At 44.0% G+C, this 288358-nt stretch overlaps 4 protein-coding genes and 3 long non-coding RNA genes across 26 annotated transcripts; 2 read left to right on the top strand and 5 right to left on the bottom strand.

The window, feature by feature from the left end:
- Positions 1–241: 241 nt before the first annotated feature.
- Positions 242–122238, bottom strand: WNK2 (WNK lysine deficient protein kinase 2). 10 transcript variants are annotated; one of them, XM_061473027.1, is made up of 29 exons: positions 122011–122237; positions 120901–121707; positions 80237–80409; positions 79027–79247; positions 74832–74989; positions 64593–64681; positions 63511–63730; positions 60922–61210; positions 57506–57702; positions 54696–54848; positions 50209–50400; positions 48628–49158; positions 45839–46147; positions 43008–43057; positions 40532–40697; positions 40335–40451; positions 40008–40175; positions 39115–39160; positions 37913–38029; positions 36463–37466; positions 35401–35473; positions 34074–34129; positions 33311–33996; positions 32495–32709; positions 25740–25958; positions 24565–24663; positions 19394–19438; positions 17610–17863; positions 242–1429 (listed from the first exon to the last, which is right to left on the bottom strand). In XM_061473027.1, exons 2-29 carry the CDS (start codon positions 121678–121680, stop codon positions 1322–1324), a joined length of 6735 nt encoding a protein of 2244 aa, XP_061329011.1. In that variant the 5' UTR covers positions 121681–121707; positions 122011–122237; the 3' UTR covers positions 242–1321. The 10 variants fall into 10 exon arrangements, with proteins under 10 accessions (XP_061329011.1, XP_061329006.1, XP_061329007.1 ...); XM_061473022.1 differs by lacking the exon at positions 242–1429 and adding an exon at positions 7001–9118 and having other exon boundaries at positions 50209–50397; XM_061473023.1 differs by lacking the exon at positions 242–1429 and adding an exon at positions 7001–9118 and having other exon boundaries at positions 45839–46144.
- Positions 122239–157052: 34814 nt separating this feature from the next.
- On the bottom strand, positions 157053–160860 carry LOC133279301 (uncharacterized). Its single transcript, XR_009746837.1, has 2 exons — positions 160403–160860; positions 157053–158020 (listed from the first exon to the last, which is right to left on the bottom strand). It is a non-coding gene; the product is annotated as an uncharacterized LOC133279301 (long non-coding RNA).
- An 8695-nt stretch (positions 160861–169555) lies between these two features.
- On the bottom strand, positions 169556–233191 carry CARD19 (caspase recruitment domain family member 19). 9 transcript variants are annotated; one of them, XM_061473045.1, is made up of 7 exons: positions 232955–233191; positions 226440–226503; positions 221569–221711; positions 219534–219687; positions 215375–215434; positions 213455–213526; positions 210705–211078 (listed from the first exon to the last, which is right to left on the bottom strand). In XM_061473045.1, exons 2-7 carry the CDS (start codon positions 226471–226473, stop codon positions 210966–210968), a joined length of 576 nt encoding a protein of 191 aa, XP_061329029.1. In that variant the 5' UTR covers positions 226474–226503; positions 232955–233191; the 3' UTR covers positions 210705–210965. The 9 variants fall into 9 exon arrangements, 8 of the variants coding, with proteins under 8 accessions (XP_061329028.1, XP_061329024.1, XP_061329029.1 ...); XM_061473042.1 differs by lacking the exon at positions 232955–233191 and adding an exon at positions 229097–229160; XM_061473043.1 differs by lacking the exon at positions 226440–226503 and having other exon boundaries at positions 232955–233175.
- NINJ1 (ninjurin 1) lies at positions 173579–191907 on the top strand. Its single transcript, XM_061473046.1, has 4 exons — positions 173579–173676; positions 183599–183833; positions 188437–188598; positions 191616–191907. Exons 1-3 carry the CDS (start codon positions 173605–173607, stop codon positions 188589–188591), a joined length of 462 nt encoding a protein of 153 aa, XP_061329030.1. The 5' UTR covers positions 173579–173604; the 3' UTR covers positions 188592–188598; positions 191616–191907.
- Positions 192558–200994, bottom strand: LOC133279382 (uncharacterized). The gene is made up of 2 exons (XR_009746869.1): positions 200096–200994; positions 192558–196098 (listed from the first exon to the last, which is right to left on the bottom strand). It is a non-coding gene; the product is annotated as an uncharacterized LOC133279382 (long non-coding RNA).
- Positions 233192–240864: 7673 nt separating the features above from the next.
- SUSD3 (sushi domain containing 3) lies at positions 240865–276307 on the bottom strand. 3 transcript variants are annotated; one of them, XM_061473034.1, is made up of 7 exons: positions 276158–276307; positions 257621–257809; positions 255168–255315; positions 252109–252273; positions 251574–251607; positions 251456–251538; positions 240865–241238 (listed from the first exon to the last, which is right to left on the bottom strand). In XM_061473034.1, exons 1-7 carry the CDS (start codon positions 276240–276242, stop codon positions 241019–241021), a joined length of 924 nt encoding a protein of 307 aa, XP_061329018.1. In that variant the 5' UTR covers positions 276243–276307; the 3' UTR covers positions 240865–241018. The 3 variants fall into 3 exon arrangements, with proteins under 3 accessions (XP_061329018.1, XP_061329020.1, XP_061329019.1); XM_061473036.1 differs by lacking the exons at positions 251456–251538; positions 251574–251607; XM_061473035.1 differs by lacking the exons at positions 251456–251538; positions 251574–251607; positions 276158–276307 and adding an exon at positions 274910–275087.
- On the top strand, positions 274855–275192 carry LOC133279381 (uncharacterized). The gene is made up of 2 exons (XR_009746868.1): positions 274855–274972; positions 275015–275192. It is a non-coding gene; the product is annotated as an uncharacterized LOC133279381 (long non-coding RNA).
- Positions 276308–288358: the final 12051 nt, after the last annotated feature.

Consider the following 288358-nt stretch of genomic DNA (forward strand, 5'->3'; position numbering starts at 1 on the left):
GCGCAGCTCTTCCTCCACAGAGGATCCCATTCAGAGGGTCATCCTGGAGGAGCTGAAGGACCCTGGGCACATCTTAGGGCTTTCATTTCCAACCACAGTGCAAGTTAGTCAGTACCTGGGCTACACCCTAAAACAGAGCAGCCTCTTCCAGAAGAGATTATCTAAAGCAGTATGTCTAAATCCACCTGTGCTCTCAGCACACTTGCAGATGGGCATGAGAAGCCAAAGTGGAAAGGAAATCGGTAACAACAGCATCAAAATAAGATTTATTATTTAGAAGCAAGATTTGGAAGAGACAGACATGGCAGATAACAAGAAAACAAAATGCCAGGCTCCAGCTGTGAGAAAGTATGGTACTGAAAGGCTTATGGGCAAATAGAAATCCCTATTTCTCTGGTATCAAAAACAGGAGTGAAAAGGCCAGAACACTGTGGTCTGGAACTGTCTAAGGAGGAAGCAGCTGAGGTGCCTGGGTGCACAGCATAGCAGCAGAGGGTCAGAAGAGTTTGGGGCCCACATATAACTGCAGGAGCAGCACCCCTCCCATTCGTAAGGAACAGTGCTAAACCACATCTTTCTAAAGAAAAAGTTGAGTAGTCCTTTATAATAAGTGATTACTTGTGAGATTATTGCTACAAACTACTCAGTATGTCACCTGAACCCTGGAGACAGCTGAAACCCATCGTCAGGGAATTAAGAGAAAGAAATCTCCCACTACATCATTTTAGCTTGTTGAAGGCACTTTAAAGTCTTTTAAAAATTGCTCCAATTACCAACTCCTCCGTAGAAGGATTTTAGTCTTACATTTAAAATTAGAAGTGACTTCAGAACTGTATTTAACTCTGGCAAGAAAACACGGCCAGTCTGTCAGAAAGAGGTAAAAAGGGAAGTGACAAGCACAAACTTACTCTCTGATGAAGCATCTGTAGGGTTTTTTACTTGATTTAACTGGATTTAAAATAGAGTATTATCTTTACAGAAGAACTGTAAGAAATCTAAATGGAATTGGAACTTATCTTCTTTGTACTAGAACCTGAATACATGTGCCTGGCTTATCTTACAATTAATGGTGTGAAAGAAAAAAGGAGTGCCTCCTCCTCCCTCATCTCCAGCCACTGCTCACGGGAACCTGGCTCACAACAGAAGGGAACAATTTGGAACAAATTCCTTTTCCCTCAAAATAATTCTGCTTTATTTTTTTTTTTTGCATAACATTTTTTGTATTTCCAACTATAAATAAAAAAAAAAAAAAGATTAGAAAGAAGTTACAAAATTTCACTGAATGGACCAGAAGGGCACAGAATTTCTCACACATGATAAATCACTTCCCTTCTTCCTCTTCCTCCTCCTTAGCCGTGGCAGGGCCTTGTGCTTGGCGCCGTAGCTGAGGGGGCCACGTGTCAGTCGCTGACGATCTCATTTTCAGTATCTAAAAAACAAAATATCCACATATGGGTTTCACACACGGGAAAACCCAAGCAAAACCCAGAAGTGCCATTTGAGCCTGTGGACCCGGAGCAGGCAGAAGACGCTTCTGCCAGAGCATGCCAGCTGTGCTTTGGGTACTGCAGGGAAACAGAAACCAGAATCCTCTGTTAACGCATCACCTGTGTTGTACTGAAAGCTTAGAAGCATAAAGATGTTCATGTTGGTGGCAGAACTTAAGCACCTTGTGGAATCCCTCGGAACAGAGTCCTGATTTCCACAGGGAAGAGCTAGTGTACTGGGAGGCAGAAAGGGAAAGCTATCACAGACGCTCAGAGCTCCCCTCAGATGATGAGACTGTCACTGAGGAGAGGAGAGGGATGAGGTGCTGTGTTTGCTGCAGGAGGCTGCTGAAGGGATGGTGGCACTGCTGGGGCTGGTTGTGGGCACCGCATCCCTGTGCCTGCAGGCTCAGCAGCACGGTCCAACCTCACCTCCCTTGTTCAAAGGAAACGGAGCCAAGCCTAGGACCATCCTCCCACCTGGGAAGCAAGGACGCCATAGCCCACACACCAGCAGAACACAAGGCAGGGAGGGGATCCATCAGCCTCCACCACCCTTTGCGGCCCACAGGGTGAGGTGGCCGGACATGGGAGTGTGCACCAATGCCAAGGGCTTGAAATGACAGTACCAGAATAAAACACAACAAGGGTGCTGAGAGCACAGCACAAGGCTGAAGCAGCAGCCACACAGGGTGCAACCACACATCCCCTGCATCCCATGGCACGTGCCCCACTGGCTCACAGTGACATGCACCAAAGCCTTTTACTCATATGGCAAGGGAACATGCACACTGTTATGGATCTGCGAGCCTATGTAGGCTTTATACAGCATATGGTTTGTTAGATGCTTTCAGGAAATAGCAGTGAGTCTTTTAGGACATAGAGGGAAGGCAAAGGACACAGAGCAGGGACATACTGTGCAAACAGATGCTGTCTGCCTGGCATAGCTCCTGGCGGGTCTCCGTGTTTTGGGCTTTGCTTTTATTAATTGCAGTCCCAGTTCTCTCCCTCCTGTATTTCTGCTTGTAGGAAGAATCACTTTTAAAGGCAGTAAAATCATGGCTTGATCATAATTCCTCCCCAGGCTTCTAGTCAACATCAGTTCAGCAGATCCACCTGAATCCACCATCAATTGTCAACATCTGCTCACTATGGACAACCAGCATTTGGCACCGAGGTTCATCCAGAAAAGCAGGACAGAATTAACTATGTTCAGCTAACAGGAAAAGCCTTACGGCAGCAGCAGGTTACAGCCCAGGGCAGCCATAAAGCCAGAGCAAGACTGCCAGGCCCCTGGTTCTTCATGCGAACCCTTGCAGATGCTTAGCCCACACCCCATGGACAAGCTCTTCACTTCTCATTCTGAAGTCAGGCCAAGTTTCCAAAGGCTGAACAGGCAACAGCACTGAAGAGGTCAGTGAACTCAGCTGTACTCAAAGTTTTCTCAGTGCTGGGGAGAACTATGGGAAAAAGGCTGGGATTGCACATCTTGTAGTGCTGACTAACTGTGAGAGGAGTATCAGATGTAGTCTATCTAACCTAATAAACAATAAGGGAATGCTGAGGAAGCTTTACCTGATTTGCAAAAACCAAACTCACACAGGTTAATACTTTTTAGGGTGTTTTATGTCGCACCTGAAGAACACCCACTTGAGAAGGGCTGGCAGCTGGTTATTTCTTCTTAACTTTCCTAGGTTTTTACAAGGTCCCAGAGCCCTGAATATCTCAGGAAAGCTGTGACAGACACAAAATATCCCCAGAAGAGTGGCTCAAGAGGCTCTCACTACATCCATCCTGTCACCTGAAACTCCTCCAGAGCAATGTTGCCGTAGCTGCACTCAGTGGTGCCTTCCATAATGACAAGCAGAGTATGGAGATCTGCTCCTTTCCAATGGAAATAAAAATTCCCACTTTTTCCTTTGGCCTGTTAATGTGCAACTACAATGTGCTAAATATGCACCATGAATCCATCCAGTGGCACTACATCAAAAGAAATTAATCCAAGCTTCCCTTGCTTATCAGACTTTGAAAAACCAAGATCGCCACAAGAATTTCACTGTTATAAACAGATCTTTTATCAGAAGAGTAGGTCCTCTTCCCTGCATAGCTTCTCCAGGCTTAGCAAGCAAAATCCAAAGCTCAGTGAGGCTTTGCATGTAACACTGAAGGCTTCAATTACCCGGCCTCTTCATTGTGAATGTTATTTCATGGGAGAAGATTCATAGTCAAATATAGATCTGAGCGTATATAGCAACAATCCTGTTAGTACACTACAACTGCTGCTGAAAAGAGAGCAGGAAGGATCACATCATTTACAGAAGTTGCTGCCTCCTGATATAAGCTTGGCTTTCGGGTGAACCAGTTGTAAGTAATCTATTTACCAACACAGCTGACATCAGCACCCCAGAACATCCAAATCCCTCTGAGCAACACATTCTTTCATAAGGCAGAATTTGTAACCCGACAGCTTCTAAAATGCACTTCATTATATCGCACTTCTGGAGCTTATCTGCATTAATAAAAGAATCAGCAGGGTCAGAGCTGGAACATCACCTTCCTGTTGCATCTGCAAGAACACGTCCACAAACAGACCTACCTGAAAAAGCAAGTATCTCCCCAAAAGTCACCAACATATGTAAGTCAGAACAGGATTCCCATCTGACCAACAGTTGATTTCAGGAGTACAGAGACAGGAAAATAATTGTATTTACCACTTTCTTTCAGAAGAAACACCACAAGGATCAGCACAGCAGACAGCTTGCCAAAATACTCCACAGAAGCTCAGCCTGCCTAAGTGCCAGTCAACCACAGCCCAGCACCACACATCAAAGAAATGCTCCTCAAGGATTCAATCAATAATAAATGACCACAGCAAGAAATCCCATACTATTAAGACTTTACTGTTTTATAAATTCAATCTCACGATGAGATATTCATCCACCTGTGACAACGAAGACCACATGAGTTTCCTGCTCATATGCTTTGCAGAGACCTTGCCCACATTGAGCAGTCACACACCTCTCCAGCACTGCCACCTTGCTCCACCAGCACTGCCAGAAACCAGGGACTGAGAATGGCAGACAAGGAACCAGACAGTGCAAGGGGACTTGAATAAGGTACAAAACACAGCCATGAACTATTTCATTTGTGACTTCTGTCTCCAAGCCAACACTTCAACAGCAATTATTGAAGACTCAGGTCATAGGAGCTAACATCCGAGACATCAATCTTACTCAGAAAAACTTGAACCCTTTCTTAACCAGAGGCAGGGGACACAACAGGGAAAACGATGCTGAGGTCACATCTTTTCACAAGGAAGACTTCTGGTTACAACTCTGCAAAGGCAACTCCCAAAGAACATACGAAAACAGATGTTTTTCCTACTCAAACACGGACTAACTGAACCATACTGACACAGACCCACCAAGCGCTACATCCATGGGGCTTGTTTGGAAAACCTCTGAATGTTCTCAGAGTTGAAAACAGCGCACTGGGACCATAAAAAAAATAATAATTATTAAAAAAAGGATAAATGCTTGAAGAGAAAGAGCAGCTGTTGACAAAACCAAGTTCAGACAATGACTGATGCAAAGTATTAGTGACCTCCATCCACAAATACCTAATGGCAGAACCTGCAGCTTGATTAGGAAGCTCATTTCAGAAATCCTGCCATTTAGTATGAGCACATCCTACTCCCCAACTCCCCAAACATGAGTATCTCTGTAGGAGCAAAGAAAAGCCACATTTGGCCCATTCAATCTTGTCTTTGATACCAGCCAATGTCAAATATTGCAGAAAAAAGTAATAGTTAAGTAATATATCCTCCGTTAAGTTGTGGAATGAAGACCAGAGTTACACATGCAAATAAACTGCAAGGGTCAACTTTATGTCATTCTTTTGAATGAAATCTGTGTCAGGGAGGTTGAATCAGCATTTGCAGAAGAGTCTTAAACCACCTAAATATCTCTCACTGCCAGCACCAGCTCCCAGCTTTGCATCCCTGCAGCAGACAAGCAGCACCAGCAGCTCTTCTGTGTGCCCAGCCCCTCTCCAAGCAAGCCAGGGATATGGTAGGAAAACAGGATGTGAGCGCACATTAGGTACTCCATCTATAGCAGTCAGAAAGCCAAATTAACGGCATATGGGCAAACTTAATTTGGCATTTCCTACTGGGTGCATGACTTGGCAGTTTAAAACGTTCTTCCAATGTTTGTATTAAGTTTCTTCAACTTCTAAAAGACTGAAAACTGGAAGGAGATCTGCAAACTACCCCCTCAAAACCTCGTATTTAAGGCTGAGGATCCGTACTGACTTCACACATCCCTGCAAAGCAGCATTGGGAACTTCAGGCGACGGGACATGGCTCCAAGCCTGTGAGGTGAGGAATTCTAACCCAGCAGGTTTGACCCCTGGCTGCTTCATATCAAAGCAATATTCAGAGTCAGGAATAAAATTAGTTCAGTTCTGGGCTCTGCAGGAGAATGTCTTTCTGGATACAGACCCCCCCCCACCCCGATGGTGCATCACGGACCCTTCAGGTCCCTCTCGCTCCTTTCCTCACTTTCTGCTCAAGAAGTTGTCCCATTTATTTCATCTCATGTACTTTGCTTAATTGCTGCTGAGGGTCAAAGCACCCTTTAACACAATTGGCACAGAATCACAGAATGGTTTGGGTTGGAAAGGACCTTAAGATCATTTAGTTCCAACCCCCCTGCCATGGGCAGGGACTCCTCACACTAGACCATGTTGCCCAAGGCTCTGTACAACCCGGCCTTGATCGAGGACAAGAAAGTCTAACTTGAAATTAAAACTCAGAACTGCAGCCAAGGCAACAATCAGACAATTAAACCGATGAGCACTGAAATGCAGACACCAACCTCTGAGTCAGTGTTTGTCCCCAGTGCCAGCTGGAGATGCAGCAGCTAAGAACATACCCAACAGAAAAATGGAAGCTGCACTGAAGCCTGGCTCAGGCAGGGTGCCCAATGCAAGCAAAGCAAGAGGGGCTTGCATTGTCCACACTGAATATCTTATCTTCCCTTCCCTGGATTTCAGTGATGCCAGGCTCAAGTTAAAAGGGCTTCTCTAGCATGTTTCAGTGTAGGAGACACACGTTTCCTCTTCCACATGCTTGTTCCATCACCTACCAAGATCTAGCATCCTCCTGTGTACCACCAGCAACACTGAAGGTACTGTCTGCTCAAAAGAATCCATTTAATGTTTCAGACTGGTGCCAGCATAACATCAGAAATACAGCAGGGGGGGCAGGGGGATTTCATCAACGTAACCAGCGAGGAGGCACTATGCAAGTTCTGGAGCACCGTTTCACTTCTACAGCTGCCAAGAGGTGGGATGTGTCACCTATGGGCAGAACCTGAGAAACACTGGAGGCACCACATCTGCTCCTTCTACGCAAGCCAAGGGATAAAAGTCCAGAAAACAAACGCAGAGTTACTGGAGCAGCTGGGAATCAACACAGTTCTATGGTTTAGAAAAACACTGGGTTTTTCACACAATTTTCAAGCACAAAATGTTTATTTTTCTTCTTTTTAATCTATACAATTTCTCAGGGTCTTTAGTGCCACTGACTTTGTCAGTATACAAGGGATGGACTATACAACAGGCAATAGCGACATAAACTGTAAGATTCAGTGCAAGCTGAAGGAAAACTGGTGTGAGAACATATTTTCCATGTTTGCTCATGAAGCATACAGACATGAATCTAAAAAACCCAAACAAATTAAAGATACATGTTACAGAGAACAGAAATCTCTTACTACAGTAAGTATTTTGCCCAGGCAGAAGACTCTGCATAATTGTCTATAAAATTCAATTCTAACTGAATTGATGGAATAAGATATTCAAAGGGTACAAACAAAATAATTTAGACAGATATAATGCTCAAAGTACAATAGAACTATACAATTCACAGCTTGGCAGCACAAGACAGCTCTGCCCTTCCGCAGACAGTATAAAATGGCATCGCAGTAGAGATAGAGAGCAACGTGCCTTCAGATGTGACCACGTGGTTGGAACCTGTGCCTGCAATGCTCTCCCTTAGCGATCCCAGGGAAAAGAGACTTACCATCAGCAAATGAGTGTTAGTGGTTGTCTTGTGCCTTTAGACCGAGAGGTGCAGGTGGAGACTCTATGCACAGTAAAACGGGTAAAAAGCAACTTTCAAACAGGAGAGAGGTGTCCATGGCACCTAGAGCGCAAACTTGAGTCAAACGAAAAAAAGAAATAAAAAATAAGAAAAAAAAAGAATTCAAACACAGGGTGGTGAGACTCCAGAACCGAAGCGTCACATAGGAAAAAGCACAGCTTCACATTCTCATTCCGTTTTAGCATGAATACTGCTAGCATGTCAGTGGCAAACCACCGTTCTTCACCTCGGAGGCCAGAACACACACCAGTGCTATACTTACAAGGCTCTTACAATAACCCGGAGGTACGTTCTCCTACATCACAATTTCAGTGAGATTTCTTCAGTTATGAAACGTGCATGAATTTGTAATTTAAGTAAATTGTCAAAGCCCCGCGGGGGATAGAAAATGTAATCCAATTTGCTGCTGATCCGGAACAAAACAGTATATGCCTGCCTGGTAGAGAAATAAGTTGCTGTCTACAACAACTTTACCAAAGGCTATGGAAGAGAATGAATTGCACTGCCTGAAGCTATTACCTGTCCTTATATACAACTTACTTGGATCACTCTGTAAATGCTTCTATTTTAAAATGCGCATTTCACTATTCTGTTTACAAACACAATTTTTATCAGCACATCAAACGAATCTCACCTCACGATGATTATTTTAAAGCTTCAGAAATGAAAATTCATCCCATGAATTAAAATAAAAGCGTTTACTGTAGAATGAAACTGATAGAGAACGTTAACTGTAAATCTTCAATATCTTCGCAACTGAGAAGAACTCAAACTCACAGGTGGATTGTAAATAAAACAACACCTTTCACATAATTTTACATCTCTTTCCAGCTGGAACTGAAAAGCAGAAATTCAAGGCACTGTACTCCTGCAGGGGTTAGTACAATTTTCTAGTCATCAATTCAAGTACATCGACTTTAAGGATCGCAAGTGTAAAACATCAGAACACAACAGAATAAAGTGTCTTCAGCAATGAAATAGAAGCAAATATTGCCACCACAGACGAAGGATCTTTTGTGAAACCATTTCACAGTGATTGCTGGATGCAGCGTATGGCTGAGTATGCTCACGGGCCTGGACCCCTGCCTCATCCGACACAAATGGCATCATCTACACATCAGACACTCCACGGGACATTCCCGTTACCGAGGGTGGGCAGGTGCGGGCCGGGCGGCTCGGCAGCCCGCGGCGGCACCGGGAACATCCGCAGGCAGGGTCTGCTGAGGGGCGAGAACCGTGCAATGCCCGCGCCGCCAACACGCCACTGCGCTCCGTAAACCGGCCTCGGGAAAACTCCACCGTACTGACAGAGAGGCATCACGTAAGGGGTCACTGTGACAGAGAGGGCAGGCCCTGGTATAGGCACTGGCAGGGACGGTGACACTCCAGGAGCTAATGCAGCGGGCATGGGACAAGCCACTGGAACAACGTATTTTTTCCCCAATCCCGTTCTTACTGAATTAACCTACAAAAAGAAAAATACAAAAAGCATCGCTATAGAGCTCCTCCTCCCTCCCTGCCACGACATGCATGGCTGTGCCAAGACACACGCGGCCATGCAGGGACCACGGCGGTGCTGCTCCCCCAGTGCCATGGCTGCGGCCGCTGCCATCACCACGGCTCTGCATCTGGGCTGGTGGCTGGGGAGAGCACAGGGATGGCACCGTGCACTCAGAGCTTGGGGGGCACTCTCTTTTGTGGCTTTTAGTCTTTTAGGGGTTAGTTTTGTTTGTGGGAGGGACGGGGGTTGTTTGTGGGTTTGCTGTGTTTGGTTTTTAGGTTTTTTTTTCTTGGTTTAAGACAAAAATTTTGAAATCAGAAATATTTGTGTTTGTTCAGCCTGGAAAAGAGAAGGCTTAGGGGACAAACTGTAACAGCCTTCCAGTACCTGAAGGAAGCCTACAAGAAACCTGGAGAGGGCTTTGGACAAGGGCCTGCAGGGACAGGCCAAGGGGAATGGCTTTAACCTGCCCGAGGGGAGACTGAGATGAGCTCTTAGGCAGAAGCTCTTCCCTGTGAGGGTGCTGAGGCGCTGGCACAGGGTGCCCAGAGAAGCTGTGGCTGCCCCATCCCTGGCAGTGTTCAAGGCCAGGTTGGACACAGGGGCTTGGAGCAAGCTGCTCCAGTGGAAGGGGTCCCTGTCTGTGGCAGGGGTTGGAACTGGATGAGCTTTAAGGTCCCTTCCAACACAAACCTGCCTGGGATTCTGGGATTATTTAAGCCTGGGATTCTCCAGTTAATTTGATATTTCACATTAAATTGATAAAATTGGCATGAAGGTGAAATTTCAGCAGAAAAAAAAAGACTATATATGTAAGGCTGTATGGAATGCTTACTCTCTGCTTTTGATTTTAGTACTTCTTCTCAACTAAAAATAAAAATGGCAGTGTCACTCTGGGATTTACCACTCTGGGGCACTAACCTGTGCTGGAAAGCAGATTTTACAAAACTACAGAAACATGCGATACCCTTCTTCACTCCACTGTCTCCATTTCTAATCCGAAACCTGAACCTGATGGTGAGCATCAAACTAAGAGAAACGTTGCTTTAGTATAATAAATTTAACATTATTCATGTATAAAAATTCCCCCCAGATTAGCATCAGAAATCAAAGAACAATAAGGACATGTTTTTAAGAACTGAAGACTTCTTTAAGCTGTTATTAGACCCTTGTCTTAACATCCTCAAAATGATGGTTTCCACCAAACTGGACAACTGTGAGTGGATGACAATGGATGCCCATAGATGTACCTAATCAATATATATAATTTCTTACAGAAACAGTAGATTATTCAGTAGCATTGAAACTGTAAGGTATCATTTTAGTAAGTGGTCCTATTTAAAAATTCTAACCTGGTGCTTATTTTCAGTTCCTTTAACATAATGAGAAAACTGCCTCTACCCAGTTCATTCTTTCTGACCTTTTTGCAGCTAAATTACTCCATAATCAGCTATATTTAAGGCTATATTTCTACAACTGGAAAGAAAATCGCATCATGTTCCCAAACCAAGCATTATACCTACTTATTAAAACCAGCTAATGTCTTGACAAATGCATGTCAATGATTTAAGGTTGCTTCCTCTACCTTCTAAGAGGCAACAAGACATCTAGCTCTTGAGTCTTCCCTTGGATAGAAGTCTCTTGGTCAAAGCCATTTTTTAACCATCATCTCTTAACCAGCTATGACAACTCAACACTAATAGGAGGCTGAAACAACCCATTTCTTGCTGCATGTAGATGCCAACTGAAACACCAAAATCAACATGCACCAGAAGAGTGCTTTCAAAACAGCAACAGGAGCTGCAGATTTCTCAGCTCTAGGAAAGCCAAGAGACTGCAAGTCACTTTGTTAATAAAATTCAAAGGGAAGCGGGTAGACATTCATGCCGTGATGAACAAGGTGTGCACCTACACTGAGGACAAAGTCATAGCCATAAACAGACCTAGCTCGGCATTGCAACCCAACAGTTGGTATTTTAATGGAAGTACACCAAAAGGAAGGCCCCTGGGTGCCTTGTCAATGGTAAGGGGGTGTTTCACCCCTGAGCACAGGCGCTACAGCTGCTGGGGGGGCTGAAGGCCACAAGTAAAACTGTGAACCCCAAGTTCTCCCATCACTCATGAGCTGGCCAATTCTGTGCTGAAAGGACACATGATCTGTAGCTCCATCCTTAGGCAGGTGACCTCTCCTCTTAGCTACTGCCTTGTTTGTTCAAAGCTGCCCAGGGCAGTGATAAGAGTCAGCATCCCTGAAGGTACCTAAAAGACATGTAGATGTGGCACCTGGGGACATGGTTTAGTGCTGGCCTTGGCAGTGCTGTGATAACAGTTGTACTCCAGGACCTTAAAGGTCTTTTCCAACCTAAATGATTCCAGGATTCCATAACTGGTGCCAGTTCTGGCACAAACTGTCGATGCCAAAATATGCATCACCTACAGCACACTATATCTTAGCAGTGATGAGGCCACAGCTTACAGTGCAACTTCTGGACTTTGGTATTCCCACAGCTTGAAGGTAGGGATGGAAATTGTTTCTTTTACGCTGAAGTTTTGAATTGAAAACAAGTGGTACAGTATCAGACTCCTGTACCCTGCTAAAGCAACCAACGTTTAGAGATCACAGAAAACCAGAAGAGCTTTATAGCCACAGCCTGCAGTCAAACAGGACAAGCATTTGGATTTAAAATACTCCAATCCTCCTGCAGGAGCATAAAGTAATCTTTTCCCTTCTTAAATCAATTTTAGATGATGCAACACTAGTAATGAGGAATGAGATTTATTAAATGACTTGGCCAACTATGGGTGATATTATTTAATTTTTAATATTCCCATATTAATTTACTTCTATTTGTTCTGCTACCTGTATAGAACCTGGCAAAGTCAGCTGCCCTGGCCTTAAGCAGGCTGATAAGATAGAGTCTCAAACATAATGAATTTAACAACAACGCTGCAATGTCATTCCCATGTAAGAAAGTCTGCTGGAGCTATTTCATAGGGGTTTTCTTTTCCTTTTATTTTTTTTTTTGGAAGAGAGACTGGGTTGACATCCTAAAATGTATCCAATGTCATATGGTAAGGAAGTGAAATCCCCCTCCTTCTCTTTTCCTGTGCATCTCAAGAAAAGAAGGCTATGGGGATCTTATCACTCTCTCCAACTGTCTGACAGGAGGATGGAGCCAGGAGGGGCTGGGCTCTGCTCCCAAGGAACAAGGGATGGGAAAAGAGGAAACGGCCTCAAGCTGCACCAGGGCAGGTTTAGATGGAGCTGAGGAACAATTCCTGCCCCAGAGGGTGCTCAGGCATTGGAACAGGCTGCCCAGGGCAGGGCTGCAGTCACCATCCCTGCAAGTGTTCACACAGCGTGGAGACGAGGCCTCAGTGCCATGGGTTAGTGGTGGCCTCGGCAGTGCTGGGGAATGGTTGGATTTAATCTTAAAGATCAACCTGGCTGACTCCCTGATTCAAATAGCCTCCTCTGCAAAAACAACATACTCACTGAACAAATACCTATGGTGACACCTGCATGCTACCTTCTTACCTCTGCTCATGCCCCCTCCTCTCCTGCACTGGCCAAACTCTCCCTGCACTAATAAACCTCTGCCTTGAGGGAAGCAGGTAAGGCTTGTACAAGTCCTTGCCAGGTGCAAGCTACCTCCTGCTCCTGCTTGCCCAAATGCCTGCCTTCTCCTGCCAGTCTTTCCCTTACTGCCACTTCTTCGGGTCCCCCCCATATAATCACACATAGCCACTGAGAAACAAGAATAATATACAAAGAACATCATAGACAAGAACATGAATAAAAATGAAACAAAACCCACAAAAAAACAAAGCCTATGGTAGTTCACGAAAAAACCCACCTCTCTTCAGCCTTTTTGAAAGTCTCCACCTTGTTCTCATGCTTTAGACCAAGCAAGCTCTACAGTGCTACCTCAGCAATATTCATAGCTATATACTTTCACAGTACTGTAGCTAGGAGTTGTGTTTGACTTATAATCATTATAAATACTTCTGGTTTTCCATCAGAACGTATGAAACAGGGTAATTGTGCTGTGAAAGTTGACTGTAACTATCACAAGCCATTCTAAAAATGCAGGATTTAGACTATTTTTCTTTCAGCTACATCTTGATGGCTACATTATTTGCATTACTTGTTTACTTCTGCATGGTCCAACTACCATTGAACAAAACTGAATCACAGGACAGGGTTAGAGCTGGCTGCCCTCATGAGCAGGGGAAGGATGGGAATGCATCTCTTTTTTTTTTTTTTAAATCACCTTTTTCCAGGTTGGTGAAACCCCACAGTTCTGAGGTGCTACAGAAGATTTGTGTTTGTGCTCTTCCAGATTCCTGGAAAGCTGTTCTGACATTCAGACCCAGAAGGCAGTGTTAAATAGCTTCAAACACAGATTCATCCTATTTTTTCTATTCTTCCAATCCAATAGAGAAGGAAGACACAGTACAAGGTGTTACTAGTTCTTCCAGTCTGTTTTCCTATCTGAGGCTGTCTCCAGAAAGCCTGCTTCCCAGGCAGCCAGCTCATTAAGACCAAGGTGTACTAAATGTAAACAGATGTGCAGCTATGGAAGATGTTGTCTAAGCCCCAGCACATATTATGGACTGACGCGGACCCGCACGTTCACAGAAACAACCTTATTATGGACTTGGAACACATTTACAGCTCTTTTTGGGTAATAGTTTTTTCTTTAAAAGCCATGGAGCTAATGTGACAGTATGAAGAACAGAAAACATTTTGGTAAGCCCTTTATTCCCAGGCATCTTCAAATAATGCCTTTAACTGCACAATACTCAGTACTCTTTACACACAAGGCAGTTCATGTTCCTGAGGGTATTCCTTGACTGATGGTAACCACAATTACCTGTAAAAAGGGATTATTTCATCATGTCTTCAACACAGACAAGCATAAGAGAAAGAACTATTATCAGGCAGTTTGGCTTCAGTTCTTCCTAATGTCTCCCATCACATTTCAAATTACTGGTGATGAGAATCTGTGTACTTCCATGTTTAGATAAAACATATTAAAAGGAACATTTCAGTGTTCCTGTGACGTAACTGGATGCTCAAAGGCTCCCCCATAAATTTCTAATATGTATCAACCAGGATTTGACGGATAACTTTCACAGAACCAAAGCAGAATTTAAAGTCCTCCTTCACACACCGATTATTTTATCGCTTTCTACACTTTTGAGGATAAAAAGGATGAATATAAAACCACTTTATCAAACACATCACCAACATCTCTTCTAAGCTGATTTCCAGCCTTGAAGAGTATCTTTCACTTAAAAAGGTACCAATACTATACTATATTCACATAACAAACAGTTTGCTGATGTTGGTAGAAGCATCTCAAATAAAAAAAGATAATCCAGAGAGTAATACTCCTCTGTTTCCAGGTAAAAGAGAAGACTTAAAGTGAGCCACACAGTGACACAGCCACCCTGCATATTAATAACAGTGGGTGGACAGTAAAAGAAAATGATGAATTAAAAATAAATAAAATAACTCTACCCTCACCAATAAGGATTTGTTGCAATTTTCCTTTGGCCTGGATGTTAAGAACCCAAATACACAGGCCATTTGATCTGATGCCTCCTTTGTGATACCTTCTACGACAGAACCCTAGACTTCCATGCCAGGAGGATGCTCATCACCTACATGGCAGCTGTGTTACGTACAAGATCTCTGAGTGTTGTTAATTGCAGGAGAGCTCTACCTAACATAGCACTATGGGACTACTCACATCCTTCCTACTCCTGTTTAAAAACCCTTCAAGGATACATCTTTCTGTCCAATAACCTCCAGAGACAATTTAGAACTGAAGGCATGAATTCTGCATTCCTCCTGCCCCTCTTTCATCACACAGGACCAGCAATAGCCTCTAACCACCCAGTCTGAACATAGCAGACAACCTGCCTGCTAGTTTGTTCCCATTAAAAAAAAAAAAAAAAAAGCATAAGAATCACCATGTTTCCAATTTACCTTGCCTTTATTTCCAACATAAAACCGTATTATAACTTTCTCTGATGGGCTGGAAATATATTTAGTGCTCCTTACTCTTCTCTTGCAAGGGCATTTTTCTACTTGATCAAAAAGAGGACAAAAAGATGCTGTTAAAAGACGACTGAAGAAGGACAGCCCCAGCTTTATACACTCCCTGTGAGAAAGCTATTTTGCCATCCTTTATATGATCCCCTCAGTTCATTTTGTCTTTCCATTATCACTTTAAAAGGTGGACTCAACAGTGATTCTGCGGAGGTGTAACATCTCCCCATGCCGCTCATCACACCAGGCGCTGATTAAGGGTCACTTCTCTGGCTGTCCAGACTGAGGGTGTTTGCACACAATTTCCTTCCTCCTCTTTGAGATATTTTTCTCCCAACATCATGAATCCTTCTCATCCCTTAACTTCAATTTCCCCTTTAGGGTGAATTTCAAGAGGTACAGACAGCAGAATGATGCTCAACTCCCAAAACAAGCCTTTCCAAAGTCTTTTAAGTCATATCCATTGCCCTGTTTTCTATCATCGGCAGCATTCTGTGTCACCTTCATGGCCAAAATATCGCAACAATGACCACATTATTAATACCTGCCATCCACCTTTGCATCTATTCTGCAGCCTACATGGCCCTACAAGGACTTGATGCACAAAACCACCCAGGGCAAGCTAGTGTGGGCTGGCGAAGCCCAACTAACTGCCACTCCAAGCAGCAAGGAATGTCCTGAAATGAAGAGCAGGGAATCCCAACCTCTCTGTGCTCCTGGTAAATTACCTCTAAAAGAAATGTTAATTCCCTGGAACAACTGCCATGTTCTAGAAGGAAACAACCCCTCTAAAATAAGTGTATTGAGATAGGGACATTCCTGTTCCTCTCACAGCAATACCTGGGCCTTCTCCACAGGCTTTGAAATAGAGACACCAAGACTGCAGAAGGTAAAAATAATCCTAAATTAATGTTAATGGGTGATTTAAAGAAGCAAAGTAATCACTCTCTTTTCAAGAGTCAAAACCACTCCCATTGATTGCTTCAAACTATTGTAGGTGTCTCACCAAAGAGACATGGAGCTGCAAAAAGCACATCAAAAGAGCGTAAGAACTGACTTAACAGAATCTGTGCCCTCACCATCACTTTCTGGAAATCTTCAATTTGTATCTACAAGCATCTCTTTTGATTTATTTTATGAGAACTAATAGGGTCTTAAGGAGATGCCACTGTTATTCCAGAACAGGTTTATACTGGTTAAGCCATTACTATGTAGAACGATTATTCACTCTCTGGGGTTTGCTCATTTACGGCAACTAAGAATTGATGTAAAATCCTTGTGAAATTTGCACAAGTGCTTTTCCCTGTGAAGTCAGTGATCCCACTAACTCAGAAACCACCAGGTATCACAACAGACATGTTTTCAGTTCCTACTTGGGCACATCTCACCTCACAGATAACTACAGATTTACTACTGGTGCATTCAAGGTTTTTTTCCTACATGCCAAAAAGGCAATGGTTTACTACCCATATCCAGTTACTACTTTTTAAAGGGATTGCAAAGCAGTCCCTCACCAGCTTTCTTTCCACTGTTCCACTACTTTTAAAATTACTTCCCCCTAAGTTTGGCTTAATCTCCAATCTTCCAAATAAAAATTAATCCAGCAAAAATTATTAGTCAACGGATCATCCAGCCATAAGGAAGAGGAAGAGGTCTGGAAATCCAGACCAGGGTGTGACAGAATAGTAAACTGGGATTCTAAATACAACTTCATTCATTTTTGTGCCTGCCTCCATATTATCACTCAGCCATGGAAATAAGCACAGAAAGCACACATGAATGCACATCACGATATTTTCCCCCTGCTACTGAAAGTAAGACAGGCTGAATGGGGGTACATCTGATTTCTATTTTGTTCTAGTTTACTTTCACAGCATTGCTGAAGATAGTATTTTCATAAGTCAGAGCACCTCAAAGATGCCCAGTACAAGAAGCAAGGGTCAGAACCACATCCAGCTCTCCTCTGTCTCAGCACAATCCTCACTCCACTTCCACTAAACCAAAGGCTCACTACCACCAAGTCACCAGCCCTGCCACTGCTCTGCCTAAGGAAGACTAATATTAAACATCAAAAAGAAGTAACGGTTAAAACTTAAATTGAGCAACACATGGTTAACCGTAAGAGTATTGCTGTATATTGCTGTTAATAAGCAGTTTGCTATTTAAAAATATATATTTTTAATATATATATAGCAGCCCATATATCCCTTAAGATTATTCCAAAAGACAATTTAAAAACAAAAAGTCTGGTTTAGTATTTAATGAAAGGAGATGGACATTTATAGGAAGCATCTATCTGAAGTAATTTTAGTCTATGTCCTCCTCAAAATCTGAGTTCTGCAAAGGCTTTCAGACACATAACAAAAGGTACGTTCTTCAAGGAGTGCCACTTACTCCACATGTCTCATTCTGCGTTTGCATGGGATTAGCCTTTGGCTCCATGTCTTGCCTTTTTTGGTTCTGCTTCAGTTGGTTTAAAGAAGGTTTTGTCTGTGCAGCTCCAACAGTTTTGCTTGTCCACTGGTCAACCAGCTTGTGAAGATCATCTGTGAATGTCCCTTTCTTGTTGTTACTGTTGTTGGCCTGAACCTGCAGGGTTGATTGCGGGAGGGGCTCAGGACACGTTGCGAGACTGTTTGTCGAGGATCCTGGAAAACCACACACAAAGAAAGCTGAGGATGACATCTCTGCTTCACCACTGCCCTGCTCAAACAGTTTCTCATCTACTCCAACTCAAATGGTGGCTTTTCAAAATTTTATCCCTCCCCCTCCTTTCCACAGAACACCTTTGCTTAAAGAAATGGTCTGAGTCCAATGCATTCACTGTTTTTCTCCCATTCTGCTACCTCGACCACTAGCTGTTGTGCCCACAACTTCTCTCTAGGCAAAATTAATGTCTTGGAGAGAAGAAAGGAAGGCAGTCCCAGTAACATGGACATCCTAAGGCTTACAAAGTCTCTTCCAAGGAGACCATGACGAGCAAGTGGGAGGCAGGATGTATCACTTGCTAAAACTGCACGTGTTTAAAAAAGTAAATTTACCATTTATTGTACTTGCATCAGTTTACTGTCCTCCTGGAAGCATGTAACTGTCATATAGGTTACAAGTAGGGTTGGCTACTACACCTCCAGGAACCCCCAGTCTCTCTTGATGGTGCTAGGACCATTTACTCTGCCATCTGCATATGTTTTTTTTTGGGAAAAAGCCCATCAGGATCATGACAGAAAAGGAGAGGAGGACATAGCAGGTGTGTGAAGTTTTGAGGTAAAGATAAAGAACTTTTGGTACAGACAAAAGCAGACAGGAAGAGTATTGACAGGTGTTTCATTTTATATGATCACTTCTTTCTAGACGGACTAGGAACAAAAATAATCTTTCTTATGTGTTGGTAGCTACAAGTCTGACACAGCAAGACCAGCAGGGAACAGCAACTGAAGGTGCCTGAATTTGACCTAAGCAGAAAATGTAAGGTAACTTTTCACCTAACATACTTGATATAGCTAAAGATTTGAAATAAAGACCATCTCTCCAAGCAAAAAGTTCATTGAACTGTGGTAAAATTATCATAGAAGCAAACATGAACATTCAGTCTTCTTGTTTCTGTTAATCAGTTACCAGCCAATGAAACCAAGTAAACTAATTAGTCCTATGGTTATACAAAATACATTAAGAACCTTTAAATGATCATGCATTCAACCCGCAACGTAACTTCTAAGTGGACACTGCTTGTTTTCCTTTACTTGGGGGAAAGGGACCAGTGAGAAAAATAAGATTTTTGACAGGAAAGCTCTTCAATTAGTGTTTTGTATTTCATGCAGCTCAACGGGAACAAGATTGCTTTAAGCTATAAATTCCTCCAGCAGAGAACTGCAGTCATATAAAGGTGTGTATTTCAGAAAGACAAACACTGAATCCAGTTTTCTGGCCGCATGCGTGCACAGTCTCACACACAAAGAATACCACAAGTGTCTTGCAGCATGCGTTGATCCCCAAGACATCATAGCACATGCATTATCATGAAAGTACCACAGTTTATACAGTCAAATTTCATACCGGTATAAGTGCATCAGCTCTATTTATTAAATGATTAGCTTTTAGTAAAAAATAACTAATAAAATAAAGCAGAAAACATCCCATGCCATGAAGGAAATACTGAGAAACAAAAATGGGATAGTTACTACTACTGTGATCTTTGCCTAGACATAGTCGTTTCAAGGTGGACCCTACAAGGTAAAACAATACAAGACATACAGAATTAGGTAAGACTAAACATAACAAATCTGACGGACAAGCTTCGGTACTTTTAAGCAATCAAAAAGTAGTTATTATGCAAGAAAGGACAGACAAAGTCAGCAGTTCAGGTGAGTAAAGGAAGTCTAAATAACTGGACAGCTCAAACCTTTCTTAATGTGCAGCCATTCAGAAGCTTTGAAAAGTACAATAGCATGCCAAAAGCAAGGTCTCATGACTTAAAGATGCATTTGGTTGGGATATTTTTTTTGGTTGGTTTGGTTTTTGGTTGGTTTGTTGTTTTTTTCTCCAAATTGCCTTGGCTTCCTAATAGGAAGTTTTAATTCCTACTCTATTTATGCAGGAAATGATGTCAATTCAGTTTGTGATAGGAGGCCAAAAATGCTTTCAGGAACAAGTCAAGCTAGTCTGGCTGCAAAGACAAACTGTAAAACAACCCTAAAAATCCTGTTTTACAAGTCCAAAAAGATACATTGTTCTGCAGGTCTGAGGCCAATTGTTTCCAAATACTGTATTAATAAGATTTGTGTCTAAATGTGAGATTCTGAACTTCAATCGACAGTAACAGTGAATGAGTTTCCCTTATGCCTTGTCCAAGTGCAGAAAAACAATCCAGCAGAGTGGCTGAGTTTTCATTTCACCAAACTACATGGTTTTTGACATTATTATCTTGTTACATCCTTTGTCATGATTTGACATATTCTGTTGGATAGTTACAGTGCCAGAAGTGTACCAAGAACCCTCCTCGACTGTCAGATCTTGCCAGACATAAGCACCATTTCCATTTGAGTGCCAAATTTCCTGAAAGGTATTTTGGACTTGGTAAGAATATCATAATGGTATGGGAGGAGATGCGTATTTGACATGGGGCATGGTAAGTTTATTGTGAAGAAGCACTTGAAAATATGAGCACAATCAGAGAGGGGCAAAAAGCAAGAATCAGGATGGATGTGCTTTTTGTCTGCAGCAAACCAGCGTAGATAATTTATGTTACTGTGCCAGAAATGCAGCTTTAAACTCAGAGATTTTAGGTCCAGATTGACACAGGCTCTGAATGAGTCTTCAAAGGAGAAAGGAAAGACATCAGTCAGAGACTGAGGAAGAGAAAGTAAAAAAAAAATAAAATAAAAAAAAAAAGGGAGAGGGAAAAGAGAGAATAAATGTTTGTGTTTTGATATTGGTGGCATGAGGAGAACAGAAGGATTGCTTTGAAAGATTTTCTTATTATTTCATACAGTTTAATGAGGTTTCTATTCCAGGAAAATCAGAAAGACACGACTACAGTAATGTCTTATGCAAGCATGACCAAGCGTAGGTTTTCATCTCAAAGCCTAGATAACAAACACAAGTCACATTCACAACTCAACAATCTGTTGTATTTTTCACTTCCTCCCCTTTTTCCCCTCAGATACACCTTACCTTGCCTATCTCAAAGTTACCTAGCAACTCCCATTCCGGAAACAGCAATAGCAGTCATACTAGAATGTATTTTCTGAACTATGCTGCATTTCTGCATGGAGCAATAGGTAGCATTTAGCACAATATGGATGCAAATGAAAAGCAACTGCCTGCAAAAAATAAAAGCAGGCAGCTGACTACAGTACGTGCTCAAACGCCTGTAAAAAGAATTTAATCATCAAGCCCTCCACTTCCTGAACACCAGTCACAAGTTTACATGTACCTCGGGTGCCAAAGCAAATCCAGGGCCCCCAGAGGTGTAGGGAAGAGGCAGAGAGCAGTGAGGAAGGGCAGATTCAGAGAGTACCCATGAAGGAAGTCAGCATTAAGGAAAATCTTACAGAAGAGTCAGTCACCAAAAGAGAGCTGTTATCACTCCAGCATGTTGCTTGGGAGACAAGAAACATTATCTAGAGGGGTGATACTGTCTGAAGCAGGGGCTGACAATCATCAGCTATGGCTGGGTCTAAATTCAAATTCAATTAAAAATGCACTTGGTACACCTACTTCACCAGATTAATTGTATTACTTCTACAATCGAGTGTTTAATAGCTGTAAAGTTAAAGAGATGAATCATAATTAAGATTCAATCTAAGACTGCAAAAATTCAGCAGTGTTTTACCTCCAACTCCAGATTTCTTATCTGAGAAATTAAGTAGCTATTTTATCTTGCAGGACAGAGAAAATCCACTGTCCTGTATTTGCACTATAACAACTGCCAAAAAACTTGAAAGCTAACATAAAATTGAAATGGCAATACAAAAAGGCACATACAATATACTAATTACTACGGACCAGGCAAAAATGGCTTCACACAAGATGACAGGTCTAAGCCAAAAGGAGCTTTTGAAAATTCCACTCACAATCAGTACAAACTCTTCCTTAAGATGCCCTTGCAATTTAACCCAGGAAGGAGCTCAGGCTAAAATGACACCGAAGCCCACCAAAACTAGTTTCTTCCATGAAAAGTACAAAGGAAAAATCAATACTGGGCATGGGGAACAGATCAAAAAAACAATTCTGGAAGAACACTGTGAAAGTGTTCAATTTTGATGGATCTTGTAACAAGGGAGGCATTTTAGAACTATCTTTAAAGAACTTGAACATTTATTTTTAAAAGCATGCTTCTAATATGTCTGCTAATACACTACAAGCCTCACCCTGGAATATCCAAGCTCCCCAAAGGGCTCTTTTTTTTACTTAACCAAGTGTATAGATCCAAAGCATTTCTGAAAACCACAGAATAGAATGATTTGCATTAGAAGGGACCTTAAAGAAAAATCCAGCACAACTTTTCTCAACAGCACTCCAACAAAAAATCCAGGGAAACACCAACTTGAGCCAATGCCCCAGCATCCTAGGCTGCCTAGACATGCTACCAAGCTGCCCACACTGAAGAGCCTTATCCCGGCCCACTGGCATTCCCATCATCATTACCTATCACTGTTTTTCCTGAGGCCCACAGCCACAGCAGCTCGGGAATCAGGCTCAATGGAATCACCAGCCATACATTCTTCTGGCAGCAATCCCAGCCTCAGCTGCCCTTGGAAAGGACGGAGCCACATGCAGCCCCATCTCCATGCCTTCACATACACACAACCAACTGCTGGACTCAGTGGGAAAACAAGCCAGAATAACCTCCTATCCCCATCAAAACCTACCCCCAATTCCACTGTGGAAAGCTCTAGTGCCAGGCAGCATTTGAAAATCAGCTGTGCTCTCTGAGCAGCTGTGACTTTGGATGGATGTGTCAGGGTTAAGTGCCTGAAACTCAGCCCATCTTCTTGTCTGACTCAGAAACGGGGGAGTGCAAACCTCCTCTCCCAACACCTCCCCAGAAGAAACCGAGAAGACAGCATATGGGCTGAGAACAGAAAGCAATTAGTTGTGCCGAGTTATTCAAGCATCGTGAACTTCATGCCTTGAAGGATTTACATATTCCCTTGGTTTCATTCACAATACCCATGCACCCAAACATTTTAATATTCTGGTTTTTAATTGACATCTCCCAGTCTTTTTTGCATCCTCCTGAATAATAATTCTGTCAAAGATTAATGAAAAAACTTCTGGGAATTATGCGTGCAGAGGAAGAAACGACAATGCCCATTTTAACACCAAATGGGAAAATGTGGACCGAGAATTCCCCTTAGGTTCTCAGAGAAAAAAACCAAAACCCTGAATGAAAAATGGTCTCAGTTGTCTCACGACTTCCAACAGTTGTTAAAAACTTGCATATAACAAATCCAGTCTGCTCAGCAGGAAACCTCAGTTCTCAAGAACGTGAATGCTTGCACTTTTCAGGGACCTCAAACAGAAAAGTTGAGATTATTTCTTAAAATACTGTTTATCCATAAAATTAGGAGGAGTGTATTTGAGTGGTCTTGTGCCTTTGATCTCTACCACTTCGATAATGATGAGCAATGTGGAAGCCCCATGGGAGATCCAATATTAATGCAAATGAACAGCTAGTTAACCAAACACTTCCTCAAGAACATTATTAGCCTTTCTAATGTTATATATAAGTGGCCTATAGTACCTGTTCAGCACAACATATCTTTATTGTACGAGCAAAATCTGTTTGCCTAAAAAGCAGCGTATATGATTGAGTAAAAAGGTCTTAATTTGTTAATTAAGTAGCTTGATATCATTTGGTTGAATTGCCAGTTGCTTCACAAGTCAGACAAATAGGGTACAAATAGAAGGTGCACAGTTATTTGAAATGAAAAAACCTAGCAATCCATTTCAAAATATCATCTAAGAATCTGATATTGCTTTTTACTTCTTTCTGCTTTGATGAACTGCTAATTGACTTCATCTCGGAGGTCACATAAGGTCATAAAAAAATACACTGAGTAAAGTGCTTCAGCCAGATCCACTTACACACAAAGTTAATGGCACTCTCCCTTAAGAGTCACCAGATCTTCCTGCTGCTTATGAATAGGTAAAAAAATTGCTCACTTAACGCAGTTAAAGTGAATGCATGGGGAAAACCCACCTACAAAACAGATTTTGAAAGAACTAGCTGGAGCACTATTGTCTCAGCATTTCCACATGCAAAGAGCAGGGGGAAAAAATTAAAGAAAATAGAGTGGATATAAACAGTACTGTATATTGTGTTAATACAGCCCTTGTATGGAAGTTATACCCTCCAGTGACCTTCTAGTATTGTATCAGCTTGCTACATGCATGTCTTCATAGTCCAAACATGTGTGAAAGAGACCATTCGTCTACAGAAGGATGGATTTCTTTTTGTTGTCGCTGGAACCGGGACAGCAGACATGTATATTTGCCACATTGCAAATAAAATTACTTCAACATAAATCACATAAAGTACAAAAGCTTTGATAAGTCCAGGGTAGAATTTACCATAAGGCTATATAATAAATGATGAGATCTTCCACACATGCTTTTGGTGCCCAGGCATGAGCCAAAAGCAGTGCAAAAAAAGCTTTCATATGAAAAATTAATATAAATAAGGTGTGTTCATGATGATTACTTAAAAGAAAGGTAAAAAGAAAGAAAAGATGGCTCAGAAAAAGGGGCATCCTGCCAAACATATTAGAGATACAAAACATGGAATTGGAAAAAGGGGGTAAAAGAAAGATGGGCTGTGATAAAATACAAAAGAACAAATACAAACAGATGGACAAAGACACAGGTCCACTGAGGAATCTGGTACGAGGTTTGCTACTAGATTTATAGGTCACTCTCTCAGACGTTTGGTGGAAAACCGTCCAGCCTGCAAATGAATATAAAGGGAAGAAAACAAAGACACTTATAAAGTACAAGTAGCTGTGATCAGATGTCCTATACCATCAGTCAAATCAGCTTTGTTAGTTAAACATCCACAACTCCATTTTAACTTTGCCAAAGAGGAGTAAGTTAATTGACCATACACAAAGGATGTAATAACGGCAGAAGAGAACAGATAGGTATATTTTGTAGATTAGTTTGGCAGGATGTGCAATGAGAGGAAGGTATTTTAATCATCATTATAACTTCCAATATGCATGGCAACAAGATCAGTCAAAGCCTATGGAGGTGTGCAATATACAGGAGTTTCAGAGGTCAGGACTGGGAAACACAGCCAGTTTACAGTCCTTGGGCTGGGACTCCATGCATGAAGTTAACCCCTTAGATAAAGGAAACCTAACTTTGTTCTCTGGGTTTGGGTTTCTTTGTTTTTTTTTTTTTTTTTTTGTGGTGTTTTTTTTTGTTGTTGTTGCTTTTTTGTTGTTTTAGTTTTTTTTTTTTGTTTTTTTTTTTCTTTCTGTTTTTAGAATCACAGAATGGTGAGGGTAGGAAAGGACCTTAAGACCATCTAGTTCCATCTAGAATTTCCCCTCACACCCAAGATGGTTTGGTAGTTTATAATGAGGAGCTCTGTGCCTACCACTGTCAGGGGGCTTATCAATAAAGCCCAAAATGAACCAAAGGAAACAATCTCTTCTCCTTCTATCTTTGTTTTGTCTGTTTTACTTTCTTTTTTTCTCAGAAATCTGTAAGGCAGACTCCAAAAAAGGTGTCAGTATAAAGCCACTGCTGGCAAAAATAAAAGGTATTTCCTTCCTAAAAATTAGCATGCCTTCTTGAGTGTTGACTAGTAACACTTAGTAAAATATACTTTACTTTTGTTCTTCTGGCAATACTGCAACAATCTCTTTAAAGATAAGCAAGTAATTTGCATTGTCAAAGGTTTGTGTTCCTATAGCACTAGAAGTGAAATCCATTCCTAAGTAGTTCAAGCATAAGGGAAGCAAGCTAATTTTAGCATGTGCTGGAAGACATGCCAAACAGCTGGGATGAAAAAATCACCTTGGCCAGGGCTTGTGTTCACGTCACCTCCTTCGGGGCCTAAGCCAGAGCAGATGTCAGAAGACAAAGAGGCCTTGACAGAGCATGGCTGCTGTGTCTGAACAGCCTTCCCAAAGGTGGCTGAGGCAGAGGAAACTATTGCTGCTGCTGCTTCAGGAGAGCCAGGCTGAGATTTAGGTGTTTCTTTGTGGGGTGAGTCTTTAGAGTCGGAAAGATTACCTGAAAGAGCAAACAAACAAAATACATGTGATGGCAAATGCTAGGCAAGCACCAAATCAAAATCCATGCCAGGAGTCATTATCCTTTCCAATCCTAACTATTCTATGATTCTACTTTGCCACAAAGAACCACAGGTATTTACAGTTCTGAAGTACTGTGTGAAGCACAGACTTTACAGCCCACAACAGAAAATGATCTACATATACTACTGCTGATCCAGTTTCACAGAATCATACAATCCCAGAGTGGTTTGCGTTGGAAGGGACCTTAAAGCTCCTCCAGTTCCAAACCCCTGCCACGGGCAGGGACACCTTCCACTAGAGCAGCTTGCTCCAAGCCCCTGTGTCCAACCTGGCCTTGAACACTGCCAGGGATGGGGCAGCCACAGCTTCTCTGGGCACCCTGTACTCCAAGAAGCTTACGGTGTAGGCTTGACTTTTAGTTTCTTTTCTCGCATTTTTCAGGAAGCCTGGAGTCAGGACCTCACAAGAGGCACCACTGAATTAAAGTGAGAGCCACAGAAGTGGCTAAGGAGGAGGATGAATGCACAGAATGACTGAGCAGAACACGTAGGTTTGCTCTCAAACATGAAAGGTGAAAGCAAGCAAATGGAGTGAAATAAAAAATTGCTGCAAAGACATAAGGAACTTTTTATTTATAGCTATCTATAGCTGGATACACATCTGTATTGAAGTATCTGTATCTATCTGTCTGGCTGTCTACATGGGTATCTCAGGTAAAGATGCTTTACCACCAGAATACCTTTGTAATCATTTGTTACATGGGTTTATCAGCAAAAGCATCAAACAGTAGAAATGACAATTACATTGGCAATGGTACTAGAAACTTCTTGCCCTTGATCCCTAAGAAAGGACTTAGGAAAGCCAAAAAAAATGAGGACTCAGAGAGTATGAATCTACTTAACTAATGATGAGAAGACTCAGGCATGAATTCTTAATGTGAACTTTATACAGTGCCTCAAGACCCCGGAAAGTAACACAGAAGAAATGCACGAAAGAATGCATGAACCAAAACAGCAGATTAAGCAGATCTCTGTTCTCTAACTGGAGCTGACCAGGAAACAAAAACAGGAGAATTGTGACATTTGATGCAGAAATAAACTTACACTCCCTGGACTAGGACAGCAAACTGACATGAGCCGAAACTGCTGAGGTGAGCAGCTCGAGAGAGGACGCCTTCAACACCGGAGCGGAGGGAGACCAGCGTCCAGGAGCCTCAACTCAGAGTGACGGGAGCCACCCAGGGAGCCTCGAGTCCTCGACGGGACCTGCCCGGGAGCCGGCAGCGCAGCTGGGGCGAGCAGGGACTCACAGGGCGCGGAGCCAGGAGCGGCGGCACCAGCCCTGAGCGGTTCAAAACCTGCCCCGGGAGCGCGGCGAGCAGGAGCGGGCAGGCGGGCGGGGCGGTGAGCACCCGGCGTATGAGCGGGGCCCGGCCCGGGAGCTCTGCTCTGCCTGCCCCGGCGGTGGCTGCGTAGGCACCCAGACAGAGCCGGTGAGAGGGGAGGGAGGCTGCAGTGCAGAGCTCGGGGTGCAGAGAGTGCCTGCACCGCTCTGGTGAGGGGAGGGGGCACAACGGGCAGGGCTGCACCCGGTGCTCCCCGGTGGAGGTGCTCCTGCAGCAGGGGCTGAGCTGCGGGATGCTGTTAACAGGCTGCGAGATGTCAGGGAAGCTGAGAGGAAGCAGGAATGCTTGCTCCTGGCCCAAACCGTGCAGGGGCCTCGAGCTTCCCCTCTAGCTCATGAAGGGAAGGAGGAGGCTGTTAACCTGGGAATTAGTAACAGAAAAAAAACCAAAAAAGAAACCAACAAAAAAAAAAGGAGGAAAAGGACAATCAAAAGCAAGGGGCTTCCCCCTAAATCCCCTGTCCCCACCCAGAACCGCTCTGCTGTCCTGCAGGGGGCTAATGAGGAAACGCACTCGAGGCAGAAACAGCCGGCTGATGCACTGCTAAAGATCTCTACTGGTGCTGCCAGGAAAAAGCGGCGGGTCGTAGTAGTAGGGGACTCTACACTGAAAGGGACAGAAGCACTTGTCTGCTGTCCAGACCCCGTCTCAAGGGGGAGTTGCCTACCAGGGGCACGGATCAGGGATGTTGCAGAGAGGCTGCCTGCTCTAGTAAGTCCCACGGACTGTTACCCACTCCTGGTGATACATGTGGGTGCTAGGGATATAGATAGTAGTAGCCTGGGGAACATAAAGAAGGACTACAGAGCCCTGGGGGAGGTGGTTAGGGGCTCTGGAGCTCAGATAGTCTTTTCATCAATTCTCCAGGATACAGGGGAGGACCTAAAAAAAGCTAGGAGGACTGGACCGGTTAATAACTGGTTAAAAGGGTGGTGTTATAGTCAGGGGTTTAGGTGCCTTGAACACGGGACCCAAGTTTGTTGGCCAGGTCTGCTGGGGGCTGGTGGAGCTGGTCTGATAAAGAAGGGGAAGAGCAGTTTTGGTAGGAGGCTTGCCAGACTGGTCAAGGATGCTTTAAACTAGATGTGTTGGGGCAGGGGGGCATCGTTCCATCCCAACACACCCAGTCAGTTGCCAGAACCTATAACAAATGCTTGGAGCAATGTAGAGATATCCCAGCCGCTCCAGCCAATGAGCTGGCTTCAGTTGGAGCTCGGCTCAGATGCCTCTCTACAAACACCCGTGGCATGGGGAACAAACAAGAGGAATTAGAGATGTGTGCACGTCTACGGGGGTATGATATAACAGGCATCACAGAAACATGGTGGGATGGCTCTTGTGACTGGAGTGTTGGAATGGAAGGTTACAGGCTCTTTAGAAAAGACAGGCCCAGCAGGCGGGGAGGGCGAGTTGCCCTTTATGTTAGGGATAGGCTGGAGAGTATGGAACTGTGTCTAGGGACAGGTGAGCAGTTAACAGAGTTTGTGGTTCAGGTTAAAGGGAGAACAGCTATGGGGGACATTACTGTGGGGATCTGTTACAGACCGCCTGATCAAGGAGAATGTGCGGATGAAGTGTTCTACAGACAGATAAGAAAAGCCTCACACTCACAGGCCCTTGTTCTCATGGGGGACTTCAACCACCCTAATATCTGTTGGAGGGATGGTACAGCCCAGCACAAGCAATCCAGGAGGTTCCTCGATTGTGCAGAAGACAACTTCCTTCTGCAAGTAATAGAGGAGCGGACAAGGAGAGGTGCTGTGCTTGACCTCGTGCTCACCAACAGGGAAGGGCTTGTTGGAAATGTGACGCTCCAGGGCAGCCTTGGATGCAGCCATCATGAGATGCTCGAATTTGAGATCCTCAGGACAGTGAGAAGAGCGTGGAGCAAGCTCACTGCCCTGGAGTTCAAAAGAGCAGACCTTGGCCTCTTCAGGAACCTGCTTAGTAAGGTTCCATGGGATACAGCCCTAGAGGGCAGGGGGGCCCAAGACTCTTGGTTGATATTCAAGGATCACCTACTACAAGCTCAGGAGTGTTGCATCCCAACTAGAAGGAAGTGCAGCAGGAGGGCCAGGAGACCTCCTTGGATGGATAACGAGCTGCTGAGGAAAATTCAAAGGAAAAAAGAGGCTTATAAAAGGTGGAAGCAAGGACAGACGGCACGGGAAGAACACAGGGATGTTGTCTGGGAAGCTAGGGACCAGGTTAGGAAAGCTAAGGCTCAGTTAGAATTAAACTTGGCTAGGGATGTTAAGGGTAACAGGAAGGGATTCTGTAGGTATGTAGCGAATAAAAAACAGACTAGGGACAATGTAGGCCCTTTCCGTAAGCTATCAGGAGAACTGGCTGCCCTGGATTTGGAGAAGGCTGAGGTTCTCAATGACTTCTTTGCCTCGGTCTTCATTGGCAAAGACTCTGACCACACCACCCAAGTCTTGGAAGGCAGATGCAGGGACTGTGAGAATGAAGACCTTGGGCCCACTGTAGGAGAGGATCTGGTTCGGGGCCATCTTAAAATCCTGAACATGCACAAGTCCATGGGTCCTGATGAGATCCATCCGCGGGTCCTGAAGGAGCTGGCAAATGAAGTTGCGAAGCCGCTGGCCATCATATTTGAGAAATCATGGCAGTCAGGTGAAGGTCCCAATGACTGGAAAAAGGGAAATATAACCCCCATTGTCAAGAAGGGGAAAATGGATGCCCCAGGGAACTACAGACCAGTCAGTCTCACCTCTGTGCCTGGCAAAATCTTGGAGCAGATTCTCCTGGAAGGCATGCTAAGGCACATGAAAATCAACAAGGTGCTTGGTGACAGCCAGCAGGGCTTCTCTAAGGGGAAATCCTGCCTGACCAATTTGGTGGCCTTCTATGATAGGGCTACAGAACTGATGGACAGGGGTAGAGCAGTTGATGTCATCTACCTGGACTTGTGCAAAGCGTTCGACACTGTCCCACACAACATCCTTGTCTCTAAATTGGAGAGGCATCAATTTGATGGATGGACCACTCGGTGGATAAAGAACTGGCTGGATGGCCGCACACAAAGAGTTGTGGTCAATGGCTCAATGTCCGGCTGGAGACCAGTAACGAGTGGTGTCCCTCAGGGATCGGTGTTGGGACTGGTCTTGTTCAACATCTTTGTCGCTGCCATGGACAGTGGGATTGAGTGCGCCCTCAGCAAGTTTGCCAACAACACCAGGCTGTGTGGTTCGGTTGATACCCTGGAGGGAAGGAATGGCATCCAGAGGGACCCTGACACGCTTGTGAGGTGGGCTGATGCCAACCTCATGGAGTTTAACCATGACAAGTGCAAGGTCCTACACCTGGGTGGAGCAATCCCAGGCACAGCTACAGGCTGGGCAAAGAAGAGATTCAGAGCAGCCCTGAGGAGAAGGACTTGGGGGTGTTGGTCGATGAGAAAATGAACATGAGCCGGCTTCAGTGTGCGCTCGCAGCCCAGAAAGCAACCGTATCCTGGGCTGCATCAAAAGGAGCGTGACCAGCAGGTCAAAGGAGGTGATCCTGCCCCTCTACTCTGCTCTTGTGAGACCTCACCTGGAGCATTGTGTGCAGTTCTGGTGTCCTCAACATAAAAAGGACATGGAACTGTTGGAACAAGTCCAGAGGAGGCCACAAGAATGATCAGGGGCTGGAGCACCTCCCGTATGAAGACAGGCTGAGAAAGTTGGGGCTGTTCAGCCTGGAGAAGAGAAGGCTGCATGGAGACCTCATAGCAGCCTTCCAGCACCTGTAGGGGGCCTATAAGGATGGTGGGGAGGCACTCTTCATTAGGGATTGTAGTGACAGGACAAGGGGTATCAGGACAGGGGAGGTTTAGACTGGATATAAGGAAGAAATTCTTTCCTATTAGGGTGGTGAGGCACTGGAATGGGTTGCCCAGGGAGGTTGTGAATTCTCCATCCCTGCCAGTGTTCAAGGCCAGGCTGGACAGAGCCTTGGGTGGCATGGTTTAGTGTGAGTGAGGTGTCCCTGCCCATGGCAAGGGGGGTTGGAACTAGATGATCTTAAGGTCCTTTCCAACCCTAACTATTCTATGATTCTATAAAATCCACAAGTGGAGACAGATGTGGGTTTTGTGAATAGACAGAGGGAAAAATGGCTAGAGAGAACCAAGGAATGAACCACAAAATGAACAGACCACACATACCAGACATTTAGAGTATCTTATCAGAAGAAAAGGAAGTAAAACCTCTGCATGTCAGCTGGTAGCAGCTGAAGAGCTATAGAGCACTGAACCAACATAATGCTTCAGTTCCTTCAGGGAAGTATACTGAGATTCAAGATGGATCACAGAACATCTTGCCTCTGAATATCCTTGCTTTTCCTATCTCAGTTGAAATCCTTAATTAAAAGCAAAAACTTCCAAAACACTGTCACAATTCATTGTGGTGCAATGAAATTCAAAGTGGACCTATGATGCAGTGACATTGAAAAGAAGTGCTACCAGGTTTGAAACACAGGGTTCTCTAAATAACAGCATAAACTAAGTAGTAGAATAGAATAAAGATGATTTGTCTTCATTTTGCTCAAGAAATAGGTACTGGGGCATATCAACATTTCCCAGTTGAATTATAATTTTATACTTTCCAAAGAGATAATGACTCAAGACTGTACTACTGTTTGAAAAATCTCAAACTTCTTCAGATGGTCCAAGCATCCATCAGTTTTATAACTATTCTTAGCTTCCAGCCTTTGGGGGAGCAAATGCAATATAATCTTATATGGCAACACAAGATACAGCACATAATCAACAGAGGATAACAGCACCTAAGACGTGAATATAAACATCAATAAACTGCATTTGGAGAATGAAAATGTAACCAGGCTGTATTCCAAATTAAAGCAGACTATTGTTTCTCTGCCAAGCTGATGCAGAGAAGGTGTGCATGGTTCAGCACTGGGCAGCTGCAATAAGCCTGTTCCAAAGGAAGCCCACTGCAAAACCAGTTTGCAGAACACAAACTTGAGCCACACTATTGAAAGCAAGAAAAAAATTGCTGCGTGTCCTGCAGTCCGTGCAATTGCACAACAGAACCACAACCAACACTAACAAAACGACTGAGGAAACAACCTAGTGTACCTACTTGTGCTTGATGTGCCACTCCTGAGCTGCTGGACCAGAGGGTTTAATAGTTTTCCACCTTTCAATTTATTTTTGCTGGTTCTTCGGCGACGGCTGCTTGGTGGGGCTGAGTGAAGGAACCCCAGGTTGGGAGGAAGGGGCTTCCCTAACCGAATATACAGTGCCTCTATCTCATTCTTCTGCTGAGTCTGAAGTTCAGCAATTTCTTTCATATGTCTAAACATAAAAGACAAAGAACTCTGCTAGCGATGTATTTGATGAAGCACTGCATCCTGACAGCATAGACAGTTATAAAAAAAGAAACAATACAGTCTGGTTATAAAACAATCAATCCAAAAGTATGTGAAGTTACAACAGTCTACCTGTGGTGACTGACTTCTCAAATACTCATTTGTAAGACAGAATTCTAGACAGCTAAAAAGACTTTCGACATCCTCAGTAAAAACAACTGGTTTTGACAAGAGCTCTGAACTCCAAACTATTTCAGAACTCTCTTCAAACCAGCGGCTTCAAAAAACCTAACTCTCAAGGCATGTATAACAGTTTGAAGGAGTTCAATTTGGAGAAAAGTGAAAGTGCTTCCCATAAAAATGCCACTAGCACATGAGTCATTACCTTATTTATAATGCGGATTTCATGGTGCCATACAGCCTGTTTAAGGGGTTTTGCATTACTATAGTTCTGTTTTAAAAAGATGTATCATCCGTATTCAGTAAAACCATTACCTCTTTAGATAAAGTTTAGCGTCTTGGTTAAACTAACATTCAGTGCTAGTTTTTACCCATCACCTGCCAGCACTGTTTGCAACCCAACATACTTTTCTCTCAGGTTCTGCAATTCTTTCTTCATATCTGCATCTTCAAATTCCGAGTCATTGTCACTGCTCATGTATGATGACTGTGAGTGGAAAGATGTGATGTTGATGGTAGGAATTTTTGCTCCTTGCCCATTAGGGGAATCGAGGCCAGGCGAGCCAGCTTTGCCAGACCTCTGCAGAAAAGCAGCTGCTTTCTTAATGAAGTCAGTAGCCGTGCTGCTGCTTGGGGGAGACAGTGGGGCAGCAGCAGCCGACTGCCGATGGAAAAGCTCCTCAGCAGAATCACTGGAACCCTGGTCACAGAGGACATCAACAGAGGAGGCTGTCGGCATCCGCCGGACAGCTGTCTTCAGATTAGGGCTGGAAGGGAGCTCATCCAAGTAGACATCTGGGGGTGCCGAGAACCTCAAGCAGTGCGGTGCTGCTAAAGTTAATTCATCGTGTGTGCTGATCACTGAAAACCTGCCAATCGTTTTGGCTGGTGTACTGCTATCATGAGCTTCAGCTTGTTTTCCATAGGAACCAGAGTCTAGAGAGTCATCCCTTTGAAGGTTATTTATCACCCCATCTGCTGTAGGTATCTGTGTTACATTTTCTGTGTGTGCAGACAGTGTCATAGTTTTTGCCTTCTCGCTTCCTTTAGAAGTTTCCATCTGCTTAGTTACGCCTGAAGATGTAGGTGTAACCTGGAGAAAATAATGGAGATTAACATTGAAAGTAACTGTAGCAATCAAGCATAAAACTGCTCCTTGTTTCTGGTTACCTGAAGAAGGCCTTTTGCTGTAGCAGCTGGAGTTGAAGTGATGCTTGCAGCTGAACCTGTTTTACAAGTTGGAAACAAAATAAATATTCATGTCTGGAATGCTTTAGCATAATACAAACCAATGCATGTATTGTGATAAGCTGAAGCGTGATAAAGTGTGGCACTGAGGAATAATTTAACTATACAATCTTTGTAATACAGGAGGCAATATTGATGCCCATATAAAATATCTGCAGGTAGTAGGCACTCTTTTCAATCTATTGTGGAAATTAAGTAGGAATTGTAAACTCAAAAGGTGGGCACTGCGACCACAGAAGCACACAAGAATGAAAGTGTCAGTGGAAGTAATCAAGAAGCAATTATTTCACAAGCTGGATGCTGCTTTTGAAGTTAAACAAAGAAATGAAGCCTTTTATAAAGCCATTTTCTTATGGCACATTGCAGAGAATTAACATAAGGCAAAAATCTGTCACTTCGTGTTTCTGAAACAGTGAAATACATCACTGCTTGATGGTATCTAAGATACATTAATTTTACTGCAAAATGCTATATTCCACCTGCATACTCTGTCTGTAGCGAGAGATGAATGCAGGCTACCCAGTGCTCCACTCTCACGCTGACCTAAAAGCTGTGGATGATCTGTGTTCACTAGGACAAGAATGATCTATGCTGTCACACAAACCTCGTAGCCAGCTTTGTCACAACAATCTCAAAAGCAATATATATTACAAGCTTCCCCAGCCCACCCATGACAGAATGAACAGTTTTAGGTTCCTCAGCCCTTAAAACCTCACAATGAGTTGCAAGACAGGTAAATGGAGCATAATTAATATCCAGCTTCTTACATTGGCTCCTACGGTGTGTAACTATACAAAGTTCCATTGCATCTACAAGTACTTAAAGTGCTCTTTACTAGTTCTCCATGGGACTTCCTTGAAAGTTTGAACAGGCTTCCCCCCAGAGGGACTACCCTCAAGCACGTTATTTTTGTCAGCATGTTTTTATGAAGCCCAGGAAATCTGAGGGAATTTCTGTTTGGACTTTTTAAGGGCACTGGAAATGAATTATTTGGAACATAGCCTTCCCTGTGAACACCCTGCACCTCCACCACAGGCAGGTATTACATACTTATGGTTTAAAAGAAATCACCTGTGAGGCAGTTCCTTTCTAGGAAACTTGACAGAAGCGAGATGTTCAATATTAGTTGTATTAGAAATAGGATCAGGAACACCTTATGCTAGGCTCTGCAGAAGGGTGAGCAGCAAGTGGACACTGGAGAAGAGGACCATGCACTAGTACAGATGCTGTTCACTGAAAGGAACATTACCTTTTCTGCTTGCTGACCCACCTCTTCCTTCTGAGGAGCAGGCACCAATGCCGGTGACCTCCGACTTTTCATGCTTTTGGTACAAAGAAGAAAGAAAAAGCATGTCAGTCCCACACAAAGCAGAAAGGTGATGCCTTCTCCTCCTCTCTCTGCTCTCACACCATTGTGGACTATTAAAACTATTTTAGTGTCTGTGAAGGTGGCCTTCTAGCTCTACCTTCAACTCCTCCATTTCTCCCCTTCCCTTGGGAAGAAACAAAAAAGCAGTGGCAGTGTCACAGAGGGAACTGTAGCCTAAGTTCGTAAAAAACAGGCTAAAAAACCACTCCAAAACCCAAACTGAATTATATATATCTCTGTTTGGGGTTTTGTTGTGGTTTGCTTTTCCAGCCAGACTGTACCTTCTTCATCTGTATGTCTGTCTTCAGAAATTCTGTCTCTCTTCTTATTGGCATGTATTTTAATAGGACAAATTATTGGGGAGACACAAGACCTTTCAGAGAGGGAGAATTTTATCTGCTGTAGAAAGTCATTATAAACAATATGATCTAAAGAGTGAGTTACTCAAGTGCAGGCATCTTGCCTGTAACATACAGCATTTTTCAAGCAGCTGATATAGTGCATCTAGCTGACACTACAAAGAACAGCCTCATCCTTACTAATGGTGATGTAACTATCACCAGAAATGCTACTTTTCAGGTAAGATACACACTGATCTAGTAGAAAGCACTGCAAACCTGTTTTTGTAAACTCAGGATCTTACTTGAAAGAACACAATACAGGGGCACAATTGAGACACTGAGTAAAAAGTTTGGTTTTCATGAATGAGCCAAATTTTATTAATGTAAAATGATGGTAAAAATTTAAGAGAACTTTCACATTGGAAAGCAACCAACAGACAGAATCCACCCAGCAGCAGACACATAACATGTTTAGAAAAGCAAGCAACCTACACATGTCCTACCACAAGACATGTACATAGACATGGTTCAATGTATACAGACATTGGTTCTGAGCTCTACTCTTTGGGGTATCAAGGGGCAGAGCCACCACTGGACTTACCAGTCCTGGATAGGGCAAGATCTTGGGTTCTATGAGTGGCACCGACGGGGCCTCAGCAGCAGCTTTCACCTCCTGGCTGGGTTCTGCAACACTATGGCCTGGTTCTCTCGAATCCAACGCCAGCACGGGAACTTGATCTTTGGGAAAAGGTGGCAAGTGAAGCTCGCTGTCGCCCTGTTCCAAGGGGACAGAAGTGTCTGGGGTCCCTGCCGATGCAGAGGAAGTAGGAACGTATTCCTGGTAAAGCAAATTGCGCAGCTTCTCGTCGAGGCTTTTTATGGTGTTGTCGACGAAGTCCACCCTGGGCGGCCCCTCTCCGTCGGACTCGGCCGTGCCGGGCGGCTGCTGCTGCAGCAGAGCGACCCCTGCGGCGTGCTGTGGGGCTGCGGGTGCTGGCCCCTGGGTCGGGCTCTGGAGCTGAGACCCCACCACGGCGAGAGGATCGGCCGTGGCGGCTGCAGGTAACGCCGGGCTCACAAAGGGATGCTGCACCGCGCTGGGCTGGCTGGGCTCCGGCAGCGCAGGGACCTGCGCCACGGGCTGCCGCTCCAGAACGACGGCATCCGGGAGCACCTGGAGCGGGCAGAGCTCCGCTGCCTTCGCGGGAGCTGCAGGGACTGCCCTGTGCTGCCCAACGCTGCAACATGCGATCTCCACGTCAGGGACACACGTGCCCTCGTCAGGCTGCGCCTGCAGGTGCGGGGCAGCATCAGGCGGCTCCTCCAACACGGCGGCACGGGGGACAGGGGCGCCGGAATGAGCCGGCATCGGAGAATATTCTAGCTGACTGCTGCTGGTGACTGGCTGCTCCAGGATGCTTGGAGTAGATCCCAGTTGTGCCGGAGCTGGAAACTCCACCTGGCTCAGTAAGCAGGTGGAAGACGCTGTGGCAGGAACTTGTGCCAAAGAGGGAGATGCTCCAACAGGGCTGTCACTTGTCTGCTGATCGGATAAGACACCAGGTGGATCCGTCACCACAGGCTGGTCATCTGGCTGCTCTGAGTCTGGAGAGAATACAGACATCACAACAACTTTTTAATGAGCCACAGGGAATTAAAGTTATATGAATGATAACCACATCCAGCTGTAACCCACGAGTGCTTCCCATCAGGAGATAACTGTTACACAAGTCAAATTAGACCTAAAATTGCAGAGTATGCAAAAACATGTCACAGAAAAGACACTGCTTATTGAAACAGCAGTGACTAGAACTTCAGCTACCTTATAGTGTAAGGCAGGGTTAGAACACTGAAACTTTCCTGAAACTCAGACAAACATTGCCAGTTGGGTTCAATTCCAGGAACACAAAATGCATGACTGAAGAACATTCACCATTTTCTTCCTCTGACTAAATGAAAGGAAATGACCACAACTAAGTCAGGTGAGAAGAGAAGAGAGATGGCACACAAGCTTCAGAGAAGAAATCGTTTTCTGTAACGTTTGTAAATACCTGGTCCTTCTGACTGCTGTGTACTCTGAGGTACCGGTGGGGAAAATTCTGGTGCATCAGTAGTAGGGTTTTCCACAACAGGACATATAATAAACCACCTTTTCCCAGTATGCAAAACTAGAGGTAGAGAGAAAAGAAAAAGTAAATGGAATCGTCCCCATTCATTCCAGGTCATCTATCAAAAACCAGTCTCAATTTCTGTGTTTTGAAAGAAAATAGGACTTTCTACAATAGTAGCCAAGATCAATTAACTCCTAACTTGATTATCATCCCTTCTGCCTCCTGATTCTGCCACATATTTTAAGTCATTTTCAAGCATTCACACTTTCAGAAGAGTAACAGTTACGTGCTGTAGACATTTTCTCATGACGAAAGATTTGTTCAAGTTCATCCAGTTTAACTTTTCCATGTTGGAAGTTTTCTAGCTAGTATTTTCTTCCACATCTTATCTCAAAGCCTGGCATATGTCAATGGCAAACCAGAATTACACATACACTTTTAAACTTTCATTAGTAGAATATAAAGGTTATGTTAAAAAAGGTGGACTGAGAAAATTCTGTTCTGTTTACATGGAAAAAATAAACCAGAGCTTTTGAGCAGGAAGTCTGGTTTGGAGGATTCACAGTTTCTGGACTTGGAAGTTTTCATTTATCCTTCTGCTCCCTTCAGCATGGAGCAAATAAAGTGCCACATGCAGTAAGAGGAACCATGGAAACGTTGCTTCCTTCAGCAGAGGTTACATTTTTCTCACCAGCGTGAAACTTACAGAGAGAACCAAAGGCCAATTCCCTTCCCATTCCATTTGCTTGTAAAACCCGTAAGATACGACTGTGTAACACCAGTGTAGCTGAAAAGTTTTGGGTTAGAAACGTCAATTCAATTACCAACACAAACATAAATATTTTAGCTTTCTCTTGCAAATGTAGTCATGGTTGTGAAGAGTTTGCTTGCCTGTACCTTCTTGACTTCTTCACCACTGATCATGCAATTGCTCGTGCAATCCAGGGCTTCCCTAAATGTCCCCAGATGTGAGATTCACTCAGGATACCCCTGTGATCATCCAGGTTGCTAAGAGGAGGGACCACTCTTACACCCATATTTCAGATATATTTCCAACCACCAAACACTGGTGAGTTTCTTCCTGAATCTAGCACACTCATGACTACCTTAAAGCTTAAGTTTGTATTCAAAGGCACACTTACCATTTTGCTGGTACACGGGTGTCTTCGTCTGAGACTGCCGCTTCTCCTGTTGAAAAAACAGGAACAAAACAATAGAACTGTCTCTGAACACAGAATTGCTAGGGTTGGAAGGGCCCTCTGGAGATCATCCAGTCCAACCCCACTGCCAAGGCAGGGACACCCAGAGCAGGCTACACAGGAATGCACCCAGGCTGGTTTTGAATGTTTCCAGAAAGGAAGACTCAACAACCCCCTGGGCAGCCTGTGCCAGTGCTCTGCCACTTCTAACAACACTCTGGACTAACCAGGCTCAGCTCCCACAGTCTCTCCTCATAAGAGATGCTCCAGATCCTTGATCATCCTTGTGGCCTCTGCTGGACCCTCTCCAGCAACTCCTTGTCTTCCTTGTACTGAGGAGCCCAGCAGTGGACACAGCACTTCAAATGTGGCCTCACCAGGGTTGAGCAGAGGAGGACGAATCACCTCCCTCAACCTGCTGCCACACTCCTCCCAGTGCACCCCAGGATACTCTTGTCTCTCCTGGCTCAAGGGCACACTGCCAGCTCATGGTCAACTTATCATCTGCCAGTACTCTCAGGTCCTTCCCAGCTGAACTGCTCTCCAGTAGGTCAGCCCCAGCCTGTGCTGGTACTTGGGTTCTTCCTCCCCAGGTGCAGCACCTTGCACTTGCCCCTGTTGAACCTCATTAGGCTTCTCTTCACTCAATTCCCCAGCCTATCAATGCAAGAGGAGCATCATTCCAAGAAGCACTCACATTGTAAGCTTTAATGGAGTAAAACTATTATTTTTCTAGCTAAGAAACTTTTTTTTTTCTTTAACACACAATGTAACGTTAATTTACAGTAACTGGCTCTAAGGAATCAAACTAGAAATCTTTATTTAACATTTCTTACCTCACCCATTTCCAGTCTATCAGTATCTTGCTGGGGACTCATTCCCTGATCAGAACTTCGTTCTCCTTCTGTATCTTCACTGAGCATATCTTCTGCTTTATCAATAATATCTTTCATCTGTTCAATAAATGTCTCTTTTTCACTCTGCAATATGAATTCGTTCTCTACCTATAAGCCACATGAAAATAAAGAGAAACACAGTCACTTTTCATTAATGCTCCATTCCACAACTACTAGAATGCTTGGACAATAAACACAGGAGAACAAGTTGGCTGAAGCAACCTAGTGCACCAAGAGACTGGAGGCAGCCACATAACCAAGTCTTACCATGTAAGTAGCGATTTCCTCTGGTGCATCACCGTCCAAATCAAACTTGAAAGTCACCATTTTGTGATTGTGTGTTTCAAGCTGGCACTCCACCATCTTATCCCCCGTGTTACAAACCTGCAGGCAAAGATTAACAACAGTTATTTCTGGCAAAGGCAAAGGAATCCTAAAGCCACCCTCAAAGAGGCTGTACTTGCATTTAATATGGTCAGTTTGGGTCTGCTGGACTTCTCCTGGCGTGAACGTGCACGTGTAGATTTCTTATGTTTCTTTGAAGACTTTCCTTCTTGCTTTCCACTTCCTATTGCTCCTTCAAAGCTGTCACTCATCTCTTTACCTGAAGCAACATCTGGACTCATGTAGCTTTGTAAGAGAAAGGAAGAAACCCCCCAAAATAAAACCACCATCAGGCACAATAGAGTTATGCATAGGTAACAACACCAAAGACTACCCTAAGAACACATCTGCACACTTTTGGTCTAAGCTGAGCCAACTACTGGAATATGATCAGTAAGTGAAGGGAATTACTTCAAGTCAGGCACGTGCCCTGGCTACCATACTGCTAAGGAACGGTCTATTGACATTTCTGCCAATACCACAGGGAAACTACCATCACTCTTCATAAATCACTACATCCCCCTAATCCTTTCACTTCAGGGATCCTGACAGTCCTTCTCTGAACTCCACAAGTTCAGAGAAGTGGCTGCTTTTCTAAGGTCCAGTTTTCTCAACTCCTGCCCATCTGCACTCACAGAGGAAGGTCTAAACAGGGTCAGGTGATGTTTGTTGGAGATGAAAGAAAAGAGAAGTCAGTACAGCACCCTGTAAAGGACTGACTCTCCTCTCTTTGCAGGTCTCAGGGATCAGAAAGAGATTTTGTGCCCCAATATCCCAGACGACCAGCGACACTATATTATTTTTAGCAGTCAAAACAACAGCTAACAATCTGATTTTAATATGACATGCACAGAAGATCCCAACATGAAAGTAATTTCCAGGAATTTTTCAGAGGTTCAGAGGAACTCTGTCAGGCCATCTGGCCTATTTTATTACCCCAAGGTATGGTCAGCTCTGTCTACCAGTCCTCACGCAGTTGTGCGTAAACTGGTCTTACAAAGCCCCTGTGAGATTTCATCACCTTCCTGGACAATCTACTCCTGTGCTCATTTAGCCAGGCAGGCATAAAAGAATTTAAGCCTAACCTATGGATCCCTTTCTTAAATTTACAGCTTTCAGTTCCTATTTTATACTAGTTGCATAGAACAGTTTATTTCTACTCCCTTTGCAGCTACCTTGTATGTGTAACTCATGTATTAGGGAAGTGAACATATTTTGTGCACTGGATATATTCTAGATGACACCCTTGCTGCAATTGCCAGCCATTTGATTCCCATGCTGTTCCCTCCAACTGTACAAAAGTACAACCCAGCTCTAGCACAGAGTTATCCATGCACCTGAATCAGGGAGAACTCCCTCTGAGATTACGACGTGGGAGCTGGCACAGACTCTCCACGCTGTGGCAGTCAGGAAAGTCAGATTTTCAAACACAAATCTGGAACAGGCACATTACAATTCAAAAGACGATTGAAAATTTGATGTGCCTTTCAACAGTGGGCTAGGTAGACAAAGAGAACTCATTTTGTCTAACTTACTTATAGGCAGAACTCACCTGTAGTCATGAAAAATTAAGATTTCACAGAAAAAGGTCACTAATATCCTTAACCCAAGGCTTTATAACCAGTAAGGATGAACTGGTGCTGGCTCTTGCCATAGGGAAGGCATTCAGCTGCTTATGAACATACACTGTCTGTATCTACCTTATCTCTAATCCCAACCACGAAAAATCTAGTTTACTGCTGGTGCTAAACTGCGAGCTGTAGCACAGAAGCAGCAGATGCCTGGGGAGGGGAGTCCTGCCCCATTCAGCCCCTCTCCAGTCCAGCAGCGAGCGTTCCTCTCCAGGGCTCTTCCTCAGTGGTTCGTCTGAACCTTGATGCTTCCCCTTCTGATTTTGATTACAGAAACAGGCAGATGAGGGCTGGCAAAAACTGCAATTTGCTTTTTTTTTTGAGGAGTGCTGAGCTGCCTCTTGGGGTTATCGTTACTTCTGTCATTAGCATTACTAAGCTTGAGGGTGACCTCATGTACTGCAAAACCATAGAAGAGGCTTTGGCTGTGTGTTTTGCCACTTGTTACAAAAACTTTTGAGTGGTTCAACACACAACTCACTGGTAAACTGTTCCCTTTAACATACCTGGGGAAGATCAATTACAGAAGGTGGTACAGACATATCCAGTTTATTCCCAAAGAGAGAATAAACTATATATCAAATTATACTGGAGTAACATGTTTTTATACAGAGTCAACAGCAGCCCCAGGGACTGTACCACTTCAGTTACCTGAGCAAAAAGGGAAGTTACATGCTGAAATGAAAGCTGTCATACACACATCTAGTCTAGGATGCAGCACCCAGTCTAGAGAATTAAAAGAGTTTGAGGGGCCAAAACAGGCACACAGCACATCTGCAGGTGTCTCACTAGATGTGCACCCTTCCATCTTCAAGCCCCTGCCCAAGGCAAAGGGCAGGCATTTGACCTAGTCTTGGAAAGAGAAAGAGGAAAAACAGCCTCCAGAAAGAAAACATTTCTAATGCCAAAGAGATTATAATGATACCTTTCACAGCTCTGTGACAGAGTTTGAAGTTTGTCCTGTATTGCCTGCTCCTAAAATGTAAGAAAAAGTCATTTAAGTAAATGCATTGTAACGGCAGATAAAAACACCTTTAAGAAAGGTTTTGCTGTTGAGACACGAGTAACTCTAAACCATTCCATTTAACTTCTTGAAACTTGAAAAGAAATAAATAACTCATTTTACCCTCCCCACATTACTTCTGTCCAAAGCATCACTCTCTCTTTTAAGACAGAGCCACTAATGTGCTAGTTCCCTTCTGCTGTCTCTAAAGCAGAAGAGGTGATGAAAGAACCAAAACAGTTCTCACCACAATGGGAAAACTTGATTGCAGGACCAGTGCACATCAGCTCATACCTAATTTTATTTTTGAATGGGTATAAAGTATAAGCTAATTTTCTTCATTGCTTTGTATATTTTCCTGAAATACGTAATTTATTTTCACTGTATTTGGCTTATTGTATTTCTGGGGAACTTACAAATACAAGATGAAAACTCATTTAAAAATACTGCCCTCACACCATCTCCTCCTGCTGTCTACATCATAGATATTTTCCCTAAAAGCTTCCCTTTTTCACTGGTTGCAGTGCCAGGACAGACGTGTGACTCTGCATTGGGTAGACCTGTTGTCACAGAATCTGTGCTGATGATGCTAATGGCCCGACTACAAAAACATACCGAGTATGTACACAGACACACACGTGCACGTATATAGCTATATGTATATACACGCACCCCAAATATATTAATAAATATATATTTTAATATATATTTATATATATTTACAAACATGTCTATAAAATCCTTCTATAGACACACAGCTAGAAACAAGGCCCTTGACATCACTACATCTTCATACCAAAGCAGCTGGTAGACTGGAGTTAAAAGCTTAGCACTTAACCAGTCAGCTCCACTCCTTGCTTATAATGCCACACATATGCCATGCCAAGTTTGACTGCAGTTTCGATAAAACTGCAAAATTAATGAACAGTGAGAACACAGACATAATATATCTAAATTTTAGCAATGCACTTGATCAAGTGCCTTACAAAATCTCATTAGCCTGATTAATTTGGATTGGTTTGAATGTGAGTACTGCCACACATTGAAACAAAGAGAAGAGATAAAAATGTTATGGCAGAGCAACAACAAAATGCAGTGTTTCCAATATATACAGATATGAAACTTCTCTTACACCCAAGAAAACCTTAGCAATATATGTTTTAAAATCAGCACAGGGACCACGTTGATTAATTTGACCATCTTATGATACTGGATTAATTTCTTAAAATTGAGAGAAAAGGGAATTAACTTACAAGATGAAATATGAGAATGATGGTAGTAAAACAGGGGTTAAAAGTTCCTAGGGATATGATAAAGAGACAGGACAGATATGTGCCTCAGTGGGCATGGATTTCTCAGGTAATACAGGACCACCTGTATCCCCCATATCACACTGCACAATAATAACAAGGTTTATTAATATTTCCACTCTCTCTAATGGGATGGACCCTGCACTGAAGGATGTAGCTTTGACATCATTGAACCAAACATGAGCTGTGCATACAGAAAAAATAGGCAAGGGATAGGACAGCCAGGAGTTACTTGGGGATCCTGCAAGTGAAGCACTACACATGGGTTCTACCATCCTTGCTATATCTGACCAATAGGATACAGAAACTCATCAGGAAATGTCCTGCGTGTCAATGCATGAATATTTATTTGACAAGAATAAGGTTGCTACTAGATGAACAGGCAAAACGGGGAACTAGAATCTGGTTTTAGTGTTAGCAGCATCCTTACAGAACATCTTCTGGAAAAGGAGATAAGATGTACCTCTGCTGAAATTAGGCTGTGCCATGTGGTCAAGGCATGCAACAAGTGCATGAGAGCGTGGGTAAAACCAAAGAGATTTTGTCTGAAAAGATGGGAACTGTTGCTCTGGGAAGAAAGGTAGCCCAGAACAGAGAGCCTCAAGAGGAAGAATTCCAAAAGCAGAATTGCTGAGGCACATTTCCACTCGGAAGCGGAGAACAAATCGGACTTATTTACTGAAATCTGATATGAATGTCAACACCTTTGTTTTGCTTTGCTTATGGATGTCTATTAAAAAGTTGAAGAGAAGGAAATGTTCTATGACATTCTGTCAAGACTGAAGGTTAAACCATCATGGGTGTGGAAAGAAAAGTCAAAATAGCAGACAGGAGGGGGCTGACAGTTTTAAAAAGAAATCCAGTAAAAAGTATCTTGCTTATATGACCACTGAGAATTGGGAATGCCTATGAATATCTGAAGAAACAAGAATCCCAGGGCTAGACTAGAATTCAAGCAATACAGGAGGATACAACACTAAATGAAATGGGAATAAGGCTCAAGCTGAGGAGCATGAGAGGTTTTACATAGTGATGAAGCAGTTTCTTAAGGCAAATGATGGCTGGTCGCACAAGTGCTTGAAACATTTAAAACAAGACTGGACAAAACATGGATGAAACTCCACAGAACAGCTTCTTGCTGACCCCCAGCACTTAAAAGAAAGTAATTTCTGCCTCTGTGTTTATGCTTAGCTACAGACAAAGAGGTATTTAGTCCTGCTGCATCATCACTTCAAGGAGACGTTCCACAAGGTACAGCATGCAATTCCCAGCTTCATCTGAAACAGCCAATTATTTGCTGACCCAGAGCCTCCATCATCTGGGACAAGCGGCTCTATGTGATGAGAGGGGATAATCTCCCTTGTGAAATAAGCACATTATTTCACAGAGGAGCAAGTAAGAATGTTAAGGGTGAGGCTGGTGAGTTACTTCAGAGGAAGGTACCTCTTGAGATGTCTCTGCGAGTGCCGGGCCAGCTGAGCAGGGAGCTGGGAGCTGCTGAGCCAGTGGCTGGGAAAGCTCAGGCTGGAGCAGGCCAGAAGGCTGCAGAGGCAGGCAGTGATCTACGGGCACAGGTGGACTGGCTGCAGCAAGGCTGCCATGGAGCTGTGAAACACTTTCCGGAGCAGCGTGGGGTGGCAACAGCTCGGGCTGCAGCTGCAAAGGCGGTGACATGACTATGGAGGGTTGCACCGGCAGCACGGGCACCTGGGCTCCAGCCTCCAAAGCATACTGAGTGTGTCCAGTCATCTGCTGCAACACAACAGACAGCTGTTAAAACAAACCTCTGCTCAGGGTGCTTGTGACTTACACGACCACTCACCAAGGCCACCAGAGCTCATGGAGAAAGGGTTGTAATTCTGAGCGAGACTGTATTTGCATGGTCTCTGCTTGGGCAGGTAACTACTGAAACTTGCTTTGAAACAACCAAATAAAAATACAGAGATTCTTCCTCCATCATTATGACAATGTGTGTATTGCTCAGGTGCTATTTAGTTTGTAGAAACAAAGCCATACGTAGCTAAGAAATTAAAATCTTAGATTATGAATTCATTGTCCTGAAGAGTTTGCTCTGCTTTCACTGAGCCACCACAATGGCCATGCTGAGAAAAAGGCACCCCGGGCATAATCAAAATCAGTATTTCTTTAAAACTCTGCTCTCTCTGTGGACCCAGACACTGGTACAGACCACACAATCAGCTCTTTTGCACTGGATATATACCAGTGCCTTGCGGAACACGTTGTTTTCTGTTTAGTTTAAATATTTAAGACACATGCCAAGCACCAAGGCTCCAAGTCCTGCAAATGCTTCCTTGCGCTACATGCACAGAGGAAGAAGTTTCATTTATCTCAGTGGATTTCTTCAATGCATTAAAATAACTTGTGTGCGTAAGCACTTTGTGGGAACTGGACCGATGCAATCAGATGCCAACCACCTTAGAGACTGTTGTTATTCTGCATAACAGTTCTTTTGAGTTGTATATTTAAGAACAGAACATTCTCCTTTTAGGTACACCATGTATTATTCCAAGGGGACTAAGCTTGTGGGAAGGGGAAAAAGGAAAGAAAGGAAAATATGGGAGAAAAAAGGCTTTTAACTATTAGATAAAGCTCTTGCCTAACTTTTACTTTTTTGTAGAATCATCACTTAGAGATCTAGCCTATTTGGAGGATATATATATATATATTTAAAAAAATGAAGACTCAGATGAGACTTCAGACGAGAAGTAGGCCACATAGTTTTGTTACTGCATACTCTCTGCGTATTCCGGATATGAGCTGGAATTGTGATTCCAGGTTTTCATGTGGACAGAAATAAAGACATGATGTGCTCTGCAACACACAGCAGTTACACAACTGCCTAAGTGGAGGTTGGTAGAGTAGCAACTCTGGTGTACAACGAGAGTAACTCACAAAACGGTCCCATGTAAAACCCACCTGGGCAAAACTTAACAGGGCAGTGCTAAACCTCAACTGCCACAACAGCACTGCACTGGAAAACCTTTATTTACAGAAATACCTCTCCATTAAAAGCATTTGGAGACATAGAACAATGTTATTGAATATTCCTCTACATTTGTCCATTTTGTTCGTAATAGTGACTTTTTTTCCTGAAAAATATTACTGGACAAATCTTCCACACATATTAGCTAGTATGTGTGGAGCTAATATGTGCGATAGCTAATGACCGTGTCAGGACAGTTTGGGAATATCAATTCCCCAGCTTTGATGTTTGCTCTGCTTGCTCTCCCTGATTCAATTCCCTCTAAAGCCAGTAGAAATACTACAGCTAATGAGCTTAGCAGTAATTGTCTTGAGCTCCATGTTGCCTACAGTGTCACAAACAGTACTGCTGTACCAAATATACAGCTGAAGAAAGTTAAAAGTTATGTCCTGCTTTGAAGATGCCATGATATGGCAGGTTGAAACGGGACGCTATGAACTTTAATCAATATGTTACGGCAAAGTGATGTGGTAGAATAGAGGTTTTCAGGAATGCTATTATTAACAGATTTAGTGCTCTCTCCTGCTTGGATCAGACTGCATTTCATGTTGTCATATCACACATAGGGCAATAGACGTATTTACAGACTCTGTCAACAGGTCCTGAACCAGCTCTCTTGTAGAGTTAATATCAGAAGCTCCATTTTATGCTTCATTTCATTTGAGGGGGGAATGGTCTGCAGCTAGAATTCATTCTTGTCTAATAGACCTCTTCCATGCAGGTTGCTGGAGTCATTAACGAATCGCCAATTCCCTTTACTGTTTTAAAGCTATTCTACATCAAAACTACTCTGTCTCCCCTGCCAGCTCACCCAGGATTTGCACACAGCAGCCCATGTGCATCATGCACAGATCGGGGTAAAGGCACCAGCAAAGCTGGGTGGGCTGCTACCACAGCTTGACCCATTCTCCTGCCACAGGAGAACGACAGCTTGTTCTTGTGTCATATTTGAGATGGGAAAAGTAAGGGGGAATTCAGAAAGTGCTCTCACCTGCTCACTTTCCAAACCCCGTGAGATTATTCCCTGTAGCCTAAATATTCACCTGGCCCTAGGTTAAGACCTCACCTGCTCCACAGCTCTAACAACCACCTCCAGGACTGAGGTCAAGAAGTTAACAAACCATCCTAGCAGCAAGGAAGAGACCTCCCTGCTATGAGTGTACAGCGTGGGAGCCCCAGGATCACCTGTGCTCGGAACCACCCTGCAGCCCCGCACCCAGAGCATTACCTGGTGTCCAGCCCCGGGCACAGGCAGAGGCTGTTCAGAAGGATGGATTACGCTTGGCTGGAGTGACTGAGGTTGCTGCGCCTGGGATACTGCTTGCGTGCCCTGCGTGTGATGGGGAGAGGGCGCTTCGCTCTGAATGATCTGCTGGAAGGTGGCCGGGTACATCTGCTGTTGGGAGAGCTGGGGCACCACGTGGTGCGGCGGTAGCGCTGGCACTCCCGGCGGTGCCACGGCAAGCAGCGGGATCGTAGCAGCCGACATATTTGGCACTATTGTTTGGCAGGGCAAGACCAAAGAAGCCACGGTGGTATGAGGAAGATTGACTGCCTGCATGGGGAGGGCAGGGGAGTTTGGTGCCATAGGCAGAGTGGGGTTCATGGGGAGGCTGGGTAAAATCACGGCTGGAGCAAAATACTGAGAAGGAGCAGGTATGGGGGGCACGTTTGCAGCAGGTAAATCAGAGAGGTTTGGAGGAAGGCTGTCAAGTCCTGCCAGAGGAGTAATTGCAGGAATGACAGGAAACTGAGGAATCTGAAAAAAATATAATATCACATAAATTGCAAGTGCTTTCACTGATGGTACAAAGTAGTTTCATTTGCCATACAAGTATGTAAAAATCACCTGTGCCATGATGATAATTATGTCTGTTTGTTAATCACTTCCATTCATTTCCTGAGGTTTATAAACAGTGATAAAAACTGATTATACTTAAATCACTAGTATAAGAGGAAAAAAAAATTTGGGGGAGGGGGATGTTTTTATACCTCACAAGACTGATGCTATTTCTAAGACTATCTTGAAGCCTTCGAGCAACATACTAATTAAAGCTGCTTTCATTTTAACAGCAATGAGAAGGAATCGGACCAGATAAAATGCAAAATGCTTTCATGCAAAATTCAGTAAGACAATTTAAAATAGGCTGGCTGCCACCCAAGCAGCACGGAAGCTCCCATTAAAGGGGTTTTGCAACCAAAATCTCCCAGTGATGCAGCAGACTGTAACTACCCTGTCATCATCATGGAAGCAGCTTGTTTCTTCCCTTTGGTGGAAGCTGCTTCACATCATGGTGCCTGTCACTACCAAACACTCTAACAGCACCAACAAACCCTTCCACCAGGCTAAGGAAAGGGTCCATCCTTGCTACTGAAAACAGAAACAGGGCTGAGAGCTAGGGAGGGGAGAGGTGGGGAACATGGAAATCGGGAGCTCAGAAAAAGAAAAAATTAATGGGCAACTTCTCGTGCTCTTAAGCCTGGGATGGGGAAGAGATTATGCCAGGGGGGAGGTGCATGGGGGGAGAAAAAAAAATAAAAAAAGCAGCAGTTATTGCAATTTTGTAACTGCCACGAACTGGATTCTGTAGGCATGCCGCAGCATTGCTCACAGAGGAGATTTCTGCTTCACCAAATGAAAACAAATAGTAAGGAAATGTACAGGGATTAGGAAAAAGCTATATTCTTGTGGGCTAATTAAAATGGCATGCACTCAAAATAGCCACACGAACCCCACAAATCATGTTAATTATTAGCTGGAAGCTTTACTGAAACGGATGTATTCACACACGGGTTCCAAACGTGTTACCTGGGAAGGGGCCACCGGAGGAAGCTGCGGCACAGTTGAAATTTGAAGAGGTTTCAGTGGGGTGCTGCTGGCTGCCACCTGAGAGGTCTGGGGCTGATACTGGGGTAGCAGATGGGTTGTAGGCTGGATGGGGCAAACGGGCTGGCTGGCCAGCACCTGCTGCAGGGATGCCTGCTGGGCTATGGGTTGCTGCTGGGAAAGAAAAGTGAAAGGTTAGAGCCCATATATTACAAAGGAAGCAGTGCACTAGACATAGCCATCAGAAGACCAGGTTGGATACAGGGGCTTGGAGCAAGCTGCTCTAGTGGAAGGTGTCCCTGCCCGTGGCAGGGGTTGGAATTAGATGAGCTTTAAGGTCTCTTCCAACCCAAACTATTCCATGGTTCTATGATCCTCCCTCCAGTTCAAGCCACATGGTCAAAGCAAAACTGTTGCTCAGAGCAGGGGTGGTTCACAGAAGGACACTCACAATTTAAACACTGTACAAGAGCCTATGTTTAAAACACATTTAAATGCAAGATACATTACATCTGAAAAGGCAAGTTCTAACTGTCTTGAAAAGGTTATTTGTAGTGACTCAGACTTTAAATCCCAGAGATTGTTCTAGATAGCCCTGTAAAATACCCACCTACTAACTTCCAAGATTCCTGCCCAGCTAATCTTGGCATCCAAAAGCTGACTACATAATGTAGCAGGCATTGAAATATACAACACTTGTTATCTAAGACATGAATAAAACACAGTAATTATAGTAGAAGCTGGATCCCAGTTATTTCTGAGGTGCCGTAGTAACAACACTGGTAGCCAAAAAAGCAGTTTTACCCTTCCATGGAAAACAGTGCCCCACTGGCCTGCCAGATTTTATACTACAGAAGAGAAATAAAAAGCCGCATTAAAACTGAAAATAATCAGTAGCAAACTTTCCCATTTCCCATGGTACCGGCACCTCCTCCTGCACTTCCTCTAATTAATGCTGAAAGATTTAAAAATAAAACTTCTGTCTCAGAAGCTGGGCATTAAGGCACCAATTTGCTCTGGATTGACCTACTTTGGATTGCAGGACTGACTGTTCCACCTGGGCACTGCAGCACATGGAACTGACGACATGCCCCAGGGTCAAAAGGTAACTTGCAAATGAAGAGCCAAGCGTTTTAATCCTTCATCTTCACCACATCTACCATAAATCACTACCAGAATATTTGCACATTTTTTGGAGTCAGGATTCCTCAACCAGTTTTTAGGAATTAATGCAATAAAACTGGAGAAGTACCATCAAAGAAGCAAGATACTGTCCACCCCAAGGTCACTGACAGTTTCCAATGCAGAGATCAGTGAACAAAAGAGTATTTGGCAACTGGTATCAAGTGTCTGGGGCTGAACGCCACAAGCAGCCCAAGACATGCTGGAGAGAGCACTGAATAACTGCATAGCACCAGCTGAGCTCCTGCAGGGTCTGTCAGTCCTGCCTAAATATTCATCTTGCCACACTAAATTAAAAAAACAATGATTTTGGATTATTTTTTTCTAACTCTGGTCCCAAAAAGGCTTATTCTAGGCAGGCAACAGTTCTATTGCTTGATCTACGTCAGGGCAACATGAGGTTCAGCTTTGAACTCCACCAGGCAGAAAAGGTCTCCTATGGAGCCAGGCTGAGAGAGCTGGGCTGGGTCAGCCTGGAGAAGAGAAGGCTCCTTAAGGGGAGACCTGAGAGCAGCTCCAGTGCCTGAAGGGGCTGCAGGAAACCTGGAGAGGGGCTTGGGACAAGGGATGTAGGGACAGGCCAAGGGGAACGGCTTTAACCTGCCAGAGGGGAGACTGAGATGAGCTCTTAGGCAGAAGCTCTTCCCTGGGAGGGTGCTGAGGCGCTGGCACAGGGTGCCCAGAGAAGCTGTGGCTGCCCCATCCCTGGCAGTGTTCAAGGCCAGGTTGGACACAGGGGCTTGGAGCAAGCTGCTCTAGTGGAAGGGGTCCCTGTCTGTGGCAGGGGGCTGGAACTGGGTGAGCTTTAAGGTCCCTTCCAACTCGAACCATTCTTTGATTCTGTGACATGGCTCTGTACTGCAGTTTCTACCATTCCAGGTTTTAGGAAATCAGGGGCATCTACTCACCTAAACCGTCAAACTCAAGGGAACAGCAGTGCCAATGCAAACAAGTGGCTCAGCAGGAGCTGGCCTGGCAGCGATGATGGGACAGAGTAAACTGGTTGGGATGGAGCCCACCTGAGGCACTGGGGATGCTTGCTCATCCCACAGCTAAAGATCTGCACCACGGACCCAACCACAACTCAGGAGCAGAACAGTCCCATCACACGATGCTGGGCTGGAGATAGTAAACCTTGGCAGCACCCAGAGGTAACTCAGCGTCCCTGGCTGGACTAATCTGCAGTACAGGCAGGCTGTCCACAGATAACTGAGGACTGAGCTGGCACAGGCTGTTTAACCCATCTTCAACTCAAGAAAACACTATGCTAAGAGCAAGAAAAAAATATCCTCATGGAACTAAGCAGCTTCCTAAAGCCTCCATTTCAAATTCATCTTGTGTTTTACAAAATGCTTGTGAATTGGATGAAGCATAGAGAGCAAAAAGTATTCAACTGAATTATGTGAACTGTGCTCCACTATAATCTTAATATTGTAAATGCACAGATATCCAAATTGGAAACAAAGAAAAATATTGAGGAGATGCAGCAACATTGACCCCGTGTGTCTGAGCCATCAGTGTGTATTCATACAAGATCAATACATCTCATTCTGTTTGGGAGAGGAATTTTCTCACCTTGATTTCTCATTCTTGTGTTGACCTGCCCTACCACTCATTTACAAAAGACTGCAGATCTCCACCACTCACAGCATCAAGCCTGGAGACTCTGGGAACACCAGACCTACTTTTGTTTCCAAGGCACACAGGGTGCTCTGGGAAGTTCTGCATAGAAACTTTATCATTTTACCTATTTCTGTAATAATAATACCGTAAAAAGTCAGTCTTTGATTTGGCTTCCTGGCAAGATTAGGAAACACAGACTAGTTATTAAATCTTGTCACTATCAGGGTTAGAATTATTTCAAGAGACAGCAGTGCTGTGAAAAGAGGGCATGCAAAAGAAACCGTGGAAGTTGGGCAAATATCCTATTCCAAACCAGCATCTACTCATAGGGGAAAATAAACAACAGATTTTGAACTCAGCATAAAGCTCCAGAGGCCACTAGAGAGACCTGTGCAACTGCTGAGGTTCTACGTTTGCCTAATGTAAGATTCTTGTCTGAGAACCATGAGAATACTCCTACCCATCAGACAAAAACCCTGACGTGTAATAAAACTTCACATAAGCATGTTTTACAAGACCAAATTACGTTGTCTTCTACAGAAGAACAGGTATAAAAGGCAACCTGTAAGAAAAATGTTAACTAAAAAGTTTTGGAGACTGGTCACAAACAATACAGACACTCCCCCGCCTTGTCAAGAGTTTCTACTGAAGAAAGCCAAGCTTTGGTAGAATCACAAAAGATGAGCCATGAATTACAGGGTCATACAGGTCTGTGTCTCAGGCTGAGCCCATCTCCATGAAAAGAGGCAACCACAACCTGCCTGGAGAGAGATGTTTTGGAAATGCCTTTAAGGAACACAGGTTTGGGGGGGAATTTGATAATTCAAGCTGCACAAAGAATTATTATTTGGAGACAATACAGAGAGGGACAGACTCTTCTGTGGCCTTCCAATATCTGAAGGGGGCCTACCAGGCTGCCTGAGAGGGACTCTTCATCAGGGACTATAATGACAAGAGGGAGTGGGCTCAAACTTAAAGCAGGTGAGACTGAGATGAGCTCTTAGGCAGAAGCTCTTCCCTGTGAGGGTGCTGAGGCACTGGCACAGGGTGCCCAGAGAAGCTGTGGCTGCCCCATCCCTGGCAGTGTTCAAGGCCAGGCTGGACAAAGGGGCTTGAAGCAAGCTGCTCTAGTGGAAGGTGTTCCCAGGGGTTGGAACTGGATGAGCTTTAAGGACCCTTCCAACCCAAACCTGTCTGGGATTCTACGATTCTAAGATAAAGCTACTGGCTGGATGCCTATACTGAACTACATCTCTGCACAAGTCCAAAAGCAGCAGCATTGCTGAGGATTTAAAGTCAGTTGACATGAGGCAACAGAGTTTCTTTATAACCTTTTATGAAGGCATTGCCAAATAATAATGCAAAATTAATAAAAGGTTAAAAGCCAGGCTTTAAGCCTGTTAAGCCACAACAGAAGAGAAGTCTTAAACTTCATCAAAACATTCCAAGGTATCACACAACTGTTTTCAAGCTTGTTACTCTTCCATCCCTTAAACCCAATGCCCTTTGCTCCATCCATCCCCAAGTCTCTCAAGTGGCAGTTTCATGGTCTCTAACACCTCAAACGTGCTATAGACATAGGTCAAAGCAGGGCAGGGTAAGGCAAGGGGTAAGGTAAAGCAAGGGACAGGGAAAGCGCTTTTCAGCAGCAGCCAAACCCTCACCTGCTGGCCGGCCAGCACTGGCTGCGGCTGCCCCAGTGGCAGGGAGGCGACAGTGGTGGGCTGGACCACAGGGAACGGCATTGCTGGCTCCGGGTAGGGCTGTGGCCGCTGGGGCACCACGGCGGGCACAGCTGGCACTGTGGGGACACCAGGCTGCAGGAGGGAGAGCACTGCTTTAGAGAGGAGCAACCCGCACGTCATGAGCCTCTACGGCTACATATCAAAGATAAAATCACAAAGAACCTGTCTACTCGGTGCTCCATCCAAAACAAAGGCGGGAAAAATGATGAAAATTTATCTGCAAGGAAAGTTAGTTAATCTAAGTAGAGGTGGCAAAAAGTCAGCAAATTCCAAATAAGGCAACCAAAGTGCATTGCATTTCTTCTAGAAGCAAGGCTGCAGACCAGTAAAACCGCTCAAAGCACATACACAGTGACTGAAGGTATACCAACAACAACAAGCCATCAACTACGTGAAACAAAAATCTTCACCAAGACTTTTATAACTTCATAAAGAATCTTTATCTTCCCCAAAAGCAGATACTTTACTTGAAAAGGATGGTAAGAAAATGAACAGAGAAATGAGAAACAAATTAAAACCACAGAAGAAGTGAAAATAACAACAAAAATTCAGATAAGGTTGGTAACAACAGCGGCTCTCTCAAACTCTGGCTCAAGCAAAGCAGATGAATTAAAAATAAACAGTATGTCAGGCTGAGGCTCATAAGCCTAAACAACACTACTACAGCTGCACTGAAGTGCTTGTTATCTTGGTAAATAATCTCCCTTGGAAAATGGAAGGTTTTGAGACACACTTTACTTCCTATGCTTATTGAGATTTTCAAACCTGGAAACTTTTTACCTAAGTTATTACAAGAATAAAAAACACATGGAAAAACCATCAGAAAATTAAAAGCTATGAGAGATCTCCTGCTTGTGAATAAAGTTTTTTATCTTTCCAAACCCTCAATCACAACAAAGGTAATGCATTTGGTTAAAATGACTGAAACCTATCAATGGAAAGAATGAGTCTGCTCTAAGAGTGCCGCACAGCTCAATTTAATAAAATACTGCTTAAGATGGGCCTTTTGAGTGCTATATTTAGAGTTGTTAAGCTGGGCCTCCAGGTGAACAAGAATTAAGGAAGGATGTGTCCCAGGAGATGTATTTGGTTTCCACAGTGGAGGGAGCTGCTACAGAGTCCAAGGATGATATTTTTATCTTCAGGTCAACATGTCATGTTTCAGTGCATTCATGAAATATACTTCATAATTTCTTGCAGGCATTTTGGAAAGTAGAAGGTAGAACCAGGGGAAATCAGGCACTTCCCAAAAATTAGGGTAAAGCTGGATCAAGCAGGACAAAGCCGTTGGCCTTGGCTTTTATTTTTTCTTCTCCTTAGTCAAGAAGGATGAAACAAAGAGACAAACAGATGAACCTCCCATGTTATCACTGCCACTTTTACCAGGCAGGCTGCTCCCACTGCTCGGCACAGATGCAGCCACCAGCTCACTCTCTGCCAGCAGTGCTTTGCCAGCACACACTTTACAACAGGACTGGGACTGTCCAGATACTTTGGCTTCTTCAGCATTGGAGCATGCTGAAGGCAGAATGTTCTCTGCAACTCTTGTAGATCTCGTGGGAGAAGAACTGATCTTTTGGCTAATTATATATTGTAAAGACTCATGGAACAGAGACAGGTCTAAACTTCTGCCACGTGGTGTCTCAGCCTCTTCCCCCTTGAGACACTGAGTTTTGTGGGAGTTGGCTACTCCCACAGTGGGAATGAGAGCTTTCAAGAGGCATCAAGGCTTCTGACACATTTGATCTTGGCTAGACTGAAATAAGCAAGCTGGGCATGTCTGATGAGATTGTTGAGGAAATACTAGCTCCACAGGGTTTGCAGAGGTCCCCAGTGCCACCAGAGGCAATATGCCCACTGCCTCTTCTCTGGTCTGCAGATATGCGTTTTCCTCTCCTGGTTCTTGAGGAAGGAATGTTTTGTTTGGAGTCAAAGCCATGCTGGGGTTGCTGTGTGGTGTCATGTGTGACGAGTGCAGGCTGGAACTGGAACATGTTAGTGCACCAGCTTCTGAAGTGAAGCACAACACTCATGTTGTGCCTCTCACTGGAAGCACCTGAAGATTAATGTTAACTCACATGCGTTTATTCTTGCACCAGTAGTTCCATTAATTGCTTTTGGTCAAGGTCATAACAACACAAAACCAGGAGCAAGTGTGAATGTCTGGCTACTACAAAATCAGTGCCTAATTTTGGAGCCTCAGTAATGGATGTAACACGACTGACTCTGTGCAAGATTAAATCCAAACCCAGAGCCCAGGCAGTGACTGGATGTGTGACCTTTGTCATCAAGAAGAAACATCAGACCCAAGAGGTTCTCATGCAAATGAAGGAACAATAACGTGTGGCTATACTGACAGTGAACAAAAAAAAAAAAAAAAAACCACCCAAGGAACAGTTCTCAACTACATGCATGAGTTTAAAACTAATCACTGCAGAGTGACTAATGTCATTCAGCGACAAAGGAGGGATAAGAAGCTTTTTTATCCCAATTATGACATCTGTTGGTGAAGCACTTCTTCAGAATGGCAAATAGAGCCACACACCATCTACTAAGTGCACATTGCAGACCAACCAGAAATGCATTACCGAGCAAGTCACCATCAATAGAGCTAGTGAGGGATATATAAAGCAAGCTCTGGAATCCATATGTCCTGAAATCAAGACTTATAAACGAGCCACTGAGTCTGATCTAGAGAACAAAATGATTTGTAAAAGCTTCAGACTTACTCCTGAGGGCTGCTGGTAGTGCCCCAGCTGCTGAAGGCCGTGAGGCACAGCCTGGCTCTCACTCAGAGGTGGGCTGTACACCCGCTGGATAGCAGGAGGTACCGGATCAGGCAGGGACGAGTAGATGACACTTTGCTGGCTGCTTTGGGAGTCTGAGTAAACAGTGGACCCCTGGCCACTGTCGAATGTGCTGTCAGCTGCAAGAACAATATTTTTCATTAAAAGCTCAACTCCAAACGTTCAAGTAATGATTTTAGAGCAAGGTCAACACTGGTTTATGTCATTAGCATTTTTACTACCCCAGCCCTTTGCATTAAGTAAATTAATTATACAACACAAATGTAATTTTCTACAAAAGGCACTGCTTTCTCTTAAGCCAAGACCCACCCCCATGGATTTCTGTGCACGATGATATTTTAGGCACATGATATTCCCTTTAAAGGGCATAAGGTTGACATTAAGAATTGCAGACATTTATACTACATTTTATCCTACATTTTGTAGGAGGAAAGGAAAGCAAACCCCGACTGTAGAGCTCCTAGCAGATCATGGAGTCTTTCAGGGTTACATCTCCCAGGGATGCACTCACTTTAACACCTTTTTTTTTTATTAGTAGCACTGAAGATTAGAAAATTCTCTGTACTGTACAACTTACGAGTTCAGCAAATCAAATCCTAATTGAGTAGATAGAAATGCCTCAAGATGAAGAGCAGGGAACAAAATAAATTGCATGTTTGCAGTGATTTAGCAGCACCGTTCAGAGCTCAGCTGCAGTTTCTCCTGCAGTGTTTGCCCAGCTAACCTGCAGAATTGCACAGCTACAGGTACTCTTGTCCAATGGAAATGAAACTGTACCAGTGAGTATTACTGATTTTAAAATGCATTTGGAAGCCTGTGAAGTACAGGTGCCCGGTTCTTTTTGAGCATAAGCTACAGTTTTCTTTATTTGAGAAATAAAATGAGACAATCAAGACCATAAGTATCCAGAAGCCACATAGCACGTAACAGATTTAAAATTCAGAACTGAAAGGAAAATGTAACACAAGTACAAAAGAATGGCTTAAATTACAGCTAAATTTAAATGCTATTTCTTTTTCCAACACTTTCCATCTTCTCTTTCTTCCATACTCCAAATAAGGTTTCACTTACTTAGCTTTTAAATAACAAATTATTTTTTAATAGCGCCAGAGATGACATTTCTCTTCAGTGCTCACAAACTATTCTCCCAACTGGCTTTTTGCAAAATTAAACTACCCTCTATGATTTATTCAGCTCATTTCTAAGGAGAGGCAGCATGGCCCTGCTCCAAGGCAGGGGTTTCTGCAGCACACACACTTCCATTTTGTTACAAAAAATTATTCAAGACCTCAAAAAACCCCAGAGCATGACAGTCGAGTGCTAAAGTAAAAGCTGTGAGTCAGTCTCAGACGTTTATAGAACTCACATTACACCCATTAAGTTATTGATTTTCAATTCTACATTTGACCTCAGATTTTTATGTGAATTGGTAGAACAGTAATTTATAGAGGTCTTTGGCCTAACATCACTTAGATACTGTTCAAAGGTACCTGATAGTGAATTATCAAATAATACTAAGTCCTGGTTAAAAGTTGGGGAGGAGTAAGACATAAACTGAGGGGCTTATATTTAGTACAGAATTCTGCCAACTCATGTCCAACAGAACCATGGGAAGCACACGCAGACTCAAATACCACGGGAAACAAAGAGTCATAATTAGGGTGTTTCTCAAAGGAATTAGCCAGCATGAAATAAGTATATGATCTAAAAAAAAAAAAAAAAAAAGGAAATTATTTCAATTTTGTTTCACAAAGGAAGCTTTGTAAATACTGCAATATTCTGAGTGTTATGCAAATATGGCCATTTCTATATCTTGTGAATGTTTTGTTTCTTGCACAGGCATGCTTGGTTATTCTTGGATTCAAAGCAGACCTCTGTATAGCAATTTGTACAATACCTGAATTAAAGCAGCAGTTGTCTCTTTGCTAAAGATAATGCATCTTTAATTTAAATATACTTCCACAGAACAGCAAAACAGAAACATTATGATTAATAGTTTAGCAGCAAAATACATACATCAGATTTTACTGGAAAAAGTGGCCAGAAAAAAGAACAAGAACTTGCATAAAATTTCAAATTTTCCAAGCTAAAAATATCTGACCACATTTCCTTCAAGACATTAAAAAGCATGAACAGATTAAGATTTCAATACCAGAGCTTGACTCAGTAATAAAGGCTGATTTTAGAAGACAGAGCCAGAGACAAGTTACTTTAGGGAAATAACACCACTGCTTCTTCATACCCTGCAGTTTCCTAGAGATAAGCCTGATGCTCAGAAATAAAATGAAGAAACAACAAGCTGGGCAAGAAAAGCCAGGTAGTTACTTATTCAGAGACAGACCAAGATCAGTGCTTGGAATTAAAACAGGACTGAAATAGCCCAGTGATCACTCTTGAATCAGTCACCAGCTGAATGTGAAGAGCTGGCACATCACTGGCTTGTAGCTACCAGAGACTGGATGAACAAGAGCAATCACCTCCCCTGATCTGCCCTTGCTTCAGGGCCATGAGCTTAGGACAAAACAGAGAGCCTGGGGGCGGGGGGGGGGGACAGAGAAAGTCCTGCATCCAGCTCTGGGGCAGCAGCACAAGAGGGACGTGGAGCTGTTGGAGCGAGCCCAGAGGAGGCCATGGAGATGCTGCGAGGGCTGGAGCAGCTCTGCTCTGGAGCCAGGCTGAGAGAGCTGGGCTGGGGCAGCCTGGAGAAGAGAAGGCTCCTGAAGGGGAGACCTGAGAGCAGCTCCAGTGCCTAAAGGGGCTGCAGGAAACCTGGAGAGGGGCTTGGGACAAGGGTCTGTAGGGACAGGCCAAGGGGAATGGCTTTAACCTGCCAGAGGGGAGACTGAGATGAGCTCTTAGGCAGAAGCTCTTCCCTGTGAGGGTGCTGAGGCGCTGGCACAGGGTGCCCAGAGAAGCTGTGGCTGCCCCATCCCTGGCAGTGTTCAAGGCCAGGTTGGACACAGGGCTTGGAGCAAGCTGCTCCAGTGGAAGGGGTCCCTGCCCGTGCAGGGGTTGGAGCTGGATGAGCTTTAAGGGTCCTTCCAGCACAAACCAGGCTCTGGTTCTGCGATTCTGTGATCTGAAGACCTCAACAATAATTGCAGTATCAACCCACAAGGTCTGGTGCTCCCAATGCGTATGACCAAACCTCTACAATATACTTTTTCTTGAAACTTTCTTTCGAGATTGTTATGAATCTCCCCAAGATGCTTGTGTTCTTTGAGCTACTGTGCAAAAGCTTCCAGAGCAGCTCATCTCACTACCGAGATCAGACTGCCGTTGATTTTCACCCTCTGACATTCCTCACCATATGCACACAAAGCCAAACCAAGACTTACATGCAACAGAGGTGACGCTGGTGGGCAGATTCTGCTGAAAGGGATGCTGGTCTGCCTCAGGCTCCTCTGGCTCTGACAGGACATGGTGACCAGTGTGAGAAAGGTAGGTGACCTGGACCTGCTGTGCATGTGGCGTCTTCAGCTTCTCCAGACACTCAGAGTCCCGACGCTCCTCCGACTGCATCCTCGGCCAAATTCGCTCTCTTCTCCATAGTATTAATGCTACTCTGTCACGTATGGACTTTGCAACTATCTTGAGATCACTTTCATGAAAAAATCCAGAGTCAATCTAAAGAGGAGGCACAAACACATCAAGATTGTGTGCACACACCTATATTGCTTCACTCTTCCCAACAGAGAAAACACCTATTTGAAAGAATGGAAATTACATGTTCTCCTCACAAGAGCAGTAAATCAACAGCTTGATGGGTGCTCTGAATAAAGCTTCTATTCCTAACACATTTTAAAACACCAATGTGTAATTTCTAAGACATGAATATAATTGGGTAAATTTATTCACCAGTTGACAACCACTGAGAAGAAGAGAGCAAATTCAACTGTGGGTGGGTTCCCTCTTGGTTGTGGGCTGGGTTTTTCTTTATTCTTTTTTTTTTTGGTGGGGGGGAACGAACAGAATAGACAAAAGAGGAAAAAATGATTTTTTGAAAAATACTCTTTGAGCAATGCAACTGGAGTGCACATCCTACCCCTATATTACCGCCTTAACTTTGCCAGCACACACAGTTTCCCACGTTGTTGTGCTTGATGTCACAGTAAATCACGACAAAAAAATCTCAGCACAATTTAATCTCAAATCAACTTCTCCTAAACAGTAAAGCCAGTCAGTATTGAGTGACTTTTATAAAGAAAAAGCAGACCATCCACACTTGACTGAAAAGAGAACAAGACCATCTCGGAATTCAACTGTTCAACAGATACAAAGGAAATTCATCTTTGTGCTGTTTGCTTGCACACTTTCCTACAGTGTAGTGTATGAATTTTAGTTTAATAATAACCTACCGGATATTTGTCTGCTCTCCCTACATCCTTAACATGCACATTCTACAGACTGGAAAGCATTTATATACATGGAGGAAATCTGGAGACTTCCCTTCTTTGCTCTTGCCCAAACATAAGAGAGTTTTACAGCTTAGAATTTTTTTTTCTGCTTATAATGAATATATGCAAAGCAGCTTAAAATATAGCCTGAGATGGATATGGGTACTTTCCACTGCCTGTGCCCTCAGACCTTAGTGACATTCCTGAACTGATGGACCTAGCAAATTCTAAAGACAGAAGGGAGTTACTCAAGAGAACCACCACACATGACCGGAGAACCTTGTATGGCATTAACTAATGTGCCAGTAGATTCTTCATGACAAAGCTCAATGGGAAGGCACTGAAAACCTGTCATATTAGTATTTTTTAAAAAACAATTCTTATTCCTACATATCTACATAGAAAATGGTTGAAGTTTAACAAAGACATGCACTTTTACAGTAGCCTCTGGTTGTCAAAGTTAACCAGGATGCAAACCCACTAGAAGGCTTCAGGTTCCTTTTGCCCACATTGCCTGGACAGGCTGGAAGGACTGACTACTGAAACCCCATCAATAATGATAAAGAATTATGCCCTACTGCAAACTAACAAGAAGACAGACAAACCCGAATTTCTCCCACTAATTTGGAGTACATAGTGGTGAATCCAAGCATTCTAAGGCAACATTACCAAAATGAGTGCCTCCTAAGCAGAACAGGAGTGATGATGACAACATGGGATCCCTTGGGATTTAGATTATAATAGGAACATTTCTGCAAGCACAAGAAGATTCAGCCTCTTGACTCAGTGCTTACTGATTCTGACTCAATGACGTTGGAAAACCCAGAAAACTGCAGTAAAGGCATCATTAAAATATGGGTTCAAGGACTATACAGTGAAACTGGAACACAGAATAGGTTTTGTAACAAAACCCTACAAGTTATGAAGATACAGAAACTCACAAAGCTCAACTTATCTGTTAAAAAATCCAAAGCTAATTCCTAACTCTGTGCTGAGGGCTTGACTCTAGTTTCCTACGTATGTTTGGTGATAAGACTGGCTGACCATACTGTTTCTTCACCTACATTCCTCCTAAGCAAAGCTGACAGAAAAGATGGAAAGAAGTGTTTTGAAGAATTCAGTGTGGAGTATTTTGTGATTGAACTTTTGAACTCTTCTAATTCATTTCAAGGTGCTGTCTGAAACTAAACAGATCCCAACTAATTTTAAGACATCCAACAGCTAACAGAAATCAGCAAAAGATTTTTTGAAATGTAAAAGTAGAAGAGGCCTCTATGGTCCCTAAGCTGTTTGGAACACCATTTCATGCATCTGCTCTCATACTTGGGAATGATATTTTGCAGTTATTAGTTCTTCCCTGTGTACTCCTTTCTTGCAGTATTCATTGTAAAATCAATGCAAGCTGCTTAAACTAGACACCTGGAATGGTTTCTGTGGAAGTTACTTTACCAGACTTGTTCCTGCTGTCCTTTCAGATTCATGCACAATTAAATATATATATATATGTTTTTTGTCAGAAGGTTATTTTACCATTTCTTGTGCAACATCATCAGGAGTTTCCTTCTCCAGATCAAAAGTAAACTCAATGGCTCCATTATCTTTGGGTTTTCCTTTCAGTTTCTTAGGATCTTCTACCCAGAGTCTTAAGGCAATAGAGGATTTCCTACCATGATCTTCTTCTGCAAGTTCCACTCTTACCCCAGTATCTTCAGCAAAAAAGGCATGGCTTAATAAATCTTTAATTTCGTATCTGAAATGGATATAAAGAATATACAAATAATGCAAGTCTTAAGCAGTTTCAGAGAAATTGGTGATAGCAAACTGGTGTTAAAGGTAGGAAATATTAGCTGTATGTTTGGTCTTCATCCCTAACAAATTTGTGTTCTTAGCAAAAAGACACAGTATTTGCAGTGTTACTGAGGACTGCCGACTGATATTTCCTATTTCACAAAGCTTCAGCAATATTCATACCCCATCAGCATGCACAGAAATGCAGATTATAGCTTTGTTCAGTTTTTCCTGAGTATCTCACATAAAGAGTACTAAAAAAAAAAAAAAAAAGGTTCCCTCTAGGCAGGCAGTTGAGGTCCCTAAAATCTGTATTTGTGAAAGTTCTGAAATACTGAATAGCAGGCACACTTATCTAGGAGAAGCCAGGATAAGACTAGATTTTAAAACCAAAGCTGGAAACAAGGCACAATTTGTCTCCACATCCAGAGGTTAATGAGCCAACAGAATCTGTCTGGGGTGAATCTACCATGTCACACTCATGGTTGACCTCCACCACGATTGATGCTCCACACAGAACCTCCAAAGTGAGGTTTTACAAACAGCTATGCCAGAATGTGCTAGAATACATGAGCTAATATGTCCACAATAGTGCTTCTGACCTTATTCTTTGAAGGTGAGAGGCTGAGAGACACACCAACAGCATTTATTCAATTATCCTGACATTCCTGGCAGGAAAGCAGACAATCATTTATAGCTGTATTTCCATTCTGTATTTTCTCCTGCACAGGAGAAACTCAGAGGCCAGAACAAAAACCTGCAGACAGCTTTGAAATCTCTGCATACACATTATTTAATTCAAAACTTGATTACTTGAAACAAACCTTTCTTCTTTATTTTTGCAAATGCACTCCCCAATTATCTCCTTAATTTCAGGATCAGTAACTTTCTCAAAGCTTGCTGGCTTTATACCCTAAAAAGGACAGAGAAAAACAATTTAGTTTGAAAAAGAATTGCATTGTATCTCTTAATTAAGAACATTTTTCCTACATTTTACAGTCAATTCAACTCTTGGAGAAACTAATACTTTAAATGCAAAATTGAATTGAAGACATAGGATTACCATATTTCTAAGTACCACTGCACTTCAAAAACTAAGCACACTAGTTTGTACATGAACGGACGCAGGTCAAATCTCCCTTTTTCTTTACCAACCTTTGCAAACCTCACCTTTCTATCTTGAAGTCAATATTCAAGAAACAGCAAATTTTAAATTTTCAAAATAACTCTTCTCTGAAATTATTCTTTTTTTTTGTCTTAACTCTCAAAACATCAACAAAGACGGATAATCATGTTTTTCTTCAAACAGCCAGTTTAAAGAATGAGTCAAAAGTACCTCTGCATATTCCAAACTCCTGTTTCCCACAGATGTCTCAATATTTTGCTCTTCTATGTCCCCAACGCTCTTCAACACCTCCACCCCACAAAAAAAAAAATAAATCAAAACCCAACCCCAAAAGCAAGTAGGGGAACAGGAGAACATGCCCAACGGCTCTTTGTAACTCCTGCATTTCCCCAACACATTGTTAGAACCTCATGGGGAATGAGTGGCAGAGCAGGTGTAACACATAAATCAACCTATAAATCAAGTTCAGTCTCTGTCAAATGTTAACATTTTTGCTGGGAATAGCGTTCAGTTCCAGATTTGGAACAGCTAACCTACAAGCACGGCCTTTCAAGGAGAAAACCCAACTGTTCCTTGCAGGAAGAAACTTTAAAAGAAGCACACACACACTTCTAGGGCAGTCAGGTCATCTCTCCCTAATATGCCAGGATGAAGATCTTAGCTCAGCATGATACCCCTCAGGGTTATATAGCCACAGTTAAAACATGTATCAACATAAAGAGGGTAGCATGCAAGTTCTCAGTCTAAATGACAGTTTATGTATCATGTCATCTTTCTTAATCAAGATATACTAAACAGCAAGCTACGGGGAACACCTGGGCAGTCAACGCACACATGCATTTTCAGATCCCAGCCTGACAGTTTCTTCTGATGCCAGTGTCCTGGGTTCAGCTGTAACAGACTGTTACTGGACTGCTCTTCTCTCAGTCCGTGGGATTTACATGCTTTTGATTCTCCACCCCATTCATCCAGGAGCAGGGGGGGGAAAGGAGAAGGAGTGAGCGAGCGGCTGCATGGCTCTGAGTTACCAGCTGGGCTTAAACCATGACAGTCAGGTTGCAGGCAGGGAGGAAGGCATGATCCATTAGGAACCACCATCGTTTCCAGCATGGCCACCCTACTGCTCTCCTTGCCAAATAACATAGAAACAACTAACAGGTACCCCAACATCTGTAATGCTGGCAACTCATTCCATGCAGTTCAACAGAATATTCCTGTGAACACATTTATGTACATACACAGCCATAGATAAGAAAAGTGGCAACACAAAAAGTAACCCTTTTTATGTGTGATATTCAGCTTAAATCACAACAACAACAACAACCAATTTCAAAATCACAGAACCTCCCTACCTAGTAAAACAAGATGTGTGGGGGTGAAAATTAGTTTGGAAACAGATTCTGCAGTTCGGTTCTATTACTTAAGGACCCAAGCATTTCCAATGAAGTCAGCAAGAAGAATAAAGGATAATAAATAAGAAAGATAAAGGAAACCTGATTTCCTTTATCTAAAAACCCCAGAATCTGATTAAGCACATAATGAATGTGATTGGGACATTTAACTCCAATGAAATCCTTTTAAAATTTCACTCTGAAAGAAAAGTCAGTGATGGATCATGCAGTGGCAGATGCGGAAGCTTGAAGTTCTGAAGAGGGGACTTTTGTCTCAGTTGGATAACAAAAATAAAATATGTATTTCAGAAGGTATCTGCGAGCACTTCACTGAATTTAGTCTTGAATAAATGTCATGGGTGAATTTCAACAAGGGCTGGCACCTCTCTGAGAATTTCTGAATATTCCAGCATCAGATTATACTTTTGTCTTCTCATTAATATTCTGCTGCTACTCGAGCCTCAGGTTCAATTTTAAACTTGAATTTATTTATGTCATGTCATCCGGTCCCTTTTTGTTTTGAAACCTAAGAATGAAATATGTAATTCATAAATCTGGGAAAAAAAGACAGAAGAATCGCACAAAGGCTCAGCTTCCCAGTTTTGCCTCAGCAGAGAGCAGCGGAGATCCACACAAACCAGTCTTGTAGGAGCAAACCAAAATGATGTGTGTCTGTGGCTGCCTGGCTGTGACCCACTGAAAAGAATTATTTGCTTAAAGCAAACCTAAATGTTACTTATGAGAGTTCAGATTTGTATATTAGAAAAATGTGTCACAGTGCTAGGAGTGCCTGGGCTTCAATTTGCTCAAAACAAGCAAAGGCACCACAGTGCATCAAGAGCTCAGAACTGGAAATGAAAGAAAACAAAGTACCACCAAAAGACATTTTTAGAATGAGTCCTCTATATACCCTGAAGCTATAGGAACTTACTGTGTTCTCAGATGGGGAGGAGTCTGAAGAACTCTTTGACAATTCAGAATGGAAAGCAACAGGACAAATATCTACATTTTTCAACACTGCAGTTTGCTATAGGAAACCACTGATTTCCATCTCAGTGATACTTAGCAGGAAGAATTTGTAATAAAGACATCTTACTTACAATCTTACTGTTTACTGAAAAATAGTCCACAAATGTCCATCAGTATCAATCTAACAGGGTGTGAGGTGTGAAACACAACACCCCAAACACCAAAAAAAGGCCTCAAAGCAAGCAGCAGAGGCACCTATCACCACACTACCTGAAGAGCTTCCAGCTACCTAGAGGAACATATTGCTCATGGATCTTCACACTCAAGGGAACCTGCCAATTGCTTTTTATAATTGCAGAGTGCTTTCATGGGTATCTTAACACACACTGAACAGATAAGATATAAATAGCATCATGAATGTTACAGTATCTCAATTTAATTTTTTTTTTCCAGAATTCACGAACAATCTTCAGTTACATGGTTCAGCTTGATGCAGGGTTGGATATATTGGGCATTGGTAAAGCAGGTTTGCCTGGAAATGGTCTTTTTGAGAGATACCTGAGAACTGACCCTGAATTCCGACCTTACAAATTGATTCCACAAAAGGAAAAAAAAAGCAACTCCTCCAAACACCATTTTACTTCCAACATCTTTGGAAGGAATACTGACTCCTCTCAGAACATCTATTCTATTAATCTAGTGAACAGCTAAGCTATGAATACATGACTAAAACAAACAAGGGCAAAATATGCACAGTGAACAGAAGTACTTTGCCAAAGTGTGTTCTTCCAATGCCCATATGCTGTCGCATGCTTTTGCTCCTTCCTCTTCAGTAAAATCTCCAAGGCCATCTCACTGTCATGCTGCAACCCTTCCTACCGTGCTGTGCCCTGATGCTTACAGCCCTCCTGACAGCCAAGTGGGTTTATGTGAAAAGCAGGTTTCTACTTGCAAGCATTCATTTATACAAAAGCCATCTGTCTTCCCTGAGCATTCCCAAGGAAATATGGCACCAAAATGCAAAGTATATTAGCTAAGGAATTATCTATGACACTTGAAAACTGTACAGCTGTCTTGTACAGAACAGTAAATTCAACACCACTGTATCTGGAATGCAGGGCCAACTCATTGACAGAAGGTGCATATAGACATTCTCATGCAAATTCTGTAAATGCTATGTAATCCAGAGCAAAAATGAGAGAAGATCAAACAATCTCCTTTTTGATAAATTCTCTGTCTCAACCAGGATAATTTACTCTGAACCCCTCGCCAGCACTTTCTCTCCTCACGTTCCTACTGAAGCGATTACATTCGAAATACATTGCACTCCAGTGTAAGAGTCGAGTTGACAGGCACATACACGACATTGAAGTTTGAACCTTCATGTCGGGGGCAACTCTGTGAAGTTCCTTTTTCAGAGGCCTAAAACCAGTCTCTTGTGATCTTTCCATCAGCAGAGACACTGTATAGGATGCACAGCATATGCCAGGCAAGCCAACTTCACCTGTGACCCATGTCAGTTAGGGATTTTTCTAAAGGCTTTCCTTTCACCTAGAAGGTGCCCTCCTTATCTAGGTACAGTTGACTTTGGACTAAACCACCACCTTCTACCTGAAGGTGGTCTCTAGACTCATGCAATTCCTAGAAAATGAAAAATCTTTCTTCCAAACAAGCTCAAATCATGTTTCCAACTGCAATTCCACCCTCCCACAGGCACTTGGAAGTTAATAAAGTGAAGGTAAAGTTCTCAGTTTTGCCAGACTTTTGCTCCACAACATCCGTCAGTCAGCTCACTGTGTACAATTATAAACTCATCTCTATTTCACTCCAAAAAGGTACTAAATCCTAATGCTAACCTAAGAAGATTATCTGCAGATCTCAGAACATACCTGAAACAAAGTCTGTGCAATGACACTTTTAGCATTATTTGTCCTTTGTTGCTGTGCTACAGCTATAGCATTTGTTCTGTTTGGGTAATACAGAATATAGTCTGCAAATCCTGGGAAAACATTCAATACATTTATATAGCAGAAATGAGATGGAAATTTACAATGCAAAACCAATACAAACATGGGGGTTGTTTTAAAGCACAGGTTCGTGCTGTTGAACCCAGCAAGGTCACCACAAACCCCTGGCAGCTACAGCCAGCCTGCTGTGTATTCTGCAGCACATCAGTAAGAAAACATTGGGCTGGAGCTGCATGGGAAGCTCACAGGCTCCAATGCTTCGTCGCTATTGTCTGCATCAAAATCACTCGGCAGAATGACTGAACACACACACAAAAAGAACTAAGAAAAAACCCCATCCAGTTATGCATGAAAAATGAGATTATGGCATCAGAATGAAGGTCACTGCAAATATGCTGACCAGGAAATCACTTCGAAGTTAACTGCAGAAAACGTGCCTTGGACCTGCTGCTTGAAAAACATGTGTTTGCTATTTATATTGCATATGAATGCTTTCATGTTTACACTCCACAATTCAGGCTGAAAGGGTAGAGAGAGGTGACAAGTCCTACAAGCATGTCTTGTCTGGCAAAGAAATCAGCCCCTCTGTACAGTTAATAATTACTTCCACTTCATCCTGGACATACACTTACACAGATCTAAAAACAAGTGTAGAAAACTTAGGCAGCAATTAAGACATGAGAATATGGCCAGGCAGAATAAAAGATCCCTGACATAAATAACCGTAATAATCTTACACTGCAGACGCACATAATGCATAGTATCTTAAAACAGAACAGTAATGTCTCCGAGGGGTAACATTTCTATTTTCCATACCAATAAGGACCACCAAGGCATGGGACTCAACACCTATGACTTTATTTTTATCTTATGGCCTATTAGCAGGCAAGAGTTAGATAGAACGTTAGAACAGAATAGAAACCATTGGAAAAGGCATTATAATGGCAAAATCAAACTAACACATTGGCTGTGCTGGGCAGGAGTGGGAATGCGCAGCCCAGAGTAACCCAAAGTGAGGTTAGAGGCAGTCTGAAGAATAAGGTGGTTATTGTACCTTCACTAGCAAGCAATTGCTTGCTTGATGCAAACACTAGCAAGCAATTCTAACCCCTTTGCATACTACTGACACCTCCCGTGGTTGCCACCCTGATGCTGAGGCCAAGGCAGGAAAAGTGAATAAATTTAAGTTTTCAAAATACAAGCATCAGCAAATTTATTTTTATATTACATTAGCCCTCAATTTTAAAACACTAAAAATAGTGTTTACATTTCTGGGGCATAAACCCATACTTTTATGAAAAATTAAGTAAATTTCTCACTGACAAGCTGAAATACGTGACAGCCTTCAGGGGCACCACACCACTGATCCCCTCAATTGGAGAAGGTCTGGGCCACCTCTGGCTCTACTGAGAGCCCCCAACCTCATCTAACACTGGAAGACAGCAGTCTAATTCATCCTCCTGGTTTCAGCCTAAGCTCCATTTCTACCCTGTATTTCAGTCTAGTAAAACCCAACACTAGCAGTAGCTGCTGCATTACCAACCCTTAACCCTTCATGGAAAGTGATTTTAAAGTCTTTTCAGCTGTAAGTCATCACAGCCCCAGCTAACAGAGCAGACCTCATGGTCTGGTGATGGCTCAGGACCCACACCCCAAATCACTGTCCCTCCACAGCAGCAGCAACAGCTTCCCTCACCCCTAAGCTGCAGCTCACATGGGTCGTAGTGGGGTCCTTTGCTGTCGCCAGCTCTCCGGCGGATGCAGCTCCTCTAGAGAAGCTGTTGAGCCCAAGCTGGAGGCTCCTTCTGGGACAGGGGATCTCCCTGCTGCTCCTCTTGCACCCTCACTAAGAGGTCCACCCCCTGCTCCTCCTCCCTGTCTGACAATTCATGCAGCTCATGGCATTCACAGGACTTTCTCCCTCCTAACAGGGAGGTGGTTAACTCTTTCCTTGGAAGGACAGCAATACCAGCTTTTCCATCTAAATAATCTAGAATTTAGTGTGAGGTGTCCCTACCCATGGCAGGGGGGGTGGAACCGGATGATCTTAAGGTCCTTTCTAACCCTAACTATTCTGTGATTCTATGAATCTGTGCCTGATGCCATCTGCTTCAGCTTCCCTTGCTAGACAGTTCTGTTAAAAAAATATCCCTTACAAGTAACAAAGCAACCTTTTAACAGCTTCTCCACCATTACTTCTTTATGATAAGCATGATTTTTCGTCTCTAAAATTGCTAGTGTAAGACCAGTTTTACAAAATTTTATAAACTTACCATATAATCCTCAGCTATGTAAAGGTTATTGCCATAGAAAATAAGTCACTCAGGCTTTCATCAGTGTTTAGAAAAATGACTACTTAAGTCTGCAAATTGAAATGTAACATCTAATTAGGAATCCTCTGATTAATCATTATTCTTTGCCATCTTGGATATTGCTTTGATAAATGAGATATAGGAGCCGTGCAAAGTCTGAATTACCAGTATTCCAGATGGCTAAGAGTAACTGTGGGTTGAAAGCTACGCTCCAGGAAGAGATAAAACTACCAGAAACCAGGGTTGCAATCACAGAATCCCAGCCTGGTTTGTGTTGGAAGGGACCTTAAAGCTCATCCAGCTCCAACCCCTGCCACGGGCAGGGACACCTTCCACTGGAGCAGCTTGCTCCAAGCCCCTGTGTCCAACCTGGCCTTGAACACTGCCAGGGATGGGGCAGCCACAGCTTCTCTGGGCACCCTGTGCCAGCGCCTCAGCACCCTCACAGGGAAGAGCTTCTGCCTAAGAGCTCATCTCAGTCTCCCCTCGGGCAGGTTAAAGCCATTCCCCTTGGCCTGTCCCTATAGGCCCTTGTCCAAAGCCCCTCTCCAGGTTTCTTGTAGGTCCCCTTTATCCACTGGGAAAGATCCAGGTTTATCAAGCTACAAATGTCAGCTTGCAACAGGTTACACAAAAATGGACTAAAGCTCTTCAGATGTGTCCTCCTGCTTTCAGAAAGCGATGGCGTCTCTCATTGCCAGCAGGGACATCCTCCTGTGTCCTGTGATACTGACTTCAGCTTTTAAACACAGATTCCCAAGTAATTTACATCCTCCCTCTCCCACCAGATTAGCAGCAGTACAGCCTGTTAGCACAGCCATCTACAAGAGCACCAGCTTCCTGGCATCCCAGTCAGTGGTGGAAAAGACAGATATTGAACAGTACAAACTGGAGCTATAAAAATCAGAATTGCACATCAGCCCATCATCTGGCACATGCAAGTGTTTGGGTGTTTGATCTCTGTACTGAGTGTGAGCAATTAGTGTACAACAAAATTCATAACACAATTTTGACCTCGAGCGGTGTTTGCTGACTGTGGGATTTCACAGAACCCCATTAGTACTAGCCTGACCCTATGAACCTCTTGAAAGAGGCAAGTGGTCTCAAGAACCTTTCAAAATCAAGCAGTTATTATTATGTTTCATTTGAGAAGACTATGGGTCATAACAAGCAGTTGGATAAGAGGAATACTAATTTTGGGACCACACTTTTGGAGACTCAGAGATGGATCCATTCACTGTATCTCCTGTTCAAGCCTAACTACTCTTCCTACCTCATAGGTCAAAGAAATAAAAGCAATGTTATCTGTAGCTACTCTTCACAAGTTTTAGTGCAGCTTTCTTCCCCTCTTCCCATCCCGAGTGTGCTGACTGCATCTTTTGGTGATGCACAAGGGTCAAACCACACAGCTCACTCTCTTCTTTTGTGGATGGAAGATGGAAGGACGTACCTGGGACAATCTTCAACAAACTAGCCTTTTTAACATAATCTATCCTGAAAAGAACCTCCTGTAACTCTTGGTTTCACTTAACCAAGGAGAGCAGAATATAACTACAGCTGCCAAAGCCTTTAGCAAGTCTCATTTCTCTGCAGTCAGTGATTTGCATGTTACAGAGTCAAGAGTTTCTTCAAGCATTCACAGCACAGCTCATGTAGACAAACAGATTTATCATCTGGGAGTAAGAACGAGGGACAGGGTATTTTGTTCAGTGTAAAGATTATTTTAGATTGACTTCTCTAGCCTAACCTCACCTGAAAATGCAGCAAAACCACTTCTATGGTTCCTCTCCTGTTTACCAGACTTTGCAGAGTTCCAAAATGCAGATACAAAGCTCCTCTGGCTGACTGCAAAACTAAGTATTGCTAAATTCTCCCTTTTATATCTTCAGATATTTTCTTACGTGTACATATAGATGGAATATATGCTGGAAATCTGAATCAAACATCCTCCACCATATAAACAAGTATTTTGGCTGTAACATAAAAGGAAGTCCTGGGAAACTTGATCAAATCTGAAAATTCCTTGTTTAGGAGGGAAGACTAGAGCAAAGATTTTTTCCCTGCTCATTCTTCAACAGTTACATGTATTTTCAGCTGATGGGAGATTAAATCAGCAACTAAGACAACTGAAAATACTTTATGCTACAGCAGTATAAACTACAGGATCCAGTTGTGGAACTGCAAACTTACACATGAACCTACAGCAGGCTTGTGCAACCCTGAGCTCAGACACCTCAACTTCTACAACACACCATACATTCGACAGGACTGACACCTCATTCACATAGTATCCCAGAATCATAGAATAGTTAGGGTTGGAAGGGACCTTAAAGCTCATTAAGTTCCAACCCCCCTGCCATGGGCAGGGACACCTTCCACTAGAGCAGCTTGCTCCAAAGCCTGATCCAACCTGGCCTTGAACACTGCCAGGGATGGAGCATTCAAAGCTTCCCTGGGCAACCCATTCCAGTGCCTCACCACCCTTACAGGAAAGAATTTCCTCCTTAGATCCAATCTAAACTTCCCCTCTTTAACTTTTAACCCGTTACACCTTGTCCTGTCACTAGAGTCCCTAATGAAGAGTCCCTCCCCAGCATCCCTATAGGCCCCCTTCAGACACTGGAAGGGGGCTATGAGTTCTCCACGCAGCTTCTCTTCTCCAGGCTGAACAGCCCCAACTTTCTCAGCCTGTCTTCATACAGGAGGTGTTCCAGTCCCCTGATCATCCTCGTGGCCTCCTCTGGACTTGTTCCAACAGTTCCATGTCCTTTTTATGTTGATGACACCAGAACTGCACACAATGCTCCAGGTGAGGTCTCACAAGAGCAGAGCAGAGGGGCAGGATCACCTCCTTTGACCTGCTGGTCACGCTCCTTTTAATGCAGCCCAGGATACGGTTGCTTTCTGGGCTGCGAGCGCACACTGAAGCCGGCTCATGTTCATTTTCTCATCAACCAACACCCCCAAGTCCTTCTCCGCAGGGCTGCTCTGAATCTCTTCTCTGCCCAACCTGTAGCTGTGCCTGGGATTGCTCCCACCCACGTGTAGGACCTTGCACTTGGCATGGTTAAACTCCATGAGGTTGGCATCAGCCCAGCTCACAAGTGTGTCGAGGTCCCTCTGGATGGCATTCCTTCCCTCCAGCGTATCAACCCAACCACACAGCTTGGTGTCATCGGCAAACTTGCTGAGGGTGCACTCAATCCCACTGCCCACGTCACCAACACAGATGCTGAACAAGATCGGTCCCAGCCATCACGCTACAAAATTCCAGCACAAATGAAGGAAGTTTACTCACACAGGTGACTTTCCGGTAAATTTGAGCAGCATTCTGGCATTCTGAGTAAGGGTATTCTGAGGTAGCCATTTCCAACATGCACATTCCAAAAGCATAGACATCCACAGATTCATCGTAGTGTTCCTCATACATTTCCGGGGCCATGAATTCTGGTGTACCTACACAGACACGAGCAAAAAGAATGTAAATTGTAAGAATGTAATTAAAAGAATGTTAAAAGAATTAAAAGAGAGTAAGTTCTAAATAGCTTTAACCACAACCTTTTTCACCTATAAGAAGTGTGCCCATTATAGCTATGTACAGGTGCATGTGTAATTATTTCAAAAGGGGGAAGTAACCAGCTCAGACACTGTCCAGGGAAGAAACCCAAAGTCAGCACACATACTTTACTTACATACCCATGGCTCGCTGGCAATCACAGAATAGTTTGGGTTGGAAGGGACCTTCAAAGCTCATCTATGCAATGAGCAGGAGCATCATGAATAATACAAGGGGAAAGAGGAGAGAAGAGAAAAACAAAAAAGGGGGTGGTAGTTTGGAGGAAGTTTCAAAATTTCAAAACCAGAACAGCAGAATGAGGTGCAGCACATTGCCTGACCACAGTGCAAGCCATGAAACAGTTTCTTTTCTGTGTGGAGATCAGGAAAATACAGGAGAATAGAAAGGAGAACCTTCACTCTTGGTTTTCTCAATGCAAATTTGCATTTTTTTCCCTCCAGAGATACGTAGCAACCACCCAGCAGACAGACAGCTCTTTGGAAGCAAGTAGCATCACAAATCACCTACAAAGTCATGCACAAAACATTAAACCTAATTCCGTCACTGGTTTAGTGGGACAAATCAATGAGGCTACTCACAGGACATGGTCCTACTCAACGGGATTAAAGTGTCAGAAGTCTAATTCAACTGATTAAATATTAAGCGAGGCAGTGTATTTCCTGCTTTATAACTTAGAGCACTGTGTACAGTTTTGATGTCGTCAGACATGGAATTCTTGGAGCAAGCCCAGAGGAGGCCACGAGAATGATCAGGGGCTGGAGCATCTCCCATACAAAGACAGGCTGAGAACACTGTGGCTGTTCAGCCTGGAGAAGAGAAGCTGCATGGAGAACCTGGAGCAGCTTCCAGTGTCTGAAGGGGCTACAAGGATACTAGGGAGAGACTCTTCGTCAGGGACTGTAGTGACAGGACAAGGGAGAATGGTTCTACACTTAGGGAGGTTTAGGCTGGATATAAGGAAGAAGTTATTCCCTGTGAGGGTGCTGAGGCGCTGGCACAGGGTGCCCAGAGAAGCTGTGGCTGCCCCATCCCTGGCAGTGTTCAAGGCCAGGCTGGACACAGGGGCTTGGAGCAAGCTGCTCTAGTGGAAGGGGTCCCTGCCCGTGGCAGGGAGTCGGGACTGGTTGAGCTTTAAGGTCGCTTCCAACCCAAACCATCCTGTGATTCTAGGATTCTATAAGTGGAAGTTGCAGCTTTATGAGAAGCAGCAACTTACACCTGCCACATCTGCACAGCAAGCTACTCTGAAAAGTGTGGTCTTATACAGCAAAAGGGAAAAAAACTACCACTTGCATAATTTATTCCAGGAACTGCATCTGGTGATGTAATTTATGCTTAGGAGTCAAGACTAATTTATTTCCTTTTTACGTTTAGAAAAGATGAAGGAAGAGAGATTAATGCTTGTATGCTGCCAGGGAGGATCAGGAAGCCATACACACTGGGATGTCAAAAGGAGCATGAGAGGTCTGGGACCACATGAAAGACTCAGACAAACCGTGCCTGTCCAGCCCAGCAGCAGCCCCCAGGACCCAAACTGCCTCCCATCACCATGCAGCAGCCTGAGACCCTTCCTTTTTTGTGATGACATGTCTTCATCAGCAGATAAAGCACAGCTGTCATTGAAGTAACATATACCAGGAGAAAATAGTTCTCTTATGTTTGGGGACATGACGTAAGGATTTTTTTCAATGTCAACACGAACAGTGTCTCTCAGAAACAGGGTATGTCAGTAAAAACTCTGCTTTTGCATGTTTTCTTGGCCTAATTCACCAAATAGCGCAAACATTCCTGAAAAATTAATTTTACAAAATTTGGGATCAGTCTCTCTCATTGTTTATGATCCTTCCACCTCCAAGACACCTGTACCTTCAGCTTTTGTAAATCAGCAGGACCCATGAGGTGGAAAGCTCAGCGTAGTGCCTGCTCTTTGGGGTCTTTGTGACAGCAGCGGTGGCTGCTGCTCTGCAATAGTTAACAACTGCCACAGAGGGGTTTGGAGCTGCTACCTCGATTTAGAAGGAACAAGACTCAGAGGCAGGAGAGAATCTCATGAATTAGGGAGCATCTAAAGCAAATCCAAAAGTGCCAGCAAAAGCCTAAGAAGCAAGTGAAATTCTTGACACCATGCCAAAAGAGCATGAAAATGTCATTTTCCCCCCATCCCTAAGGGCTGGGAAGGAATACATACAAGTACATTTCAACAAAACAGACCACCTAAATGTAAAGTTGCCCAGTATCCAATTCAGCTCCTCTTGGCAGAAGAGTTTTGCCCTGTCTCGCCTCCCTGCAGAGATACACTGCAAGGTCAGATGAGCATCAACGATGGCACGAATGCAGCAAGGGAAAAACTGGACCTCGGCCATGCTGACTTCATTCCATTCAAGCCGATAAAAAAAATCAGATACTAATATTTCTTTAAAGCTGCTACATTTACCGAGGAGGCAGAATCACTTATGTGATCAGTGTTTCCAAGCCCTCCTAATTCTTTCCTTGGAGCAGCCCTACTCATGAAAAAGGTAGGCTTAGTTATATTACCAAAACAAACGCGGACACCTTGCCAGCAACCTGCAGCCCTTTTCAGTATTGAGCTTCTTTTAGATATGAGCATGCTTTGGTGGTGTTGTGGTAACAACTGATTTTACAAAAGCCTGTATTGGTACTACTGATACTATGCCATTGTGTCCTGTGGACAACTGTTCTACTGCAAAAAAGCATGTGAAGAAATACTGACCCTCAACAGCAAATTATTAGAAGTTAAAAACTAGAGATCTGCCAATTACTGAAAGTTAAATTTAACAGCTACAAACCAACATCTTTTCACTAAAATCCACAAGGCTGAGCACACCTACAGCTGCCAAGCACATACCCAAGATTTCTACCATTCCAACTTCCAACAGCACTGGGCTCCCTAAGCATTAAGGTTGATACTTTAGTACAAATAACTGCAAAGAATTATAATCTCTGAAAATTTGAGATGCTAAAATAACTATTTAAGCAGCTACTGCTTGAAAGATACATAGAAAGGGAACACTAACTGTCACTATCAGTTTGCTAACTCTAATTACCTAGAATGTAATTTCCATTTATACTGTAAGTTCAAATACAACTACATGTGTGATAACTTCCCTCACTTTCAGCATCCTCTCTGAAGAATTTGCAGCTTCCTAAAACCATCACCAACAGACCTGAACAAAGGGAATCTGCTATGGAAATCTGGGTAAAAAAAAAACACATAAAAATCACAACACGGAATGTTTGAGAATTCAGGACATTACACTGACACAGAAAATGCTACGTGTAACTTTTGCAAGGAAACAACGTCCTTGGACAGTCATTCAGGAAACATCCTGGCAGTTCAAGCGAGCCCGAGTTCTAATACTCCTCACACGGGCACCTCCTGAGGGCATCATCTATTGTATATCCTAGTGGAAATCTCTTTTAATTTTGTACCTGCTGATTTGACATTGTTTCAGCAGCACTCTGCCAGGATGGCATCGAGGCAGGGACAAGCTCTGCAGGTGCCTGCAGCCTGTTCTGCTGATGCCCCAGTAAATGGGATAAGGTGTTCCAGCCAGACCAGCTCCCCTGCAGCCACTCTGCAAAGGAGAAGCCTGGCTCTGCAGTAGGATATGTAGATACCAAGTAATATTTCAATTAAAGAAAACAAACAACAACAACAAAACAAGAAGTGTTTTACCATTGTGACACAGAAGGAAGGAAAAGAGCAAGTCATAGTCATGATGCCATTTCCTACTCAGATTTTCATAGTGGTATAAAGTGAATAGCCACAAAAACACTTTAATCCATTCTACTAACCTACATGCGAAAAACACACTAGTGTAAAACATGAAAGAAAGGTATTAAAAAAACAACCACCACACCAAGAGCAGGAAGCCAAGGAGAACAGGAGAATTACCTATGACACTTTTGGCAAATGAAGCTCTCTTGAGGGTTGCGAGACCCAAGTCTCCTATTTTCACAGATCCAGTGGGCCCAGTAATAAAGATATTGTCACATTTTAAGTCTCTGTGAATGATTGGTGGAGTTCTTGTGTGCAAGAAGAGAAGACCCTTCAGGATCTGCCGGCACCAACTACGCAGGACTTTTGGTTTCATCACTTTAAATCTTTTCAGGTACCTAGAGCACAAACATACACAGAAGTGAGCATAAAGAAAATGAAGCGTTATTAGAGATTCTAGGGAGTTCAACAGCTGAAACTCCATTCCAGAGAAAAGCCCTTATTAGAGGCCATAATAGCAGCTCAGAAATATCACAAAATTGAAAGAAATAGATCTTTTCAATGGAGGAATTAAAGCATTCATTTTCAGGGAGGAAGATAATAAGCATTTTTGGTGCAAATACAACCAAATATTTGCAAGTCTAATAAGTACAGCAATTCACTTCACACAGAGAACAGCTTTACAATATGTTTCCTATATTTAAAACAGAAGAATACTGAAGTTTAATTTTAACCACAAGGTTTTGACCACTGGACCATGCACCCGCATTTTTTCCATATACCTAAAACGTCGATTGGAAGGGTGTATTTTGGAAAGCTGTAGAACCTGCTAATGCACTGGCAGAGTAGCACACTGGGTATATGCAGTGACGAATCCTGCTCCCATTGGGGATGAAAATCTGTTCCAGAATTCATGCCAACTGTTTTATACCACCTTAACAGGACTGTCAGTACCACAAGCTATTAATTAATATGGTTTAGTAGATAACCTGGAGCACCTTCTGCTTCCAAGAGAGGTTCTACCATTCAAGTGCTATTCTAGCCGAATTTTCTGACAAAACATGCAAATACAAGCACAACAGCAAACACAAAAACACACTCTGACAAATTAAAGCATCACAGGCAGAAGATGAAACACATGAGCAAACAGCTTCTAGTTGCATAACTGAGAGAGTAAAGCAGGGAAAGAGAGATGGAGGCCAAAATTCTTCCTGTCAAATCAATGCAGTTCAACTGCAGGGACAAATGACAGACACTAGAGAACAGCTCCATTTATTAATTTTTTTTTCTTTTACCTAGAGATGCCTTTTTCGGAATATGAAAGTAGGGTTTTTCTAAAAATTCCCATTGCTATTCTTAGCCTCCTCACCAGGAGTGCAGGACTTACGTCTTCAGTGTTCCAGAGGTCATCAATTCGGTAACCAGCACGATGCACCTTTTGCCTTTTACACAGGATTCCCAGAAGTCATAAAATCTCACAATGTTTGGATGCTGTAGACCTTTCAACATTTCTGCTTCCTCTTTAAATCTCTGCCTCTCTACTTTTGTGAGCTTTCTGTCCTATAATCCAAAATAAGACATTATTAGTAGCAAACAGACGAAAATAAAGGCACTGCATTGCTAGGGTGTTGAGAATTTTAGATTTGCTTTATGCTTTATGTTTTTTATGAACCCAGGACAGCAGCGAGTATGAACTAGGGCACTCGCCTTAAATCCAGTGTCAAGATGACAAAGGCTTGCCTCTGAACAAAGAGATGCCTGTGTTACATGACAGCATTAATATTTCAGGCAACATAAACACACCCATGGCTCGATGGATCCACACAGAGCTATTTGCTTCTTGTTTTGGTTTTGTAAGGCCCATGATCTAAGAAGTTAACACACAGGATTACATTCTAGGTAGGAATGTCCTCTCTGCTGTGATGGCTCAGCACCCTCCACAATGGCTCCCTGGAAGCTGTGGCAGTGACCACGGGTCAGGTCCTCAGGAACCACACAGGCTGCAAAGCCCATCCCACTTCCAAATTACACCACCACCCTTCTCCAAACAAACAAGCACATACATTTTCTTATTTGTTTGCTGTTCTGCCCAATCATACAGACTTTGCTTTAAAGTCAACTAAGGAAGGATTTAAAACTGTCTTGCAGCCAGGTGCTGCACACAGGATGCACGGAAATACTTAAGAGATCGGAAACGTGAGGAATGTTATGTTTTACTGCTCTGGTTTTCCTAGAGAAATGGAGGAGCATTTACCATGAACTCGAGGCTGCAACGTGACCCTGCAAGGAGCACACAGGGCCCGTCTCCTCCTCCCCACAGGTCAGCAGAAGGCTGCTGGGCTGCCTGGACCTCACAGGCAGCATGAGACCCCTACCCCAAGCGGGTTAGATGCAAACTGTAACCTCTTTAGATGATGTAAAAGCAAAACGGGAGCGTCACCAAAAACCACAGCATCACTGCCTGGTTTGTCTGCCCTGGACGGTTGGGTTGGGAGCACTACCCTGACCTAGAAATGGAGCTTTTTCATTCTTTAAAAGGCACAATTGTGTAACTGTTCTTACTTACAGAAGCAAAGGCTCACAAATCAGGAAGATCAATTAGTTCAGATTTTAACCTCAGACATTTTCCTTTTCTCTGTTCACTCAGGCATGCTTATAAGAGCATTTACATGGTGATTTAAACTGGCACCCAGCTGATTTGTAACCAACACGTAGAGGGATCAGACCACTGCCGTTTTGACAGCCGGTCCTCATCTGCAGTCACAAAGAACTTGGTACAGGAATGACAATTTCCATGCCCACAAACAAGTTTTATACAAAGACCTCGCAAAAGGTTACAATGAGGATACTTGGGCTTTCCTTGGAAGACAGAAAACCCGCTTCCCCACTGGTATGTGTGCATGAAAGTAGCTTTTCCATTTTCCACCGCAGATGCTGAGGAGGTTCTCACAGTTTTCTGTACATTCTATGGAGCAGAATGAGAGCAAACGTTGCCCTGAGCAACAGCAGCCATCCGGGCTGGCACAGGGGGTGTCCCTTGGAGACTGATGCCTGGGTCCCCAGGAGCACCCTGCAGCACTACCAGGGATGGGCAGGCAGCTGCATGGCAAACCCCAACAGCCAAGAGCAAGGCAGGATTTCTGCTGCTCTGTGGCAACTGCAGTTTTTCTAAGTGAAAAAAACCCAAAAGCAGGCTAAAAAGCACTGACAGAAGAGCCTGAGCATTGCTTCCAAACCTATCACTTCTTCCCCTACTGCTGACTTTCCCCTGAATTTAAATCCTGTAAAATAGAATACTGCTATTCTAAATACATTTTGCTATACAAAATGCTGTAGAATAGACACACTGCTATTAAGGGCTATTAAGGAGGAAAAGGAGCAAGTTCGTGTGTGAGACAGGAGGAGCAGCATGGGCCAGCAGAGAAAGGAAAAGGTGGCAACATGGATACAGCAGATCTTAAAAACACTTCTAGTTCCCACACCTGGACCCTCCTTTTTAGATTTCTGAGCACTGTGAGAAATGTTCCACTGCTGCTTTGAGGGCCACTTCTGAAAATCTCCTTCAGATGCTGCAAACAAACCCATGCAGAATATTCTACACATGACAAGCACCGGGCGTTTTGGGCTGCTGTCTGAATTTGAAGTACTAAGGTGGAAAGCAGGGCAACAGAGTGATTCTGGAAAACTAATGTGTGTTTCATCTAGAACTACGGTAGAAAGAATCTGGATTTCTTTTTCATCATAATGATAACTGCATATCCATCTCAGGAGAAAGCCTGGGTCCAATACTACCACTGGAGAGAGGAGGCAGGGGCAGGGAGGATGCACAGGCAGGGCTTGGGGCCCTGACATGTTCCCCACCTCAGCAGGGGTCTCAGCACTGTCAAGGCTCTATCAACCTTCTCTAAATTCCTCCAGGCTGAGCCTGACATATGAGTTGGTGGCCAAAGCACAAGGTCCTTCTGAAAGGGCTTAACAGTTGAAGGGTTCTGCTCTGAAGCAGCAAAACCACTCATTTCAGTGCATGACTCATTCAGAGTTTAATCCTAACCCAAGAAAACCTTCACCAGGGTCACAGACACTCTCCACTATATAATCCACACAAGTGAAGTGGCCTTAGGCTGAAGGTAAGGGCGCAAGCCTGAAACAACATTAGGACATCAAATTTTAAGATAGAGAACAAGAAAATGGAAATGTCGCACCAAAGCAAGCTAATCACAGAATCCCAGCCTGGTTTGTGTTGGAAGGGACCTTAAAGCTCCTCCAGCTCCAACCCCTGCCACAGGCAGGGACCCCTTCCACTAGAGCAGCTTGTTCCAAGCCCCTGTGTCCAACCTGGCCTTGAACACTGCCAGGGATGGGGCAGCCACAGCTTCTCTGGGCACCCTGTGCCAGCGCCTCAGCACCCTCACAGGGAAGAGCTTCTGCCCAAGAGCTCATCAAAACCTACCCTGCACTAATGCACTTGTCCATTTTACTGGATTTAAGGCATCACTTTGCATAACCTACACTTATCAGCATCTGGGGGAATGATGTTTACAACACCGTACAGCTGAACAAGGAGGCTAAGGGATGTTGCATGCCACACGACAGCTTCACAAGTGCAACTGCAGCATCATGCTGAGCTGACAAACAAGCCGTTCCTCAGTCTGCTCCACTGCATTTATGGCATTACTGCAATTCTGAGCTTTCTCGAGGCACAACACCTGAACCTTCTCACCGTGGTCTGGGAGATACCAAGTCTGCAGATACCTGCATGCTTCCTCTCATTTTAAGGCACTCACACTTCTTGGCTCTTTCCCTCCTTGCTAGGACACCAAGTCTTGGCTCAGGAGGCAACACTGTAATTCCATTTCAGATAATTGAAAGTTTCTCATGCCTACCACTTAGCACAAAGGTTTCTAAAATAAACTTCAACCTTCAAACGCTGACAGCAATGGTACAGATCTGGTTCAACTTTTCCAGACACACTGAAATTACACAAAACCAAGCCATTAGTGACACAGCCACTCGGTTTGGTTCCTGCGAGGAAATAACCTGAAATTTAACTTGTTTGTCCGCCTTAATATTAACGCTGTGAAGAACAGTCAGCTTAACAGGCTGCAGCCTTTGTTGGCGGCACAGCTGGAATCAGAGCACCAGAGGGGATCAGCCACAGTAACAACGAGCTTCCTCACCCTTGGGGCTTTAGATGTAGCAGCTTTGCAACACGCACACAGCACAAACTCATCCCGAACCATGCTATGATTCTATGAATTCAAAGTTACATATGCCTTAATGTGCAAATCCAGAATTCTGTGTGTGGCTATTGTATGATTTTGACACCACAGGGAGATGCTGAACAGAGAAACTGACCATCATTTCACTGCAGGGCCACAGCTAGAATCACACTTAGCAGCAATGAAAGCACCAAGGCATACAAAACACAAGCAGAGATGAGATTGCACCAACTGCTTGGCAGCCTACAGATCAGGGTGCTTGAAGAAGGCGTTTCCCAGAGCAGCCACATGGATCCATGGTCAGATCCTTAACCCAGTGTTGAGAACTGGACATTTTTTACCACAGATACCCTGGGCTCCTGCAATTAAATGCTTACAGAATGCTTCTGCTGGAACAAACCACCAGAGCCCTGCTTCACAGTGCATCTTTTACACAGCATCACCAGTCACACATGCAGCCTGGCTCACAGCTCCAGGACTTCACCTTTCCTATAAATAAATAAGCATTAACTGGGTTGGGGTTATACAAAGCATCCTTCACTATGAATGACAAGCTAACAGGCAGATATTAAACAAGTGGCAAGAAGAGGTTATAAATTGTAAGATACCTTTTCTTCAATAATTTTCCTAGCCTTCCTGTTGCCAATCAGATCATAACTTCATGGTCAGTTTTAAGCGTCAAATGACCAAAAGCTATTCACTTCTTTTTTGGAAGGAAGAAATAATTCCCAATTAGTACTTTATGGTCTCACTCTTTATAAATCACACACCCATTCAGAGACACTGGAGTAAAAAGATGTTTGCAGCAGGAAGCCACATTAAAGTAAATATCCTATCCACAAATCAAGTTTCTGCTAATCTAACACACCTATGTTCTTTGCTTCTCCCTGCTCGTCACAGGCAGGGAGAACAAACACCTCTGTTTAATACAAAATTTATCTCTTCATTAAGTTCTTTAGCGGGGAACAACCACAAAGAATGGAATTAGTAAATTAATGTGTTAACAAAATGAAAAGGAAAGCTTACAAATTAAATTTCTGGAATGGCACCCAAATTAACAGCAGGAACATGTTCTGTTAGTCATCCCCAAGCATCATTTCCTCTGGGTTGTAACACATGGGCTCTGACTAAGACAGTTATACAAGCAAGAGATTGGCTTTCACCTGCGTCTTTAGAAGATTTCTAAAGATTAACAAGGCAGATTAACAATTGAGGTCAAGTTTCTTGACTACTTACTTGTGAGGGGCTAACAGATTTGGGAATAAACTACACCCTCACCCCATTAGGAAAGGGGATCAAATGGAAGAAATAAAAATGAGACCACGCACAACTTTTTTTTCTTTTTGCTTTTTTTACATATCAATGCCTATATAACCATGTGAGAACAGAGTCTGAAGCATAACTACTACCAGAGCAGGAAGACAGAGTTCTCCTGTTTCACTCTCAAAAGACCCTTCTCTATTTTTGAGATCCCTGTGCCTAACAGGACAAAGCCATCATTTTGGAACAGATTAAGGCCTGGAGAAGCAAGCAGGAGCAGAAGGTCAGCAAATGAGGGAAGGGCTCACACCTGTCACACAGAAGCTGTAACATCTCTTACACATGTAAGTAATGAAGAAAAGGAAACTTAAAGAGGCATTTGTGATACACGAACAGAAATCAACCATCTAAATCAGCAGAATGAGTATCTGTTCACATCATTACATTTTCACACCTGCATGTCACATCTTCACATTTGCTCATGTACCACAACTACTCTGCTAATCAGAGATCACCTTGAGATATGAGATCAGCAGTGGGAACCATTGACAGCTCTCTCCTATGTAGCTCTCTATTAGCTTATTGTGGATTTATGACCAGAATTACAGTTCTGGTCTGCCCTACCCTCACCAGTTTGATAGTGAGATAGCCAGCTTGGTGGGAACAGGCAGCAGCCTTCCCAGACATCCTGCAGTGTAAGCCAAGAACTTGCTTTGCTCTGCCAGTGAGTTTAGGACATGTTAGCTTGTACCTGCCTATGCTTGTTAATTCATTATATTCTGTATTGTCAGTACTGTCTCCTCAGGGAAACATCCCAGTTTTGCAAAAGTTTGCAATAAAAAAAAAAAATAAATCAAAGGCCTTTGGAAATAAAGATGAACAACAGCAGATTTTAGAAGAAAAAAATAAAACCCAATTTTGTATTTAAAATGAACATTTTACTCATTTAGTGCAATCACCTTTTGCATTTCACATTAAGACTTGTCTAACCCGCCATCAGAGGAATCTAGGATTTCTCCCAAAGACATAACTGGGAGCAAAAGCAGGCTCAGACATGCAGAAGTTGTGACTGTGAAAAGCTCAAGGTAGCACTGAAGTAGCTCCTCTCAAGCACCAGCTCTATGCCTTTACTATTATTATGCTTATATTATAAATATTTTAAAGCATTCAGGACCTTTAATTCCCACACCTTGTATATTCAATTGCAAGCACGTATCATTTAAAGCAATCCCCTTTCTGTGAACACACAGCAGATGCCATTGGACAACTTGTAAATCAGGAAGACAAATTTTATAGCTTCATTACATATCAGCATTCAGCCAACATTCTTCTTCACTAAGTCACCCTCAGGAAAGTTACAGCCTGCTATTTGTTAGCTGTATTAGGATAGCACTAGTAACCAATTATCGAAATGCTTAAAAAGCAGCTCTTGCACCCAAGGATGCTCACAATTTGCAACCAACAGTAGCTACAGAGCTGGCTGAGAGGAATTTACTCATTTGCCTGAGTCATTGCTAGAAATCTATGGAAAAGAAGGAGCTGAATTCAGATCTTTATAGCTAAATCTGGAACTGTACAGAAGGCTGAGCTTGCTTTTTTTTGCTGGGCACAAGTACAGCTTGCTACTTTTAAACTGCTCAAGGGACATGTCAAAGTCTTATGACAGAGGAACGATGAGATTCACATCTACTGAACGTCAGAACTTAAAAAACTCGTCCTGCAAGGTGTAGGAGGAAGAGGAATCAACATTTCCAATCGCAAACCTTAACAGCACAGGCCATGAAAACACCTGAGAAACCCAACACCATGGGCAGAGACTGTGTTTTGCAGATTAAAGCCTCCCAACGCAACTGCACAACAATAACCTATGGTTAAACACAAAAGTTCTTGTCACAAGCAATTGAATTAACTGCACGTAGCACCCCATTAACTCTCTTAATTACCAGTGCTTCACAGGTTGCACATAGGCTTGTAATCTTAGATGAAATAGCAGAAACAGTTCAGGCTTGTCTCACAAAATGACTTTTTCAAAGGAAACCGTGAAATCAACGTGAAAAAAGCTGGACAAACCCTATGACCAGATCACCTCCGCTCACACAGAAACAAAGGGAAAAATCCCAAACCACCGAAAAACTGGTTTCCACATGCCATGAGAATTTGGTATTTTCTGGATTTCATTTCTGAACCTTGTGTTCATTACAGTTTCTGCAACTGTTTGTGCTATTTTTTAAGAGCATTTTGCTTCACCTACTTCATATCATCCATAAACAGCATTTGGTCATGCAAAATGTCTAACCCTAGGAGACAGACACATAACATCTCACACAAATGAAACAAAATGCCACTGTGCCTGTGATCCTGGTCCCATGTCCCACATCCCATCTGCAGTGGGCTCCATCTTCTGTCTCCATTCCTACGGAGTTTGGAAAAACACCAGTTGCAGGCTGGAAGACTCAGACAGAAAATGCAAATGGCTCCAAGTACAACTAAATCGTAGAATCATACTGGGGCTGAAGGGACCTTAAAAGCTCATCCAGTTCCAATGCCCTGCAGTGGGCAGGGACACCTTCCACTATAGCAGGTTGCTCCAAGCCCCGTCCAACCTGGCTGAAGCCTTTCCCATTTTAATCACTGTAGCTATGAATTACCCTTGTTTCCGTGCTGGACTCCACATCATGCGGCCAGACTGAGGAGGTGGCTCCAGCCATCCCTTGGAAGCTCAGTCCTTCTGGCCTGAGCCACAGCAGGAGTGGAAAGAGACACGTCACTACTGATGCCTAAAAACCAACTTCAAAAAGCTGAATACATGTGGATGGATGAGAGGAGATACTGCTGCCTGCAGAGGGCTGGTGTTTCCCAGTATAACATGGTATAACACAACAGGTAGAACCTCTCACCAGACCCATATAGCAGCACGGTGCTTAGAAGCAGAGAGAAACCCTCAGATTTTTCTCTTCTTTCTGCTTCTCTCCTTACTTTAAGGCATTGCACATGAAGTTCAACAAAGGCAACTGCAAGGTCCTGCATGTGGCTCAGGAGCAATCCCAGGTCTAAACACAGAGCCCAGCAGAGACTGGACTGAGAGCAGCTTTGGGAAGCACCAGGGGCCGTTGGTCAATGAGAAGCTCCACATGACCCGGCTTCTGTGTGCACTTGAGCCCAGATCCTGCCCCTCTGCTGTGCTCTGGGGAGAACCCCCCTGCAGTCCTGATCCAGCTCTGGGGCAGCAGCACAAGAGGGACGTGGAGCTGTTGGAGAGAGGCCAGAGGAGGCCACGGAGCTGCTGCGAGGGCTGGAGCAGCTCTGCTCTGGAGCCAGGCTGAGAGAGCTGGGCTGGGGCAGCCTGGAGAAGAGAAGGCTCCTGAAGGGGAGACCTGAGAGCAGCTCCAGTGCCTGAAGGGGCTGCAGGAAACCTGGAGAGGGGCTTGGGACAAGGGATGTAGGGACAGGCCAAGGGGAATGGCTTGAACCTGCCCGAGGGGAGACTGAGATGAGCTCTTAGGCAGAAGCTCTTCCCTGTGAGGGTGCTGAGGCGCTGGCACAGGGTGCCCAGAGAAGCTGTGGCTGCCCCATCCCTGGCAGTGTTCAAGGCCAGGTTGGACACAGGGGCTTGGAGCAAGCTGCTCTAGTGGAAGGGGTCCCTGCCCGTGGCAGGGGTTGGAGCTGGAGGAGCTTTAAGGTCCCTTCCAACACAAACCATTACATGAATTTGCAAGTTGGCTGATTTTATGGGTATGAAATCCCCTTCAGTTTCTCTCTGCTGTGTGCTTGCTAAGTAGGAATGTTGCCTTTCACAAAAAACAGGGGGTACTACTCCATACCTGCTGGGGAGACCCAGCCAAAGGAACACTACTGCCTTCCTCAGACTTCCAAGTGAACTGAACACATTGCTTTTTACCCCACATTACCATTCAGGATACAAATGTTAAAGGTCATATGGGCAATAAGCCTTACCAGCCAAAACTAACCCAACATGAAGAATTACAAGAACAAGGCAAGTTTTATTTACCTTTGCCCTGACAAATTTAATCTGTCTCATGTAGAATTCAATCTTGCCTTTCTAACAGGCATGTTTCCTTTATATCCCATTATTGTTACCATTTCCCACCCTGCTATAACCTAGCAATTCTATACTTCAGTTTAAAACAGACATAAAGTGAGATTTTCTTACCAGTGAATTAATTGTAATCCACCTAGGGTAAAGGTAAAGCAGTGGATTCCCCATTACATCACAAATCTTCACAAATAATAAAAGGTGTAAGCCGGGAGCAGCCAGGCCCAGCACTGCACGTATTTGAACAGTAAAACCTGTTAAAATGGTAGATCTGCTAAGACCCAACAGAAGTGCTTGTGTGGCATTACAACTGCACTAAAATACTTCGTACATGAGTAAAATTTTCTTCATAGCAGTATCAAAGCTGAGCACTAAACCAGATCAATTCCTATGTGCTGCCACCTTACAGATGGACGAACACCAATGTGACATTTACAGAATGATTATTAAATGTGTTCACTTCATATTAGTTTTTACCATTTCTGAAATACACTCATTTAGAAAAGTCGCTTAAAACAAACCATTCCCTTTGGAACTTTTATTTATGCAGTAACAGGAAACACATAATCACATTTGCTCTGGAGAGCATTCAAGTCAGAATATGTATTTTCTGCCTCTAAAATTAAGCCCTTGAACTGTGTTGGACTGGCTAGTCAGGCAGCCTTGCCAGACCTAGAAGACACGCACTGAACAGGTCTTCAGACTCAGTCTCTAATTACACACTAAGTGCATTTATTTGAGCAAATAATCTCAAAAATCTTCAAATTAGACTCCTGTAGCAGGTTAGAGTTCTTCGACTCATTGCTTTTACACAGCAATAAATACACCTTCCATTCAATCGATCTTCCAACAGAAACCACCTTGTGCCACATAAAGGCAGAGTTAAAAGCCATTTCTCACTTGTTCCTGTCCCCCTCCAGTGCAGTATACTATCTGAAGCCCTTAAAACACATCAGCAAAGCAGACCTGAGCTCCTGAGATCATCGCGAACATCAGGAGGTCCCCATGGTCGAGCTGCCCATGCAGCAGAACAACTTGCACTTTCTGTCTCCTTTTATCACCCCAGTGACTGCAGCCTTCATTTAGCTGGACATGATTTATTCCCTTTCTGGAGAAGAGCTGTCTCGGTGCACAAGCTAGGCAAGCAAGGAAAACTTGCACACACTGCCTGCCACAGAAGTTCAGCAACTCATAACTTCTCACATCTTTTGTTTTCTCAGAACAAATAGGACTGAACAAGTCCATGTGTGTCATGTACATACACGATACCTTAATTATATTCCTTTCCCTCAATATAAAACAGCCAGACAACAGAAAAGGATGGGTCTTTGCACAGATCTTAATTTAAAATCTCATAGTGGTTTAATGGGTCCTGAAGAGAAACTCTTTCAGTTCTTCCCTTACATTGCGGCCTGCCGAGCCACCTGTACCTAGTCAGGTAATTCTGTGCCTACATTTCACATCTCTAGGACATAAAAACTAATAAGAAGTTCCTTGGTACATGCTGGACATCTATGGATAAGCAGCACCATAACCAACAGTTCGATGAACTCTTCCTTCTCACAGCTTGCTTCTGGTTTTTGGTAGGGACCTTTTGGGGGAGTTCATTGGACAGAAATGCTGGAAAACAGTCCTTTAACATGACTTGCTCCGCCTTGAAAAAAGAATCCTTGCAGAGGGCCATATTATTGCAAACAGACAACTTAAACACTTGCACGTGGAAAGTAAAGAGTCTCAGAGGCCTTGGACCTGCTCCAGCAACACAGCTCATTCCAGTCCTGATCCACATCATGCAGCACCCAAGAGAAGACCCAACTGCTTGCCGCTGCAAGATGCAAAACAACAGATATGTGGGAAGGATATAGTGCAAAGACAGAAAAGCAAGGGCCCATCTTGTCTGCTGTAACAACTCGTACACTGGAAACAAGCATTCCATGCAGCATCTTGGACAGCAGGACCTTTCACCACCACAAAAGATCCTTTAGAGAGTGGGGTATCCCAGCTCCTGAAGATTCACACAGGAATTTATCTGGAGTTTGGAAGCGTCTTTAAATGCTGAGAAGTGCTGTGACTTCTCCTGCATTCCTGACACCACTTAACCTGTGAGACAAAACTCCAAGGCAAAGGCTGCACTGCTGGCCAGGCTACATTAACAAGTCTTCCACAACAGTTGAGAATTCAGCTGAAAGCATCACATTTGTAACAAAATATTTCCTTTTTCTTCTTTCTTAGCCCTCCTGCAAAGCTTGACATTATATAGCCCTGCCCAAAAGAATAATACTAGCTTGTCAGCTAAAACATACTAAACAGCTAGGAATTCAACTTCTCATCCCTTGAACAGCAACCCATGAGAGGCTAACATCAACATGGGTTGATAAGAAACAGATCTTAGCCACTTTATCAACCCAAACATATAATCTCATTGGAAAGATAAGTATTGACATAATAAACTCAGATTTCTGCAATACATTTGCTTCACATTAGGAATGAAATAGAAAGTATCTATTTACATAAATGGATTAAAACTTGGGTAAGCGATCAGTCACAAAATACAAGCTACACACAGAAAAATACACATCCTTGATGATTTTCAAGAGGTTCTTCAGGGCTTAAGGTTTGTACTAACAAAGTGATTTGTATTTTTATAAAGAACCATGAAAAAAGCCCATCATTGCCAACACATTTTACACTTGAAAAAGAATTAGGAGAGTGTTGAAGCATAAAGATGACAGGTCACAAACAGAGACTGAGATGCTTGTGTAAGCAGGGTGCAAGCAGTCTGACAATGCCTGGCGGGCAGGAGGTTGCGTAACTGCGAGAGAGACAGAGGAGAGACCAGGGACTTCAGGCTTGGGGAGCAGTGATCTTAAACCAGACCCAGCAACTCCAGCCATGCTAAGCACAGCCTGCCAGGCAGCAGTAACAGGCTGGAGCAGAAACGTGAAGCAAGAGCCTGCTGTACTCTCCTGCTGCAAAAAGCATCTCCCAGTGCAGAGCATACTTTTCAACATGTCCCTTAGGACAGACCAAGTTTTAAGGATAGGCCGTGAGAATCACTGAAGAATTGGGTCATGACTAAGGAGTTCCGCACAATTTATCTGAGAAAGAGTAAGGGATTATCAGAGATTAATCCAAGAAACTCTGATGAACCAAGGTATACAAGAGATTTGATCAGACGATCACAATGCTACTATCTGACTTCAAGTCTGTGACACAGTTATGTTATGAATGTGTCATACTTACATTAACAGACACATTCCCTTGGCTAAGGTCCTGGAATATGAGTTATCAAATGCAAACAATAGTTTGACTCTTCATCAGCAAATCTAAACAGATTTGAGTGATGCTTAGTGATAGGAGTTCCTGCAGGCCATCATGACCTGAGTTTGAAACTGATTCCCAAATGGTGGGCATAGGTACAGTTCTTCTGAGACACCATGTTCAGATCCCTTGGTCACAGCTGTTTAATAAGCTCAATCTCTAGCCTATAGAATTATAGATTTTATAGTGTGATGCAAGGAATGTATTTAACAAACAGCATCAGGCATTTAGAGACTCTATAGAAAGCAGTATTAATCAGAAAAATATGATGACAAAACGTTATACATGTTTAATGAAACATTTCAAGAACAGAACTATAGAATGGCTTGTGTTGGAAGGGACCTTAAAGCTCATCCAGTTCCAACCCCTGCCACAGGCAGGGACACCTTCCACTAGAGCAGCTTGCTCCAAGCCCCTGTGTCCAACCCGGCCTTGAGCACTGCCAGGGATGGGGCAGCCACAGCTTCTCTGGGCACCCTGTGCCAGTGCCTCAGCACCCTCACAGGGAAGAGCTTCTGCCTAAGAGCTCATCTCAGTCTCCCCTCTGGCAGGTTAAAGCCATTCCCCTTGGCCTGTCCCTACATCCCTTGTCCCAAGCCCCTCTCCAGGTTTCCTGCAGCCCCTTCAGGCACTGGAGCTGCTCTCAGGTCTCCCCTTCAGGAGCCTTCTCTTCTCCAGGCTGCCCCAGCCCAGCTCTCTCAGCCTGGCTCCAGAGCAGAGCTGCTCCAGCCCTCGCAGCATCTCCGTGGCCTCCTCTGGCCTCGCTCCACACTCAGATTTCACTGAGCAGTGCAAGGAGAAGATAATGTTGACAGAGACATCATTAGGAAAAAAATTAAAAAAAAAGCTTGTTGTACATTTAATCCCATTATTTCCTATATTTGTAAATCCCAATGCTAGCCAGAAAAGCACACAGAAACCTTGCCCCTGTTCTCTCCCTCCTCCAACACACTCTGCAAACAGGGAAAAAATGCAAAAGCCAGTTTTACTCCATAAAAGCCCTCAAGAAGAGGGTACGTAAAGATGATGCAGTTCTTGGCTGTCTCACTCTGTAATGATGTGTACCTATGCAAAGCAAATAAAAACTCTTTTAAATCAGACTAGCGTTTGACTTTAAGGGCACTAAAAGGGTACTACAAAACTGAAGAATCCATCCACTGGGAAGTAACCCAACAGAACTGTTCTCTATTAATTTAGGTAAATAAAGAGATTAAAACATCTTCAAATGGAACAACAGAAGACCAACAGTACACAGAAATAGCATTAATTTGAATGACACCACCTGGTTTAGTTAGGTTTTGCTGCCAGCAAAATCTAGGATTGAAGATCCATTTGGTTCAATGCACATTAAACAAGATGGTTCTGTATTCAACAGATAAATAACTTCACCGCTTAGCACTTTCATTAAGGAATTACAAAGAATTTTTTTCCCCCCAAAGATGGATCTCAGTAAAAATTAACCACCTATAAACTCCCCAATACCGCACACACTGAACTGAAACACTGAAAAACTTAACCAGAAGTTTGGAAAAATGACTTAAGAATTCTGTCTACTTTTTATATGATTTAAATGCTTCCTAATTTTTCTTTAAACTTTCCAAAATTCAGGTATTTCATCTCTCCTTAGAGATTTTCCTATTAATAAAGGGCAATCAATATGCCCTTTTAAGACTGTAAATGCTGGTCTTTCTGAAGTCCCTGTGGCTTGCATAGCATGAAAGTTTTTTCCTAGTATGAAACAACAGCTTCATTACTAGCAAAGGAGAATCAGCAATATGAATAAGACATTTTTTAATCACCTGCTGTAATGGGCACTCACTAGAAAGAATGTAAATCCCAGAACCTCATTTCCTCCAGTCCCTAGGATAAGCGACAGGTGAGTACACAGAAGGGCTTCATTGGTCAACAAGTTATTGTTCAGTAGGGGGAAAATGGTACTCGTACAGATGTCTGCAGAGTAGACTAGGAAAACACAAATAGTACAGTATTTAACCAGTATCACAGGACATTGACTAGTAATTGCCATATCCTGGGACAAAGAAATGTTGTAGGATATACCCTTGCAGGAAAGTTGACAGCAAACCAAGTGATTCTGTTTACCTCTTCCTCAATAAAATCATTGTTTCTCTATAGTGAGATTTCTCTAACACTCAGCTTCACCTTCCCCAGTGCTCAACTCAGGCTAGCTAGCCCCAGGCAGCCTCACCGCTGCTGACACAGAGTCAAACCTCACCATTTCAGCCAGTGGGGAGAATACGCTCATGTGCAGGAGATCCTGAATGGTTACAGATGCAACAAAATGAGGCTTTGCCTGAGGATGGCAAACTGTCACCAAGAACAAGTTTAAAAGCTTCCTGGGGAAATCAGAGAAAGGGGTGAAGCATGCATTTGGCATAGAATGCTTTTGCTCAGAATTTCTGAAGGGGTACAGCATTAAGAAGAGATTTCAGAGTCTCTGCACATGCATTCATGGGTCTAAATTTTAGTATTTACATCTTTTTTAATGAAGTCTTAAGAATCCCACTTTATGTTACATAATTTTTATAGTTCTTTCTTTACACGTTTTCTATAGAGCAAAACCTGGATTAATGCAAGGTACAGCAGACAGAGGATGAGTGAAATCAAGTCTGAGAGTCTTATTCAAGTCATCAATAATGACTTAAAATAATTTGTCACCACTTCTTAGCCAGTAACTTGCCCAATTCATCACAAACCTCCCGAAGTATCCTTTTTGTATAACTGCATGGTAAATTCAAATAAGATATGAGAAATAGCACAAATAAGGCCTGAAGACACATTTAAATCTCACTGAAGAGGGCAGGGTTTCCTAAAACTCTTTAGCACATTAAAATCAAAGACTACACACTCATTCACAGCTGACTGTACACAAGCTCAAAGCACATACAGTCATGGAATCATAGAATAGTTAGGGTTGGAAAGGACCTTAAGGTCATCCAGTTCCAACCCCCCTGCCATGGGCAGGGACACCTCACACTAAACCATGGCACCCAAGGCTCTGTCCAATCTGGCCTTGAACACTGCCAGGGATGGAGCATTCACAACTTCTTGGGCAACCCATTCCAGTGCCTCACCACCCTAACAGGAAAGAATTTCCTCCTCAGATCCAATCTAAACTTCCCCTCTTTAACTTTTAACCCGTTACACCTTATCCTGTCACTACAATCCCTAATGAAGAGTCCCTCTCCAGCATCCCTATAGCCCCCCTTCAGATACTGCAAGGCTGCTCTGAGGTCTCCACGCAGCCTTCTCTTCTCCAGGTTGAACAGCCCCAACTTTCTCAGCCTATCTTCATACAGGAGGTGCTCCAGTCCCCTGATCATCCTCGTGGCCTCCTCTGGACTTGTTCCAACAGTTCCATGTCCTTTTTATATTGAGGACACCAGAACTGCACACAATGCTCCAGGTGAGGTCTCACAAGAGCAGAGCAGAGGGGCAGGATCACCTCCTTCGACCTGCTGGTCACGCTCCTTTTGATGCAGCCCAGGATACGGTTGCTTTCTGGGCTGCGAGCGCACACTGAAGCCGGCTCATGTTCATTTTCTCATCAACCAACACCCCCAAGTTGTCTCCTTGGGCTGCTCTGAATCTCTTCTCTGCCCAACCTGTAGCTGTGCCTGGGATTGCTCCCACCCAGGTGTAGGACCTTGCACTTGGCATGGTTAAACTTCATGAGGTTGGCATCAGCCCACCTCACAAGTGTGTCGAGGTCCCTCTGGATGCCATTCCTTCCCTCCAGGGTATCAACCAAACCACACAGCTCGGTGTCATCGGCAAACTTGCTGAGGGCGCACTCAATCCCACTGTCCATGGCAGCGACAAAGATGTTGAACAAGACCAGTCCCAACACCGATCCCTGAGGGACACCACTCGTTACTGGTCTTCAGCTGGACATTGAGCCATTGACCACAACTCTTTGCAGCATGCGGCCATCCAGCCATGCCACAGTCAGTCCATGCAACTGAAGTTAGGAACAGCAGCTTGCACTTTTATGCATATGCTAGAGAAAAAGGTACAAAGAGTTCAGAAAACGTGGCACGGAGGGAGTGGGAGGGAAATCACTGTGTAACTTGGCATCTGTTTATCCCAGCATGCACACACAGCTCACTATCCAATAGTGCTTCTCTTTCCTGAAAACTGTGAGGGATTGCTGAGCCTTCACATGACTTTCCAAATTAAAGCTTTATTATAAATATTGTGCAGTGAATTAGAATTCATTTCTCAGCCATGCCAGGACCACAAAGGTTTTTTCAGATGCTGATTTTGCCAGGTCACAAGGTTCCAGGATGAGACAGATGCAGGGAGAAATCACAGCCTGTCTGAACTCATTTGGGCTGTCCTTTTCTGCAAGATTCCCATGGAAGGCTATCCATATACCTGTGGTGCAGCTGCCCGGCAGCCACCCTGCAAGCCCAGGCACCCAGAACATGTAGGATTTATGGCGCACATACAGCCTGACTAACACCTACTTGAGAACCAGCCAGAACAGAAACTTGGGCGCACTCAGCTGCTCTACTCCTGTACCAGGAAATCATATAGGAGCTCTGTTTTCATCCTTCTGGTGGTAACCATAACCTCCAAGCTCTTTATCCTATAAATCATTACCCTGTTACTATGCCAGGCAGCACCAGATTGGGCATATGACGCTTATCTGACTTGTCTAACACCATCTGTCTTCATGCGCAAAAGAACGGTTCAAGGCACATAGACACTGCATCACTCTCCAGAAGAGCACTAGTAGAAGTGATTCATGCCATTATTACTATTCATGTTCTGTTAGCAGAAGCACAAGGACCCATTTTTGGTTATGAAAACACCGTCAAGGACCATTGGTTTAATTCTATCCTGAAACAGGAGAATATGGAAAACCATCCCATAGGGATCGATGGTATTCTCCTAAACAGATGTTCTTGCCATAGGAAGCATTTAGAAGGCAAGCAGGTGTGATTGATGAGATGGCTCACAAACACAAACCTTTGTCACAATAGGAACACCATTTCCATTCAATTCTTGCACTATATCAAGGCTTTAGAAGCAGGAAAAGCAATCACATGATTTTGAGAGAAAGACAGGAAGGGAGAAGGGCAAATGCACATATTTGTCTCCTTATAGAAACAGTACTTTGTGTTAAAATAATGCTAAGTAAAACAAGGAATTATCCTTCCAATAAAGTATTATTTCACAAAAAAACCTTCAACATAAAGACACTACAGCAACCAATTTATAGCTGATTTACCACTATAACAAATCAAATTATTTTCTCTTTTATTACTACTGTCTCTCCTTAAGTTAATAACCAATGATTTCTTCTAGTCTTATTTACTTGGATGCTTCACTAAATATGCACCCAGGCAGTAACAGGAGACCTACTCTCAAGAGATGAGGCTTTATGGAAAACCAAGCACTAGCCCCAGTGTTTTAGCCTCAGCCAAAAAATTACACATTAATGCTTCACTGCTCATGAGATTTAAGGGTTGTATTTTTCCTCTACCACAACCAAACCCACTTTGTATGTTCTGACAGTATAGACACCAGCTCTAGATTTTCTAATCTAGATTTCGATTAAACTGAACAGAATCTAACAAGACACTTGATACACCTGAGAAAGACCGTGTCCTTAAAACAGCAGCCTTGGCAAATGCTCACAAACGCAGCAGTTCTAGAAAGCATCAAGAAAAGGCTCCTCCATTCTACAGACTCACCCTACGATGTGCAGTTCACATCAAATTAAGTTGTAGAAATAGTGACTGAAAACCTTTTCCAACTTGGTCGGGGGGGAACATCAACATAAGTAGGCTATTGAAAACAAACCCAGAAAGACAGCAGGAAACTTCAGCATTTACAGGGAACACTCTACCACCACTTCCATAGCCATAACATAAAGCTCAAGAAAGCAAGGCTGACAAAATCAGTGTCAAAATCAAGGACCTCATCATTTCAGCTGGGAGATGAGCCCCAGGACAGTGGTGAGACAGGAAGAGCCATGGCCACGCAGTGATGCTTCCCACTCACTCCCCTTGCTCCTCCTCTGCTCTGAGGCTTCAGTGGCCCAGCTGCTGAAGCACAGTGATCATCTCTGCATGCTGAGAGCGTTGGACAGTTTACTTGCACAGAACATTTTGCTTAAGAACTGTTTATACTGTTCTGTATGAGATAAGCAACCAGCAGGTGACGGTTAATCTGCTTTCAAGTTCAAGGCTCTGCCGGCATCAGACACTTGGGTGTCTGTCTCAGAGCCTTCAGCCACTGCCAGTAACTGAAACAAAAACCGAATCTGTAAGTGTAAATGCATATCTTGAGAGGCACCATAGCTCATGAACAGAAGGAGAGCTCTTCCTCCTGTTTGTTTTTTAAATAGCAAGCACGCTCTGGAAAACACAACGCTGTATTTTTACAGGTATGTTTAAAACCCAGTTTGCGCGGCTGCAAACCTGACCTGACTTCAGGATACAGCAGACCGTTAAAAGTTAAAACCAAACAGCAATTCACAAGCAGGAGGAGCACTTATGAAACAGATATTTCCAAATTACAGCATTGGTTGGAGCTGGGGGGGGTTAATATTTCTCTCTCTGAAGTTTCTGCGTGGCATATTACAGGTGTTGGCTCAAACCTGAACGGTTTCACAGTAAGGCTCCTGACTTTGGGGAATAGCTCAAGCCCTTAGCACAAAAAGTTCCTTCTTGTGGAAGCCTCTGACATAAGAGCTTGTGAGGCCAACTGCAGGATATGCCAGGTAATCTGGTTCATAAATTGAACACCCTTCATCTTAAAACAATCCGAACTCTTGTTGTGCCATTCAAAGCAAAGCTGTCCTAAAACCTTACGTCTCTTTGTTTTAGGTTACTCAAGACCAGTTGACAAACACTGTTTCCTAAGCCAACTTCAGCCTTCAAAGCTCTTTTCCTTCTGGTGAGTTTTCCCTCATTTCGCATTTCCACAGAGCTATCCCCTCTTGGTTTGCCAGGCTAACTGAACTAAAGTGTAGCCTTACTTTATAAGCAAGGTTCTTCATTCACTTAATCACTCTTGTAGCCCTAACACAACATGTCTTTCCTTCCTGAAGACAGCGACCACAACTGTAAGGGTAGTTTCTGCACCCAGATAAGTTGCTGCTTCTCTTAGGCGCTTGATTCCTCTATACACAAAATGAGGACATCTTTGGTGGGCTATTATTTGAAGCTGCATACACTTAACACTATCTGAAACCAGCTCAATGCACTCTTAACGAAATAAATGCAAATATAACTTTGCCAACAGCCCAATTCAAAAATTACTTATGACTGTTTTGTTTAGGTTGGCTCCTGACCAAACCAAACCAAATTTGCATAAATGATGCACTGACTGAAATAACAGGGCTCACAGGACTCACTAGATCAATATATAAATGTAAACCTCTTAGCCCTGCATATGTGACCAATACCAAAGCACAGAAAAAGACAATTGCAGCAACTGGGTCTGGAAATCACTGGGAAATACCACTAGTCTACACCGCTCCTGCAGGACAGGAGCAACGACTTCTGAATTACTCCTGACAGACCTGCCCACCAGCACCAGTGCGCACCCATACAGAATATGTCAATGCTTAACTGCTCTTAGTTGCAAAGTTTTCCCCTTTGCCCAACCTAAATCTCCCCGGATTAAACACAGTTTCATTTTAAGTCCATCAATTCTTTGCCTGAACATAGTGAATCATTTATTCAACTCCTTTTTCAAGTAAGTTTTACGGGTATTCTTCAAATACCTTTATCTTAAAGATCTTCACCTCAGCCACCTCCTACCCAGACTGGACAGACCATGTCTCACTACAAGCAATGCACTCAAGATCTCTGCTTGCTGTTGTAGCCACATGCTGGATTCTGACTGACTAGTCCACATCTTCTTTGAAGTGAGATGAGGTGGTTCACACCGGATAGCATGCTGTTACTTATACAAGTGAATTGTCCAACATCTTATATATTCATAGAATCACAGAATACTTAGGGTTGGAAAGGACCTTGAGATCATCCAGTTCCAACCCCCCTGCCATGGGCAGGGACACCTCACACTAAACCATGGCACCCAAGGCGTCGTCCAACCTGGCCTTGAACACTGCCAGGGATGCAGCATTCAAAACTTCCCTGGGCAACCCATTCCAGTGTCTCACCACCCTTACAGGAAAGAATTTCCTCCTTAGATCCAATCTAAACTTCCCCTCTTTAACTTTTAACCCGTTACCCCTTGTCCTGTCACTACAGTCCCTAATGAAGAGTCCCTCCCCAGCATCCCTATAGGCCTCCTTCAGATACCAGAAGGCTGCTATGAGGTCTCCACGCAGCTTCTCTTCTCCAGGCTGAACAGCCCCAACTTCCTCAGCCTGTCTTCATACGGGAGGTGCTCCAGTCCCCTGATCATCCTTGTGGCCCTTCTCTGGACTTGTTCCAACAGTTCCATGTCCTTTTTATGTTGAGGACACCAGAACTGCACACAATGCTCCAGGTGAGGTCTCACAAGAGCAGAGCAGAGGGGCTGTTGATTTTCATGTGCCTTAGCATGCCTTCCAGGAGAATATGCTCCAAGATTTTGCCAGACACAGAGGTGAGACTGACTGCTCTGTAATTCCCCAGGTTATCCATATTAAGATCGGGAGACTGTGGAACACCACTTGAAGGCAGAGTTCATGGCTTGCAACCCCAACCCTCACCCCCCGATATATATCCCAGCTTTTTGAAAGAGCAAAGATTCAGTAGGTGTTTCACACATTCTTGATTATTATTAAATCTGAAAACTAGACATCATTTCCATGGTCAGCATCCAGTTGAGGTTAATATGACTCTTCAGACTGTGAGCTATTTAATTTACCTGTGAGATCTGGAACACAATACTGCCCTAATCTATTTTCAGGAAAACCTCGTGGGTATCCTGGTGTGCTCAGTCTGCTTTAGAACTATGAGACAAGGCACCCCATTTAGAGGCAAAAGAACCCATACAAGCCTATAGGCACTGCAGTACTTGGGATATTGATCTTTAAATAGAAACAGTGCTCAGAAAGGTTTGAAGAGGCTCATACATCCCAATTAGATGCCCTCCTAAACCAGTGCCTCTGAGAGGTTTGCGCTGCCCATTCTCACCAGGACATCCTTTCCCAGGCACTGAGTTCACAACCTCATCCTCTGGGCAGGCTCACCCACAGCACCAGCACCACAGCTGTGCTGTACATGAGATGCCTCCTCTCATTTCCCACCATGCAAGGCAGACAGGAAAGGTCCTGCTCAGCAAAACAGCTGAAGAGCAGCACAGACCCTGTGCCACACCAGAAAGGCAGAGAAGAACACCTGGAGATTTTCCACAGCTCACTGCGTATGTAACATACATGAGAAAGAACAATTTGGGCAAAATATTACCCAGAAGGAAGAAGCCCTCCAAACCCCACCTCACATTAAAGAATAAGGTTAGCTTCAGCTCAGGTGGAGGAGCAAGGGAAGGATGATTCAGGCAGTCCCAGGAGAGAGGAGATACAAAGGCATCCCTCATCCTGACTGCACATTGCCCATGGTTCCCAGCTTCTAGACTTCTCCGTCTCCACAACCACCCATCCCCATTTACCTCACCCCTTCATTTCTCTCCTCCTTCCATGCCATGCCCCTTGTGATCATCCATTCATACAGTTTATCTTCCCTTGGAAAACACTTGGAGTGCCTTCACTATTTTCTGCTGCACTGACATGACATTATTCCCTCCTTACCTCTCAGAGAAAAAAAAAACAAATCCAAAAACCAGATCAGTGTAATGTGATTTCCAGAAGTGGCCAAATTCAAGCTGACACAAGCTGGGTGTATATCAGGTTCAAGGCTACTGCACAGCCCATTGGGGCAGAAAGCCCTCAGTGTGCCTGACATGGAGGCAGTGCCATTTCCATGACTTACTCATCCAAAGACCTTAGTTAACTCTTTCCTGAATTGCATTTTCCTTCTGCTGTGCCTGAAAAGTGGTGAATATGGTACAAACATTTGGGGATCAAACAAACAAACAAGGTCTGGAATAATCCCACTCTGTGTGCTGGCATTTAATGCTGAGCCTGCTTTCCTAAGCAGTCACATTTTAGTTGTCCTACAATTTGCTAGCAGATGACAGTACTTGTTGTCCTTTATATCCACATTATATAACTGTGCCTCTGCATGTGGACGAAGCTCTCCAATATCAGCTTTAACCACATTTTCCCTTGTACATTCACAGCAACTTTGAGAGGAAGGAACATTAGGAAGTCAGTCTCATGAATCATCATCTTGCCTTAATACCACACAGGGCCATGCTTTCAGTCTGCCCACCAAGAGGCACAGCCTCTGCAGAAACAACACATGCAGGGTGGGGAGAAAAAGCCCTAAGAGCGGTCTAACCTGAAGCTGAATTTTCAGAGCTCCATTAGACTTCCCCCTTTCCAAACAACTTTAATGATTCACCTGTCTGACCATGCCAGCAGAACAACAAAGGAGAGCAGCGCCTGCAGGGCTTACCAGGAGCCTGATGGCCAAAACCACCAAGAACTCAACCACCACCCACTGATCCCATTGCAGCTAGTTTGCCATCCCTGAAGCACCTACACAGCCATTGCTGAGCCAGCAGATTTCATAGCAGATAACCCAAGTAATTTTTGCTTTCTTGCATTGCTCCACGCTTTGCCAGACTCCCTCTTGCCGGAAACTCTGCCCCATGGATAGAGGTTGGTCCAGCATTCCCTGAGCAGCCTGTCCCACACACCGTGTGGAGAGGAGGAGATACAGAGGCCATTTGGGGAGACAAATTCTCAGCCTCTGCTGTTAAAGCTCCATTTCTGATGATTAACAAACCCGCTGAAATTCCTCCAAAGCCAATCTCTCTGCAGCTCTGCAACAGCTCAGAAATACTGTTCTTTTATCATAGAAGAATCTGTGATTTCTTTTTCATAGTTTTAACTTCATACAGAAGATTTTTGTTAACTGAAGTGCATCATCCAGCACAGCCTAGTATGATGTGCCTTGCTTTCTTTTATTATAAAAGTTGGATTTCAGGCATAATAGTTCATTTAAATTATTATGTAAAGTGAGGAAATAATTTCTTCACCCAATTAAAATTGAAGGCTCTTGAGAAAGAGAAAGATGTGCACTTAAATCCAGAACAAAAGACATCCCTTAACTGAACTAACACAACAGAGCTCACCCAGCCTGAAAGAGGACTTGGAAGGAACTACAGAACTAGGTCTCTTCAGAATTGAGGCAATAAACTTAAACTATAACAGATCCCTTACAACAGCATCAGCAAGAATAGCTACCTGGAAATAAACTGATGAAGGACAGCAAGTTATGGTGGGTAAACCAGGACATGCCTCAGTGTTTGCCAGAAACTTAAACAGAAAATACAAACACCAAACAAATACAAACACCACAAACCAGAGACCAAAAGGACACACACTTAAAGGAAGCCACCACAGGCCTGTTTGTATGGGTTTGGAGGACTTGCAGTTAGACTGAGAAAAGGATATAAGTAATAATTTTCTTATTGTGGCTGTTATATGTTGGCTGCTGTTCCAAGGAAAGACTGATTAAATACCACATCTGTTTGGTTGGACTTCAAATTAAAAGCTCTGTGATGACCTTTCATTCCCAGTAGGGTGTTTTAGTTGGTTTGGTTGGGTTTTTAAAAAGTCTATTAACTACATTAGGTCTTCCAGACCATTACCCTGAAGAAAAATGGTTTCAAATGTAAGAGACAAAAATAGGATTGGAAAGAAATACATCAGCAGAGATTTGGCCTACAAATTCAATTCACAAACTCCCAGGTTCCCACCCTACAGATGACCGAGGGGAGCCCATGGCCCTGCTGTGATGGCCCCAAAGCCCTGCTCTGGTCCAGAGCTGGCGGGCACTCTGGCACAACCATTCCTGCTGCCACCGGCAGCTTTCGACAGGCAAGATAATTAAGGTGCCAAGAAGAAGCAAACACGAAGTCCACACACCATAACATTAAGACATTTTACATGGAGATACAATTTTGCAACTTACTAAACACACACAAGCAAACTCTTCCAAAAACCTGGCAGGCTCAGCCTTTAATAGGTTTTAATATTTCCAACTAATGAAGCTGCCATGGGAAAAGATGAGCCCTAATGTGCAGTTTTGAGCGGAACCAGGAAATACAGGTGTAGGAAGTAAAATGTCCTGGCCTACTGAACTTTAAAAGGTTAAAAAAATAACCAAGCCTGGGAGAGTTTCTTAATTGCATTTAAATTCCCATAGCCTTTTATAGAGCTGGAGAAATGCAAGTAGAAGATGTCGGGAGTCTTCTCCCTGACAACCAAGACGAGGCTGGCTGAAGAAATTTCTCTTATCACACCCCTTTCTCCCAAGATGCTTCCATGGGAAAAATAAACTTTAATTCCCACTTTAATAATACACATGTGAAAAGTACGATAGAGGTGCATTTCAGGTGCCTGCTCCCAGCATAAACACCCTGTAGCTGCCAGCCACAGAGCCACTACATGCATTTCTTACCAAGGAAGGAAGCACATCCCAGCATGTGCCAGGTCAGCCCTTCCCACTCTCTGCCCCAACTATGACATTAAATCCCAAAAGTTTCTCCTTACCCCTTTCCACTCTTTCAGTTGACCTGATCTGATAAATAATCTCTGGTATTCCCCTGCTGCACGGCTAAGAAAGAGTGGTGGGCAGCCTCCCTGGAACCATTACTATCAGCACACTATGCTGAGCCTTTCATTTTGGCAAACGCTTGGTTTTCATCAAAGCTCTAGATGAGAAAGTTTTCAAAGAACACTCAGCTTATATCATGCACTTTGAAAACCTGCAGCCCTGATCCAGCTCTGGGGCAGCAGCACAAAAGGGACATACAGCTGTTGGAGAGAGCCCAGAGGAGGCCATGGAGATGCTGCGAGGGCTGGAGCAGCTCTGCTCTGGAGCCAGGCTGAGAGAGCTGGGCTGGGGCAGCCTGGAGAAGAGAAGGCTCCTGAAGGGGAGACCTGAGAGCAGCTCCAGTGCCTAAAGGGGCTGCAGGAAACCTGGAGAGGGGCTTTGGACAAGGGATGTAGGGACAGGCCAAGGGGAATGGCTTTAACCTGCCAGAGGGGAGACTGAGATGAGCTCTTGGGCAGAAGCTCTTCCCTGTGAGGGTGCTGAGGCCCTGGCACAGGGTGCCCAGAGAAGCTGTGGCTGCCCCATCCCTGGCAGTGTTCAAGGCCAGGTTGGACACAGAGGCTTGGAGCAAGCTGCTCCAGTGGAAGGGGTCCCTGCCCATGGCAGAGGTTGGAACTGGATGAGCTTTAAGGTCCCTTCCAACACAAACCAGTCTGTGGTTTTGTGAAAGAATATAATTTAGTTTACTGCAAATATAATTCCTTTTCTAAAAGTTTTCAGCTTAGTCCACAAGACCTGTGTACAGGTTGGAGCTTCAAGAGGTTCCAAGTAGCTGTAGTTAAATTCTAGGTATCCCAGAAAAGGGTGCTCAGAGTATTCAGCAAAGGACTTCTTGCAGGAGGAGGCTGGGTTGGTCTTGCCAAGAGATTCAACCAATTTCGAAAGTACTGAATGGTTTGAATATCATAAATAATAATAAAACATCAAAATCTAGATAAGGATTATCATCCCATATAAGAACACCAGAATGTGTTTAAGACTGATGAAAAACTTAAAAGTCACAAAGTGATCTGCTTAAAGTATCTTAAGCTTTTTTTCGTAGGTTTTCAAATTTTGCAATTCTAAGAGCAATTTATTTAGTGCAACAAAAGTTCTAGCACAGCCTTCCTTGAGGCTGCAACTTCATTTTAATGATCAAATTTCTCAATCTGCTAGCATTTTAAGAGCATGCTAGCACATGGTCAGCACCGTCTTGTACACAGGATTCAAGAGAAAGCCAGTGTTACCAGTTGTGGTGTAAAGAAACGGTTAAAATATTTGTAAAAGCAGGTTTAGGTAGAAATCTATCCAACAAGTTCACAATCCACCTAATTCCAGTCCAGGTACCTTTTAAAGAAAGCACTTGAGAATCCACTAACCAAAGATTTTACTTTTATCTTGCCTCATTTTTTAAACATACAGGCATGTTTTGCCTACCTGAACTGCACAATATATTCTGCACCACTACAGTTAAGAGTGCATATACTGCAGTTATTTAAAAACCCACATACTTTAAAGGGTCCTTGAACAAAGAATAATACTCATTGCAATGATCTTACTCAATACTCACTAAATTCAGGAGGACATTGCTGATTTTAGGTTCTTGCATTTCTCTCACTTGTACAAACATTTTATCCATACTGATTACTATTGCACATTATTGGGGGGTTATTTTTAAAGTAACCCTCACATACATCTCATGGATGTGCAGTAAGTAAAGACCAAGGAAACCAAGTAAACCCTTTCCATAAATATAAAAACAAACAGCAACCCAGCAGGTGACACCGAAGTAATCTAAATCAAATCAAATCACAGCACAGCCATTACTTAATGAATTCCCCACTCCACTCTCAGCACTGTTACCAGCTATATCACTTCAGCTATTTAATAAGGCTTAACACTACAAAATGAACCCAGATAGCAGCTATAACGCTCCTTAAAATGTCTTTTTAAAGAAAGGTAGAATTACTGAGTTTTTCCCTGAAAAGCAGAGGAAGCTTTTAAGCATGTATTTTTGCCTCTGAATTTGGGGTTAAGGAGAAGTCTATCCACTGAACTGCTGACTCTCTGGCTATGCTGCATATATATATGCAAATACACATATATAAATGTATATATATGTATTTGCGAATATGCTGATTTTGCATTGTGTCTTCCTTTGTGGAGATTACAGCTCAGTACAGGCTTACTTACTGCCACTGCTGTGTACTGTATATAGAGTTGGTTTTGTCATCTCCCTTCAATCATTCACATTAATCTTGCAAGACAACACTCAAGACCTGCTACCATCACACCACAATCAATGCAAGGGATTGTTTCAAAACCAGGTAAATCTGCATGGTGATTTTGGACAGACCCACGGTAAAAAGCTACTGCTCTGTGAATGCTACTATACTTCAAAATACATAGCATGCTTAAAACACAGGCTGAATATAATGCTTTTTGAAACACATGTATAAACTCTGGCCCAGGGATTCTAAAACTTTGATATGTGAGCACCTTAGAAATACTCTATTTTCTGTTTTAAACTGAGCTCATTAAAACAGGTGAACAGGCTTTCATGACCAATTACTCATCTGTCTTAGATCTCTAAGAGTAATTAACATTTCAGCATGTTAAGATCTTCCAGCTAAACCAGTCCTTCCATTTTAACATCCATGCAGTTAAACACTGTTTTGTCACATATTCTAGTTCTTTGACCCTTAAATATGTATCCTCTCAGAAAAACAGATACAGAACTGTACTAAGTTGATGGAAAAACTGAAAATGTTGCTCAGAAGTGATGTAATGATGATAAACAAGGAGTGGTTTTTACTTAATTCATCTAGGCTGAGAAATGACTTTAAAACAGGCTTGAAACTCTGTGTCCTCTGCATAGACTGCAGTCACCCTCCACTGTTACACAAGTGTGTTCTTTGGGGCACTGTATAAACACTAGAAATAGCACAGGCTCTGCCAGGCTGCCAGTGGGGCACAGAAGAGCTCTGCCTCAGGAGCAGTAGGACCCCAGGCCTCCCCAGCAACGTTCTTGCTGCCACCTCCATCCCCACCGGACCACTCTACAGGAGCAGAGCAGCATCTCTGCAGCAGGACACATGCCACCAGCACATGCTGCAGCTCTCCTTACAGTGCTCATCCCCAGTTCCTGGGAGTTTGGCATTTTTCAGAGACTTTAACTTAGGAAGAGCAAGACAAGGCCAAGAAAAATCCTCCCTTCCAGTTATTTCTAGTGGTTGACAGAAAAAAATATAAATAAACCCAAAGGATGGTTTTCAGCATTTATTTCTTCAGGAAATAAGACTACACTGATGCTGTGTGTGTATCTACTGTTACTCACAATACACAGTAAACTGGGGTAGTGGATCACAAAAACAAAGCACCTCGTAATTTTGAGGTAATCCGATATAAAAGGGAAAGAAAATTCTCCAGTTGCTCCCACTGCAGGAAAAACAGTAGAAAAAGCACGACCTTAGTGTCTGTAAAATCCATACATAAGCACATTCAGAAATAACCAAACTGGGAGAAGCAGTTTCACAGGGAGCTCGCATCCTCCTAGGTACCGAGGGCTCCAGCTACAAGATGGTTTCATCAGTTACCCTGTGACAGAAATCCATTATGAAATATACACTATATATCTTTCAAGATATAAAGACTCTAAGAAATGACAGTTCTCTCTTCCTGCACAAGAAACTCAGTGAAAATGTTTTAATGGCTTCTTTCCTTTCTTTAACAGAATTCATTAATTACAATTTTGTATGATAGGATGCAATAAAAGCACTAATAATACAAAAAAATACACAATATATTAATTTTATCAAAGTTTTTCTTAAAAAAAAAAATCCCAGCATTTACAGTATGTGTACTATTTAAACAGGAATTGCAGCTTCAGAATTGGGGCACCTAAGCACCAACAAGGCAGTCAGATTACCTGTATCAGTCATTGTTAAAGACCAGAAATAAACCATTATTGCTCAAGAGGTCATAAAACACCTTTATCATATCGTCTCATTAGATGCCAATTCATTTTCCTTTATTTCTCTGCAAATTCCAATTTCCACATCCCAGGTTCATCAGGGTTTTCGGAAAGATCAGAAAATACTACAGCTGGCACTGTCAGCCCCACTGCTGCACAGAGCAGCTGCCCAAGAAAACAGCATGCACAATGGGAGGACTGGGAAGTGAAACAGTGTTTTATGGGATTAAGCAAAGATGACAGTTTCATGCAATTGTGAAGATGACCCCCTAAGAAAAAAAGGGGCATGAAAAAGGAACAAGTGTATTTATATATACCAGAAGGTCTTAAAGAGCAGGGCCCTGTCCTTGTAACTTTTGGGGTGGTGGTAAGGAACACGGAAGAAAAGAAATGAGGAGGAAAAAACATTAAACTGCTTTTAAAAAGCGTGCTGGAAAGTTTTTTTTTTATGAAGTAGCACCTATTTGTGATAAAGACTCCCCAGAAAAATGCAAAGCAATGCAGGAATGGGATGATGAAACACCCTGTAATCCTTCCCTAACCTGTAACAAAACCAGATCAGCATCAGTCACACCCCCCCCCCCCCCCCCCCCCCCCCGAGAAATTGTGGTTCAGCAGCAATGATCTCATGGCTGGGTCCTAGGTTAGCAAGCTGTGCATTTCCTGTTAGGCCCTGTTCAGGCAGAGCTAACCCACCTCCTCATCACAGACCCTCCAGTTTCAGTCATTCTCTATCACCATCTTCACGCTATGAGATTCCCTCCTAACACGGACCACAGTCTGACACCTGCTAGAAATTGAGCTGTTCAGTAACATCACAGAGAAAAATATGGCTAGTTATTAGTGTCACAAAAGTCAATAACCACCCCTAGCCCCATTTATGTGCAACAGTTACTTTTGAATACCCCAACTCTATCATTTCAAGTCTCTCATTTCACACACAAAAGTCCAAAACCAAAGTTATTTAGAGGAGAAGTCCCCTTTGAAGCCCATGCGTGAATGGCACTAGCCTGTTCTCCCCCTCCTTCAAGCCACCTAAGAGATAACTCTGAAAAAGTATACACACACTTTAATAAATGAAGCTTCATGTTTAATGCTTTGATGCAAAGGCACAAGAAAAACAACAAGGTGGTTGGTGACATTCAACATGGCTTCACTAATGGCAAATCCTGCCTGACCAGTTGAGTGGCTTTCTATGATGGGGCTACAGAATGGATGGATAAGGGCAGAGCAGCTGACATCAGCTATCTGGACTTCTGCAAAGCATTTGACACTGTCCCACATGATATCATTCTCTCTAAGCTGGAGAGACATCAATTTGATGGATGGACCACTCAGTGGGTAAAGAACTGGCTGGATGGCCACATACAGAGGACCTTAAAGCTCATACAGTTCCAACCCCCCGCCATGGGCAGGGACACCTTCCACTAGAGCAGGCCGCTCCAAACCCCATCCAACCTGGCCTTGAACACTGCCAGGGATGGAGCCTAAAAACATCGTAAAGGTTGCCCTGTCTGCCTTTATAGGAACCAGCCCCAGATGCCGAGTTCACCATCCACCACCTGGTGTAGGTCTGAGACCAGCCTGAACAGAGAGTCCTTAAGGTCTGAAATGGAGTCTCCAAAGTGAATTTTCTATTTAAAGACCAAATGAGCACTGCTACTTGACACCAATGGGGCTCGGCAGCTATCAGTAGCCTAGAAGAACTTATAGGTCAAACTTCCTTTAGATAACTCCAGTCCTGTTCAAGAGTCTCCCACACATCTGAAGACCAGCAGATTATCAGCAGCTTTCCTCTCACTTTTTTAGAGGGAAGTCACAGAAAAATACCCCTATTTGTTCCCTGAAACAGTGCTGAGAGCACTTCAAATTAATTATTAACAATTAACAAGGACCTTACAAATAAGTCCCAAATATCACATTCTCTCTCCCTGCTTTTCTCCCATCTGCCTTTGCTGGAAGCTCATCACAGGCTTCAGTTAGGCTGAGCTGCCACAATGCCTTTTTGAATTCATTAAGGCCAATGAAAGATGTTACACAAGTTGTTACTGCTTGTGCAAGAATAAAAAGAATATCAGAAGCCTGGAGTGCAGTGGCCTGATGCTGCAGCCCTGGGAGCAAGTGCAAAACACACCACACAAGGGAGCACATAACCTGAAAAGACTTATAGATGGGCTACAAGCAACCATTCCAGGCCATTCTTACTGATTCATTTTACCCTGTATCCTGTGGCTTAATACAAGTGGTTGTGTATTTTTCCTCTACTTCTACTATTAATTTTTATATATGCACAAACATTAAGTACGTAAATAGCCACCCCCATTAGTTATGTTTGTGCTGTTTGCTAAAGGACAAGATAGTCTCATCCTCCATTAATAATCAAAGGCAATACGAATTTACTGTAATTGAGAGACAAGCAAGTCCATTTATTAGTGCAACACTTGCTTTATTATGTATAACAATTCTCAAAACACACTGATAGGAAAGAGAAACAAAACAAGCCAAAATACGCATAACCATGGCAACTGTCCTTAATTCATCAGTAAAGCCTAGAACAAAATAAACCTATTTGGAATTGGTTTTACAAGGTCTAGCTCTCGCCAAAAGTTTCAGCAGAGCTCTGTACAGGCCTGGAGCAATGAGATACATCCACTGGAAATTGTGATCTCCCCCTCACCAGTGTTCTATTTTCACAGGCAGGATTGATTCTGCTCAGCCAACCACCACAGCTGTATTAGCTCCAGCAAGCACAATGGGTCACCCAAATGTTGCCCTGATTGAAGAAAACCCAGACAGCATCAGGAAAAGCAATGTTAAAATGCTGCTTACTGTGCAAAAACCTGGAATAAACACTGTAACTTCACTCCCTCAAGCATACACCAGCAAGAGAAAGGAACACCCATTGCAGAAGCAGACACAGGTGATGCTGCCTTACCATGCCTTTGTAAAATACTCTGTTCTCAGGAGGCGGTGACCAACTGCCTTTTACACTTTTTAATGAAAGCTGGTTTTATAGAATACCAGTAAGGTTTGATTATTTAGGTAAAGAACCTTCCTCCAGCTCCTCAGGCTTACTGGGATTTTGGCAGTTTTAAGAACTTGAATCCCCAATGGTGGCATTTAGACAAGCACAGGAATACACAAAACAACATTCCTGCGCCTGGTGCAGAACTACAGTTTATTAAGGCCCGTAGTTGGCTAAAAAGTTAACAGAAAAGGTAAAATAGCTCCCCTAAAAGCATAAACATACACAGAAAAAAAAGAAATCAGCATTCATCTATGCAGATTTACATTCAAATCCTCCAAGTTAGGTCAAAATCATTTTAAATAGTTTTCAGAACTGGACTACAGCAGGATTATCGGAGAGGCAAACTGGGAGTTTAGTAACCAAATACAGTACAGCTTTCCCCAAAAGGCACCGCAGAAAAGGACCAGCACCACAGAAACATGCCCACTTCCTCTCATGTTTTCATCTTCTTAGGAAAAAACCCAAACACTAGGAATCAAAGCCATGACTTTAAGCTTAACCTAATCAAAAATTACATTAATTCAAATTAACTTGGGTGAAGTGCTGCTGAGATTTATGATAGGATCAAATACTACTTAAAACGTGTTTCATTTTCCCTTAAGTCAGCAATGAAGATCAAATTCAGAAAGAAATGGCCAAATAAAAAGCCCCACACATGTTATTTGAGCCTGCTTTCTCCTGTTTCCCTCCAAGTTTATGAATAAGTGTTTTGTATCCCTCTGTAGCAAACAACTGAAGAACAGATGGTATTAGATCTTAAGTTACTCTTTCCTTGATATTTTAAATGGGATGTATATTCCCATAATATGGCATCTCATTTTACCCATTACTCCCGCCGCATATTTAACTACCATATTACACAGCCATTATACTGTATTAACACAATAAAGCAAAATTATTTTCCAGTAAATCACTTACTAAAATCTGATTGTCTATACTGTGATACCTGGTAAGAACTAAAACGCATGTGAAGCTATATGGAAAATTCTTACAGAGGGAAGAAATCCCCTCCACTCCAGAAATCCACTTATTTGAAGTAATGCTGTAGCCACAGTGGGGTCAGACAGGATATGGCATGTTTAGTAATACATTTTTAGTATCAGTTTTTTCTTAGAAAGCACTGTTGGGATGAGGGTGAACTGAAAACCCACATATTTAAGACCACTCAAGCCTGTGAGGGAACATCTTCCGAAAGTAATATTCAAGATGACTCCAATTATTTGAGTTCACTTATTTTTCTTTCAGGGATTGAGTAGAACTGATACTACCACAGCCCACTAACTGGTTAGATCAGGAGTAAGCCAAGGCACTGCTGACAAGCCAATCTAGAAAGTTTTTGGTACATATTTTATTGTCAACTGACTTAGAGTTCTAAATTCATCAATCCTCACATGCAGCTAGCTGCCAACTAAGATGCTTCCTAAGGCTTAAAGCTGTTCACTGACCACAACACAGGTGATTGCAGGAGACACAGGAGAACAAGCAGGACTTGCAATCTTCTCCTTGTATCAATTTCTCAGTGTCTTATCTTTTACATAGACATCATCACCTGCAAGAAAATCAGAACAGCCCAGAAGCTATGCAGCACTCTGGAATTCAGAATGGACAAATAATTCAGAACGGACAAAATTCCCAACAAGCAAGCTGTTCTGGATAAACATCATGAGAGAACAATGATTTGATTCAAGGATATGGGAAGCTGCTTATGAAGATTAGTCCATTCCAGAGCAATGGATCAATCTAACCCATGAAATAGGCTCTACTTTGTGGCTTATGTGGAAATTAGATTCAGGGAGAGCTACGAGTACTTTTAGGGAAGAGAGGTATGGACAATGAGGGCACACACCTTCCTTCTTAGAACATACTGAACAGCTCATGCTCTTTCACCAATTGATCAAAGCCTTTTTATTTGCCCTGCTGAAGTGAGATAGAGGCAAAGAGGAGGCAAGGCTCTCTTCTCTAAACATAAAGGAAAATCACCACACCAGATCCAGCAGAGATTTGAAAGTATCATTCATCTTGCAGTTTTAACAACTGGTCCAGACTCCACTGCAGAAGAGGCTGCAGCCATTCACTGATGCAGAGAACACAACTGTAATACTTGCTCCTAGCAGAAAGGCAGCCTTCTCATTCCAGAGCAGGCAGAAGGGCAGGAGGAAAGGATGAGTTGGTTCCCCCATTTCAGAGCTACACAGGAATAGCAAGAAACTTCATGAAGGTTGTTTCTAGCCAACTTCTCAACTCCACAAAAAAGACCAAATTTCCCCTTCCTTGCCAAGCCAGGTTTCAGGCACACCAAATTGGGATAGAACCCATGTTTTCCAAAAGGCCAACCTCACTTCAGGAAATAATGCATTCTCAGATGTAACTTCAATTTCAGATGTACAAACTTAAGACAAAAAAAAGAGTTCTGTCTCTGCATGACTCTCGGATATTCATAGAATTCCAGCATGTTTTGTGTTGGAAGAGACCTTAAAGCTCATCCAGTTCCACCCCCATGCCACAGGCAGGGACACCTTCCATTAAAGCAGGTTGCTTCAAGCCCCATCCAACCTGGACTTGAACACTTCTCCAAACGCTACTTTCATTAACCCCTCTTATTTCAGAGCAAAGATGTCTCTTCCAACAGGAGTTCCAAGAGTCGTGCATCTCACATAACGTGCCTTTTTTTGTCCTTTCCTTATAGGTATAGGCTGTCAAGGTATCATGCATCAGCACTTAACTTTTAGTCATATTTAGTTTGTATTTATCACCAGAACTACCTCAGAACCTACTGAACACACATGGAAGTATCATGCTGCCAGCAATCAACAGCTATATCACAGCAAGTCTAAACACCAGACTTCCCCTGATCGGACAGTTGCAGCAAGCTCTTCTCAGCACTCAAACCCAAACCTACTATTCCCATAGGGTTCCTAAAGCACAGGAGATTTATCACTACCTATCTCCTCAACAATCCCTTCATACATGATCCTTACAGGGATGGGTAGATCGAGTGTGAAGGCCCCAAAGAATCACTGTTCCCAACCTCTGCAGCATCTCTGATCTCTCAGAGCATGCAAACACACTACCTCTAGAAACCAGCAGCTACATTGCTACTGCCCCCCTTTAGCACATTATGAGTGCCACTGAACTTCCTTCAGACCTCTGTTACACCCTAATCACCAGACAAGATCATAAATGAAAGCACATTATAGACACCAGTCAGACTGCACATCAAGCAGAGGCATTACTAAGATAACAGGTTGCAACATCAACTTCCTCCCTCCCCACCCCCCCCCCATCAGCTGTGTGCAAGAGATGGCCAAAGGGACCAGAAATACCCTTTACACCAAGTTCTGATATTACTTTATTCCCTCTTACAGCAACTGGACCCACATACATAGCATGAAGAGTTTTACCAGGATTCAAGACCACACAACCAATCTGCAGGCAAAATGTACTCAAAGGCAAAAGAAAGGAGCCTTGTTTGATTCAAAAGCAGAATCAGAGTTTGACCCAGCTCTATTTACTGAATTTGAGAAGCAGTCTATTAATAGTTCACTACCATATCCCTATCCTGCTTCTGTGTCAGGGCAACAGCAATATTAACAAACACCAGTGATACAGGCAAATGTTTTTGTATTGACACTGTAAAGCAGAGATAAACCAATTATTTAGATTAAAATAGAAGTCACTATCTCATGAATTAACTCAAAACAGACAAAATCAGTCTCAGAGTTAATTTAATATGAGCACACAGCAGTATCAGATTCAAGCTTTGAAACAGTCTCCCACCTTTCTTCTCCCAAACAGATTTTCTAAATCATTCTGTTCATTTACACTACAAAGTTTACTCAGTCAATAAATTAACATCATCAAGAATAACCAGCTACTGTTGCAGCATCAGATGCATGCTGCCAGCCAACAACGACACTACAAAAGCACAGCAGTGAAAATCCTGAACAAACCAACAATAAACCCTGGATTCTTGATACAGGGGCACAGGACATCCTCCTTCCACATCGTGTCATTTCGCCATTTGCTTGACAGCTAAAGCAAAGTGAACTTGCTTTAACACTGTCCATTTTACAGGCTCCCACATTCAACCAACAGCATCTGAGCCATGAACCTTGGCTATCACTTTAAGCAACTACCACAGATCTTCAAGTGGACATAAGATGGAAAATACCACTTCAAAATTTAAAATCAATAGATACAGGCATCATAGCCTTCTCTCACACATAAGGTAACACACTTAACAAGCTGCATGCTTCTCCTCCCTTCCTTCACTTCAGCCAGGCATTTGGTTTCAAGGAAAGATTATCAGCCTTAGAAACAAAAAATAGCAAGTTCACATAGGTCTAGCATTAATGATTTTAACTGCCCTTTTTATTCATCTTACATAAAACAAAGCCTAATTTCACCTCATGTCTAGAATATTCATGCCATACTAAAAAAAAAAAACCAACAACAAAACCAGTTATCTGCCAATCTAGATGAGCTTCTTGTCTAAGGAGTAAAAACTAAGATCGAGAAAATAAATTACCTGTTCCCATATTAATCCTGCATATGTATCAAATGAGAGAAGGGTTCAGAAATGCACCCACGTTTACAACTGGATTTCCAGTAAAGATCCATGCCCTCCAAAACTGAACATCACAGTGATTTGAGCCACACAATGTACTTTTACGTGTTTGGGCCATTTGAAAAACCCAGCAATGACAAAGTGCCAGAAAACAGTGCAATCAAACACTCCTTAGGGCAGCATGTCTATCTGTGGTTGTTTCACCATTACAGACCCCTTGGTGTGGTGGCCATTTGGAAAATGCTCTCAGAGCTATTCTAATACTCTTGATTTCTAATTTAAGCTATATGGGCAGGGAAGGAAAATTGACCTCTGCCTATCCTTCACCCTCACATACCTCCTTAAATACCTCTAACATCCAGCACCTGAACTGACCTCTGTCCCAGGAAGAATCAAGGACTCCCATGCATTCTCACAGAATAGGTAGAGTGAAGAACAAGCCTTGGGCAAAAAGTGGAAAAGCCTGGCTTCTCTGCAGTGCTCACCAACGGGCATTTCTCACCTTCCCACCACAGGTACAGCAACAGCAGGATAAATCCCAGCCTGGTTTGGGTTGGAAGGTCCTTAAAGCTCATCCAGTCCCAACCCCCTGCCACAGGCAGGGCCACCTTCCACTAGAGCAGCTTGCTCAAAGTGGAAGATGAGACAGTCCATCCTTTCCACATTTTCAAAGATGACTACAAATTAAATACAGTCAAACAAGTTAAATATTCATACTCCAAGCAAAACCATAAAGTACAATGAGGTTTTTACATTTGAGATAGTATCAGGTCGGACTCTTCTGCAGTTTCTCTGTATGTTTCCAGAGGGAAATAGGATGGGGATTTTTAAACCATTCATCTAAAAAGATTATTTGGCTTGGCAGCAGTAGATTGTCAGACCCCTATCTTCTAACATTTTACTTCAGAGTGCAACTCCACACAGCAGCTGTATGCCACCAATTAAAATTAATTATAGCCCTTGGAAACTTTAGGATGCAAACCCTTCCAAATTGCAAGGGCACACTAATTCTGCTCCAATACTTCAGTTTCAGGAAGGAACAATAAACCCATTTTCTAGCTAGAATCTGACTATAACTTTTCATGTCTTCAGGCAGCTCTAAACCCGAGATCTAGTCTGGTTGGCATTTGGAGCCTACCCTAATCCAAGCTGCGATTTTGGTTCTGAACCCTAAGCCATCTTTGCAATAAAATAAACCCATGGAACAAAACCAGCTCACAAGGTTTTTGTACACACAGACAGAACAAAAAAGACACAGGCAACAGTACAACTGGGCTGAAAAAATGCTGAGCCAGGACAGAGGATTAATGCCTGCATGCAACCTCGGTGCCATTAGTTTTTAACTCTCCAGCTCTACAAGTAACAAGCACAAGCGCATCTCCACAAGGAAGACGGTACAAGTTACTCCTGGTTTTCCACAAAAAAGGCTCTGGGCTGGGGGCTGATGGTGTAAGGTTGCAGAGGAAGTCATTTTGTCTTCAACAACATGGTGGTGGTGGCGGCTTCCAGCCTTCTGCTATGTCTGAACTTAACATTTCTACAAAGAAAGAGACAAAGGAGGGCATATCTAACTGACACTGTTTACATAAAGACTTTCAAAAGTGCCATGAATCAAGTGACCACTTGATAGGAGCCTCTGAATGTTTTCCCAGTAAGACTCCATAACTAAATTGAGAGTACTCTACAAGTCAAAAAGCCTAAGACAACACACAGCTATTCACAACTTCTCCTAATTGCTTCCTTCATGGAAATTCAATCTAGAAACACAGGCTTTAATCCCCATGGTGATTAAAGACTTCTGTCATTCAGCTGGCCTTTCTCAATCCAGACCCAAATACTGGCTTTCAAAATTCTCACTCCATCTCAGGGCACCTGGCCTCTGGCATCACCTCCAAAGCTGCAGGCAAACAGGAGAACCAGCAGCCCACACCTACCTCTAGAGAGTCACACCATTTTCTCTAAATCAGTCAAATAATAAGAGTTCTCTTTCCATAAATTCTGTATTAAAGTGAAAATATCTAGTAGTAAGATCAGATTAAGCTGGAGCACACATAATGGAAACCAGTAGGGATGATGCAGTTACTACAAATTATTCCTTCACATGCAGTCTGTTCAAGAATACCCAAACAACTAACTAGGAATACAATGACCAATCACCAGGCAAGCTTCTTGCTGCGATTTTCCCCTCCCAATCTTTTAGTTGTAAATGACCCGATACCCTGTGTTCTCCCACACATCTGGCAGTCTTTTGTAGTTAGAGCTATTGTGTTACAGAAAAAACATTGAAAATCCACCCGTTTCAGTTCCTCTACTAGAGCTCACTGAGAATGTGGCACCAAGATGAATTCCTGATCCACACAATGGCTGTGCAGTGACAGGGCTGGCTTGTGCTGGTCAGACTCGCATCTGACCAACATCAGCCCCTTCCTGCGGGAAAACTTCCCCTCTGATAGCATCCCAGTTATTACTCACAATGAATTCAGGCTGCCAAGAAGGATACAGTTCCAAGAAGAAGCCAAAGCCCAGGCCTGCCCACAAGGCCCTCCTTCCAGCAGTGCGCACCCCAACTCCCTTTTATATCCTTTCAGCAATGCCACAGCCTCTCCCATTTCCCTACAAGTCCTGCAGAATCCTTCTGGGCCAGGGAGAGAAAGGGGTTAAATCCCTCACCACCACTCCACCATGTCCTCAGAGCTCTACTTTGCCCATGTTCTGCATCCATGTCTAATGAAACATGATGATGAAGACCAAGAAGTGCTCCCCATACTTCTTAAGGAAGCAGGGCTGTGGGGAGTTGTGATTGTGTAATGAAATCATTAGGCAATAAAGATGTGCTGTGCATCCACCCCCAGCTCTGCTAGTGATTTACAAACAGAATGGGCCACCATTAAAAATAAACAATCAGGAGCTCCAGCTTATTATACCACATTATTTACATGCTATTCTCAAATACTCTCATAGGCCGTGAAGCTCAACCAACCAGTAGAAGTTTAAGGACCTCAAGCTATGACTAAGAGTTAAATCGCCTAGTTCCCACCAAAAATCACATATTAACTCAGACTAATAGCTCAAGGAAATAAAAATGGTCTTCGGTTCTCTTAGATAGTGCCCATTTGAATGGGACGTAACAGAAGAAGCAGGAAAAAGACAAAATCTTCACCAAAAAAATAAGCGTATACTACCATAATTTTTACAGAAGTGAGAACATATAAGCCAGAGAAAAGCGTAACCCCTATGTCCAAAACCAGCAAAAGACAGTTACCTAAACCTTCACTGTCTGCTGGTATTACTGGATACTTCTCTCCAAAGAACTAGACCTCAAATCTTTTATTTAAAATCTTCCTTTTAAAAGATATTTGGCTAGGCAGGTCTTTGATCTAACTGAAGGTACTTTTGGAGGTTTAATTCACAAGATCTGGCAACAATCACTTTTTCAGGGCAGGTGAAAGGGCAAGGCGCAGCAAATCTTCCACCTCTACAAGAGCATGATGCATCAATGTTTGGAGCAAAAGGAAAGTTCATTCCTGCAAATGCACCTTACGTTCATTTATGTTTGGTGTCTTTTTAATGCAGACCTGCTTCTCCACTGCTGCTAAACCAAGCTGCTGCTCCCTGAGGGGCCAGCCTGAAGCACAGGTCAGGGGTAGGGAGGAAGACTAGCCCAGTTTAGCTCTTTTTGTCCACTGGGAGAGTGACTCACGACCTCTCTATACGATATGAGAGGTCTTGTGCTCACGTTCTTCCTCTCAGCAGGCAGATCCCAGGGCCGAGAGGGTTAAGCCTGGGAGGAGTGTACATAAGGTGGTAGATTCAGAGCCAATGAGATTATTGCGCTATAGTTAGACACTGGATACTAAGCAATGGTGACTATAAAGGCTGCTCAAAGCTGAGCTCTGTAGATGACAGCGGCATGTTGCCCTTAGCTTCTAGGCTTACAAAGCAGAAAAAGCACAGGAGGATGAGCTCAGCTTACCTGAAGTTCACACCACGCGACTTCCACCCACGTCTCCGTGTCCAGACCCTTATAGACCGTTTTGAAGGATCCCCTCCCGAGTTCAATATCAAACTTTAGGAACCTGCCATCCAGCGAGGTGGCAACCGCTTTCATATCAGCCTCCTCCTCCTCGGGCTCCTCTTTCTTAGCCTTGCTCTGATCTCTGGAAGCATCCGCCGCCTCTTTCCTCTCCACATCTCTGCCAGGTTCCTTCTGCTCCTCGGCACCCGCGGCGCTGCCCGGGCCCGGCGCTGGTTTCGGCCCGGCGGCAGGCTCAGAGCCCGGGCAGCCCGGCTCCGGGGACCCGTGTCCCGCCTTCGCCCTCTCCGCAATTATCCTCCGGGTTTTGGGGAGCAGGATGATTTTCCTCTGATGCTCCGACTCGGGAAGGTCGAACGCGGGCTCCTCCTGGTCCGAGTCCACCACGCTCCTCCGCAGGAAACGCTGATGGACCATTTTGGGGTCCCTGGAGCTGGGGGCGCGGGGCGGTGGGGCCGGTCCCCCCGGGGCACCCGGCATTGCAGCAGCGTCCGCGGCAGCCCCGCTCCTCCTGCCACCGCGGGGGCCATCAATATTCATGCTCGTCTCCGCAGCCGGGGGAGCGCCGGGCTTGGCAGTCGCTGGAACCTGGCCACGGCCGCCGCCTCCTCCTCTGCCTCCCCGCCGAGGTGCCGATCTGGCATCGCCCCCAGTTTCCATGAGGTCTGAGGTTTCAGCGCCCGCCGCCGCCCCCGGGCTGGGGCAGTCACCGTGGTCCATGCCCGCTCCGGGCCGCCCCACCGCCACCTGCGAGGGGCAAGGCACAGCACAGCAGCGCCCTGACGCACCGGCCACTGCTCCCCGGCCCGCGGGCACCCCGGCCCCGGGGCTTCTAAACGGGAGGGCTGCGGCGAGCCGGGCCCCCGGGCTGGGCCGAGCCGCAGCCGCCGCGCTGCCCGCCCGCCCCCCCTCCCCGCCCGGCAGCGCGGCGGCCGCGGGTCCGGGCAGCCGCGGGGGTGCCACGGGCTCAGGTGCGCGGCGGAGCCGCCTCACCTGCGGCGGGAGCTGGCGGGGCCGCGCACAAAGGAGCGTGCGGAGCCGCTTACTTACGTGCGGAGCGGGGGGCTACCGCCCTCAGCGCCATGGACGGGGATGAGAAGGGCGGCGGAGAGAAGGGGCGGGTACCACCGCCTGTGCGCCTGTCTGGGTGTGCGCGCCGCGGAGCGGGTGCCGGGGGAGCCGGCTGCCGGGGTTCCGCGGCCCGCCCCTGCGCTCTGCAGCACGGCCCTGCCCGCAGCGCCGGCCTCCCGCTCCGCTCCGCTCCCCACGGCTCCGGGCCCGCGGAGCGCCCCTACCCGCGGCGAGCCCTGCGGCAGCCCCTGCCGCGCCCCCAAGGGCGGCCCCAGCGCGGCCCAGCCCCACACCCGCCCCGCAGCCGCGCTTTTGTCAATGGGAAGCGCTCTCCGGCGAGCTCCCAGTTAAAGCACCGGCGCTCGGCGGCCGCCAATGAGGCTGCGGAGGGCGGCCCCCCGGCCCGCCCCCCCGCCGCTGCCGCCGGAGACAATGGGAGGGTCCCGGGGCCCGGGCCTCTCCCCGCGGCGCGGGCGGGGAGCGCTAGTCCCAGCGCAGGTGCCACCGCCCGGGGCCGGCCGTCCCTGCGGGTACAGCGGGGACCCGCGCGGGGCGAGGAGGCGGCTGCGCCCCCGGCAGAGGTCCTGGAGGATTCAACCGCAGGTTTCTAAGCAGGACCCAGACGCCCGCCGTTGTCCAGAATCCTTCACACGTGAAAAGGGGCACCGGGGACTGCTCACGCACAGGGCCCGGCAATGCGGCGTTAGCACCGTGGCTGCGGGTCTGAGTACTGCCTGCCGTATGCATCTGCGCGCCTAACTGCAAATGGATCTGCACATGCATTCCTCTGTTCGGGGTTTTTCACTTCCAGCAAACCCATTCGGATTGAGTGCATCCTCAGCGAGTTTGCTGATGACACCAAGATGTGTGGTGCAGTCGACACCTTGGAGGGAAGGGATGGGATCCAGAGGGACATGGACAGGCTGGAGAGGTGGCAACACATGAACATCATGGAGTTCAACAAGGCCAAGTGCAGGATCCTGCCCCTGGGTCAGACCCATGGGGGTCCTTGTGCAATCCCAAGCACAAACACAGGCTGGGGGAGACTGGACTGAGAACAGAGCTGAGGAGAAGGACTTGGGGTAGTTGATTGCCAAGAAGCTCCCCATGACCCAGCTTCAGTGTCAGCTTGAGCCCAGAGCCCCCCTGGTTCAGCCTGGAGAAGAGAAGGCTCCTGAAGGGCAGACCTGAGAGCAGCTCCAGTGCCTGAAGGGGCTGCAGGAAACCTGGAGAGGGGCTTGGGACAAGGGATGTAGGGACAGGCCAAGGGGAATGGCTTGAACCTGCCAGAGGGGAGACTGAGATGAGCTCTTAGGCAGAAGCTCTTCCCTGTGAGGGTGCTGAGGCGCTGGCACAGGGTGCCCAGAGAAGCTGTGGCTGCCCCATCCCTGGCAGTGTTCAAGGCCAGGTTGGACACAGGGGCTTGGAGCAAGCTGCTCTAGTGGAAGGGGTCCCTGCCCGTGGCAGGGGTTGGAGCTGGAGGAGCTTTAAGGTCCCTTCCTGCCCAAACCACTCTATGATTCTATGAATATTGACCTCCTGGTTCACTATGACTGGCACTGGCATTAGCCTGGACTGAGGGAAACCTGGAGCTGAGGACCAAGCTGTGCTCCCTCCTGGTTAGTACGGAGACCCAGGGAGCTTGCTTTGCTATGTCCATGGACAGTAGGGACATTTCTGCTCTGTAAATTCATGAAAGAACTCCTGTCTCTACTACTGCCATGCTTGTTTTCTTAAGTATTAGCTTCATACAAAGATACCGTATGTTATAGTAATTAAAATTTAACTAAATTAAAGAATGAATTTTTTACCAAATAATCATTCCCCATGATTTCTGAAGGAGAGTGCTGACTGCCAAGCAACCATAATGAGTTCTTTTAATTAATTAACTTTTAGTTAAGGATGATTGAAAAGCCCTTTTAAAATAAGAAAACAGGTGGTTATTTTAAACCGAATCTCTGGCGTTTCCAGTTAAAACCCATGGCTGGTGACTAACAATCCAGTGGGACGGACACATCTGATCGCTCAGTGGTTTCTTTTTCAAACTGCTCAAATATGCACGACATTTCTACAACATTGCAGTTGTGGCATAAATCACAGATTGGCAATGCAGAGGAACACAGCATCTCTGCCGTTAGTCCTGTGTGCCCGGCTTCTCTTACTCCACAGACAGGTTTCATAAACAGAAAGCAGTAAGAATTTACCAGGAGAAAAGCAGGGAAGATTGAGAGCATTTCTTTCAGTCGTCTTCCAGTTACTACATAAACTTGACCTAGAGCTCTTCCCAGCTAGAGAAATTCCCAATCCCATGTAGAAAAAGAACAAGACCAGGGTAATGAGACAATTGGAAGTACTGCACAGCACTGCACTCAGCCGGTGGACAAAAGAAAATGGGGAATATTCTAGAACCAGCCAGCATTGTCAGCTGAGGGCAGCATCGCAAACCGGCCACAGGAGGACACGAGGCACTGCTTTGTGGCTCCAGGGACTCCTGACTGGTCCTCAGGGCTGGGCAAGCAGAGGAGGACCCATCCTCACAACAGTTTCTTCATGGCTAGGTTTCCTGTGGTGTTTGTTGTGCTGTCCTATGTCCAGATGGTGCCAAGTGATGTTCTCGTGTCCATTTGGCTACTGAAATATTAATGTAATTTGTATGTCACAAACTTAATAGTGATCCTATGAGGGTGCTGAGGCGCTGGCACAGGGTGCCCAGAGAAGCTGTGGCTGCCCCATCCCTGGCAGTGTTCAAGGCCAGATTGGACACAGGGGCTTGGAGCAACCTCCTCTAGTGGAAGGTATTAAAGCCCCTTTCCAGGTTTCCTGCAGCCCCTTCAGGCACTGGAGCTGCTCTCAGGTCTCCCCTTCAGGAGCCTTCTCTTCTCCAGGCTGCCCCAGCCCAGCTCTCTCAGCCTGGCTCCAGAGCAGAGCTGCTCCAGCCCTCACAGCACCTCCATGGCCTCCTCTGGCCTCACTCCAACAGCTCCACGTCCCTCCTGTGTTGGGGGCCCCAGAAATTACAGCACATAGAATCATAGAATAGTTAGGGTTGGAAAGGACCTTAAGATCATCCAGTTCCAACCCCCTGCCATGGGCAGGGACACCTCACACTAAACCATGGCACCCAAGGCTCTGTCCAGCCTGGCCTTGAACACCACCAGGGATGGAGCATTCACAACCTCCCTGGGCAACCCATTCCAGTGCCTCACCACCCTTACAGTAAAGAACTTCCGCCTTATATCCAATCTGAACTTCCCCTGTTTAAGTTTGAACCCGTTACCCCTTGTCCTATCACTACAGGACATCACTATAGGACATGGAACAGTTGGAACAAGTCCAGAGGAGGCCATGAGGATGATCAGGGGACTGGAGCACCTCCCGTATGAAGACAGGCTGAGGAAGTTGGGGCTGTTCAGCCTGGAGAAGGCTGCGGGGAGACCTCATAGCAGCCTTCCAGTATCTGAGGGGGGCCTATAGGGATGCTGGGGAGGGACTCTTCATTAGGGACTGGAGTGACAGGACAAGGGTTAACGGGTTCAATCTTAAACAGGGGAACTTTAGATTGGATCTAAGGAGGAAATTCTTTCCTGTAAGGGTGGTGAGACACTGGAATGGGTTGCCCAGGGAGGCTGTGAATGCTGCACCTGTGGCAGTGTTCAAGGCCAGGCTGGACAGAGCCTTGGGTGAGATGGTTTAGTGTGAGGTGTCCCTGCCCATGGAAGGGGGTTGGAACTGGATGATCTTAAGGTCCTTTCCAGCCCTAACTATTCTATGATTCTATGATTCTACAGTCCCTAATGAAGAGTTCCTCCCCAGCATCCTTATAAGCCCCATTCAGATACTGGAAGGCTGCTATGAGGTCTAAATTCCAACAAAAAGGCAGTGAAGTTGCCACCTCAGATACAGTGACTTTCATCAAGCTTTTGACTTGGAGAAGCCTTCTTTTTATGTATTAGAGCCAAGCTGCTCATCTGCTGGATGAAATTCTGTCTCCAGACAAGAAGCTGAATGAGCCACACGTCGCCCCCGGAGCACAGATGGGTATTCCCACTTGACAAGCAGATTAACACTGATCTGTCTGTGACTCCCCTCACCACTCCACTAACTGATGTTGGGAACAGCCAGCCACACACAGAGCAAGACAGCTTGTCCAAGTTACTAGGCAGTGTTATTTTCAAAAGGGAGAAGAATAATCATTTTTCACCAAAGAACAGCCATTATTTTCTTTCTATATTTGTTAGTTTTGAGTGAGGAAGTCACAGCCAGCTCAAGTTAACACCCTGACTTTCAGGTTCTCAGATACTGAAAAATTCTTTGTTTAAGATAAAGGTTTTGGGGGGACTGTGGAAACATTTATATTGGCCACCAGTTTTCTATTAACTTGGCTTTTATATAATTCATAATTTCATTAAAGACAGGTTAAATACCTGTTGAGAGCTACTTCCAGTTGCACCCAAGGTGTGCGCTTACACCTTGCTGCACATGTGCTTCTGGCCCTAATGTGGTGTTCTATAATAACTGTGTTTTCTTTTGAAGAACATTAACAATGATTTAAACACCCAGTTTCATAATATATCCTCAGTTACGTCACCTGTCTTCTGTTCTATTTGTTTAGAGATACAATAGTTGAAGTCATTCAGTTAATACAAACTTGTGCAAACCCATAAAAAAAATCCCAGTGTGTTGAGATGACAGCAACTGTGGGCAAGCGCAGGCAGCAAGTGTGGCCAGGATGTGCATTGCCCACCCCAGGAGGGGGCAAGTTCCAGTTCTTTTTGTTTGCATGCAAGTGTGACCCTGGTACCATACATCATTCTAACACACGTGACAACCTCAGACTGAGATAATAATTATCACACCATAGTATGTTTTGGAAGAGACCTTAAAGCTCCTCCAGCTCCAACCCCTGCCACGGGCAGGGACACCTTCCACTAGAGCAGCTTGCTCCAACCCCTGTGTCCAACCTGGCCTTGAACACTGCCAGGGATGGGGCAGCCACAGCTTCTCTGGGCACCCTGTGCCAGCGCCTCAGCACCCTCACAGGGAAGAGCTTCTGCCCAAGAGCTCATCTCAGTCTCCCCTCTGGCAGGTTAAAGCCATTCCCCTTGGCCTGTCCCTACATCCCTTGTCCCAAGCCCCTCTCCAGCTTTTCTGCAGCCCCTTTAGGCACTGGAGCTGCTCTAGAGTCTCCCCTTAAGGAGCCTTCTCTTCTCCAGGCTGAACCAGGGGGGTTCTGGGCTCAAGCTGACACTGAAGCTGGGTCATGAGGAGCTTCTTGGCAGTCAATTACCCCAAGTCCTTCTCCTCAGCTCTGTTCTCAGTCCAGTCTCCCCCAGCCTGTGTTTGTGCTTGGGATTGCACAAGGACCCCCATGGGTCTGACCCAGGGGCAGGATCCTGCACTTGGCCTTGTTGAACTCCATGATGTTCATGTGTTGCCACCTCTCCAGCCTGTCCATGTCCCTCTGGATCCCATCCCTTCCCTCCAAGGTGTCGACTGCACCACACATCTTGGTGTCATCAGCAAACTTGCTGAGGATGCTCGATGCCACTGTCTATGTCACCAACAAAGATGCTGAACAGTGCCTGTCCCAACACTGACCCCTGAGGAACACCTCTCCTCACTGGTCTCCCCTTGGAAACATTCTGTGATTGGAATTCCTACTGATTTTAATAGGTTATTTATGCATCCCATGAAAATATGCCATAATATTGCATCTCAGGTTCCCTAAAATAACCAAACTTAATGGTGCTGCAAAGAAGTTAATGGGCAGTATCTCCATTGCTGTATGCATTAATTGAGGTGTGCTCCCTGCTCCCATGCCGGGGAAGCAGTGGTGCCCAGAGAGCTCTCTGCAGGCCTCCCGAAGGGCTGCTGAGTCAGCAAAGTGACAGTGCACAGTTATTGACTGTTATTTTCCCGTTCTATACAAGTCACATGAAGCATCCTCTCTCCAAGCCAATTCACGCAGGTGGGGTTTGGTTTCAGGCAGGCAGGGTACCACCTTCCCAGCCCAAATATGACCCGTGATTAATAGTTCTTTTTAGAATTACTGCGTGGTTCAACAGTTTGTATTTAATTATTTATCTGGTTTTATTTGCCAGAAAATGATGGCTTTGAGCCTGTAATAAACTCAAATGAACTACCCAGTTAATTTTCCAATGGTTCTGTGTGGCCACGAGGGTCACAAGAGTTCAAACAGCACGTTGGTGGTTTTCAACACCAAATGGCTTCTTCTGCCATTTTTATGCTGTGATCCCTGCAGCACCTTTATAATGAATCTAAAATAGATGGATAGAGCAAGGTAAGGATTAGAGCAAAATAAGGAACAGAGAAAAATTGATGAAACTCGTGAGTCAAGTGTGGCACTCCATAGCACAGTTAGGACTTCCCAAAATGCTCATGTTTATGCTGAACAAGTGAATAGCTTTTTTCTTAGCATGAAGCTCTATTTTATCAAAAAGCCCATCTACCACACTGTGTTGCAGATTTAAGGCAGATTTAAGACACAATGGCAATGCCATTATTGCTCCTAACGTAAAAGATGGGGCATTAGTTCTTGTGAGTTTGATAAGACTCTCTATGCATTGCTGCTTGTTGTACTTGGCTCTTTGATCCTGTTTGTTTTCGTACAAATTGGAGAAGTGATGAGAGCATATAACCTTAGCACAAAACCCTTCCTGCAATGAGCATCCAAGTGATCAGGTTTGTTTTACAAACAAGAGTAAAGCGCTGTGATATGAGGACTGCATCCATTTGTCTGACTGGTTGCAGTGACTGAGCACAGCACTATGATCAGCACTCAGAAGTCAGAGGCACATCTATTGTGGCATTAACTTGAACTAAAACCAATATTTGCAAAGGTAAACTGCGTGTCACATGCAGATAAAAACAAAACCCCTGAAGAGTCAATGCCTATGCTCTAGACAGCCTTCATCCTCAACCCTCTTCAGGAGAAGTCTCCTGCTTAGTGCACTGGCACTTCACTTTTAAGTACTTTTAAGAAAGTAACATACACCACTGACGCCCTTAGAAGTGTCACTGTGGACACACAGAGCTCCATTTAAGCCCATTTAAGGAGTCACAAGAAGGACAAGGAGCTTTCCACATTCCCAAGGTCACTGAGATACATCATGTCTGGCCTTTCAGTCCTGACTGGTCTGCTGGAATGCCAGGGGACCATTAGAAAAATGGCAATATGATCTGGATAAGAGGTTCATCAATGGAAACAATGCACGGACAAGGAGTGTGGACTATATGAGGTGGCCATGTGCACAATGAGTGTTGTCGCATGCAGTCATATGAAGTTGCTGAGTATAATCTTGCTCTTCTTTCTGCTAGCTCCCCTGTAAACACCTGAAAAAGTTAATTTAATATGTTTTGTCCGTCTGGGCAGAATTACTTGCACTAGTCTTTTGTTGTAGTAAGTTCTTCTGGACAGGTACTGAATACCAGCCACTGGAAAGCAATCCAGAGCACCTAAGAGAGCAGGACAGGAGAAGTACTCTCTTCCCTTGTAAAATGCCACAGCAGAAGAATGCTGATATACTACCAGATTTCTGTATTTGATAAATATGTATGGTACTTTGTTATGTCAAAAATTTCCTTCTCATCTGTCAGTCCAACACAACAAAGAAGAATTTACTTGGAGCACTGTGTGCAGTTCTGGTGTCCTCAACATAAGGACATGGAGCTGTTGGAGCAAGCCCAGAGGAGGCCATGAGGATGATCAGGGGCTGGAGCAGCTCCCATGTGAAGACAGGCTGAGAAAGTTGGGGCTGTTCAGCCTGGAGAAGAGAAGCTGTGTGGAGACCTCAGAGCAGCTTCCATTATCTGAAGGGGAATATAAGGAAGATGGAGAGGGACTCTTCATCAGGGACTGTAGCGATAGGACAAGGGATGATGGGTTCAGACTTAAACAGGGGAAGTTCAGGTTAGATATAAGGAAGAAGTTCTTCCCTGGGATGGTTGTGAGGCACTGGCACAGGTTGCTCAAAGAAGTGATAAATGCTCCATCCCCGGCAGTGCTCAAGGACAGGTTGGACAAAGCCTTTAGAATGACATGGTCTAGTGGAAGGTGCCCCTACCCATGGCAGGGGGTTGGAATGCTTAAGGTCCTCCCCAACCCAAACCAGTCTGTGATTCTGTGCTTCAATGATTCTATAATTTGGGCAGTACCATGATGAAAAGGAGCTGCAGTTACTGCCTGTAGTTTCTAAGAGAAAGCCAGAAAAGCTATTGACACTCCTAAGCTGCCTACACAAGAAGTCACTTAAGATCACAGACAACATGTTTCAGGACTGAGTCCTCGGTTCTTTCTCCTTCTCTTCTCTGACCACAGCAAAGAAACTGTGTATGAAACCCTTCTTTCTCATGACTCTGCTTAAGCAGTAGGCATCTTAGAAAGGATTTAGGAAGAATCTTTGAGACCTGTTAGTTACAACATACCTACAAAAAAGAAAAGCGACAGCTCTCACCTTGGGTACCAAGTTCCGAGGTTGGAAGCTCAGATTCAGTAGCCACAAAACAACTGAAAGCATTCATCCGGCGATATTATTTGTTTGAAAATTTAGAATAAAGAAAGTGTTAGGTAAACATTGAGGGTTAGGATTCAGTAAGATTTGTAGAGTGACTGGTTTCTATTTAGTAGCAGATAGCTTAGAGGATAGCAGAGTTGAACTGTAATATCCTGAATTTCCAGGTAGGCTCTTAGCACACATGTTGTGGCAGAGCACATAACTAACCAAGGTCCCAATTCTGGTTTTATTGACCTGGCCAGCTATTGATCTAAATGAAGGTAGGACCAGTGTTTGATATAATCATTTCTCTACTTAACTGTAGATCTGCTCACTGTTCACATGCTTGAGGAAAGACCTACACTCAAATATGAGGTCTTTCCCCCAGATACATCTACACATTCCCAAAATTCTGAGAGGGAAATACTATTTTTTATTTTAAATATGAAAAATAAACCAAACATGACACAATTCTGTCCATTTCTCATCCTGTATAACATAATTACCAAGATTCTAAGGCCAGATTTTAACTGGAGGAGAAGGGATGAGTATCAAATCCGTCAGCAGCTAGGAATCAGCATCTTGTGGTTAGAACTTAGAGTACACTTTTGGTTTTACTTCCTTAGTAGGGATTTTTCGTATCTATTATATTTATCTTGATGTCTGTTTTCAAGATATACTGTCAACTGATTGTATAGTCAAGTAAGTTTGCAAAATGATGTATGTGATAGCCAAAATCACTAAGCTCCACCAAGTGGCATAAGATAGAAGGTGTTACCATAACGTCTGTGCATTGGAATGGTTTCAAGGGTGACTATGATCCCCCTTTAGCCTGCCATAATTAAGTGTGCAGCTACTTTTGTTCTCCTACATGGAAGATGAGGAGGACATTGGGGAAAAGATGCCCTGCAATGTCATTATTATTCACATAACATTCAGCTTGTGATCCTGCAGTTTATTCATCCATCCCCCTGGTTATGAGGTTAATTGTGCAAGTGTCACGCTCCTGTGTTACTATCTGCAGAATCAGTGCCTCTGTGAAGGTACACATCTGGGGCACGAACATCTGGTGTTTCTCATTTCTATCCTGACAGGATAGAAATGTATCAGGCAGGACGTGCACGGTAAACAGATACGGCTCCTACCCTGAAAGGTTTCCAGCCATTAAACTGACCCATGTTGTTTTAGGAAAGCACTAGGAAAAGTAGACTATGTGCAAAAGAATCTAACAAAGACAACGATGTGATGCAAGTGTTATCTGGCAGTGTCGATCCTCAAGGGAGGAACAGTTTCAGAAGCCCTACTCCATCCCACAGGCCCAGATTGCCTTTTCCACTCCGGTTTTACTAGACAGGTGTTAAGTTATGATTAGGTTGAGTCCAAAAGCTTGTCTGCTTTTTCCAGCTTTATCAGCTGATGTGATAAAGGCTATCATCTTCCTCCAGGAAAAAAACCCCACCACCTTCATTGCACAGAACTCCAAGGATGCTACTTTTAGGTTCATTTAACAACATGTTTAGTGTCAATCCTGACACAGTGTTTTCCCCTCTCAGTGACTTGTTCAGAATTGCAGTGCTTCCCCAGCACAGAATTTCCTCTCTTCTGGAGGTGTCACACAGAAGGGCAGATCTGTCTGTTCGCATTGCTACACGTGAATAGATTGAGGCTGAATATACCATGGGAAAGCTCCTGATACCCTGGAACATGTCACATGGTGATATTAATAAGAAAAGACTGTTAAAACTACTCGTAATACTTTTATCAGTTGTGCTTGGCGGGGGGAGAGGAATGACTTTTTAATTTTTTTGAGGGGCCCATTCCATGTTCTATAACATGCTTCACATTCTGAATTTAGCATGGCAAATAAGTCAGGTAGACCATCAGTGTGCTCTGGGAGAAGGAAAGCAGTAACTGCAGTTTACAGTGCCGTTCCCCAGGTGATTAGATCAGTGTGATGGAGAGCATGGTAATAGCAAGAGGGAGGTGCTGAGCTGCCACTGTAGCTGTCAGGCGCCTCAGGATGCTGGTTTATAACCACATCAGTCAGGGACTGTTGGGATGTCAGCTACACTTAAGCCAGGCTGGGAAAGGAAGGAAAAACTCGGGGGGTGGAGAGGGGCGGGTGAGAAGAAAGCAACCAAAAACCAAACAAGCAAAGAAAAGGGAATGAACAATGCAGGGCAAAGCACATGCCCAAATAGGTAATGCCATCAAAAAACATCCGGGTTAGGAATGACTAGAACCAGACGTGGATGTCTCATTTGAGCAGAGAACCCCACAGATAGCCCCATTCTTTTCTGAACATTTCTCTGTGCAGGAAGCAGGTCTTTAACATCAAGAAAAATATTAGAAACCACTTTCAAAAGCTTTGATGCTTGGGGATTTTTAAAGGAGTTTATATGAGTTATTGAGGTTTGTATAGAGGATGAGAAAACTGAAAGCCAGAAAGCCTGTGGATGACAATGGGATAGCCTGAAGGAATGTCATTAATTGTCCCCACCCCTGGATGGCATTCTGTTGAATCTTATCATAAACCTAAGTTATCTGCTGGTTTAGGCTAGCTAAACCTTTTCCCAGCCATATTTCAATTCTCATGCCATATAACTTCTTTTCAAACAAAACATGGTTATCTCTGTTTAGCGGTCTCATATTAGACCAGAACAACTGAAGTTCCGTTAAACTCTAATGTAGAGTTTAAGCTGTCTGAACATAGTGTAGATTTTAATATTTGCCCAAGACAATTCAAGATATTTCTTTCTGTCACTTTTTACTTGTTTAAGTAGTGTCAGAACTGACATTAAAAGAACTTCCCGTGCACAGAGGAAAAGCTATTACTATGTTCCCAAGGTTTAAAGATGAATGTCTTTTAATATAAAAGTTTCCTAGCAACATGTTTTCTTAGCCTGGAAAGTATTCCAAAACTGGTGATGCTTTCAGTACTGTATCTATCCCTCTGTTTGAACTAATTGCAATACTCTGTTGTCATCCTTGCCTTCACAAGCCATAGTATCACAGAACAGTAATGTTCTTTCCCTAGGTTCAGCTTCTCACTGTCTCCCACTTCAGTTTTACACATGAAAATATCTACCCACCCTTGTCGAGTAATGTGTATTTTCTGCCTTTCTCCATCATTCTGTGGAAGCATCTCATTTTTTCTCACTGAATATCAGTCTCCTGAATGTTTCTGGATCTCACATTACTTAGACTACACACTCTCCAAACTCAGGAGCTATTTTATCTGTGTTTGCACAGCTGTGGACAGCCTAAGGATGCTTCTGGGCCAGCACCATCACTCACCCACCTGCAGCACCATGCTTTCCGGTGTTGTTTGTGGCCATAGAGGAAGAGCATAGAGCAAAAGCACCGTCCATGACAGAAGCTACATCCCCCACAGAGAGAAGTAAACACAGAAAAAATAATATTGAACCAGATTTTTAATATGCTTGGGAAAGCAGAAAAGGAGAAGGGGATGAGACCAACAGAATTTCCTGGGTGCAGTTTCCTTGTAACTATGACATGGCAGAGAAATTGGTTATGGCCAAAGTCCAGCCAAAAAGAAAAAAGGTAGTGGCTACACATTTGTTTTTCACTCTTTAAGCCACCCTGTGACAGAGCAAACATGTAAGATCATCTTGTGTTGTTGTGACACCGTGTCCCCATGCATTATCTGGTAGCTTTGAAAGGGGATCATGAAGGAAAGGGTTGTGGCAGGTCACTGAGTCTTGAGCAACATCTCCTGATGCATGGATATGGATACCCAGAGCTGTGACAAACGGCTCTTCTCCTTCCTGGGTGCAGCCCCTGACCAGGCCACCACACTCTCCATTCCAAGCCATGCCCTGTCATGAGTAGAGGGCTTTCTAAATGCTGAGGGAAACAACAAGGGAAGGCACAGGGTGGGAGATGTGATTCTGGGGAATTGGTTAAGGTGGAGAAGAGAAAAAATACCACCCCTGACCGTTTCTGGGAGCAATCAGGCCCATTGTGAAATGCAGACAGACAACTGTCTCCCTGGCAACCTGGAAGAAAATGGAGAGAAACACAGCACGCACCAATGCTCCACCGCAGCGGGGGGATGCAGCCCCGGGAGATGCTCAGCGATCACATGGAGAACTTACACAGCCTGAGAAAGAGGGGACTGTGCCTCACACGTGTGGATGCAGCTCGCCCTGAGCAGCTGGAGGGTGGATGTGTGGAGCTCGGGATGGAAGCCCGGGCTTCACTGGCTTCCACAGCTCCCAGGAATACTTGAGGAGGTGGGGCATGAAGAACTGTACAATGTGCAAAGGCCAAATAATCCAGATCCCAGGGGGAAATTAACTTGCTCTGAGCACTTGCTTGGGCTCAGAGGAACACAGCGGTGGGTTCTGCCAAGCCAGTCTTTTCCATCAGTTGCTTATATGGGAAGAAATACCAGAAAATTTTGCAACTTGCTCTTTGCTTGGGTCTAATCCCATTTAATAGCTGTGAAAAACCTCTAACTACAAGGTGAAACCAGGAGGCAGACTGCTGGCAAGCACTCTGCAGGGCAGTGTACAGGATGGTATATGAGCTCTTTTAGTATCCCTTTCTCACTTATTTACTGTGAAAACATACTCGTGCAGTGGAAAAACAAAGTTTCACAAAAGCAGCTGAGATGGTGCACTGTCAGTGGTTTGTAATACGGTATTTGCTTTAATATGTATCTCATGAGAAGGCCACAAGACTGAGTTATAGATGCTCTAGAGAACATTACTCTCAATTTACTCAGCTATTTCCCTAGCTGAGAAATTAACTTGTAATGTCTCAGAGGCACAGACAGGTTTGTGCTGGAGGGGACCTTAAAGCTCCTCCAGCTCCAACCCCTGCCACGGGCAGGGACCCCTTCCACTGGAGCAGCTTGCTCCAAGCCCCTGTGTCCAACCTGGCCTTGAACACTGCCAGGGATGGGGCAGCCTCAACACCCTCACAGGGAAGAATATGTCACAGAGTATGTCTCAATTCCTTAATTTCAACAGAAGAACTGCAGTAGTCCATTCCATTAAATGGAGGTCAATTCTACTCTGGAGCCTGCTGGATGCTGCAGGGAGTGCCAGGCTGCAAGTTCATCACTTGGCACACATAGCCCCCACCGGAGGCTGAGCAGGCTTTGAAGCTGCCTTCAGACAGGTAGGAAACCTTCTCTGGCTTTGTCTACTAACCAAACAGTCCAATGCTATAGGAGCTATAAACCAGATGGAATGTACTCTACATATTCAGCTGCTTTCGTTAGCAACCCCTGTGATCATCCTCATCCGTGTATTTATGGTACTTCATTGCGGAGGAGTCAGAATTGCCTAGAAAAATTCCAACACACAGAGAGAAGATACACGAATCTGCTCCAGCTGTTGGGAGAATTCATGTGCCTACATGAGAACGGGGATTTCTTCCATTGGCTGATAAGGATTCAAGTGCTTTTTCTTTGATTTAGACAAATGTGAAGCACAGGTAACACTAGAGGAAGGGTCCTCCTGGTGCAGTTGTGGCTAGCGGAGGAAAGGAAGGCAGTTCATTTCCCTTTGACCCCCGAAATCAACCCACAGCCACCAGGATTTGTGAGCCAGTGGCTTTCTGAACACAAATTCCTTGATGTTGAATGTTACCAACCCAGCAGCATTCTCACAAGAGACAGATTTGGAATTGGCAAAGAGGAGGCATAACTAGGATTCCTCTGCTGAATGTCAGGGGTGTCTCACCCTCTCCATTTCTCTCCCAGGGGACTGGGCTGCAAAAGCACTCCTGGAGATTCTATATTTTTCTTGATTCTGTTAATTCTGGGATAAACCGGATATTTTTGGTTCTTGGTATGGGAGGAAAATACTCAGATAACTTTTACAGTGATAATTGCCGTACACACAGCCAAAGCTTAAGCCATATGTTTTCATTTGGTTTACAGAGCACAAATTTCACACTCTCCTCTCTCTTCATCAGCTTCTACATCTTTATAGATACTTTCTTCATAGAGTAGCCTTAGCCCTAACCCGGCTTCTGCACTGCTACCTGCCACTTATTGATCATATCATCACTCTTTTTGTTCCAGTGATCCTCAGAAACAACCCCAAAATGACTGCTACTAAATGCATTTATTTATGCCTGGAAACAAAACACTAATCAGAGAGGTATGCAGACTAAACATTGTGCCTGGGGCAATGTTCTACTTCAGCTGTGCAATTTAGGGGTCTCAATCATTTTTCTCATTGTTTGGAATACTCCAAGTCATATGGTTAAATAACTTGGGTAAAGCAAATCTAAAAGCCATTATTTCTAAATTTAAATTCTCTGCAACAAAGTTGTTTAGTTTGGTGCAGATTTTTAAGTAGCTTTTCCAGGAAGCCAAGAGATGTGGCAGAAATGACTGGAACCAATTATTGCCAACTGTCTCCATAAACTCAAGACAAGTACGCTGGAGAACAGTGTTTGCAGGTATTTTATGCTTTTCAGTTCTGAGATGAAGATAGTAAGAAATGCCTATTAAACATATATTGGTGAGACACTGAATTTGTCATGGTTAATTTAGTTCTACCTCGCCAGGACCATGGTTTTGAAACCTAATTGACTCTGACTTTCTGCAGTCAAATGATTTGGGACGTTTTGAATCATGCTATTCTCAGAATCCCACAGAAGGAAAAGTCTATTTTTCCAAAATAAAACCCTGCCATTTTCACCCTGGACTCAAGTGCTTTGATATTAAGATGACAGGCATCTTCTCTAGATTCTATTTCCACATGCAATTTTCACCCAGCAAGAAGCCTTCAGGCTTTAGATTAGATCAGACAACAATATGATTAGAAATACAGAAGGATATAAACCGTGCCATTTCTGATTACACATTTCCCAGTACAAGCTGAGAGGCACTCTTTCAGCACTACTTGCCATACTCTTTACATATGATATCACAAAATCAATCAAAAGAATGTGTACCCCAAAATCAATCAAGAGCATGTGCCTCTCCTCATTCATCTTCATGCTGTGTCACACCCAGTAGTAATTTGCTTCATGACAGACAGCACATCAAAAGAATTAAGCATTGTGAGACCATACCTTTAATCCCAACCTGTGATTTTACATGGTTGGTCCTGTGGGTACTGCACTATCTTTGCCAGTATATGATGCCTGCAGTTGAGCAAAGCAAACCTTCTACACCTGACAAGGTACAGTCTACAAGCACACGTGTGGGAAAATTAGAGGCTAATATGGTGTAGATAGCTCATGGTACAGGGTCATATTCTCCCTTTGATTGAAGTACACATGTTCTCCACTACTCAGTTACTTTGCACATGTTCTGCAAAAGTTAACTCTGAGTGTTCCAGTTTCTGGCCTGTGCCACATACAAAACAAGCACATGAAAAGTACCCCCAGTCCAGGAGTGCTGCTCTGCTCGTCTCATCAACGACACTGTAATGCAAGAGCAAAATGGATCCTATTATACTCTAAGCTCACATTCCTTTTCTACTTCTTTAAGTGTGTGAGTATCTGCGCTATTTCATTCAGACAGGTGTAAAAGAATTCCTTCATAAGCTTTAACTTCATAAATGCGTAATTGCCTGTTATCATACATGCTGTTAGTTCTCTGCTCTGCATCCACCAGCTGGATTTCAGCTGCACACACAGTGCTATCAATAATGAACCTTCAAGATTCTGCTATCACCTGGTTCTTCTCCAGTGAACCACAGGGTGACCTGAGAGCCAGAGCTCCGAGCTCCCCAGGCCAGCCCCCAGCAGCAGAGTGAGGTGTTTCCAGGCTCTTTGCAGCCTCTCCCTGGCACAGAGTCCTTGTAACTGGTTTTTCCCAGGGGCAGAATCTGTCCGCAGCAGCCTCCAGGCTGCTTCAGCTCTGGATGCTTACAGTCATCTTCATGCTACCAAACACGGAGGGTGAGAGAGACCGAGAGATCTCTGCCAATTCTTCCTTCCTATTTGATACTGCTCTCACATAATAGAAAAGCTGTGCTGAAAGTCCAAAGTGTATCTTTCTGATCACAATTTGGCGCCCAGGAACGAAACTTCATCTGAACTTCCTGATCCTGATTTTCTTTTCTTTTTGGTAGAGATTCTTGTTCTTTCTTAGGTTCACATCTTAAGACTCCATTTTTTATTACTTGTACTCTGTGGTGCTCTATAAAACACCCGTGGTGAACTTGAGGAGTTCACTTGAGGAGGCCCAGCAACGCCTATATTCATAATTTCTCATTTTCTGTATAATTTTACATGATGTCATTAGAAATCGTGTTGGAACAGCTCTTCAGTGTTGTTTCTGCTCCCTTCAAATTAATGAATCAATGGCAAAACACTCAGAAGCTTCAGTGGGAATTGAGCTGAGCACTGCCATCGCAACACGGCTGCTCTGATTCTTAAGCTTCTTGCTGTAGCAGCATGAGAAACCATTTTGCTCATTTCAGCAGTCTTCATTTTTCATTAATAGCGCTTTTTTTCTTTCCCCCAGAGCTGTAAGCTGTAAACAGCAAAAAGAACAAGAATAGGCAGGCAGTCAAATGACAGAATATTAAAAAGGTCGTAAGTAGTACACAACACCACAATAATTGAATGGCTGTATAGAGAGTGGAACTCCAATAGCAGCCTCCCAACTCCAAGCTAATATCGTCATGCAAAATTGGCACAGAATGTTTAACAAGTAACAGTGACACTGAAAATTAGATTTCTTTTCCAGATGTCAGCTAAATTATGTGAGCGTTTTCATCCTTTCACTGGAGGTCTTAATGGTTTTCTTTACATGAGAATGAAGCAGAATTAAAAAAAGCCTCAGTTTTTCACTTTGACCTTCCACATCCATTTCACATGAGCTTCTCTTCAAAGGCTGCCATCCAGCCTCTGTGAAGCTCAGTAGATGATGTCCACCCCCCTCAAGTATGAAGATTCGTCTGCACACTGGTACAGAGTCAAGGCACACTAAGCATGAGTGCAACCCCAGGGAAAGTGTGCAAGAGGGAGACATATAGGATGATAGAACCATGGCTTGTGAGCCCATCATCCTGGGAGATACTAAACCAAGCTGCTGAGTCACATTTCAAAGGATGTGCACAGTATTTTCTGTTTCTGAACACTGGAATGGTTTAGGCATTTAAGACAAAGTCATTGATTTTTAACATTCTCCTCCTGAAAAGGTTGCCAGCTCTGCAAAAGCTTCAGAATCTGTGCTATTTCCAAAACCATGAGAATTGGTTTACTTCTAGGATTTTCACAGTAAAATGATATATAACCTTTCAGGGCTTCTGTTAGAACACTGTGGATAGGGAGAAATCTGTGTTGCTACTGGAGACCAAAGTGAGGAAGGGACAATGTTTATTGACAACACGCTGTAAACACAGCCCTCAGCTATAACAATGTCATTGCCTGAAAATCACCTTCTTAACTGGGCATATTTGTATTAGGCAGAGAAATTTGAGGTAGGCAGGGAAAAGGAGTGCTGTGTGGCTCTCACAATGCAGTGCCCAAGCAGCAGGTTTTCAAAGCTCAGGAAATTGTGAGCACATCACTGGAAATTAATGAGGGGCTGGTGTAGTTCTGTGCATACTGAAAAGGTTAATCTGCAATTTGCGTTACGTTGATGTGTAATAAACTGTAAACAGGGTGATAATTTCTAGAGGGTGAATGTGCTGCCCTGTGACAGACTGGAGCTAAGGGTGGCTCAGCACTTCACCAGGGCAGTCACCCAAGTCTAGCTTCCTCCAGGCTGATCCTCTTTGCTACTGAGGAAGACCCTTCTTGGCCAACCACTTAAACTACTTCACACCTAGTGATGTTTAGAATATACAGCCTAAACTGGCACAAGCACTAATTTCTAAAGGAGATAAAGATTAAATCCTGGCACCTCCACACAAAATACTGTGGGAAACACTAATGGATTTGAATGAGGACACCTAGTTTCCATCTGTTCTTTAACTGCTGCTTTAGGAGGCTTTATAGCTTCATATATATCGTGAGCAGAATAATAATAATAGTACTATAAATAATGATAAATAATAAAAAAAAAATAATAATAACTTCTGCCATTCCTATTTATGAATGGCTTTTCAGTAACTTACTTACACTTTATAAAGGTTCACCTTCATTTTCAAATAGGGTTATTTAGTATTATCATTGCTTCTTAGATACTGCTGTAGACAAGGGTATAGTGCAAAAACCCCAAAGATGATCTTATAAGTAGTAAAAAAAAAAAATAGTTAAAATATGCAGCTTTCAGGTCATGCACCGGATAGGCACTGTAATGACTTTTGGACAGCTTTTGACAACAAGGAACAGAACATTCTTCACTGAATCCCATTACAAATTTGAACCACCTTGAAGAATGAAATACTTTTTACAAATTTCCAGTTGTACAGATGAATTTCCAAAGGTTTGGGGTTGGGTTGTTTTTTTTTTCCTTTTCCCCAGCGTTTGCAGGAAATATTTGCTAAAAATTAAATGAAAACAGTTATAAAATATTCCTTCATTTTTTAACTTTAAAGCAAAATCTTCAGTCCTCCCCTTTGCCTAATACCCAGTTACAGTTGGATATTTCGCTATTTCCCTTTGTGAGGCAGAACTGTTCTATATCGGGCAGTAAAATAATAGCTCAGCAGGGAGTTTTTCAAGCTCTTTCTTTTAAGCATTTATATTTTCTAAAATATTCTAGTTTTACCGATAGGCTCCAACTTCAGTAAGTAACTGAAACTGTATCTGTGTTCAGTAGATTGGACATCCCTGGTCTGAACCACAGGGGAATAAAAATATACCTTTATCCTCTGCACTGAAACCCTGATGGCTGAAGTCAGCACTTCCTGCTGATTTTGCAGTTATTTACAGCAGGATTAACTATTCAGTTCCAAATTCTGCTATTGGGTCCAGGTGCATTTGGTTTGATTACTAAACTATAGAAGCATCAGAAAAATGAATGATCATTTTCCACTGTGACCTTTGAAATGTATCCGGTTGTCCTTAAGATTATTTATACCAATTATATAAAGGAATTAATGGAGTAGACAACATCAAGGACTACACTTCAGAGAGGAAATCACCTCTGCTTGAAAATGTGTTTTCCCAGCATGCCCAATGTACTAGTTTTGCTAGAAGACAGTGAAAACAACTGAGCACTCTTCCTTCCTCCCCTCAGCTCTCTCCTATGGGGATCAGTAGCTTGAAATAAAGGGGCTGAGCCGAGCTCAGCTGGGCTGAGCTTGCCAAGCTGTTATGCCCATCACTGTGCAGCCTGAGGGTGTACAGGGCTGTACACATCTGTACAGAATGACTCCCTTTCCCAGCCTCCCCTTTGAAACCTGCTGCTGGGAAAAAGGCAGCAAAGCCAAGCTGGAAGTATCCCTGGAAGCTTTCTTTCCTACAAGGAGCACTCATCAGAGCTGGATTTGCTAAACTGGGGAGTGAGCATGAGCTTTTCAGAGGAATGTCAGGAGCAGACAACTGATGCTTTGCAAGACTTCTACTGTTACCATAAAACAAAAGCATGGTCAGGTCCTGTCCTGCTAAGAGGGATACAAACAGTTACAGCACATAAACCACCTCCTTCCCAAACACTGCAACACTCCAGTGTAGGGACTCCTAGAACTGGAAGAGCAGCTGAGGTGCTGAGCAACTGCATGCTGGGAATGCCATGGAGAAGGACAGTGCCAGTGCCAGCAAAACTGTAACACAGCGTCTCTCTAACGTGGGGTAGCAGAAGATCAGAGGCAGCAATGCTCTAGTGTAACGCAGATGCCCTAAAGGCACTCAGTCTGCTTTTACCAACATCCTCTGAAGGCTCTGCCAGCATTCTGGGGGGTGGTTGTGCAGTAACAGCCTTTGGTTTAGCGAGGAACAATGCACAGCTACCTGCTCAGGGAGAGACCGGACTGCAGATGCTGCTCCCACCACACAGGACATGAGACAGCAGCAAAGGCAGTGATCTTTTGCAAGCATATGGCTCTATTTAATGCCTCTTGCAACAAGTTAAAATAGCTCTATTCGTTTTTCTTTTGTCATAACTGTTTCTTCACTCTCAAGATGGAGCAGAAGAGTATCTTCTCACTTGATTAATGCCCCTCTAGCAAATGAATTATAAATAGACATAAAGCAAGTGTTGCTGAAGTGTAGAGGGCTCGAGCCTGTCTACCACATTTGGTTTCATAATCATGAACATACTGCTTTCCAAAATGTAGCCCTCCTCTTTTCCATTCTTTTGACGCAAAAATAGGCCCATGTTAGATTCTTTCATAACCACCATATGGTGCCTGGAAAACCTTTCATACATTTGCAGCTCCCCAGGGCCTGCTCTAGATTTAAGAAATAGATTTCTAAGGATGACACTAGTTTATGCCAGCTCAAACACTTTTTAGAGGTGGTGATTTTTACCTCTTTTCTAGTGCTCAGTGTATTTGTCCAGAAAACAGGGAGCATCTCAAGACAAGTGAAACTGTCTATTGCCATTTTGATACATTGGATTTTATGCCTTTTGTTTTAATATACTTGCTTTTGCAATAAAAGTACATGGGAGTGCAAGATTTCTCTTTAGTTCTCTAAGCACATCCATTACATCCCCTTTGCCCATAGTCTCCCTGCCTACCATTTTTCTGGCTTATCTCTTACCTACTTTTCTCAGTAGCTTTTATTTCAAAACTCCTTTTGCAAACAGAATCAAAGGTTCAGGTGAAATTGCAACATGGACTGCAAATATCACACGATTACATTTGCAGTAGCATTTCTCTAGATCATTATCCATCTTCTCACATTTTATGAGATGGCCACAGTGACATTCTGATCAGCTTCCTTTAATTTCATCCTGGCAAGGTTTATAGGTGCTTCAAGTTTCTTTGCCATTGTGTTTCTTCAACCCTGAATTATGCCTGCATTGTGGTGAGGCTAGCTCAGCTTATCTGAAATCTTCAGGTTTTATCCCTTAAACTGAATTTCTTCTTAAAAATAGTGCTGAGACATTCACATCCTTGTCCTCTTTGTTTTAGTGGCTTCTATAATTTCTTCTGTTCCAGAGATGAGGATAATTAGGAACCAAACTGAAAAGACTTTTTAGTTTGGGAGCATACTACTGTTGCTAGAATGAATATTCCTCTTCTTCTGGAGGCATTTTAAGACAGCTGGAGGTAGATGAATTGATCTGAAAAAAAGCCAGTAACAACTAAACTTCCCTACTGGAAAGACCAAAGGTGAAATCTGAAGTTCGAGAAGTTCATTCGTTCCTTCCCGTTCTTTCTGAACGTTCCTTGTTCTGACTGGTTTTGAGTCCACAAATGGAAGCAGAAATCCTCCACAGTAATCACACAGGTTGCCTTCCTCAAACCACTGACGTGTCAAGGACAAGCTCCACATTGTGCAGGAAGTTTGGTTTGGGGACACTTCTGCCCGATTTATCACCCTCAGCATTCAATCGGAGTTTTTGCAAGTATCTAATATGTAGCTGTCATTAATTACAACGTAAACAACAATAAATGAGCTGGCAGTTTCATTACAAGAATTGGTTAGAACAAATACAGCAGCCTAAAATTAATCTACAGTGGCTGTAATATAACCCTCAAAGCCAATGGAGTGCTGGGATGAAAATTAATTGAGCTCTCTAAAAAGGACAGACTTACTGGAAATAAGTAATTGGAAGTAGACACATCTTTAGTAACACGTTAGACTTTGGAAGTCTTATTGCACATATTTCAGATGTAAGCTATTAGGAAGGTTTAGCAGATCATCTCCTCTAGCTTGGCTAATTATGGTGACTTCAAAGCACATGGTTTAAGATGCAGGGTTTGACCAATTCCTGCATAATGCAGCCATAAGTCTGGCAAAGTAACACAGAAACAGACTTGTGTTTGTAGAATCTCCTGCAGCCAGGTTTGCTCTAAAGATTTCCACAATGTGAATGACCCTCATGAATAAATCTGGTGCAAGAGACATCATCCCTCCATGTACCGCACAGACGCAGCTGCTCCACAGGGATTGCTCTGACAGAGGATAGGCAGACATCACCTTGCCCTTGCTCTGGGACAAACCTTCCCCCCTGGGCATGGAATTCCCTTCTGCCCGCGTCCTACCACCCAGGCTAGCAGCAGAAGCTCTGCAAAGGTGCCTTCTCATTTTGTTAGAGGTTTTTAACTTGTATTTTCTACTTGGGTGGTGCAAGCTTCTTTCCTGTGGAAACACATTGCACAGAGTCAGCCTGCAAGCAGAATAGCAGAGGCATTTTCCTTGTAAAGTGCATAATATTTCAAGACACCAAAGACCTTAACAGCTATGACAAAAACGAGCATGATACCAAACACCACCATGTCTGGAAACCTGTGAAATAATCTGCAAAATTCTTTACCATAAAACAACAGAAAGAAAATGTTATACAGATTTCTGTCACTCGTGCAATGGGTATATTCTTCACTGATCTAGACTTACTATACCAGTGCCCAGGCATTGGCCTGTTTAAAGCATGCACTGACCCTGGATCACTAACTGGTCGGCTATTTCTCACTAACATGGAAAATTACTGTGAACCAGCAGCTATAAGAAAATGCAGCAGGGTCTTGCAACCTTGCTGCCAAGTCTTGTCATTTTATAGGAAAATGTGGGATGATTCCAGCTGCTCGTTCTCGAGGTGAAGTTAATGAACATAACAGCAGGGAAGAAGAGCTTCAGATACAGAAAAATAAGGAAAGCCAGCAGAGAAACGCTCATGTGCAGCAAGAAACCCTTTGGTCAAGCTTTTTACCAGGGCATTATTGGTGCTGTCAGAAGGTACACACCTTACCAAAGAGACTGTGACCACAGAGAACTGTTGTTTTCTGCTAGAGCTGTATAACGATTCACACCATCCAAAACCACTTTATGATGCCAATAACATTACGAAAGTACATAGTGCACTACTTTCACCACCCTTCTGCTTTCAGCAGTTCTCCAGTTTGTTGTATATTTTCATTACGGCTTATATTGGTGTACAGCTCTATTCATAACTCAGATTCACTTTCTTCACACCTTCTTCCTGCAATAAAAAAGAGGTTCTTCCTTCCTTACACATGGCAAGACTTTACAGACCAGTTTATCAGAGAGATCTCTATCATATATCACAGCTCAGCTGCAAGGCAAGTCTTGTCTGAGGAAATTTCCATTAGCTGTGCTTCGTCTACCTTCATACTCCCTTCAACATTTTGTGTATGCAAGTTATAACATTACTGGATAGCATATGTGCAAGTTAGATGAGATTGCTCTATGTGTGAAATGGCATCAGTGGCTAATCTGGCCCATTGCCTTTTCTGGGACCTGCACTACTTACATGGAAACTGAGACACACATGAAAAATCTTATTAAAAAAACATAATAGAAAAAGAATATCCAAACACAAACATGCAAAAATCAAAGTGTGATGGCAGTGACTGTTACTCATGAGCTGAAAACTGGAAGATGTCTTTTGCCACAGTCATAACCAATAATGTCAAGCCAAGTATTATGGCACTAACCAGTTAACCGCTGATAATTTTAAGACTTTTCTTTATTATTAAAAGAAGCCTGTATCAGTATGCAGGAGATGCTGCAGCCAAGCTGTCTTGTTTAAAAACTAAGCAAGGATTTTTTTTGTACATTTGGACTAGATAAAGAGAGAGAGTTTCTGCCTATTTCCATGATGTTATTTTACACTGAGTACTATTTCCATGATGTTATTTTACACTGAGTACTATTTCCATGATGTTATTTTACACTGAGTACTATTTCCATGACGTTATTTTACACTGAGTACTATTTCCATGACGTTATTTTACACTGAGTACTATTTCCATGATGTTATTTTACACTGAGTACTATTTCCATGATGTTATTTTACACTGAGTACTATTTCCATGATGTTATTTTACACTGAGTACTATTTCCATGACGTTATTTTACACTGAGTACGTTTTTATCAACAATGGGATACCCCATTAAGGGTATGAAGAGCTGTCAGCAGTTTTTGCTGAGAGCTGTGACATTTCCAGAGTACTCCAAATGATTCAAATAAACAAAGAATGTAATCACTTCTGGATAAAACCCCTGTTGTATAGTTGCTAACTGAAAAGTGCTGAAGAGAAAAGCCTTTCGGGGGGTTAAATTGCCTGAGAAGGGAAGAAGAGAGCAGTGATTTTGCTACATTCTCACCCTGACCAGCCAAGGACTGGACCGATCTGTCTACTCAGAAAGACCTGACTCAGCTAGGCAGAGCAGCAAGGGACCATCCATTCTGTCTGTCCTCAGGTGCATCACAGAGAGGCTTTGCACTACAAGATAAGAAGAAATAGATAAGCCATATTAAGTGTCTCTAAATCACTGCACCATGAACCTGGCAATGCCTGATTTTGCTCTAGATGCTAGCTATGCTTGTTTGGACTAATGAACAGAGCAAAAAAGGAAAGAAAAAGCTTTTTTATTATTATCCTGATGCATCCTAACTTAATAGTGCTCATTCAAGTGAGTCAGAATGTATTTAAACAAGCTGCTGCAGTAACAGCACCACGTCAATCACTTCAGATGTTGCACTTCCCAAGCAAGGTAAGTACCCATCCACCTTCAGCTGGAGATGCCATTGTAAAAATCAAAAAAGCCCTAAACTGAACTACAGAAAATTCTAATGCATATTTCTCCTGTTATTTTTCTTTTATTTTTAGTCAAATTCATTCCATCTTTAGTGCAAACTCAAAAGATTACAAAGGCATGTGACAGATTTGAAGAATTGCACCAGGTTTTCTTTGACGTCTGAATTCAGATTAATTTTCCTGATCTGGATCAACTCCTCAAAATTTTTTAAATGACAGATTCAAAAGAAATTTACAAGGATTTTGGAGCATCCTCCTGGAACCCAGCTAGATCCCTTTGTCTTTTTGTATTCAGCATGCTACAGCCTCTTGACTGACCTGCTCAATTAGTGTCCAAGCCGAAGCTTTGAACCTGGGTTTGGGAGCCTGTGGTTTCATGAGAACAGCACATGCTCTTTTCCCCTCCATTCTCCCGTAGGTGATGTACATTCTTCACTGGTTTTGCAGCTTTCCCTGGGGTCTGAACCAGCCTCCAGATCTGTATTTTCTCAAAGACAAAAATGGAAAAAAAGTGACTTTTGGGGGCAAAACTTCAGCTCTAGTTGGAGACGTTGCTTAGCTACACACAGGCATTTACATTTGCATTGCCTGTCAAGCGAGAAAAAAATGACATCTATATCAGAGTAGTGGGGATAAAAAAGCACTTTAAGAGAGGTCATCTAGTCCAACCTGATGCTCTGAGTCAGGCTTCTCAAAGCATATAATACCCCTGCCAAGTTACATGTTGTTCCAGTCTGTTCTTATAAGACCTCCAGTGGTTGATAACCCATGTTTCACAATGCAGGCCAATGGGCAGGGCCTTAGAGGAGGATCCTTCCCTCACACCAACAATGGTCCTTTCTGTTATGTTTTGGCAAACACAGAAAGGAATTTCTTCTATCTCATAGATCAGGCTAATTCCCTGGCTTGGTTAGTTTCTGTCAGCTGAGCTTTGAAGATACTCAGTAATTTCAGTCCTGGGAGAGCTTTATGAGCTGTACTCTGATGAACACATCATCAAGGACAGCACTGTAATGGGCTTTTAAATTGTTTCCCTTAGTCATGGGCTTAAAATAAAAATTAAAAAGAGGTGTAAGAAATAGTACAAGCATTAGACAAATGTAACAGGAATGCTTAGACACTGTAAAAACCAAGGGAGAACATAATTACAGACCATGTTTCACTGAAAGTGTGAGTCAGTAAAGAAGACAAAAAAAACCACTTTAAACATATATATTCATCTGTTTAGCTGATAATTATATCTTTTTAAGAAGGAACCCCAAACACTTCAGGGCTCCTCTCCTCAAATACCTCTGATTCCTAAATCCAGCAATGCAAACAGAAGACCACATCCTCAGCGTACCAGACTATGCTGAGTTACCCCAGCTGCCAACCTGCTGCTACAGCTGCAGAGCATCCAGGCTTTGGACAAAACATACCTGCAAACCCAAGGGATGGGGACCAAGATTAAAAGGTTAGACATATGGCTTATATTTAAGTAGTGCATGAAATCCACCAAGCTGGGCCGCCTGTAACAGCCTCGTATCCCAGCAACACTGGGTGTGATGTTAATCTTCGGCAGCAGTCAGCGGAGGTGCTCTCAATAAAAGCAGTTGAAAAGGCCACTTTTAAACACAGTACACTTGTCTTCACCTATATGGGATCATCGTAAGCTCAGACTGTCATAGCATGTCATACGTTCAACTCTAGAAATGGTTTTAGCCTGAGATATCAGCTATGCATTGCAAAGATGACAAGGAACAGTATTATTTCAGACAAGAAAGTGTACAACAGCAGTATGGTTTAGATGGGGGTTTTTTGCCTAACAATGGGAAAGAAGAGCAAAAAATGACATTACATGTCGGGAAGGCAAAGTCAAGGTCAGAAGCCTTGTGCCTGCAGTAAACAGATGTCTGCAAACTCTGCCTGGACCAACACTTCTGCACAACTAATTTACATCCTCTCAGCTACAGAGTGAAACCCTGATGCTGCACTCCTGCCTTGTGTAGTGTGTCACTGCATCACGGCTCACAGAGCCACAGGCAGCAGCAAACACTGTGAGCCTGAAAACTCGTTATGCAACAAGGAGCAAGTTGTTTTTGTGAAAGACACTGCTCATAGAAAACAGTACAGCATCTATTGGTGCAGCAGGGACTTTGGATAGTGTGCTTAAAGCTTCAGGGCACTAACCCCAATGCATTCAGGTTTTGCAGTGTTGGTCCCCTAGAAGGCAATACCACTAACATTGTGCTGGAAAGCAGAAACTGATCTTTCCTCCTTTGCTCTTGGTTCTCTGGAAACTTTGGCCACAATTTTTTCTTTCCTTTTCCTTACAAGTTGCGGAGGAGATGAAAAGATATTACATTCTGTGTATTATTCCAGCCCTCAAGGCTGGCCTACCTCACACATCCACTTCATGTCAGCTGCAGCCACATTGCTTGGATCTCTTTTGATGGTTTCTGCTGGAGACTATTTTGGTATGTAATGCTATCTGACGAAATCTGTTGTAACCTTACACCATGGCCTGAGAGTTACCCTACAAGCTGTGCAGTGAGCATCCATCGTACCAGAGAAGTTTCTTGGGATTATATCTTTTTCCTATCAGCTATGCTGCAAATTTATTTTTTCGGGAGTATCACATACCTACTTAAAAAAAGGGATGCTGTAATACTGAAATGCCAAATTAGGACACTTATATACTTCCATATTGCAGGAACAGAAGGGGAAGTCACATAGTGTGTTGTAGTTTCATTGGCTGCAGTGGAGGTCTGAAAGTCTTCTCCAGCAGAGAACTTGCTGCTCTGTACAACCAGAGACTCCTGTGGGCTGAAACGCGCATCAGGAGATCTCCAGTCCAACATCCTGCTCAAAGCAAGGCCAGCACCAAGTTCAGATGAGGTTGCTCTGGGCATTCCCCAGACATCTCCAAGGACAGAGATTATACAGCCCCACTGGGTCCTTGTTCCAGTGTTCATTTTCCTCATAATAAAAAATACTTTCCTCACATGTAGTTAGACGTTCCCTTTTATGACCATGGCCTCTTGTTTTCCCATCATGCCCCTAAAGGAAGTTGCTCCTGATAACCACACCATAGGAAAGCCTTCTGTTCCTGTCTCTACTCCAGGTTGAATGAGCACAGTTCCCTCAGCCTGTCTTCATGGTTGGTGTGATACAACCTCTTGTACATCTTAGGGGCCCTCCACTTAAGTCATTCAAGTTTATCAGCACCAGAGGGGACCAAAACTGGATGCAAAATTCCATATGTGGTCTAATGAGTGGAAGTTTGTCAGAACAGCCAGCTCTTTTTCAGCAGGCTGCTCCCCAGCCTGTCAGTCAGCCCCCACCCTGCACTGTCACAGAGGGTTACTCCATCCCAGAGGGAAATACTTTGTCTTTGCTGCATTCATGAAGTTCCTGCTGTCCCTTTCTTCTCGCCTGCCTAGGTCCCTCTGAAGGAAGCTCTGCCCCTAAGCACATTGACTGCACTGCTTAGTTTGGTGTCATCTGCAAACAAGATGAAGGTATATAACACCTCGTCCTCCAAGTCATTGATAGAGGCACTGTCCCAGCACAAACCTCTAAGGAACTTCATTTGTAACCTCTCCAGGTTGAGCATGAGTTGTTCTTTGAGCCCAGTGATCTAGTCAGATTTTCACTTATTAACCTAGCATGTTACTAGGTAATAACTAGACTAACACACACCCAGACCTCTTGGGTACAAGGATGCTGTTAGAGGCTGTGTGAAAAGCTTTGCCAGAGTCAAGATAGATCACAGAACCCCAGCCTGGTTTGTGTCAGAAGGTTCCTTAAAGCTCATCCAGCTCCAACCCCTGCCACAGGCAGGGACCCCTTCCACTAGAGCAGCTTGCTCCAAGCCCCTGTGTCCAACCTGGCCTTGAACACTGCCAGGGATGGGGCAGCCACAGCTTCTCTGGGCACCCTGTGCCAGCGCCTCAGCACCCTCACAGGGAAGAGCTTCTGCCTAAGAGCTCATCTCAGTCTCCCCTCGGGCAGGTTAAAGCCATTCCCCTTGGCCTGTCCCTACAGGCCCTTGTCCAAAGCCCCTCTCCAGGTTTCCTGTCCAACAGATACTGGAGTGGTTAAAGTCCTCCTTGAGGACTAGGGTTTATGAATACAAAGCCACACCTATCTGTCTCTATCCACTTGGACTTCCTGGTCAAGTGTCCTGTAGCAGATCCCTGCTGTAATGTCCCCTGTCCCTGCCCTCCCTTTAATCCTGACCCATAAACTCTCAGTTGGCTCCTTATCCATCCCCAGGTGGAGCTCCATGCACCCTAGGTTGTCATCTACCTGGTCTGTCCTTCCTGAAGAGCCTGTATCCTTCCATTCCAACACTCCAGTCACAAGAGCCATCCCACCATGTCTCTCTGATGCCAATAAGACATAGTCCTGCAGGTATAAGCAGACCTGTGACTCCTCTTGTTTATTCCCCATGCTGCGTGTGTCTGCATAGAGGCATTTCAGTTGGGCCCATGTTGAAGCTGACTTACTGGCTGAAATGGCAGGAATAGATGATACCTACTGCTTCCCCATCATCCACAGATCTAGTTGTTTCTTTGCAGAAGGCAATCAAATTGGTCAAGCATGAGTTACCTTAGTAAAGAGGTTACTCCTTCTCCTTCACATGTCCAAAAATAGCTTCCAAGAAAATTCACCCTGTGACTTTTCTAGGCAGAAGTGAAGCTGAGTAGCCTGTAGGTCCCTGGATTGCCCTTCTTGCCCTTTTTAAGGGTATGTGCAACACCTGAATTTCTCCAGCGGTCAGATCCTCCCACCCATTCTCCACAGCCTGCACGGATGCTGTGTCCTTGCAATGGCTTTTCTAAAAGAGCTGTAGAATAAATAAATCATTCACTTTTAGAACAATTATTTCATTAGGAGATGGTAACTTGTTTCCTGCTTTTCCACACGTAAAGACCTTAGGGTGTTCCTTCATTTGTTAATGCCACTATTTTTTGTCATAACTTTAGGAGTCCAAAACCACATTTTCCATCTTGACTTTGTCTATTTGAATACAATAACTGTTTGAAACTCCAACTCAGAAGCCAATCACACAGCAGTATGGAACACCTACACTTTCTTAGCATCATCTTTCATGAGCCAGAGCTGCTTGATGCAGCAGATTGCTACTTCTATCCTGACAAGCTCATTTATCAGCAAAAATACAAAGATGCCAAACAAACACATCACATAAATATAACTCCATCAAACAGAAAATGTTTCCTTCCAAATGTTTGGTAGTTCAAAACTTTTGTAAGAGTAAGGAGACACACAAAAAAAAAAACCCTTTATTCAAGTTAAACAGCTGTGGACAACAGTTGTATAAATATGCTAAAGGTAAGAGAGCACATATGTGTGTTTGCATAGAAATACACACACACAGAGCAGCCTTAGCAGTTAATGGAGGTGGTTACCAAGATCCCTCATTGTCAAGAGACCCAACCTTCCCTGTATAAGGGGCAGCCCAGCTGCTTTGCCCCTGCCTAAGCATAGAATCATAGAATGGTTTGTTTTGGAAGTGCCCTTAAAGCTCACCCAGTTCCAGCCCCCTGCCACGGGCAAGGACACCTTCCACTGGAGCAGGTTGCTTCAAGCCCCATCCAACCTGGTCTTGAACAGGCTTTAGCACCTCTCAGGGAAGGTTTGCAATGCAGGAAAAAGAATCAGCAGCCCCAACACACCCAGGCGAAAACTGCCTGCAAGGCACAGACTCACTTGGAAGTCTTTTTGTCATAAGCTTTCCCGTGGCCCTGTTGCGCCTAGCAGGTGAGATCAGTTTTGAGCCACACAAACATGGATGACTACTTCTTTACAAACCAGCAATTAGATTAACATTACTCCGAATAACTTCATTTTGTTGCAGAATAAACTCTTTCCTCCTTAACTGCATGCCAGAACTGGCTGAGACATCATATATAACATAAATGTTGAAGCCATCTTTATAGAATTGCCTAGAGACATCTGAGTTCATTTGACTCACGCTATTATGTGCAGATAATTTTGTCTTCAGTTACTTCATTTTTTTACGTAAAGAAGCTTGTACATTGATTTCATAATTATTGCTTGCAATTTTTCTACTTAAATGAAGTTTCTTTTTACACTAGCTATCAAGTTGTACTACAGCAAGTGACCAGATGTTATCAAGGAAATAAGACACTGCTTGTAGAACACTCGGCATGTGCCAGCACATCATCTACATTTCAGATCTCCTATAAAGAGGAGAAAATATTGCCACAAAGGGTACAAAATTTTACCTTCTTCTTACTACCTTGTTGAACTAGGATGGACTTGGAACACGCACACATACACAAACCCCTCAAAACATTAAATAAACTTCTCCTCTTTAAACTTCAGATGTCTGGATGCATTTTCTATTTCCCTTGGCCTGAGAGTTAAAATCCCTGCTTTGAAATGCAAGCTCCAGCAAGCCACCAGGTAAGGCCAGCTTTAGTGTTTCACCATGTCTCTCCTTTGCTGATGAAAGTAAAAGAAAAAAGCTGTTGATAGCCAATCACTTAAAAGATCTTCATTTCAGTTGGATTTACATGGGCACCCACATACACATAATGCTGTCTCTATATACATGTCAACCCAGGGTACATACATATGTATGTGTACTGATTAACTTTCTCAACAGCTAAAATCTTACAGCTCTTAACAACAACTCGGAAAAGATAGCCACACTGCTTAAATTAAGTCACTAAAGTTTAAGCAAGAGCTACTTTTCTTGACCTTTTATTACTGTTATTACGCCTTGACTTTTAAAAGCATTGCAGAAGTCTCATGACATGCCAAGGAAGACTTTATCATGCTGGTAAAATAACCTGAAGATGCTTTTGTGAAATCCTGTACTTCCCTGCATCCCTCAAGTACTATTATTCCATGAAGATAATGTTTTCATAATGTAATTGCAACTCTATCACGTTACTGTTATTGCATTTTAATAACACATGTTTAACTGTGTAAGTCAATGAACAAATGCACTGTGAAGAGCCATGGCACAGTAATTGTATTCGAGGCAATTTTCTCCATCAAATTTGAAAGAAAACCCTGGAAACCTGATTTTACAGAAGTTAATTGCAGTGGGAAAAGAATATAATGGGAGGCATTAGAATAGTGCCACAGTTAAAACACAGCAGTCAGCAGGGCAAATCATAGACTTCTTTTAAAATTAATACCAAACACCAGCTCTACAAACTAAGTATGTAAATGTCTCTGCTGAAATTACGCTGCTTTCTTAAAATCAAATCTACAGACTCCTCTTTAGAACATTATTGCACACTCTTTTGTGCTTTTGCCTAGCAACAAGCCTTCTGGTGCTGGATACTCTCAGGAGCGACTCTTACTACCAAGACATCCCATCTCTTTACATCTCCTGTTGTTTCTTGTGGGAGGGAGGCATTCCTGTGTCAGGTATCCTCCACACTAGCTCTGTCTGAAACGAGACAGTAAGGCAGGTAGGCTATGAGCTCTGTGCAGCTGATGTCAGGCAAAAGTGGTGAGATGTGTTCTTATCTCGGGGTGTTAACACTGTGACTGCATTGGGATGCAATATTCAAGGAGTCCATGATCCTGAACAGGGAATGTTGGCTCTGCTGGACCTCGTAGTTCAGGTTTGAGAAGCCCATGTTACTAATGTCATCTGTAATTCATGAGGTCTTTGTACATGGATCAAGAGGCAGAACAAACTTACAGGGGAGATTAAGGTGAGATCTTAGGAAGAAGTTCTTCCTTGTGAGGGTGGTGAGCTGCTGGCACAGGTTGGAACAGAATGAGCTTTAAGGTCCCTTCTAACCCAAACCATTATGTGATCTATGAATGTTGATCCTGACTGAGACAGTTGCATTTTGAGGAGTTGGTGATCCACGAGTCATCTAGGCCGAGCAGGCACACACCACACACCCAGCATGGCTCCCAGCCTGTGCTGCACTCCACAGGCCCCACAAATCCTGAGGCTGGAGGATGAACCCAGCCTGCTCAGTGTGATGGAGCAGCCTGCAGGCAGCTCCCACTTAGCACCAGGATTATGCCCAGCAAGAAGTTCTCATGAGAACACCCTTTAGGAACACATTTTTGTTTCTTTTATTATCTCAGATGACCACAAGGGAGGGCTTCTCCCCACACACAGCATCTGCTTTGCCTTGTGCAGCATGGCAGGTGAAAACCAATCGAGGCTCACTCTGATGCTGTATGAATGTGGGTACCTAGCATCTTAAGGGACATAAAATTCACTTGCTATCTATGCTCCTCTTATTATTCCATCTTATTAAAGAAGATGGAATATCTTCTTAAGCCATTTGTTGTCATGCCTTTCTTCTAGAGATCCCAAAATAACCCAGTGCTGGCTCTCCCCCCTTGCCATCACCACCACTCCCCATACAGAACAATAACCAGTATGGTAAGTAATCAGCTACTTCCAATTATGTTTGACTGTCTTGCTTGTGTTTATACTCAGTATACATATTTACCATCTCAAACTGGCAATAGAAGCCAGGGTTTAATTTTCTGTCATCGTACAGTTGTACTCATAGTTCCGCAGCCTGATACACAATGTGATTGTCCTTGCTGGCAAAAGCTGTCTCTCAGATGATGACCAATGCACCTAACGAATGGCTTAATTTATTTATAGGACTGAACAAAGGCTTTAGACCCAGCCTTTGCTCTCATACTGCCAAAGGCTATCATTAAATTTTAATTGACAACCTGAATCTTCCCCAAGAGATGTTTCATCGTCTCTCCTAAGGACTTGCAGGGTGTTGTTCCCCGGACCTAGCCTGCAGTCATCCAGAGCTGAGAAGTGCTCACATGAGCATTAGGTTTCCTGCCAAGCTCAATTCAAGCCACAGTTATAAAATGATGAGTAACACACCTAACCTTTGTCTGAATCAAAAGGCTTTCATTTTCACAAGGTGGATTAGAATTCCTGAGGAATATGGCAGTCATTCCCTATGGGGAGGGTTCCCAGCAATCCACTGTACACCTGTACTAACACCTCCTACAGCTCCAGTCTGAACAGAGAAAACCCTTGACTAGCTGCCTCTGACATTGCCCTTCAATGGTGAGGTTTGAAAAGCTCTGCAAGGAGGACAGTTTTACTCTTCCAGCCTATGTCTTAGCAGAAGACCTGATGGAATGAACTGTCACCTCTGCAGCTGGGATTGGAACCTGTGGAGTTTTTCCTGTCAAAGGGGGAAGGAAAGAACTGGCAGACAACAGCACACACTAAGGGATTTGGCCATGTAGGTGTTCAGTGTTCGCTTAACTGCATTTACATTTACACAGATGCCACCTCTTCCTGAGTTGCCCATGTCACCTTTAGGAGGTCACTCAGGACTGCTGAGTCCATGTTGAAGCCCTTCCATGTTGAAGCACTATCTCCATGAACCATTCTAACCACATTCAGACAAAAAGCTGAGTTAACAGTTACCATTATCATCTTGCAATGCATTTGGTGACTGTCCAAGAGGGGCGCTGTAGCCATCTCAATACACAGCCAGCCATAGACTACAATCATTGTTTCAGAATTGAAGATAGGAGCATTCGCTTGTCGTCTGCCACCCACAGTATCTCTGCTTTCCATTGTGCATTCCTATTTCAGGCTATACATAAGTAAATCATACAACACTCCTCATACAATTGTTTGGGTTGGAAGGGACCTTAGGATCATCTAGGATTCTACAAGACACTTGCACAGAGCCTACATAAAGGAACTGTTCATTCTGCACACATGAAAAAAGTGTAGAATATGCTCCAGAGAATTAAGGAGAAACTAAAACGCTAGGACAGAGAAGACATCATGGGAAGATGGAGCAGGTGAAATAATGAGAGGCAAGGAAGGAGAAGGAGAAAATAAGACAGATACTGTACCGAAGTACCATCATCTTAAAAATATAACAAAAACCCCAATAACCAACCAACCAAAGAACAAAAAAACCAAATGCAGCAATAAAGACTTTAAATATCTTTGTTTCCAATCAGGATGTGAAGATAAATGGGATGTTCAATACGGGCAATATATTTTTATCCTGGAAGCAGCCTGGGTGTCCTTCCTGCAAGTGTATTTTACTCCTACAAAAGACTACCAGAAAAGAAGAGAAACCAACAGTTATAGACTCTGTATAAACTAAACCACTAAGGCCTAGAAAAGCTGAATTAGGCAAGGTAATTAAGCGCTTAAGCAAAGGAGATAAAACATGCAAACTACACAGCAGGTATCAAATGCCTTTTTTGTCTATTTATTTAAGAGAAACATTTTAATTTTATATCTTTTACTGCAGTTTTGGTTCATGTTCCAGGCACTCAGCAAAGGCTCACAGCAGGATTGTCTTCAATTGCAGCGAGATTTGGATCAGCTCACGAAAACACAGATTCTCTTCCCATTATCATAACAGATGCACAGTGCACAGGGAATAAGCAAGATGCTCACCCATACCTCCACTACTTGGAAATCATGTTGGTAGCAGCTCCCTTCCCATGAGTTATTTCACTTTAAAAACCAAAAGTCACTTTAAAGATACATCAGGATGATTGCTCTGCTTCAGTGGGATTGCATTAGCAGACCCAGGAATATTGTCCAGCAGTCAGAATACACAGGTATTTTCTGCATGATAGCATAATCTAGCTAGGATTAAAATATTGGGTGAGGGAGACAGTTTATGTCTCTCTCCTTGGAATGTCTTAGTATATCTATTAGTGGGATAACGCACAGTTGCTTGCCCGTCTGCTTCTCAAATCACTGGCACTATGAAACAACAGCAAAGTGAGAAACAGTCTTGTCAAAGTTAAATACATCTGCACTCAGAACCTTTTCCTGAGCCCAGAGGTTGGTCCTTCCAGCAAAGTGTAGCTGCTTTTCACAGCAAATTTATACTGAATTGTGTTTGAAGAGAATGGTCTAGATACACCCCTATGCTTCTAAAGCAAAGAAAGCTTTAGCTGTAAACCTGAACAGATACATAGAGAGATAGGATAATTTTTTAATCTTACTCTCTGCTTTTCAATTCAATTGCTGCTTCTACAGTTGCAGGAAAACCTGCCCAAAAGCCTACAATTGTGTGATAGAATCATACTCTGAGAGACTAAGACAAATAAGCCTCAAATATGCCATCTATAGGTCTGGTTTACCTTTATTAAGAAGTCTTTTGTATCCTTGGAGCAATTTCTGAAGGCAGGTTTCATCATACTTTTGATTTCTGGCTTCTAATTTATACTGAAAACACTGAAAGCAGCTTTCTTTTTTCAGTGCAGACCCAGACTTGCTGGCAGTGGCAGTAATACCAAGGTATCTGATGGCCTCTGCATACAAAGGGTACTTGTTACCCACAGCCCCTCTGCAATGGTGGCACAGAGGGCTCTGTAGTAGGAAAGCCTTGTGTTCTGAATTATACTCACAATTAATTTCCCAAAAGGACAGTAATGCTATCTGCAGTGAGGTGCACCACTTAGAAACAAAGCAACTTCTTTCTTGAGATCATTACTACAACATGGTATAAAAAGCACATATTTTTTATCCTTAACAGCATCAGGACAAACTTACTCAGCTCACTGACCCCTTTCCTTCCTGCTTATGGAAGATTTATTAAAAATAATAATAATAAAAAAGGTAAAAAGGCAGAAAACATTCAGTAGGGTAGATAGATAAACCAACAGGCCAGCTTTGTATATACTTACTGGATTAAATTTCCTTTAATAAAATTGAGCTGTTTCAATAACAATAATAAAATCCTAGAAGCTGGTTTCAAATAATTCATCACATATAATAGTGACAATATCTATTCTGCATTGTTTTCTTTATGACTTGAATAAACACCATCTGGCAACAGGGTGCTGGAAGGATTAAAATTGTGAACTCCTCTGCAGACTTTGCCCTACGGTTACCAAAGAACGATCAATTCCTGGAAAGCAGCTTTGAGGGCACATTGGTCCCACCTCTCTCAATGAAAAAAGACATAAATATCTCATTTAGTTTCCTAATCACCTTGCTCTGGAAGAACAGAAGAAGATGGATCTCTTCACAGGCTAGCTCATACACATGCCTCTTGTATTTTATCCTATTATAGAGCCACTTTTAAGCCTCCATCAAAATTAAAAAATATACTGCATACATCTAGTCTGAAAAACAGTTAAGAACACTTAAAAATTTAGTGCTTTTTTTGAACTAGGATCATAAAATCCATCCTGGCATCTGACTCACGTGGGCTTTGATATTGCAAATGGACCTGAAGATTTTGGAGTTTGAATTCTGGTCTTTTTTTTGTTCAGTAAGGCGAGAATTATTTGGAACATACACATATATCATCAGGACTTGGCATTCCTCAGTGGTGACAAACTTGAATTCTTAGTTTTCCTACAATATTGATTCGAGTCAACTGGCTTGAGAACAGCACCAGTTTTAAGCACTTGCTTTTCATCCTCATGTGAGGGTTGCTATGTTTTGGAGTAATGCATTTTTAGGTAGGTAAGTGACAGAGCAGTAGCAATTAAGTCAATCAGAGCAGTTTTATATCTCATATTTTGTATTTCTCCTGACAGCAGTTGTTTAAAAAAGTGTATGTTCAGAGTCATAAATAATGTTTCACTTCCCATACACCCAATGGCAGTGCAGAAGCATTCGCCAAATAAAACTGCAATGCTTCTTACCAAGAAAGTGATTAACCATAATTGCTGACAATAATTTAAATATTTACACCATACTATAAACTAGGGCTTTAGACTAGTGCATAGCGCAGCCAGACTAAAGAGTTCCTTCTCATCCTCCTGATTCATTTCTATAGGCCACAGACCTGAAGAAAATGCAGCATTTTGACACTAGTGTTTTTCCTAACTGTGAAGGTGGTTATTTCTGTCTCCAGCCAGAAACCCTGACTTGGTCAAACTTCTCTTTTTTAACCATGAGAAAATTCCTGTTCTGTACTTTGAGTCTCACGCAGCAACTCCTTTATAAAGGCTCTGAGATTGCCCACTGTGGTGGGATAAGCATCCATTATTCTTACACACTGCCATTAGTTTCTCATCTTATATAAAAAACAAGTGCCTAGAAATGCAGCATTCAACAATACCCAAACCACAGTTGCCCAGGCCCCAGTATTAGAATGTTTCGTGTCCCTCAGTCAATGTTTACCTCTTGTTGGTATATCAATCCTGCAGAAAAGCAATGCCAGAGAGAAACATAAGATCTCACCCCTTCTGCCTACTAAGTCAGAAGAATGGTTTGGTGGTGCTCAAGAAGGAAATCCTCCAAAGTCCAAAGACTAATGACTTTCCCTTTTATTGTAACCCTTTTACAATCCATGACACTGACTGGTAGATTTAGGGCTTCACAGTGAGACCTCCAGGCAACCAGGTGCATTGCGGAAGTGATTCACATACAGCCCTACAATGGAGACAGTTCTAGCCCAAAAGATTAAATTCAGCCTGTATCCATGCCTTAAAAACAGCTTTCCCTGGAACACAGCTGCTGGCAGTGAGTAAGAGCACAAGCCTGCAGATGAGCTCACCTGGATCCTGCTCCAAGCACAGATGTAGCCTGCATTTGGCCATGTGAAGGTCCCTTAGGAACCAGATGAAGTACAGAACTGATATTCAGCAACACTTCATCCTGAAGCATCTGATCCCAAAGCAAATCTGGGGATTCTGTGTTTGGTACCTATCAAAAAGAGATTCAAAGCAGCCAGCACGCTAGATTTCCTTTGGACCCCCCTTTCATTAGCAGCTTTTCCTCCTTCTATCCTCAGACAGTGTAAGAAACCACTGAGGTTTAAGATCATAGCATAGACACCAGAATGTCTTTCACCCCCCCACATCACAGAGATGGGTGAAATTCTTTATTCTAGTAGTAGTGTAGTGGTTAGAGTACTTAGCTATGTCCAATTCTTTTCCCAATAAAAGAGGTTCAAACCTGTGCCCCAAATACTGTAACAATGGCTAGTTGGTATGCTCAGCACCTCTCACACTGAAGTCATGCCACTACTCCTGGAAAAATTTGCAGGACTAGGGCAAATGTGATTTTGGATTACCTTTCCCTCCACTCCCCAGAGCACCCACAAAGCATCTCCATGCTGGGCTGAGACCATGGACCTCTTTTGACCATAACTCCAAAGATTTATTAGGAACTACCAACTTGCCTCCTCTAAGTGCCATGTTTTAAAGTACAGTAGCATCTTAGCCCTGCACCTTAGAGGGATCCCAGTCTTCTCAATAGAAACTGCTTATGCCCTGGGCTAAATGGGAACATTGTCCCATCCTCAGAGGCTGCAGGATGATGAATTAACCAGATTTCAGTCTGGCTTCAGCATCAAGATACCCAGTGCGAGCAGTCCTTGACCTCAGGTAGAAGTAAAACTATTGATGTTAATCTCTAACTAGACAGGGATTTTAAAAATCACGTTTTTGATCTATGCCAAATTTAGAACATTATTTATCAGTTCTGGTTCATTTCTTCCTTACCTCAGTATTTCAGTTCGTAACACTGGATTGATGCTCGACTTCTATACAGGAGTAACATGAGCAATAAACAGAGATGTTTGCAGCATAGCTTAGCAGATGGCAGAAACTGACACAGCAAACAAAGATTAAAAAGTAAAATATGCATTTCAACGGGACCATTACCCTAAACTCAAGTTCCATGTAAGCTCCTCACAAAGCTTACAACAAAAGCAGATACAAATTAATTACAATACCCTGCAAAGCCAAAGATGCTTTTATATTCATGGTCTATGTAACTTATATTATGATATTCTTGATAGCTTTTTTCTTTATTTTTTGACCTGTTAATGACTTGGAGTTGAGTTCTGCAACTGTTATATTCTTAGACAGTGAAGATTACTCACAACTAGTGCATCAAGATTCAATAAAAAACAAAAGGCACTCAGCATATCATAGAACCACAGACTGGTTTGGGTTGTAGGGACCTTAAAGCTCATCCAGCTCCAACCCCTGCCATGGGCAGGGACACCTTCCACTAGAGCAGCTTGCTCCAAGCCCCTGTGTCCAACCTGGCCTTGAACACTGCCAGGGATGGGGCAGCCACAGCTTCTCTGGGCACCCTGTGCCAGCGCCTCAGCACCCTCACAGGGAAGAGCTTCTGCCTAAGAGCTCATCTACTAAATATACTGTAGTTTTTGTCTTACTAAGTTTATGGGTATACTTGATGTATGCTTTCTAATGTCTGGCTGCAGCTGTCATTCAGTCTACTACAAAGATAAAGGTCAGTGGAAAAGATTCAGTTTTGAACATAAAGTCATGGAGTGATTTGGAAAGAAAAACTGACAACAGGATATAATTGCAAGCATAGATATCTAATGAAGTGAAAACATGGCAACTTAGTGCTAGTAAACTGGCTATACTGGGATTTATTTTAATATACTGCATCGAAGTATATTCATACTATATATATTGAACTGATAGGAGAAACAAAAAGCCAGATGGCGCTGCTTTCTCTAGGCAGCAGAGCTTTACAGAAAAGTCACTTGCATATATATGTGCTCCTAAAGGGAGAAACCCAAAGAAAAAAACATTTGCAATGTATTCCCGATAGTCTGCCAGTTAACCACCAACATACATCTGTGTTTCTACAGCCAGCCAATGACATTCAGCATAGCTGCAGAGAGGAATGACCACAAGTGGAATGGTGGAATGAAGGCGTCTACAGGTTCTGCTGAAGGCATTCAGCACTTCCAGGTTTCCTTATGTATCATATTTAATGGTTTCAGCGCAGTCTAGTCCATATGCTGGTTGTTTACCACATCCAAAAGCTGTCAAGTGCCTTCAATATCAGTTTCAAAAGTAATGCCAAGGACTTAAACCCAGATTTTTTGAAAACATATATTCTGGTTCAGCTGCAAGGTACTGGGCAAACTGTAAGTGATCCTGAATGAAATTCAAGCAAAATGATCATGACAGTGATTTCAGGCCTCGAAATATACATTTGAGATGGAATTCCCTCTTACTACTCTAAACCACGTTTCATTACTGAACAGCAATCAGATTGTGCAGATCCCATTTTAAATTCTATGATTCTATGATACGGACCTAAAGATTTCATGTGAATTCCTCAAACAAACAAGCAAACAAAAAATTATACTGTTAAATTCCTGACTTTCAAAAAAACTTCTGCCTATGAACCTGCAAAAAACACAAAAGGGATGTAAATTTATATTCATAAATTAATGTATTGGACTATTACCACAGAATCCCTGCCCATGGCAGGGGGGTTGGAACTGGATGATCTTAAGATGCTTTCCAACCTTAACTCTTCTATGATTTTATGATTCTAATCCCAGACTGGTTTGGGCTGGAAGGGACCTTAAAGCTCATTCCAGTTCCAACCCCCCACCACGGGCAGGGACACCTTCCACTAGAGCAGCTTGCTCCAAGCCCTGTCCAGCCTGACCTTGAACACTGCCAGGGATGGGGCAGCCACAGCTTCTGACATGACAAAGAAACTTCCATCATGATAAAGAAACTACAAAAAAACCCTCCGAAAGGCTGATGAGCATGAGCCAGCAGTGTGCTCTGGCAACATCCTGGGCTGTGTTAACAGCAACATCGCCAGTAGACCATGGGAGGTGGTAATCTTAATGGAGTTTTCTACATGTAGTCTCATGAGTGCTGTGTAGGGCAGCATCTAGTTTTGGGCTCCCAACACAAAGCATACATCAACAACCTGGAGTGAGTTCAGCACAGTGCCACCGTGATGGTCAAGGGACTGGATCGCTTGCCCTGTGATGGAGAGTCTGAGGGTACTGGATTTGTTCAATACGAAGATTTGAGAGGACCTCTTAGCAGCCTCCCAAAGAGACCACCAGGGAGACAGAGTCAGGCCTCATGGCAGGATGAGAGATAACACTGGCTGAAACAAGAAACATTCACACTAAACAGTAGAAGTAACTTTTTCTCTATGAGGACAAGCAATGGAAAGGGTTGTCCAGGGAGTCTCCAGCTTTGGAGGATTTCAAACCCAGGATGGGGTAAAGCCCTAAGGCACCTGTTCCAACCTCACTACTTTGAGGAAAAGGTTAGACTAGCTGACCTTCTGGTGTCTCTTTCAACCTGAATCATCCTAAGAATCTAGGAACATAGAACTTCCATAAATCAGGCAAAAAAAAAATGAAAGTAGGCACTCACTGATTGCACACTCAAGATCCTTGATGCATACATTAGTCACACTAATAAGCTGCTTTTGCAGTAATTAGGTGTACATGTAAAGCACATAAACTTAGTCCATTGTGCCTAGTGGAACTTGAACTCAGTCTTGGGAGAGTTCAAGCAAAACCAGACAGGTTCAGAACCTGCAGGCAGTGCAACCCTGAATACAGCCACAGTCCTTTTGCAACACAAGAGCTCTAAAGGTTTTGATGGACTGCTGCAAGACTGCAGGATGTGGTAATTTTTGCTAAAGACAGTAAAATTAATAAAATACAGAACAGGTGAGAATGGTCTGGACCTTGACATTGGACTCTGCTTTCCTGCTCTTCACTTCTTCCCTGTGGCCCATTGCATGGTGGGTGCTTCAGCACCTTGGGAGCCTCACCACTGCTGTAGCGCCTGTGGAGATGGTGCTCTGCTTTGTAGGAAAATGTCCTTCTCTTTCCTCCCTGCCTCCTCTCCCCTTGCATCTTGTGAGCTGGGAATTACTCCCAAAGCATGAGACTATGCTACAAAAAACCTCTTTGAACAGCTGATTTTTTCCTATTTTTTTTGACTACATTACAATAACATGCATTGTTCTGCGAATTACGTTTTGGAGTAATTCCATACACAGAGACCTTTTAAGCTAACTGGATTATTCCTTTCACTGAATCAGTTTGCCAGTGGTAGCTCTAGGCCCTGATTCTTCTCTTACTTACCCCCACTGTTGACAAGTTATGTGTGTAAGGCTGAGAGAGTTGGGCTGATTCAGCCTGGAGAAGAGAAGGCTCTTTAAGGGGAGACCTTAGAGCAGTTCCAGTGCCTAAAGGGGCTGCAGGAAACCTGGAGAGGGGCTTGGGACAAGGGCCTGTAGGGACAGGCCAAGGGGAATGGCTTTAACCTGCCCGAGGGGAGACTGAGATGAGCTCTCAGGCAGAAGCTCTTCCCTGTGAGGGTGCTGAGGCGCTGGCACAGGGTGCCCAGAGAAGCTGTGGCTGCCCCATCCCTGGCAGTGTTCAAGGCCAGATTGGACACAGGGGCTTGGAGCAAGCTGCTCTAGTGGAAGGTGTTCCTGTCCATGGCAGGGGCTGGAACTGGATGAGATTTAAGATCCCTTCCAATCCACTCTGTGATTCAGATTCTTATCTGTACAAAGAGCTCAACAGATGCATTCTTTACTCTTGTTAACAGAGAACATCCTCCTACTCTCTCTTTCAGAGCACTGTACCACCTCTGCTGACAACATCTGGAAAATACATTAGTCTTGCTTTTTCTTTAAACTCTCTGTGCTGGGATGTATTACTGATAACGTGCCATTTCTGAAATAAGACTGAACATAACAGTTAAAAATTAAAAAAGTTAAAATTAACCTTTGAAAAATAAACATTATTTCACAGAGTTTGGATGTAGAGGTTTTTAAATCATTTTCCAACCATTTTATGTAATAAAATCTATTAAAAGAATTTAATTATAATAATAAGATTCCATTGGCTGGAATAGAACGACAACATAGCCTAGAAATTCATATGCAACTGATTCTTGATCTCACATTCATTACCTAGATGTAGATTCAGCACCTTTAAAGTCAATTACCAGCATACCCACTAAAAACAGCAGACCACCTCTTAAACCTGTGCGTTACCTGTATACTTTGTAGCATGCAGCTAAACTACACAGCTTCAGATGCATGCAAATGTGCTTTCCTTAGCTAGGTACTTTAACACTGAAAATAAATTATGCAGGCACATCACAGGACATTTCATTAACAGTTTTAATAAAGGTATTGCTCAAGCTCACCAGAATTTTTAGACCAGCCTCACAATGCCAAATTTGCAACTCTATATCCCATCTCATTTTGGCTATACAATTGTTCACAACTTTTCCATAAAAATCATGTGTTCTCTAATTGTAGAAGTGTGTAAATACACACACATATACATGCATATTCATGCTGTGGTTAAAAAAAAAGTGCAGTGATTTTACTGGGGCTTTAAAAAGTGAGAAATCAGTATATAAAAATAGACTAAGCTAAGCTTTTTCAGCCTGAAAATGTAAAAGTTATGAAGACTGAGAATAAAAATAGGAGCTTTATTTCCTCTTATGAGTCCCTTCTATCCATACTTCTGACATTTCTTTCCTATTTGAAGTAAAAGGATGAAACAAGTTTCTCAGATAGCACTGTGTAGCAACACTTCTTGAAGAGTGAATGCTGTCCCCTGGCAGACGCAGCAGTGTAAGCACACACTGAAGCAGTTGTTCCAGGATGGAGTTAACAGAAAGCTTAAGCCAACAGTGCCAGATCTCAGGAAGTGTGCTCTGGAATTAGAGAACAGCAGAACCACCTGACAACCTGTCTGGCTCTCATCACCTAGCAAAACCAAAAATGGATCAACAGACTCTCCCGGAAAGAATGCCAATAATCTTTCTAAAGCACGATTTTTTTCTCCATGGATCAGGCTAGGGGACTACCCAGTAACTCTGCACACATGATATGTAACGAGCCAGCATGCTGATGTGTGATGTCGGTCCTATGTGTGCTCTTCTGGTTTCCAGATGATGTGTGGCTGTGCTGCTGCTTTAAGCCCTACGTGCAGAAGGGACACAGCCACCTGCGGACACTTCATTAGCACAGCACCCCAGCCACCTCCCTTCCATGGGGGCTGAGACCACCAGGGCCCTCTTCTCCCTAAAGCCAATGCTGCAGCCAGGCTAACATCTGTACAACAGTAACACTAGCTGCTTAAATAAACAACACAATGCATTTTATACTATGTGAGCATCTCTTTGCACAATGCAGAATAAAGCAGTTAAGGGGCTTATTTGAGTGTACAGCTACTTTGATGTGTACTGTGAATACAATGCACTGTACAGTGCATGAATGAGAGCAAGCACAGGGGAGGTAAGCACCACAGCATGGAAGAGTCATTTGCATAATGGGTGGTACTTGCTCTGTACTGAGAAAATTAACTGCCTTACACTAACAAATGCATCAAAAAATAATCCAAGAGAGTATTGTTAAACTGGATATCCTGGGTCAGATCATTTTCACAAGCTCCAAACGTTCCTATTTTAACGCTAAACAACTTGTGTATCGGTTTCTGCGTATTTCTAGGTAAGAGCTTACTCATTTTCTTCTGGCATTAGTCCAATGCTGCTTGAAACCTTCTTTTTCTCAATAAATCTGTTTCCAGTATGCACGTGCCAAGAAAACCAGCACATCTTATACAGAAGAATATTTTTAATCCCTGGTTTCACAGATTTTAAATCCAAAATGGACAATTCTGGTTGCTGAACCTGATCTTCTGAATAACAGAGGCCAGAGATTTCCCTGTGTGCTTCATGCATTAAGCCCACAACCAGTTCTATGTGAATAAGCAAAATTTCTTTCCAGAACCTACCATCACTTACCTCAATCATTGGCTTCTCATGAAAGCTCATAGGAAATCAAAATATTCAGGTCTCTTTCAGAACTTTGATCCTATCATAATCATCCATGTATCTTGATGCCTAGGGGCTGCCAGGCAGACCTACAATCTAAGTTATTCTGGAGAGATCACAGGCATTTGCAAAGCAAGCAGGTTATTACACAGTGGATTCAATAAACCTCCTTACCCCTGTGTTATGTAACAGTAATGGTCCACAAAATGGTTTCTGAAGTAGCAGAGAATGAGTTTTCTGCCTACAACACAGAAAGCTGCTCTGCCATACCAGTATCACGCACCCACAAATGCAAACCCAGACACTTCCCCAGACACTCATTACAGCCCCTAAAAAATTTCTGATGGTCTGCTTTGCTGATTGTGTGGCCATAGTAGATGTACCACTACAACTAACGCTCAAATTAAAACTTTACTTTGACAAGTTTCAGCTTATCTAAGTATTATTCTGTGACCATGCCCAGCCAACTCCTCCATCTGCAACTGTCTGTATTAGAAATGGCTGTAGCCATAACCCAAAACAGTTTTGAGTCTGTTCCTTCCTCTTTCTCTCCAACACATAGCCTTGTCCAGATAGTTGCTTTAAACTTCTCTGTGTTATGTATGTGCTTGATAGCCACTAGACCTTCCAGCCTTACCTGCACTATAGTGCTCCAGACTGAGTCATGGTTTGTGGGAAGTCAGTAATTTTGTAACATAAATATTGTGAAATACCTTATGGCTCTATGGAATTAAATATAGATCTACTAAAGAGTCAGGGTATGCAACAGGTCAGATCTGAATTATGTATCATGACCCCTGGACACAAAACAAACCTCAGGAGATTAGCTTGCAGTCTCAGTTACCTCACTGGATACATCCCACTGCAGAGAAGTAATTCCATACTGGCACCATTCATAATAGAAAAATAAGCACCATTTTCGTACGCATTATGGAGTTATTTTAAACAGATGGCCTTGCTGGGAAGTAGCAGACAAAAGCACATGAAGCAGACTGATTTTAGAGAGATGAATGGAAGATGCAGGAAATTCTGCAATTGTATTGCTAGGCTACATTTCAAAACTCATTTGCTTTTTCTCCAAATACATACTTTGGGGTTTTTACCATCCGATTTTTCTTTGAAAAGAGAAAGTGGGACAGGTCTCTTGCCCTAAAGTGGAGAATGTCTTTCTACTGTAGCACACCTTGTCATTCATAGAGACCATCATGGAAACTCCTTTTTGTCTGTCTTCTCCCAGCTCCCAAGCAGTTCACATAAAGACAAAAAGCAAGAACCAGGCAGGAAATTATGACAAGAGACCACAAGAAAACAACTAAATGCATAATTCAGGTGAAAGTACAAGGGAAAAAAAGGTCAGTTTCATTACTACAGTTCAGACTTACCAGGATTTTTGAATTAAGTATATATTAGATACCAACATCTAGCTGGTTTTTAAATGTTATTTTCATTAAAATCAACCAGGAATTTGGAGCAAGAACTGCCTAAATTAAGTATTTATCTTTACAATAATTTCCAAACCACCATGATTTTCTGCAGAATATAGTGCAAGGATTGTGGGAATAACAGGAAACCAAAAAAGGAAGAAACAGCAGAAAATAATGTGTTTTAACTCCAAGTAGTTTCAATGACACAACACACGTTCACCTCTTCCCCAATCAAGCTACACATATCTTACGATAGATTCTTCTTTTCTTCTACATTTTTGAATGAGTGATCTGTTTTTCCAAAGAGAGATTATACCAACTGCCATTTCATTTACTTAACCTTGTGCTCTAGTTCGCAAGTACCAGTTTGCATAATGACTTGTTTTTATAGAGACCACAAATACCAGGTAGTAACACGTACCTTTTAATCTGGGCTTCTTCAGATTGTCTCTGTGGCCACATGAACAGTACTCACTCAGAGAAAATGAATCCCTAGATTTAAAAAGAAAGGAAAAGAAAATAGAAAAATCCCTCTCCAAAACCAAACGAGACTGCAAATTCATTTCATGGCTAAAATGCAAAGATGCCACGCATTGGATCTTTTTTGTCTTGAGTATTTCCACACAGGTTTCAGTGGTTGTTCTGACAGTGGTCCCAAGGACCCTCTCTGCACTCCTCAATATCTGCTCTGCATAACACTAACCACAAATCCTGACTCAGACTCATGTGATACCACTTGCAGAGTTCTCATTTTATAATGACTATGCTCAAATTCACACACAAACAAGCATGACCTACCACATAGTATTGTCTTGCTGCTTCATTATATGGCTGCAGACTGACATCACCAATCTATTACCTCTCTTACCACCAGCTTGAGTCTGCACCTATTTTCCTACACAGAGTGCAGGGTCCTTTTCATAAGCACAAAATATACTCTTTTTTTTTTTTTCCCCAGATTCAACCAGCAGAACTCAAAGGCTGGATAACAGGAAAATTTATTGTTAATAGCCGTTGGCCATTTTGCAAGCTTAGACTTAGTTCTTTTTTCAGTTCCACTGAAATTACACGTTTCCCACAAGACTAATAATACATCCTATTCCCACAGACCTCTTTGGCATGTGACTGTGCGGTACAAATGTGGCTTAGAAGAGAGAAGGAATAACTCAGCACTATCACTCCTAAATGTCACCTATAGAAAGCAGATCTTCCATAATTTTTAGGGTTAAGGGTAGAAAATTTTCACTAGAGCAAATCAAACCTTTACAACTGCCAAACAAGTTTACTGAAATGCATTTGCAAAGAGCTACAGAATGAAAAAGGGGCAATTAAAACTATAGCAGTATCTCTGGGAATGCCACTGAACACTTGCAGCCAGAGAGGATACTGACCAGCTTTGCCTGGGGTCCAAACACTGCTGCAATTACAGACCAAGTGTTATTTAATGACTGCTAAATTAATTAATGTTTCTGATAAAGGCTACCCTATTTGTGTGCATTACTGAAGTTCAGCTAGTATAAACCCAAAAGCTAAGGAAATTATCATGCTTTCTCAAGCCTTGGACTTGTTAAGAGCTGACAACATAGTGTGGTTTATAGCTTTGCTTCAAGTGTCACCTCACTGTGCTTACTGCTGGACAAAAAAACTGTCCCTCCACAGCAAGCCATAGCATCATCTGAGCAATTCATATGATCTTCCCATCAACTGGAAACACTGCAGGTGAAGGTTCAGCATAGCACTGCTTCAGAATAATGCAACAGATCTTTTTTTAGCCTACATCCACTCTTCTCCTCTTCTTGTATACTGTCATCAGCATAAGATACAAATATATCTTTTATGTATCTCATAATCCATTGTTTCTTCCCTTTTCTGTGGACTGTGACAACAAAACTTTACATGTCTCTCTAAATAAGCTCTGTAGCCCACTGTACTAAAGAGAGGCAGAGAAAGCCGCTAGGACTCAATTCAGATGAAGATTTCCTAGAAAGTCTAATTAAATGAATACTTCCTGTGCCGCCTGTGAAGACAGTAACCTGCAAGTGCATACTGTGTCAAGGTTTTATGAGATAAAAGTTAGTGAGTTCAACACATTCCTGAGTGAAATGTGACCTTTAGCATTAAAAAATGGAAGCCTAACATGCTTAATTTGTGTTTAGCAACATCTGATTGTTTTTTGACTAGTCTCTAGAAACGGATTCAGTCACCAATTCAGTCTAATTTAGTACAAAAATCACTGTGAACTGAACCCCAAAAGTCAGCTACAGGAAGCCAGTGCAGTTTAATGGTGAGGTAAATATGAATTTCCACCAAATCCTACTGGAGAAACTCCAAAGGATTAAACAGTCACAGAGACTCACACAGCTTTAAGGTGGTCACCACAATTCTACACTTGTATCTGCTCTGTAGCTATTGTATGTTGGAGAGCTGTGCTCATCTGCTTCATGGAAAAAGCTGCAGTGACCTTGTACACAGTAAGAGATTTTTATTTGATGCGTCATGGTCCTTAATCCTGAGCCTGCATTTTTAGGCACAACAACTTGGTAGGATACACTGCAGTCCGAGAGCTCATGTGTAACCTTCTCACTCTTCCAGCTGCAGGACCTGTTGAAGAGAACTGCAGATCCCTCCCTGAAGACAAGGCATGGTCTAGATGTGTGTCTGTGAGACTGGACTAACATCCTAACATCCAATTCCCAAGCACAATGGCTACAAAGTGAAGACAGTCAAGTGCTGATCACCTTTCAGCAGCAGAGGCCTGTTGGTGACTGTAGGTCCAACAGCACATGCTGTTGCTCTGAGCAACACATCTGGAGCTTCCCTGCACAGGAGCTGCTTATGTAAAAATCCTGATTGGCGTTAAAGGAATCAGTAGCAATGCTTCTACATCAAAGAGCTTTCACACCTCTTGTAAAAAAAAAAATCAATTTATATTCATCACAGAATCATAGAATCCCAGACTGGTTTGGATTGGAAGGGACCTTAAAACTCAACCAGTTCCAAGCTCCTGCCACAGGCAGAGACACCTTCCAGTAGAGCAGGTTACTCCAAGCCCCATCCGACCTGGCCTTGAATTTGATATTATTTATATTTTTATGTTTATTTATATTCTGTATGTTGGTTTAAATTCTGTAAATAGAATATGCTTCAATACTGTTTAGAGCAAGAAAAGTGATTCCTAATACAGAAGATTCTCAAGGAGTTAATCTGCGGAACACATGTTGGACACCACACATTGGAGCAGGCTTGTTGAACTCAAGAACATTGTCAGCGCAGATGAGCAGTTCATTACCACCCATAAAAGAGATTACATGTGATCACATAAGACACATCTTTTTTATCTTTTTTTATATGCTGAACATCGTTAAATGTAACTAATGGAAGGTTTCCTTAATAACTATGTTTAAAAATCAAATTTAAATTATTTTACTTTGTGCCATACTTTAGGATTACTTCAATGCCCTTGTTGCCAGTAGTGTTTCTATGCATCTGAGTTTTCCTCTGATGTTCCATCACCATCAAACCTGCATGTTAATTGTATTTATGTGCGCACTTTGCTCTGGTACAGGTGGGAAAATAAGTCTAGGGAGAATAAAAAAAAAGGATAAGGAAGCTGAAAGCCTGTAACCACTGATAAAAGTCTTAAAACACTAGTCTTCAACTTTATTTTTGTGAAGAAGTTTTCTGTAAGGAAATATCTGGATGCATTACCTGTACCTGCTCACCACAATAGCACAGATCGTAGAACCACAGAATGGTTTGTGTTGGAAGGGACCTTAAAGCTCATCCAGCTCCAACCCCTGCCACGGGCAGGGACCCCTTCCACTAGAGCAGCTTGCTCCAAGCCCCTGTGTCCAACCTGGCCTTGAACACCGCCAGGGATGGGGCAGCCACAGCTTCTCTGGGCACCCTGTGCCAGCGCCTCAGCACCCTCACAGGGAAGAGCTTCTGCCTAAGAGCTCATCTCAGTCTCCCCTCTGGAGGTTAAAGCCATTCCCCTTGGCCTGTCCCTACAGGCCCTTGTCCCAGGCCCCTCTCCAGCTTTCCTGTCGCCCCCTCAGTGCGGCTCCTGCCCAACACTGGAAATTCACGGCTCTGACCACCCGCTGGCCGCGCGAGCTCCCGCCCCTGTGCCCAGCTCCCGCCCAGCCCCAGACCCCGCCGGCGCTGCAGAAGCCTCCGCCACTCCTCATGCCGGTGGGTACCGGCTGCATCACCGGGCGGGCGGTGGCTTTGGTTCGCCGCCGGCCGGGTCTCGGTCCCTCACGGAATCCTCCGCCGCAGGGTGCAGCGTTCCGGGGGTGCAGCGTTCCGGGGGTGCAGCGTGCTGCGTCCGCCGGGCGGACCTCCGGGGGAGAGCGGGGCGGGCGGGCCCCGGGGCGGCGGGTTTGAGCAGGGGCAGAGCCGCCCCGCTGGAAACTTTCTCATCAGCGGCCGCTCTCGCTCCCGGCCGCTGAGCCGGGCCTGGCAGGAACGGAGGGCTGGGGCCGCACCGACCGCCTCTGCGGCGCGATGGACTCCGGCAGCGAGACCCACGAGATGAACGGGCTGGCGGAGAGCGCGGAGCCGGCGCTCGGCGAGCGGGTAGGGAGGGAGGCGCTTTCAGCCGGCTGTGGGGAGAAGGAGGGCGGGAGCGGGCTCGGCTGCCGCGGAGCCCGGGCATGGCGGGCGGGAGCGGGTCGGCGGGAGGAGGCGGTGTATGGGGCAGCGGCGGGACAGGCGTGAGGGGTCCGGGGTGGCCCCAGTCCACCTCCGACCCAGCCGACTACGGGAGGCAGCGGGAGCCGCCGGGGAGTTGGGGCGGGAAGAAACGCCGGGAAGGGGCCGGTGTGCGGACTGCTGCCCTGCTAAATCTGGTAATGGGTACTCATAGAATCCCAGAGTGGTTTGTGTTGGAAGGGACCTTAAAGCTCATCCAGCTCCAACCCCTGCCACGGGCAGGGACACCTTCCACTAGAGCAGCTTGCTCCAAGCCCCTGTGTCCAACCTGGCCTTGAACACTGCCAGGGATGGGGCAGCCACAGCTTCTCTGGGCACCCTGTGCCAGCACCTCAGCACCCTCACAGGGAAGAGCTTCTGCCTAAGAGCTCATCTCAGTCTCCCCTCTGGCAGGTTCAAGCCATTCCCCTTGGCCTGTCCCTACGGGCCCTTGTCCCAAGCCCCTCTCCAGGTTTCCTGCAGCCCCTTTAGGCACTGGAGCTGCTCTCAGGTCTCCCCTTCAGGAGCCTTCTCTTCTCCAGGCTGCTCCAGCCCAGCTCTCTCAGCCCGGCTCCAGAGCAGAGCTGCTCCAGCCCTCGCAGCATCTCCATGGCCTCCTCTGGCCTCTCTCCAACAGCTCCACGTCCCTCCTGTGCTACTGCCCCTGAGCTGGATCAGGGCTGCAGGGGGTTCTCCCCAGAGCACAGCAGAGGGGCAGGATCCCCTCCCTGAGCTGCTGCTCACGCTCTGGGGGTGCAGCCCAGCACACGGGGGGTTCTGGGCTCTAGCACACCCTGAAGCCGGGTCATGGGAAGCTTCTCATGCACCAGTATCCCCCAGACCTTCTCTTCAGGGCTGTTTTCTGCCCACCCTATACTTTTCAGTTTCATTTTCTTTCCTAACCTGTCTTCCATTAATTCAGCACTTCTTTTTGTGTGCATGCTGCTGCAGGCAACCCACTTTGTCTCATTTCAAAGATAGGCAAGTGCCAGTGGAGGAAAAGATCCTTTTTTGTCTTTGGCACAACGACCCTTTAGTTCCTACACATGTGAATTGAAAGGTCATCAGATGTCCTCCCCACCCAGAAATCTCTGCTCGGAGCACGCTGACATCTCTCTGAACCTGGGAGGGTGTTTCTACCCAGATTACTTGGGAGAGGATGGAAAAGTTGCTCAGGAATATGTACACAGGAGAGAAGGGAGCACAAAAGTAGGAGGAATATTTAAAAGGTTGGGCCTGTATGAGTTGTTTTTTTTTTTTCCATACCCTTGGGTTTTACCCAAGTAAAACCAAGAAATACCCAGCTTTTCTGTGTAGTCAAAACATGGCCAGAGATCTTCATTGCAGAGCATTTCATCCATACTCTGTTTATGCATAAAGCATGTTTTCCAAGCATGCCAGTTATCTGAAAAGGTTTAGAAGAGCATAGAAGATCATCTTTTATGTTGGTTTGGAAAGGAGTAAACTCTAAAAAGCAGCTTTTGTTCCAACCTAAGACTTCCACATAGAACCAGTTGTACTAAACCACCTACGTCACTGGTAAAACTTTCTGGCTACAGACAGACTGGACTGTTTGTGTAGCAGATCTGTCCTTCCTCCCTCCCTTCCTGACAAGCCCTTGTAGCCATGAATAATCATACCAAGAAATAAAACAAGCTGACTTTAATAAATCCTGGAAAGTACATAAAGATAATCAAGGCTGGGCTGCGCAGGTCAGGCTGGTGGCCTGGGGGGTTTCCTGTAAACCACTGACTTCTTGGCCATCTTCCTTTTTATTAACATAGAGTTGTGGTTGCATCACAACTACTAGACATAGAGATTTTTTTTAACTTGCTATGTTCTGAGAATTTTTCTGGAACTTTCCCATTTTACTTCATCTTCAGTTGCAAGCAATCATGATTTTGTTACATCTTCCCCATAGAAACTCCAAGCTCCAATTGACATATAAAAAATAAGCAGCAAACTGTACTATTATACTGTATTATACATATACAGTAGCACTTCAGAGAACTTTACAGACACTTTTTTCCCATTTTCTAACACACACAAAAAAGTTTATGTGAGGTAAAACAGATGAGGGCAGGTTTCTTAAAAAAACAGTCTGTGAATAGGAGATACCTTAGAAGTCTGACCAAGTTCACAATTCACACAAATAAAAGAACACCTGAACTCAGGAGCCAGCTAAACCTGGGGAGTCCACAAATCTGAATGTGCCTGCATCTTCAGTGTTGGAGTCAGAAGTGCCCAAGTGTCTGCACAGGCATTGCAACATGTTCCACCTGGGATGGCTTACTGCCATCCTAGTGTCTGCTCTCCTCAGAACAGATGCTGTTGCACATCTTCAGCAGACTGCTGCCTTCTCTTTCAGAAGAGCTGACATGAAATGCAGATAGAGTTATCCAGCCTTCAAAGCATTCAAAGCACATGAATTAAAAAAAGACAAGTTAAGCCAACTGTAATTGTGAATGAGTGGTCACACAGTGGGTTGATGTGGTTTATTTTGATTTCATTATTAATTTGGGTAGTTTTTTTTAGCAGCTGTCAAGCTTTTAGAAGTAAGAAATTCCCTGCTTCTAAAGCCGGGTTAGCCTGGTACGCCTCATTGACTCATGTGAGGAATTACACTTGGCAGAAGTATCTGGCTGCTTCTTCCAAAGTATCTGTTCATACAAATACAGATAGTAACTGGTTTTGCATCTTCATCTCCTTGCTTTCCTTGTTCATGGTCCATATTCATACAGTCCTGTCACCCTGTTGTAAAATCTATTTTAATGTTTCCAAACTAATAGGAAATCCTAGTTGAAAGACTTAAAGAACTATGACAAAGGTGAACAAGAATTGGATGGTAGAAAAGAATGACAACAAAAAAATAAAGCTCTGCAATAGCTGCCTTCAAGCGTGTATTCATAAGTAGGTTTGGAACATAGCAGTTTCTTGGCATCATGCTGCAAGTAACAAACTTCACATCTGCAGGAACTTGAAATTATATCACTGCATATAGAATGAAATGGAAAGTTCTAAAGCATCCAAATTGAATTTGAAATATTTTATATACTCTGAATATTGAAACTGCTGATGATAAGGTTTTGTTTGCTTGTTTTTTTAAGTAGCTAGAATAAACAAACAGTGCTTTAACCACACAAAATAGGCAGCCTGCAGACCAGTTGTGAGAAGCAGTAATAGAAGATGTGAATGAGCAGTAGTAATGCAAGACAGAAAAAAATCATACAGGAGAAAGCTTCTGTCTAAATAGGTGTACAGTGTAGTCTTAATGTAGTCATACTTGCATTTTCTGACTGTATAAAAAGTGGCCCTTCTTAAGTATAGGCTTTTAAAGGTACTAGAAAATTGATGCTGTCTGTGAAATATAAACACAGGCTGAGTGTGTCCCCCCTGCTTTTTATTTTAATTGATTGAAACCATACGGTCTCAAGATGTGATTGCAGAAGTCTCACAAGCTAGTTAATGTGATGCTGGGTTGGTACTTGAATGAACAGATTCCCCTACCCTCAAATGAAATTCCTACATGAACTGTAATTGATGAGTCAGTCCAGAGGTATGTTTTTTCTCTCTTGAGTCAGTGCTAAGCTGAACAAGTGATCTAATGTTTTACTGGGGAAAAGAAATAGTATCTTCTGAGGAGGTGTACAAAGGAGCTAATTGTCCATTACATAACTGATACAGCTTAAAATCATAGAATCATAGAACAGTTAAGGTTGGAAAGGACCCTAAGATCATCTAGTTCCAACCCCCTGCCACAGGCAGGGACTCCTCTGCTAGGACCATATCACCTAAGGCTCTATCCAGCCAGAGATGGAGCATTTGCCATTCCTTTGGGAAGCCTGTTCCAGTGCCTCACCACCCTCACAGGGAAGAACTTCTTCCTTATATCTAACCTGATATATTTGTTGGAAGAATATTTCTTGTCTTTGTAGAATATTTTCCCTACTTTTTTAGACCAGCAAGACGTCTGAGGCAGAGGGGAAGTCTGATTTCAGAGTGGCCACTTATAGCCCATTGCATCTTCAGTAAGTGATGGAGATATGGACAGAAATTCCACATCTATGAGGGTTATTAAATAATTATATGAAGTGACTAGTTCAACTGTGTAACTGTAGGGTTGATCTTAGGAAAAAAATACAAGTACAGTTCTGAAATTCTCTTCTGTTTTATTCCTGTACTATTTCTTAATGTCTGATCCTTCTCTTTTTTGATATAACTGAAATTTTCCCTGAATGTGAAATTACCGCTAAAAGATCTGGAAGAGTTTGCTGTGCAGTATCTTTCTTAATGGTCAGTATTTCAAGAACTTAGCGAATTACTTTTTAAAAAAAAGAGCTCTCTATCATCTCTTTAATAGTCTTGGTTAGAAAGACTGTTGCAAAACACAGTAGCGAACAGTCCACTGTAAGGTCAGTTTGACTTGCCTCTGTTTACACAGCCTCATTATTATGTAGCAAGTTTTCATCATTTTAAAATTAGGACTGTCACTAAACACAAGAATTTAAGGAAGCTCCATATAATACAAACAATAAAAACCCAGAGGTCATTTTGGTCAACAAGTTTGCCTGATATCATTTTGAATCAAGGCTGTTTAGCTATTAGAAGTGACTAAAAGCTGCCAGAAAATTGCAATAATCATTAACCTAAAAAAGAAAGAACGCTGTATGCAGAGTCAGAGCAAGCCAAAGACTGTGGGGATTGTATTTCAGAGTAAATGTAACTGAAGGCGAAGAATCTTCTGATAGCTTAAGGAAGGTGTTATCAATCGGTTTGAATATAGAAATGATAATCACCATTATCTTCCCAGTTACAAAACTGTGGGTCTCCTCTATTTGATAAAGACAGTCTACTGCTTAATGATTGGAATAGTTAGAATGCTTAATGGTTAGAATACCATGAAATTATTTAGTGCTAATACTGTACCAATACTAAATTAAGGATTTGTGTGTTTTCAGAACCCAGATATGAGACTCTGGGCCTGACATGCAAAACATGGTGAGCTGTGGTACAAATTGCAAATCAAAATTGAAGAGACCCAGGCTGTACTTCTGGCTTATACTTTGCAGTTTCTGTTTCAAAGTATTCATCTGGGAAACTGGAAGTTCACCTTGTGAACTGCAAAATACTGGTTTTCTTGTGGGATTTAAGAAGAAAACAGTAAACAGTCTTGTGCTAGTGCAAGTACCTGTTAACTTCATTACAAGAACAGTAAATTCAGTGTTCATAACGGATTTGACTCAGCTTGGAAATTTCAAGATCCTGTTGTTTCAGGCAGTGTTTGCCTTTTGTGGGGCTTTTGTTTTGGCCTTTTTTTTTTCTGAGATTTTCTTAAAACAATATCTAAATGAGAATATATGTGGTGCAAGACATTTAAGAAGCTGCATTGAGCACCTGGGGACGTACAAAAAGAGAAGAAATGAATCCTAACATCTTGCTGTCAGAATCCGAACTCTTTCTTCCTGCATTCGTAGGGCAGAGTGACAGAAACAACCATAACTAAGTTGTAAATACAAATGCAAAGCAGGCAACATTTTCACTAGTGGTTTGTAGGTTTTTTTCTCAGTGGATTACAGGTGATTGGCATGTCACAGACCCCTTCTGTCTTCTCTGCAAAGACTCACTGATACAGTTTGGCAAACTCAGGTCAAGTTGGACAAGAAAATAAACAACTTTTGGGCTTCCCATTTTTTTGTTCAGACTTCCAGCATTTTGGTTTGACTGCTTCAGCAGTGACTAGTGTTCGATAAATACTCTGCTGAACAAACAGCTACATAAATGTTGTCACAAGTACTGATTTCATGTTGTAATAGAAGCAGAAATCCTTACTATAACTAGTTACTGTATTTAGTTACTTTATTATTTGTTTTCAGATGTTTCCATTTTCAGTGCTGTTTCCTTCCTGTTGAATCACCAGGTGGGTCTCAGATGTGATTCATGAAAGTTGGCATACAAGGACATTCGTCTCAGTGCCACTTTTATTTTTTAATAAATGTAATGAATAAATCCTCTCTGTATTTCAAAGGGACTCAGATCTTCTGGGTCTCCTGTTGAAATGATGAGTGAAGCAAAGCAGCAGCAAAGTCCATGTCAACACAGTGAGATTGTGTGTCTAATACCGTTCAATCCTGGTGGGAAGGGTTGGTCTTACAGAAGAAAAAAAGTTCCAGCTTCTCATGCAGCATCTTAGCTTTATCCTTGCAAACAGCTCTGCTCTGGGCAAGCAAACAGACTTTGCTGCTGTGTGAGGACCAGTGATATTATTGTCCATGGGGACAACATCATTTGACTGTGAATATCAGCAGTTCCACAGGAGATTGTTCCAGTCACAGACAGAGAAAGAAGTTTTTCAGCCCTCTACTTTTCATAATTGTGCGGCAGGCTGTTCTGCTCAGGGTTGGTGCTTTGCTGGCAATTGAGACCTGAGGGCAGGCTGTTACTGACAGGGAAAGGAAGATACAGCAGTTCCACCTACACCTGGCTCTTGTGCACACACATGTGAAAACACGTGCAGTTTTTCCTCAGACTCATTCAGTGATGCCAGCTGAAGGGATCAGCTTGTTTGCACCAGGTAATTTGAATATTCAAAGTGTGTAATGAAGTGTTTTGATTACGTTGAGGATAAGGCAGGTTGTGTGAAGTACATTTCTCTTGCCAAGTGACACCTGCAGGAAAAGTTTTACTTTACATGCATCCTAGAAAGTCTTCAGAAGCCACACTTTCCCTCTGCAGATGATAACAGCATGGGGAAGTGTCATTGGATACTGTGGGCTGCATATGTTTGCTACATGCTTTAATCTCCCTGAAAAAAACATAAAGCCGCATAACATAGTTCCCATATAATTTCTGTTGTACATGACTGTAATTATCCTGAGGTTAAGGCAACAGCTTTTCTTTCTTTCCCTGTCTATATGTTGTTGTACAACACATAGTCAAATCTTAAAAATTGCTGCCATAGGGCTGACTGCATTTGTTCCAGTGCTTTTGGCAGTTGTCTTCAACTTGCTTCCAGAAAGCATTTTTATTTGTTTGATGGTTTTCCAGCATGAGTGAGGAGGTACCAGTTCTCAAGCAGGAGATGAGGAATGATTGTTTCTGGGTTTTCTATGATTACAGTTCTTTTTTCCTGGCAGAAGACAAGACCACAGGCTGCTTACAGTAGAACCAACATTTCACTTCTCCATATGCCTCATTCTGATTCTGAGCTGGTCTGCTTTCAGGAGTGGTAGCTGAAAGTCTCTTAACAGAGCAAAATGCCAGTTTTTAGAATCTAAGCATAGTAAATAGCTGAGTTGTCATGCCAGGAATAAGAAGTTTTGCCTTAGTTTGCTTCAGCAGCACCCTACTTTGAAAAGTCTTCTCCATTTATTGGAGTTTAGAAGTGACTCAACCCCTTTGCTTTCACCACAATTCAAATGCCATATCCTCCTATTCCCACATGCAACCTGACCATAGAGAAAATCAGCAAACAGCAAGGTCCTAAAAGTACAGCAGGACATTTCTCCAGGAGAAAGAAAAGATTCTGCTTTTTATGTACAAACTGTCTTATGTCCTGTAGTCACAGAGGTAACTGAAAGGAAGATTCAGCCCAGACTATCTACTCTTTTGTGAAGTTAAAATAACCCAACAGACCACCATGTCAAACACCATCACATTCCCACATCAATGAAAACACAGAAACTAGTTGTCGTGTTTTTACTGCAGTCCCCTTCCATCAGGATTAAGAACCGAGTCACAGCTACCCATGTAGTTTTTGATGGTGTTGCATGCTGCAACTTCGTAGCCCCAACAGGTATTTCTATGGCAGTATTTTCATCAGGAAGGAGTTAATTAGCTAGTCAATATAGGGAAAAGCTTCCTTTATTATGAACTTGTGATAAAATATTATTTCTATAGTCTACTAAGAAGACTTTCTTCTAAATTCATGCTTAGAAATTGCATTCTGCTGTTACACATGAAGTTCCCCATCCTGTTGTACACTGCCAGCATTAAGTAGCCAAGAGCTAAGTGTGTGCGTTTGGCTTTTTACTGTACACTAAACAGTGAAAAATGTTAGTCTGGATCTTTCTAGAGTACTGCCACCATATATTCCATGCTGCTTTCCATAAGGAAATGAACATCCACATCTGGTTTAGTGCTTCTGGTGGATGGTATACTAGAATTACAGTATTTTTCCAAGCATCCAAATGCTTCAGTGGTTTAATGGGGCAGGGAGGTAGGACGAGGAGGCTGGCCTTGAGGAGAGAAAAAGTGGCAAATGTAGGACAGATCCCCCAGCCAAATTGCATTTTAGGTGGTGGGATATAGACAAAACCAAATGTGTACTGAGATCTTCCTGACTGAAGTCAGCATTCATTTCAAAGCCAGTTTCTTCAGCAGCCTCGTCTCAATATAAAGAAGCCATCTTCGTGAAGCTATGATTACATGGCTTCTTTCTCTTTATAGGAAAAAAAGTCTGCTACTGTCCCATGCTGTTTTTCACTGAGTAAAATATTTAGGCTGTGGTTGATTACAACATGTCTGGTGAAAATGGGTAAAGTTTGGTATTTGAGTGCCCTGGAAAAGCTGGGAATGTGTTTGCTCTATGCATTAATATCTGTCCTATTTAAGAGGACACTTTTAGGGCTGTACAGTGGCAAACCTGGCTTTGGAGTTGGAAATTTGATAGTTCTCAGTGCTGCTGGAGAGAGTAATTAGAGGGCAGTTTTCTGCATTTGAACTAACCTTCAAAGTGAGACTTTCCCCACAGTATTTTCTGGCAAGCAGGAACATACTTGTGCAATTAAAAAGTTCTCTAAGAAGCAGCTTTAGAGAAGTCAGCTAGCATAAGCTTACTTCCAGTATATTTGTGTATTACTTTGGAATAAAGTCTATAAGGAAGAGCAGCAATAATTAAATTCTTAACCTGTTCAGAGAATACAGAAATGAGGGTTACCTACTCTTCTCATCGCAGAGTCAGGCATCTAAGCCTAACCTAGTTACCCTAAGCTGCATCTAATCCATAGAGAAATAGGCACCTCTGAGAGATGAGCTGTCAAATGTCATGTGAATCATTATTAGGAGACATTCATTTTTTTTGTCCTGCCAGGTTAACAAGCTCTGGTTTTGCCCTGCAGTTGGGTTTTACTTTCCTGTTTGTTTGAAGGACAATTTAAAAAAATTAAAACCTGTTGATGTGAAAAATGGAAAGAAAGTTTCCCTTGTGCTTGGGCAGTGCTTGGCACCCACACATCATAAGCTATTAAAGTGGAAAAACAGTTCACTGTGTATGGGTGGGACTGGACAGGGACATGGCAGAGTAAGCAGCAAGGAAAGAGGTTAAGCAAAGCTCGTACAGTGGCCAACTTCCACATAAGTCCTCCAGGTAAGATTCATGAGTAATTAGAACTATGTGATAACAGAGGATGAATTTAATAAATATTTGTGGTTTTAAGTATGCCGTAGTTGCAACAATTTATTGTTTGCTTGATTGCTTTGCAGGGGTTTTTCCCACCCAACCTTTTGCAGTGCAAGCTTTTCAGCTTCTTCAGTCTTCCCCTTTCCCAGCATAGAAACATCCTGACTCGTCAGACTGATCCTACAAGCTGGAAAAAGTGTACCTGCCAAAGTGCAGTACAGGCAGTATTTACTGCTCTCTTGTCAGATGGAGGACAGTAGTAACAGTGAAAAAGATGCACTGAAAGTCTCAGTACCACTACTGCTCTTATCAGTATGAATACAGAAATTAGTTGATGTGCCAAGTGATCTCTCACTCACTACACCAATTAAGATAGATGTGAATAATCTTTTTCCTTTCTCCCGATTCTAGCACAGAACATCACAGTGGTTTCAAAGAAATGGACCTATGAATATCAACCACTATGCAAATAAGAAAAGTGCTGCAGAGAGCATGTTGGACATTGCCCTGCTGATGGCCAATGCATCCCAGCTGAAAGCCGTGATAGAGCAAGGACCTTCTTTTTCCTTCTTCATCCCACTTATTATTCTTATCAGCCTGTCACTCACACTGCAAGTTATCGTGGGAGTACTCCTGATATTCCTTGGTATGTAGCAACAACAAAACCATTGACATGTATTTTTCTTACAGGATGCAACCTATAAGATGGTATATAAAATGGTATATAGACTCCCTAATTATTCTTAAATATTTGAAAGTTATATTTGAAAGTCTTTATCTCATAATTGATTGAGGTATTTTCTTAAGACCTTAGAAATAGTGCATCCAAAGGAGGAAGGGCAGCTTTATGTGGAATCTTCAGTTTTGATCAACTTCCTCATTTGCCCAGTTTATGAATATTTTTCTTTTCAGAAGGCCTGAGGAGGAAGGAAAATGATGAAATACTGTAAAAGAAACATTAATAGGCCAGATAGAATCATGCAGCCTTCCCAGTTTCATAATACTGTTTCTGGCAAGACCTGTTACTTAATCCTGTTAATTATTATAAAATAATATTTTGAGAATATTTTGTGAACATGAGTAGCAATTTGGAACTAAAACTAGGTTGTCTTGAATTCTGCTTATCACTAGGGAAACCTTTTCTACTTTCTACCAAAGAAATATGATGCATTACCTTTGACATATGCTTGAAATCATCTCAAGAGAATGACTTCAAACAGGAGTTGTGTTCGTGTGTGCTCTGGACATGTTTAATGGGACAGGAATAGAATTAGTTCCTTGCTCCCTGCCCTTCTCACTCTCCGCTTTCAGACTTATTTGGGGAATGATAAACATTCACATTCAATGTTCAATGCAACATGTTTGCTGTTCTCAAAAATAGAGATTCCGCTAGTCAGTATTAATAGGTACAATGCCATAAGGCACTAGAACCAGTACTTATCACTAAATATAAAGTATTTTAAATCAATATTCTAGTGGGAGGTATCCCTGCCCATGGCAGGGGGTTGGAGCTGGATGAGCCTTAAGGTCCCTTCCAACCCAAACCATTCTGTGATTCTACGATTAGTAGCACAGATATGTCCTGCACCCTCTGCCTTATTCTGTAAAGCAGAATATTGATCTAAGTACCTATAGAACCAGGCTCATTTCCAAAACAGTGTCATCACTATGTGAGCATGAATTATCCAAACTCTTCTGGAAACCTGAAATTTCTGTTTTGACCTTAAACAAGTCTTCAGTGTTTCTCTTTGCTATCTCACCCTACTGTGATGTTTTCCCCCCACGGTTTTGCAAGGCAAAATGCAAAAAGAACCCAGTAGCATTTTGCAAAGTTACTGGAAACCTGCAGTGTTCATTGGCAGCACCCAAGCCTTAGACCATAACTTTGGCAAGTCGATCAAAGATACCTGTGGAATCGGAGGAAATGTTTAGGTTTCAGCATCAGTTGAACACCTAAATGACACCTTCACTGGTAGGAAACAGCTATGTGCCACTTCTTTTGCTAGTAATATATGATCATTTACTCTCATAACTTTTCTTAAATCTTTCCCATTAAATCAAAGGGTATTGGATGGCAGATCTTAAGTCTATCATAAATGCAAAGCCTTGAAGATGGCAGTCAGAATTGACACAACATTTACTAAGTTATAGGTGCCACCTTTGGCATCTATGCTAGTCTTTCAGCATGCTGGTTTTTAGCACAACTGAAAAAAAACTTGGTGTTCAAGGAGGAAGTTCCTAGGAAACCAGGATACGTAAGGCTTATAATATTGATATGCAGCTGATGTAGCTTTTTTTTTGTTACAAAAGAGACAGAATACAGCTGTCCCTGCATTGGTAGGGTAAGTACAAGAGCAACATTCAGGCTCAGAGGGAATTACAGAAAGGGACTGGGAAAGGTGACCTGATGATACTAGGGATGTGTCATGGACAGTCACGGAGAAATCAGCAATACACAAAAATAAGTAGACCTCATCCCTGGCAGTGTTCAAGGCTAGCTTGGACAGGACTTAGAGCAACCTGCTCTAGTGAAAGGTGTCCCTGCCTGTGGCAGAGGGTTGGAACTGAATGAGCTTTAAGGTCCCTTACAACCCAACCATCCCGTGATTCTATGATTCTATGTTTCTAGGTTGAAGGCATCTCGCTAGTGGTTGTTTCAGTTGAGCAGGCTTTGAGACTCTAAACAAGTTTCCTGCTTTTCGTTAGGCAATAATTTCTCAGTATATACTGAGACATGGCTTTTTAATGCTTGCTTCTGCCAGGCATTGCCGAAGTGGCTTCTATTCCTGTCATTTTTATCTTTGTCACACTGAGAACAAAGAGCATACCCAGCAGCCTCTACTCCGAAGCTGAGCTGAGGCAGAGATCACAAACCACTTAGCAAACACTGGGATGCATCTGGAGTTCAGCCCGTGATGTGCAGTCAGCAGCAGCTGGAGGTTCAGGGTACCAAGGGTGACAAAGCCCTGTACCATTGGAGCAATGCTGTCATGCAAAGGTCAGTAGTACTGAAGATAGGAAATAGGATATGAAGGTACAAAGATACAGGCATCATAGCAAGAATTTGCTTTTTGCAGTGTGTATCTGGTAGTTTTGGCCTGCAAGAACAGTTTGTCTTTCTGTCCAGCCACAAAATTCTGCCACTTACAAGCTGTCATAAGTACAAACAAAAGTCTGTGCAACTATCCAGTTTCTTTCCTTGAGACAGAGTTTTATCCCAGGCATTACCAGTTCTTTCTGCTCTGTGTGTGTGCTTAAGAGCTTTTCCCCTTTCAAAAGAGCCTTTCACAAAAACAATTTGAAAAACATTCAGCAAATTTGTCCTTGAAAGTGATTTGGTAACCTTAACTTTTTGGGAAAAAGCAAAGAATGTCTTGAAATAGTTTAAGTGGCATGAAATCATAGTAATCTAATCCCACTATAATAAAATAGTTAAAGAATAGCTGTTCTTAAGAACATTTTCACAAACACACTCATCTTAAGCACTATAATCACTAACATAGCATGACTGCCATTCTACTTCAAAATTTAGAGCACTGCCTAAACTGACCAGCAATATTGTCTTCTCTGACCCTTACTTGGACAAAGGGATGGCTCTGAAAGTGTCAGTTCTCCTTTGAGCATGGTTTCTTCTAACTCACAAAATACATTAGGCCATTATTCCCTTTTCTTTTTTAAACCAACTGTCTGAAATGCTTTTCTCCTATACTTTAGGAGTAATGATTCAATATTCATTTATTCGACACATGAGAGTCTGGGAGTCCTTCTATGTATTGTTGGGATACAAACATCCACATAGCTCCAGATACTTTACAGACATATATAAACTCATTTTCAGGGTTAAATACTGCTGAGCTTAAATTATTTCATGCCTACAAAGGTAGTTCTCCCACACAGTGCTTTGCCTGGCCTGTGATGTTTGACATACATCATAGAGGTTTAGCAAACAGTACCTGAAGAGGTGCCCGGAATTCCTTGAAACCAAAACAGCATTAGACTTCCTAATTAGGGGCCAAGTAAACCTCACTTTTAATACTTCAGCATCGAGTTTGTTTGTCACTACTTCTGTATAACTGCTTCAACAAACAAGCTTATCATGGTTCTGTGGTTAAGTTCTGCAGTGTTGAGAGGCTCACTGTGTTAAAAACCAAATAATAAAGTTGATCTCTGGCAGTAGGGTCCTAGGCTAGACATCTGTGTGCGTGCCTGTCAGAAAGAGCTCAAAGGTTTATGTTGCTGTAAAAACTTGTCATGTATAAACTTTCTATCACATGTCCTGAACATGCAGACTCCAAGAAGAACTAGGATTTTTAATAGGCAAAAAACTATCCTCAAAACAAGCTCCAGAATTCATTGGCACTGATTCCACCAGCATCAAATTTAGCAGAAGGTCTGAGCTGCAGAGCCCTTAATGCAGGAAAGCAGACACAGAGGAAAATCTTGTGTTTCTGCATGATGCCAGGCAAGCACCCCAGACTGTCTTACACAGGCACATGCTTTACTCTATCATCAAGTCTATTATCAGTCCAGTGTAACTCTTTCATATATTTTCACAAGGCCTGGAATCAAAGCTTAAACTAAATTAATACTATCTCCCTTGTGTGTTCCTCCCTCACTGCCATTAGCAGTTCAACTGCAAGGAACAGAAGAAAATGTTTACACAGCTGATGCTTTCCATAAAAAGGACTGCAGCTACAGTGCTCTGTTTAGCAGATATAATGCCCTTGCTTTCTAAAAGCAGAATCAATGCAAAATCAGGGAGTACAGCTGGGGAAGAGCACCAGCACCAAAAAAATAATTAGAGCACTGTTAAAGAGATTGGGCTTCCTGTGAAGAACCTGCAGGAAATTTAACTTCATTCTATCTGGTCAGGACTTCAAGCTTTGTGTATTCATGACTGAAAGAATTTTTAAATGTTTAAGGTCTGCAACAAAACTAGATTTCGGAAGATCAAGAACTCAGAACATTTCTAGTGATGTTTGTGTATCCGTTACTTCCCATGTGCATCCACAGAGATTATATGTTAATTACTGGAAGCTAATAGGCTCCTTGTGGTTAAAGATCTTCTGCTTAGCACTTTTACTGACACTGCAGAATTTTACTTCCCTTTTAAGTATGACTGATGCAAATAGTGTAAGAGAAATTCTTGAACTGCACAAGTAGTGAAGACTTTTATTCTGTATTTTGAAATACATATAATTAAACATATAATACGTATAACTAAAACTTTTTTCCCTTTATCTTTGAAGTAAAATATGACCTTAACAACCCTGCAAAACATGGAAAGCTGAATTTCCTCAACAACCTTGCAACTGGACTAGTATTTATTATAGTAGTTGTGAATATTTTTATCACTGCCTTTGGAGTGCAGAAGCCAGTTGCTGAGTCAGCTTCAAGACAGTAAATAAAAGGTGAGTATGATCTCTCTGCACCCTCAGGTAGTAGGGCATAGCATACAAGAATGCTTTGCATGCTAGGGCATAGCTTTAAAAATAGCCACCGATTTATCTATACAGTTCTAGCCTTCACAGATAAAGAGTTTACTTCTGACAGTTGCAAAAGCAGAAGCAATTAGGGACTGCTATGTAATTACAGTGGTTTTGTAAATTAGAGTTCAGAAGTTGATGGCAGCATCTTATTTTGTCAGGGTTGTATGTGTCACGCATAGGAAGTGTAAAGGTTGTCCTCATTTAGCCACTCCTTTTCCTCATTGCTGACTAAGCCAAGAAGGGAAATAATACTGTTTTGCTTCCTCCAAATGCCTGTTCTTCTTTTATGAAAGTTTTGCAGTATACTGCGTCCAGTCTGTTAGACTGAAGATTTAATCTTTATCCAAGTAATTAGGGCTATTAAGTCCAACATATAATACACATCACTGGAGCCCTTCAGTTCCTGTGCAGATAGTGTGGCTTTTCGATCTCCCAAGCTGCAGGGCTTTTGCTCTGTGGGAGATTCATCCCAAAGTGATGTGCGCTATTGCTTTACTTAATACATGTGGTCATTTAGAACAATACTGTTTGCTCTACCTGCATTTTAAAGTTTGGTATTTACTTATGCAGAAGAATAAATGTAGGAGTTATGGGAATCAAAATGGGTATCTTCCTAGCATCATAGCTGTGATGAACAATTTTGTAGGAGATAAACCTAAACTGTAGGCTTGTAGCCCAAGAAACGCTATAGTTCAACATCTGCCTTTAAAATAGCACTGCTATGTCTGTGTGTACCAACATTGCCCTGGCTCTTTATCTTCCTAATATCCAGTATTTCAGAAGACCTGCTGAAGAAGGAATTACTTGACTTCCTTGGCAAGCCACGGTACACTGGCTACTAGGCTGACAGCCCATACGTGTAACATTATTAGTTTGAGTTAACTTCTAAATGAAAGCCTTTCTCCATGAAAATGAAGGTACAAGGCCTTTAAACAGGGCCCTAATCTGAAGATGAATGGTGCAAGAGAAATCTGTGCAAGAACTGAAACCAGGTCAGAATTTATCATGACTCTGAACAGTATGTGGGCAAATCAATGCAAAAACTTACTAGAAAGATGAAGAATGAAATTCATTTATTCTGGGGTGAAGGTGGAATTGTCTGCTTTAACCAAAATCTGTGAAATTCTGGCACTGAAACAAGATTGTTTTATTGTATTTTCTGGCCATAGTTTCTACAAATAAACTTATAAATATTTAATTTTAGTAGCAAAGAGCACACAGATTATCTCAGATATGTTCACAATTATACCTGGAACATCCATCTCAATAGTACACATTAAAACAATACTGAAACACTAACCTCAAAATTGCACTGGCAAAGCCAAGAGAACTGAATGAAGGGTTATTGGAATTGTAGCTGTCTTCACAGGAAAAAAACATGCACAATAGCCAGGAACAGAGGCAGAGACAAGAATCTGAAATAGGCATCGAGAAATTCAAATCATGGACAAGGTGAAATACCAGAATCCCAGCGTATCTCTTTTTGGTACAGTGAAAGAAAAACGAGGGAAGAGAGGAGAAGTAGATTTTGCTTATCATACTAGTGTATGCTGGGTGGAGAGGACCACGAGTTGACAGTCCAACCCAGAGCCAGTTAGTGCCTTAATATAATGGTATACTTAGAAGTCAACCAAAATGCAGGGGGTAGGTGTGACACACCTTGCCTTATCAGGATACTGGATGCATGAGCTCACCCACAGTTCATCTGCTGTTTCTCTACTAATACCGCATTCTCTAATGAGGTGCCTTACTGATTCTCCCCAGTACCAGTGCCAGCTCTGCTCCCTCTTTGATCTCTTGCTGTATTTCTGTAAAGCACACCTCAATACCAAAGTGCTTTGAAGAACCCTGCAGCTGTAACTGAGATTGCAGGACATCTATTTTGTGTGTTACAATCCAGGCTCCAGACAGCATTAATATGCCAGGCTGACTTCTGAACATTTCTGTTAAAGAGCATTACCTCTTTAAACATGAGAAGTGTATCTCCCTAAAAATTTCTCCCACCCATCCGTGGACTTTGTCTACTTTCCCCTAACTTCACACACACGTGGCTAAGTCTTATGGAAACATCAGTGGTTTTATGCAATGTCTTACTGCTTACCTGGCACCATCTGGCAAGAAGAGGGTCTTCACAGCATTTGTGTTGGCATTTCTCCTCTATTGTTCCTTCTGTTTTCCATAAACTGTCAACTCCAAGGGCTTTGTGGCTTAACTGTAACTAGAATTGTGGAATCCCTAGTTAGAAAGCTAGGTCTTATGTGAGAGACCTGTGCACATGTAACTGAGATCATCATGACAGCATGAAACACAGTTCTGCCTAGAAGATGGTAATAGCTCGTACAGCTCTATATCATATATTGCATATAGCTGTGCACAGCTAGGGTATCTTCACACACATGAACATGATTGGTATCTACTGTTGGAATTGGTTTAATAAACTTGCAGTGCCTCAGTAAAGGAGAACCAGTAGCTGGTTTGTGTAACCTCAGGTAGAGACAAGACCAAAGGATATTTAAAACAAGTTTACATTTGTACAAAACCAGCAGCTGTGTGATCCTGCCTTAATGCTTCTCACACAGGCAGCTTCCTAATAAAATTGCCAAATGTGGTGTCTGGGACCTTGTCTTTTTGCTCCATATTTGTTAAATGTGGTAGTTCTTTATCGCTTTGGAACATCACATCTGTTGTCCCCCATTTGTACTTACTGCTCTTGTTAAAAACACCCAGTCACCTTAATGCAACTTGAAAAATAAGTCTTTTTTTCTGTCCACAATCTCCTCAAAGCTCTGAGAGAAATGTGGCCAGCATTTTCTGGCTTTACCTTTACTATTATGCATACTTCAAAGAAAACCCACCTTCATTTCCCCTTTAAGGCAAATTTGTCGTTTACTCTAATTCTTGTATCACTAACATCTCAATATCTTTATTTTGTGTTTCAGAGACCTGAAGCATTCATTCTAGATGCCATTTGCACTTGAGCCAGTTACACTTGGACACGATGGCGGGGGGGGGGGGGAATACTCTGAAGAAGCTGGACACATCAAGCAGCTTTCTCTGGTCTCCAACAAGCAGCATATTTGTGTACCTGGAATTTTCCCATGTGTTAATATTTAAACTGTTCAGCATCTAAGGAAAGGTTGATTTTGACTCAAGGACATTGGTTTCTGGAATACTGGCATTTCCACTTCTGCAGAAACTAACTGATTTTCAGAGAGCTCATCAAAGAAGGTATTATCAATTGGTGGCACTTCACAGGACTTCCCTTTCTCCATGCCTTTTTTTATTTGTGGCAAGTTATCACTTCCTTGTGGTATGAAACATCAGGCCTTTGGTTCTGGTGTGGTCACATTGTCCTTTATTTCACTTGCTTGGCACTAAACCAGTGTACTCCATGGCACAACAGTGGTCTTCCTTTGCAGTGTGCAGAGATAGCTGTGCCTTGTTTTCTTTTTTCTCCTCTCTAGCTAAAGCAAAGGTGAGACAAACAGAAGCTGTAGGCTATCATTTGTCTAGTTTTGGTCACAGGGACTCATTTGTCCTGCTTCTTAATTTCTGGACCTCACTTAAAATTTCTTCTCATTTGTGCACAGACACAAATAACTGCTAATAGTTGCTGTACTCCGTATTCTGTGTATTATATATGTTTCTGGAAACCCTGTTCAAGCACTGCCTTTTCTAGGCCCAGCTGGAAAACCATTTGGAAAACCAGGGGACACAGGGTGAACTTTACCTGCAAAACTGGTAGTAAGCGCCTTTCAGCAACTCAAGTAGCAAACTGAAAGAAGTTTATCCCTCTGTAACTTACTTTTCCCTCTTCTCTTCCCAAGATTGATTGCTGTAGTTGCTCTTATGCGTTTATGGCTAAAAGCTTAACTAATGTCTTAATTTTTATTTTTAAATATTTTTAGAGAGATATAAATATCTTTTAGGTTCTTACCTGCTGGCTCAGGGACTGGCACTTTTTCTAAATATGCTATTGTATAATGGTGTAAGTTACAGAGATTTCTATAACAAAAAGCATTTCAGATATTTCCGAAGTATCACATCTGCAATCACAAAACTCCTAGTTTTCTAGATCATGCTAACTTGTACATGAAGACTTGTACTAATACTTTTCCTTGCTGTTAATTTTTAAACGCTCCCTTGCACATAGTAACAGAAGCTTGACCTCCATGTGTCTCATCTCATTTACAATGTTTATTGATCACATTTCTCTTTTGTTGGGTCTCGAGGCCTGTTGGGGCACTGTATCTGCATTTACACCTTCTGTAAAAATTGCTAACCAAAAACAAATCTCAGAAACTTGTGATTAATAATGGAACAGAAATTCTTTTTTATTTTTTAATTCCTCTTTTGATGCTTCATTTCCAAGTTGACATGTATTTAACCAGTATCTAGTAAGCAATGGTTTTAATGGTGTGTGTTGGACTAAGTTAAACACAGCCCAGAACAAGTTCTTAAGGAGGTACTCGGGACAATTTTCCATATTAATTTTTACAAACCAGCAAACTGCTGAAGGAGTATGTATGAACTCATACACACCTGTGCTATCGCAGTACTGGTGCTGTAGTGTAGTGAATCAGACTGGCCAAATAGCTGTGCTGAAAGCCTTAGAAACCTTTCTTTTGGAGAACAGACGTGATGTAGGCAGAGCCCTTCCAAGCATGGAATTATTTTATCTGTGCCTTACCACTGGCAGTAATTTTGATAACATTATTGACTGTACCAGCTTTGTTACCTTGCATTGGAATATTTGCCCATCAGTACACATGATTTAGCCTGGAGAGGCTCTCTGGAGGCAGCCGCCTCTCTTCTCTACAGGAAACGTTCTACCTAAGCTAGGTGTCTGAAGTAGTTGCTTTGTGTTTTCCCAAATACATAATCTGTCCAAAGGATAGTTACTTTTAATTTAGCTATGAATATTAGATATTTTTCATTGCCAGATTTGCATCTTTCTGGTTTTTTAAGCAAGACATAAAATAAGAAGAACTGTAATTGTGGCTAATCCTCTCACTTTTTTGACTTGTCCTTACCACCCTAAAGGCAGATGCAAACAGATGCCCCAGCTCTATTGATGTTTACTGTCTTTATACTTGATTTGGCCTAATTTTGAATGTAGCTTTCATATTTGTCTTGCACTGAAACATGTGAAAGCAGTCAGAGGGAGGTGGAGGACAGATGTACCAGGTTGTTTCACATTTTATTTCCCTCTTTATTGGACCATAATTTTTCAGGTCACTCAAGTGAACAAGCTGTTAGAGTAGATTTCTCCTGGAAAATATAGCTCTTCTTATATCACCTTTGATGTTAAACTGTTGTACAACAGAATCTGTTTAGGCTTGTATATCCCATCTCCCAGTGGCTTGTGGAACTAACTGGATACAGAGCAGCAGGGTAGGGAACAAGCACCAGGAGATGACTTATCAACTGCATACTCCAGTGGACTTTGCAAGACAATCTCCTTCCTCCTGAAGAAAAAACACTTCAAACTTGGACACGGTCTTGGGGGACAAAAGCTGGATGTGGAGGTCTGCATTAAGGGGGTAGGTGTCTGTTCACTTGAAGTCTACCAGAGCCAGGCTCAGAACAGCAGCAAAAAACCTGCTGTGAATCCTTATGCCTCCTGAGCTCAGTGTGACTAAAGCATTACAAAAGAGATACTTACAGCTTCAAAGAGCCTCAACTCTGCTTCTAAACACAGGAAAACCTGATCTGCCCCTGACTATGAGACTCTACTGGGCAACAGCAGTATTCAACTTGCAACTGGATGTCTTTTGAAATAAAAAGGATGCTGGTTTATTACCATCTCTTTTATTGTGATTAAGATTTGCAAAACATCTTCAGACATGCAATCTGTACTTTCAGTCTCTGAAGCCCTCAGAGGTCATGTATTTTTTAGCAGATGAAAGCATCTGCAAGTTGGCTTCAAGTATAAATAATTTAATCACATGATGATTATTCTTTTAAGGCAGGTGCTTGTTTAAAATCCTAGTGAGTATCTACGAGGGGTGACATCAGGTTAACTAGTTCTTTGGTTTGCAGTGCTGCTGCAGAGTTCTTAGTTGTAGGCAGTCATTTCACTTACAAAGAGGTCAGCAGTAATGAAGCGAGATGAGCTTTTACAGGCTGTCTCAGGGAACGGTTCATGCCAGGTCACCCGTTTACTCCTGTTTCATAAGCTGCTGAGCAGAGTAAGCATTACACAGACTGCTCTGGTTGTTCTCATTAGTCCCTTCAGCCTCTAGGACTGCTTGGGATGGAATTCTCCGTGTAGCTGTACTTACTGAAGCAGGTGACAACAACTATATTTACTGGAACTGACTTTTAAGTGTTTGTCTTCTAAACCAGGTCACTGCTGAAGCTTATTCTGCAGCTGAGCATTACATGAAATGGGCTTAACTAGAAAGCATAATCATGGAATCACAGAATGGTTTGGGTTGGAAGGGACCTTAAAGCTCATCCCATTGTATTCTTGCTTATTCAAATATTTACAAAAGAGCTATCAGAAACAAGTGACAGAATCCAAACGCTAAGTTCTGCTTATTTCCTAGCTTACCAAAGCTGTTGCCATTATAAGCTGTATCCGATTCAGGAAATGCTACACATGGTACCAATTTATGCACCATTTTACAGTTTGTTTTCAAACCCCAAGCCAGCCGAAAGCTGATCTTTGTTCTACTGGATAATTTTGTCAAACCACAGGCTCTACTGAAAGTGCATTTACTTACTGCCCATTAGTGAGAACCAGGGCAGCTTAGAAGACGATATATTTTCATACATGTAACATATCTTTGATAACCTGCACGCTTAAACACACCACTCCTTGAAAATAAATCATCAAATCTCCATAAGGTTGGAGGCAGCATATGGCATATAGAAGCACTGAGACTGAAAAGAAACAGGGTCCCCTCCTTAATTGTTTGCACACAAGCAAAAGCCCCATTGCTTCTAAATGACAGTAGTTTGCTTTGAAAGAAATTGTTTGCATGTTATATACATAACAAGAATATCCAAATGTGAGGGCTGGAGCCTCCCACCTTTGCATCGCCCACCCCCAAACCCTACACTGCCATTAAGAAACTAAAATCTAAACCAAGAGCTTCTGAATACCCCCAGCAGTTCTGCCAGGCTGCCTGGAGGGAAGTGATTGGGCAGAGCAGCAGGAGTCCTCCTTGGTTCTTAAGACAACCCATTTGGTATTACCACTGTTGAACCAAGAGCCAGGAAACGATGCTGCAAAAGAGTAGCTTAGACACCACATTTCCCTTAGATTAAGTCCGGAAACAAGTGGTGCCCCAGATAGCACCAGATGGTAGCTCCTTGTAAATTACTTTCTAGTAGAAAGAAACATGTCTAACATCACTTAAACACACACAGATCTGAAGATCTTAAAATGAAGTTCATATGTTGTAAAGGCTACACCTTTGGTACGCTCAGATTCAGAAAATGAAATAGATTGGTGGAGCCACACCCTAAGGCAAGGGCAGAGGGAAGTGGTTGAACAAGTGATGGATCCCCTTCCCTCCTACCATCAGACAGAAGGAGTGAGCTTAAGGGACAAGGCGGTATGGAGGGAGGTCCCTCCTTGAAGAGGTAAGTGAAAACCCTCGCAATCCCTTTCTCCCTCCCAATTGCCCTTGAATAACAGGTACGAGGTCTTGGAACTACAGGGCCAGGTAAATGGAGATGGAGGGGTAGATCCATCTAGTGAGTCACCTAGGGCTTGTCACTCACCCCCAGGCCTTAGAACTTCCTCAACCAAGAAGAAAAGAAGAGGAATTGTGGTGGGTGACTCCCTTCTGAGGGGAACAGAAGGGTCCATTTGCCGACCAGATCCATCCCACAGGGAAGTCTGCTGCCTACCTGGGGCTCAGATTAGAGATGTTAAAAGGAAACTCTCTGATCTGGTGCAGCCCTCTGACTACTATCCGCTGCTGGTTTTTTCGGGTTGGCAGTGATGAAATTATTACAAGGAGGGCAAGGGCAATGAAGAGAGACTTCAGGGCCCTGGGACGGCTGGTTAGAGGGTCTGGAGCGCAAGTGGTGTTTGCCTCCACACCTGTTACAAGCAAGGGTGAAGAGATAAATAGGAAGAGTCTGCAGATTAATGTATGGCTACGGGACTGGTGCCAAAGGCAGGGTTTGGGGTTTTTCAATCATAGGCTGCTATATGAGACACCTGGTTTGCTGGTGGCAGGTGGGATACACCAGTCCCAGAGGGAGAAAAGGTTTTTGGGGCAGGAGTTAGCAGGGCTCATTGACAGGGCTTTAAACTAGGGAAGGGGAGATAACTGGGCCTGTTGGGGACAAGCCCAAGAGAAACATGCTAGGGCTTGAAGGATGGCGGACTAGGGAGGACTCTCAATCTATTGTTTCATTTGAGGGAAAGGGTAGTTGTTTAAACCCTGTCCTGCAGGGGAAAAAGGGTACCTGGGCAAGAGTTAGCAGAGCTCACTCACAGAGCTCTAGGTTAGATTCGAAGTGCGAGGGGGTTGTAGCTGGGTTTGAACTAGTGGGGCAATATTCTAGTATGAATGAAGACCAGAAGGCCTCTCGCCTCCCAGGGGTGCCACTAGCATGCTCTGCTCGCTCCCTGAAATGCCTGCACCCCAATGCACGCAGCATGGGGAATAGACAGGAGGAGTTAGAAGTCCGTGTGCGGTCTAAAGGTTATGACCTGGTGGCAATTACAGAGACATGGTGGGACAGCTCACGTGACTGGGATGTGGTCATGGATGGCTATGTCCTTTTTAGGAAAGATAGGTCAGCAAAGCGAGGTGGTGGAGCTGCTCTTTATGTGAGGGAGCAACTAGAATGTATTGAGTTCTGTCCAGGGGCAGATGAGGAGCAAGTGGAAAGTCTGTGGGTGCGAATTAAAGGACAGGCTGGTACGGGGGGCACAGTTGTGGGGGTCTGTTATAGACCTCCTGATCAGGACGAAGGAGTTGATGAGGCTTTCTACAGGCAACTGAAAGCAGCCTCACGACTACATGCCTTGGTCCTCATGGGGGATTTTAACTACCCCGATATTTGCTGGAAGACTTACACAGCCAGTCATTCACAGTCTAGGATGTTCCTCCAGTGCACTGATGATAACTTCTTAATGCAGATGGTGGACAAACCAACTAGGAGGGGAGCGCTGCTGGATCTGGTACTCACCGACAAGGAGGGTCTGGTTGAAGCGGTGATGGTCAATGGCAGCCTGGGCTGCAGTGACCATGAGATGGTGGAGTTTAGGATCCTGTGTGGGAGGAATAGAATACCTAGCAAGGCCACATTTCTGGATTTCCAAAGGGCCAACTTTCGCCTCTTCAATCAATTGCTAAGGGATGTATCACGGCAAAGGGTACTAGGTGGTAAAGGGGCTCAAGACAGTTGGTCAACATTCAAGAACCACTTCTGCCAAGCTCAGGATCAGAGTATCCCAATGGGTAGGAAGTCAAGCAGGGGAGCCAGGAGACCAGCATGGTTAAACAAGGAACTGCTGGGTAAACTTATATGGAAAAAGAGAATCTATGGATTATGGAAGGAGAGTCTGGCCACTTGGGAGGAATATAGGACAGCTGTTAGAGAATGTAGGGAGGCAATTAGGACAGCTAAGGCCTCCTTGGAACTTAATCTGGCAAGTCGGGTTAAGGACAATAGAAAGGGCTTCTTCAAATACATAGTGAATAAAACTAACACAAGAGGCAATATAGGCCCGCTGCTGAACGAGGTGGGTGCCCTGGAGACAGAGGATATAAAGAAGGAAGAGGTGCTGAATGCCTTCTTTGCCTCTGTCTTTACTCCTGCAGACTCTCTCCGGGGCACCCAGATTCCTATAGCCCCGGAAGGAGTCAGGATAAAGGAGGAGTTTGCTTTGGTGGATGAGGATTGGGTTAGGGATCAGTTAAGTAATCTGGACATCTATAAATCGATGGGTCCGGATGGAATACACCCACGGGTGCTGAGGGAGCTGGCGGAGGTCATTGCTGAGCCACTCTCCATCATCTTTGGTAAGTCGTGGGAAATGGGTGAGGTGCCTGAGGATTGGAGGATGGCAAATGTCACGCTGGTCTATAAGAAGGGCAAGAAGGAGGACCTGGGTAGTTATAGACCGGTCAGCCTTACCTCCATCCCTGGAAAGGTGATGGAACAACTTATTCTTGACACCATCTTTAGACATATCAAGGATGAGGGGGTCATTAAGAGCAGCCAACATGGTTTTACCAAGGGGAAGTCATGTTTGACCAACCTTATAGCCTTCTATGAGGAAGTAACTAGGTGGATGGATGATGGTAGAGCGGTAGATGTGGTTTTTCTTGATTTCAGTAAGGCATTTGATACTGTCCCCCACAGCATCCTCATAGATAAGCTAAGGAAGTGTGGGCTTGCTGATCAGGTAGTGAGGTGGATCAAGAACTGGCTGGAAGGAAGAAGGCAGAGAGTCGTGGTCAATGGGGCAGAATCTAGCTGGAGGTCTGTGCCTAGTGGAGTCCCTCAGGGGTCGGTGCTGGGACCAGTGCTGTTTGATATTTTCATCAACGACCTGGATGAGGGAACTGAATGCACCCTCAGCAAGTTTGCTGATGATACTAAACTGGGAGGAGTGGCTGACACACCAGAGGGCTGTCTCGCCATTCAGCGAGACCTGGACAGGCTGGAGAGTTGGGCAGAGAGGAACTTGACGAAATTCAGCAAGGGCAAGTGTAGAGTCTTGCATGTGGGGAAGAACAACCCCATGTACCAGTACAGGTTGGGGGCTGACCTGCTGGACAGTAGTGAAGGAGAAAGGGACCCGGGGGTCCTGGTGGATAGGAGGATGACCACGAGCCAGCAATGTGCCCTTGTGGCCAAGAAGGCCAATGGCATCCTAGGGTGCATTAGAAAGGTGTGGTTAGTAGGTCAAGAGAGGTTCTCCTCCCCCTCTACTCTGCCTTGGTGAGGCCACATCTGGAATATTGTGTCCAGTTCTGGGCCCTTCAGTTCAAGAAGGACAGGGAATTGCTTGAAAGAGTCCAGCGCAGAGCCATGAAGATGATTAAGGGAATGGAACATCTCTCTTATGAGGAGAGGCTGAGGAAGCTGGGACTCTTTAGCTTGGAGAAGAGGACACTGAGGGGTGACCTCATCAATGTTTACAAATATGTAAAGGGTGAGTGTCAGGATGATGGAGCTAGGTTTTTTTCAGTGATGTCCAGTGACAGGACAAGGGGCAATGGGTGTAAAGTGGAGCATAGGAGGTTCCATGGGAACATCAGGAAAAATGTCTTTACTGTGAGAGTGACAGAGCACTGGAACAGGTTGCCCAGGGGGGTTGTGGTCTCCTACGTTGGAGATATTCAAGGCCCGCCTGGACAAGTTCCTGTGTGATGTACTCTAGGTTACCCTGCTCTTGCAGGAGGGTTGGACTAGATGATCTTTTGAGGTCCCTTCCAACCCTTGGGATTCTGTGATTCAGGTTTTGCCCCAAGGAATTACCCAGAGGACAGTAAGTGTCTCGGACAAAACCTCCCAAAGTGAAATGAGATGATGTTCTGCTTTGTGAAATAACGTTTCAGTGCTTCATTTTGATTTTAGAAGCTTTCACAAACAGCACAAGGCAGCATGGTCCAAAGTCTTGAGTAGGCACACTCCATCTCACAACTACTACTCAGCTCAAGCCAACTACTCATTTGGAAGCATGCTAGAAGAGAAGGAAGTTTGCTGTGTCTCAAATTCCCACTGCCTTCATCTCGGAAAGCTGCACATCTGAGGAGCAGGCTGTCTTTCTCCCCTGGGAAAAGGAGAGGTCCCTGCTTTAAAGCTGGAATGGATAAGGAGCAGGAGAGGAGCCAAGCTCAGCTCCTTGATGGGAGGACCCCATTCACCCTAGTGCCATGCAGGGGTTTTGCTGCAGCTCTTTAATGTTTGCAGGTGATCAGCAGTGCTGGAGCAGAGTCAAAAGCTAAAACAAGCCATTACTAGAGCAGGAAATAAAATAAATGACAGAAAACATCTGAGGAAGACATACTCAACTGTACAGGCACAGCAGGCTCCTAGAGCTGAGTTTTTACCAGAGGCTAGGTTCAGCCCAAGATACTGCAGGGTGATGTGTCAGCTGTACCCAGAGTTTTACCCTTATCCCCAACATCATTTATTCACATCCTGACATGTGAACACATCCAACAGTCATGAGAGGGCAGGAGCATGGGCAGAGAGCTCTTGGCTGTGTCAAGGAGCACACACTGGCCATGGTAACAAAAGACTGACACAAAAACCATGCCTGTTAACAAAAGCAAAAAGACTGATATGAAAAAATGTGTTTAAAAGCTCCTTCTGCAAGGAGATATTTCACATTTTCATCTGATTGAATTCTTTACTCTGTATTAAATGCACACACTCATAAAATCATAGGATCCCAGACTGGTTTGGGTTGGAAGGGACCTTCCATCTGGCTCATCTGGCTCCAACCCCTGATTCAGGCAGGGACACCTTCCACTAGAGCAGCTTGCTCCAAGCCCCTGTGTGTCCAACCTGGCCTTGAACACTGCCAGGGATGGGGCAGCCACAGCTTCTCTGGCCACCCTGTTCCAATGTTCCCTGTTCCATCCTCAGCCCCACCATTCTAATGGCCCTTGGCTGTGCCCAAGGGAGCCTTACCTGCATGTCACTGCAGGATACTTTGTGATAAATAGTGGAAGACACACAATACAATCTTTTCAGGAATAACGTCTAACTAATTATTTGCCAACCTCCTAACGGGGTACTGAGAAAAAATTTCCTTCCCTGCTATTGGAGGCAACGGATGATTTTGAACTCACTTTCCTCCTCCTGTTTATTGTTGTGAAAGTCTGTTTTTCCCCCTTGGATTATTTCATAACGACAGCTGTTTAATAACCTGGCTGCCTTGCCAAGGAGAACACCACAGCTGCCCAGCTGGGAACAGAGCCTTTCCAATGCCATCTCATCCACCAAGCTGGGCTTTGTCAGAAATGAAGACAGCAGAAACTCCGGTTCTCTTTTCTTCCAGCCTCCTTCACGATGCTCTCTGCTCCTTCATTTTCCAATCTTCCAGCTCAGAGGCAGCCCTAACCCTCTTTTTATGTAGTTTTTAATGTGCTGGGACGTGAGTGTTAAAGCTGGCACCATGGTAGCGGTGCCACACCAGGACTCCTGAAACATCACCAAGTGTTTTCACTGTGCCAAAAATATTTGAGGATTAATTGGTTTCATCACCACCCAACATTCCCCCAGTTTTCTGGCACTAAGGATGAAAACAATTTAAACCATTGGACCTGAAATAGGATTTAGTTTCATCGGTGTCAGAACATACGATTCATCAGGCACATCAGAAAGAGCACTGCTCAGGGAAGAAATTACAGCATCTCCTGTGCTCTTCCCATCCCTCTCCACTGCTCATGGAGATTCAAATTCTGGGAATGTGACTTCTTAACAAATCAAATTTTATGAAGTGCGTGAAAAGGGGCAGTGCAAGAGCAAGGCAGGATGGGCCTGTGTGGATCAGGGTTCTCCTTCACATTCTGTAAAAGCTCTTTTTAATCCATGCTGATAAATAAAAAGGCTTGAAAGCTCCACATCCCACAGTCATACTGGTTGGTGTCATCACGAGAGTTTGAAAGGGCCACAGCTCTCAAACAGAGATGCCAACATCTTCAAACCTGATGTCACTTAGTATTTTGTTTAATGTGTGTGTTCCCTTCACTTGCGGAGACAGGGTGTGATGGAAGAATGAGTCGTCTTGTTCATGCTTCCAGAGGCAGGACCAGTCTATACTCATCCAGGGCTGAATTTAATCCAGCTCTGAATGAGGAGTTTCCTTCCTACTTGTTTTCTCAACGACTCAGTGCTAGTTCAGACAAGCTTCACCTGCCTGGGAATACCCTGAAAGATGCATTTACAACTCTTCCATAGAAAACTGCTATCTAAATTACTACTACTACTATTATTATTATCTTTATCATATCATCATCATTATCACTATCATTACTATTAATAATTTTCTGCTTTGAATTGGTTCCTACCTGCTGTAAACTTTCTTCCCAGCTCCTGGCAGGATGAATTTCTTCCAGAGCCATGAAAAGCAGCAGTGATGAATGAGGGTGATTCTGAGCCAGCTCCAAGATGTGGGATCTCAGCGTGAAGGATGAGCCTCTACTCACCTCCAGAGGCTCTAACTGCACCTTGCTGCTTAACCATAAACCACACAAAACTAAGGCAAAGCAGTATGACGGTGTGTCATTTAAGGGTGGGTTAAAAGGCTCCTGACCTTAGAAACCTTCCAGGTGACAGTGGCAGAAGCAGGTCCAGCCCCATGCTTGCAGCAATGGAAAAAAGCAGGGCCCTCAATCCACCAGCACACAGCTGGTTTCTGTAAGGTGTGAGGTAGGGAGCCAAAGCTACCACCAGCATGTGACAGTGCCCATGGGGGTCTGTACCACATCGAGATGCATCCAGCACAGCCTCTCGACTGCCCGGTGCTCATCTGTGCCCAACGAGTCCAGTTTTCCATTTGAAAGCAGTGATGTATTCTGGATCTCCCTCTCCTGGTGCGCAGGAAGAAGCGCGAGTGGAGCTGCTGCAGCAAGGCAGCCTGTCTGCCTTGTGCCTCCCTTGTGTCCCCTGAGCAGCACCCCATGCACCAGCCCTCCCGCCAGCCCGGCTGGGTGCAGAAAGCGGCAGGAAGCACCAGCTCTGCTCGGGAACAGCCCTTCAGTTCGGACACCTGTGAGCTTCAAGGACGCGCTGTCTTTCCAAGCTGGAATTAGTAGGATGAAGGGAGCAGCTTCCTTGCCTCTTCTCCTTCCCTGAACACCTGGAATCCACATCGTGCCTGGGATCCTTCCAGCAACTCTTTGTTAACAGTGAAACACGCAGAGCAGGGGAGAGGTCACCCCAGGGCACAGGAGGGACAGGAGCGGGGCCCCCTCCGTGGGCAGCCAGGGAACACCCCCTTCCCAGGATTTCGGCGTGTGCCCGGGCACAGTCACACCTGCGAACCCACTCGCAGCGGGGGTTTCGTTTCCCTGCACGGAGGGGAGGGAGCGGCGCACGGATGCCGTGGGTCAGGGCCGGCTCGTTTGGGTTCAGCCTCTGCTTTTGGGAGAACCGGAAGTGAATTTGCTCAGAGCAGGCAGAAGGAAACCCCTCCTGGCTGTCCTCCTCTCTGCTGACGGGAGCGGGAGCAGCAGGCACAGGGAGCAGCAGCACTGCAGGCCGGGGCCAGAGCTGCAGCCGCTGTGGGACAGCAGCGGGATGGCACCGAGCGTCCTGCACACAGGGGCTGCAGGGCCGGGCGCTGTGAAACCCCCAGGGCAGCTCCAAGCTGGGCGGGAAGAGAAGCTTAAAATCCCCACCCGGGAGACCAGCTGAAGGAGGGGATTCTGCCCCTCTGCTCATGGGAGACCCCACCTGCAGCACTGTGTGCAGGCCTGGTGTCCCCGGCACCAGAGGGACGTGGAGCTGTTGGAGAGAGGCCAGAGGAGGCCGTGGAGATGCTGCGAGGGCTGGAGCAGCTCTGCTCTGGAGCCAGGCTGAGAGAGCTGGGCTGGGGCAGCCTGGAGAAGAGAAGGCTCCTGAAGGGGAGACCTGAGAGCAGCTCCAGTGCCTGAAGGGGCTGCAGGAAACCTGGAGAGGGGCTTGGGACAAGGGATGTAGGGACAGGCCAAGGGGAATGGCTTTAACCTGCCAGAGGGGAGACTGAGATGAGCTCTTAGGCAGAAGCTCTTCCCTGTGAGGGTGCTGAGGCGCTGGCACAGGGTGCCCAGAGAAGCTGTGGCTGCCCCATCCCTGGCAGTGCTCAAGGCCAGGTTGGACACAGGGGCTTGGAGCAAGCTGCTCCAGTGGAAGGGGTCCCTGCCCGTGGCAGGGGTTGGAGCTGGAGGAGCTTTAAGGTCCCTTCCAACCCAAACCAGTCTGGGATTCTATGTCTATATATTTTGCTACTGAAAAGAAAGGACTACGTGTAAGTTGTGCTGTGAAGATACATCCTGCCAGTTACTTATTCAGGTGCTGTGTGTGGTGCTCCAGCACCAGGCATCTGACTTCCCCTGTCACCAGGTCATGAAGCACAGACCGAGTCTGACAGGTTTTTCTTTACTAGGCACAATGCTATTAAAGATTTACCAACTGCAACATGGCAGAAAGCTTTTCCTTGTGACTGCAGCGTATGGTAGCATACACTCCAAAATAGAAAGGGTAGGTCAGGATTCACCCGAAATGCTCTTTTCTGATTAAAAAAAAAACCTGCACTGAATTAAACAGCGCAATAATGCTGCAGACCTCTCTCATCTCCAGCCACTGGTTCCTTTTGCATTTGGTGTTAATAATGTCCCTATAAATTTGATGAGTTGAAGCTATTATGAAAATTACCCTCATCCTTTTGTAGCTTAATCGAGCTGATTTTCCATCCACAACTAAATTTGAATGAAGGATTTCCAACCTTGGTGGCGTCTAATGAATTTCACCTACAACTCCATCAACAAGGCCATAGCTTTGGTCTGAACAACACACAGTGCTTCAGTGTTCACCGTATCTCCAGTCACTGCATTAGGATTAAATCAGCACGGAACTGTCCTCTAGCCACTAGAAGCAGAGAGCACAGGCCCAATGGAATAGGGACAAATGGCAAACTCTTGATGTTGATGCATGTGTTGTATGGGAACAACAGGGATTTCTTTGTGAGAATAACACCACTAAGGCCTAAGACACTTGTCCTGACACTGAACAAAATGTCTGTCATTTTGAAATACATCCTGATGAAGCACCTGAAACTGCTGTATGTTGGAAATGGAGAAGCTGCGTGGAGACCTCAGAGCAGCTTCCAGTATCTGAAGGGGACTAGAAGGATTCTGGAGAGGGACTTCATTAGGGACTGTAGTGATAGGACAAGGGGTGATGGGTTCAGACTGAAACAGTGGAAGTTCAGGTTAGATACAAGGAAGAAGTTCTTTACTGTGAGGGTGCTGAGGCACTGGCACAGGGTGCCCAAAGAAGTGATAAATGCTCCATCCCTGGCAGTGTTCAACGCCAGGTTGACCGGGGCTTGGGCAACATGGTCTAGGGTCAGGTGTCCCTGCCCATGGCAGGGGGGGGAACTGGATGATTTTAAGGTCCTTTCCAACCCAAACATTCTACGATGCTATGATTCTATCCTGATGAGAACTCTGAAACTGCTGTTTGTTGGAAATGGATGTGTTTGTGTTTCTGTACTTAGGCACCATAGATAAAAGCAATTGGTCAAATACCTGAATTTGTAATTTTACCAAAATTAGGGGATGCCACTTTAACTACTCGGCTCCTGTCACAACTCGCCCATTTCTCCAGCCGAACTACACATGGTATCAAGATTTACTGTCCACTCCCACTGGATTGAACCTCACATTGGTGAAAAAACTGCTGCAACACGGTGACCTGAATGAACTGCTAAAACAAAGGTGGATTTTGGGCATCAACCCAAAAATGGGATGATAAACTCCGGTTATCATCCATCATGACACAGAAAGGATAATCATGTCCTAGAAAGAGGGATGGAAAACACGGGAGGGCAACACGCTGAGCGGTTCTTCTGGCAGGAAAAGCAAAGCATTAACTATACGAGAAAAAGAGCAGCCTTCTTTATCAGTACAGATTTTATTTCAATTTAATTGCCTATTAAAAACCCCTTCAATTAATTTGTATAGAATTCAAGAAGACCTGCAGGGGTCCTTCACAGGGCCCTGAGGTACAGCAAGCTTTTATAGCAAGGCTGACTATACAGCCAAGGCAGGCATCTCTCTCGAGTAACATCTGTGCATAGAGGACAGCAGTGAAAAGCATTCACAACTGCAAATTTTGACCAAATATGTTTCCAACTTACTACAGTATGAGGAAAAAGAAAAACCGCAAGTCAAAGAGAAAAGATGAGTAGCTTGGCCTTGAAATCTCCAGCCGGCAGCTGTAAAGTAGCCCAGTGTGTCCCAGAGTGAATCATCATTTGATTGCAGCTCGCAGGCACATCACCCTTCACTGAAGTACTTTAAATAGCAGTCTGTCTTTAGATGGAATTGTGCAAATTCATTGTATGATCCGTCACTGTGCCTCCCAGCTCCCTCTGCACGGAGATGAGCCCCTTACACTGCCTGACCCATTGCCATGGCTCGGGCCAGCTGCCTGCACACTCTGCTTGGGGGTTATCACAACCAGCAGCTCCTGCCCTGGGATCTGGCCAGCCCTGACACGGCCCCAGGCACTGGGAGGCAGCTCAGCTTCACGCTACACCAAAAAGCCCGTTGGCAATTTAAAACCCCAGCACCAGGGAAGGTGGATGCTCAGCATTAGGAACTCATCCCCTCCTTCCCCTGGAACTCCTGCACAGGTTGCACAGCAGCGCAGGACGGTCCCTGGTGGGGGCTGCAGCAGGTCCTCGTTCAAGGCACTTCTGTGGAGCACAGTCGAGGCTGGCACACTCCTAGAGACCTCAGCTCCCCACTGCTCAGCCCCCTCCTGAGAGCCACATCCAGCCCTCCGGGTCCATCACTGGCACAGCAGCCGCTTGGCTCCTTTGCCCATAATGCATCTAAAGGGACAATGCTGCAGGGAAAAACAAGACGTTCTACTTCTTCAGCCAGTGCTGCACAAGGTGAGAAGAAACGCTGAAAGCACAGCTGCTTTCTATTAGCTCCTGTACATCTATAATCTGCAGCACAAGAACCATGGCATCCACACGAATGGCCTCGAACATCTGCACACGTATCCACCTACTGAATTTTACATAGCCAGGGCAACTTCCACACACATGAAGTAAAGCACTTACCTAAACACCAGTACAGTTTCAGCAGCAAATGCCAAGCTATCCTTGACTTGAGAGGGAATCTGGAATTCTGCAGCTAGGCAGGCTCATCCAAGACCCTCCTTGATTTCTTTCCAAGAAAGTAACACTGCTTGCCTCAGAAGACCCAACTCCCAGGCTGGTACATACAAGCTTCTGCAGGAACTGAAGATAGAATTAAAACTTCATGTGCTGCCTGCATGCGCTGCACAGATGTGTTTGTGGAGAGCTGCGTTAAAGCTTGGTATTTGCTTCTGGAAGAAACACCTTCCAAGAAAAAGAACATGTTCCAGCCTATGCACTTGCCAACTGTATGACTAACCTGACTTACTTACTTTTTAAATTAACAACTAGCACTAGCAAAGGAACAGATTATTTTCTACTCTTTGCTGGCAGGTCCTTTAACTAACTAGACTTATTTCACTCTCTCCTCCCAGCCCCTAACCCTGAGTTAACCCTGAGCAGCTCATCCCAGATTGTTTTTTTCCCTGAGAGGCATCCTTATCTTGAGCAACATCAGAAAGGGAAGACAGCCGTAACCTTTAATAAACTATCCTATTCCATATGGTCTTCAAGGCTCAAAAAAGCCACTTGGTTAAGGAACTGGGAGGACCGTGTCCTGCTGCACAGCCAGTGTGCTCCTGAGGCAGGTTCCTCAGCCCAAAGGGGCATCCCTGGACGAGTCGGTACAGCAGATTCTCACCTTCAGATTAAATAAGGCACTGATAACTTCTGTAGATTTCAGTAACAGCCCACAACAATTTGTAACCTGTTATTCAAAGGGTAGCATGGTGGATAATCTAAACAGAATCTGCTCAGCAGCAATAAGGCCTCTTTCTGCTTCAGGATGAGATGTGACTGGTGTGACTACTCTGAACACTCAAGTTTTTTGTGTAAAACGGAATACCGTTCTTCTAATGAGGTTTCAAAGTTGGCTTCAAGGCAAAGATTTAAAACCCCATTTACATTTCAGATGTATTTTTTTTTCTAGTCCCTTAAAAAGGAGCTGCTATAGGAGGGAAGCAACAGTGGGGACAGGATCATTTCATTTCAAATGTTATAAATCAGAGCTGCTTTGCTGGAGAAGTTGTCAACTTAGGCAAGGCAGGGAATAAACAACAGAATGCAATTAAAGCCCTCCCCAAGATGAAGGCAGCACAACAGCAGCTCGCTGTGTAAGCAGGACAGCCAAGCCTCACCCTTAGCCAATGCTGTGGGAAATGCGCTCGGCATAATCACCGTTTTCTCCCTACCAAGAGTCCCTGTGGAGATCAGATCAAGCAGACACAAGAGCTGGTGGGGAAGGGGCAAGAGAGAAGAAATCTAAATAAGCTGCTCTGCTGGCTGTTACTGTGTTTACATGGCATTCGTCTCACTGCTCTACACTGCAGCGACCAGGCTATTAAGTGTTTACAATATCTCTGGTGCTGATCTTGGGGTGCATCTGCAGGTCTGCAGAGAAAACTCTCTTCGGGAGCGACTGTACTTGTGTCAGTAACAGCCAGACCAGCTTTAATGTGCCTGGTGGAGACACCATCCGCAGTGTAAACCCAGCAACTGGATCAACATCTGACCAGCTGGGTCAGCATAAATACTAACCAAAGAGCTCGTGCTGACCTGCAGTGTGGCTGCAGTGTTGTCCCTGTAGCCTGTCTGATTTCACTGGGGCGTTTCAAGATGAGCTGCACTCACACTGGTGACGGCCATGAAGACATGTCTGTCCTTGAGATGAGACCTAACATACTGTGGCTGCCTCCATGTGGGGTTGGCTCATGTCCCAACCACACTCCAGTGCCATAGGTAAAAAACGTTTTATCAGAAGAGTAAAATCAGGGTCCTCTGAGCCCTTTTTCATCTCTCAAGACATTTCCCACAAATACTCTTTGGGTCTTTTATTTGAAAATTTGGCAGTGTACCCAATTCTTCCTATGCACTAAATACTCATTACTACATCAGACAAGTGTTGTTCTGGCAGGAAATACACTTACTACAAGACGTCCTGCTTTGGAGAAGATCAGAGTAGTTTGGGTTGGAAGGGACCTTCACAGGTCATCTAGTCCAGCCCCCCTGCAATAAGCAGGGACATCTTCAAGTAGATCAGGTTGCCCAGAACCACATCCAGCCTCACCTTGAACGATGATATTTTCATAGCATGAATGAAGTTTAAAGCTGGAAGACGATTTTCAGTCTGACCGTTTGGAGAAAACCATTCCAAACGACTGAAAGTTTCACCTGTGATCCTCCAATGCATAATAACTTGTGATGTAGCTGCAAATTCTACTGAGGTGACATTTGATTTGATCTGGAAATCAATCTGTTCAGTCAGTGAATGAAGAGCCACAAAGCATCTTTCTCACCAAGTACAGGAACATGGTTTCCCCAAGCTCCTTACGCTCTTGAGCAGGTAACTGAAGAACTATCCACTGAAAAGGTGATTTCTCACAGCCAGTTCAGAACTAGTGCACCTTCCAGCTAGAAGACGAAGGCCATTTGTACTGAGGTAGGCAACGGCAAGCTCAGAAATTCCAAGCTTCTTCACTTGCAGCCCTGACTCCCTGCATCTCCCTTCAGAATTTCAGACTTAACAATGGCTTCTGCAAATTCTTCAGGTTTCACCTCACAGAAGAAAAACACAACCTCATCAAATTACACTGTGAACAACCTCAGGCTCTTCAAGCAGATGTGTTTCTGGCCACAAAACAGCCCCATGTCATGGCACTGAAGTTCCTGCACAGTATCTTCAATCATTTCAGTTTCTTCAATGCAAAGACTGCAAAACACTTCACTGGAAAAGCTAAATACATCTGAAAAATCTTCTTGGTAGTGCTTCAGATCAGCCATTCCAGTCCCTGGGACCCTCTGCGGGCTAGGCACCAGCCTGCACCAGCTCCAACACATTCCAACCACAGCCAGCAGGTGAGTGCAAACATGAACAATGGAGGCTGGGGTGAGGCACGACAAGGAGAATTAAAAGACCCAAGTATGAGGCATACACAGAGGTGACTGGCACTGATACACTTCATAGGTGCCAGTGCCCACCTCAGCTCAGGCAGTGCATCTACACAAAACAGACAATCCTGAGATGGAAATCCATTTCTTAGTAAGGCTTTGAGTGCATTTGTTTCTTTTTAAGTTACTTATCACAAAAGAGAGGCTAGCATTCTTTGAACAGTTGTGATCCTTCATTCCAGTATAAAACACATATGCAAACATGGCTTAAGACCCATGATCACTTAGGATGTAATTTTAAAGTCTGTATTAAAAATATTTTTTTATCCCAATGATAAATATTTTAAAATAAGCATTTACAAAAATAAATAGTCCATTTCAATAAGGAAGGACATATATAGCTGAAATTCTGAATACATCTTGAGGCACTGCAATTACTGATGAAGCTAGTTAATAAAATCTTTGGTATGAGAGCATAGTACATTAATATTCATGCACCGTTGTCTTCCTTTGGCAGGCATACTGTACAGTCAAGCGAAGAGGTGGCTTTTCCTTAATTTCTTGATCTGTCTTCCAAATACAACATACAAATATTTCTAACGTGTCTTCCTATGATAATAGGAGAAAAGCCCAAGATTCTCCTGGCTCTTGCTACGACTTTCATATCTAAAACAGAATGAAGACGGGAGGAAAAAGAGAAAGTGAGCACATGTGAGTTTCATTCCAGCTCATCAGCAGCATCTACAGGAAATAAAAATCAATTTAAAAAAGTACTCTAGAGGAAAGCCCATTTCCTTCAATACTGCACACATCAACTGCCAAGACAGGGTAACGATGAATCTGCTTGGATGCATCACTGCAAGGTCAGACACATGAAGAGGAGATTGCTGAGCAAGGGGCTCAGTGTAAAGGGGCAGCTTTACACTGACCACAGCACCAGATGGTGCAAGCCTGGAGCACCACATACAGGTCTGGAGGTTCTGTTACACATGGGGCTTTGAGATACTGCATAGGTACAGGAAAGAGCCTCAAAAACTGGACAAAAAAAAGCCTTGGAATAAAACACTTGGAGAGACTGCTCAGTGATTTTAGCTAAAATAAAGAGAGAGCTGGCCTGAGGCACAACGACCTCCACGGGAGGGAAATATGAAACATCAGCTACGAACAAGGGGGTAAGGGGCTCTGCAGCCTGGCAGGGAAAGTCCTACCAAAAGTGGCAGGCTAGAGCTGAAACCATTCAGCCTGAGAAAAAGACACCCACTTCTAACACTACAGACAACTCACTGGGATCAAGGGAAGTGTTCAGAAAACATGTAGATGAGGCCCTCAGTTATATGGTGTAGTGGTGGTCTTGGCAGTGCTGGGGTTAAACTTGATGGTCTTTTCCAAACCAGCTGATTCTGGGAAGTTATGGTTTCTCATTTTTTGTGGGTTTTTGTTTGGCTTTTTTTTTTTTTGTACAAGTCCCTGAAAGTTTTTTGGAAAATGCTATTAAATGGTGGTGACTGAACCTGATGAAGGGAAGTGATGGCAGCTAAGGAAACACACAGGTTAGCCTCAAAGGTCTAACGGTTTCCTTTTAGCCTTAAACCCTGACTCCATGGACAGTCCAGCTGAGGGACTCTGATCTGCAGGTGAACGGTAACACAGTTCAGTCTCCCACATCACCTGAAGCTCCAACCAGCTCCCAGTGGATGTGGAAGCCAGAAGGCTTGGGTCTGTCTCATAGGATCACAGAATCATAGAATGGTTTGGGTTTGAAGGCACCTGAACTGGTGCTACTGCAGCCTGCACCTCTGGGAGAAAAACAGTAAAGAACAATGTCCAACTGTAACTGTTGTGACCTGGGTATGAGGAGCAGAAGGCACCAAACCAAAATGGAGTTTGGATTCTGCTCCCCACCTACTGTGTGGAGACTGGCACTTCTCCCAGTACCATGCAGAGAAGTGGCACCTCTAGAATCAGCTACTCTCTTCCCCTGGATCCCTCCCACTAGCCTTGACCCACTGCTTCGCTGGAAGTAATCCATGTGGAAGCATCAACACACTTTCTGCTCTGAGCCACCACTCTCACAGCAATGCTGGGTGAGAAGGTAGGACTGTGAGGAGGAGCCCTGCTGCTGTGAGGAGGCAGGTGACTTTCAGCTGACAGGGAGAGCTAATGCCCCAAGCCAGACACAGAGGCAATGGCTGTAGCTGCTCCAGCTCAGCAAACTGAGCCAGTGTCCTCCAGCCCCATGAGTGGTCATGCTCCAACCAGCTCCCAGGAGATGTGGAAGCCAGAAAGTTTGGGTTTGTCTCATAGAATCACAGAATCATAGAACGGTTTGGGTTTGAAAGGACCTTAAGATCACCCAGTTCCGACCTCGTACCATGGGCAGGGACACCTCACCCTAGACCATGTCACCCAACCTAGCCTTTAACACTGCCAGGGATGGAGCATTTACCACTTACTTGGGTAACCTGTTCCAGCGCCTCAGCACCTTCACAGTAAAGAACTTCTTCCTTGTATCTAACCTGAACTTCCCCTGTTTCAGTCTGAACCCATCACCCCTTGTCCTATCGTTACAGTCCCTTATGAAGAGCCCCTCCCCAGCATTCTTGTAGTCCCCTTCAGACACTGGAAGCTGCCCTGAGGTCTCCACAGAGCCTTCTCTTCTCCAAGCTGAACAACCCCAATGTTCTCAGCCTGTCTTAATATGGGAGGTGCTCCAGCCCCCTGGTCATCCTTGTGCCTCCTCTGGACTTGCTCCAACAGCTCCATGTATGCTCATGACAGCTGGGAATCATGACCCATTGCTATAGCAACAGGAGTTCACGTGACTACTGTCTTTAAAAAGAGCCCCGGTTTGTGGCATCCTCTGTAGGGAAACTATCCATTATTTATATCTCATCATGCCTGAAGCACAATTTGTATCCTAACCTCATTAATGAATGATGACACTTTGACCAGCTCTAAGCCATGTTAGACCAAGAGGCATCCTGCTCTCCTGGCCCACACTGGAGTAAGGCAATCTCAACGAAAAGCACTGGAGCAGATTACCTGAGTTACAGCAATACCAGAACAATGCAAATCCCGCAGCAACGCTAAAGCAAGCGAGGAAAAATACCGGACCTGAAGGAAACGAAAAAGGAAACACACTGAGACACAAGAGAGCAGCAGCAGTTTAGCTCAGTTCCTAAATCATCAATGGCTATTAATATACACAATTAAATGTATTCAAATGAAGCTAACACATTCACCATTATGTATGTTCTGTAGGTAGAGTACTATGAAGCACACTTACTACACTGTAATCAATTTTACTAGTTGCTTTGATATCACTCACTGTTTGCTCCAGTTCATCTAGCTATATGCTCTGAAATGTAAGTGAAAGCTTCCTTAGATGTTTTCTCACTCTTAAACTTTGTGCAAAAATCCCTTTAAACTCTACAACAAAATACTAACCATACAGCTGGGTCCTCACCACACAGCGTAGTGATTTACTCTATGAATACTCCCCGCGACCAATGCACTGCCTGTGGGCACAAGCACATCACAGGAGACTGCAGTCCCTCAGAAGCAGGTTCTTAGGGTCTTGGTTTTTTCCTACGTATGTATTACAAATTCCACTTTTATGCCAAGAACAAATATTCTTGTTCCTTCTTACAATTCTCTGGCTGCTGAAATGCAGAGCCACACACACATCTACGACAAGTCTCCCTCTGGAAATGTTTCCTTCAAGTGCTTGCCTGGAATTACATGCAGTTTAACACTGATGTTCATTACTGATGTTCAATAAAACCTTTCTAATTCATAATTCTCCACAGAAAAAAATCATAAAGACTTATAACTGCTTCTTTATTATTTACAATTCTGTTTGTATTTACTTCTTCATTATGAATATAGCTACAACTGAACCGAACCGAACCTGACAATTTAAGGATAAAGTACTGCAGACTGGCAAATTAGTGGAGCTGACTATATGGTCAAAGTCACAGAGGAAACAGTAAAGGAGCAAAGATGTGGCTGTTCCTTTGAATGTCATCTCTCAACGAGGGTGGCTACCAGCCAGATGACCTCCAGTGTGGGGCCAGCTCTTCCATTGGCATGAGTAAAACCAGAAATAATCTCATTTTCTTATTCTCAGGTACTTTCTCTGTTCCTCCTGTAATGTTATGTTGCAGTCAGCAGTAGCAATGTGAAAAATCTGAATAGCAGTTTGGTTCAATATTCAAAGCAACCACAACACAGGCAAAAAATATACACTGAGTTACTGTTTTTCTGCCCCTTTTTTTCAGTTTTATCTTGGGGAAAACAGAAAAAAAAAGTGCATAGAAGGTGCTTTTAGTCTCTCATAATTGTATCCAAATTACTAAATAAACACCAATTAAACTTCAATGACAAAACTGGTCACTATACATTTGGAAAATTCTCCCACGTTCTTTCAGAAGTTCAATTCCTTTTCAAAATATTTTTCAGCGAATAAAACATTTGCCTCTATAATCTGCACATTGAACAGAAGGGGAAAAAAATTAACATGTTTTCCTAAGGAAAATATGCTTAAGTTCACCCTTGCTCATCTTCCTATCTTTGTTTTCAAATGATTTTTAATTATATTGAAAGCTTAAAAAAATTAAAAATGTTTAAAGTTACATAAAAAAATTACTGATGGCCTCATGAAAAATTTTAGCAGCAGCAGCTGAATAGACCTTGATGTTCAAGTCTTGAAGAAATCATAGAAAATTATGAGTTCAGCTATAACAGTAAATATTGATTAAGCTCTACAGTCTCTTGAATTTCCTGGCGTTGGTTTCCACAACTGCAGTTCAGTACATTTTCCTCCATTACTTCCACTTAACATATGACAGTAAAGACATCATAAAACAAACAGTTACATGAAATGCAAATTACATGATAAAATAAATTGCATCATAATCTGAAAAGCCATTCCATCCGGCGACACTGTTTGCATTTATTTACCCCTGTCATTTAGCATATATTTCTCCTTGTCAGTGTCTATCTCTGTGGAATCTGTGGTTTCTAGAAATAAAAGCAACACATGAAAAGTTAGTACTTGGCTTAAGCAAACAAACAAACATAATCAGTACATGCAAAACAGTGCAAAACAACACATTTCAGAAAAATACCCAATTTGGACATAAAATATAAGCCCCTTCAATGGCAGATGATCGCTAAAGTTAAATCTGGATATACGCTGATCAAAAGATACAGGCATACAGTCATTTGAATACAACTGTAAAAAGCTGCAGCAGCACCTTGGATCTGGTTAAGCACTAACCACATAAGTAACATTACACTTGTTTCCCAAATGAGGAAAATAGGAGCCAATCCTTCCAGAATGCCAGGAAATTTCATTGTAATAAATACAAATGAATTGTTAATATTGCTAATCTGAAAACACCCTTGTAACTTAATACATTGCCATTCTTTCTGTTCTTGAGTAAATCTCTGGGCATTGATGTATCTGGCAGATAAAGCAGCACTTGGAACAAAATGCTTGGTGCAGATTACTGATCTAAATTCTGGGTTTGGCTAAAGACACATTCAGCATCTTTGAAAGTCTGCAGGCTCTAGGTGCAGATAATTTTTGCCTCTATCTTTGTGCAAATTCTAGTAGAAAAGGAGGTTGACCTTAAGACAAGGTGTTCACTGGTTAGCAGCAACAAAGGAGTTTCTGATTTGGGCAGAAAGACGTGCAGCTTTTTTAGAGGTGCCCTTGCCATATAGATGTGGAAATAACATTACTTGCAGAATGTTGCACAGCAACACTGAAGAACACCGCTGTCCCCATAAATAGTAGAGGAATGATTTTCCTTTAATGCATCATGACTCTGCACAACAACTTTTTGAGCCAAGCCTCTTTGTGGTCAATAGGATTTAAAAAAAAAAAAGCTAGGAAGTGAGAACTGCAAATCTGGCAGTCAACAGGGCAGAATTTGAGACTGTTTGGGGTCAACCATCTCCTTCTTTTACATGACAATCTGGAGCTAGGAAAGGGGCCTTGGAAAACACCAAGTCAGCACAGGGGACCTGCTGCCAGCCAAGCTGGTGGTGAACATCTACCTCCCATGCTAAACGAGCCCCCTCAGGGGATGAGAGACATGGTGCTCAAGCAGAACAGAAACACCTAAGGCACTTTGCTGCAGAGGTTGAGACTCACTGAAGGGGAAAGAATTGATGCAAAGCTTCCACAGCACACCCGAGATCAATGGCAACCCTACACATCCTACCTGTTTTGAGGGATGGCCTCCCTATGTACTTCAGCTAAGAAATCTTCACACTTCACAGCACAGCCAAATCTCTCCACTTTGTAGGCTATCGATGTGGGGCTAACCTTTCTAGTCTATGTCAACACTGACAGAAATAAAAACACTTTCTGAGTCACCCGGATGATCCTGTTTGGCTCCAGCAGCTTGGAAGCTGCCCATGTCATGGGCCTTACCCACCCTCTAGTGGAATTCTGAGAGATTACTCAACACTTCACTTGCACTATATTAAACTGAAGGCAAAGAAATTTTGTTTTAGCACAAATTTTAAAGTTGTTTTAAAAAAATTAAAAATAAATCCAACACCTAAAGGGGCTGCAGGAAACCTGGAGAGGGGCTTTGGACAAGGTCCTGTAGGGACAGCCCAAGGGGAATGGCTTTAACCTCCAGAGGGGAGACTGAGATGAGCTCTTAGGCAGAAGCTCTTCCCTGTGAGGGTGCTGAGGCGCTGGCACAGGGTGCCCAGAGAAGCTGTGGCTGCCCCATCCCTGGCAGTGTTCAAGGCCAGGTTGGACACAGGGGCTTGGAGCAAGCTGCTCTAGTGGAAGGTGTCCCTGCCCGTGGCAGGGGTTGGAGCTGGATGAACTTTAAGGCCCCTACCAACCCAAACCAGTCTGGGATTCTATGACCTTTGAAAGGATTTCCTCTGAAAGATATTTTTCATATATATACCTGCATGTAACCTATTACAGAACTCTGTCCTGGCCATAACTGATTCAGAGAAAACTCCAGGAACATCATCAGTGTCCTCACCAATAATTTTCCTAGGTTTCATAAAGCTGCTTATTTCACTTCAATTTGCATTTAGAACAAAGTTCCCATGTTAGGGATTCCCTTTTTTCTTCACACTTGCAAATTCTAGTGTCAATTTTATAGCAATTCTCTGCTACATTTGACTAATAATTCAGCTTAAAATGCTGCACATTTATTGACCATTCAACCCAGAATGCAGACATCTGTTTTAGCTACAAACATTAACACAATCATTTCATTATTTCCTCCTCAGGTCAATATGAGGAAACTGCAGAATCTCAGCACATATTTTCACTCAGTTATTTAAATAATTCTTATTGTTCTGATGAACATAAGGGAGTGTAACAACATGCAGATCAACATGGTCACAGCTATGCTATTTCTAGTACTCAGCTGAATTCAGACCATCTATACGGGATGTAGTCAGGCTTTGGCTACTGCATCCCAGTATGCTAATACACATTTTCAGAAATGGGTTGTAGAAGGTATTACTTAATATTTAACACGGCTTAAACTCTTACACAATCAACACACTCTTGAAGTTCCATTCTTAGTGACTACACTAAGATTGCTAAGTTGCTTTTAATTAATAAAGGCTGTCTGCTGCCTTCTAGTCAGGCTGGCAGACAAACTTGTTGCTCTTGAGCTCTACCTGGGTAAAAATAATAGATCCAAGACTATTTGATTTAAGAGCCTGCTCCCTCAAAGGGCATGACTTCTGCAAGGTGAGTATCAGATCAAAGGCACTATCTCAAAGCTGCTGCAAGGCTGAATCAACTGGGATTCACGTTCATCTGAGAGTCTAAGACAGAGATGGGCCCAACTTTCCCAGTTCAAGAAAGTTCACGTACGGATCTGGAGACCTAGGTAACTTTGCAGCCTCCCTGTGCAAGCAGGACAACAATGGTGCAGTCTTCTACTGGTATGTTTCTGTACTGAGTAGAAACAAACCCCTTCCTTCAAAATGAAAGGCGAAATGAAGCTAGACAATGCGTATCTTCAAAGGTAAGTACAATTTACATGTCATTTTCACTCCAGAAACAAAAGAGGTCTAACCTATGGACTTTTGGTGTAAAGGTTTGAATCTCAATGGAGTTTTTGACCTACATGTCTGAAATAGCCCCTGGCACCTAACTGTGAATTTTCTTACAACTAGAAATCAAGCGACCGGTGAAATATTAGAGCTGTTAGATACTTTATAAGGATTTCTTAAACTGCAGTCCCTTTGCAGCTTCATTAACTGAAATGTGGGAGCTTTCCCTCAAGCTCCTTAAGTCACTTCAGTATGCAAGATGCCCGAACGCATTTCCCATCCATTTGGAACATTGTGCTTTTCTCAAGTTCATCAGGCTGGAGTGGCAGGAAACAAAACCAAACCAACCACGAAACACCAACACATAGCAAGCATTATCCCTGGCAAGCCAGGCTGGATACTTTCCGTTGAAGAAATCAGCTCCTTTGCAGTACAGAATCAAATCTGTTTGAGCCTCAGTCCTCCTGAAGCAGATACATACATAACTGGGGGGGCGCTGTTTATGGATATCACTCGGATGTCAGCTGCACAAACCAAATCCTAAATGCCTAACATCACAGCTCATTCATGACAAGGGCCTATGAAATGTTTGTTCCACTTTAAACTAGATACAACTAGGAGATACATGGATGGAGGGAAAGCCAAGCTTCTGGGCCACCGGAGTTTTGAACTTAACAAATTTGAGTTTTGTAATGTTCTCATGTCAGAATAAACACATAGGAAACAAGCCATTAAGAAGCAGCGGTTATGAAAAGAGAAACTGTACTTTGTAAGAGCTATATTTCTGCCTTACGTGTTGCACTTAAACTCTTTTAAAGACATCCTTCATATTTCAAAACAATCAAAGCATTTGGATCTGCCCACACTAGTCAACAAATAATAACTATGCAGTCAAATCCCCTTACAGCTTTTGGAAAATTCCAGTCAGAAGAAATTAAGGTATACCCCAAAAATACTTAAATAACCTAGACAGGTTATTTTAAAACTCTAAACCTCATCTGAAATGAGGTCTCGTGGTACACCGATGAGGAAATCCACAACTCCATCAACTTATGAATCAACTTACTGAGGACTTTCCTGCTTGGTAGGTCATCATACAGCTGTTCAGCATTGATCTGTAGAGCCCTGTAAAACTCTTGGCAGTGTCTCTCTCCTTTCTTTTGAAGGTGCTTTATGAGATCTGAAAGTCTGGTATGGAGTGATGCCTTTGGATTTCTGAACTGTAAGAGAAAAGCACTCATAAGAAGAGAGATGACAACACATCATTTTACAGTACACCAGGGAGTGAAGATACAGAGCTTATTTTATATTTGCTAAAAAAACAAGTCACAAAGAGAGGGGAACCTAAAGAGGACATACAGCAGTCTTCAGGACACTGAGCTCCATTTGGTTAGCACTGCCTGATGGAGAACATACTGCCTCTGCCCTCCCTCATTCCTTTTTCTGTCCTGATAAAAGTGAGTTACTCTCCATTTGAATGTGTCTTCCCTGTGTTCAAACTAACACGGTGCTCGCTATTCTATAATTTGATTCTGAAAGCTGTTGATAGAAAACATTAACAAATCTTACAGTAAAGTTTTCTGGTTTCAAATTTTCCCTTATTTGCCTAGTAATGATCATCCAGAAAGGTAGTTTTATACTGCTTGCATTTGTCCTAATGTGTTCATTATTCCAATATTGTATGTTTCATTGCTTCCAGCACAATTAAATGCTGCAACATGTACAAATTCTCAATACTCAGGCAACACGGCAAGCAGCTGCAGAAGAAAGTACCCTTTTAATGTAGCCCAAAATGTGGTATTAGGAGACCTTACAATGAGAAAGAAAACACATCAAATCAATTTCAGCTTATCTGGAAAATGACCAAACCATTCTCAGCAAAGCATTGTACATCAGACCAGTACAGCAGGTAACCTTTGTAGTATACTTATGATCAACTCCTGCTCTATGGGGACACAAATGAAAGATACCTTATATACAATACTCCTTATTCTGACAAAATTCCAAAACTTCCACAAGGTGTACTGGATACAGCTGAGATTGTAAGCTTCCTAAACACTAAACACAGCTGACAGAAACTTCCCTGGACCCCTGTGAAAGCAATTCATTTCTATCTGCTAAATGCAGAAGTCCCAGATTGCATTTCACAGATTTACGTGTTTATGCTTTTTCTTTTTTTTTTAAGCTCTTGAGGAAATGAGATGATCTCTCACTGTGCATGTCACACTGTTTACCTTAACTGAGTGGCTAGACTGGCTCAGCTGATGATCTAGCACTGCTCTGTACCACTGGAACACTACTCATCCTCATGGAGTTTGATTATGACAAAGCTAGACCTATGTTTCCTAGAGTTACAATACTGCTATGCCAAAACCCTGAGTCTTGTGCAGACAGTGAAGGGAGGGTGGCCTTTCTCCATACATAGTGGCACCACTGGAAGGTGTTACTAATTCCATCCATGTCCCACAGCTCCCACACTTACACACACTTTCTCTATCACTACTTAGAGTTATTAATCATATTAATCAGTAACTAAAATAGATTAAGATAATACAGATGATTTTGTGGACACAGCTGGATACAGCACAGATCATCTGACAAGGCTCACACTGACTCTTGTGAGGAGGTAGGCATGCAGAGCATTTAGTCGCCCGATGGGTGCAATCCTGACACAGAGTGATTATAAGATAGCGTGCTTCTGCACACACAGTGTCAGTCATCATGGCTGGAACTGTGGCATTAAATTACTGATGAAGAGAGTGCCCTCTCTCATAACACCTTGGCACAGGGAATATGTCAGCCCCATGACTTCTCTCATATGAGATGCCAGATACAGCTGGTCAGCAAGTAAGAAGTGAGGCCAGGTTGGATGGATCTTGAGTTATGTGGTTTAGTGTGATGTGTCCCTGCCCATGTCAGGGGGGTTGGAACTATGTGATCCTAAGGTCCTTTCCAACCCTAACTATCCTATGATTCTGTAATTCGGTGAGGAAGATTGGCTGCATGTGGGACCAAGAGTCAAGCTGGAAAGAGGGCAGCTGAGCTACTGACCCGCAAAAACAATGCAACATTCAGAGATACAGTAAAATCCATCAATTTACCTTTTCTGCTTCTGCATTGGTAAGAATTTGGGGGTAGACTCTGTTAAGCTGAAGAATAATTTTATCAACTACTTGCTCATTCAGTCGGCTATTGCTTGTAAGAAAGTACACATCGTGCTGCAGCCGATGACAATACGATTGATCTGGAGATAAAATAACAAACCACAGCAGTTAGTTAGCAAGCCATTTTTTAATTCTGTACATGTAATTTTCCTAACACTGGTTAAATAGCTAAAAAAAATTACCACCATCACATAATTTTAGAAAGCTGAATTATCTGTTAGGGAACCAGAAGATAGCCATGCGCTTTCAAAAACCCATCCACTTAAAATGGCATACATCTGAATTCCTGGCTGGTCACTTATGCTGCTCTCCCTGTCCAAAGAGAAGGTTCTGAACTATTTAGGTGTCAAGCACTGATGATGGAATATTTAATCAAATACAGCCCTAAAGTTGTTAAATCACTGAAGATGTACCTTCTATCATTTATGGAGGCAGATTATGGAATATTTAATCAAATACAGCCCTAAAGTTGTTAAATCACTGAAGATGTACCTTCTCTCATTTATGGAGTCAGATTATGGAGGTTTAAAGTAATGTGTCTTATAAATTTTTTGATGTAAATATGAAACCAGACACTGAAACAGAACTGGAAGATCAGGAACAGCATCTCTTCCAAAGAGCCATCCAGCTTTTTAGGAAAGGACATCTGCCTTAACTTCTTACAAGAGCGGGGAGAAAAGGCAGTCCAAAAGCAATACATTTTTGCCATGGACATACATTCAAATAAACATACAGTTAAAATACATCTTTCTCTATCAACCCAAATCTCTGCAAATACAGAAATCCAGAAATGCTGTTGTTTCAGGGACCCTTTCCAATTCAACAGCAATGGATTTTGCAGCGGCATAGCTTTCCCTATAGCTCCTTGTTTATAGTGCCTAGATTAAGACAGGGACAGACTGGTTCCACAGGTAACTGTGCCTTTATCAGATTTAGAAAGGGAGTGTCCATGACCCTGTCTGAAGTAAGTGTTAAAATGACAATACACCACTTTATAACCCAGCAGCATCGAAAACCAAACCAAACCACACCCGCACCCTCAGCACATTCCCCAGGTAAAACAAATGCACAGGTTTGTGGTATTTTGGCTATCAGAAAATAACACAACCATCAGCTCTTTGTGCCCTGCAATTTACAGAAGATAAAGGAAAGAATGAAGGAGAAGAGTCAGGAAACTGCCATGATGCACTGCACCTGTGCACAGCCCTTGCCCTTTCTGTACCGTGTTTGGGGGTTTTCTGTATTACACTGTCCTTTTTCTGTATCTCTGTAGCACTAACAGTATTTACAGGAAAGTTCTCAGGACAACCTCCCACTATGACCATCATGCACTAGTAACTTCTCCAGTGCCAGTGTCACCGCTATTCAAACAAGAACACACAGCTATTGATACTCTAAGAGAGCTGTGATTCTACAGGCACAACAGCATTTCAGATAAATTCTTACTTTTTATACAAACATCATATTATTTCCATTATTTCTAATGCCTCACTTTTCAACAGCTCACTGTCAGGGCAGCTTTTTTGTGTACTGTCAGAAATATCCTGCTCTGACATACTTGCTGTGCAACCCCCTTTTGTTGCAAGAAGTTCCATGTCGTCTGATTCAAGGTTGAGATCAAACTTCTCTTCAAATCAACACATTAGCATACACAAGAGGCTGTGTCAAGGACGAGGAAACTGTGCACTTGAGTCTGTTCATGTCCCTGCAACTTCCTCCTCCTTCTGCTCTATCTGCTACATGACTTGCAGTGATTCTCAGTGTCACCAACAACACTGTACCTTCAGCAAACTCACAAAGAAAGTGCACTAAACCAGGGACTTATAGCTAGCAGAGCAATTAAACTTCAGATAAAGAACCCCAGCAAGTGCTGAAACCGTGACAAAATTCTGGCAGGAGGAGTATACAAAATAAAATAAAAGCAGGCTCAAAGGGTCATCTCCTTCCCTGGTTCTTGCTTTGCTGCTGCCTTGTCATTACTGATCCCCACACAGGCAGTGTGCACAAGCGTTAATTACAGCAGTGAAGTTAGCTGTGACAACTGAAGATCACAATTATCCAAGAACATCTTCTGAGCAGTGAGAAGCACTCCATGTCCTCGTGGCACTTTCATTTACACACGCTCATTACACCACCACCAGTCTTACTGAGGGCTTTGTGCTGCCATCTGAAACCTGGCTCCCACTGCTCGTCTAATGGGGCAGAAGCCTCTCTGGGATTTCAGGACTGGCTGTGTTTTCTTCCCATCTAAGCCAAAAGGCAGGAGAGGAGAATGAGACGATGCTCTTGGCCCCTCTGCCTACTGCTAAACTGTGCCTGCCATGGATAGGTCTTACGCCTGGCTCAGGCATTTGCAAGAAACTTCTCCCATCCTATGGGATGCTCTGTTTTTAAGAAGTATGCTTCTTCCACATTCCCACAGTCACATTTTGCCTGCCTGCATTTTCACCTCCTCCAAATTACTTAAGTATTTAGGATGGGGTGCAAGGTTTAAAACTGCCAGAAGAGCATTCCTCAAGCTCAACACAAGCTCAATCAAAGTACAGCAGAAGTGTCTCACCCTTCAAGTACAGAATCATAGAATAGTTAGGGTTGGAAAGGACCTTAAGATCATCAAGTTCCAACCCCCCCTGCCATGGCCAGGGACACCTCACACTAAACAGTGCCACCCAAGGCTCTGTCCAACCTGGCCTTGAACACTGCCAGGGATGGAGCATTCACAACCTCCCTGGGCAACCCATTCCAGTGCCTCACCACCCTTACAGGAAAGAACTTCTTCCTTATATCCAATCTAAACTTCCCCTGTTTAAGTTTTAACCCGTTACCCCTTCTCCTGTCACTACAATCCCTAATGAAGAGTCCCTCCCCAGCATCCCTATAGGCCCCCTTCAGATACTGGAAGGCTGCTCTGAGGTCTCCACGCAGCCTTCTCTTCTCCAGGCTGAACAGCCCCAACTTTCTCAGCCTATCTCCATATGGGAAGTGCTCCAGTCCCCTGATCATCCTCGTTGCCCTTCTCTGGATTTGTTCCAACATTTCCATGTCATTTTTATGTTGAGGACACCAGAACTGCACACAATACCCCAGGTGAGGTCTCACAAGAGCAGAGCAGAGGGGCAGGATCACCTCCTTCGACCTGCTGGCCACGCTCCTTTTGATGCAGCCCAGGATATGGTTGGCTTTCTGGGCTGCGAGCACACACGGTGGGCTCATGTTCATTTTCTCATCAGAATCTCACCTCTCTCTTCTGAAATCTTTAGTCTCTCCTCTGAGAAATCTCTGCTCAAACCACACAAGGGACTGCCTTCTGGCAAACCAGGGGAGAGAACATTCCCATCGACACCAGCGCAGAATTGTGCCTCAGCTACTAAACTTAAAGAAAACAAACAAAAAAGCCCCACCAATCCTGGTGGCTGGATCGTGGACCCTGCTCTGGAGAGATAAGCATATCTGGAAAGCACATGTGCACATCTGAAGCCGCCACATGATGATCTCAGGCACAGCCTGCCCCAGGAGCTTCAGCACCTTTGTTATGGCAGACTTGCTCCAAAGCACTGCCAGCCACGGCTTGGTTACAGGCATACAAACATAACCATGCCATGAGGTTTTATAATCACAGCAGTTTTTTAGTATTGAACATGCCCATTATTTATGTTTTAAAGTAAGAGAAACCCCAAACAAGGCAGCTTCACAACTGCATCAAGATTACTCGATGTGCTGCCACAACTTAAGAATCGAGGGAGTGGCTGTTTAGGAAGTTTGCATATTTACTAATTCTTCTGGCTTATGTTCCCAGTGTGGTCACCACCTTTATACTTTGGGAGGTATATGATTGAGGTGCTTAGCAATTACACATCTTTTTTCTCCTTCTCCTTTTATCTCACTGCCTCATAGAGACAACAGTTATTGCAAGGAAAATGTGAAATCTTTACATTAAGAAGACTTTGTTTCCAAGCATGAGTCACCCCGCTATTAAAAGGACAGTGGTGCTGGCAGCCAGCATTTGCCTAGAAAGTTCAGAACAGCAGTACTGGAAGACAAGGTTGATTAACCACAGCTTACAGTACAAGCATGACACTGTCAGGCATTAGGGCATCAGAGATTACAAGGGCACGTAGTGCTAGGACAAGGGGAATGGCATTAACCTGCCAGAGGGGAGACTGAGATGAGCTCTTAGGCAGAAGCTCTTCCCTGTGAGGGTGCTGAGGCGCTGGCACAGGGTGCCCAGAGAAGCTGTGGCTGCCCCATCCCTGGCAGTGTTCAAGGCCAGGTTGGACACAGGGGCTTGGAGCAACCTGCTCTAGTGGAAGGTGCTGGAAGGGGGTTGGAACTGGATGAGGTCCCTTCCAACCTAAACCAGTCTGTGGTTCTGTGATTCTATGATTATTTATACCCCCAGACTGCACATGGGTAGTATCTAACTCCAAATTTGTCATTTGATGTTACTCCAGTTGCACACTCTCCTCTGTCAGAACAACTTAACAGGGCTTAATCCTGTCCACATGTTTCGGATGCAGCTGCAGGTCTTCTCAAACATGCAGCTGCAGTCGAGGAGTTGAAGGGTTGGGGTTGGACTGAGCTCAGTAAGAGAAGCAGCAAATACAGCTGAGGTTGGATACAATGCCACTTAAGCTTAAAAAAAATGTCAGTATTTTCCTTACTAAGAGGAACTGTAAACTTGTGAAAGAGACAGGAAACTCAAACAGCCTTCGACAGCCACGAGGAAAACATGACTAATAATTCCATGCTATTGACTTACAATTACTACAAGCCCGTCACACCTCATACACGACCGCTTTTTCTCTTACCCGAAGTACAGAAGGCCTCTGGCATACAGCACATGCACACCGCGCTGACATACACAGCCTGCACCTGACCACACATGGAAGGAAAGGAAGTACATGTATAATTAAGAGATATTAGAGAAAAGCAAGTGATTACTGGTTATTTGTAGCCAGCTGCTCCTCAGACAGAATAAAATCCATAAAATCAAGGATAATGAAAGTGCAAGCAGCAAGTGACAGCAGCAAAGCAACACACATCATTTTTTACCTGCAGGCAAAAATCACCCTCACTGCAGCCCTTCAGATAATGACACATCTCAATTGTTCTTTCCAAACAGGCAATTAGGTTTCTGGCAAGGGCTGAAGAATGACCCAGCCTCTACACTAAGGCTGACAAAATATATTCTGCTCATGGAATTAAGGCTCCCTGTAAAAGCCTCCTTCAATTTGCCAAGCAAACAGGATCATCACAAGCTGATAAATTCAAACACAACAGACACAAACCCCAACACATCTCTCTGACATCTCTCTATTCTCCGTAACACCACACATAATTTGCAAAACTCCATTCCAGAAGCCTCAGTGGTATGTGCTGTGCTATGCAAACACAAGCTTTGGCTTCCTGTAAAGCTCCTAGATGATTTTCATTAACTTTATAAAGGTAAATTGACCTTGAAAGCACATGACCTGCCATTTGTATGTGTCCATGCAAACTCCTTGCTGAAGCCTCTCAGGTAAGAGCTTAAAAAAGTCTCTCTCAACAAAATGTTACCTTAACATAAATTTAATTTTTGGCTTTTCCCTTTCAAGAGCCCAGGAAAGGGATGCTGAGGATTTAAAAAATAATCTGCCTGCAGAGAAATGGTCTGAGATGATCAGATTGCACTGATTACCAAATGCACCCTAGATAACAGCAGCTGGTCTGCTCCTCTGGCCTGGAAGCAGTGATACAGAGGTGAAAGACAATGCGTCCCCACCCTGGCTGCACTCACCCACTGCCACATGCTGGTGCTACCAGCAACTCAGGAACCAGAAGTCAAGTCTCTGACAGCACATCACAGAAACACAAATTGTTTAAATTGGAAAAGACCTTTAAGGTCATCCAGTCCAACTGTTAACCATCAACTCAGCACTGCCAAGTCCACAACTAAACCATGTCTCAAGCACATCTACACGGTTTCTGAACGCTTCCAAGGATGGTGACTCAACCACTGCCCTGGGCAGCCTGTTCCAATGGCTGAGAGCTCTTTTGGTGAAGAAATTTTCCCTAATCTCCAGTTTAAACCTTTCTGGTGCAACTTAAAGCCATTTTCCCTCATCCTATCGCTTGTTACTTGGGAAAAGAGACCTACCACCACCTTGCTGCAACCTCCTTTCAGGTAGCTGCAGAGTTCTGTAACTCATCTTTACCAAAAATACCTTCTCAAAATAGAAAAAAATAATAAAAGACTGAGCAAAATATTAAAATGCTCTTGATACTAGAATGTGACATTTGCTTACAGGCATTCCCAGTCTTCTGAGCTTTGTACAAAGGCAGCTCTGAGGACGACCTGGGGGTGCTGGGTGATGAGAAGCTCTCCATGACCCAGATTCAGGGTGCGCTTGAGCCCAGAACCCCCCCGTGTGCCGGGCTGCACCCCCAGAGCGTGAGCAGCAGCTCAGGGAGGGGATCCTGCCCCTCTGCTGTGCTTTGGGGAGACCCCCCTGCAGTCCTGATCCAGCTCTGGGGCAGCAGCACAGGAGGGACGTGGAGCTGTTGGAGAGAGCCCAGAGGAGGCCGTGGAGATGCTGCGAGGGCTGGAGCAGCTCTGCTCTGGAGCCAGGCTGAGAGAGCTGGGCTGGGGCAGCCTGGAGAAGAGAAGGCTCCTGAAGGGGAGACCTGAGAGCAGCTCCAGTGCCTGAAGGGGCTGCAGGAAACCTGGAGAGGGGCTTGGGACAAGGGATGTAGGGACAGGCCAAGGGGAATGGCTTTAACCTCCAGAGGGGAGACTGAGATGAGCTCTTAGGCAGAAGCTCTTCCCTGTGAGGGTGCTGAGGCGCTGGCACAGGGTGCCCAGAGAAGCTGTGGCTGCCCCATCCCTGGCAGTGTTCAAGGCCAGGTTGGACACAGGGGCTTGGAGCAAGCTGCTCTAGTGGAAGGTGTCCCTGCCCGTGGCAGGGGTTGGAGCTGGAGAAGCTTTAAGGTCCCTTCCAACACAAACCAGGCCGTGATTCTGTGATCTGTTACCTCCACCCCTGCCCCGGTGGGTAACGCTCTCGCTCTGTTACACACACACCCCCGAATCGGGCTCGCGGGCCTCAGAACCCGGGGACCGGCTCCCGCCCGCTGCCGCGGCACACACCGCCGTGCCGGGGGCCCGCCCGGGACGCGTGGCTCCGCAGCGCGGTCCACACCCGGCGACGATGCCGAGGGCTGCAGGGCCGGGTTCCTCCGCGCTACCGCCCGCGTGGGGCCGCTCGCCTACCCGGGGCCCACCGGCAGGCCGTGACCACGCCGTTACAGACTCGCCTCGGAGCTGCCGCGCTGACGGACCGAGCACGGGCCGCTGGCGGCACCAAACCCTGCCCATCACTGCCTCCAGCCGCAGCCCCGCGGGGGCAGCGCCGCCGCCTCAGCGACCGGCCCCCTCTCGCCCCGGCGGCCCCGCTACCGCCCCCGGCCCTCCCCGCCCCACACTCACCGGGCATGGCGGCCCGGCCCGCCGGCGGGCTGCGGCCTTCGTGTGGGGATGGCAGCGGGGCGGTGCCCGGAGGAGGCGCTGCCGGAGGCGGCGGGAGGAGCGGAGCGCTCGGGGCGACTCCTGGGGCTTCCAGGCCGCGTCGCGGCGGGTCAGGCCTCGCCGTGTCAACCCCGAGGGGTAAAACACGTTCGTCTGTAATCATGGAACCACAGAAGCACAGACTGGTTTGGGTGGAAGCGACCTTAAAGCTCATCCAGCTCCAGCCCCCTGCACCGAAGAGAAAGTCTGAGCCTTCTGTGCAGTTTGTGGGGTTTGAAACAATCCACAATTAGTGATGCCGCAATTTAATTTCCCACAAGTAATTTAACTGTTCAAAATACCCTGCCTGCATTTTTGCAATATCCCTATGCAGCTTACAGTTTTATCCTGTGCTGCAGCCCTGTATGCTTCTTTTACGTGCTTGATATGTAAGGTAAATCTGACAGGTAGCTACTCACACCCAAGGAGCAGGGACCTCTCAGTCAGAGGAAAGAAAGCTTGTGGCGAAGCACCTAATTAATATTATTATTAACTTCCCGAGGGAAGAAGGACAAGGAGATCCGTGCGTTTGGAAACCTCCCATCTGCACAAGATTTCATCCACATTTAATTACTCGGTGAGGTATGGAAGATGAAACACCCTCCTGCTGCAGGGCAGCGAAACTGAACCTTAGCTTTGCAAACTGTGATAAAGAGGTATGTTATTTATTACTGCAGAATTTTTACTGCAAATACTGGCATTTGTATAATGCATTGGGAAAGGCAGATTTCTAGTACGGCAAAGACACAGGGTGATCTATAATCATGGTTTGTCTTGAAGCTATGAAGAAAATGTTTGTGTTGAAGAGGGACAGAAATCTTCTGGAGGGATTAAAATCACAATTGGCAAACTGGTAGCAGACTGGTAGGTAAAAGGCTTCAATCTGCCCTCACACAGGCACCTCTTATTAAACCAGTTTGCCTCTCTTAGGAAGGAAGCCCCAAGGAAACTCAACCATTGCCTGGATGATCACTAGTCCACAAGATCCCAAAAGGTTTGCCCTGTTTTGCCTCCAGGCCTGCTCAAACCCAGCATGTGGAAAAGCTGTACCAGTATCCTGGGACTGGTTAAACAGCAAAACCAAAACATATGGCCCCTTGGAATGATGCATGTCTTGGGAACATGTAGCACTGAAGCTGGAGTCAGCACGTCCTGGCTGACAGGCTGGGACTTCTCAAGCCAGCAGGGAAGGCACCAGTTACCAAATGGGAGGTAAGAAAGGGTTTGGTGAGGGTGTGACTGAGCTTGGATACACACCGGACACTCTCATAGGAGAGACAGCTCCAGCAAGCCTGGGAGTTTAAAGCAATGAAAACAGAGAATTTGCTGGCAGTTTGTGAGGGCTGCTACTTGGCGGTCTCATGGAGGGATTTCATACCCAGCACAACCCCAGCGATGGTGCTTGGGGCATGCCAGGGTGCTTCTCGCTCGTCCTGGGGCAGCATTTCACTAGCCGGGTTAACCAAGAAGTCCTGAAGCTGTCTTCTGGATAACTTCTCTGATACCTCGCCTTTGTTGCCAGTGGCTGGCCTTCCCTGCCAGAGTGAAGCTTCTATCCTGGCAAGGCTCTCCAAGGAGAGCTGCGTCCCACCCCAGTGCCATGTCACACACCACTGTGCTCTCCATGCAGGGTCTGAGGAGCTCATTGTGGAGACCCTCTGGGTGAGCACAGCCAGCACTACAGTAACACACGCACCATGATATGCACCTAAGTATTTGCTGCACTTCCATTTCAGTATTTAGAAGGGGCCTGTAAGAAAGATGAGGAGAGACTTTTCATCAGGGCCTGTGGCGACAGGACGAGGGGTGACGGTTTTCAACTAAAAGAGGGGACAGTCAGGCTGGACTTGAGTAAGAAATAGTTTACAATGCCCAGGGAGGTGGTGGATGCACCATCCCTGGAGACATTCAGTGCCTGGCTGGATGTGGTTCTGTGCAATCTGATGTAGTTGAAGATGTCCCTGCTCACTGCAAAGGAATTGGACTAGATGAGCTTTGAAGGTTCCTTCCAACCCAAGCTATTCTATGAGTAACAAATGAGATACTTGCATCCCCACACTTCTTGAAAATGTTGGTTTGTACCTCTGTACTACAAATGGAAGCAGTTTTTTTATGTCTAGAAAAGTGTAAGAAAATGGGTAAAAAATGCATAGCAACATTTTTAGTATTGTCAAATGCTGTGACATTTATGGTGTGTGTCCTTGGGAAGATGAATAAACATCCTGAGTTTATTCCATTTACCCTCAGGAATCCAGATCTTCCAAACAGCATGAAAATAGATCTTTCAATTATTTTTATTGCACATGGAAATCTTGATCATGCCTGTATCAGTGTGATTTTTGGCAATGTACTGTAGTAACAGAAACAGGCACCTTGTGGAAAGGAAACTGCCATTTTATAACTCCTTTTATCATACATTTTTAAGACTATTTCATCTGTATATTAAAACAGTGCAGCACGAGGTGTTGCCTAGTACTGAGAAGCAGTATGGCATGCTGGGGATTTGTTTTCATGCCATTGTGAATTTACTGCAATTTGTGCTCCTCTGAAAAGTTCACTACCAGAATCTAAACCACAAAACTGAAAAACTGGTCATCTTAATGTGACACAGACTGAAATCTCTAATACAGATCTTGGATGGTTTTTAGCAGATGGCATTTCCGAGCACGGCAAGTGAAATGGAAGTGAAAATAAATCATTCCAGAGAGCTGCCGGTGTGCAGCACCATGCGCCACGCTGCCTGGAGATATTTTTGTCCTATGGACTTAGATAACGACAAAAGTCAGGGGTTAAATTTATCTCCTTGTGCCCACGGCACACAAGACTGTATTGCTGTCTGGTTTGCCTTGGAAAGAGAGATCTTAGGGAAGTCACACTGCCACTGCAAGGGCAGCAGGAGGAACATCCATCTGCATACATGGGGCACGTCCTCGGGGAGGCACATACTTGGCTGGAGATGGGCCACCAAATGCCTCCCATGGAATGATCCGTGACATTCAGTGCACACGGCTGGTTAGAGAGGGCACACACTTGGTACTGGTAAAAGCAATGAGCGTATTCACACAGCACTCCAAAACCCTTACATGTTTTGAGGCAAATGGTGCCTAGCCTGAAACTGCCCACAGACTGAGCGGGACTGCACGAAGCCCCCGCTTCCTGCTGATGGGAGGCAGAGCTCCATTCTGAACTTCGTGATTCAGTTCAGATTTCTCTCTCCTAATTTAGTGGCTGAGCTGAGTGTCCTGCCCATGGGTATTTTTTTCTAAAGGACAGCAGTCGTATTTCCTGGTTAGCTAAACTCCAAATTGCTGTTTCCTCCCTGCTGAACCATTTGTTTACTTGAGTGAATGATTTGATTTAGTAAATATTACCCTTCTACGGCAGCACAGGCACGTACTGTTTTCTTGTTCTGTTAGTTGTTAAATCACAATATGGTTTCTTATTTTCCCACAGCTGAAGAGGACTGGATCTCTCCAGCAACAAATTAAATCCAGAGAGTGCATGCAGTTCCTTTAACAAAGTCCTTCTTTGTGTCTAAGAAAATACAATGAAATATGGCTTAAAAGCTCAGATTACACACCGAGCTCCCTTCAGCAAGTTTTAGCTAATCGCTTAGAAAAAACTGACTCTTAGAAGGATAAAACATAGGGAAGGCAGCGACTGGGTGGCCACTCCCGTCGGAGACGCTGCCCCTCCTGCCTGCGCACTTCTGTTTCTGCAGATTCGGACTTTTCGGAGCAGTTGTTTCGCCCGCGTTCCTCGTCAGCAGTACGCACTTACATGTCTTGTAGAGCATGGTCCATAGGTCTCAGGGGTCCGCGGCGTGCGCGGTGCCCCTGCAGCCGGAGCGCCGTCCGCCGTGCCCGCAGGAGCAGAGGTCACTGGCGCCGTGCAGAAGCGAAAGTCAAGGGGAGGCAGCGGCTCCGGCTGTGCGCAGGCGGCGGCTGCCCCCCGGCGTGTCCGGGTCACCGCTGCTGCGTGGCGGCTCCTTCGCCAGCAGCGGTTTGCTGGGGGTGTTTAAGGGACGTGTCGTCCCCCTGAAACCCAAGCTGTTGGTTTATTCAAAGGCATGGGATGGAGTTGGGGGTTTTGTTTGGTTTCTTTTCTTGGTTTTGGTTGCTTGTTTCTTTGTGGCTTTGTTTTGTGGGGGTTTTGTGTGTGTGTGCTTTGCAAAGAGAATGGGCGATTTTCTAGTCTTCTTTATATAGTCATAGTATTACAATTGGTATTCTAGGACAAGGGGCATGGCTTTAACCTGCCAGAGGGGAGACTGAGATGAGCTCTTAGGCAGAAGCTCTTCCCTGTGAGGGTGCTGAGGCGCTGGCACAGGGTGCCCAGAGAAGCTGTGGCTGCCCCATCCCTGGCAGTGTTCAAGGCCAGGTTGGACACAGGGGCTTGGAGCAACCTGCTTTAGTGGAAGGTGTCCCTGTTTAACTAGGTGAGCTTTAAGGTCCCTTCCAGCCCAAACCAGTCTGAGATTCTGTAGTTCTATAATAATCAGGTTTTATTTGTTCTTTAGAAGATGAAGAGATGAAGAAATGAATAAAAACAATTCTCTGACTCCAAACAGAAAGGCAGAAGCTGTGCCGCAAGTTCTCAGCTTTTTATTCCTGACCAGCTAAGCCAAACTATTAGATATGAATAGAACTGACTTGGGCAGAATCATAGCTTGGATCATCCTCAGGTCTGAAAATCCCTTGTATTTTTTCCATGACTGATTTACACACACCCTGATTCTGCTGTCTGCCACCCCATCCTTGGAAATTTTGGTAGCACTAGTAAAACAAGACCGTGATGCAAATTATGGAAAAATTGAGTACCTCTTGTTCCTGGCACAATGGAAACTTCAGGTTATAGAGTAATCCCTTGTATACTTATCATAAGTCATCATGATAAATATTACAGAAGCTACTGTGTTAGGATAATGAAAATCCAGCCTCACATACATGTTCAAAACCACACTGAGCTTAATATCTGATTCCTTGTGAAGTACAAATCAAATTATACACAAGAGAAAAAATACTGAACTATTTTTTTTTCCCCCTAAAAAACTCCAAAACATTGAAATTCTTTGAAGGCAGGATGCAAATAAAGTAATTTGAGCATCCTCCTGTTAAAACAGGTCTGCAAAAGAACAGCTGCCAGATTTGGCAAACTGACATTTCACAGAGCTCCAGGGAGAGAACAAAGCCACTTTGTCTACATACAGTGTCCTCGCATGGAAGCCACCTCCCTGCCAGTTCAGTGCCTCACCTGACCACCATGTGCCAGGAAGGACAGAAAGGATGGTGTGCAGCCAGCATACAACTCATGGGCTTCATGAATCCAAGGCCAGCATCTGAGCATGAATCCAAGAGGCCACTGCAGACTTGGGGTCATAGATGCAACATGCCTCCTGTGGGAAACACTACTGTGAGTATTCCCATTTAACCTTGACCTTGGAAACAAGAGCAGCCTGAACACACATGTAAGTATAGCATGAGGGATCTGGGGAACAAGCTGCTTCTGCTCTGCATTACACCAGATGAACTTTCACTGCCTCACTGCTGTGCTAGAGGAGTTTTGTATTTCCATCACTGCATGAGCATTAGCTAGGAATGGAGAGTGACTTGTGAAACATCTTTATGTGGAGGCTGCTGGAGACTGTACACTGTTCCCACCAGCTGATAGGTTCTGGGTGCTGTGACAATAGAAATGGCTATGGTTGTGGATTAATTATACACGAGCCTTTCAACACTGGCTCTGTCAATCGTCTCTCCATAATAGTTGTTAAAAAATAAGTAGAAAGGAACCCCTGCTCATGTTACTGAAAGGAGAAACAAATGAGGTTTCTTGGATCACTTTTAGGAGAACAGGGCTTGATCAGATTTTACAGTCATGTATTATGAGGTGTAACTTTCAAAAATCTGAAAGGTACTGTTCCACTCCACAGCAAGAGTTTATTAACATGCCGCAGAGAAACCTGGCTTGACCCGTTGTAGGTTGTTTTACAGCTCTTGCCTGTGGTCTGACTTGGTGAAAAAAGTCCCAAGGGTATCTGAAGCATGTACCAGTAGGTTTTCTGGACTTCTCATCCATGAGTTAGCCTACCCTACTCCCAACCCCAAAAAAGTTCTTAAACTTATCAAGAGTAACTGAATGTACTGAAGTCCTATAGGCGCAGCCAGTGAGTGTAGCCACCTTTCTGAAGCAAGCCAGAGGAACATGGAGTTCTCAGGTCTGTCTGGAGGTCCTCCCCCTGCAAGGTACTCATTGTGACGTTGGTTTCTACTCTTTCCTCAGATGTCTTTTCTGAGCACAAAAACTACTGCACTATGGTAAATACAGTGTAAATTCTGCAGCCAAAAACTATATTAGATGCCATCAGGTAGCATTTATGTAGCTCTTCCTGAAACTTCCACAGAACACTTAAGAAATCCCTCAACAAAATAAAATATGTATCACAGTTTAACAGCTTCTTGCTGAGCTATCAATGTTATGAATGGATGCAACTGTAAGTCATCCCAAAAGCTAACAGCTGGCATCCAACCAAGTTTTCTTCTTGGTCCTTCCAAGCAGAAAAATTAATTGCATCTGCCATTTAATTAAAGTTGTAAAAAAGTTGTGCTGCTTGACATTGTTTCAAATAAATGAATAGTTGCAAAAGCGATTTACATCTGACAGTAATCTACTATAGCAGATTCAGTGAGTTACTCCGCTTCCAAGGCATCACTAATGATTGAGATGTTTTGGAAGAAAAATTGTTGGAGATCTCTGCCTCTTCTCCATCCCAAACCATCAGTCATTTATATCCCATTCATACAGCAAACGTCTGGAGTGATCAGCGATTTCTGCCTTCCCATTCCGTGCTACCTCAGATAGTGTTGGCTATCTCCTGCAGGTTATCATGTTCCATCAGTTGCAGTCTAACCAGAACTTAGACTGACAGCAGCAGAACATGCTGAGGAAAACATTTTTAGACTTTCAGGATAATACCCGAGGGGCAGGTGTCCAGGAGAAGGCTTGCATGGCTAAAAATCCGTGTGTAAGCCTTCATGAAAGCAATGTTAACTCTACGGCAGATACTCTGGTGTCCATCCCAAGCTTTATTGTTCTGTCTGGATCAAAATGTAGTCTTTCTTTCAACCATAGAAGATGTGTCAAGATCATATAAACATCTCACAGCTTCAAGTATTGGTGAATCATGAGTCAGGCCTCCCCCAAACCATGTCATAGAAGCACAGAATGGTTTGGGTTGGAAAGCACCTTAAGGTCATCCAGTTCCAAACCCTTGCCGTGGGCAGGGACATCTTCCACTAGACCATGTCACCCAAGGCTCTGTCCTACCTGGCCTTGATGTCATTAGCGTCAAAGAAACATAAGAAACTTGTGTGTTTCTTCTGTTGTTTGACACTTCAGGACTGAAAGTTCTCCCTTCAAATACAAGTGTGAGACACTTTTAAATAGAAGCTGTGATTTTCACCTATTCATCCAACTCTACCATTTATGGCTTAAGAAAGTAAGAGATGTCATATGAGACTTGTGACAAAACTCTCAGGATCTGGCAACATTATACTCTGTGATACCATACAGATACATGTAAAGGAATGCAAAATAAGCAATGCCTTTGATAAACACTGTTGCCTGTTTTTAAACCTGTGAAGAATTATCCTGTTATACTGTCACATAATCAATTAAATTATAAGAATCTTTGCAGGGAGGGGTCTGTCATATATTTGTTTGTGCAGTTCAAAGCATTTTAACTTGTTCTTTGAGTGCAACCCACCAGTTCCCTAAAACACACTAGGAAATGCAAGTCCTCTGTAGCAGAAATGGGAGCCTGAATCCATTTGAAATTACTGGCTGGCAAACATTTAAGGGTTAATTTAATAAATACAAGGTTTAAAATGTCTCTTTTAGATTCTCAGCTGCTTTTATCTCCTTCCTGCACAGCACTTACTTTCCTTCTGACAAGAAGTACTGTTTACATGAGCAGTAAAGCTAGCTCCAGGGGGTGCAGCAGTCATAAACTAAGCACAGATCCAGAGGGATCTGAGCCGCAAATCTGATAAATACAGTATGGGTGTTGTTTCCTTAACTTGTAACTTTGCTGCCTCTTGTGTGAGACGCCTAAATAAATGATAGTAATCTGAGGCTCTGGCACAGAGACAGTAAATTTACCTGCCTTTTCTGTTGCTTTCCATGGCTATCAGTGTGCTTCTCACCTCAAGGTTTTGCTTTCTCCCATCAAACATCACTCAGATTCGCCTCATCAGGGTAACTGCTCTCCCTTCTCACACAGTGTGCTGGCCCAGGCATCCCAACAAGTGAATTTCTTTCACTCAGTGACTTGCAATCATATTATTCTATTTTAAAGTCACATACTAAAATCAAAACACCAGCAGCTAAATCATGAAATCCAATTAATGCAACTGCAGAGATGTGGAAGAGGAAGGGAATTCAAAAGAGCTCAGAGAGGCAGGATGAAGCATAACTGGGCCACCCTTCACACTTTTACCTTATCTGCTTTTAAAAAGTGAGGCATGGTATTACTAGTAGAACAGAGTAGTTCCCTTCCATGCCTACAACTCTATTTCATCCTAATTTGAGATGTGCTTTCTTTGCAAATTGATTGTTTAATCATTTGTCCTACACTCTTTCTGGGTTTCAGAGAAGCACCTTCATTCTGGTAGTTGAGGTTCTCTCCTTTTGTTAAAGTTAGATTTGCCGTTTCCCATCTTCTAAGACCTCCCTTGTCTCTTCAGTTTCCTGAAGCTGTATCGATGATGGTTCAAGTATTGCTTAGCCAATTCCTTTAGTGCTTTAGGATGAATTTCATCATGGAATCAAATTTATCTTAATATTTGTGGTGTTCTTGCTTTATTCTAGACTGCAATCCTAGCCCCAAGTTAAAATCCATTGCATTAACCACTGAACTCGGTGATGCCTGATACAAAATAGGCAGTCATCTCTGAGTCCATTTTTGCTTTTTCCGAGAAATACCTTACCTGTAGTTTCACTGTTTCTTCCCCTATATTTTTATCTTCTCTCATTTCCCTTGTTTGCGGTAACTGTCACTTTGACCTTTCTAACAACTCTACTCACCCCTTTGGGGCTGCTCCTCAATCATCTGTCATGTTTCCATGTTTTAAGTTTTTCCACTCTTTCATGTTCTCAGCATTCTTAAGGCTGCTGTATCAGATCTTTGCTATCCTCTGCATTGGGTCTCTCTGGCATGCCTTTAAACAGCCTCTGCTAGTGACAGCCAGCTCTCCTGCACACCATCTATCAGCTTCTGCGCAAGTCCTTGTTATTTTGGTATGTCAAATTTTGCCTTTTTGAAGTCCATTTTTCTTATTCTGCTGCTCTTCCTCCTTTTCTTAAAAATGTGATGTCACTTATTTTTGCGTTCACCCAACGCCATTTTTGATTTTAACAATTTTCCCCCTGCTCTAGTCAGAAGCAATTGTGACCGCACTCCCCACCATGTGCAGACATAAATCAGTCACCAAGTTGTATATTTGAACTCTTGATGATTGTACACTTTTCCAGCAATTAGACCAATAACGTCACCTAGTATTAAAGATGGCTCTGTTATTTCCCTAAGTAGACTTCTTCCAGCTCCTTCTCCTAACTGCAGGATCACCCAGCATCCCATGCTCCATGCTCCTTTACCCTTCGTTCTCCAACCACAGACATCCATTAATGAGCATTTCACTTCATGCTGAACTTCAGAGAGTGCACAGACCTTTCTTCTCATGTATCCTACGTGGAACAAGTTATCCTTTACAATGCCAAGATCCTAGTGCTAGAATTTCTTCCACAAGCACTTAGTAATTCTTGAGTTGTACTTTTTGTTATGTGGAAAGTCTTTAACTCCTTTGCATTTAATTCTGGTATCTCAGCCATGTGTATAAGAGCAGCTCAGATGTTCGGCTGATTTTCTCAGCCTTTGTTCACCTCTATGCTCCTTTCACACATTTTCTTATTATTTTCACTCACCTGCAGAGTTTCACCACTGCTGCTGTTCAAGCCCTCCTCTCAAACATGACCCAGAAGTGCTTTCCTATGGAGCCCAGCCAGTCCCAGCTGTCCTGCCAGAGAGCCCGACAACAGCAGTGAAGAAGAGCTGCCACTGTGCAGTCAGAGTGCATCGCTTTATGTAGAGATTTCATATCCCTGGAGATGTGAGGAAGAAATTGTTTACAATGAGGGTGGTAGAATCCTGGCACAGGTTGCCCAGAGAGGTGGTGAATTCCCCGTTCTCGGAGACATTCCAGGCCAGGCTGGATGGGGTTCTGGGCAACCTGATCTAGTTGAAGATGTCCCTGCTCATTGCAGGGGGGATTGGACTAGATGAGCTTTGAAGATCCCTTCCAACCCAACCAAACTGTGATTCCGTGATCATCTCAAAAACATTCTGATCCCTCTGCCTCCTCCCCAACTTTGGCAGCAACCCTGAGTGTTGGGTGCCGGCAGCTGGGTACAGGCAGTGGAGCTAGTGCCAGCCCTGTGTAGAGAGAAGCAAAAGCATAACATGGGATGCAGGAGCACATGTGGGTACAGAAGCTGGTTGGGTCTGGCAGGGTTCCGAAACACTGCAGGCAAAAGGCTCACAGAACACATATCTCCTGGTAATCATTGGCTAGTATTGATTTAATGAATTGAGAACTTAACTGGAACAAGTGATGAGAATTATCTCCATTCTCCTTTTCACAGCACATACTGAGAAGTGCATTGCAGGGGTACAACCTGTTGCATAGAAGAACTGAGCTTACAGGAACAAAAAACCCAAACCCTTCCTTTGCTGCAGCTTCCACAGAGCTGAATTTCAAGCACGTGGTTTTGATCTCTGCCAAGCGTGGCTAGGATGGAAAAGGGCATTTTTAGGCCTGACAGCAAATTACAATAATTTGAATTTCAAACCTGAAACTTCAGAACTGAAGGTCTTAATAGGATACCTGATTCACAACAAGCAGGATATACAATAAAACAGTTACTGGAGCTTGCTATAAGATCGTATTTCCATCATGACAGGAATGTGACAATATCCATTAGACAGATGATGACAGGAGAATAAATAAAGCTGCAACTTGAACAAAAATAACAGTACACTATCTGTAAGATATATGTGTGTGCATACAAACAACAGAATCAGAGCCGTATCAGTTACTTAGCTATTCAAAATGAACAAAACAAAAAACCCACCTTGTTTCCTCACACAGATTAATAATTGGAAAAGAAGGCAGGTTTTCCCAAAAATGGATCACCCTTCAGTGCTCTCATAGGGATGCTGCAGTGATGCCCGGACCACCTTTCCACCTGCAGGCATGCACCAGCTGGTGGATCCAGAGCTGTGCCTTGGCTGCATGCCATCACACGTAGTCTTGAAATGCAGAGCATGAGGATCCAACAAAAAGGCTTTCCTGATACCAAACAACAGGGGCTTTTACTTAAAACCAAAGTTTTATTGTAGTTTTATTATACTACTGTGTAAAAATATGAGGGATTTTTCATTCTGAAATGCTTACAAAAACCACTGGTTAAAAGAAGGTTGCAATCTTACAGATGTGTAATTTTATTATCAGTAACTTTGTATGAGGCAAATATACAAACTAGCTACCATTTCTCTCTGCATGTACAGAAGATTTTGGTTTTGCCATGGTCACAAGATGTAGCACACCATAGAGAATAGACTGTAGGCCTCAACATTCATTTTTTTCATAACTTGAAGCATTTTTATTAAATAACCATCTTGGAATATAGAAAACTTTCAAATTCATATGAATAATTAACTCTCTATGTTGTCTTTAAGGCACATATTTCTATCCAAATTTCATTTGGGTGCAAAGGAGCAGTTGTGTATCAGACAGCAGCAGGTATCTGGCAGCTCAGTTTGTTAAAACTGTCCTTATGTCCATGGACTTCAACGAGAAGTATTGAGCTCACTGTCTGTACTGCAGTGTTGTGTCCCGATACAGCCTGTTTCATCAGTGTACTACTGCTCTTGGTCAACTTAGGCAGATGATTGTTGTCTTTGCAACACCCAGGAGCTATGATGTCCCGAGTCCACTCCTCCTGGAACCTGCAAGTGTAAAGGAAAAGTTATTTCTGTTTCATTTGCTCTGGTGAAGATACAGAACTTCCTCATCCACTTCATTTGCACATCAGTCATTTTGCAAACCTTGTGCTGTAACTCACTTCTCCTAGCATTAAAAGCAGTTGGCAGCAGTGGAGCAAATGACTGTGTCTATGTAAAAGCTGACGCAGACCTTGAGAACACTTGTGATGTTGCTGTTATTTGGGGTTGGGGCAGATGCTGTTTGCTTTCCATCAAATGAGTCCCCAGCTTCAATTTAATGCTATGTTATTTGGATTTTTACAAATACTTGAATTCTGGGACTGGTGTAGAAAGAAAATCTGTGCTTGGTTAGCAGAGCACTGCTGGGATCACAAGAGCCAGTTGTGCTCATCAGGATTTGAGGTGTTATTTGCAGAGCTGCCAGTGATGCTGATGCAGTGCAGTCACACCATGCCTTGTGCTAACCCTTGACTGCCCAGTCTGGCTACTGCCTGGCCCCCCCAGAAGGGACTGCAGGCTGAGGCTCCGCATTTCCAGCAGCTCTGGTGGTCATTAATTCTTCCCACACCAGGAAAGGAGATCTGCCAGCAGTGGGGAGACAGGCTGCAGCCCCAAGCAGCAAACCACCCAGAGGTGGATGGTGTGGGAAGAACAGTGACAGCCAGAGATGGCAGAATTCCTGAAGAGATGCTCAGTAAACTACACACAGGAAAATGAGATGTGGGATCAGCTTGTGTTTGCACGCTGCTGCTGGAGGCATGCTAGATACAGTGGGCTTTAAGCACATGGCTCTGTGGACCAGAAACAAATAAGACACGGCCCTTTGGGGTTTGTGCCAGATGACTCTGGTCTGAGCATGTGGGCTTTTGTAAAACACCATTTACTCCACAGCAGCTGCCTGCATGCAGGGCAGATGCTGAGGTTGCCTGCCCCACACTGACACCACTGAGCACAGCAGCCTGCACATCCTGCACAGTCAGGATGGGGTGGTCTTATCCTTTTGTACATGCAAAGCTGGTCAGGAAACAAGTTACATTCTGCAGTTATCTGCTGCAGAAAGCCAGCCAGCAGAAATGTTCCTACACAAAAAGTGCACATATATAGAAACCACAGGGGAATAACAGAAGATAAAACCAAATAACCAAGCTCTTGCTGTTCCGGTACTGAGTACAGATACATCTCCTGTAAAGGAGAATGAATCTTGCTCTTCACTGGAAAGCTGCATTACAAAACTATCTGGGGCATAAGCTACAGTCAGATAATGCAAAGGCATCTTAGAGCTCCTCTGCATTTGATGTAAGAAGACACTGTCATCTCAATATACTTATTGAGGTGGTGCTCAGATGAACAGAATTTACCCACCTGTAATTTGGATAACAAGCTCATCTATTTCTTAAAAAACCCCAGCCTGGTCATTTGGCACACTTTATGTTGACCTGCACTGTTTTAACTGTGTCTTTTATTCTTGGTGCACCAAAGCCCTCGGGTATCTTTGTGCTGGACACTAGAACACCTATCTGAGAACCCCTGTGCCTTGCCATCAGGGAAAAGAAAGCTACATGAGGTTACACTGCAGATCTCACTGCTGAAAGAAAATCTTCTGAGACACTTGCTACTGTGCATTTCTTATTTTTTAATAGTACATTGGAACTCAGTTCCTTCTTCTTGAGGTGGTATCAATAGTTACAAAATAAAAATGAAATCAAAAGAGCTTGTACAGGGAGAAGAACTGGGATAAGTTTAGCATGGGGTAGCCCCAGCCTTTGCAACTAGCCCTGCCAGGATTACAGTTCAAATCTGGGTGTTCTGGTTACGGTGCAATAAATATACTTTACCTGGGCAGAATTCATCCCATTCTGACTCTTTCTCCTATAAAACTCTGTACTGTGAATCTCTGCAATTACCCACAATCCACCAGCAACTCAAAAACCTCGACTGGCTAAAACTGTGCCTGGAGGACAACTATACTCCTGACTAAGCAACCTCTTCCTCCCATTTTGGGAACTATAAGTCTAGGATGAGGTGGCAGTAGGCACCCTCCATTCACTGCACTATGTTGAGCCCTGTGGATATCAGAAGGACAGTGAAGTCAGTGGAGTCCCACCTAAGTGGAGGTTGAGAAATGCTATTAAAAGGGCTGAAATGTCAACAGGGACAGATGAGCACACAGTGAGCTCTCCTCTGCCTACAAGGCTATCAGTCAGGACTGGCCTTCAGTCTGCACTTGCATCCTCAAGAGCTCTGTTCTTTGTCCTGAGTAAGTGTAAGTGTGTTTTTAACAAGTGCTTCAACTAACCTGAACTCCAGTTTGCAGGAGTTTCCAGGGCTATTTCAAATGTCATGGTAAGAGGATTAGAAGACCTCCCCGTGCTCTTATCTGGAAATGCAAACTCACCCAAGGATGCTAGGTGTGCAGTACATTTGACCAGGACAGACTTCATTTGACAGATAAAGATGGAGCTCCTGTCTAGGGAGAAGAGCAGCCACCAATGGGCTTTGGAGGATTCACAAGAATATTGATTGCTTGGTTACTTGAGAGCTGTTCCTAGCTGGAGGGGAAAACACAGTTAATGGGACATCTGAGAACTCACAGCACTGGGGCTACCACAGCGCTGCCCGGTGCTGGTACTGGGTCCAAGCACAGATTCTTACACTGGAGGATGGGAGGGGATTTTTTTGTTACTGTGTGTCTGGTGACTTTGTACAGGACCCTGGGGGAATCATGGAAGCATTATGAAAATAATAATAGAAGCTTTATGAAAAGCACATGTTGCTGTGCACACCCCCTTTGCGCTCACTGTGATGGCAATTCAGATGAGAATTCAGGAATCAGTCTTACTTAGCAGCTTGCTCTTCCACTCTTTGTGACAGGGCCCCGAGATTAAACCGCGGCTCACTTCTCCTGCCTGACTTCTCTTTGAAACATGCATGTCAAAAGGTGCTGGAAGACTTTAGTCTCTGAAAGACGGCGGTGGGGAGCACAGAGCACCACAATAACAAACTAGAGGAAGAAAACCCTCCATGAATAGAGAAGCTCAAGGTGGGACAACTCACAGGATGGGACGATCTATGTGAAAGCTTAAGAAGGAAAACTGCCTCTCTCCAGTCCCAAGTGCCACACAATCAACCACCACACATGTGAGGAACTGTATTCATTAACTACAGTTGTATCAAATAGGTCATTTGCTCTTTGCAGTCATGTCATCAGATGCTTTATATAGAGAAGTATTAAACATCGCAGTGACAATAGGTCCTGCATCTCCTCCTGCAGCCCAGGGAGCAGACACCAGTGGCTCTCTGCAATTGAAGCCTCGAAGCTGATCAGGGGTGGCCATATCCAACCTGCACAGACAAACAGTCCCGCACACGCACCACAGCCTTGGGCACCAGGAGCCCGTGGTGCTGAGCTCTGCACACCTGGGCTTCCAGGCCAACAGAAGCAACTTCTGACAGGAAGGCCAACCGTAAAAGCAAATGGGTGGATCTTCTAGAGGAGTGAAGTGTTGAGTTCTCTGTGAGACCGCTGGCCTTCAAAACCACACAGAGTGTTTTCCACAGCCCCTCTAACAGCCTTGCACTAAGTCACTGTTGCAGAAGATGCTTTGCCACCCTAATTCTCCCTCTGATGATATTCTAAGTGTCCTAGTGGGTTTTTCTTGCTCTATTTACATTTTCCATCCAGCTTTGCAGCAGCTTGTCTCTCAACAAAGGTATTTCTTCAAGTGTTGTCCACTTTCACTGTGGTAAATCAAATCTATATAGAGCCATAGAATCACAGGCTGGTTTGGGTTGGAAGTGGCCTTAAAGCTCCTCCAGCTCCAACCCCTACCACGGGCAGGGACCCCTTCCACTAGAGCAGCTTGCTCCAAGCCCCTGTGTCCAACCTGGCCTTGAACACTGCCAGGGATGGGGCAGCCACAGCTTCTCTGGGCACCCTGTGCCAGCGCCTCAGCACCCTCACAGGGAAGAGCTTCTGCCTTATGTCTAGGAAAGGCATCAGATCCTTCAGCTTTTAAATCTTTTCTACTTAGGTGGTCAGAGGAGAAAATAAGCTGGGAAAGTGGCCTCAAGGGGGCACAGGGCAAGGTAGGAATGCAGCCAAGTGTTCCATCCCATCTTATCCATACTGCTAGACAGTCCTTGGGCTTACAGCCATGCTCCTCAAGCAAGCCTGGACAGACATGAACATTTTTCAGAACAATATCAGTTTCTGACTTGCACCTTCCTTGCAACCCCTTACACAAGGTAGTGGAAAACTTCAACCATTATAGCCACTAAATCAAAGAGAAAAGGAAAACACATCTCATTTTACTGTGGAGGCCAAAGCTATGAGCTAATTTCACAAACCTTGCATATGGTTTTTGGACTGACTGCAAATGCTGAGGTGCCTCTCTTAAGAGTATCTGGATTTGGAGTTTTTTTCCAAAACCCTTTCACATGGACATTTTTGTTGTTGGATTGTCGTTACTTGCTTTTTGCCAGGTACACTTGTAAAGCATCTTGTAGTCAGAAAGGGCTCTGGTACAAACATTTCAGGTACTAAAAATATCTCTGTGGGAGAACACACACTCCTGTTTTTCTGCAGGAGAGATTTTTTTTTTCTTCTTGATAATATGCTCCAGCTGAAAGGAGGACTTCAAACCTACCGAGACATGGGCTTTTCCATTGGGCTCACTCCTGCAGTCAGATCAGCTACATGATAGAGAATGTTTTATAACTTGGCCTAGAGCTGTGTAAAATAATTCACCTCGAAACAGTCCAAATTTTGAATGCACAACTTATTCCACACGCTTTAACACCGGGGTGGGGTGCGGGGGTGGGAATTACCAAATTTCTTCGCTGCCTTCAGATGTATTTTCAAGCTGGACTGCTTTCTTTCTGGTGGTCTCTTACCTGACAGAGGATGAAAAGGAGTTAGTCCACGGCTAAACTCAGTTCTCCCTGTGGGTGGAAAACACTGGACCATCAATTCTCCCTTGCAAAATTAGAGCACTTCACTGTGTCAAGGGAGTATCTACTTCAGGACAGGTTACAGCGTTGTTATGCTGAAAAAGCTAAGAAAGCAGAGGCTTCTCTACGTGTGGCTATTTTTTTTACTATAATGAGGAAGCTGATGCAAAGTGAAATGAGCTCTCAGTTTTTTCTTATTACTAGTGATCTGGTTTCTCCTGGGACAGTTATCTTTCTGCACATGCTGCAGATGTATAAATATGCTATGGATCAAACAGTGGAATGCCCAGTTCTTTCATGCCTTTGCATCCCAAAAAACGCTTTGCTGTTTGCCCTCACAATGGTTACACTAGATTGCATGTATTTTTATGATTTCTCCTGGAGGCGTGGCTAGGACTGCTCAGTGGAAAACAGTAGGCTGCTAATTCAGTTTGGGATCCAGGCAAGGCTTACTCCAGGCAGGGGGGTCTGAGGTCAGACTTGCCTCAACCCACCTGCACCAACCATCTACCTGGGGAACAGCTATGGCTGATCCACAGGATGATGTACCCCAATGCCTGCATTAAGGTCACCCCACTTTTCTTTTCAACACCTGTTTCTTTAATGTCATCTCTTACTGTCATTCCCCTCTCAGAAACTACCAAATTACTCAAACATTACTCAAACTGGCACAGAGGAAGGACAGCTGTCATTTACCTTCTCTTCATGGATATTTTGCCCTGTGCCTGTCACTGCCTGCTCAGGCATCTGACCAAGTCAAAGCTCTCACCCATGGCTGAAGAAGAGAACTGTTTGCCTTGGATGGTCATTGCCCAAGCAGTTATTCCAGAGGTGGATTACTGCAGGGCCAGGTAAGATTCTTCATCAGAAGATAACTGATCCAAAAATAACATATCCTGCTCAGGAACACGCCCATCTCTAAAAACCCTCTTAAACACAGCACAGCATTTCAAATGTCAGCTCCTGTGCAACACTGGCAGCCCTGGTGCCCATCTGACCCCAGGCAGGTGTGGTGCACTCTGCTGTTTTGAGGTCTCTCACTTTGGAAGAACGATGCCAACAGTCCTGGTTTTATTCCCATGCAGAATTGGGAAGTGGTCTAAATCTTAAAATGTTAACGGGAGAAGAATACAGTTCCCTGAGTTTAGGCTTTTCTCCTGACACATACTGCAGTCAGGCTGTTGAGCTGTTCTGGATATATCCCCATGCTGACAAGCCCTGCCTCTGCCCAGCAGTCCTACCGGGGGCTGTTTTGGAGGTTCATGCACATTGTTTTTCTCTTAACTCTGTGGCCCAGAGCTGCAGCTAATCTTCCTCCCATAGCTGGCAGACCCTTTTCTTCAGCTAATCTGTGTCAAACCTCTGCGCCATACAGCAACCTCCTATCTCTGCTCTGTGCTCTCAACTTCTGAGAAGCAACACTGGGGAAAACACATCCCTCCCAGTGGCCCCATGCCTTGAAACTTGTCTTTCCCTGCTCAACATCAGTCAGGTCTTCAAATATTCTAAAAGAGCAGACATGCTGTAAATGCCTGCAGCGCATGTAAGACTTTCTGCCAAAAATTGATATTTTTATCCTCAGTGTGATTCCTTGCATCCAAATGAAAGAGGTGCCATGAACAGTGACTGCACTCTGTAGTTAACGATCCCAGGTATGTGTAGACATATTTCTCAGCATTTTTAAGCAATTTGTTTGAGCAGCCAAGAAGACAGAATGGGGCTCATTATAATTACAGTAGCTGCCACTAAAATTCAACATTTCCCTGCAAAACTATATATTCATTACACTTGTTCCATGTTTCAAACATGAGGGGAAAGAGATCTTTATGTGACAAACGGGTCCAGAGCTTCTTACTGTCCAACAGTTCGGCTTCTGTATTATTTATAACTTGTATACATCAGCATTCTGCATCCATGTTATGTCACCCTGTTTCAGCCACAATGATCTCATTGGCATACTAAGGCACTGCTTTAACAGATGTCAGGTTTTTAATCCTAAATGACTCTGTAAACCATAACAAATATCTTACCTTCTGAAAAGGTTGGCTTTTCCCTTTATTTTCTATTGGCATACCTGATCTTTGTATCTTTGATCCTTGAAGTGGTGAATCTAAATGTTAATCTCTAGTTAATCTCTAAATATATTCCAGTTAAGTCTGAAAAGCAGCATGACCTACATCCTCTTCTAGTAAAAAAATGGCTAAGATATACTTAAAATGGTCTTCTTCAAGGGTGGAGGAATTCTAACTCTTCCAGATACTTTATATGTAACGTGAAGAAGTAGCAAAACAGTTTTCTTTAAGGGAAATACTACTGTAAAAATGACTGAAATTGCCAAGCTTCCACCCACTCCCTTCTCAGACAAAAGCACCACTCATCTCTCAGCCTTCCCCTCCTAAGTGGGTTGCACAGCCACTTCCCATGGCTCTATCACAGAGAACAACATGTACTGCAGCTCTGATAAAGCAGGGAGCAAACAATCAGCTCCCATGCTTCTTAGGACAGTTCCTCATTAGAAAGACAAAGTAGGCTTTCTGATTTGGTCAGAGGTCTAGCAATGCACTGCACAAAGTCCTCCAAATGTCTGAAACATTAATACAAGAACAGAACAGATCGGAACAGAATAGGATAGGATAGATTTCAGTTGGAAGTGACCTTGACAACCATCTAGCCCAACTGCCTGACCAATTCAGGGATGCCCGAAAGTTACAGCATGTTACTAAGGCCATTGAGCCAATGACTCTTCCCCACTGACAGGCTTGGGGCATCAACCAGCTCTCCAGAAAGCCTGTGCCAGTGTCTGAACACCCTCTCTGTGACAAAATGCTTCTTAATGTCAAGTCTGAACATTCCTTGAGGAGCCTTGGTTAAATAATCTGCTGGATTGTTTGCGACCATGGACACACACTTTGGTTCACATACACACAACGATATACAGAATCTTTCCTTTGGATTCCCTCAGGTTTGCTGCTTTTTCCCAACCGCATCACATGCCTTTATTTCCTTGGACAATCAATACTATAACAGCTCCACCACTATAGCAACACTCCCACAGTTAGAGATTTCTTCCAAGTACAGGCTGCCAACACATCCACTTCACCTTAAACAGGGAAAGGAACCGCAGAAGTAACCCAAGTAGTGGACGTGTCCTTTCCACACTCATCTTCCCAGCATAAGCCAGGGATTTGCTTACACTGTCCGGCTGCTCCTAGTAAGCTGGATGAGCACAGGATGAAGAAACTTAGCCTAATTTGCTACACACAAACAATAAGCCTTGCAAGTGAAACACAAAGCTGACAGATCATTTGTTGTCTTCAAGAGTTGGCATGAAATAGGTTAGCAGCATTCCCACATCATCCTGAGCATATATCCACTTAACAGAATTAAGCAGTAGAAATTCAACATCTTTTACTACCCTTGATTAACTAAGTCTTATTTGAGTGAAGAAAAGGAAGAAGGTACAAACTGATGAAGGGTCACCCCCATTCCTAGAGCAATTTCAAGACAGTTATATTCAGTCTGCCACAGTTTCAGTGCCATTCCCACTTCTGATTAGAAGCAGCACTTGTTCTCCACGTGCAAAATAGCTCTGGGGTGCAGAGACTAATAATACACCTGCTCTCCCAGTGGAATTTTGCTCTGGGTAGTGATTAGCCAGGACCACATCCCCTCTGCATGGTGGAAATAAAGCAGACCTTGATTAACAGCAGCCCTCAGCCATCAGGAGGTGGGCAGGGGCACCAGTATTTAACACATCAGGTGTACTGTTCCCCACTGAAGTTTATACATTGTAATATAATGTAGTATAATAAACTTGTTGATTTTGGGCCTGACTGAAGCTACTTATCCAGAGGAATTGTGTATTCCCCGCTACTTGCAGTTAAGAAAAGGTGTACAGAAGTTTGTATAACACAGCAGCTTCAGCTCCGTGGAGCGGTACAGATAAGAACCACTTGTCTGGTATCTTACTGCAGATCAGAGCTTGAGGCTTCAGCAGAGCACTAAGCTCTGTTTATAGCCCTTTACAGCCCTTTTATCTATGTTGTTTTAAAAGCAGATTACACTTACACAAAACATTTTAACATTGTAGCAGATTGAAATTACCCTAAATTAAAAACTGCATCCTGAGTCTTCTAAAAGCTGTTGAGGTTATAAACTGTGTTTAATGAGCTGGACACATCTTTCTGCAATCACCCAAAGCTAGGAACTGATTAAGCAGCCATCAGACTTGTGTGCAAGTGCTCCATTAGAATATAGTTTTCTGCTGCACTGTGACATGGAAGTAAATTTAAAATCTGCACAAAATTGTTTTCTGCAGGCAACTGCTAGGAATCACAAATACTGCTGTATTTACATAAAAGCTGTATAAGTGAGCAGTGAATTAAAAGCAAACAAGGATTGCAAACAAGGATATGGTCATACATGATGGCAAAGTAGAACCCAAGGTATATAGAAGACACAGTGATTGCGTTTATAGGAATGATGACAGCAAAACAGCAATTAGAATTTCACATTTATGCAGAGAAGGACTTAGGGGTATTGGTCAATGAGAAACTTAACATGAGCTGGCTTCAGTGTGCACTTAAGCCCAGAAAACACCCGTGTCCTGGGCTGCATCAAAAGGAGTGTGACCAGCAGGTCGAAGGAGGTGATCCTGCCCCTCTGCTCTGCTCTGGTGAGACCTCACCTGGAGCATTGTGTGCAGTTCTGGTGTCCTCAGCATAAAAAGGACATGGAACTGTTGGAACAAGTCCAGAGGAGGCCACGAGGATGATCAGGGGCTGGAGCACCTCCCGTGTGAAGACAGGCTGAGAAAGTTGGGGCTGGAGAAGAGAAGCTGCGCGGAGACCTCAGAGCAGCTTCCAGTGTCTGAAGGGGGCTACAAAGATGCTGGGGAGGGACTCTTCATTAGGGACTGTAGTGATAGGACAAGGGGTAACGGGTTTAAACGTAAGCAGGGGGAGTTCAGTTAGATATAAGGAAGAAGTTCTTTACTGTGAGGGTGGTGAGGCACTGGAATGGGTTGCCCAAAGAAGTGGTAAATGCTCCATCCCTGGCAGTGTTCAAGGCCAGGTAGGACAGAGCCTCGGGCAACATGGTCTAGGGTGAGGCATCCTTGCCCATGGCAGGGGGGGTGGAAGTGGATGATCTTAAAGTCTTTTCCAACCCAAACCATTCTATGATTTATTTATTTTTCTTGATTTTTTTGTTGGCAACAACACAGCCAGAATAACACATTGGGATACCTTGAGAGGTGATTTTGGACTGACCCAAAAATGCCTGCATCAGCCACCATCAACGCACACTTCATCTCAGCGTGGACATTTCCCCAGAATCCCCCAGGGGCTGGGCTGGTCTCCCTCACTGGGGACACTCACTCTGCTTCAGGGGTGAGGATCCTGCTGTGCTTGCCCTGCACGCCCTGGTGACACAACGGGGTTGCTCAAAGGGAGCTCCTGCGGTCACCGAGGGATAAAGGGTAATACCCAGCACTCACCTTGAGCCAGTGTCCCGGGCTGCATCCTCCCCTAAGGCTCTTAGGAGAGCTGGCACTTTGATACCACTAACCCACAGAGAGCGGTGACTTTCCTCATGGAGTTTAGCATCAGTTTAACAAAGCCAATTAAAAACCTCTCTCCATTTAATCTGGTACAACGTTCCCTGCAGAGCAGGCTTCACCAACCACTACTGGGGATAGATGGAAGAAGCTTTAAGAAGGGAGGTCAGGCTCAGCTTCTCTGTTGTCTCTCCTTTCGGCAACATTAATGCCCCACAAGACAGGTAATTTTAAAACAAGACCTTACAATTCCCTGGCATCAGCTGCTCTCTCAGGACATCCCTTTAAACTACATTTTCAAGGTATCTTCTTTCTAAAATATGTTCAACAAACTAATTCAAACCCACTGTATTTTAATAGCCTTACCTGTAGAAGCCTTGGTTATCATATGCCATTTTAGCCGCATCATTGAATACGGATTTATTCCTGAGTTTCTTATTGTTGTTATTGTTTCTTCCCTTAAACCCAAAGTAAGCAGCTTGCATGTGCTCTAGTTCTTCGGCTCTGAGCTGGTACCACAGCTGCATATCTCTGTGAATAAAGCAAGGGATACAAAACACTGTGTTTGTGATAAACAGCTGTATCTCTGAGCTTTTGTCTGACCAAAGCCCTGACTCCCGAGAGTTTAAATCTAAATCCATGTTTACTGAAGACTGCACTAAAACACATAGCTGAACTTCAACTGCAAGGCAAACTTCCAGCAACTTACATAGCTGCTTAAATACCTTAAGGTGGTGGTGGTGGTGTGTTCTTAAATAGCATCAATTTTATTCTGTACAATAGTGGTATTTTAAGTATTATCAACCACTCCTCAAAAAAAACCCGTACAAATAAACCAAAAAAAGCACCTGTAGACAGTTCAAGGACAAAATCCCAATAATGATATCAATATGATTCAGTGGGTTTTGAGATTACAGCTAATAGCAAAAGTCACCTAAAGTGTGATGTCATGTCCGTTTTCTCAGGGACCTTCATCGGCAACACCTGTCAGGGCAGATCCTGTGTATGTGGAAAGACCTCAGCCCATCCCCACTTTATGGAACAAATTATTTCAGAATTAAAAAACAAGAAGTCTTTTCTGGGATGTTTTGCAGTTCTGCTGTTGCTGAGGTTCGGATCACCAGGCAGGCTGAAAAAATGAATTGACTTAAAAATGGTAATGTTGCCTTTGTGAAGACCAGGGCTTATTCGATTTCCCTTTGGAAGCACTCAAGGTGCTTTTCATGCTGCTCTCTGTAAGTTGGGGTGAGGGGGGGAATCACCATTTCTTTTCTTGTTTGTAAAAGAAGTCTAAGATTCCCACAGTCACAGACACTCACACGAGCTGATGGGACAAGATTAAAAAATTGTGAGAGCTGGGGATGCTGACTTTGGTGTCATTTCTGTCCTCTCAGGATGCAGTCCTGCTCCTACCAAAGAAAATAGTGGCTATGCTCATGCACTGTGAGGAGGCTAAATTATGTGAGGATTTTCAGTATCCTTTGTCCTTCTTCTCTCCAAATGCAAGGATAAAACATAAGATAGCACTTTAAAGATCATCAAACAGGTACCTTGAAAGACAGATTTGTAGGCAGAGGTGATCTCTTCTAGTTAGACCAACAAAAAGGAAGACAAAGACAAAGAGCCAAAGAAGAGCAGACAGGCAGACTTCAAAGGTAAAAGCAAGGTGAGGACATCCTCCCTACTCCACGGGTACAGACTACCTTTTCTTTCAGAGATGGTCTAAGAGACACTTATTTAACTAAATCCCTACCAAATATTCTCATTTTGCATTAAGTTACCAAGCCTGCAGCTTCTCTTCAGATTGATGTTTTGGGCATCCGAAAGTCAATCCACATTTTCCACCTACATCAACAAAAGAGATGCTACCACCACATCTGGTACGTTGCAGATCAAGCATATTACACACAGGGATGCGTTACTCTTTCTCACATGACATGGACAGTTTCTACATCATCTCAGGTGCTTTCTACCAAGCTTCTACCAAGCCACACACTGTCTACAGTGCCCAGAGCACCCCTCCAGGAATAGGGCTTGTGGACAGGCCGTGTTGGAGCAGTTCCTTCATGGGACCGTGAAGGGAGGACAGACAGCAGAAGAGAATGGAGAAGCTCCCAGCAAAGGGAATAGCATTAAGCCTGATGACAGAACCATGTCAAAATGCCTTATGTGAAGGGCTTTTCTTTCATAAGAGAAAAATACCAAGTTATCATAGTCATGTGAATGGCTAAGTGAGAAAACTTCATTTAAAATAAATGAAAAGCAAGGACTATGATATGAACAGTCTTATCAAAAAGTGGCAATTCCAAAAATGCCAATCAACCCTTCCATTTCAAAAGTTATTTCATGCTACCTAATATCATGAATGACACCAAAGACTTCCTTTTTTTTTTTTTGTCTCACAAAATCCTTTTGAGGGAAAATCTGTATCTGCAGTCAAATTTCAATATGACAGAATTTCCCCCCTACGCTGGTTCCCTCACAGCTCTAGATAAAACACAGCTCAGACCAGAGACCTTCACTGTGTCCTCCCTGATCTCCCTCTACTCCACTGCTACTCTGCCTTACTCCAAACACTTCTTGGAAGCAAGAAGAGGTAGGGGGCTGGAACTAGATGATCTTAAGGTCCTTTCCAACCCTAACCATTCTATGAATCTATGAAAATCAGAGTTCAGCTTACTGTGTGCACCACAGGACAGGTGCGGCCACCTCCACAAGCTACATACAGACATGGGAACAACAAGCAGGAAAAGTGAGAGGAAAATCAAAAAGAGGCACTCATGGAAAGCATCCTGCAGCAGGTCACTTTGGATGGATGCTCACATGAGCAACAGTGGCTCGGCTTTAGCATATAGCCAGATGTGGTCATGCAGCACACTTCACACTGAGTTTTTATACTGGTAAAATTTACTTCTTCCTGTGCCTGTTTCTAATCCTGAACATCAAGGCAGAAGACAAAATCCTGTCTCCTTCCAGCACAATGTTGTGACAGCTTTGCAGGCAGTGAGGACTTTTGATGGTTTTGACATGGGTAGATTAATTTTCCCAGCAGTGCTCAAGAAAAGCAAAAGAGAAAGAGAGAGAGAAGAAGGGAAAATGCAGCCAAGGTTAAATAATTCAAGGAGAGAAAGACTGGGCCAGTAAATAAGACTTGTATGTTCAGCTTTTGCATAATCCTGGATAAATCCAGATCTGCCCAGACCCACTGAGGTTATCTGATATTAACGGACATTAGGTGCCTAAATACGCTCGAATTCCAAGTCTTTCTATGCCTAATGCTTGACCTACAAATTAAGGATTTTAAGTAGTTAACATCATTGCAGTGTTGCAAGCATCAAGTCCTTTGAAGCTCTCTGCTATCACAGCAGTGGGATCCATCTGATGAACAGTCTTACCCTGGCTTTAAAAATCTTTTCTTGACATACCTTTGAGTCCTCCTCCTTTCACTTTTCTTCACACACTTGATAAGACAACAAGTTAAAAAAGCCATGGACATCAGCAGAATGACGGCACAGCTCACGATGGAGGCAATCACTGCAACCTTAAATCCAAAACTCTCATATTTTGATATGGCTGCAGCAAAGCAAACACAGAAGCATGTTTCTAAGGTCAAGCCATGAATTCATCATTCACATTTTCATTAAACAATCCTGTAACCTACCTGCTTCCCACTTCTGCTAATAGTAGCTCCGCAAGGACTTTCACGTTAGACTGTGCCAAGATACCAGACTAAGCTTTGGCTTAGAGCTATGCAAGCCTCCAGTTAGGGTATTTAAAAATCTCTATTTTATAAGCTACTCATGAATCGTTCACAAGTATTTAATCACTGTAATTAATTAAACACAATGCCTTGAGTGCTGCAGTAGCTAAAAAGCACAACTTTGTCAGCATCCCAAATGCAATTGGACATGGAACTGTTGGAACAAGTCCAGAGAAGGGCCACGAGGATGATCAGGGGACTGAAGCACCTCCCATATGAAGGTAGGCTGAGAAAGTTGGGGCTGTTCAGCCTGGAGAAGAGAAGCTGCGTGGAGACCTCATAGCAGCTTCCAGTATCTGAAGGGGGCCTATAGGGATGCTGGGGAGGGACTCTTCATTAGGGATTGTAGTGATAGGACAAGGGGTAACGGGTTAAAACTTAAACAGGGGAAGTTTAGATTGGATATAAGGAGGAAATTCTTTCCTGTGAGGGTGGTGAGGCACTGGAATGGGTTGCCCAGGGAGGTTGTGAATGCTCCATCCCTGGCAGTGTTCAAGACCAGGTTGGATGAGGCCTTGGGTGCCATGGTTTAGTGTGAGGTGTCCCTGCCCATGGCAGGGGAGCTGGAACTGGATGATCTTAAGGTCCTTTCCAACCCTAACTATTCTGTGATTCTATGATTTATAAGCAATTGTTAACAAGGACTGGAGCTGCAAAACCAAATACTGAGAAGGGGAAATGGCTTTAAAGAACTGTCCTTTAGAGCAGGGACAGTTCCATGTAGTTGCATTCTACCTTGCAGGCAGTGAACAACAGCTCTTCCTCTGTTTGGGGAAGGATGCAGAATGGGAGAAGGGACAACATCTGCAGGGCTGAGTGTTCACAGTGATCTGATGCTGGAAGTAAGTTATCCAGACAAAAGGAGGAGTGGGAATGTGGTGTGGCATAGCTAAAGCAGATTTGGAGCTCCAACTCATTTGGAGCACTAAGCGGGTCTTGCTTCGTAACTCCTGTAGTTCTTCCAACACCACAAAGATCAGCACCAAAAATGGTTCAGCTGAGCTCCACACAAAGCATTATACTGCTGCAGCCTCTGGAGGGAGTATCTGAAGGGGGCCTATAGGGATGCTGGGGAGGGACTCTTCATTTGGGATTGCAGTGATAGGACAAGGGGTAACCGGTTAAAACTTAAACAGGGGAAGTTTAGATTGGATATAAGGAGGAAATTCTTTCCTGTAAGGGTGGTGAGGCACTGGAATGGGTTGCCCAGGGAGGTTGTGAATGCTCCATCCCTGACAGTGTTCAAGACCAGGTTGGATGAAGCCTTGGGTGATATGGTTTTGTGTGAGGTGTCCCTGGCCATGGCAGGGGGGTTGGAACTTGATGATCTTAAGGTCCTTTCCAACCTTCACTATTCTATGATTCTATGATTTCTCTCATTTTTCTTTAATGGAATCTCTCAAATAAGATATAAGAATAGCTGAGCTTGAGAGGAAGCATAAAGTGTCTATAGGAGCCATCCATCTACTTCTGATTTAAAATATCCGAGGTCTGAGACACAGAATGAGATTCTCAACACTCAGAGGTACCATGTTTTGCTTGGGCCTAGTCAAATTACTAACTAATTAGTAATAACTAAATTATTGTATTAAATAAGAAGGAACGCAGCATGAAAAGTAGTTAATCCTGATGCCATTCAAACATGGTTTGTCAATGTGGTAACTTTCCCAGGCAGCTGCCCACAGGCAACAACCTGGAATTGTTCAAGAAGTATCACTGCATTTGTTTTGCAGCAAAAGTATCTTCAGGAAAGGAAGCCGGGAGATTAGAGGGTTTGCAAACAAGTTTGCACATTAGCTGCTCATAGCTACACACTTTCTGAAGAATGGTACAGCTTGTAGCTATAGAGCCACAGTTACTCTGGGCGCTGCACTGTGGGAGCTGGTGACATGAGATCCGGCACAAACCTGACCGAGTCTTTTCTGCGTCCTGATAATGAATTATGTCAGCATACATATGGAGCATAATTACAGTCAGTGAGGGCAACTTTGAAGGAAACTGAATTTGTCTTTTTCTTTGCCCAGATGTCTCGAATTAATCCTAATGCAGGAGATGGGCAGGGCAAAATAAACACAATGCAGCCTAAAGGGGTTGTGAATGGTTTGGAAAGAACCTTACGCTGGCAGGAGGGCACTCCGGCTGTCCACTGGGTACCATTCCCTTTCCAAACACAGGTGATGAAGCCAGGTCCCTCCAGCTGGTACTCAGCAGAGCACTGGAAGGTTATTACAGTCCCCACAGCCGTGCCGTTGCCATGAAGGATGTTTAGCGTGCCGAGCTGGGGGGGGAAGACGTGGCTGCACTGCCCTGCAGAACAAAACCAAAGTGAGACAATGCAGTGCCAGAGCCAGTTTTATTGCTATCAGACTGTAAATCTGAGTTAATGGTCAAAACAAATAACAGACCTCAGGGAGGGTGATGCTGAGGGCTCTGCCAAGCACAGCCCAAGGCCAAGCCCCCTTCGGTGCCATTCAGTAGTTCCCCTAGTCTGACCCCTGGCACAAAGCGGGGTTTTACTTGTACTGCAACAAGTATTGCTTAGGCTGGTACACGTTAAACTATTAAAAAGTCATTCTGGGAGTGGCATGGTCTCCTACGGATTCCTGTCTTGTTGGACAGTATGTGTTCAATTAAGTACTCAGGCTGGCATCTTCCATACTGGAAGTACTCATAACACATCTTCCCCCATGCCAACTTTGCAAGCTCTGATGGACTGATCACGTATTTCAGGACGTCAATCTACTTGGTAGCACCTTTTCCTGATCCTATGGGAACTTCCTGTCTTTCAGGAGAATATACCTCTGTTAGTCTTGGCTGAAATGAGCCAGTAGATTCAAAAGCTACACAGAGGGGACAGAAACATAGACATATAGCAGAACTACATTCAACTTACCTCCATGTTCAATGACAAACTCTGCTTTATAGTGTACCAGGCATTTTTAGTACATTTTTGTTCATTCAGCTTTTCTCTTTTTTTTGTTTCTTTGTTGTTCATACTGCTGCCCAGCCACTAACTTTATACATTGAGTTTGACTGTCACAACTTTCCTTGTTTCACACTCATTTTAAACACAGATTTGAAGACAATATCCAATATCCAGATAGACTTCAAACCCAACAATAATACAGGGTCTGGGTTTGCACACGTGCAGTGACATGATGTGGAAACTGTTCTTTTTTTCTACATTTACTGAATACCAGCACTGCTTCTGCATCAGAGCCCGGGTTCCCTACCTTGCACTGGATTTCCAGATGACTTCAGCAGACTGAGAGGCAGCTGCACTGCAGTTGCATGACCAGAACTGCAAACACTATGATGACACACAAAAGATTACAGGGGGAAAAGATGATTCCCACACTTATAAGCAAGAAGAAATGTAAGTTTTTAAGAGCCCTCTTGAGAGTATCTTGACAGAATCACATGTTGATAGAAAATTTATTTTATTTTTAATACTAAATCTCCCCCTGGTCATTCGTTAATATTAAGCTGCTGTGAACAAACCACAGCAGACATGCTGACTGCTCATCTCCAATCTACTCTCTTAAAACCCCCAACCCGCTGGGAAACAAACACAAAGAAATCTCAGCAAAGGCAAACGCAAAACCCACAGTGACAATATCTGCTCTAATCTACTAAGTAAATATGTATTGAGGTCTAGCTTTTAAAACCATGCCTGGTTTAATTCCAGGTAGATTATTTCTGTTTGTTTTGCCACTTCTTTCAGTCTCTTCTTATGGCAGCAATTTGCCTCAATGACAGCAAATATTTTCTAGAGGGTCATTTCCCGTCATCTCTTGCCCTTCCCTCCAACATCCTGATACTGGCACACATGGGACGTGTGCATGGGACAATCTCCTCCTCACTCCAGATGAGTATTACAAGTTTGAACTTTTCTTTTTACTTTAATGACTCAGAGATTTCCCATGAAAAACCATGGTTCTAAGACGCAAAGTATCTACCTTTTTGCATTTTATGCTTTCAAGGCCATTTTTAGATACCGGATCACATACTTAGAGTTCACCTTGGTGACACTTGTAGCTGCACCAGAGGCAGAAGGTAAGTCAGGGCTAAATGTGATTCAAAGCCCATCTGCTTAGCCACCATAGTAGCCCTCATTAGACAGTTGCAGTAGACTTGCCAGTTTACCTGGGCTTAGTATTCAGCCTCTGCTCTCCAAAGAAATGTTCATTTGGAACTGGATCCTTTATTTCAAGAAATATTTCATCTAATCTAGCATTGACCGTCCTGAGTAATAGGTGCAGCTGTAGTTGGTTCAGGCCCTCTTGACCCTTTCCTGCATGGTCCTTGCCCATGACAGTGTATGCTGAATGACTAAAATCTCTGAATGTCAGTGCCCTTGTCAGCATTATTCCTCAGCTGTGGATTTTAACACATTTTTCTTCACTTCAGCACTACAAAGATTTCCGACAGTCAATGTCTCATGAAACCATGGATATTTCCTTGCTTTGACCAAGGCTGTAACAGCACTATGTCATCCCCAGAGGATCATTCCCGTAGGAATGTAATTGGGGCAGGACCCCCAGAGGTTCTCATTAATGACAGCTAATGAGAGCTCAACTTTTGAAAGCTTCTATACCTGGCTCTACACAGATGATGAGCTGAAAGTTCATCAACTGCATATTACGTACCTGCATTTGGCCAGAGTAGAAATATCATTTTTTCTTCCTCTTCACACTAAAGTCAAAACATTAACCTTGTCACTATTTTTTGCACTTTACAAATACTTTTATTGCAATGCATAAATGGATGTTTGCTAGTTTGACTTCATGAATTTCAGCCAAGTTCAGATTTAATATCCCTGGATAAAATTTGCCCTTATTTTCATTAGTGATAGTCTTCTAATAACTCATTTGTAAAATGTCTCCTGTAACCTCTAGCATCCTTTGCCATTAACTGTCTATAATGTTTTTGTGGTTACTTGCTGCATTCACTTTTCTGCTAGGTTAATTTTACCCTTCCATCTCCAGAAAATCATTGCTTAGGTAAGCTTCCGCCTTCATATTGAAGCAGATGTTCCAGACAGATGTTGCCCAGTAGTGCTTACCCCGACCAAGGGCTTTCTTAGTCTCATGCTCTGCCAGGGAGGATGGGAAGCCAGGAGGAAGAAGAGACAGGACACCTGACCCAAACTAGCCAAAGGGATATTCCATACCACAGCACGTCATGCCCAGTATAGAAACTGGGGGCAGTTACCCAGAAGGCCCAGATTGCTGCTTGGATTGGGCTGGGTAGTGGTCAGTGGATGGTGAGCTCTTCCCTTGTTATTTCCCTTATCATTATTATTATTGGTGGCAGCAGCAGTGGTTTGTGTTATACCTTAGTTACTGAACTGCTCTTATCTCAGAGATAAGGGGGGGGGGGGTGTGTTGGAGACAAAAAGGGCAAGTGAGTGAGCGGTTGCGTGGTTCTGAGTTACCAGCTGGGCTTAAACCATGACAGTCCTTGCTTAAACCATGATAACTCTTCAGGCATGCTTATCTAACTATATCTGCTACAGCCAAGAACTTCATTGTTGTTTGTTTAAATGCAGTACGTTTCCATTTTTGGTGTCAGCTGAGGCTGGTGGTGGAGGTTGCATTGCCTCCTGAAGTAAAACACAAATACTGCATTTGTGCTGACCAGATTTACACCTTGATTTACATTTCTATTCTGAGCATCTAGAAAACATCATGTTCAAGTCTTGGTCTGCAGGAACTGTTAGCACCCAGAAATGTAAAACTGAATAAACCCCCTAATTATTGCTCACAGAGCTTTTGCAATAGCTACATCTCAAACCCCACCAATTCATGCCTGACAGCCAGCACCTAAAGCTAGAAGGAACACTTGAGGACTTAACAGCCTACCAGCCATTTCTATGTAGTTTATAATAACCACAAACACTCATGATGTGTTGTTCAGTTTTGATTAGCTTCATAGCATTGTTTCTAGACTTGATATGTGCCTCCAGCACCCAGTTCCCATTACTCCTCACTGTTGTTCTCCACTCCCAGGCTCATGTTCTGCTTACGCTTCCAGATAGCGGCTATTACTCCCAAATACAAGAAGAAAATGTAAAGCATCCACTCTGGTGAATGGAGATGGCCCTCAGCCATCAGCTGCCCAAGTCAATTCAAGTTCCTGCAGCTACCTCTGCAGCTACCTCTGCAGCTTCTGGTAAAGCAAGAGATGATTTATGCAAATGCATTTCTTAGCTTGGCTTCACACTGAGATGCTATCCAGCATTCAAAAAGTATCTGAATCTGCTGTTACTGTCTGCCAACTGAGAAGAAGGCGATTTGCTATAGCAAATGAACAGATTATTTCATATGAAAAATAACTGTGCTCAAGGTAAAAACACTAAAATGCAGCATACTCCGTAAATTCTTAATTCAGCCAATCCTCCGGGTTCAGAAATAGCCACATACATAATTTCCAGGCATTGAAAAATAAAATAGTAATGCAAGAATTAAGGCAAAATAATCTAAAATATCTCTTCTTATGTACAGCCAGGATTATCTGTATTGCAAAACCAATTTGTCAGAAAGAGTTACCATATGGTTTCATTGTCAGAAAGCTGCGGATTTGTATTTTGCTGATAAGAAAACAGACATGAAAGAGCAACTGAGACATGCTTGCCCATTAAACATTTCCTGTGTACCTCCCACAGTGAAACATAAACTAAAAAAATCAAATACACCACATAAGTATATACTAAAATGCTCTAAACCTCAGCAATAATTACCTGAAAGCATGTTATCAAGATTGTCACTCACAGGTTTTGCAGAAAGGGAGCAATCCATGACTTTGCCTCATTATTCCCATACACACATAACTCAAGTCTTCGTGTTGCTTCTTGTTGACTATTTAATGCAACTAAAACATGCTGGAACAACCGGATGCCAGGAAGAGACAGAACATCAGGTTCTATAAACCCTGCAGGAAATAAACTTGCTGATATTATTTCTGCAAGTCTCTCTGCCTACAGAAGCATGCCTTCAAAATTAGTTTCCCTGAAGTCACAGGCATAATGTTGACCATCCACAGCAGCCCCACAGAAGGGCTGTTGGAAGAGCTTGCCATGTCAAACAACCAAAAGTAAAGCAGCTAGAAGTGAAATGTGAACTATGAAAGAAAGCAGAAGTAGTAAAGCATCTTGTGTGGGTGAAACCACCAGTCCCGGCATTGGTCCCCTCGCGACCGAGCCTCCGCTCCCTTGCAGTGCTGGCTGTGAGTTCTGCCAGGGCTGGGCTCTCAAATGCATCAACATCAATTGTTGCTGCAACATCAATTGGATACCAGGAGGAGCATATCCTCCCACTAGAAAATCCAGGCACTGGCATGGCTTCTGAAGAAACTGGTGTTAAATATGACAACAGCTCAGGAGTAAAAGAGGTAGGGGAGGTCCAGGCTCTTGAAGCTGCAGAGCTTGAACAAGATCCCCAGCTGTGATGCAGCCACTGGGAAGCACTATGGAGACTTCCCACAGCTTGGTGGCACCAGGTAATTGTCTGCTTCAGTCTTTTCTAACAAAAGCACACATCGGCAATGGCACAATTTGACTTTTCCTACCTATTTGACTGGTGTCTGAGAATCACTATAAGGCTGAGATGCTGGAAAGCTCTTCTAAACCTGCCTGCCTCCAACACATGGGTATGGCCCTAGAAAGTTATTCCACCGGGGGAGGTTTTGGAGGTCCATGTGTGGCACAAACCACATGCCCCAAAACACATCCCTCTGCACACACATCGCTGTAAGACCATCTCCCAGCTCAGACACCACTGCCTGAGGGAGCTTCACACTCCAGGGACTGATGGAGACCTGCAAGAACTGCAAAAGCAGCCATGCAGGTGCCTGTTCCATGGAGGAGCCATCTGGACAGCTGCCAACAGTGAAACCTGAAGGTACCTACAGAACATGTCTGTCAGAGCACATGGTCTGAAAAAATACCCCACAGCCTGTTGACCATACATGGGTCCTGTATCTGCCCCATTTCAGCATTTCCAAATGAAAACATTTCCTAGAAACCAGTCTGGGTTTCTATTGGAAATTATGAAAGAGAGAATCCAAGATCATTCTCAGAGGCCACCACTCATGGAAATACCTTTTCAAAAAAGGTTATCCTCCCATTGAGAAGGAATTTCCATGCAATTAAGTGAGAAGGAGGGAAAAAAACTGGTATTTGTGGTGAGTTTCTTTCTGTGTTTACACAAATGAGCTCTTTGCTCACACCTCTATCATAGCAGACACCTTCTGCTCACTCCTACTGACATCCCCATTTTTTTTATGCAGCTCGTTTCGTAGATAAACCTGATTTTTCAATGCACTGCTTGCAACGTAATTAACAACATGCAATGGATCTGCAGGAAGCATGCACATACAGAAAACAGACAAGCAAATGCATCCAGAGAAAAGAAAGAAACAGCAGTGTGAAACGCCAAGCAGCTCTGGAACACCAGAGGGGCAGGATCACTCACCAACACGACTTTTTCAGATTAAGTGAGCAAAACCCCAGACCCAAGCACTGCTGGATGCTGGGGACACTTCAGTGGAACTGAATCTCCTGAGCCTCGCTCTGACCAGGCAAAGCTGATGGGAAGCTGGTGAGAAGCTGCGTGCATGCAAAGCATTAAATCACCCCGTCAACACAGCGGAGGTAGAGCAGGGGGTGGTGCAGTCTAGAGCTGCTGGATGGCTGCACCCACAACATGCAGGGCCACAGGTCACTCGCTCTAAAAAGCTACGATCCCCACATCCAGATGGGAAAACACAGTGATGTACTGACCACTGCACGGTCCTTGACAACTCAAGGTCAGCAAATCCTTGGCTTCCATCTCCAAAAGAAACCCTTGTGCTATGCTGCTGCCGGATCTCACATCCAAAACTAAAGAAACAAGTTCAGTACATCTCTCTTTACAATACCGAGCCTTTCTGTTTTCTGCCTCCCAGTATTTTCACCTGGCTTTCAAACTGCTCAGTGTAGTGAATGGGATGTAGCAACTCTGAGGAGTCAGCACTAAGCACTTCACAACTCTACTCAGAAACAGCAGAATGTTGCAAGCAGTCTTAATGCATGTCAAATCCAAGGTACATATCACAAAAGTGCTAGATTAGGGTTTGATTACAATGTGCAATGCACTCCTATTTCAAACATAAAAAACATGGCAGATTGGTGTAAAAAGATTTTTATTGTATTTTATGTTACTGTTTTATGTTCCAGTGATCCTGCTGCCATCTCCATGGGTGATCTTTTTTTTTGTCAATTTACATCACAATCAGGTTATTCTCATCTGTAGATTTTACTCTTGGCTCTAGCAATGGGGGCAATACTGAGCATTTCTCTTCTTATGGGAACAATTAAGTAAGAAATAAGAACAAAATGAAAACTGAGATGTTTGATGCAGTCCCCAGTAAAGCAAGAACAGATGGGTTCTGCTTCATTAGTCTGTTTAGCAACAGAAAAAAAAGCAGGTTATGAGGCTTCTGAAAAGTTACTAATAGTACAGCTGCCGAGAACAGGAAGGACCTGTTAAACCTAAAGCAAATTACAAGTGTCCATCTATTTATCTCTTCACCATCACTTCCCTATTAAAAAAAAAAAAATTATATTTATATCTATATCTACCTATACATGTATCTCCATTATGAAGCACACCCGAATAATGCCTTAATTCAAACAGTTCCCAATTAAAAATTACCCATGGACGTGATGCCAACAGTTGCTTTTGTCACTGATGTTTTAGTGAATGGAGCTAATGTTGCTGGTGGTCTCCACTTGCTGTCATTCTAAAGCAGATAATAAATAAAATACATATTTACACAATGCAGAGTTTGTGGCTCAGTTTGTAAAACAAAGATAAACAGAGAGAATAAAACTGAAAGGAGTGACTTGAAATAAGCTTTTCACCTGCACTTTAACAGAGACCCCGGCTGTATCAAATATCCTGCAGCAGACAGACCTGACAGGTCACCAGGTAGGTGATCTCACCAGCATGCAGCCAAAATCCACAGCCGTAGAGGGCTGAGTCCCAGCACGCTGACCCCCCCCAAGCAGTGAGAGATCCAGCCCTTGCTCTGCTTGCCTCCAAAGTCTGCTAGCAGTGCTTCTTGCATAATAAGCATTGGTATTTACAGGAAGGAGGACAGAAGTAACTGGTTACACAATACCAGAGTCTTGTACAGATGGTCCTCAGCCTCCCCCATGCATCTCTACATCCTCAGTTTCCAAAGAGGTTCAAAGCCAAAGCAAGATGCAAGTGTTATCCCAGGATGTGCCACCCCGTCTTCAGGTAAAGCCAAGCAGAATCAGGGACATAAGAAACATAAAGCAAGACAAATGAATCCATCAGCTCAACTCCGAATTTGAAATTTTCAAATCAGAAGACTAGGAGCATCCCTGCACCTTCCCTCTGCTGCCAGGTCACTCTCTGTCCTCAGCCAGGTTTTGAGGCATATCTTTGCTGGTGGAAGTACACTTCCACTTCATGAAACATCAGGTCAGTGAAGTCTGCAAGTTTATACTTTTGACTTTTATTGTTACTTTTCCCCAGTATTCATGAATAATCTCTCATTTGTTAAACCTGTGCAGCCGATCGTAACATATCTGCACATGGTACAAAGCTATACATGGACTCCATTCAGCAGCCCCTGGGTATCATCCACTGGAAACTGCGCTGACCAGAAATGCTAACATTTTCCCTTCTCTGTAGTCAAGATAAGAGATTACCTTGGACCAATGCTCAAAGCATTTGCCATTATCACAATAACTGCACGAAAACAATCAGTGCAAAAAAAAAAGTAAAAATTAACAAATATGTTACAGAAGGGCACTGATTCTGGGAAATATGGATTTCAGCATCCGATTCCATATTTAGCACCTGGCTAACACAGAGCAGGTACCAAGAACAAAACAGACAAGTTTTACTAGCAGTCTGTCTTTGGCGAGCTCTTCTCCACACTCATATGGGAACCTGATGTGAGAGAGAACCAACAAATGCTTGCGAGAGCAGAACTATCTGAGCGCTCTCCCTTCACACAGAGGTGATGATCAGCATTTCTGGGGGCTGGAGGAGGTTGCAGGCATTTTCCTATAGGAACCTGAATTGGAAAACCTGACCCTATTGTCCCCCTCCAGCATCCTCTTAGGCCCCCTTCAGACACTGGAAGCTGCTCTGAGGTCTCCACGCATCTTCCCTTCTCCAGGCTGAACACCCCCAACTTTCTCAGCCTGTCTTTGTATGGAAGGTGATCCAGCCACCTGACCATCCTTGTGGCCTCCTCTGGGCTTGCTCCAACAGCTCCATGTCCTTCTTCAATAGTCTATTTAATTTGCAATAGACGGGGTAGAAATTCAGGGCTTCATTGAAAAGCTAGCCACTGGAGAAGCCAAAAGAAAGCCTCACCCCTATTTTCACAGGAAAAGCACGTCTGTTAGAAGCCACAGATGGAGGCAGGATGAAGGATGCAACCTGACAGGGTGCCCCACAGGATGCCCTGCATTGCCTTTGGAGGGCCCTTCAGTAATGTCCCATACACCGACATGCTCCCACTCCTCACCACTAACCTGGGCACTACGGAGCTCAGCCCTGCTGTGTGATCAGCCCCTGCACAGCCAGTGACAGCTCCAGATTATCTGCCTGCAGCAACTGTTTGGGCTGGCTTATGCGCAGTAGTGTGCAAACACACTGGGTAATGGACGTCACTGATAGGAGCAGATGTCCCCTGATGATGCAGCTGGTGGCCTCTTGCTTCTGCGTGACACTTGCCAGGCTGGGTACAACCTCTATGGCTGGCAGAAATCCCTGCCAGTGAAGGAGACATGGGGTGAGCATTGTACCCATGGTACCTGGACCAAAAAATGCCTGAGTGTCCAGAGCTGGTCAGAAACTGCTTTGCTTCAGGCATTGGAAAATTCACTTCAATGTGAAATTTTCACTGGAGCAGTAATACATGCTACTTGATGGTTACATGCTCATTTTTGGCCAAAAAAACCCAAAACATAGAAGTAGCATTTGCACAAAGCACTTATTTGTAAAAAAAAAAAAAATAGAAACTTTTCCTCCTTTTCTGCCTGAAATTACTTTCTTGTTTTAAAATGGACTATTGAATACAGATTTCTAGGGGAATTCCCAACCATCCCGTTAAGCAAAATCAACCTGAATGCTAGAGACCTTGCTTATGTTTGACCCCCTGGCTGGCCTGTTTTGGCTTCTGCAAGTCCTTTTTCCTTCCCAACAGCAACCCGAAGCTGCTCCTGTACTTGGTTTGCTGTGTTAAGCTGCTAAATGCACACCACAGAGCTGTGACCCGGCATTCACAACTGTCAGCAAGGATTTCTGTGAATAACTGATTTTTTTAGACACCAGTCTGAACGAGTTAGCAGTACCCGTGTTTATTATGGTGCCAGAAATCAGCCACAGACTGAGAAACAACAGCCAGATTTAAAAACCTTCTCTGCAGCTATCCCACTTTTCTTTTGATTCTCTCCTGGTTTTCAGCTGCTGGGTTTGGCTTTCCTGTTCTTCACCCATGACAGCAGACGGGCCTGCAGTCAGGAGCCTGGCCATGGACACAACAGCAACCTGCAAAACTGCAGTGTGTGAAAGTCACGCAGCATCTTGCCAGAAGCCACCTGAGCAGCAATGATTAACAGTGCTGGTCCATCAGCACATCTGCTTTCAGCCTACTTGGCCACAGGGATTTGTGAAAGATGGCATGAAGATAGACAGCGATGTCAGTGTAAGGACAGGGAACCAAGCCATTGTGTTTAGTTTTTCCCATTTAAAAAAGTCAATGATTGCAGGTCAGTTATACGCAGAAGTAGCTTAAGACTGCATGTCCTTTACTTTCTTGTACTGCACATGTTTAAGAAACTAAGATCTGCATCAGATAATTCAGCTAAATCAATGGCATCTTTCCGATGGCCAGAATATGGTGCAAGGATAATCTCTAATTAATATTTAAAATGAGAATAAATCATAAAATCAGGGAATACCAGGCCGGAAGGGACCTCGAGGATCATTTGGTCCAACTTTTTTTGGCAAAGCATGACCTAGACTTGATGTCCCTCCCAGCACCCTGTCCAGGTAACACCTGATCCCAAGTTCCAGATCACACAGAATCATAGAATCAGCCAGGTTGGAAAAGCCCTTTCAGCTCATCCAGTCCAACCATTCCCAGCACTGCCAAGGCCACCACTAACCCATGGCACTGAGGCCTCGTCTCCACGCTGTGTGAACACTTGCAGGGACGGTGACTGCAGCCCTGCCCTGGGCAGCCTGTTCCAATGCCTGAGCACCCTCTGGGGCAGGAATTGTTCCTCAGCTCCATCTAAACCTGCCCTGGGGCAGCTTGAGGCCGTTTCCTCTTGTCCCATCCCTTGTTCCTTGGGAGCAGAGCCCAGCCCCTCCTGGTTCCATCCTCCTGTCAGGCACTTGTAGGGAGCCATCAGGTCCCCCTTGAGCCTTCTCTTCTCCAGACTGAATCCCCAGGTCCCTCAGCCGTTCCCCATCAAACTTGTGCATATGAAGACACTAGACAGTGTTGGACCCAAAATGGATCTGAGAGGGACCCTACTTGTGTCAGGTCACCAGTTTGATGAGGAGCTATTCATCACCACGTTCTGGGTGCCGGCTGGCTCCCACTACTGCACAGACCACTTGTTCAGACCGTAACAAATTCATTTCTCCAGGAAGAGACTGTAGGAACTGTATCAAAAAAGTGAAAAACTTCGTGCCAATCTGTAGTTCTGTGTTTATTACTGGTAACAGAACAAACACCAGAGTGCTCTCTTTCTTATGCAAAACTGCCAGTGACTTCATGGGGCACCTCTTTTTAGAGCAAAGCAAAACCTACGTGTACAGTCCAGGTGCTTCTTCTGACGCAACCAACTAGCAAAGGTCTTGGAGATTACTGCAGTTCTGAGCAGAAACTCTCCTGGGTATAATTCTGATGGCACAGATTTTGGCTTTCTTGAACAGGAAGAATCAAACAATCAAACTCGCCCCTTGCACCTCCTCCAGCCACCCCAGCCCAAAATGTCTTCCCAAACGCTGCTTCCCAGCCCATGCATGCTCTCAGGTTTTTGCACACCATCCTTTCCCTTCTCCTGAGTCAGCTTCTGTCCCCATCGAAATCATTCTCAAAGACCCTCTGCTTAGGAGACTTGTACATGAGAGCAGCACTGTGTTTGGTTTTACTTCATCCCAGAAATAACTCCATAATCACTTCCAAGTCGATTAGAGGAAAAGCAAGCTGTTACTGCAGCCTCTTCCCCCACAAGGGTTTCTACCAGCCACTACTGCTCCAATTTACAATGATGCAGTAGCAAGCGCAGTCCCTTGATGCAGCCCGGTGCTGTGGAGCCAGCATCCCTGTACCTATCAGAGAGGCTCCACTCTGGTGGCAAAAGCTTGTATATAAACCAAGCACCAGCTCAAACCCACCTCTGAGACACTCAACAGACACCCGAATTGACTGGAGAAGCTCCCTGTGACCTGGCAGCATGTGCTTGAGCCCAGAACCCCCCCATGTGCTGGGCTGCACTCCCAGAGCGTGAGCAGCAGCTCAGGGAGGGGATCCTGCCCCTCTGCTGTGCTCTGGGGAGACCCCCCCTGCAGCCCTGATCCAGCTCTGGGGCAGCAGCACAGGAGGGACGTGGAGCTGTCGGAGAGAGGCCAGAGGAGGCCGTGGAGATGCTGCGAGGGCTGGAGCAGCTCTGCTCTGGAGCCAGGCTGAGAGAGCTGGGCTGGGGCAGCCTGGACAAGAGAAGGCTCCTGAAGGGGAGACCTGAGAGCAGCTCCAGTGCCTAAAGGGGCTGCAGGAAACCTGGAGAGGGGCTTGGGACAAGGGATGTAGGGACAGGCCAAGGGGAATGGCTTTAACCTGCCAGAGGGGAGACTGAGATGAGCTCTTAGGCAGAAGCTCTTCCCTGTGAGGGTGCTGAGGCGCTGGCACAGGGTGCCCAGAGAAGCTGTGGCTGCCCCATCCCTGGCAGTGCTCAAGGCCAGGTTGGACACAGGGGCTTGGAGCAAGCTGCTCCAGTGGAAGGGGTCCCTGCCCGTGGCAGGGGTTGGAGCTGGAGGAGCTTTAAGGTCCCTTCCAACACAAACTATTCTGGGATTCTGGGATTCTATGATTTATTTTGGTGAGCAATTGCTCATTCTGCAAGTTCTGCATTTCTCACTGTCATCTTAAAACAAACCAAAACAAAATGCTCAAAGCAGACTTCCACCAGTACTGCAAAATCATCTCTGTCAATCTTTTGAAGCACTGAGCCAGTCAAAACTGCTCCTCAGAATAACCTACTTGCTTATCTGTGACTGCATTTGAAAGACAGCATGTCAATAATATGCCTAAATGAAAACTTAACAACTGTCCTACATGTTGGTTTGTCTCCATCAGATTATTGAAGGCAAGACTCTTAGGGCAGGCATGTAAGTCAGTGCCGATCATGACTAAATAAGATGAACGGTGCTAATTTCAGCACAGCTGAAGTTCTCTGTTGTAGAGCTGCAGACATGTGATGGGAGGCTTCACTTTCTCACAAGAAACATCCAAAGACCTCCTCACTCTGTCACTGTGGAAACAGCAAAATCAGCAGTGCTTTGGCTCTTTAAAATGAACCACATTTCTGGTCACAACTAACCCAGAAAGTGCTAGATTACCTGTTGTCATTTGGGTGGTTTTGGTTTTGTGTTTTAAGGCTGATTTCTGATTTTTGAAATGTCAAATGTTCTGGGTCCAAAACATTCAGCTCCTTTCATTCCCTAGCTGAAATTCTGAAGTCTAGACATAATTCACCTCTATAACCTAGGTAATTTAAGACTAGCTAGAACACAGTGTTGAAGAAAACCACAGGGAACAATCTTGCACTGTGAAAGAATGTGCCAGAAGACCTAATAACTCTTTTCTTTTTCTATTTTGCAATGGTTTAGAGTGTTCATTACAAGCACGAAAATCATTGCCTCAAAGCAGGAACAATGCCTGGTGCAAATGCCTAACCACTAATATTAGCACCTTGCACTATAGGAGAGAAAACCAATTAGCTGAAATTCTGCAACTGTCACTTCTTTTACCCTATTTAATAAAAGGTTTTACTTTGATCTCACGGGAGAAGAAGGAAGGAGAAATAACCCTGAAAAAAGTCACAAGTCCATGTATTCCAAGACATGCCATCTTCTACCCTGTGAAATTGAAAATTCAGGATCAATGTTTTCTTCCCCAACCTAAAAACTGAGCCATGTCTCAGGATTGCAGGAACAATGCGAGAAACCTCCTTGCAGCGTTTCTGCAGAGCAGCAGTGCTCTTGGGTTTGAAAAACAACTTCGCTTTTGCTTTCCTGGAAGAGAAACTGTAAGCTCTCAGTGTCACAATTTTACTGTTCCTGCACTGGCAAGGAAACTCACTCCAGAAAATAAAGGTTGCTCATAACAAAAGAAGAGACACCTCAAGTCATGCCAAGGGTACACCCAGCCTGGTACCTACCTCCCACCACAGCCACTACCAGTCACAGAGTATAACCAAGCAAACATGCAGTGATACCTCTTCCATCCTTCAGCAAAATGCAGCTTGTGTCTGTCCCAAACCAGAGATCATGTCTCTTCCCTTAAATGGTGTCTGCTAGATCATTTCTTCCATGACTTAGTCTTGGGGTAGCATTCACAGGGTCCTGCAGCACGTTCCACCTCACCTTAGGCAGCCTCTCTTTGTCCCTGGTACAGGGAGGCAGAGGGACAAAGCAGAACCACAGCACCAGACCTAAGAATTCACAACCTGGCAAAATGATTTTTTCTGTCATGTTCTACATTTATTCCCTATATTCCCTTTGTCTGTGTCTGCACTGATGTCTGTAGATGCATCTAGATGTTTAAAGAAGTATGTGCAGCCCTGGTCTAAAAGAGCTACAAGATTGCTTTAAGGAATGAGGGAGGAATCACAGCAAAACCCGAGGTATCACCCCAGAAAAAGAGTGCCAGAGCCCCCAGCTTCAGCACCACAGAGGCTAAAAATAACGATACAGCTCTGTTATTCGTTCCTCTTTTTCCTATTGCACCCAAAGACCTCCCAGTATAATTTGCGCATCTCAGAAGCAATAGCAACTCAGTGGCAAAGCTGGGTTGGCGGCCGCAAACCCACTTGATGGCGATTCCCACAGGGCAGGGAAGCATTCTGGCCACCACTGACATGAGCACTCCAGAACTGCAGAGGCTTTTCCAGATAACAGAATGGTCTGGCAAAAGATGGTCAATGAGTATCTGTCCATAATAAACTACTGCAGAAAGGCAATAATACTGTAATCCTGCCATTGACAGCAAAATAACCACAGTACGATACGGAACACATAAAAGCATTTGTATCATTTAAAAATGTAAGAGGCTGAATTGAAGAAGGCCTCTTCTTAGCATTGATATATCGCTGCACTTTTCCCCCACCCCATGCACATTTGCCCTTCTAATACACAGAGTATTTGAGCAACACGCTGCCCTTCCCAAGGTGTAAGCCAGGCTCCTACAGCTCCTTTTCCAAATGTGCTGCTGAACCTCCTTGAGCATGGGGTGGAATAGTTCTCCCTGCTCAGGGTGAGACTGTCAGAGAGGGAAACCAGTCATAGAATCATAGAACCATAGAATCAAACAGGTTGGAAAAGACCTTTAAGATCACGAAGTCCAACTGTTCCCCAGCACTGCCAAGGCCACCAGTAACCCACGTCACTGAGGCCCTCATCTATGCAGTTTTTAAACCTCAAACTGCAAGAAAAGCAGAGGGTGTTTGAGTTTCACAGCTGTGCTTCAGAAAGCTGCAAGACCCTTTAAGAGCTTACAGGCTGTGCTGGGGAACTTCCTTTAACTTCTCTCTCATTCATGTGTTGATTCAAATGAGAATCTTGTCACTTTTTTTTTTATTCTCTGCAAAAGGAATGTGCGAGGCCTGAAATTTTACAAAGGGGGGTGCACTCAATCAAAGCAGCATGAAAAGTGATCACCAACAACGTCCACCTAACTCAATACATTCATAGTAACAAGTGGATAGTCAACAAATGGGAAATCTGCACAGATGGTGAAGGCTGTGACAAACCTCCAGAAAGCAGCAGGACAATGAGAGGTTATGAAGGAGCATGACACCCAGCAAAGAGCTAGCAAAGCCCCGTGTGCCAGAAGCATCTGCTGGTCCTACAGGGGATGCAGCAGTCACAGGCAGGCATAAGCCATGCCCTCATCCTCCATGCTCACTTCTTACTCCAACTGAGCACCTCCCTGAGAACAGCTCCACAGCTTTGGTGTACTTGGCATGGAAAAAGTCTTGTTTGTTGTTCTGTTTGGAGACCTGGCTGAGAGAGGTCAGGTTTGTAGCGATCAGGAGCATTAATTGGGGGTGGATTTCTAGTCTGAATGACAATTTTTTTTTTTTTTTTGAAGTTCATGAATTTCTGGGTGTGCCAGGATCTACATGGTCAAGATTAGCCAAGGCAGGAACAGAAAGGCTGAGCATAACATGGGAATGCCACTTCTAACTTCACTTTAATTGTGGGCAAACCCTGCCTGACAAGACAATTTAACAGAGCAAATAAAAGCAGCCAAATATATATGATTTTACAAAAGAAAAAAAGTCAATAACTAGTAACATTAGCATCAAACAGCACCAGGGTCCACACTTGTACTTGAGTTGTTAATTCTCTAAGCACAGGTTCCCCAGAAGTTGTTTTGCATTTTTAAAATTAACTGCCATATTAAATTCAAACTAAATGCACAGTTAAGCACATTCAGTGGGTGCAATTTAAAGCACCGCTACACTTTTAGCTCAAACACATTTGCTCATTTGTATCAGCACAACAAAATCAGGTCATTGATAAAGTCTGTTAGAATTGCATAAGCACATTAAGTCAGGGAGCCTGTCGGAAGAAGGGCTCCCTGTATTTCAGGAGCACCCAGACCTGCTTGCGCTGAAGCCAGGGGAAAACCCTGTCTATACTGCTATGTGCACTTGGGCAGGGAGCCAGGCTGAGAGAGCTGGGCTGCGTCAGCCTGAAGAAGAGAAGGCTCCTGAAGGGGAGACCTGAGAGCAGCTCCAGTGCCTGAAGGGGCTGCAGGAAACCTGGAGAGGGGCTTGGGACAAGGGATGTAGGGACAGGCCAAGGGGAATGGCTTGAACCTGCCAGAGGGGAGACTGAGATGAGCTCTTAGGCAGAAGCTCTTCCCTGTGAGGGTGCTGAGGCGCTGGCACAGGGTGCCCAGAGAAGCTGTGGCTGCCCCATCCCTGGCAGTGTTCAAGGCCAGGTTGGACACAGGGGCTTGGAGCAAGCTGCTCTAGTGGAAGGTGTCCATGCCCATGGCAGGGGTTGAAGCTGGAGTTTTAAGGACCTTCCAACCCAAACCAGTTTGGGATTTCAGGATTCTATGAAAACTGCTCACCCATAGCTGCCTGGAGCTCCCACTGGCTCCTCATCCACCTGTACTCCTGCTTCAGGCTTGCTGGTAGCCACAGCTCTGCCTCCGTCCAGAGCCAGCTGCCCGGAGGGGCTGCAGCCCCTTTGCAGTGAGCACAGCCACCCATGTCAGGGCCAGACCCTCTATCAGCTCTCGTCATCATCAAATTAATGGGATGAAGTTAATTCGAGTCAAAGACGTTTTGAAATGATGTTGTCATCTACAGGATCAAAATTAAAACCAAAGCTAAGTGGGGAGAGAAAGAAAAGGAAGCAAAAAGCTTTGGTTGGTTTTTCATTCCACTCCTCAGTGTGTTGTCCTATTCCATTAAAACACCACTCTTAATTTTCTACCCAGTCAATTGACATCTGCCCGGCGTCGGTTTCTTTTTGAGGACCAGCATTTTCGAACAGGACTGCCGTGCTGTACACCTCCCTCCTCGCAGGGATGCTTGCTCAGCCCGCAGCACCCCAAGGGCGCCCCAGTAACCCGAAAAAAAACATCAGCGGCAGTGCCTCCTATTCACCCGAATTAATTAAACCCCGGAGAGGCCCACGCAGCGAGGGGCTGCCTGGGGACCCCCCGGCAGAGCCGCTGCCCCGAGCTCCTGCCGGGCTCCAGCAGCCCCCTGCTGAGGCACCGGGGGAACCGGCCAGGGTGGCTCTGGGCAGGAGCTCCCCTGCTGGGACACCCATCACCGGGGATGCCCGGCCCGGCCTCCGCCCCGCCTGACCCCGCACCTCCGGGGCGGCCACCACAGCCTTTGGCCGCAGGAGCCGCCGTTCCCGCCCGACACCGGGAGCCCAGCCCCGGCAGAGCCGTGCCCGTGCCGCCGGGACCCCGCCGAACCCCAGGGCGGCTCCGGGACACTCGCCCGGGGCGTTGTGTCCCCAGGAACTTCAGAGTGGGGCCGAGGATCCCCTCCCGCCGCCCTCCGGGGCCGCAGGGACCGGCCGCGGATCCCGCACGGAAAGGGGCAGGGGGTGCCCTGCCTGGGGAGGGGTTCTGCGGCTGCAGGGGCGGGCGGGGACGTAACGCAAGCCCGGGCCGGGTCCCGCGCCTCCCCCCCCCGCGGACACGCACCTCGCTCCAGAGATGCCGCATCCCTACGCGGTGGGCGGGAGGGGAAGGTCCCGCACCCTGCCCTGGGCCCAGCGCTGCCCTCGGTGCGGCGCAGGAGGAACTTGCAAGAGGAAGGACTGGGGACCGCGCGGGGCCGTTCTGCGCTCGTACCTGTGTATCGGTGCGCGCCGCCGCTGTCCCGCCCGGGCGCGGCAGTCAGCGGCACGTCCAGCCCCAGCGCCGTGCCCGCCGGCATGGCTCCACCAGTCCTGCCGAGCCCCGGCAGGTGCAGCCGCGACGCCGCCACCCGCCCTCCGCCGCCGGGGCCGGGCCGGGCCGGGCCGAAGGGGGCGGTGTCCCACGGGAGGTGCTGCCGCGGCCCCGCCAGCCCGCGCCGGGCCCGCGCCCCCACCCCGCGGAGCCGGAGTGGGAGGAGGAAGGCGGGAGCCGAGGCGCTGCGGGAGCCGCTCCCCGCCCGCTGCGGCCCCGGGGCACCGGGCAGCGCCGTGCGGTGACACACGTACCCACGGGGGCTGCTGCCACCGGCACCTGGGAGTCGGCCCGGTCACACACGGCTTCCCCGGAGCTGCCTGGCTGGGATGCGGCTGCCTGCACCCTTCCCGCTGCCTGCACCCTTCCCGCTGCCTGCCCCCCCTGCACCCTTCCCGCTCCCTGCCCCCCCTGCACCCTTCTCGCTCCCTGCACCCTTCCCGCTGCCTGCCCCCTTTGCACTTCCACTCTGCTGCCAGCCCTGCCTGCCCCCGCTCAGTTGCCTCTCCTGCCTGCACCCCACCCTGCTGCTTACCCTGCCTGCACTCACTGCCTGGCCAGCCTTCAGCCCCCACTCTGATTTCCCTGCCTGCACCGCCCCGCTGCCTGCAACCCCCCTGCTGCCTACCCTGCCTGACCCCACTCCCTGCTGCCTGCCCGTGGCCCCAGTGCAGCCGGGGCCTACTGCTCTCTGTGCGATTACATGCCAGGAGCCACATCCCTCACATAGCTGCAGCTCACAGTCTTCAAAGCTGCACTTGTTATCACCGGGATCTGAAACTAAACTCACTGGACAGTGCCAAGATCCAGCATCTTCCTACCAAGGACCTGGGCGGCACACACCAACATGCGTAGACTATCCAGTGGAACCCCACTGCCTTGTATTCACCTAGGGTTTATATTGTACCTATCGCATCCTGGCCTTATCCAGGCAGCATTATCTCCAACGAGGGAGTTTGGGTCAGTAGTGAACGATCTCAGGGAGACTGTTAACTTGCTGACACTGGCAGTAGGCTCAGAAAAGTGCTTCAGTGGTTTGCACTGTGTGTCCAAGAAAAGCAAAAGGAGGAACAGCAGGCTCTTCTGAAGAAACACTGCTCTTTGGTGCTGAGCATGTGGGCTGGGGCCCACACTGAGCACTGCGGTTATTAGCACTCACTCTGCTTGATTTACCCTCTCATTATTTTCTGTGATGGAACTAGAAGAGAAAAAAGTCTGCAGGAGCATACTGGAGAGATGAAATTCCAAGATGCACCAAACCCAAACAGACTAAGAAAAACCTCCTAAGGCTCCTCTGGCAACATCAAATGGAAAGGGATAGTATGCATGGGTAGTGGTGGCGCAGCTACTCTGCTACTTGACATAGCACTCTTGCCTGTGAGCTTATTTGGCAGGGAGTCCATAGAAATATTGCGGACATAAATGGCTGCTATTTCTATCTCTACAACTAAAACATATTTTAAAAGTAATACTTGGTCATATTACAGCAAACTAACAACATTTTTTACAATGATGCAGCTCATGAATTAGCTCTGTATTTCCAGTAATGCCAAACGGTCATAAATTTAATTAAAGTCAACAAGAAACTATAGCTTCTGCAATCAAATCCTTCATGTCGGTGAAGCCAGCAGAACACCAAAGACAGAGAACTGATTTTTTTCCATAAGCCGTTGTTACTACAACTGTTATGCAATTAGAGTTGAACAAACTGTGTTGCAATTCAAATCTTTCCTTGCAGGCACTTCAGAAGCAAGTTCAGAAGCAGCATCTGAATCCCACTTACCTCATGTCAGCATTTAGTCTTGCTTTGTAATGGGAAGCATTACCTGACAGAGGTAGGTTTGCTTAGTGTGCCCTGGAGCATCGCAGTCAAAGGGCAGCCCTGGCTCGCCTCCCAGAAGGTGACACAACTCGATGTCTGCTGAAACAAGGAGGCACAAAAGTACAAAATGCAATCAGTTCTAAGTAATGTTAAGTTTGATGGCTTTGTAATGGAAAATAACTGCGGTGCTTGAAGGTAGCTGACATAGGTTCAGGCCCTCAGGATCTCAGTACAAAAGGTGTGACAAAAGCAGAATAGGACAGGACCTGGGGCTGGGGAGTATCTGGGACTAGCAGATGTCCAGGGTGGGCACAGATAAACTAACCGATAAGTAAAAGGACAGGATGATTGCTATGCTTGAGGTGTTAATAAACCCATTAAGGTGGTGTAAGCACCTACTAGGGAGTATCCCGGACTAGCAGATGCCCAGGATGAGAGCAGTTAAACTAACTGATAAGTAGAGGCCAGGATGATTGCAATGTCTGTAATGTGAATTAAGCTTGTTGGGAAAAGTAAACGACCCTTAAAGACCACCATATTTTGTATGCATGCCGGAAACTTTTTGGAAAATGATGTAATATGCTCGTGACCGTATAAAGATGACCTGTATAGCAATGCGGGGACACCCGTTAGGAGGAGCTATCCCCCGTGTCTCCCGGCGCCCCAGTAAAGAATACCTGCTTGTCAACTTGTAACTCTGTTGGCAAGTTTGTTCCTGGAGTTTTCTCCGAATCACTGCCATCAGGGCAAGTCCTGCTGATCGCGTTAATGGAGAAAGTGGCCAATCTCGTTGACCCAATGTTTACAGTCCTTGCTTAAAATCCAGCCACAGTAAAATGGAATCTTGCCCAAGAGAGGCTGCCGTCCTCTGCCATCATCAACAACCGTGACATGATTGTGCTTTTAAAGCCGCCCCTGCCACACAAATACACTTTGAATTTAGTGAAGAAAACCTTCATCGGTGTAGTGGGAACAAACACAAGGAAAAAAGGTGAGGGACAGAAGAGGACAAAGAGTGCATTTTGAAAATTAAGTAAGTTTCTATGCTGCAGCCCAGTTTTTCTCTGCTGGACCCCTTATTTCACCATCAGCATCAAGGGGGCTGTGCAGCCCCAACCGGACACTCCTTCCCTTTGTGTAAGGATTGTTTAACTGTTGGATTTCACTCAGCTGCCCTCAGGCACTGTCGTTCTCCTAATCCCTGTTACTAGGGCTAGCTCAAGGCTGAGCCCTCTGCAGCAGGGCTTGACTGGCTGCAAGCCCAACCATGGCAGCTTCCATAGACTCCCAGCCTGGTTTGTGTTGGAGGAGACCTTAAAGCTCATCCAGTTCCAACCCCTGCCACGAGCAGGGACCCCTTCCACTAGAGCAGCTTGCTCCAAGCCCCTGTGTCCAACCTGGCCTTGAACACTGCCAGGGATGGGGCAGCCACAGCTTCTCTGGGCACCCTGTGCCAGCGCCTCAGCACCCTCACAGGGAAGAGCTTCTGCCTAAGAGCTCATCTCAGTCTCCCCTCTGGCAGGTTAAAGCCTTTTTTATTATTATTTTTTAAGCATTTTTAAGGCTTTCCAGACCCCCAGCAGCAGGAAGCTGATCCCTGTCTCTCTCCCCCCCTGCCACCCACCAGCCCCACCATCACCACCTCCTCCTTGCCCCCTTTCTCTCCCTCTGTCTCCAGCCAAGCACCAGCCCCTCAGCCCTCAGGCACCAAAACCTGGTTTTGCCACCTTTGCTCAGAGTTATTGAACAAGTGTCAGTATTAGTGCTTAAAGTCCTCTGTGGGCTCAGCAATTAGGCTCCTGAAAGGAAAACTAGACCCTTAGAAAGGACAGTGAAATAATCTCTTGAGTGGTAAGAACTGTTCCCGTCTCCAGGGTACTCCTGAATTAATGGTGTGCCACTGCCCAGGGGAGCTGGTTTCACTCTGCCCCTCAGCTTCTCCTCCTCCTCCCAGCCATAGGTTTCACCCCTGCCCTTCCGCTGGCTCTCACAGCACAGTGTGCCAGAAAAACCTGCTAAATCAACAAAACCAGGGGAAGAAAGTGGCCTCTGTCCTCTGACCTTGGCAGGGGTCTGATACCCAGACCCAGGCTTTGTGACACTGGGATCTGAAGCCCTCGCCTTTTCTTTCAGCTACAAGTTACTGATGGATTCAGCCACCCCCTGTGTGGCCCAAGGTGTGCCTGGCAGACTGCATTTTCAGATGCAATCAAGGCTGCTGCATGGGGCAGCTCTTTAAGGAGCCTCCCAGAGAAGAAATGAGTCAGAGTACACCTCCATCAGGCTGCCACCTTTGAGCCTCTGTTGCAGACCACAGCATGCTCTAGATCCAACCTCTTTGCAAGAGCAACAGGAAGCAGAAAATTCATGATCACAGAGCCTCTGTTGCAGACCACAGCATGCTCTAGATCCAACCTCTTTGCAAGAGCAACAGGAGGCAGAAAATTCATGATCACTGCGTTGACCTCAGGCAGGGGAACTGGGTAAAGGGACCTTCTTAGAAAACTGCCTTTGAGGAAGAGCCAAGAGAGTCATATCCTCCTAAACAGACCAGCACATTGGTGTCCACTGTGCTGGAGGTGCAGGGCAGACCTGCTTGTCAGCAAGGACTTGAGAACGATCAGGAAGGAAAAGGTGGAAGGACTGAGCATCAGAGAGAAAAACTTGCTAGAATTAAGTAGGTATCCTTTTGAAAAATCTGAAGATCAGCCCAAATGAGGAAAGTAGAAAATCTGGCTGATGAAATGCAAATGGCACAAGAAGCAGGCCAAAAAGTGGAAGAACAATGTTTAAAAAGCACCAAAACCAAATCCCAAAGTTGTCTTGTGACAGGCAGGAAGTCTGCCTGCCAGAGAGCCAGTGGGGTTGATCAAGATCTGAAAGAAACATTCAGATAAAACAAGGTCATAGCAGAAAGGCTAGATTAATTCTTACCTTACCCCAGAAGAAAGTATAGAGGAAAGCCAGAGCTCCTCTTTGAGAGGATGCACAAGATGGTCTGTTGATAAAGGATGTCATGGAACATGCAAAGAACAAGAGCAGGTGGCATTCAGCAAGAGCACAAAAGAAACTAAAGTTTAAACAATCAAATTCATTTTTAATGATATTCATAACCTCTCACCTAAAATCTTCTTAATTAACCAAGGTCTGAAATAGAGAAAATGCAACAGCAGCTTTTTGAAAGGATTTCTTTCAGAAGAGACCTCAGAAACTACTGGTTCATAAGCCTGGAATCTGTACCCACCACAATAATAGAAAATGTGTAAGCAAATAACATCAAGGAACACATCAATGAATTTAATATTCTGAGGACAAGTCAACATGGGCGTTATAAGTTCTCAAAAATCCTCTGGACATGTTTGAAAGAGTCAACAGTCCAGAAGATAGGGAAAATATACTTCTTATTTTCTATGTGGGTGTTCATAAAAGGGCTTTCGGCAAAATCTCTTCTCAAAGGACATTTAACAACTATGGCACAACAGGAAAGGACCTTGCACAAACAGAAAAAGTGATTAAAGGTGGGAATATAAAGGGCTGCTTTTTCCCAGCAGAGAGAAGGGATGATGGCAACTCCTCAGGACAGGGAAAATCAATCTGGTTTTGGAGTGAGGATTACCGCCTTCAGGGACCCGGAAAGTCACTTGTGCCAGGGCAAGCTGCATGCCCATGCCAAACTCCATTTTATTTCCTTCACTGACTCTCTTGGGCTATCAGTGTCGCAGAGTCTGCTGCACTCATGCAGCTTGGGACTGATAAGTGACCCGCTCACATGCTGCAAGAAACACCCAATGTATTTTCCTTTTGCTAGTGACCCTACACTTTTTCCACCACAAGAAGTGCAGCCAGATGTTAGGGACGTAGTGGAATCAGCCCAGGCCCATAGCTCAGGAACTGTTTTCTTGTACTACAGCAGTGCCACAGTATAGAAAAATACAGCAGTACACAGCTATGTTTATCCCATCAGAGTCCAAAAGCATTAAGCTAATTTGAAGGGGGAACACTTTTGTTCCCTCTGTAATAGAAGTGAATAAATAGAGTGGGACAGGCCAAGTGGCGTCAATATACACACCATTTTCCCAGTTACTTGGAAAAACATTTTAAGAACAATCATTTATGTCTTCAATGCAAAATAAAGTGTTGCTGTGTACATTCACACACAAACTATCCCCTTGTTGGAGGCACAGGAATAGTGAAGGAGATGTAAAAGCTCAAGGTGGTGGTGGGGGCCAGGGTGGCCGCAGCAGGCATAGGGCTGGATGGAGGTCTGGTGATTGTGTTGCTGCAGCACCAGGGAGGAATGTAGAGCAGGGCAGAAGCCACTCATTCTTCTGCTTGACACCAAAGGCTGTTTTGTACAACGGCTGACAAATAGAGCTGCCTCCGGATACACCTCCTACCAAGAAAGAAGCTGTACAACATGACCACAAGGAACAGGTTTGACCAGAGTCCCACCCACAACACTTGGTACAATTGAGGTATAAAGGTACCTAAGTGGGGGATGAGAACCTGATACCAAATTGCAGGGACAGACGGATGGGTTGATCCTCCTCGCTCTCCCCAGCAGGGATGTATTGTGTCCTCAACTATGTGTTTCACCCACTTGCCAAGTGTTTTATGCAGGAAATTAAGCTCATGATTGTGAGCTAACAATTTGTGAGCTAACAATTCTGACTAACAATTTCATAATGTTAGTGCTATACAGCTGTCCTGCAGTTAATGCATTTATCACCAGCAAGCCAAAAGAACGCTATATGTTGCATCTAAAAAAACCATACTGTTTGTGAACCCAACTGGATCCTTTGAATGCAGCCAGTCTTATAGTTTGTTAACTAGCAGCTACCATATTTTATTAGCTATAAGATTTTGTGCATTTAGTGTGGGGCCTCTGGTTGGTTACACTTTCATTTTTGCATGCAGTTTACATTTTCATTGTTCAGAGCTAATCAGCACCATTACAGTTAAGCAGACATGGCCTTGCAAATCCATGGTTGGTTTGGGATTTTATGCCTGGGATAATCTGGGGTATGTCCCCCTTTCTTCTCCAGCTTAATTTCTTAGCATCATAATGGAAAGCAAATAATGATAATTCTATTTCCCCATTGAAATGGTTTGTGCTGATTATAGGAATAAGAAAACAAAATAAACGGTAAACCTGTGGAAATCCCTACGTTATAAATACGCACACTGCATTGCACTGAGGGCTTTGACAGCCCTGGGCCCTTTTACAAATGTGTGAGAGTGAGTTGCAAAGTAGCCTTGTGTTTACTGAGCTTTTGCAATTAAGTTCAAATACCAGCTTTTGAGCTGGTAGAGATGTTTTTAAGAGGTGCAGTATTGGAATTAACACGCATAAAGGAATGGAAAATAAATAACGGAGAATGATGGGAGGAGCTGGGGAAGGAGAGACAGGCAGCAAGTGGCTAAAAAAATAAAGTGTGCATGTGTGACACTTCCACAGCTTCCTGCAGGACAGAGAAGTCAGAGGACAGTCCATGGAAACATGTCTGACTGCAGGCTGCAGGCAATGAGATGGTGCCTCAGTGAAGGATGAGAAAACAGCAGGGGCTCACGAGCAGTGGGCTCTGCCTGCTGGGAGCTGATGGCTCTTATCTGAGGAAGATCTAAACTGCAAAGCCGAGAAGCCAACACGTGGAGAACAGATAGGAGCTGCCTGGACACCAAGGCTGTGGGACACAGCAGGGAGAACTTGAAGAAGAAAAGGATAAATTTCAGGTTCATTTTCCCCCCATTCCCAGGAAGGTGGACATTTCAAAGCACAAAACTCTTTGCATTCCCACAGGATTTGGAACTGAGATGGACTCACATTAGATATCCTTCATATAAGCACCCCAAAATATGGAACATTCAGATATTGAGATACTGTTCAGACTAAGACTTGTTCCAACAAATAAGATTTTTACTCTTTCTATTTAAGATCTGGATGTGAAAACAGTTCAAAAAATCAGGAGCCACTTTCAAAGAGAAGCCTCTATGAGGTGTTAAGTACAGAGATTGTATGGCAGAATAGAAACGAGTAAGCAGGGAGATTTTTCCTCTCTGCTTAAGACCCCGAGCTCTTTGGAAAGCAGGTTTGCTGTGAAAATCACAGCACCACTGATTTTATACAGAAGCAGCTTTATGCAGAAGCACATCTCCCAGCAGAATTTGCCATGTGAGGGGGGAAATCATTTCTCAGAGAGGAGAACCCCTTCCCTCCTTGTGGACTACCAAAAAGGAGGCAGAAGAAATCTCAATGACTGTGTTCAATGACACCTTGTACTCAGTATTCAGAACTGAGCTTGGGTTTCCATTTCCAGTCCCCATCACCGAGGCAGTTCTTCCTCAGAGCTGCAAATACAGCCTCAGGGCTGAAAGAACACGAGCAAATGTAGAAAGCTGAAGATGGAGAAGTTATGGGACAAAACATGCAAGGCCAACAGAATATTGAGTCCGATGCCATAGACGTGATTTATAGATAGGTTCATAATACTGTCAGCAGTAATGAGGTGGTCTGTTTTTAAGCATATAGAGAGAAGAATGCTGACAGGTTCACAAATAAACTTGAGGTTCAAGTGATAATCATCCCTGGGAAGATAAGCAAAGTTCATTCCCATTGCATGTAATGAAAACATATTCAAGCCAGGCAGCGCTTGGATTCCAACTGCAGTGAATTTTAGCCTGTACTTCCTACCCATGCGTGACATTTTAGACTAAGATTTATTTTGAGCAAAGGTATGAAATGTGTTCCTGAATGTATTTTGCTTAAACTGAAAATAAATGCCAACTTCTCATGTCCTGTTTTTTCTCCTGGATTTGTCAATCTGATTTCACAGACAAGGAAAGAATTATTAGGATATTCATGTTAATTTTATTTTCCTACCACAAACTAACCCCCAGAGTTATAGTCATCCAAAACACATTGCGTGATCTGGCAGCACTCCAAACCCATCAGACTTCCCTCCCATAATTAGTACCTTTTACTTCAGCGTATTCTCTGAGCCTTTGTACCTTAAACCTCCGTGAAACCTTAGGTGCTTCATTCCTGAGTGCAGGAATGAAGAAAACACATTTCTAACAGGAGTTATGAAGAGACACATTAGCAACTTCTGAAAGTGCAAACTACACATTTGCTGGTGGCTAGAGTAACTTGCTCTCTGTTTGTTATTCACTATAAAATGCAGTTACACTTTATGCAGGCAGTTTTCTGTAATAACCATTCATTACAGCCTCCCCTGTAACAGCATGAACAGAAGAACTATAGCTTAAGTATTTGGCCTGAAACAAAACCCTGTGCTATTACTGATGTGCATTGTTGTTACTTACCTGTATATTGAATTATATTAACAAGGGCTATTAAGCTAGATGTTCTCAAGTCCATCTGATTCAAGCAGGAAAAAGACAAGAACAGCAGTCTTTTTGATTCAAGTCTGCCAGGTGTGCAGTTTACAGAAAAGATTTATTTCTACAAGCAATATCATGGCTTTCTTGAGCTTATTGAGAATTGCTGGGCTTTGGCTACAGCCCTCCAACAGCCCCATTCTCAAATAAATGTGTGGAAGCCCCAACAGGAGATCCTGTTTGTCAGGGGAAAACTCAAGTTATTCAATCAGCAATGCTACAAGACCACTTGTGCGTGGTCAGCCTTCTGATCACAGCTGATGAAACTGATCCCTACTACCCCAAAAGTCAAATGGGAATGTGCTAATACCAGAGCAATACAAAAAGCGGATCTGCAGGTGATATGAAAGGTTTGAATGAAACAGCAAAAGCTGAAGAAGGCAAAAAAGGTTTCTGGAAAAACTTGCCTACAGCCTCCAGGAGCTTGTTCTTGGGTTTCAAGGGAAACAGCATTAGAAGCCTCAGCTTCATCTGGTGAGGTCTTCTTGACTGCGGTCCCCTGCCAGACTCCTACAGGTTGGATGCTTCCAACCTAAACATTGGAAGGATAGCAGCAGAGAGAAAAGAGTGAACAGAATTATATAACACATAAGAAGCTAAGAAAATCAAATAATATAATGAAAACTGAACTCATTTGCTGAACTTCATTTCACACAGAAGGCAGCCAGGCCATCCTGTTAAACTGGTTAGCCAGAAGTAATGACTAATTCCTGCTGCTCATCTCTCAAGGCTCCAAAATGGTTAAGAAATAACACTGCCATTGTCAAAATGACAGAATTGGCAAGAAGGACAAAAAGTTAGATTTCAGACAACACCAATAATGAAGAAATGATTGTGAATGCAGTAGTTATTTGGGACAGTGCTCCACAGTAATTAAGAATAACAGGTAATACAGCTATCAAGGGCACAGATGAATAAAACTGCTGAAGCCCCAGTGGAGGCATATATCTAGCAATAGATATATCCTCTAGTGGAGGATCCCAGTCACTGGGGCCACAGAGAGGAAAGGGAACCATTCCATTTCCTACGCTGGGTTCAGGCCAACCATGCTCTGCTCTAGAGGTTGATGCCAGCCAGAGCTGGTTGAGTAGCAAAGTACACAAAGAGATATACAAATATTTTGCTGAATGTAAAGAGCACAACGTTCAGCTGGCCAAAGCGTGCAGAATGCTCCTGCTGGTGAGGGCTTCCCTAGACAGCAGAGCTTTGTGAAGGTACCTGCAAATGGGTGCAGTCTTCTTGAAGTTGTTTCAAAGCTTTTCCAATGAAAACTGTAATCCAGAGTATGCCATTAACAATCACTGCATCTTAACTGACAAAAAAAGTATCTTATTAGCGACTAATAATGAGACTAGCTCTAGTACCTATTCAAATAAGGGAGAAAGAGAAGGGGAAACACACCCATATACAATTTGTGATCTTCAATGGAAATGACTTACATCAGTTTAAACTAATTACAAATTGCTTTTACTGTAGGATGTATTAAAATTGCAAGAGAGCTTTCTAAACACAGTGAGCTATCTGGTTACTAGAACACATAATTTCTTGGTTGTTTGTTTTGCTTTAGTATTTAATATCCAGCATCAAGTGAAAAACCAATACAACTGCGTCACATTTGGAGACTGTTTGCAGCTGTGCATTAAGTGAATATGTCCTAAAATTACCATGAACTGAGCACATCTCAGTCAAAATTATAAACTTTCAATTTAAAAGCTATGTACAGGTGAAGTAGCATATTCATCTTTCTTTTGTTCTGCAGACGCATGAATGGCTCCTGTCCCTAGGAGTTTCTGCAGTAGTTTTAAACTCTGTATTCAATATTTGGCATGAAAAGCTGAAGTTTTGCATACTGAGATCCTGCACTCAGTAAAGGCAATGGCACAGTTCCCATTATAGACAGAGTTACTTGTTGTCTATAAACTGGGCTATTATGTCAGTGTAGTATGTGGAAACACCATCCGTGTTCATACTTGATGACTTAATCATTTAGGTTCACACAAGTGAACCATAAATCATGATTTTCCCAAAACAAGAATCTAGCAATAAGCTGGGGGGAAAAAAAGTATACTCAAGCTTGCAAGAACTCAGAAACCTGACTCTGAATCAGCAGTGAATGAGAACTCAAATCCAAAACATATATCTAAAATTGCTGATGCCAACATCACAAAACTTGGAGAATCCAAAGCTCACTTTCTTATTTCTGCACCTCTTTATTAGGTTGCATTGTACTGTGGGTTGTGTTCGGCTAAAAATGACCCCCATGCACACAGATCTGAGTAGGAGCTGGTTTGCCATGATGTCCCATCCTAAAGTTATAACCATGAGCACCACAATGGACTAGTTCATGTTCAGTGCAGCTGGAAGGAAAATTCTGTTCTAGCAGCTGGACATAGAAAAAAATCCGTGTATATTCTCTAGCAAACCAAATAGATGGTCCCTAATGCTACCCTATGTTATCTCGTCAGGTGCTGGCCCAACAGAAACTGGACTGGGAAGTACTGACTGGCACAGGGGCTTTGTCTTGGGGTGGATTATGATTACAGTCTGAGATGCCTATCTCCTAAATTAGCTTGTCTTTAAAACAACTGCATAAAAGGAAATAAACATAGCCTGAAAAGAGTTGTGAGAAGTACTTGACTTGTTCTGCCACTCAATCGAAAAAGTTAGAGCTGAAAACGGAATTTCCTACAAATCCAAAATTACTTGACCAGAATTGTAGACCTGATGGAGTTTAATGATGTCTCATTCTTTTAAATTAGCCTTGAAATTTAAAAAAAGAAAAGAGAAATATGCAGAGTGATGAAAGCAAAACATAATCTAACAATAAAAAGGGTACATGGGTACATGCAATCAAATGAAAAATTCAGGGAAGGGAACATGTC

Source organism: Pezoporus flaviventris, unplaced genomic scaffold, assembly GCF_033815535.1.
Source record: "Pezoporus flaviventris isolate CSIRO_AGI_PZ_B2104156 unplaced genomic scaffold, CSIRO_AGI_Pfla_v1 ptg000073l, whole genome shotgun sequence".
Taxonomy (NCBI): Eukaryota; Metazoa; Chordata; class Aves; order Psittaciformes; family Psittacidae; genus Pezoporus; species Pezoporus flaviventris.

Coding starts and splice junctions, on each gene's coding strand:
- NINJ1 (XM_061473046.1), top strand. CDS start 173,605: ATGGACTCCGGCAGCGAGACCCACGAGATGAACGGGCTGGCGGAGAGC. Junction 173,677..183,598: donor AGCCGGCGCTCGGCGAGCGG/GTAGGGAGGGAG, acceptor TCCCGATTCTAG/CACAGAACATCACAGTGGTT. Junction 183,834..188,436: donor AGTACTCCTGATATTCCTTG/GTATGTAGCAAC, acceptor TTATCTTTGAAG/TAAAATATGACCTTAACAAC.
- SUSD3 (XM_061473034.1), bottom strand. CDS start 276,242: ATGCCGGCGGGCACGGCGCTGGGGCTGGACGTGCCGCTGACTGCCGCG. Junction 252,274..255,167: donor GAAAGGAGGAGGACTCAAAG/GTATGTCAAGAA, acceptor CTTTATTCACAG/AGATATGCAGCTGTGGTACC. Junction 251,608..252,108: donor GATAACCAAGGCTTCTACAG/GTAAGGCTATTA, acceptor TTGTGTCACCAG/GGCGTGCAGGGCAAGCACAG.
- CARD19 (XM_061473037.1), bottom strand. CDS start 229,298: ATGATTACAGACGAACGTGTTTTACCCCTCGGGGTTGACACGGCGAGG. Junction 219,688..221,568: donor CCAATGCAGAAGCAGAAAAG/GTAAATTGATGG, acceptor TTTCTCTTACAG/TTCAGAAATCCAAAGGCATC. Junction 215,435..219,533: donor ACCAAGCAGGAAAGTCCTCA/GTAAGTTGATTC, acceptor TTTTATTTCTAG/AAACCACAGATTCCACAGAG.
- WNK2 (XM_061473020.1), bottom strand. CDS start 121,680: ATGGACCACGGTGACTGCCCCAGCCCGGGGGCGGCGGCGGGCGCTGAA. Junction 74,990..79,026: donor ATTTGCCAAAAGTGTCATAG/GTAATTCTCCTG, acceptor GTGTCTGTGTAG/GTACACCAGAATTCATGGCC. Junction 43,058..45,838: donor TCGCAGAGACATCTCAAGAG/GTACCTTCCTCT, acceptor CTTACATTTTAG/GAGCAGGCAATACAGGACAA.